At 41.4% G+C, this 288,358-nt stretch overlaps 4 protein-coding genes and 1 long non-coding RNA gene across 12 annotated transcripts; 3 read left to right on the top strand and 2 right to left on the bottom strand.

The window, feature by feature from the left end:
- The first annotated feature begins 26,437 nt into the window (after positions 1–26,437).
- On the top strand, positions 26,438–28,636 carry LOC113134545 (frizzled-8-like). Its single transcript, XM_026313986.1, has one exon. It carries the CDS (start codon positions 26,653–26,655, stop codon positions 28,396–28,398), a length of 1,746 nt encoding a protein of 581 aa, XP_026169771.1. The 5' UTR covers positions 26,438–26,652; the 3' UTR covers positions 28,399–28,636.
- A 9,124-nt stretch (positions 28,637–37,760) lies between these two features.
- LOC113134604 (cyclin-Y) lies at positions 37,761–55,318 on the bottom strand. Of its 2 annotated transcripts, XM_026314057.2 has the most exons (11): positions 54,693–55,318; positions 43,088–43,162; positions 41,747–41,764; positions 41,410–41,444; positions 41,099–41,193; positions 40,953–40,988; positions 40,444–40,501; positions 39,923–40,042; positions 39,304–39,470; positions 38,946–39,108; positions 37,761–38,587 (listed from the first exon to the last, which is right to left on the bottom strand). In XM_026314057.2, the coding sequence occupies exons 1-11, from the start codon at positions 54,844–54,846 to the stop codon at positions 38,471–38,473; spliced, it is 1,038 nt and encodes a 345-aa protein (XP_026169842.1). In that variant the 5' UTR covers positions 54,847–55,318; the 3' UTR covers positions 37,761–38,470. The 2 variants fall into 2 exon arrangements, with proteins under 2 accessions (XP_026169842.1, XP_026169844.1); XM_026314059.2 differs by lacking the exon at positions 41,747–41,764.
- A 2,632-nt stretch (positions 55,319–57,950) lies between these two features.
- On the bottom strand, positions 57,951–69,427 carry crema (cAMP responsive element modulator a). Of its 2 annotated transcripts, XM_026314063.1 has the most exons (8): positions 69,280–69,427; positions 67,273–67,390; positions 66,950–67,081; positions 65,116–65,204; positions 64,874–65,016; positions 64,568–64,756; positions 60,031–60,190; positions 57,951–59,625 (listed from the first exon to the last, which is right to left on the bottom strand). In XM_026314063.1, the coding sequence occupies exons 2-8, from the start codon at positions 67,378–67,380 to the stop codon at positions 59,481–59,483; spliced, it is 966 nt and encodes a 321-aa protein (XP_026169848.1). In that variant the 5' UTR covers positions 67,381–67,390; positions 69,280–69,427; the 3' UTR covers positions 57,951–59,480. The 2 variants fall into 2 exon arrangements, with proteins under 2 accessions (XP_026169848.1, XP_026169849.1); XM_026314064.2 differs by lacking the exons at positions 64,568–64,756; positions 64,874–65,016; positions 65,116–65,204; ... (1 more) ...; positions 67,273–67,390; positions 69,280–69,427 and adding an exon at positions 62,024–62,309.
- LOC117152748 (uncharacterized) lies at positions 60,190–62,962 on the top strand. Its single transcript, XR_004463283.1, has 2 exons — positions 60,190–60,941; positions 61,892–62,962. It is a non-coding gene; the product is annotated as an uncharacterized LOC117152748 (long non-coding RNA).
- Positions 69,428–73,602: 4,175 nt separating the features above from the next.
- Positions 73,603–264,633, top strand: pard3ab (par-3 family cell polarity regulator alpha, b). 6 transcript variants are annotated; one of them, XM_026313166.1, is made up of 26 exons: positions 73,603–73,997; positions 103,892–103,993; positions 140,554–140,737; positions 144,515–144,702; positions 144,990–145,133; positions 161,136–161,227; positions 162,787–162,870; positions 167,063–167,188; positions 169,106–169,503; positions 171,983–172,122; positions 172,739–172,867; positions 174,967–175,002; positions 178,039–178,086; positions 184,414–184,602; positions 185,367–185,537; positions 189,718–189,868; positions 195,470–195,656; positions 196,482–196,633; positions 197,680–197,724; positions 203,534–203,764; positions 204,868–205,108; positions 211,626–211,754; positions 216,354–216,635; positions 251,548–251,671; positions 257,465–257,607; positions 261,139–264,633. In XM_026313166.1, exons 1-26 carry the CDS (start codon positions 73,878–73,880, stop codon positions 261,533–261,535), a joined length of 4,233 nt encoding a protein of 1,410 aa, XP_026168951.1. In that variant the 5' UTR covers positions 73,603–73,877; the 3' UTR covers positions 261,536–264,633. The 6 variants fall into 6 exon arrangements, with proteins under 6 accessions (XP_026168951.1, XP_026168953.1, XP_026168952.1 ...); XM_026313168.1 differs by lacking the exon at positions 178,039–178,086; XM_026313167.1 differs by lacking the exon at positions 197,680–197,724.
- The last annotated feature ends 23,725 nt before the right edge of the window (positions 264,634–288,358 follow it).

Below are 288,358 nucleotides of genomic sequence, written 5' to 3'. Positions count from 1 at the left end.
AGGTCACTGTCAGGACAATTATTCCCTTGTTGAGATTGTCAAGTAAGTCAGCCAATTCCAGTCACACAAAATTAATGTTAGCTTCATGCAAATATTTCTACCTCAGCTGCTGTTTCCTGTTGTGCCACTTATCTGTCATCCATGATCATTCATGGCTTGGTGCTTGGAAGGCATACACTGATTCTTTTTCTGCATGTCCAGTGATCTAAGGAGTTAAGTTCTGTGTCACTCATTATTAAGTTGCACTGAAAAACAGAAGCGGCTTAGTTTCTCACATATAATGCAAAATGTAGGCTTGGCTACCTAGCAAGCTGTCTGCCCAGATGCTTTAGCCTGGAGCCATATTGACTCCTGCCTGACTATTGGTCAGCATGGCCACAGGCACTATTCATGCCGGCTCTTGCCTGAGCCTACACAGAGACATCAGCCTAAAAACTCAGGCTCACATCTGATTGGATGAGACTAGGGCCAAAAACTCAGACAAGGTCCCCAGGGGCCCACAAGGCCATGTTATGATACTTGCGGTACCTAATAACCCTTTCTGCTGCTGTTTCTGAATACTGATTTCATATTGATTGATTCAGCCCGAGCTGCAACACGAGATATCTGCTTGGTTTTACTCTGTTTAAAAATTATGTAGGAATAAAATACAAAAATGTGCATGGTACTTTATGATACAGGTTTGACTGAGCAGGGATTTGCATGTTCTAAATTACTAAACAGAAAAACAGCATGAGATGTACTGTACATAAAGCATTTAAAGAAAATTACCCATTTAATTTAAATGCTTTGGAACGTTTGGACGTTGATGCTGTCAGCTCGTTTGATCAGTTAAACACACAGTATCTATAACAATCACATTTACAAAACTGTTCGCCTTCAAGCCAGACTTAAAATTCCACCTAAAGGTTTCAGCTTATTATTCTCTGTTTGGTATCTACAGTCCTCTGCTCAACCAAATGAGCTGTCAAAGGCGTCTGCTTTGACGCTGACGTGTGTAATCACTCTATGCTGAGAGAACATCCACTCGTTTAAAATGATACCTAGGGAAAGTTGGGTAACAAGGAGTTTTTTCAAACTGAGTTAGCATAAGGGAAGATATTCAGGCTTTTCTGGATGTATCCAAGAACACCGACACCCACAAAATCCAGGCAGTTTTAAGACTGAGTTGAACAAAAGGACGTCACCACTGCTTTACAACCTACAGAGCAGAAGTCTATATTGATCACGAACCCAACAACGCTGATGATATCAGCCTGTTTTATGTCTTGAATGCACACTATTTTAAAGACTTCAGCTTATTATTCTTCATACATTATTTTCATACATTCCTCTGCTCTACCAGCTGATGTATCATAGGGGTCTGCTTCTTCAGAGGGAAACCCATTTTCTTTGTGGGACACTGCCCTGCTTGTTTTCCAACTATCCCTGCCCTACCCACTGCTGATTACCTAGATCAGGTATGTTTAGTCAATCAGAAGCTGGGAGATACCAATTCACTTTGTCTTCCCTCACTTCCACCCTCATCTGAGATGGTATCTTCCCCCGTCTGATTGACTAAACATACCTGATGTAGGTAATCAGCAGTGGGTAGGGCCGGGATAGTTGGAAAACAAGCAGGGCAGTGGCCGTCGAAGAGCATGGGTTTCCCACACCTCAGTAGACTGTGATTCCTTGTTTGAGAGGGTGTGTGGGTAAAGTTAGACAACAGTTACATTGTTCTTGGAGTCCTGGGATATTTTAATCTGGAAAGTTCCCCTTTTTGATTTAGGAAAAGAGATGATGTCCAGGCTTCTCTGGAAAGATCCAACAGCTACACCCAAAAACACACCAACCCATTTGAATCAGCAGTCTTCTTCCCCATGCCCTTAGTCTATAACAAAATCATAATTAACAATAAAAATCTGGTTAAATTTGGGGAATGTGCATAAATAAAGCCTATGAATGATGCAACTGTAAAAAGATTTAAAAAAATAAAATAATAATAATACCTTATGTTATGTCTACACACTGTGAGATAGTAAACATGAATGAATGAATCAGACTGAAGGGAAAATGGATGTTTGAGGGATTAAAGTGAACTTGCAAAACTTTGTGAGAAAGCTGGAATTACAAACTGGTCTTTGGCTTTAACATTGAAGAAAAGTTTATAATTTAAGGGCATTTAGTTATTGAACATTAATCTCCTGATGCTTTTACTTCATTGAAATTTTGTTAAACCTAAAAATATGCAGGCTTGTTCTGCTGTTCTATATTCACGTCCTTTGCCCTCCGCTGCAGCATACTTGTGCAAAGCCACCATGTCTTGACTTGACTCGACTTACCCTCTGAATGAATCGTGGCCCAGCTGTTGACTAATAGTCCGCATTCACCACTAAAAAAACACCATGTCACCGCTCCTGTCCAGAGTGTGGGTGGTGGGAGCAGGGAGGGGCTAGCTGAGTAAATAGGATGGGGGTGGGGGCAAAGCAGGACTTGTAGCATTGTATTGTTTGACTGACAGTGGGACAGCGAGGGGGAACGGGTGGTCCCAGCGCAGAGACAATGCCTGAGAACATGCTGCCTCTCTGCAAAGCCCCCATTTGTGCGACATTGTGGGAAACCCCTTATAAATAGCCATCACCAGCATGATACATGCCTTTATCATGACTTGGGAATTGGTTTGGTGGAAATGTGGCACGGTATGAGATGTCATGTTGTTGTGCACTGTCAGGAGCACTAACAGGGTGTTTTATGGGATTTAGCTGGATAGGATGTTGCTGTGTTTCAAAACAGGCTAAACATGCTGTAAATCTATCGAAGTTTCCCAGTATCAAACTAAAACTTTTAATCAAAAGTTTAAAAAAATAATTCTGGTGATTCAAAACATCACATAGCACCGGTGGGAAAGTGACACTAGTGGAAAAAGATTTGATATTAGCAACAAAATTTTGCTTTAAGTATATTTTAGTCAGGCCATCACCTTATTAGATTGCAAAGAGGATGCACAGTCAAAAACAAACACTAAGGAATATATAGTGTTATTTATGATATAGTGTAAAAAAGTTGTAGAAAAAGTAAAATCAAAGTTGAGGTAAAAGTTAAATATCCTGTTTGGCTGCTCGGCTCTATTAAAAAGATTCAACAAGCCTACATTAATTTATATTTTGTTAATTTAATAGGTTGAGGGTTTCTGCAGTATTCAGCACTTAGTCACAGGATTTCTTTGCCAGATATACAGATTGAATAAGCTGTGTGTGTACTGTTGTCAGGATAAAGTAAAAAAAAAACGTTTAAAGGTTCTGTAAAAACAGTTTAACATCCTCAAACGTTGTGAAATGTTCCTTTACTTTCCTAACGGAGCCTGTTTTTATTCATATGGTCGGCGTAGGGTCGTTAGCTTTGTCAGCTCCAGTAATCAAACTGTTAATCTATTTTTTGTTAACTTCATCTAACCTGACTAACAATGAGAAACTCAATCTGGCTTTAGGAAGAACACACCTCCTGAAGTTGAGGCTGTTTATTCAGAAGCTTAGGGTTGTATTCAGCGAGGAGCCGCGAGGAGGGGGAAAATCACGTCAGCGTATCTGCTTACATTTGGCCCAATTAACAATACAATGGGGCAGGGATTTGCAAAGAATCAACTTGGCCTATTTGTCAGCATACATCTGTTAATTATTTGTGTAAATCTGCTCATAAACAATGGTCATCACCTACAATTAGGTCAGGGGACAAGAAGAAGGAACTGTCATTAATTGTGTTTAAAATGTCGACAACACCAATTAACCAGCAGATTTGTCCCTGCTGCTACCACCCAAATACTGCTCTCCCTGTTGGGAAGATGAAACTCATTATGCTTGCTCCAATACATAGAGTTCCCAGTCATACTGGTTCAGCTGGTCAGCCAATTCAGCTGCAGCACTCAGAGACACATAGAGCTGTAACGCAATCTGGCATGAGGTCACGAAATTTATGGACAAATCTCAGCGTGGAAAATGAAACATAGTGAGGTGGAAGAAAAACAGAATAGACACATGACCAGTGGGAGCGTCAAGAAAATAGCATTTGGAAGGTCAGTGTGTTTTCTTAAGTATCCAAGTAACTCGCTGAAGTGTCCTTGGCAGAAAACTTTTAGCTGTCCAGTCAGGGAATGTCACTCAGACAACACACACACACACACACACAGATCTCATCAACAACAGGTGCAGCTTAAAAAAACGAAATGAATAGCAGTCTGATCAAAACATCACCTGTGCTTAGGTGCTAATAAACGTACACACCTTGGCAGCAGATAAGAGCGTGCAGACGCTCCCTTATTCATCAGGTTATGAATGGGAGTGCCAGTAAAACTCCCAGCTTAACAGGAGGTAAAGCAGGAAGACCTCAAGACATTTGTCTCTAAAAGAAGATCACATAATTCATGAAAGAGTAAATAACACATCCGTCCTATAAAAGTTGAATGAATGAGCATTTAAAAAACCTTCTTGCTCTGCGGTGAGCAGACCAGTGTATGCTGGCTATGGCAGGTAATTCTGTACATTCAACACGTCCTTTGTTAATTATTATTAGAGCAGCTTCACAGTTTTTTCTTGTGAAGTTATGTCACTTTAACCAACCTGACTTGGGAATACTTCTCTGGTGGACTCTGCTGAAAGAGGAGCCAGTGTTTCCTATTGACTTTGCACATCCAGATATTCTCAGCCAGTCTGCAGGTTGGAGCTTGTGACTTTAACCCCTAACCTTTGCCTGTAGGGTTGTCAGAGTTGTTATTAATAGCATTGCCTCCCCAAGACTTGTTTGTTTTATGTCAGTATACTTTATTTTATATTATTCACTTTATTTCTTGAACAATCTCATTGTTGGTTTTCTTAAACACACTGACGATTTGAAGCAAATTACCTCAATTGATTCAGAATTTCTTGTAGTTTTCTCCATCGAGTCATTTTCTTTACTGCGTGAATGAAAACATTAAATTTTCAAACAAACGTTATCTCAGATGACTAAATCATGACTTCTCGTCCATCTAGAAGATGAGCTGTGAATGTAGTTTGTGCATGCTGAGAAACTAAAATAGGGTAGATGTTCTATGACATTTTTTTTATTTAGTCAAGGAGCCACACAGTGCACAGTTGCTCCCGTCTGACATCGAGGTGCATCCAGAACAAAAAGTGTTTTTTTTTCCAGCTGAACAGATATAAATTTGCACACAAAAAGAAACACACTCCAAAAGCGAAGAAAGGCAAACATTTATGGCCATGAATTCTGTGATCCCAGGAGTTGGTTGAATTTTTGAAACGGTGAACTGGAGATTATTCCACATTTGGATTAATATTGAACAACCTACAACAACACAGCAGAAAACTCTATCCATACCATGTTACATTTCAATAAACGGTGTGAAAAAATCCAAAGGTATATAACACCTACAGGCATATCAGTTTTTAAAACACCTGAAAAATAATTGAAGGATATTGGATATTGCTCTTTTTTTATAATGCAGCTAATTCAACAAATTAACAAATGAGCCAAAACATGGCACAATGCTGTGAACTGAGTTAATTTTCATTAAACGATAACACATTCCAGCCAATTCTGACTCTTTTTCTTCTTTTTTTTCCGTATTCATAAATTCTGGGCACAGGCGCATGAACCTCAACCTTTGTTAATATGAATATATTGTGCGGCATTTGCATAATCCACTTCATAATCCACTGCACCACTCGGTGGTAACAAAGATAAGGAGGGGTAGCCACTGTTTCTCCTGGGAATGCTACACAGATAAACGGAGGAAAAGAGACCCACTTTCTGCTCCTATTATGAGATAAAAAAAAAAAAGGAAGGCTTTGCAAAGTTTTCACTTTCCAATGCATTTCCCTTTTAGAGACAGATGGTAGTGGAATATCATTATTTGTGTTTTTTTATTTCACAGACTGAAATTTACTGAATTTCCACAGAGACGAGATGCACGGGTTATTTATGTATCCGCCACAGACACAGCATGCTGATTTTATTACCCCGCTGCTGCTTCACTGAGACACTGAAATATGTTTCTTGCAGAAAATGTTTTTCACACAAAAACTAAAAAAACTCTGGTGTTCAGCAGGAGGAATCACAAGGCAACAAATGAGCAAACAGAAAGCAAACTCCCGGCTCGTCCTGAACATCACTAATGAGACCCCTTTTAGCTTCAATGTGGATGGAAAGTGTGTGTGCGTGCCTGCACCTGTGTGTGTTTGTGCGCATGGCTCCCTGAGTGCACGAATGTGTGTGTGTGTGTCATGACTGAGGCAGTGAAAAGCTCTCTTAAGTCCCCCAATCTTTCCAAATTGGCCTCTGGGATGACGCCACCACACAACTACATCCATCCCCGCTGTGCTGCATGCATTCCTGGTGTGTGCGTGTGTGTCTGCATGTGTGTTTGGACAATGGCAACACTTCCTTTTTGGCCTAATAGGCAGGGAGCCCCAACCATTGTGGCCTGATTAGGGCTCCCATTCAAGCTCTCTGGGATTTCTAATTGCAAGGCCTTGTGCAGCGAACTCCCCCTCACTTCCCATTCTGCTACACTCCCCTCGCGACTACTGTAAGACTTAATGAGACACAATTACTGCTCCGTAGGAGTCCTAGAGCAAGCCAATCACAAAGAGAGACAGAGACCCCCAGTGAATGGCCACTCAGCAGAGAAAGAGACAGAAAGAGGGAGCAGGAGGGAGGGGAGACTCACAAGCCCTCATTGTCCAGAGAAAGCACAGAGAATTGGATTTTTGGAGAAATATAAATGTTTTTATTTAATGCCGGCTCATAATTAGGCCCCTGAGAGGGAAAGGGAGAGCCAAAGGAGTGGAGAGGGCAGGGAGTTCAATAGGGAAAAAGGCCTGTAGGTACAAAAGACGAAGAATGACATGTTAGACATGCGGAGGAGGAGGAGAGGGGGAGGAGGTGGAGGAGGGATGGAAAAGGAGAAAAGAAAAGAGGACAAATAGATACTGAGGTGAAAAAACAGAGGCAGAAAAAGAGAACGAAACTAAGTGGAAAAACTTGACAGGAACTTCTTTGGTGTGAGAAATGGCCTGACATTGAATGATGCGTGTGAAAAGCCGAAGCAGTCCATGTGTTTTGCAGGTTTGGCCCTTCACATTTGGCTCAAGAGGTGAAATATCCCTTGATTTGAGGATCCTTTCTGCCAAAACTATGTGAGAAGCAATATAACTGGCACTATTAGAGTTTGGATTTAGAAAGACCTGCAACAGAAGACGAGAAAGGCACAATTTGCACCTCTTGACTGGTTGGGAACATTTAGTGTATTATTCATCTTGAATAGTACAGATATTGTTTCGAGCGGTCGTGTCTGGGGATTCTGAAGCATTCTCATGGAAAGAGGAGTTTATTGCGAAAGCTGAGCCTGTAAGATGTTCAGAGACAATGAATATCTGAGACAACAGATATCACTGACTGAATAGAGCACTCCACGTCAATCAGTTCTCTTGAGAAATTGGATGCATTCAATGTGCAGTACTCAGGAGAGGTAGCAGGTGTGACCGGACACAAAAACCGAATAAATAATAAAAATAAAAGGCTTTTTTTAAGATGTCAGAATTGATTTTCTCAAGATGCACTTGTGGACAGAAAGCACTGCATAACATTCTCCAACCGTGTGGAAAAGCCAAACTGCACAACCTTTTCTTTTGGCAAGAATTTAATCTCTGAAAATCTCAGTCACACTTTTTTTGCTCTGGGCTAAACAACCAGACAACAACATCAGTGCACACACAACCACCACTGATAAACACACAGACACCAACATTTGACACTATCTGGTTTTAGTTTCTCAGCAGCAGAAATTGTTTAATTGGTCGTGTTAATGGGTTTCTGTCTGTAATTGAACAATAAAGTCAAACTCTACGAGAGGACTGAGATAACGAATGCATCTCATTTCCTTTATTCCCCAGTTTTCCTATGTCCATCTCTATGATGTGCTTAAAAACACATTGTTATCTGTGCAGGGCCCTTCAGATGTGCATCTTCATTAATGATCACAGCAGTTTTTATCACATTAACTCCCTGCAGTGCTGCAGCACATCCCTGTTAAAAGGCTTAAGCCTCTTTCACACACGCTGCCTTTACATTAATCTGACAGTAAATTACAGCGTTAGGCTCAAATAGAAATAAACAACCTGGTTGCTTTTATGTAAATGTCACGATGGCGATCTTACTATTTCCAAATAAATAAGACACCATACTAAACTGAGTAGATGAATCTAAAGATGACCGGCAGAGAGTCAAAGCACATTTCCTACTGCATTCTGAGATGATTGTAATAAATTGATTACATTAATCATTATGTCTTAAAAAGGAATCTACTAATTGTAATTAGACATTTAAATTTGATTTTTTTCTGTTTGTTTGAATGGAAAAACAAGGTTTATATTTGTCATATAAAAAACATTCAATCCACAGTAGCAGCTCAAGAAATAACTGGCAACCCTTGTTATCATTTGGCCACATAGTCACATCATTTACACAAAGATAATGTCCAGGCTAGAAAAAGGCATTTAAAGTGATCCAGCAGTGGAGCTTTCATTGTCTCTGATGGCATGTTGGAGGGAAGAACGGCTCATTGCATCTTGAGCATATTTCCTGTTTCTCCTTCCTCAAATTTTTCTAATGTCCTAAAGGAATGAAGATATTTTCAACAAAAGAAACAAACTTTCTCCCCTAGAAACATTAAAACTCCAACCTGTAACGTGTTTACTCTCTCCAAAAGACAAACAAAGAAAGACTGAACCAATCCATAACCACTTCTTCCCTAGCCCTAACCCTAACCCTATCCTTCAACTAAGTCATCAATCTAAAATCCAGTGATTTACACAGTTTGGTCCAGCATCTGGTTGAAGGTTAACTTGCCACAATTTGAGGATACACATATATACACACCTCCTTGGTCCCGGGTTCCTTTCAGTGTGTGCAGCCTCTCTGCTGTGTGACTGAACTCCCTTTGTTCGGCAGTGACCCTCTTAAGCGCAGGTTGAAGCCTGCAGCCATTCCACTTTGGATTTGGACCCTATCGCGTGTCACACGGCTAAGTCGACCAGGACCGAGTCTCTTCACTCAGACACACAGCAACAAGTATCCATTCACATTACAATGAATGCTGCAGCAGGGTTTAAGCTAGAATAACAGACCACTAAAGTTCTGAGCAACCATAGAGGCGTCCAGAGCTGAAGACTGCAGCAGCTTGCATAAAAGATCATTTACTAATAATAATGGTTATTGATGTATCTATGTTAAACAGTCATTTAGTGAACAAACTGACTCACAACACAGCTGCTAAGTCTTCGCTCACCAATTTCCAATGACGGCCCCATTTGGTTGATAATGCCGAGTAAATGATCCTAAATATGCCCCGACTGAAGGATGAAAACTTAATAACAAGTCAAATATTATATCTCAGACATTTCACTTGCATGTGCAGTGTTTTATTGATCGACACAGGCCACTGGCATGTGTCAGCCTACTGTGCTTTTGTAGTGCGGATGAAGGCGAATCCAGGCTGGAATCAGAAGACGAAATCTAAAAGAAGCCTTTTCCTGGAGGAGCTGGAGAAAGCAGCGGTGATGCCTCTCATTCAAATGCACCAACACTTCCAACGCTGGCGTCTACCAGACTGAGGGGAGACATACAAGGGTCAGGACCAGGCTCTCGGAGAAGAGACAAGAAGGAGTGCATGCTCTGTGCTTTGAGAGACGTATGAGTGAGTATTGTATGACTACACACACTTAAAAAAACCACATCAACAACCAACTAAACTGACAGATTGTTTAACCCTGATGCAGTGCTCATCATTTTATTTGGTACAATTCATTTAAGGTTTTATGTGAAGATAAATGACCCAGTGTCCTTTCCTGAGTTTCAGATTTGACCAGTTACAGCTCAGATGCTTGTTTGTTGGACTGTTGAAATATTGGAGGACTTTCAAAATAAATGTCCTTTCTGCATTTTAAGTTGTCTGTGTTTCTGCTCTGCTGTCAGCTAAATCAAATAATATTAGACTTATATATACATGAAACCTTTTATTAATTAAAAGCTCTACACCAACATTAGGTGATAATTATGTATATGTATAATTATGTCTGGGTCATAGAGGTTTGACTGAGAATTCATAAAATAGGCATATTAAACAACTAATCCAAGTTAACTGCATGTGGCTTAATGCTAAATAACTAGACTGTGTATTGCACTTTTTCTTAGGACAGTACCCGTCCTGCCGTTATCAGCATGAGATGTCCACTGATATGACGTTTTGCAAATAGTAACAATGGCAGACATGAACATGGCTATACGTTGGTGTCCAGTGTAGCTGTAAACTGATACTTTTAACCCAGATGGTGAAAAAGAAAAAATAAAGCAGTGGCTCCTCCCAGTCTGTGTTGACTGCACTGAGCATACCAAAAGGTTTTACTCATTGTACTTTAGTCACTGTCATTTCTTTACGTTTATGGGATTAGTCTGTTAACTCAGTGTGCCAATGGGAGTAGTGTATTTGTAGTCTTTTAATTATTGTAATATGTGCCATATAACACATTTTTGGAAAATGTCTGTATGTTCACCCAGGTCTCCTCAGTTGCTATACAGGGGGAGTATAAAATGTATTTAATCAAATTAATCCCGTGATTTGGAAAGAATCAGATAAAACGTTTGCCCCGCTGCTAACCTGTCAGAGGTGCAAATCACTGCTCAGGTGTGAAGATGACGCCACATAACGCAACAGAGTTTTTGATTCAAGTTCATTTGTACTGAAAACAAGTGAACTTATCTCACCTCATTGGCAGGTTCCTTTAAAGAGCGAGTATCAAAGACCTGTTGAGATGTTTTATTTTTGGAGCTTCCTTCATATAGCTGTCAGCCTGTTGCTGCTGGAACAACACCGTCTGACAGCGCCATGTGTCTTTGTCAGTTTCAAGTGGCTCTCTCTTGGTTTCATCAGCTTAATCAGGTCCAACTGTGACTTAGATTGACAGGTCATATGTCAAACGTGGATGTTTCACAAAGCTCCGCACATTTCCTGGAGCTGCTTTTCAAACCCTCTCTTATTTATCCAGGAAACTCACGATAATCCCTCATGCTTTTTTTTTTTTTTTTTTTTCATTTCCCTGATTTCACTTTCAGCTCCACACATTTAGATCTGGGAGCCGCAGCTATTCATACTAAGAATATGTCAGACTCAATTCTAACAGATCGTAGTAGTTACCATTGTGATAAATCCATGCTTTACCTTTAGATAAAGGCTTAAAGTGACTGAATCTTCTACATCTTCTGTAGGCTGCACGTAGGTTTTACTCATCTAGCCCATGACACACTAAGCCAAATATCAACAGTGTCTGTCACCCTAGTTTTTGGGGTGTGTTTCGCACAGGCAGCTGCAGCTTTAAGGTGGACACCATTGGCGAGAGAGGTTATTCTAATTAGCTGTTCCTCTCAGTAGACAGGCGTAGTATCTATGCTTTTACCCTTATATTACAGTTTCTGTCATAAACCTGGTAGGCTGGAGGACCAGGATGGAAAAACAGCAACACTTAGCACAGTCTGTAATGAAACTTTATTTTTTCAAGTAACTTTGAAGGGATGAAGAGAAGACGACCGGTGGAATGATTGAGGGAGCCGGATGTGGTGACGGTGACGGTGGTTGCTCTCTAAGTCAGGCTAGGTAACACCGGGGGGCTTAGAGCGATGTAGGGGTGCGTCCAGAGGACTTCCCGCAGAGCAACATCTGACGAAACGGGGTTCTACTTGGTCCGAGGATCCGGGTTGTCTAACGGAAGAAACTGAACAGTCCAGTCAATTGCAGTGGCAACAAAAAACACTCCTCAAATTATAGGTTATGCAGGGGAAGCACAATCACAGGAGGGGAAGACCGATCCAATGAGGCAAAACAAGGATAAACGAAGTCTCGAAGCTGGTCTCTCCATAGACCGGTAGTCAGAGTCAGTTGCTGAACCGTTTAGCGGTTCCTTTTTACTCACTTGAACAGGAAACAAAATACCGAAGTACCAGGGGAAAAACAGGGGACTTTATCCAGGCCGAACTTATGTGGTCTACTTGGCATTTGCAGGGAAAAAACAGGCCGAGCAATCGTATCTCTCTGACTGGGATTCTCAGACGATCCGACAACTTGTCGGTGACTAGTGAGCAGTATAAGAACTGTGGAAAGAAGAGGACAAACAGGTGAGTACCATTACTTCATCAGCAGGGTGGAAGCGCGGATTAGATCTCTAAGCGTGGGCCCTTCATAATAAAAGCACTGCCCCGGAAGTCAAGCTGCCGACAACGTTGCCGGACACTACAGTTTCTACTTTTTACATTTTTTTTTTACCTTAGCCTCTTTCTTTCGTCGTCCACAAGCCAAAGACCAAAGGCTGACAACACTAGGACATCTGCAGCTTCTTATGAGATATCTCTATTTGAAGCAGCTGTAAACTGTTTGTGGTGAGTGAGAATTACTTGAGTATCATCAGCAAATGCTTGTTTATGCATTTATGCTTTATATACATGTGCAGTTTAGGTCTCCCATCCATCCATCCATTATCTATACCCACTTATTCCTAACCAGGGTCACAGGGATCTGACAACCGCCACCCACTAGTATTGTGAGTCGTTTCCACTCACATAGGTGCAAAACGTACATGCTAGTTGGTCACCGAGTGTAATCCGCGTGGTGCGTTCAAGTGCCACTATTTTGCCCAGATGAAGGTAACATGAGGCACCATTAGCTCTGGTTTGGTTTGTCTCTGCCCTAAGGTAGACCAGGACTGTCTAAGCTGCTGTCGAAGGCTTCGTGTAGCTTTGTCAAAGAGGGAGAAAGTTTCTAGCAGCTGCCAACAGGATGGTACCGTTTCTTTCACGCTGCCCCAGCAAACCACTGAAAAGCAGGTTATGGACTAGAAATAGTTATTTTTCTATGTTGTTATGAGATCTGTTGCTTTCTCTACGGACTCTATAAACTCTTTTGCTTGGGTTTTGCTTTGCTCATTGATCCTTGAGTCTTAATCAGTCACCATAAGAAAACATTAACATTGTTTGCATGATAAATGATTACAGGTTGGTAATGATTATCTTAACACTACTGGTGTGAGGGTTTGCTGCAGGGAAGTTGTCAGGTCATATGATGGTGGTTATATGATGAATAGCTTTATTGTTTGTTTGTTTTGTTTTTTTAATTCATGTTAAACTGTTCTATTTAAAATCTCTGATGCACTTTGAGAAATCAGAGTTTATCAATTTGAAAATAAGACTGAGTGCCACACAATTCTTTCCTTGTTCAGGATTTGATGTGTGACAGCAGTGAAAAAGGCCTGGAGCCAGTCTGAGAATCAATCTTCATTTTGACTGAGTGATGTCCTTTAAAGAGACAGATGCAGTCGGCCCACACACGAGAAAACATTACTATCACATCACTCTCTGTCGCACTGTTGCTCCAGCACAACAGCAGCACCACAAACACACAAACTTAGATTTTTTTGCTCTTTAAACAGAACCAAAAATATGTAAAGACAAATCAAATCTTCTAGAATGACAGTCCAGTGTTGTCCTAACAAACTCTAACACTGAAGTCCTGATTCTGGACTTCTGACAATTATGTTCATGCTTTTAAGAAAACACCTTGACACCTGAAGCCACAGTGAAGGTGTGAATTGCCTCAGGACAGATTGCCCTTTGGTAATCATTATCAAGCATTTTAAATTCCAGTCTGCCGATCAGCCATTAGCTTCACTGAGAAGCTAAAGTCTATACAACAAGTGTAAAACATTTACAAGTCTGTTTCCTGGAGTCCAAGCAATTCTGCCAATTTATTATTTGACCCTGTCACTCACAGCTCAAGCCGAGCGATACGATAGATAAAATTTTAATCCTGTGGAATTTTCATTCGGCTGTATTCCCAGTTTTTACGTGAGGATGTTTTCATTTTAAACACTCATTGCTTCTCGCACAAATGCCTAGAAAGGCAGGTTTTCATAATAATAAGTATATTGATGGTATTATATTTTTAATGCATAGGGGCACGTCTGAGTTCTTGGCTGACAAAGCACTTCACACTTTCTATGATCAACTGTAAAAGTATAGGAAACAAATAGACCCTCATAAATATGGGATTCTTGTAGAGGCTATTGCCTCAGTGCAGGATCATTTTATTGTTTACAGTACAAACCAGACTCCAAAATGTGAACACAAACTGCAGCTTTTGTCTTAGCAGCTAAATGTTTATGAGCTGGATCTGAAAAATGTGGCAATAGTGGTTCAGTGCTGACTAACAAAATTACATGCACATTCAACAGGTTGCTGAAAGTATTTTCTGCAGCGTGCAAGGTTCAAACTGTGCTTTCAGCCAATAGGCTCCCCTGATGGTATCTTACAGAACTAAGGCCATAAGACTGTGGCCTTGTCCTCTTGCTAATACTGGTTCAAAGGTCCTCACATTGTAGCATCAAAACTGGGTGGCAAAGAGTGTTTTCCCATCCAGTCCCCATTGTTGCTGCACTTTTGTCTCTGTGCTGGTTTTCACAAAACAGAGAGAGGTTGACAGGTCATGGACGATTTGAATGTGCTGCATGGCTGGAAGACCCAGCAGTTTTTGTTGCTGTACTAAGTTTTAGATCTTAAATAAAGGCGAAGAAACAAAGTACATTTGGACAAACTTGACTGTTAAGCTACTTTTCACCACTAAAATCATGATCACTTGAGAGGTGTTGAAGGCTCCTTCTTCCTTTCTTCCTGCACTTAAAGTAGATCTGTGACGTCCAGTGGGGGTTCCCTGTGCAGATTCAAACTCTGCTCACATTGTGATAGAGTCAAATATCTGTGTTTACAGTTTCTTGCACAGCTCTTGTGTTGGTAAATGTGGTTTCTCAGTACCCTAAACAAAAAAAGAAGCATGCTGCTGTGCTATAAAAAGTTCCATAAGCTAACGGTAAATGAATTTTCACTTACATGAAGGTTTTCTACCTTAAGCACTTTCACTTTTCACTCTCATTTACACGGCATCAGCAGCAGAGCTGCCAATAAAGAATAACAAAATGAAATGAGAAATGAAATTAGGACGTTTACCTCCGTTAACCTGAAATGCTTTGAGGAATTTCCAAATCTGAGCACTGAGTGATTGTCAGCTTGGCTAAGTGCTTTAACTTACTAAACATCATAACATGTGTGCCTGAAACCAGATGGATGGTAAATACATACCCTCTTTCCCTCACTCTCTCTTTTCCTTCACAGACTTTCGCTCTCTTACACTCCACTGTCATTCTATCATTCTTTTATTTATTTTTTCCTTCTCTTGTTCACCTTTCTCTCTCCTCCACCTTTCCCTGCCCCTCTATCGTCTCCTCCTTCTCCACCTTCCCCCGCCTCCCTTTTGCCTCTTTCTCTCCCCCTCCTTCATTTGGCTGAAGCTAAATGTCTTGTGTGAGATAACATCGCAGTAGGAAATTCCGCCTGTGTTGCCAGACTGCTCAGTTTTCTCCCCAGGGCTGGCAACAATGTGCGTCCTTCATAAGTGCCTCTGCTGCGCTCAGGATCTCCACTCATCCCATGTGAGCCCGGTCAAAAGACCCGCCAACGAAACCCAACGCCGCACTCCCAGCTCCACGCTAGAGCCACAGCAGCTAGGCAGCAGAATCACTACAAAGACACTGAAACGTCTGGCCCGGTCGCACATTCACTTACAAGCCCCCCAATATTGTATAGTGGCCACTATCAGATGTTACCATTCATGTGTTGGAACGCTCTGCTGTAAACTCACTTTGGAAAATATGAGCAGCCTTCCCATCAAAGGCTTAATAAACTGAGCTGTACTAAACGGACTTGAGTTGTTTTCAGAAATCTTTTTAACAGTTTGATAGTTGGACTTCCTGAAGTCTGTGCAGGAAAGTCACTGCAGCCAAGAAAGAGTCAAGTGTAACCTTCTGTAAAACAACAACGTGATGTTTGGACATTTTATTTGTTTGTTTTGATTGGAAAAACAACATGTAACATGGAAACTAAAGAGCTTTGGTTGCCTGTGCTAAGCTAAGCTAACTACCTGCTGGCTGTTTACATTTACTGTATCATGCTAATCTAACTCTCAGCAAGGAAGGAAATAAACATATTTGTCAATGTCAGTGTCGAGCTATTGGTTTAACATCAGCACTGTAGCTTTAGCTAAACCTTGGAACAGAAAGTTTAGTGATTTGATGTTTCTTCACAAAGCTTTTCAAAATCATAGCAGAGTTCCTGCTTTACATTTTTATGACTTCTGGTTCTGTTGTTCATCATTCAACCAAGAGTGTCGTGACCCCTCAGGCCTTTGACTGCCAGTCAGCTAACACAGGCAGAATTTTGAATATTTTCTCTTTGCGTGTGCAAACTGTGCATGGACTAATAATGGCTTCACAACAAACAAGCTACTTTTATCTTTTTAACAGATATGTCTCGTTAAAATGTTGAGCAGGACAAGGTTTATTTGAAGAATGTGGCCAAATTCAGTCTGCTTCAGTTCAGTAGCGTAAATGGTACAAGCATAAGAAACATACAGTCGTCTTCACCCAGGAGTCCTCGTTTGTCACATGTACCGAACAATCATGGACCGTGATTAGTTTAGACATCATCTTGTCGATGCATCACAAAAACAGGCCTGTCTTCTCAAGCTTCTACAGTGTCACTCTGGCAGCAGTTAAAGAAATCGTCAGAAACCAAAAGTTGAAAAATAGTTTTTTAAACACTTGTCTACAGACGTGAAATCCCATAAGACAAACTGTTTGTTTTGCAAGATACCCCTGGGAATTGAAGCCCACAGCATTTCTGGCAAACACACAGAAGCTGCAGATGCTCAGAGACATAGAGGTACTACGTTGCGAGTCTTCAATTGTCTGAGCGTGCGTCTCTTATGGTCGTGCTATATGGCAAACCACGAGAAGATACGGTGCAATGACCAGTTCACCAACCAGATGGCTGCTACTAATGTCTGTCATCCAAGCTCTCAGCCTACATCATGTCAAATAGTACTTATCTATTTCCTGCAATGTAAATACTGATTTAAATCCCAAAGTCCTTATATAGCCCTCACTGTGGATCACCACAATACACTGTGTTACCACGGTAACTAAACAGTTACCTTCAGCTTGCAAGATTAGTGGGTTGTTGTCTGGGCAGGATGAGATGTTTGCATGCTGTATGGTATAAAAGGCTTTATGTATTTAGGGTTGTGTCTCTAAATTTGGAGCGTCTGTGCCATAAGTACTCAAGGCTCTTTGACAGAAAGGAAAGGAGTGTCTCACTGTCAACGTCTGTGACCTTTGGAGCTGAGTTCAGGGGCCTAACTGTTCTTCACACTGCGAAAAATGTCCACCAAAAAAAAATAACTAACACAAAAACCACTACTGAAGCAAGGAGTAAAATCCTCCCGACAACGTCTTCTTAAATTTATGTCTCCACAACTAATAGGTGGTTAAAACCTAATTTCAAACTAATTCCAATCATATTATTAAATAAATTTCAATTGAGTTATGTTATCTTGAAACGACAAAGTGGTTTCACTGTTGTAGTTTAAAATAAGCCCTGAAATGCAGGCTGAACGCCATTAGTCAGCCATGCAGATTGACATTTTCATGGCTGTCTGAATACTCACGGCCAAATGTCCTCAGGCTGCTTAGCCTCTGACAGCATTATCTCGCAAAGTAGGTTTTTTTTGCAGCTGCGGTCCTTGTCGACCGCCGCACTAAATGCACCTGTTGTCAGACTTATTTGAGGTAAAGATAAGGTTAATTATGCTGCGGTGCGTGCTTTATCATCACTGACTGACATACCTTGAGTTTGCAAAGTGGCTGCACTTCCAGGGCTTCAGGAATGCTGTTCAAGACAGGCAGAGCTCTTTGAGCAAGAGGTGATTTGTCAAGAAAACATGCTTCCTGTCATAAATGCTGTGATAATATCTTTATTTGTATATATATTATAAGCTATAGGCATACTCTATGTTATTCTCTTATATGATGAGTTGATGCTACATACGCATATATCAGCAACATTAGCATATTATCATGTTAGCAAGTATCTGTAGTTGTGTCAATAGAAGAAATAGAAAATGTCTTAATTAAATCATAAGTGTAATAGTTATATGACTGATATAAAGTACCGTATACTGTTTTGACCTGACAATGGGATGTTAAGGTGTGGCTCCCACAGGCCACAGCTCCAGGGACTACCATGGTGGTGGAGGTTGTGTAAAACCTGAGCCAAACCACAGAGGAGGATCATGGGATAAACTGCTGTGGTGACCCAAAATGGGTGTATTCAGAAGAGGAAGAAGACAATGGGGATTTTCTATATTTCATCATCTTCAGTTTTTGGAGCCTGACCTGCACTGTTCAACAAAATGAGCCCTGTGTAAACAGCTAAAACTACATACATGGATGAATGAATGAAGTAGTGGCAGTTTTGAATTCAATATTGTTCCAAGTTTTATTTTCTAAAGCCAGGACTTTGGTGTAAATACTATGTGCTGAGTTTTTATGCTTTGTTAAAAAAAACTTTCAGTTTCAATCTTTTACTTACTTGGCTGTTAATTATTTAGCTCCTCCCTCACGATTCCCTGACTTCTCCCTCCTCACACCAAGACACCTCCTCTTTAGACAGTCCGATCTCCTCCTCCCTTCCAACTCCCACATCGACCCACATTCACCCCAGTAACTCACTCCTGTCTGTTTGGTTGGGGGGGGGGGGGAGTGCTCTCGGTTTACTGCAAGCCTGTTGATGTGAATGTGTGTTTGGCCTGAAGGATTTGGGTAGACAATGGGTGTGGGTGGGCCGACAGTGATGGTGGAGGCTTCTGCCAGGTTTTGTCTGGGTCAAGGTCGACATCACCTTCCTGTGGAATGTGTCGATCCTCCAGGTACAAATGCATGTATGTGCACAACCTTCAGAAAACAGCCCACACCCTCCGCTTTGTCCACAGACATTCCCAAATTTTGGATCTGCAAAGAAAGTTGTAAACACTGTCAAAGCTGGACACAAAATTAATTTATGACTGCACAAAAATATCTGCACATAATCTACAAATAATTGAGCATATTAGACTGTAGATTCTTATTCATGGGTAAATATTGGCAGGGAACACTTGGTGTGTGTGTGTGTGTGTGTTTAATAACCTCACTGTACAAACCTTAGTCCGATTTTTGACAAATAAGTAAAATAAGGCCACTACCAGAAATGAGCAGAGCCTTCAGACTCACACTCTGACCACATGTTACTTTAAGCCCAAGTTACACATCATCTGATATCCGTCCTAAATGGCTTTTCCAGCCTCACTGCTCCAAGTATTCTGAGGTATAAGGAGAGCAGTAAAAGGGGCCAGCAGGTTTACCAGTGGTATAAAGAAAAGAAGAACAAAAAACACAAGGCCAGCTCCACTAAATTTAGGGAAACCTGCCAAATCCCCAATTCCCCAAGAAGGAGAAGGCCCCAGCATTACAGAGATGCTAAGATACTTATGTCTTTTTCAAACATTTACACTCACGGCTTCAGTGCTTCAGCAAAGTTGATCTTCCCAAATGTTCAAGACCCCGTTTGATTAAGTGGATGACATGTTTTCAGACATGAGACATCAGTCTGAGTTAAACATTGCTCTAATTGTATAAAATGCTAAATACATTTCCACAAAGAGGCATTTGTATCAAAGACAATATTTGATTTGAGGATGAGCCACAAATGTCCAGCTTTTCTCCGTTTCAATGGATGTTTCAGTCACATTTTATGTGTTTCAAGATTTATGGCACTTTGTCATGTTGTCGTTTAGTTTTTCCTGATGCATCAACAGGCAAACGTAAACACACTGTTGTATTTATGGCTTGGGTGATGTCCGGGGACCAATGTTGAGCCTGAAAGTTAAATGCTGACCATAGAAATAACTGTTTGGCCAAAATAATTCAAAGGAAAACCTGTGAAAATAGCCAGTAAGTGAAACTTGACTTAACATTAATTTGTTAGTTGTTAATAGTAAAATACACTTATAAAAACAAGTAGGGATTTCAACTAGTGAATTGTGTCCTAACGTCGATATTGTCCAATAAAAATATTTCTCAATTAACAACAGAGTTAATGTTTTCAGAATGACCTGTGGCATGCACGGCTCAGCGCTCAGGTGCAGAAAGGCGTTACCTGTGTTTGCCACAGCCCCCTCCTGAAGGCCAAACAACTAATGGAACACTCCTGGCTTTCAACATGGTACATTTCCCACCTTGTCACTATTCGTACAGCCAGAACAGCCTTGTTGAGAAGCTCCCTCTGAGGTGAGAGCCGCTCATAAAACACAGTCGCCCGAGCTCCTTAATGAATCCTCAGGTCTGTGCAGGACCGGAGCCGGGTGAAGGAGCATGTTTACCATGAAGAAGACGTCATCCGTCCTGAAGAAAGAGCATAATTATAAACACACCACTGCTGTTTCCAGTGGTAGCAATTTAAGAGCAGGCCTCCTGTCGCCCCAGGGTCTTAATGACGCCAGTCGAACAAGTGGCAATTTAGAAGGGCTCGCAGTAACACCGTCAGTGCAGGACTGGCACCCTCCACATTTGAACTACAGTATGGAGGGATTATGCAGGGTGTACAAGACAAATGGTCCCACTGTGGCAGCTGGTTTCACCCCTTGAAAAAAGAAAGCACTTTAATAGAGTAAGTTATTCACTTATGCCACTACCTTCCTTTTTTATGAGGCCTCATTTCCCAACATTATTAGTGGTTCTGCAAGTGAATTACTTGTTGTTTAATTGGCTCTTCTGGTTAATCAAAGCGTCATAGTTTTGAGCAGTTTAATTCAGAGCCATGTCTACGGCAAATTTAAATGCAAAATAAACACAAACTCTTGGTATTAATCACTGCGAGTACAACCACAGCAGATACCAAAGTTAAACCTGAAAGTCATCCTGTAAACTGGGAATGATGCTCAGAGCAGATAGTTTGGGTAATTATTCCACTGTTCACCTTAATTTTCTCTGGGCTAACCGGTTTGTTTAAAAGTCAGACTGCTCATGGTTCCTGCCCTCTTAGATTTCTTTTTTGCGTTGTTGTTGTTGTTGTTGCATGTATCTTGTGATTATTACTGAAAGAAATTAAGACTTAAACTATAACCATGACCCCAGTTGTATGAAACTAGAATTCCCCTGAGCATAGTAGTTTTATTTCTGTTCCACAGGGTTATGATTTGATGCAAATCATCTGCTCAGTCAGTGAAAACAGGTGTGCATGATTAGCTTCTCTAAGCAGAGTGTGACTGGGCTCTGTCACTGTATAAGGAGGGAAGGGAGAAACTGTTCTGCAGAAGTTGAAGTTTTTCCATTAATGTTGGTGGATTCATGTGTGCCCATAAATAAACATAGATGCTATCACAACCATGTACTTTAAAATCACTGTTTTTATTCGTGATAGTTTATTCTTAAATGTTTGCACCAAGGTAAGTCACCCCTTGTGTATCCAAGCAGATGGTAGGTTCCAGCTCAGGTGAGAAGTTAAAATCACTGCTCTGTAGTTGAGGCTCTTTTCTCTGAAGCTCTGAGTTTTGTTTTTTGCTTTTTGACTCTTCTTTTTATTTTTAAAAAAATAATTCTTCACTTTAGTTTCCTACAACTGTGTACTAGATTACCCATCATCCCTTTCAATTGTTTCAGTGCCAAACAAAATCTTGTGTCCCTTTTATTTATTTCTTTTCATTTGAAACACCCAGTGGCATCTTGCCATGTAAATGCAGCACTTCTGGTTTGGTTCTTTACTGCTGAGGTTCTGCCACCACCTTCACACATCAGGAGAGATGAAGAAGAAAATCAAAATGGGAACATTCAGCAGCAACTTAATTTCTTAGAAACATCTTTATGATATATTAACAGTTTTAATTTTCATAGCCCAATGAGAGAAAGTGAAATCCTCAGTTATCAGGGCCGTGGTAATAGAGGACTAGGCTGTGTGACCCCCAAGAGGGTTAATTTTAGGTTATTAACCTGGTCCTGAAAAAGGCTGAACATAGTTTGGCATTTCATGGCTTTTAAACTTTCCTTTAATCTTTGATCAGGCAAGTAAAAAATAAACGTGACCTTTTTCTTCTCCTTTAATTTTCATTGGACCCACTGAGGCCATGCTTTGCACTAAACCAGAGAGATCAGCTCTTCCTTCAACAAATGTTTGTGGTAGGCATTAGGTCTGGGGGATCTTGAGCCTATTTTATAGTTTAGACCTCTCAGTTCCTATCTCTTGAGTTAAAGTGTGTGTGTGTGTTTGGATATTGGTTAACAGACCTGGCTGTCATGAGCCAGCCCAGCAGTAGACTGATTGGATGGGAGGGTTTTGTGTCACTGTTTGCTCTGGTTAATGAGCGGAAGGAAGGTGAGCCAATACAATACACACACTGTCAGGGGTGTGTGCGGGGGAGGTGTGGGGGTGTTAGGGGTGAGTGCCTTAAGGTTCACATCCCACGTCAGACTGATTAGTAGTCAGTCTTTAAGTAAACATGCAGCTGAGTGAAGAGGAATCTGAACTGAGGAAGGAAGGGAGGAAGGAAGGAAGAGAGGAATCTTCCATCCATCACTGACCAGCAGCAGCAATGGACACACGACCGGGGCCTCAAATTTCCCCTGGTGTGGGGCCAGTAAATGAAAGACTTCCGCTCCAAAATCCAACACTGAAAAGTTAAAAAAACACATTGCTTTCATTAAATTAACGTTTATTTAGTGTGTCCTGCTTATGATCAGGGCAGAAATATCAGCAGTTTGAAGCAGATTATTCATTGATCACTGTCGTAATTACAAGCTGTTAAATGAGTCATTTCCAGAGTGAATGACATTTCCAAATGTGTACGTTGAGTTATTCAGAGACTATTTATGTGTCCACTGTGAACTCGTGCAGCGCTGCTCCCTTTGAGATCAAGGGTGACATCCAAACTTGGGGAAAGTAAACATCTTCAGAAGTCGGGGGGGGGGCTCCACGTCTTATCTTGAAGTCATACATCAGATCTAATTACACTCATGCCTCTTCTCCAATACACACATGGAGTTTTAAATCAACTAATTTACCCTGGAGACCAAGGCGACACTTTATTTAAATATTTATTTAATTGCCAGCTTCAGAAGAAAGACTTGTGTGATTTAATGAAACTGGGTCAGGTTGGTGAAGCAGTGGTACAAAATTACACGACGAGCTGAAGCAAGATCTCCGAGCGTGTCTGTTTACTTTCATTTGCCACCGGGCCACATTCACAATTAATGAACCCTGTGAAACAAAACTGTATCTCGCTGTTTGTTTTTGTTTTCGGATAATATTTTGGACAAACAAACATTTCATGACGAGTTTAAAAAAAAAAAAATTAAGAATTACCTCTCTACTTAATTTAAATTGAACACTTTATATAACGGCTGGAAAAGTAGAATCACAAAGTTAATCTTCCCATGAGCAGGTTCGAAAGACAAACATCTCAGTCTCTCAACACGCCTCAGTAACTCTGTGAGAACCCCTTCCTCCCTCGCCATTTTCTTTGGCGTCATGAACCTTGAGAGTCCTGGGAGAATCGGGGGGAAAGACTGGCGGGAAGGAGTCTGGGTAGGGGAGTGCTAGGGTGGGCAGTCCAGAGAATGCAGAAATTGACTTCTAAACAGATGCAGTAATTCCATTTCCACCCTTTTAAATTTGGTATGCAGGGGGCCAGGGTGTAACCCTAAACCCACTATCGCCATTGCACACAGAAGGCGGGAGGCGTAGTCGACAGTTGGTGGCTGGGGCCACCAAGTCTATCAGCCTTGTTAATCAATACAAGTTCCACTCTGATAGACAGCGATCGGTGTAACCGATGCCCGGGCTGCTATCCTGTTGACTCTGGCAGGAGGAGCTGACACCTGTTTCCCAAGACTTTCACCTGCGGTTCACAGGAACAGCTGGAGACAGCCGGCCCAGCGTGAGGCATCTGGATCAGGCCCAGAAAGTGCCCACACATACATGGGAATGTCTGAGGAGTCTCACTCCTCCATGAGAAAAATGTTCCACCCTGTCCTGACCAAAAGATGGCTAACTGCTACTGGATGTTGGTGATGCTGTTGGCTCCATAACGACTGATTATATGTAGAAGTCAACCACAGGGAGTATTTAGTGACTTCTCAGAAAACAAGCTGTGAATTGAGATTACACTGAAGCCATAACTCAGATTTACCCTGCTGCCATTTGTATCCATCAAAATCCTCATAAAAGTCAAGTGAATTGTATAAGACACACACACACACACACACACACACACACACACGCACACACACACACACACACACACACACACACACACACACACTGAATGTGTAGATGGTAGAACAGAGACGTCGGCGCTGGTGAAATTATAGCTGGAGCTGACGTTATTTTCTACGCTGGTGCTAAAACAATGAAAGGTTTAAATCATAGGTGCCTAGAAAAGAACTGCCACCCACTAGCCTCAGCTGGTGGTCTTGAGTGATGGCTTAGTGGGGTGGTTACTAAGGGATCTAATAATGCAAAGGTTTGGCAGGGTGATAAGGGATGCCCTCCAGAAGTTGACAGATTCGCACCAACTGTGCCATCACTGCCAACCTGCTCCAAAGCACTGACAAACACTCTTTTCAATCAAAGCTCTGAAAAAAGTTGGAAGTGTAAGCAGTGAAAAGCGTACTAAACGGTGCTGAGCAGAATGCACTGGAAAGGGTCAGTGGGTTTGAAATGAAAAGCAGGAATAATGGCACTAGTTTTTTTTTTTATTCACTTAAAATTATAGTCCCCCTATTGCTTCTCTTCCTGCAAAACATAAAACTAGGTCCACAAGGTAAAAACTGGACCACATGTGTTTGAGCCAAAGAGTGTTTTCCCAGCTTACTAAACACCCACAAAATGGTCTTTTCACAAACACCCCCGCCCATTAAGGACCCCAAGCCGAGCTAAAACCGGCATCCTTTAGTAAATACTAAAGTTTGAGGCTAATTAGTTCTGATAAAACCTGTGGATTGGAAACATGCTGTCTATCTGCCAAACTGTCTCAGCTCCATTTGAAGCCGATGAATCCAATAAGAAGTGTGAATGACTTTAATTAGTGCTATCACAATGCTGTATCTGCTCGTGTTAGCTTATTTTCTTTGGGCTAAGCTCTGAAACAGTTTACACACATGCGCCGTCTTGTTTGCCGGGGCTGCTGGTGCAATCACAGTAATCGCTGGCCCAGCATGCTCTGATTGAAACATTGGCACAAGCGCTAATACAAACAGTCCCCTCCCTTTAGACCAAGACAACCCCCTGCTGTGGGCTAACAAGACCACATTAACCTCCCTTACCACACACACACACACACACACACACACACACACACACACACACACACTCTCTCTCTCTCTCTCTCCCTGTTGTTCCTGCATGCAAACAGCCGTGCAGACATGTGTTCATAGTGTCATACATTAGCAAGAAAACATGTTTTCTCATTCATTCACACATACTTTCAAGGCTCAGGCCACATGGACGTGTTCACACGTTGTCAAATTCATGGACTGGAAGTCAGTCGCTCCAGTGGAGGGTGGATGGTGGACAAGTGCTCCCTTGTGGTTTTCAGAGCCATTTGCTGATGAATGATGGATGCACTGGCTTTTCATAAACAAAATGAATCGTCTGGGTCTCAGCCAGCGGACTTTTAAAGAAACCATCGTTCTAAAGAATTAAATTTCTCTTAGACCACCTGCTTTTGAACAGTGGTTCAACAAAACGATGTCCTCACTACACAAGGTAAATGTCCGGCATGATAGAATTGGCTCAGGTGAAAATAAGAAAATAAAACAATCAAACAAATAAACTGATTTTGTAAACAGGTTTTGTGATCATCATTTTGAGTAACCTGACCTCTGACCTGGATGTATCATTTTTAAAAAGATATCCTATGATAAAAACTGGAGGCGCTAAGTGTTTCATAGTAAAAAATAAACTCCATATGAGCTGAAGACTTTTATTTTACAAAGTAAGAAACTTAACCAGTTCAGGATTTGAGTTTTTGACAGTAAATTTCTTGTTTCCTGTTGCTAACACTTTCAAATTGTAAGAACAGGAGCACAGGTCAGTCCTAATCCTAATATAAAGTGGTGTCTTGTAAAACAGAGTAGACTCTAGTCATATCTGCAAATATTCCAGTGTTTCCATTTCACTGATAAATCTTCTTTTCACTCTCAAGTTCATTTTGCATTTTTGATCAAATGAGAAATATTAAGTCATGAAAATGTGAATAATAATGGCTGATTATATTTCTCTATGAGTGATGTTAACTCTTCCTCTTCCACAGTGAACGTTTTAAACACTTGTGGAAGGAGCCCTTGATTGACTTATTCTCACTCCCCGCCCATTCTGGGGGAGTGTCCTCGCTCCTCCATAATAAAACCCAACGCACCCACCAGCTACAGAATATGCAGAGAGCGCCACGGTGCTTACACCGACACAAAGGAGGCGAGAGGAGACTGGCAGTATCCCAGACTGTGAGAAAGTAAAACGCTTGCTTTTGGGTTTAGACCATCACGACCTGTCTGCGCACTAGCATGACTTCATCCCTGGATTAACTGGACTTGCAGCCTACTTGCAAAACGCAAGTTCGCTGACACTTTATCGAGGTTGATTCGCGCACAGAAAACAACGATGGAGCGGAGCACCCCGGGATGGTGCGTGCTGTTAACCCTCGTCCTGTGCGGATCGAGCTGCATGGCGGCCAAGGAGCTTCAGTGCCAGGAGATCACGGTGCCTCTGTGCAAAGGCATCGGCTACAACTACACTTACATGCCTAACCAGTTCAACCACGACACGCAGGACGAAGCCGGCCTCGAGGTGCACCAGTTCTGGCCGCTGGTGGAGATAAAGTGCTCCCCGGACTTACGCTTCTTTCTCTGCAGCATGTACACACCGATCTGCCTGGAGGACTACAAGAAGCCGCTGCCGCCGTGCAGGAGCGTGTGTGAGCGGGCCAAGGCTGGCTGCGCTCCGCTCATGAGGCAGTACGGTTTCCCGTGGCCAGATCGGATGAGGTGCGACCTGCTGCCCGAGCAAGGGAACCAAGACACGCTGTGCATGGACTACAACCGGAGCCAGACCACCACTGCTTCTCCCGTGGTAGCGAAGCCGACCAATCGCCCCCTGAAGCCATACAACCCCAGAAAGAAGAGCGGCTACGGCCGCGGCATCCCCGGGAAACACAAACCAGCAGCGTCCCCGTGTGAACCCGGCTGCTTCTGCCGGGCGCCCATGGTGCCGGTGACCAGTGACGGGCACCCACTGCACAACCGCGTCAAGACGGGACAGATCATGAATTGCGCCATGCCGTGCCACAGCCCCTACTTCACCCAGGAAGAGAGGACCTTCACCGCGTTCTGGATCGGCCTGTGGTCCGTTCTGTGTTTCATCTCTACTTTCGCAACTGTGGCAACTTTTCTAATTGACATGGAGAGGTTTAAGTACCCGGAGCGGCCCATCATCTTCCTCTCCGCCTGCTACATGTTCGTGTCAGTTGGATACATTGTCAGACTGATCGCTGGACACGAGGAAGTGGCCTGCAACAGAGAAAGCGGCGCGGAGCACATTCACTATGAAACCACGGGTCCTGCTCTGTGCACCATCGTTTTCTTGCTCATCTATTTCTTCGGCATGGCCAGTTCTATCTGGTGGGTGATACTGTCCCTCACTTGGTTTCTCGCCGCAGGCATGAAGTGGGGGAACGAAGCCATAGCCAGTTACGCACAGTACTTTCATTTGGCCGCCTGGCTCATCCCCAGCATGAAGTCCATAGCGGTTTTGGCTCTGAGCTCTGTGGACGGGGACTCTGTGGCTGGGATTTGCTACGTGGGCAACCAAAATTTGGATAACCTGCGGGGGTTTGTGTTGGCACCGCTGGTTATCTACCTGTTCATCGGCACCATGTTCCTGCTGGCTGGGTTCGTCTCGCTGTTCAGGATCAGGAGTGTAATCAAACAAGGGGGGACCAAGACTGACAAACTGGAGAGGCTGATGATCCGGATAGGAGTCTTTACCGTTTTATACACAGTCCCAGCAACTGTCATAGTGGCCTGTTACTTTTACGAGCAGCACAACAGACAGACGTGGGAAATTACGCACAACTGTACGTGCATGACGGACCCGAGCAGGCAGAGGCCGGACTATGCTGTGTTTATGCTGAAATACTTTATGTGTCTCCTGGTGGGCATCACTTCAGGAGCCTGGATCTGGTCCGGGAAAACCTTGGACTCCTGGAGGACTTTTTGCACGCGGTGCTGCTGGGGAAGTAAAGCCTCCGCGGGCTCTATGTACAGTGACGTGAGCACGGGACTGACCTGGAGGTCCGGGACGGCTAGTTCAGTCTCTTGCCCCAAACAGATGCCACTGTCCCGGGTTTGATCACGGATGTTGTGCGTCTTATGCATCTTATGTCATTTGACACCACTAAAAGACTGAAAGCAGCGCATAGCATCTCTTTTGGAGACAAAGTGGCGCGAAGACTGATTAAACTCTTTATTTGGTAAATTATTCCGAGTGAGTCACCAAGTCTCCCAGTGTAGATTCAGATTGGGTCCTGAGCACTCCCCTAATGTGAAATATTTGTTGGCCGTGTCATTTATGTTCCGTTCTGCTAAAAGAAAAAACAAAAAAGTTCTACGATCAGTTTGGTTTTGCTTACACGAAATGTTCCTTCCAAACGATTTAAAGAGAGCGGGCTGGGTGGGGGTGACTAATTGTGTCGGGATTGTCTGTCAGCGTGTTGTAATTAGCACATTAATGAGCGCATAATGGCTCCTCTTTAAATAATGAGACTGTCAGCAGCAGAACAATGTACCTGGGACGAAGAATGCAGGGTCTTATCTGGGCCTAATTGAATGCGCACAGCTGACGAGATTGTCGATAGGTGACGTGTTGTAGCCGCAGCGCTTTTACTGTAAAGACACAGTGTCTTAAACGTACAATTCACAATGAGGCAGCTGTGCTTTAAAACAGCCCATGTCTTCACACCTACATTAATCAATGCCTTAATACTGTCTCATACGGGTTGCATCGGCGCCTAAAGTGTATTTATATAATTATTGGTGTACATAAATTGTACATTTGTATATGAAAATTTACGAGCTTGTAAATATGTATATTTTCCAATTTGATAGAAGATTTTATTTTGAGAATAAAACAACTTATATTGAAATGTTTTCCTGTGTCCTGGTCGTATTTTCCACCGTTTTAAAAGTTTCACTCTTTAAAACACAAACTGAGCTGAAAAGTGTGTTCAGTCTGTCGTCACAGTTTACGGCAGCTGTAGATTTATATTCAACTAAAGTTATTTAACTTGGGTTAAGTCAAACCTCCACATGCTGTGAGACGCAGGGGGCAGCCCTGGCAGGGCAATAGGGGCACTGCGGGTGGTCTTCTCGTCTTAATGCCCCCCCCCCCTGCGCTTCAGTGTTGTTCCTAATTCGTGACTAATGTCCTCTCCTAAACCTCTCCATGTCACGTTTTACCTCAGTCTATGCACATTTTACACCTTTAGACGTCAACTCACTTATTGTGTAGGTCTAGTTTATGTTTGGAACAGGTGGATCAGTGCAGGTGGATGGAGATCAGATCCATATGAGAACATGCAGCCAGAATAAAATCATTTAAAAACAACCCTAAATGTAAATTTTGGGTTGAGAATACTTGGTTTGTCATAGAGTTTAAGTACAAAGCGGCTACTTTGCAAAGTAGAGATGCTTGAGTCAGGACTAAATTGTGGTTTGGAGGTTGGAAATGTTAAAGGTTTGCGCAGAAATGCTGCCTGTATTTAAAGGTTTCCACACTGTGCAGAAATACTGTAAGTCATCTATAAACACAAATGACATGACATGCACTTAAATATCCCAGTGTGCTCCAGACTCTGCTGGAGATTAATTCCTCAAGCACAAAAATGATCGAGGAAGTTGCGTTGTGCTGCCACCCTGTGGTCAAACGATGAAACGTTTTAAACAAAACCCTCAAGTCTGAATCAAAATTAAGAAATTCTCACCTACTCTTTAATTTTAAACTAAACTTCCACTAAAGATATAATATAATAGTATTTTAACAGCATTTCCTCATCCAAACATTGAGCTGGAGCTACAGCCTTTATGACATATTCACATCCAGTGATCCTGTGTTTTCAGGGCAGCACTAAAAGGCCACATCAGTGTCAAATCATCAATACAAATTTTCTTAAATCCAATACTGACATATTTGGTATTTTGGAAAAGGAGATCACTACAGAGGATTTAAACACTGTTGTGTATAACATGAGACACTAAAGATGGAGCCACCTGGTGGTTAACCAGTATTCATTCGTTCACTCATTCATTCATTCATTCAGTAGTCAAGTGGACGTTTGACTTTGACATTACCATATTGACCATATTTTAGTGTTTAGTCTAGTAATTGTAATGAAATACACTAATGTACTGAGGCAGATAAATGAGTTAATTCCCACAGACGCACAACAACCTCAGCATGTGTCATTATATTTAGATCAGATTAAGAGACAGAAGGTCCCAATTGTTCATTCCAATGAAAACAAATTGTTCTGTCACTGCTTGACACAAGGCAAGTTAGCTTGCTTTTCCATTAGTGTGTGTGTGTGTGTGTGTGTGTGTGTTGTGACAAGGGGTTGGGCATGTTCCTTCAAGCCCAAAAGAAAAAAATCAAGAGGGGAAATGGGTCGAGAGGTCGTGCCTGATCCATCTCCTTCTAACATAAACAGCACGCTGACTTGCCCGCTCAGGAAAAGCTCATCACGACAGATCGCACTGGTGAAATCCACAGAGCTCAGCTCCTCCTCACTGGCTCCAATTAGGATATTTATGAATGCAGCCTTTGTTTAATAATTAGATTTGTTGTCAGACTCTGATTGGTTTGGCATAAATCATGTCAAGTTGTCTGAACAGCTTACATGGGCTGTTAGAGGTCATAAAGCTATAGTGCCTATAATTTATAATGTATACAAAGCTGTGTGGGAAGCATTTTTTCTTTCAGTGACAGCTGCTGTCATATTGTGACTGATTCACAATGCAGCCTAAAACAAACATGTCTCCTCGACCTAATGACGGGCCTGTAATGGGCCGGTGACCTCCCTGTTTTGTGTCTAACACATGCTGACGTTCACAACCACATGACTCTGGAAAGAAGTGGATAAATGTAAAGTTTGACCTGAGGGTGGAGCCCATGTCAGGACTGTATATTACTATATATCATCATGCCATCAGACATCACCATAAGGAGGAGGAACCTTAAGAACACAGGTTTTTGTTCGGCATAGGGTTCTTCATGCAAACTACAGGATTTAAGTTCGGCCTCCTGGTGTCACTAAACGACAAGTAAACAGATTATAAAACAATCACGTTCCCCAAATTTAAACTTAAACCCCATTTGACACTATAATAAATCTCACATGCTTATATGTGAAGTCATGCAGGCTGGAGGGGTGAAGAGGTGAGAGGTCATAGGTCACGTTTGTCTTTTCAGGTATTCTCTGAGGCAAAAATGCAGCACAAGCAATTTATTTTCAATCTGACGTTCTTTAATTGTAGTGGGGACTAAAAAGTGAATATATTACTGCATCGTCTGCTTTAATATTGATTTTTCTATTTTAATCTGCATCTCCAAAGTCCTCCAGCTTTATGAAAATGCCAGAATAAATCACCGGAGGAGCCTCTTTGAGCCCATGAGTTTTAATATGCTCCATGAGTGTTGATAACTGCACCAAGGTTGTAAAATTAATTTATATGGTGTTTAAAAATGGTACACTAGACATTTAGTTCTCTCCGAGGCAGGAGGAGCCAGGGCTGATTTCTACCCAGGCAGCCTTTCAGCTTCAAATCATTTATACGGAGCGAAAGTATGTTCAAGAGCAGTAAATCTTCTGTCAGGTCCACTCTTTAATGAACTAATCTGTGGACAAGAAGTCAAAGCAGAGACCAGACGTGGAAGCCATTCAGCCTTCCTGTACACACAACCAACACTGGATCACTGTCACTTCTTCTACCTCACAATCCCCATGTCATTAACTTCAAAGCAAAACTGAATGGATTTTGTTTTCTGAGCCATAGCCATCAGGGACGACCCCACCCATCCAGCCATCCACCCCCTCCCTCCGTTCATCTCAGCTACAACCTCAGAGGTGAAGAGGATGCTGGGTAATCGATATCTTTGATGCCTCTGACATCTTCTCTGATGTGCTGTTGTGGTCAATGTTGAGTTTTCCCTCCTACTTCGAAATCTGCTTCGTCCATCACCCATGAGACCGGAGCGTGTTATTGCACCTGAAGCAGGTTAATGCATTAACTTCAGTTCAGGACGGAGATCGATGGGGAGTGAAGGCACCGACTCCTAATAATCTGCTCTGTATTGATGGATCAACACAGACTGCACATATGGGGCATTTTGTCTCTGAATAAGACATTATCCGAAGAAAAGTAAGAAATATGACAGAACATTTTTATATCATCGTCCTCCATTTATACATCCTTTGGGTTTTACAGAACAGTGACTGATGAATTTCTGATGATGCCCAGTCTTTTGGCACCAACTTGACAACATGAAAATCAACCTTCCTTGTGTAAAGTGATATTATGGACTGTTCTAAGGAGTAGACAATGATGTTTTAAAGATGTATATAAAATATTATATAGTGTCACTTTATATTGGAAAAAGCATCATTTGATAGAAAAGCACATATATTTATTTGTAATTTTTCAGCATATGATTTACAGTTTTATTATTGCCCAATTCTATTTCTAACTTATTTTAAAAACTATGAAACACACTCCCCTAAAATATTACATGTGGTACTAGACCAAAGCTGAAATCCTCATACTTCAAAATTTACTGACTCCTGTAATGGCTTTTGTTCTTTATCTACTGTGATTGTTACCTGTGGCCATTAGATGGCAGCAAAAACATTACCAGCAGCTACAACTGGAGTTGATGTGGTTCAGGACTTGTGTCATCATTTTGACCAGACAAAGTCCAGGTCAAGACAAAAAAAGCTTCAGTCTCAATATATGAGGGAACAAAAGGACTATTGCATTTCAGTGGAGAGGTTTTCATTGTTTCAAAGGTGACCACTCATTGGTAAATGTCCAAAAAAGCTAGAAATCTAGAAATAAAAAGAAGACAACTGTTAATAACATCAGTATCTAATCTGCCATATATATATATATATATATATATATATATATATATATATATTCTGTAGGTCAAATGTAGACATTCGCCTGCTTGCTGAGTTGAGGCTGAATGATGGTGGTGAGAAGGCCGCAGGTCTTAAGTCATCTGAGCAGGGCTGGATTCAGGAAGGTCTTCAAGGTTGTGGAGCAATCATGTGAGTTGTCAGGGTGTTAGTTAGTGTGTCTGCGATCAGTTATCCAGACAACAGCTGAGCACTGGGACTGCTGCTTCGTCAAGGTCGTCCTGTTTGTTTCAGTGACTCCTTTTCATTTTACAACAGTAAAACAATGTGAATCTCCTGCATTTTACTGACCAAGACGTAGCTGATTGATAAACATTTTATTTCAAAAGCAACAGGAGACTGAGACATGGTGCTTCATTTTTTTCATATATTGTTAAACATGTCTTGAGAAAGTTTTTTCATATGGACAAAGAGTTTGCATTGTCAGCTGCATGTTGACTTATGTCCCGTGAGCCCTTGAGTTGTGTCCACTGGTTTTGGCCACTTGGGGGCAGTGGAACCAGCTGATACACAATTTGGGTTTCTATAAGTCCCAGGGGCAAACATGTTAGCAGACTATCGCTGGTTGACAAGGTGCAACATTATCACTAAGATGAGTCTTTTCAGCTCAGCAGATAATAATAAGTCCAGTATAAACTCTATAAACTTAGGCCTGTTGGGAACTGCACTAATTCCTAAAATTTCTTTAGTTCGCTAAAAACCAGAGATTTGGCCTTATAAGTCATGCAGCTTAATGAAATCAGGTGTAGCTGACACATCATACATTTGATTCATTGTCAATCAAAAATATGTTACTAGGACAGCTTAATTTATTATTTCTGGTAAATCTTTAACAGTATGAAGATGAATTGATGCTTAAAATAATTGCTACAGAAAAATATTTGGCCACATTAAACAGGGAACAGTACAGCATTTCTTAATCCAGTAACAAAGGGCCAACCTCAGCAGATTACACCCATGCTCGCTTGTCTTGCGATTCAGTATTATGAGATTCCTGGCCTGGGTTTGTTGCCGCTGGAGCACCCAGTGGTGTTGGCACCCTGGGGTTCAGTGATCGCCCCCTCTCTAGGTGGGTAGATAGCTTAGGTTTCAGTTGGCTGTGCAGGACAAAGTGTGTTGGCACTGGGGTGCTCATGGGAGATGGGAAGCGAGTAATCTCCACCTTAAGGTCTTTGCTTTCTGTCCTCTGATCCTGAGCAGATTCACCAGTGTGAATTGTGGTTCTAGCGCTGACACCAACAGGAGGTTTTTCATCTTTCACAGCATCTTTTGAGCTTCCAGCCAGTCGAGCCAGAGCTTCACTGCCTTCAGATGTGGCTGTCACTGTAAGCACACTGCTTTGCTCTCCTTTACTCATCTCCTCCATCAGCATCGCCTTTACAGAGCTCACAAGATCAGCCAAACTTAGCAGAATGGACAAGGAGGAGACACCCAGCATGGAGATGAGCATTAAGGTCTTCTCAGTAGGTTTGGAAATGTAACACTCAACCCCAGATTTGCAGGGAGCCTCATAACAGAGAAAGCTCTTCGGAATAGACAAGCCAAAGATGAAAAACTGGCCAATACCAAAAACCGTTTCTACTAAAATACGTAGAATCACAACCAAAAAGTAAAAGCAATAGAAGCGTGGGGTTCTCCATTCACACTGGAGGTCATGAAGTGAGGCTTTATGTAAGGGCGGTTCTCTAGAGGAGCTCAAGGACTCCAGAGTGAATGCTGAACCTCCTCTGCTGCTGCTGTAGTAGAAAGCTCCAAAGTGAGGGTACGACAGCACTTTATGTGTGATATAGGTTGCAAACAGTATGTGTGGAAGACACAGAAGAAGCAAATGGAAGAGCCAGAAATGCAGGACGGATACAGGAGCATAAACATCAAAACAAATATTAGAGCAGCCAGGATGAATGGTGTTGCAGATAAATCTGTCCTGCTCATCAGTGAAGAGGGTGAAGCCGGCCAACAGGACGACCAGCAGACGTAAAAACAGCATTGACACCCACCAGGATTTGCCTGAATTGGACAGGAGATGAGAAATAATGTCAGATATATGTGAACACAGTGGAGAAATGATGTTTGTGCATTTCTTGATAACAGGTGACCTTAATAAATTCAGCTAAATAAGCATATCAATATCATAATGTTTAAAATGACTGACAATTACAACACAAATTATGATTTCTTACCTTTATGAAAAGTGAAATGAGTAAAATGTTTACTTTCAAATCAAATAAAACTATGCAGGGGGAAAAACCAGCATCATTTACTCAGGGTCCAACTTTGTTTCCTAATGTCTTTGTTTTGAATTAACATTTGGGGGGAAAAAGCTATGAAATCTTAATATAACTTACCAATAAAGGACAAATTCTGACAGATAGTGATGAAGAGTTGATCTTTTACTCCCATCATGTTAACTGTTCCCCACTATTCCTCTCGCCATAAGAAAACACTTCACAATTCTCCAGAAAAAAGCTTTTTTTTTTAAAGCTTTAAAGGTGTTCCTGTGTCGCTGTCCCCTTCAACACTGTTGCTGCCTGTCTCTTGTGCCTGCAGAGGCCAGGACCCTGTGCATTGAGCTATTCTTACCAGGATGCCATCAAAACATTGTTAGGATGTCTAGGTACCAGTCAACTTTACTGGAAGCTCTTTATTTTAATCTCAGTGCTGTAACAAAGACACTTGGACATTGATGGTCCCGGAAACATATAGGATCTGTAAACAGGTTGATAGAGGCACAGAATTATTAGACAAGAACAATTTCATTTATTAAAAACACAAATCAACAAGTCCATAAATAATTTACAATTAACCTGTCTCTATTTTTGAACTCTTTATATACTGTACAAAGTTCATTTGTAAAATAACTGTAGTACTTTAGTCTTGACACAAATTAAAAAACAAAAAAAACATCAAAACTTGGTCAGTTATTTACCAGTAACAATTAAATTGAAATTAGATGCACAATGGAAATACAAAATACTACATCTGTCAGCAGTTCTGATACGGTTAAATTATTGGCTCATCATTTCATTACATTAACTTCATAGTGACATTTCACTGAAACAAGTGGACTAAAATTATAATCCACTTTTTCCCATTTCAGTTTGGTTAACGTTCCCAAATACCAAGAAAGTGTATCTGAAATGTGAAGGCAGATAATACATTATCTTTGTGCTAAACTGACACACATGCTAAGTGTTATGTTCTCTGTCCTTTTACTGATTCTTACCAATCTGGATTTTGGAGCACACACATTTTTGGCTGGTTTTATCCAGGGACAGATCGACAGAACACAAAGGTCATTTGTGATTGTGGTTATCATACATGTGACAAACTGTTTACAGAGATGTTAGAATGATAACACACATTTGTACAGTTTTCTTTGGTCAAGACTACTGATGAAATGTTGACTTTTCAGTTCCCTGTCCTTGGCAAAGTCTTGGTATCCTGTGAAAACATGATAATCATCAAACTACCACCCTAAAATGAGGATGATGATGAAATAATGTGGTGTATCCCAATTATTTTTTTTAGTTATTAAGGTTTCAATGGATTTAACTTATGGATATGAATGTATTCATTCAAACTAGGTTTTAACAATAAAACCTGAAATGATCATATTATTTTGTTGCGACAGTACTGTAATAAAGACTCTGGGGCAGCAGCCATTGGGCAAGAGACTTGTGAGATTGGAGACTTTTTATTTAACATTTTTTCTGGCATTTTAATACTGAGGAAATAAAAACGAAGCAGTGTTATGTGGTCTCCGGACACACTCTACTGACCAACATACCGTGCTGTAAGTGTGCTCGTCAGACCGGTATACCGGTATACCGTGCTGTGAGATGCAAAATAACCCTGCATGTCTTTACAACCAGTCAATTGTAAATGTTGTGTTAAAAAATTATCACTTACATCTCATGATAACTCTTCTAGCAGGTAGTGTTGGTTTTATGTGCCCATGTTTTGAGAGGTCTGTCTCTGACCATCACATATGTCACTGTAAAAACTACTTTCTACTGAATAGTTTCCTATGAAAGTAAAAACAGACATCTATGTTCAAAATATTGGAGAGGAGACATAAACCTCCAATGTATACAATATATACTACTAAGAATCTGGAATTTGGTGGAATGACCCTTTAAAATCACCAAACCCTAAAGGTTAGTTTTCTGCAATTCCCAAATATCCACTAGATGTCAGCAGAGGTGCACATACTTTACTCAAAGCTTCTGTGGGTATTTAAATCTCAGCTTAGCTTCAGGAAAACTCCTGTGATGATGAAACCTCTTTATAAATCAAAATCTGACAAAAACAGAATCAAAACCTTTAGGGAAATTTGTGCTGGTGCACACCTCATGATGCACACCTATTCTAAATAAAATGTGTCACAAGTGGTTTATCAGTCCAACCCTCAGTTTAACTCAAATAAGGAGCATCACAATCAAGATATTAAACAGACTACCTGAATATCGAGAGATACACTAGAAATATTCTAAACCTTGAATGTAAAGATTTCCGGAAGAGAAAACGTGGTTATACTTTTATTATTCTAAGACCTGTCAAAGCAAATAAATATCCAGTAGAAATTCCAGTGCTACACAACAGTTTTTAAATTCTGCAGTTAGACATCAGGATGGTGCAACTGTTAAAAAGTCACATAATAAATTAAAATAATAATATGCTTCATCACTGTGAAGTTCCAGGGCCGTCTGAAAGGCAGGTTGTGGCAAATCCTCAGGCCAGACTTCCTGAAAACAGATCAGTCAGGACAAAACCAGAAACACTGAAAAGAAAGTGTTTACATTAAGACACGTTCACACTGCCATCCAAAGTGTCAAGGCTGTGTTTTCTTTTATGTCCAGAGCCAGACTTTCCTCCGCAGGTGAAACAAGAAGAACTCCCATCTCTCTTTCATGAACAGAAGAGTTGAGGCACTCTGATGGCATCAGCTTAAGTTGGAAACTTCTCTCCAGTTCACCTCACCCCCCAAAAAACTATAGATGTGATTTCACTTCCCTGCCTCGAGTTTGAAGGCGTGAGGTCCAGAGATGTTTTTTTAAATTTCAATCAGCTAATTTCCATGCCTTGGTACTATCTGGGTATCCAAAGTGAAGTTCTTGAACTCAGCACTGAACCATGTCTTTTTCCACAGGTCTGATTTCTAGATTTTCTTCTTCATCCAGTTAGTGACTGTAGTCTGATGCCGATGTTCAGTGTAGAGCAGTTTATTAGTGGTTAGGAGAGGATTGCAGGAACCCATCGAATTCCACACAGATTGTCCATGCTGGCTGAGCGATTCCTCGCAGCTCTCCTTATGTCTTTGTACTTGTCGTCACATAGCCTGGAAATAGCCTGGAGAGAGGACAGAGGGGTTTTTACTAACTATACTACTAACTAAAATAGAAATCAGATTAGCTGCGTTCACATAAATAATCACTATGTGTAAACTGTTATTGCATCCAATCGCTTCCACTCAGGTCTCCTTTATCTGGAGATGCCTGGACTCCATTCCAAGGGACGTTTCTTCCCCCAAGAACAATTTGCGGTCAAAGTGGACACCTACCTCTGTGACAATTCTGCCCCAAGCCAGTGGCTATGTAACAGATTTTTCATCTCAAAGAACCCAAAACCACGAGACTAACAATCGGGTACCTCGTCGCGATCAGCCTAAAGACAAAAACGACTGAACAGCTGAATAGAAGCATCTGACCTCTAGTTTTTGGGCTTTGTCCCTGCTGAGCGGCTCCAGGGGGAAGCTGAGGTTGTTGGACTCTGAGAGCGATCGCAGGTCAAAGTAATACTTGGCATAAACACTGGACGGTACGTTGATGTTGAACTGCAGCAGCTCCAGAAACTGGCGTTCCAACTCATTCCTGTAAGGTAGATTCATACAGGAGTGAACTAATAGTTTGATTTGTCTCCTTAAACCCCTTAAACTATAAACATAAGGTCATGATTCTTATTTAAAAATAACATAACAGGAGTCAAAGCTGGCAAAAAAAAGTAAAATTGCATCATAATACAATTCAGCAGCAATGTTATCAGTCCCCCAACCGCCTGCCACTCACATGTCCTCCACAGTGATGTCCTTGAGGATCTGGCAGTAGTCCACATTCCAGACAGCCTGGTCATCCCAGACCTTGGAGGCCAACAGGATTGCACCCAGAACTATCCTCTTCCAGTTGCCTGGACAGATATCAATCTCTGCGTAGGTCAGAAGCCTCTCCAGGTACACCTGCACAGCAGCACAGGTAGACGTTACTAAAACCAGGACATGAAGCAGGAGCACAAGGCACTAACTCAAAATGAACCATGTAAGTCTAAAACCTTTGCCAACTCCACTCTATGGAGGTTTCGTGCTTGTCATGCTATATTCTTCAGCGGTCTGCAAGTATCACCAATGCACAGTGATGTGTGTGGCTTTTCTCAAAACACCCAGGTGCAAGGGATGGAAAACACACACAGTGTTTACACACAATTTAAGGCAGGTCACACCTTAATTCATGGGAAAGCTCTCTGAAGAAAGCTGACCTTCATTTTTTTTCTTGACTGTGTGTTTGTTGTCAGATTTTCATTTTATTTCCATTGTCTGAGCACAGCCAGGATGTACATCTGTGTACATGTTGGCTTGTATTGTGGACCACAAAAATAACAGCAGTCCTCATAACAGGAGGTTAGAAATCTTACCAGTGTGACAATTGCACACTCAGCAGTGAGCTGAGCAGCACTGAACAAAGTCCTGACAAACCGGTAGATCTGCTTTTGCTCCGGGTCGTGTTTGTCATAGTCCAGCGGGACTTCAGATTTCTGGAAGAAAGGGCGAGGTGAGTTAAAGAGAGGAAGGAAACACGCAAGGGGCCAAGACGAGCACAGGAAACAGGTAGTGTTGAGGGGGGCGTGAATTCGGAAACGAGAAGTTGAGAAAAGTTGGACACACAGAAGGGACAAAAGGAGAACCACAAAAAAGTAGGAAATGAAACAATGACAGGAGGAAGGTAAGGAGAAGAGATAAAGTAAAGACAGAGGGGAAAACAGAATGAAACAATGGACAGAGACGTAAAAGAGTGTGAGCAAAGAGAAGGTTAAAAACAAAGATTAATAAAGGAACAAGAGATTAAACTTCTTGGTTTCAAAACGCAAATATTGGACCTAACAACATAGAAAAAACAAACAAAGACCAAAGACATGGATGAAATGAGAAATCTTACTGAGAGAGGGTGAAGCTTTTCATCAAATATGTCCAGCAACATTCCTCCATCTGTGTCCCTGTAATGAGACCAAACATGTGTAATTATGGTTGATTTTACAATGAGTCATGATTAATGCACTCAGTCCACTAAAACATCCACTAAAACACTGGGATAATATGATGTGAAGTATTTATATTCCCAGATGAGTAAATGACTGCAGGTTGCTGCAAATGAAACATTTCTGCATTAGTGTTTATAAGTGAGAATGAAATAAAACATATACTGTGCATGACGTGTCTAAATAAAACAAAATGTTATACATAGAAAACTGTATATTATCCTATTCGATCACTTTTTAATCCAATGAGTTAACCTGTAATGGCTGAGTTGACAAGTTTAGAAGAAAAATCTCCCTATGAAGAAATATCCACATGTACATTGCACAACATAAGCATTTTTATTGTGGGATATACAGAATATACTCAGTGTCTATTATCAGTTTTAAAAAGGAGAATTAGCGTCCTCACCTGTTTTTTATATGGTAGTAAATGGCCAGTGCTACACTGTAAACAGAAAAATAATAATAATCATGTTAAGGTTAATAATAGTGTGTATTGTGACAGAGAATAATCCATCTTATTTCATGGTCGCTGATTTATTTTCATGTTTTTACCATTTGATGGTGTATTTGAGGTTGGGCTGGCTCACTGTGTTGTCATCCAGGAAGATAGTGGAGCAGGAGCTGTATTTCCGTCTTGAAGTTCCATGCTACACACACACACACACACACACACACACACACACACATATTCAGTGAGTATTATCAGTGTGTAGGTGTTTTTGTCTGACCCACATATAGCATGCCAGGGAATCATGCACAAGGGGAACTGGAATCAGCAACATGGGACCTAAGAATGTGACAGCTTACATTTTCATCTTCCTTTGTATACAGAATTTAGCTCATTCAAACAATAGTTTACTCACATTATTGATGAAGAGGCTCTTTCGTTTTTCTCTCACTGCAATAAAACAGGACAGGTTTGTAAATAAACTCCATTTCCTCTGCACAGACAGCAGCAACAAGACGAATACAAAACTCGCAGTTTACCGACCACATTGACCACACACATTGTTATCACGAGCAAAAGACACACGACGCTGTTAATTGCAACTCAAAAAAGCATTTTGTTATAATTGCCAAGAGGTGACAGCTACAAAGAAAAAGCTGGAGTACAGACAAACACCAGGAGCTTCAGTAGAGAGAAGAAAAGGTGAAGTTTCACCACCAGAGGGAGACAAGGTCACATTCAGAACTACTTACCGCTCCTGTAAGGCCCCTCTGAAAAAGGAGGAACCAAAACCCTTATTCTGTTTGCAGCAGAGTCACCAGTTCTCATAAAGTGACATCAGACGAGAACGTCTCAAATATACTGTAGTTCAGTAGTAGCTGTCAGCTGTTCCTAATGTCATATCTGTTATGCAACAACACTTTTGGAGAAGGACCTGGTTGCAGACAAAAACTGACAGACCAGGACCAAGATTTGTACATTTTCAACTTCAAGTCTGACCCTAACCCTGACCCTGACATGTTAACAACTTCTGGCTGTTGTCACATACTTCCTCCTGAGTTCGGCCTTCCACCATCTTGTCTGCAGCCAGGATCACTTGCAAAGTTTTAATCAAGAGAACATGTATAACCAGAAACATTAGTAAACTCTGTTACACATCATATGTGATTTTTTTTTTCATTAATATTATCAAATACCTTGAAAAGACTAAAACCAAACCCAAATGAAACAGCTTCTATGTTGTATTTACTAACAATCAGCATCATTTCTCACAATAAATGCAGCTTTACATTATGAACAGTCATGTGTGAATTGCCTTTGGACCACGATGGCACACAGGCATATTTACCAACAGCCAATATTTGCCGGTAGGATTCATTAATTTACTGTTGGTTTTCTCTCTACAGGACATTTGCTGATTAAGAAATAAAAAATGTCAGCTTTATCTTTCAAACCATGAGGAAGAGAGAGGATGGATCAGCAACATGTGGCGTTTTCCCAAGCCAAGACTAAATATTGAAAATGAGAAGCAGTGATGATGACAAAAAAATAAATGCACATTCACTTTTCAGTCACATCACACATCAACTGATTCTATCTTTGTTTGTTTCTCCGGATGAAGACGCCCATAAGCTTGTGAAAAAAAAAAAAAAAACAACACAATATCAAATGTCCATGTTTCAGATGCTGAGAAAATGAAAAACATTTATTAGATGCAGTTTTCATCACGGTCAACGTCGGTATTATCTGTTTATCTGCTGTTTTGTTACGCAAATGATCTCGTGCTGTGATGTTTACGGCTCTTAGAAACATGTTAATATTTCCCCTGTCGCATCATGACTGAGCCCCTCCCACAGGCTGCTGAGATGCCTCAGGGCAGTGGCATAAATTTGGGCATATTGGGCAGCCACAAAAACATATTTGCACAAGCACATACAGGATTTCACCATGGAAAACAGTTTTGTTTTAGCCTTATTATTTTGATCATTCTTAGGATCTTTGTCAGTGTTCAGTGTGATGCATGTGAGTGTAGGATGTAAAACTACAGGAAATAGATCTTTAAGTGGAAAAAAAAAACTGATCCTCAGACTCACCATCATTCTGCGATTTGCTGAGGAATATAGTGCTGGCTCGCGGATGATCCGATGGATTGTACTCCATGTTCAACTCTGTGGAAACACAAAGCTCCTTTGTAAAATGGAAACAATAATCTCAGACACATTGCAGCTTTTTAAATGTACTGTCTGTACTATAAAATGCAGTACTTTTCTGCTGCCCCAATATTACATCAAATAGCCATGTTCCCACATGTTCTGGAGGTTCTAGCGTTGGTGATGAGACTCCAGGGTTTCTAGATTTCAAAATTGGCTCTCTGGTTTGGAAGTGATTTACAGAAAGGTTTTATCAGAAATAATCAAGAATTGATAGATTTTAAATATTGGAGTTTACCAAAGAACCCCTCTTCATGCTCTTTGCTTAATTATCCAAAGGTGACAGAGAGTTTCATGCTCTTTGTGGCCAGCAAATCAAAAAGTAATAAATTTAACACCAGTGTGAAGTATTTTAGGTTAGATGATTCAAATGATCTCTGCAGTGAGAAGCGTTTCCTGCACAGGCTACAGTATATTAGCCGTATCGTTCCATGTGTTTCTCTTTGTGCGGCTGCAAGCTTGTTCTTTGTTCCTCCTCACTGAAAAACACATCCAGGCATGATTCATGCTCTCATCCACAGCTTATCTGGACTCCGTCATGGCCTGAAGGCATGAACCATGAAATCTGTGTGTGAATCTCATAAAGCACCAGGGAAGCACTCTCAAAAATGTGCCCTGATTATACATGCCAAGATGTTTTATTGCCTTGTTTCCTTAACAATGACAGCAGCTATAGCTTGATGAGACAGATGACAGTAATAACAATATGTTAATATGACCTGAAACAGCTGCTTTCCCCTTTAAAAAGTGGCCATAAAAGATGCTCCAGAGGTAAAACTGATGGATTGTAATTGCTCTAAGACAAATTTCCTATTAGATGCTGCTGAATATGTGAGATAATTATAAATGACAGGTGAGCCTCGGTGTGCCTGCACTCAAACCCTGAACTTTACATTTCAAAGATGGAATCCAGTAGTCCTCTACGTCAAATGCATCAAACTATCACAACGGTTGTTTTTGGTGAAATCAGCATTAAAAAATGCCTGGCATGCGTCTGCACTGCCAAACGTTCTGACTCCTACGACGAACAGTCTGTATCAGATTAAGATCCAGCCTATTTGATTCCAATGCAGATGTTGAAGCTACAGCTTCAGCAGGACAACAGACTGAGTGAATGAAAATGAGAATAGCACCCCTGTTAACAGAAGTCTGCAAACCAGAGACCTGTGTCTGTCTTTCAAACAGGCCCACTCTGCACACTTTGTTCAGCTGAATCTCCCTGGCTCTGCAAAACGACATGTTTCATGACTGTTAGGGCTCCCCGACACCAGACTCGTGACAATATTTTCAAAACTTTAAAACTTTTACTGAGTCTTCTAACTTCACTGGTCTTCTTGTCGGTCAAACAGTAAAAACATGCTTCATGTTTAAAATCATTCTTCTCATTCCTTACACCTTTGGTTATGTGGGACAATGTAAACTGTGAATAATGACCCAGAGCACTGTACGAATGATGGATTAAGTTTATTTAGTCGGAGGGAATCTGATAGGTGTTTCTTATATTTTGTCCACCTTATGTTGAAACAACACCTGGGATTTGCTGCAGGTCTGTTGGCTCCAGTTTGTCACATCTGTCCTACCCCTATAATTCTGGCAGTTCTGTGCCAGAATCCAAACCTGCTTCCCCTCCTGCTGTTTTCAGAAACACAAACCCTACAACCGATTAGTTCTGGCTGACGGCCTCAGCAGCCCATCACGCTGAATGCACTGAGCTTGGATTAGACTTGTGTCGAGTTCGCACCTTATGCAAGAGTAATCAGCAGTATCACGGTGTCCAGCCGATTTCAACACATTCGCAAATTAGAGCTCAAACAGTAGCTGAGCTCGCGACTGGTGTGTGAGATTATTGGTCCTGCGGGGCTGAGAATATTAACAATTGATTTTCTATTGACTGACCAGTGAAGCATTCTGGTCTTTGAATGATTCTCTACTGTTCTGTGTTATCATGCAACTGCGTTACAAGAATGCGGCTTAATGCAGCTGAGATACTAATGAAGAGACGAGCTGTGACACAAATTCCACCAGCATATCTATGTGCATCTCGATGCTGTCAGCTACACACATCTCTGTGGTTGCAGACACGCTCAGTGGACGGTTTAGTGTCTGCAGAGATGAGATTTGTATAAAATAATACCGAGCCATAGCTTCATTCCTAAAGTTTGATTAGGCTGATTAAACCAGGGAACATTAAATGGCAATGAATGAGCTACATGCTGCCTAGTTCCTCTCATACAGCTGAATGTGTTTGCTGTTAATAAACTGCAGACAGTATTTCTCCTTTGTACAAACCACTGTACGGACAGTGACATCCTTCAGGGTAACAAATGCTATACTCTGTCTCTCTAATTCATATGCAAACACAAACACACGTTCCCTTCTCTGCAGAGTCACTTCTGACAAGTGTCACGTGTGAAGTATATGACGTGTGTGTCAGAGTCTCCCAGTCACACGTCGCTGACTTGGCTTTTCACTTCCGTCTATAACAGAGAATAAGTAGCAGAACATTTATTAGTCAGCTGGGCCGTGCAGTGTGGCTCAAACACATTTTAAACTACACCGAAACCATTAGAAACTACGATACAAAGTGAACACATTATTTTACAGTTGTAAAACAACGTATCACATGGTGTTGAGTGTTGTAATGTGATATTCACCACCTTAAGTAAACTTTAACGAAGACTCGCGGTCGGCATCAGTGAAACAGGAGAAGCTCCGCTGACCCATCAGCTCGTGAGCCTGCCTGTCTGCCATACTGCTGTTGCATAATGAATTAACAGGTTCTTTCACCCTGCTCTAAACAGCCCGGTCCACAGCTGCAGTGTTTACAACATATTTGCCTCTTTTTAAAAATGTCATTGAATCTTTCACAATAATCCTTGAAATTATATCCAAAGGAATCCTGAGCATTTCCTGGCCACTGTACATTAATGTCCATGTTTTGCACAAACACATGATGAAGATGTTGGTCCGTTGATGGAAAAGTGAAGATACAGCGCAGCACTGTATGTCGTTTGGATTCAGCGTCTGCCCCCCTCAAGCATCTTGCTGTGTCAGAGTAAGCGGCAGCACATCCTTAAATGTGGCAGTGTCAGCAGCACTGTACTGTTATCACTTACCACAGGCTCTTTTATTTGAAGATACATTGGTCTTATTCATTTATCCAATTTAGGTCTGCCAAACAAATGCCCCTCAGGGTTTTTGTTAACTTTTGAGATTGAAACATTCACCATAAAACGCTATAAATCCACTTTTCTCTGCAGTGGCCCCAAAGGACAGATGGGACAGAACCCTGCAGGCCCACTGAAATGTCTCACTTCTCCCTGCCGAGGCCCAATCTGTTAACTTAAAATGTTTTTATTTTACCATTCACTCTGCCTTTATTTATCTAATTGTATAAGGTGACTCTCACAGTTCTCACCAAGTGCTTCAGGGAAACCAGCTCCAACAAGCCAAACCCACCTGCCAGCACCAAAATGGCAGAGTGAGTTGTCTGCTGTTTTAACACAACACACAAAACTGCTGTGTCCAGATGTGCAAATTCACATCAGCTGTTAACGTTTTAATCTAGTCATAAGGTGCTGATCGGTGAGGTTGTTGCCACTTTTACCTTTTGCCGTACTTCTATTTAAGCTGGAGAGTCCAGATCTATTCATGCTGGCCTAACTTCCTGGGTAAAATAGCCTCTTTCCTGTCTAATGCTTTTATTTTGTTCTAGCACTTCATGTTTCCCACTGAGTGTACTTTGCTTTTCAGCCCTGCCCAACCTTCTCTTTGTTCTGTGTTCCCGCCAAGTTGTGTGCCACGCCCCTTCCCTCACCTGGCCCTCGTCTGCTGATTACCTGCCCTGTATTTACACGGCACACAGAGGCTGCTCAGATGTCAGACTCTCTGCACTGCAGTCACATGTTGACTCTCCAGCCCTGAGCCACCCCCTCCACGCTCTTCAAGCCACGTTTAACGCCAATTGTCCATGTTCTTCAAGCTGCATCTGATGCCAAGCTTTCATGTTCTTCAAGCCTTGTTTCACTCCAAGCTGCTTCATGCTAACCATGCTCTAGCCTTGCTCTGCTTCACGTCATGCTCACTTCATGCCAAACCACATTCCCTTAATCATTTTCCAGCTTTTCCTCAAGGCCTCAACCTCTTTCCCCTGAGGCTCTCTCCACAGCGTACTGCCCAGAGGTCTAACTCTTGTTATGTCTGTCTGCTGAGGAACATTTAGCCCAGAATCAATATTTTATCTGAACTTTGCTATTGTCATCTCTATTTAATCTGCCATGGGCTGCTCAAGCCACTTTTTTCGGTCTACCTTGTTCATGATTTCAAGTCCTTGGATAACGACCCTTTATCTCAAGGCTTAAACACTTTATTGTGAATAGTTCCTGTAACAAAATACTAACCTGTCCTCTAGTTTTTTCATTGTACTGTATTTAGTCTTCACCTACTGGGCCTCACGAGCAGCTAAATCTCTGAAAACAGTCTGACGTAGATCTGCAACATTCATCCCCATGAATGTTGTTGCAGTGTTATTGTTGTAGTCTGTGGTAGCATGAACCCTGACTGGCTCCCATGCAGTCAATGAGCCCGTTCACTGATCAGTCATGCATATTAATCTCTGCTGGTTTTATCTGACAGCAGAATTTGGTTTACCAAAATATGCTTACTCACAATTTAAAAAGGACCAGATTGAAACCAAAGTGTGGGTGATATCCACAGTCTCTCTTATATACCGTACAAAATAATTATTAACTGGTTAGATGTCAGGACACAGGATTCAGACCATGTAAGCACTAGATGCTGCAGTGTGAACACATTTAGGTCAGAGAGAGGATGTAGTACGTTTAAAAAATAAGGCTAAACATTTGAGCAGTACTGCTGCTGTTCAACATTCGTATCATCTTTATTATCAAGTCACCTTCAGCACATTATTCTAACCTCCTTCATATTGTTACAACACACAGACAAACCACAAACTCTGTCACAGGGCCAAGTCAGATGACGTATATTCAGCTCTGTCCTTAGTAGTTTGGTGTTGATTGGTTTTGGGATCAGAATGGACACTCTTCCTTTTAACGTATCGTCACATTGTCTCTTCAGTGTTTTCTACCTCGACAGCTCAAAGCCAACGTGCCTTTCTGAAGTGATAATTAGTGAGATGAGGTGGGTCTTGGTGTGGGCTGTGGAGTAAATTAGTCTCTCATTATTAGTCAGTAAATTAAACAAGAACCCTCTCATGTGAATTTACTGATCTTGAAAGGAATAATTTATCACCAAAGAAAACAAAACAGGTCTATTTTCTAGTTTCTCACTACATTTCCAGCTCTAACCTTTAACAGGCGTGTCTGCTCCTTGCCAGCATGTTGAGCTATGCAGGTCATCTGTCCCTGGTCACATGACACAGGACTGTATTTGCTGCTGCTCTAAAAAGTTAGTTGGCTTGATGCTGCTTAGGCAGTGGAAAGAATTGGATGCATTGTGCTACTTGCGCAAAATTGTGTTTTCCTTTTTTATTTTCCATGGGCCAAACTTTGAAATTGCTCTCATGGCTGAGAAACCACTCTGTGATTATCATTTAGAGGGGAAAACTGTTGCTCTGGTGCAGACCAAGCTGCTTAAAAACACTCAAATATGGACATTTCACACACATACATGTCCTCTGCTATGTCTGTAACACAGATGAGTCCTCTTGTGGTCGTGATTAGAAAGGATGACCATGTTTGTTTGTTGTGCCGGAAGATAATGCGATTTTAAAAAACAGAGGTGGGGGTGGTGGACTGTGTAGCTTTAATGAGACAATGAATAAACTGTGTGTGTGTGTGTGTGTGTGTGTGTGTGTGTGTGTGTGTGTGTGTGTGTGTGTGTGTGTGTGTGTGTTTTTCATCTGTGACAGCTGCTTCGCCCCCTCTCTTCTCTCTTCTGACTGGTTTATTGGAATATTCTTCATGTTACCTGTTGTTCCAAACAGCTCTCATTCGAGCTTCACACCTCAGCTCGTCACCTGATCCAATTAGCTTCATCACATTTGTCTTCACCATAACTCTCCTGCACCCTCACACCACATCACATCACCAACCTCTCACCTGCACACCAGCTGTATTAGCTGCTTCCCACTCTGACCTGTCACCTGTCTACACCTGCTCTATATGAGACATCGCTGCAAATATATATTCTCCCTCAGCCTACACTCCCTCTTTCACCATAGATGTTGCCTTTATTGCTGTAGCTTTCCAGCCTCTTCTTCTTGTTTCTGTCTGTTTTTGACTACTGCGTGACTTCACCTCTTTAAACATGTTAAGTGATAAAGCCTGATAAGTGATACCCTCTAAGTTAAGTGATACCCTCTAACTAACTAAACCTAATTATTACAACACGGCTTATCAAACCACCCAGATTCAGCTCTAAAACCTTGGAGAAGCCAGTTTTCTTTCACCCTCTCTTTGGGTGCACCTAAATATAAGAGCATCAGCTGCTGCATGATTCTTTACAGACACAATAGTCATCTTTAGAGAGAAACACAGTCGGCTTTGTCAAAGAGAAGCAGATCATATGACAGCCTTGTGTCTCCCTCTCCATCCATTTTCCACATCCAGAGTGGGTAGTCACTGGCACATACACAACCTCTCTCCTACAGCACAACGTACCGTACATGGCAACTTATCAACACTTAGGTTTACATTTCAGAGTCTCACATGGTTTTATCTCAGCTTTAGCCTTCCTCTTAACCTGTAGGACAACAAAGTGGAAATATGCAACAATCCTGAAGCAGTTCGTGCTTCATATTATGCACAACTGTGACATATTGCAGGTTTCAAGCATCAAAGGACATACGACAGTCTTCATTTTACACAATAAAAGCAGAACTGCGCTCCTATTCATGTAATCACCTTAAGGTTATCCTGCTACAGCTGTATGTGGTCTGCTACTGACTAATGTTAACTAATATTAGCAAACTTTGAATAGTTATCACTGTGTAAGTGACATGTCTGAGTCACTTCCCTGGCTTCATTTAGTTGTCTTCTCTGTTGCAGTACGTTTTTGCATGTACTGATATTTTTAGTCAGTTGTGGCTCCCGTACAGTAAAAATTGGATCACAGATCTTTAAATAAACCGAATCCAAAGGTAAACCAAGATTTAATCTAGGCATGTACTTAGCTGTACGTTATCTTCACTAAGGCACTGATTACACATCGCTGACAAAAAAATAACTGCACCCCTCACTAAAAATTTGAGAGCCATGCAACACATCAAAAACCTTCATTTTGCCAAGATAAGCTCTTTCCTGTAACTCTAGCCAGCAGTTCAGCTCTGGACAGGCTTCAAGGCCCCGGGTCAGTGTGATGATGGTGTTATGTAGTGAAGTGATTATCTGTTATTACAAACACAGGGTGCTGGGAGGTTATTTCAGGACCATTAGACTAAAATCCTTCAAGTGACAGGTTTGCCGAGGTATGACAGGCAAGTATCCGTCATGTTACACCAAAGTTACCAAATCTAATCTCCAAGGTTAAAGTTTCTTAACATGAAAAACAAATTCCTATTATTGACACAATGCCCAGGCACAATGCAATTTACTCACGGGGTGATCAGGGGTTTTTTTATTTCTAAAATATCAATTAAAATCTGACGCATCAAAACCTTTGCAGCGTTTTTCGTGACATTTCCAGGCAAGAGAAATAAAAAATTTTCAAATTCTACAATCTTTGGTTTCCCATGACTCCTCGACCTCTATAATCCTTTTTATGTGTGACAGCTTGTCCAAACAAATTATAATTCCCTACTAAGCAGCTTGTAAGGGCGGTACTCTGAGCACTATATATCCTCACACAACCTTTTCCGGTTCTAATTTTCTCCAGGTTTTTTACCTCCCCTGTAGAACAGTGTTCCTACGCCTGTATTAGCGATTTATAAGTGAATATTCAGGACATGATCATTATTATAATAAGCAAAACATGACAAAAAAACTGACCAAATATGTTATAATACTGAAATACTGTATTTGGTTTGCCAGTTCATTGTATACAATAAAATGTTTATGTTTATTTTGTATGTCTGCCAACCCAACCAGCTTCTGGATCTGATCATTGTATGTCCTAGGACACAGTATCCACTGCTCACTTAGTTGCAGCCCCACTGAACAGTCTTGTTTTTGCCACATGTTCGATAATGTGGTAATTAAAAATTGTTTGCTTTGGTTGGAAAAACATCCCATAAAACATTTAGGACTGTCATCGACCTGCACTAGAGTCAAAACTGTTCATTGTTGATCACAATGAGATTCTCACAGTTGTATATAAGTCCACTCAGAGGAATAAAGCCTCTTTAAAAGGTGATTTTAAGATAAGATGGATAAGATATCTTCAATTTTCAACTGAAAATGGCGTCAGTGAGTCGGGTACAATGCTCAACACAGAGCTAAATATCAAACTCTCCACAAAACCGGAAAATTGCCGTCATTAACATATTATTACTGAATAAAGAAGTGAAAACAAAATGGTAGCTGAATCAGATTATTATCTGTCCAGCCTGGATGTGGACAGTCACTAAATGGAAAAATTATGGCTCTGTACAAAACTCAAGTGGGTTCAAAATGCAATTGTGCTGCATTACAGTGCACTTACATTCACATGAACTTTTTAATGCAAAAAGGCAGTCTATTCAATCACACACAGAGGACGTCTTTGAAAGCAGCACGTCAGTCTCTAAATTGAGGCATTAATTCTTGGCGATCATCTGTCCCTAGAGGTTTCTCCAATCTGGTCTGACACAGGCTTACAGCTGCCTCTTTGGGCTTTGCTTTGGGGGTAGTGAAGTTTTTATTTTGACGGTATGGATCCTAATGAAGCCCACTAATCTCCATCATACTGTCTGTGAACTCAAAACAAAGCCAACACATTAGACACGCTCTGGTTTCAGTCTCCATGCCACTGAGACAGACGGCCTCTCAGCACGAGTCGTCTTTTTCTCCGTCGGGAAGCGTTGGTTCGTCGTCAGTCGTGTCTCTTAATCCTCTGCACATCTTTTTCCACAGACACGCGATATATACCTCCTAGTCAAGCAGGGACCCAACACACCGATCCGACCATCCATTATCTATACCACTTATTCTTGCAGCAGGCGGGCTACAGACAGTCCCAGCTGACTCGGCCAAGAAAAGGGGTATATCCTCGACTGGTAGCCAGAGCTGACACAGAGGCGAACATTCACACCTATTGGCAATTCCCAGTTACCATGAGTGTGTTTGGACTGGTTGGAAGTTGGAGTGCCTGGAGAAAACCCATGCAGACACAGGAAAACATTTCTACTTGGTTGTGCTATGCTGCCAATGACATATCACCAGTCTATTCAGGGATATAGGCCTCATTACGGAATAACTACCCACTGGAATACAAAGCACTCCACCTAATAGCATCCACAAGTGGAATACGCTCCTCAAGTTTACAAAAGGAATCGACAACACAGATCAATGAGCAGCAGGTCATTTGCTATGCTGACAGTGCAGTCAGGGAGATGCACCCAGATTGACAGCAGATAGAAAAGCTTCCTACACAAACGCTACAGCACCAACTATCATTAATCCTTCTTGTTCTTTTCATATTTAACTGACACTTGCTTGACAAAACATCGCCCAACTTTCACTTCCTCTTCTTTACCAATAAAGACCAGAAGTACATTTGTGGAGGTTTACTCCAAAACAACATCCAAGACCCATGATGCTTTCTGTTTCTATATTATATCCTGTGGCTTTATCACTTAACAAACCTGTCCGCTACACGATGACACCCACTTTATGTAGCAACTACACAGCTGATTGTAGGTCTGACGTAGGTTGAGTTTGCTCTTCTTTCTCAAGCTCTCTCTCTCTCTCTCTCTCTCTCTCTCTCTGTCTGTCTCTCTCTCTCGTTTCTCATTTATCAACCAGCGAAGTGAAAGTGCTTTACTTGGGTATAATAAGAGGAGCACCGTGAAGGTCCTCAAGTGTTTTCCTCCTTCTCATTAGAGCAATGTTGCTGAGAAAAGGCAGCAGAGGCAGTGGGATGCAGTCAGGAGGAGGCTATGACAGCAAGCTTTTCACCCTGCTGTCAACTCTGGGCATTTTGAACATGTCTCTGCTTTTAAATACGCTCAGACAACATGCTTTATAGCCTTGTTTCAAGCATACTCAACCCTTATGAGTAACTAATAGCATCAAGTTGAGTATTTGACAACGGACTTAGGTACTTTTTAAATCTGTTTTTTTTTTTTAGGCTGCCACATAAGACAAGTTAGGGTTATTTTATAGCAGCTACAACAGAATAAATAGATTCTTCTGATGTATTTATAAATCTATTCACAGTGCAGCTTTTCTTAAGACTGACTAGTCTGCTGATGCAGCAACTCGCTGATCAGCAGACTTTAAAATGGGCCGGCTGCCTACACTAAGAGCCAGGACCAGCAATATTTGAGGCTGCTATTAACGTTGTCTAGTGTTATTGGCCACATACACCCCCCAAGACCTAAGGTGGAAAGCAAAAGGGATGGATTTAGAGATATAGTTAAATAATAAGTGTCCTGTCATTAGCCTATTGGGTTTCAATATGCAGGCAGATTGTCTGATGATATATTCTGGATACAAATCGAAGTGCACTGTAGGCCTGTAGAGGAGTCTGTACAATTTCTGAGAAAATCCATTTATATGTAATGGTTGGCTGAAAATAGGCAACCCATTTAGCCAACACTTTCCAGTGTGAATGGGTCAATTGTAATGCATATTAGCATGTGGCAATAGAGGGGCCTGCGTTCCATAGTTACAGTTTCTTTCATGCACGGACTGGAAACAAAGACCAGCACAAAGGAGTCCGTCCTGATGAACAGGATGCTGCGTGCAGCTCCATATTGCTCCATGCACATGGGAGAAGAAATGCCCACGACTTATCCACGAGTCCTGCCGTAGCAATCGGGATTAACGGGAGAGGAGTGTGAACAGGAGAAGCAGCTATGAGAACGCTGCAGATGTTAGAGAACACAGAAGACTGATCGTCCAAATTTTAAATCAAAGTATCTTATTTTGAAAATATATAGTGGCCCTGTTAGGAAAATATATAGCGTCAGCAGGAAGTAATGTATTCTCTGATATTCCCATATACAGCTAAACACTTTATCTGGGCTTTTACATTATTTTTTGATTGTTACACACTTGAGTCTTATTAGTTACTTTATATAAGCAGAAACCTCAGATAATCATATTCCTATAGTATTTACCCTTTCTCTTAGTTTTGATGTTGTGATTGTGTTTTCTGATTTTATATCTCCTAACATTAAAATGTAACAATTATTACACAACTGTGTTACACAAGACTTTGTTGTTATACTAAGTAGACTACTCCTTCTAATATGACACACATTTCAAAATAAATGCCAAGCATGATTCTGGGTTTGTTTTCTCATAATCGTCACATGTTGTCATGGTGCCTAAATTCTGATTTATTTTATTTTATTTATTTATTTTACCGTCGACGTTCTCCCTGTCGCTGATGTGCTGCAGGTTGCATCCTGTCTCCTCCCTGCTCAGCTCCGAGTCCTGGTGGTACGACTCCAGCCTGGAGTGCGCATTTCTGCGCAGCTTGGGGCTGGAAGACACGCAGCAAGAGGTCGTGCTCCCCATCTTTATCCTCTGTATCGATCCTGGAGGCGGAGGGCGTGTTAACAGTTCTTTCCGCTGGAACAGGAGCTGGAAACGACGGGGTCACCAACCCCACCGAGCCGATCGCTGTAGGCTAGATCACCGGCGCGCACAGGGTGCATCCGTAGCAGCGCCCATGGAGCCTGTCAATCGTCGGTGTCCACGGAGAAGCTGGAGGCGGCCGCGGAGGATGAATATGTCACTTTACCGGCAACAGCCGATGTATAAAACAGGCCGACCTGCCCCGCTGCTCCAGCATCGCAGTCTGGGTCACATCCTGCTCCAGGCAGAGATGAGCGGCGACGGGCGCACAGTTGTGTGTTGTGGCTGGCTGTCAGGGCGAGAGACCGACGGGGAGGGCTGCAAAGCCTGAGAAAAGGTTCCGGTTCAAGTGGGTGGTTACAAACAACAGAGCAGATAGAAGCAGAGGAGCTGACAGGGCTGTTTAAACGCCATCTATTACCAGGAAAAGCTGCCAGGGATTGATTTAGGGTTTTCTTTTTTAATGCTGATAACAGACTATTGTCCTCGCCTGTCTGTTAGTCCGTTATTACATGGCCTAATGATTGGGCAACAGACATTTAGGTCTGTAGCCTGCGTAATACAGGCTGTAGATGGAAAAAATAAATGAAATCTGCATTTGGCAAGTGTGTGTGTGTGTGTGTTATAAGGGTTAGTACCACGGGGATAAATATACAATAAATATTCTAATATTGTGGCCTAGATAAAAAAACAAGGTGTTTCATTATTAATTATCTTAGGGTCGGTTTATTTACTGTTTATTTAATTTATTCATTAGAAAAACACGCGATTAAAAATGAACAGCGCCTCAATAGAAGCTGTGACAGTAGGATGCTTTTCATTGGTCAGATTTCAGGGGGCGGACTCAAAGAAATGAGCAAGTTGACTTGAGACTACAACCCAAAATAAAAAAAATAGTTTTAATTGCTGAGTAATTTGTCATCTGTCCTGCGTCATGTGACAAATCAGCATTTTAGGACACAAATTTCTAACCTGAACTGGTTTTTGGATTTTGGATATGAGCCCAGTAAAACATTTTTCTTTCTGTCCAATAAAAGTGTAAAGTTTGTTTTGTAGCTCTTCGCACTGGACCATTTATCAACTAGTCCAAAATAGTTTGAAAGGATTTGACTCAGTTAAAATGGTTCCATCTGCTGGCCAACCCACTGTAATGCACTTACACATCTTTATCAAATACAGGAACCTGTGATGGAAATATAAACACTATAAACATTGACATTTTGTTGAATAAAGGCTATTTTATAAAAACTAACCACTTTTGTATGTTATGTAATGTATGTATTGTAAGTACCAGCAGTACTTCAGTTTACAATACAGTGTTTTGCATCATATCTGACATGAGGAAGAACATAACATAGCATCCAAAAAGTTTACTAAACATTATGTCCTAATATCACCGTATTTTCTTACAGTCAGTGAAACTGAATCTGTTTTTTAAGATTCAAATTAAACTTTTAGTTCATGTTTTTAATTTCCAGGGGAACATTATATTTATATATTTATAGATTTCTAGTTTTTATAAGTGGAAAGCACTAAATATGTACCAGTGTGTAGGTTATTTGGTGTCTTTACTTCAGCTTTGTGTTGCAGTGGTGCGTGTTGAACAGCAGGGGTCGTCCTTGGCCGCCACACTGATCCACTGTTTATCTCTATAAGGTAACAGGCTGCTCGTAGGCAGCTTGTCTCTAGGTGGAAATTTCCACTCCAGCCCCACTAGACCAAAGGCCATGAAAATGTTTGAAGGGCAAACAAAATGAAATATTAAATAGACTTGAGAGAGTAAATGAACTTTTCAAATGAAACAGAACAATTCTTGATAGTAAAAGACTAAAATCCTTATTATGCATCTGAAGCTTTCATATCTGCTGTATTTACACAAATGTAGAAATACTCTGATCCAAGTAATGTCAAAGAGCACGTTGATATCTGACAAGCTGCATAGTGGACAAAATATTTACAACTATTTCAAATGAAACAGAGACTTTTGTAGGAGAATAACACTAATGCTTCAGTGTTGACGAGTGGCAAGGATCTGTTCATCAACAGCAATGTGAAGGTTTCCCTCAGAGGCATTTTTCTGCCTTTCAACCTATTCACCTGTGTGTGTGTGTGTGTGTGTGTGTGTGTGTGTGTGTGAAGGAGAGGGACAGTTTGATGTATTTATTCAGCGTGTGTCTATAAAAGATAAAAGAAGATATTTGTATGGGTGTGTTGTTTGGAGAGAGGACTTGTTTGCGTGCACTACAACAGTTTTATTTCATGTATTTGGTGCATATCAGACGATAACACGTCGCTATGAGGAAGAAAACTCCCACTTTAATAAAGAAACAGACTTATTTGTGCTTTTATCACCATCAACCCGTTCAAGGCCAATTCGATATCACAAGGGGTTGCTATGGAAACAAATCATTTTCATGTGCCATCTCCCTTTAAAAAGTAATTTCCTTGCACTGGCTCCTGACGACTGGGCTTAAAGCCACATCCTTTAGACGTTATTTTTGCTGTTCGTTTCACCAGAATACAGCTTTTATAAACGAACGCTTTAACTTGTGTTATTTCATTTGTGAAACTATGTCAAGTTACACTTTCAGAAAGCTTCCAGAGAAAACTCAAGTCTCTGGTTTGTGACGTTAAAAGACAGAAGTCCTGCCTCACACAACATATGGCTGCACAGCAGAGGCTGGAGCTGCTGCAGGGACGCAGTCATCACACTGTACTCTTTGCTCTCGATGTAAGTTGTGTGTGTACTTTGTGAATTTTCCTCTATAACCGACTTATTCAAAGAGGAGTGAAAAAGACAACGTTAGGTCTCAGTAAGTCCCAACCCATATCACATTTGAATATTTTATTAGATAAACAAAACATTGTTTTGGTTTTACAATTTAAACAAGGAAGTACACCAAGGTAAAAGATGGAGCCACTTGAAACATCAAAAAAAAAAAAAAAAAAATCTACATGCAGAGAAAATTAACGCAGCTGATGAAGAAAAGCTGAAAATTCTCACCATCTGCCTTAATATAGATTTCACAGAAGGGGCTTTTTTGGTGTGAACACAGGCAGCCAAAGGTCATTTGGTTTGGTAAATATCAAGACTGCCACAGGATGATCCACACTGCCGTCAGTGACCTAAACAGTAGTTAAATGTCTATCTGTTAATTACAGAGCTTTGGCGGCCAAAGGAGACGCTGTGTTACATCAAGAAGTGCTCTTTCTACAAACCTGACAATTAAATAAATTCAGCAGAACGAACTCAAACTACATAAATTGAAACAGAGAAAGCAAGCAGTCGTTAAAATCACCAGCAACCTGAACACAAGATTATATATTATCATCGTTAAAATGTCTTTACATTACAAAATAAAATGGAAATATTGGCGTCACCCTTTAATCTGTTCATTTAAATGTAGAGTCAAAATCATATACAGTATTATTTAACAATGGATATCCATTATTTGAAGAGCAAAGCAGATGCTTGCATGGTGGTAAAGCACAACAGTTCCTCTTAGTTATGAGTTATGACTCATTGTTTCTTTGCAAAAATCAACGTTTCCCAAGATTGAACAGAAAAAACACTTACATTTTTGACATTTAATGGCTAGTTTTTAAAAAAATGGAGTGAAAGTCATCAAATAAATGTTGTAGATTACAAATATCTACTAACACCCAAACAGACACTTTGGTACTTTCTGTGCTTTTGACTAAAGATCAGTTGTGCTGCGTTATTTCAAATACTACAATCGACTTCACTTCAGTGATGAAAAAAAGATTCTTTTAGATGTTTGCTAAGCAGCTTGTGGGTCAGATAATCTCGCTCTACCCTGGTTTTAACTATATTTGAAGTAGTGTGCATAAGCAGCCAAACATAAGAGGATTTTCATCTTGAATTGAGTTTTGCATCACTGGTATTTCTTAAAAAAAAAGTTCTCTGATCAAATCGAGAATATCTATACAAACGGAAAACTGGTTGATGAGATCCAGGAAATCACTTCACTGACAAATGCTTTAACACATTTCATCTTAGTTGTGTTTTCACATGAAGGAATGCATGAAGCGACTACAAACAGAAGCAGAAATTACACAAATGAGATTATCAGGTAAACACTGTTGAGTTGCAGCTGGTGGGGTGTCTGCAGAGTGTTTTGCACACCTCACATGAACTCAAGAGAAACTTGCTGGTAGTGAGGCCTGGCTGACCTGCCAAGGTCTTTTCGTAATCTCTGTACTTGAGCGGCACATTTTCAGGAAGCACCTGTATTTCCTCTTCCTGTTCCTCTTCTTCAGCTGGCTCTCATTGGCTGGCTTTGGCCGTGTGCAACAGCAACAGCAAGCAAAGTGTGTACAACACTTGAGTCTTCACATGCAAAGAGCACAAGGTAAGAACAAGCGTGAAACTGGCAAGCTCAAGCTATCTGAAAACCCCGGACACTTCTGAATTCGGCGTAACCAGGCCTGAGTGGGCAGAGAGACGGCGACGGTCAAAGCAGTTTTTTGTTCCAGAGTCTTTTCTTGCTTTGTTTTGCTGTAGTAGTTTGTAAACGGGACTGTCTTCAGTCTGTGACCACAAACAGATGTTGCTACTCAGCTTTGTGGCAGTAAATGTCCTTCAGTGCCTTTAACTCTTCGATCAGGGTTTTGTTTTGGTTTTCCAACACAGCCACACGGTTTTCCAGACATTTAACATATTCTTTCTTTTTCCTGCGGCACTCACGGGCTGCCTCCCTGGAGAATGAAGACACGATATAAAATATGTTTAAGTTTGCTGATGACAGGGTCAAGACAAAATGCTAACTATACACAATCCATGTCAGCAGATGTTTGAGAAGCTCAAGTTGCTGCAGCACTTCTCTGTCAAACTTCAACAGTGAAACCAAAACATTTGCAGATCTATAAAAACTGCAGCTTTACACTTGAAAACAACAACAAAAAGACCATCAAAGTCTTTTCATTCCAGGGAGTGAATTGGAAAATCATTCAGTTGACATTTTAGTGCTGCTTTATTAAATTAATGTGCAATAAACAAGCTTATTTTCTCAGCAGTAACAGTGACATACTGATTTCTTCATTAAGAACTTATAATGGCAGATTCACCTCAAATTCATTTCCAGAAACCTACTTTTGTCCTACCTGTTTTTCATCAGTCGGACCTCCCTCTTGCGGGTGATCTCCTCGGCGTGCTGTGATGACGGGCTCTGCATGGCGCCTGGGGATGCAGCCATCACGATGCTTTGAGCCAGACTCGAGTTGGGCGACCGCAGCTGGTACGCAGGGAGGTCTCCTGTGGCAGCTGTGGATCCACAACAGAGAAAAAAAATGATTGACACTGATTCAATCATAGAGTCTGTTGCTTCACAATTTCCCCTCTTATAAATATAGCAAACATGTAAATGTTTCACCAGAGGATGTCAGACAGCAGCTTCAGCCACAAGCGCTTATCTGCTGTCCTTCCTGCCTTAAACATTTTTTCTGACCATGACTGTTCCTGTGGACAGTGTAATGTGACTGACCCATTATATCATACCTAAGACGACGGATAACACAGAAGCAAAGTGGATTAAAGAAGCCCTGTGTTATGTTAAGATTTCTTCCTGTTTACACAGAGAACATGGAAAATGTCTTTCACTGATGTGTGAAACGTGTAGTTATTAGCAGATTGTTATAGGTAAGTAGTTAAATACAACCCCTTTGTTGGCCACTGGGTGATGACTACAAAAAAACTGCATGCACAGATTAGTATAATAATAATTTCGTTATTCAAATGTGCACAGGAATAAGTGATTTATGTTGTAGGATTAGTGTCAAGTGGCTGTAACCGTAGGAATTTAACAGGTTTTGGTGGCTCCTCTGGTCGTTAGAGTTGTAAAAGTGTAAGCAACAGGCTGGAAGCTGCTACTTAGCCTGTAACAACATGTGTCAACATCTTGCAAAATGTTACCAACACTGGTTAACATTATGTTCTGTTCATTCATGAGCACATTCCCTTATCTCTTTTTGTACAAAGGTTAGTTTCTCCCCCCTGGACTTTCCATACGTCTCAGGTAAGCTCACTGGTGTGTCTGTGAGGTAACGTGTGTGTGTGTTACCCACATCTGCTGAGAACTGGTAGTTTACAGGATTTTGAAAGATACGTGTTACTGATGCTAGAAAAACGAGCAAAAGCAGTTTTCTGGATGTGGTTTATATGTTGTTAGAACTGAGTCATCAATGATGAGTCAACTCTGAACCGCTCTGCCTTCTGTCTCTCACCATTTCGCTTTGTCTTTTTCACTTTGTTCACTTTGTCCACACACACACACACACACACACACATTGAAAAAGAGACACAGCAGGTGTGCGCACACACACACACACACACACACACAGAGTGTCTCTGTTTTTCTCTGTCATTGTGATAACAGTGACTCGGGCTGTGTTGACGTCAGTGTGTGCATCTCACTCGCCCATTTTACATTCTCTCTTCCCTGCCTGGCTTCTGTTCCAGGAAACTGGAGTGACGTCAAACCGACGACTATCTTACTCCCCTACTGCCACCCGCCTCTTTGCTTCTTGCCCCCCTCCCTGCCTTCTGCCTGACAACCACTGGAGCATTTCAGACAGCGGGCGGTGTGTGTGTGTGTGTGTGTGTGTGTGTTTGAGTGTGTGTGTGTTTGAGTGTGTGTGTGTGTGTGTTTGAGTGTGTGTGTGTTTGAGTGTGTGTGTGTGTAACAGCAGGATACAGTCTACAGGAACCAAGTACAGCCAACTAACCTAATGCTTGTTGACTTGTTAAATCAGTTTTCTCTCACTTTCTCTCTCTTTTTTTTTAAACACAACCCTGAACTGTCACAGTGCTGAAACGGGAAGGACAGCTGTCCAGTCTTTTTCCTGTCATTTTTCCTCCTCAGTTACAAAACACATGTAAAAGCCTTTTAAAAGTAATATAAAGTTGAGAAATATCTGCTTTTACAATTGGAAATAATCTTTTTTCACTCTGCTCCTTCCTTTGCAGGTGTATTCTTATAAATACCTATTGGAACACAGTTGAAATCTTATGCAATACATGCATGAATACCTATGACCTAAAAAGTAGAAAGCAAATATGCAGGCATCAAGAAGCAAACATGTATGAGAGAAACTCTACCTGACTCAGTCTCATCCCCAGTTACAGCCATCTCTTGTTTCCAAAAATCCAGCCCCACGGCAGCAAAGCACCTCCACACAAAAACACTGTTCTACCCTCACTCCTTTCTGCTTCACTTGAATATCTCCGTCTCCTTCTCCCTTTTCTCCCTTGGCTCGCTCTGCATCAGAATGGTCACTCATCAACTTTACAGTCTGATTACAATAACAGGCATTGACATCACAATGACATCACTCCAGCCTGCTGAAGTCAGTAAAACACCCTGGATTACAGTTCCTCCCACCATCCCCTCCCCCCGTGGATCAGACGCTGAAGAGGAGCACAGTGTGAGCTGGGCAGGGAGGGCGGGGGAGCCGAAGGGGGTGGTTGTAGTGGAGGGGGTTGTATTTTTAGCCCTAGTGACGCAACTAGAGAGACGCTCAACAAACAAGAGGATATTGTGTCCCAAGTGGCTGCTGTGCAAACTGTTGAACACCCTGGTTGGAGTTATTTTGTGTTTTGTGTCTTAAAAGAAGGTTAAACTAACTAACTGAAAGGTTAGTGAGAATAACTGTTCCAAACAGCCACAGTCGGTCCACTGCTCACACACCAAAGCCAACCCCTTAAGGGTTTTCACTGAGCCAAACACAAGTCATCATCAATTCTCCAGATGGCTTGAAGAAAAAATAAAAAAATGTACGGTCAGATGTTTATGATTATAAATTATATTATAATAATATATAATTATAAACAAATGTATATTGTATATACTTTATATTATTACTTCAGTCTCTTCAGTCTCTAAAGAAATGAACAGATCTGAATAATGTAGTTTTTTTGTCTGTACTTTTCATTCACTCATCAACATCAATTGATTCTTGATTGTCTTTGTGTCTGACGTCTGTACCTGAGCAGTTTATAAGTCCCATCTAATTGTAAATTAAATAATATGGCTGTTAATCTTCTGTGTTGCTCTGCAATAATTGTCTGCCAAACAAAATCAGCACTGTAGATCCAAACTCAAGGTTTAAAACAGGATATATGCTAATAGGCTGAAGTAACATTGCTACTAGTGGGCTTCCACTGACTCTCACACTTTTTAATGCATTTTTCCTGCTTCATGACGTGTTTTGAAACATAAACCTGTTGCACCCTGTAAATAAAACATATGTCTTTCTCTTAACTGTGCGGGTGCAGCAAATTCCATTGTGTTCAGACGTACCCATGGTCCCTCCCATTACTGCGATGACAACGTGAGTGCAAACCGCAAGAGCAGACAGGCCCATTCACACCTCATCACCGAATACACGTGAGCGGAGAAAGGGAGAGCTCTTTTTGTGCTGAGTGAATCCGTCTATTCGGAGATTCACTTTCACTGACATACGGCGGAACGAGGAATTTATTTGGACCCAGAAATGCTTCACTGTTCGATCTGTCTGGATCTGGGATGAAGAGGATGAGAAGAATATCTACAGCTGCCCTCAGTGTAGGCAGACCTTCATACTGAGGCCTGTCCTGGTGAAAAACACCATGTTAGCAGCTTTAGTGGAGCAGCTGAAGAAGACTGGACTCCAAGCTGCTCCTGCTGATCCCTGCTATGCTGGACCTGGACCAGGACCTGGCCTGGGATGTCTCAAACGATCAAAGCTCTAAACTTCTGTTTGTCTGTTCTGGTTCACACATATGAAGACAAAGTAATTGGCTGTCTCTGAGCTCCAGCGATGTTGTAGTTCTGGGGTGTGTTGTTTAAGCACATAAATTAAATGCTTTGCTCTCGTTCTTCTTCATGTGTCTGTAACTCAAGAGAGAGATGTGTTACATAATGTGTCCAAAATTTTCTCTCACCGGAGCCAGCAAGTAAATAACTTTGCTTTCCAGCTTCTTCTACCTTTGGGGTAGAAAACTCTGCTTCTGTTTCTATTGGAACCAAGCTAATCCCTATTGGCTCTCACCCGGCTGTTGCTAAATATCTGCATAAAGTTGAGCTTTCCCCAACTCTGGGCTGTCACGTAGCCGGGCTCCTTCGGTCTGTCTCGGGCAGCGACAGCGTTTGAGTTCCACTGACAATGAATGGGCAGCTGTTGACGGTCCAGGGATTTGTCTCTGTATGTGTGAACATGTTCCTGTGAGCAACACTTCCAGCCTCACAGTGAATCCTCCTGACTTGAAACACAGAAACATGTACCAGGACAAACTGTGGACTATGGATCTTAACACTCAGGGTTGTGGATGTACCCTGCACGTTTTTATTTACAATAACTGATCCAGGCCTGAATCCTGTGACTTCAGTTAAATATGATTTACCAAGAATGTCGTCTCTGTCCTCACTGAGATGAATGTTATCCCTCATGCTGCCAGGTGTCAGACTTTTGTGCAGATTTGTACCTGAGGAAACTGTGTATTTCACTTCTGTATTTAAAAGCACTTTTACTAAAATTACACACATTTTTCTACAGTTTCTAAACCTAAGATGACTATAACCTGAACGTTCTTCTGCCAAGTCATCCCAAAGTGTCTGGTCATACAGGATACACACTAAATTTCATTAAAATCAGCAGAACCTACCTTGGATGAGCACCTGTCCCCCCTGGATGTAGAACTGCTGTGAACAGTCCCCAGGCTGAGCCGCACATTGCAGGATGGCGGCTCCAGGCTGAGGGGTGGGAGAGCTGGCCACTGTCATGGTCTGGGCCCCCAGGTGGGCCTCCACTCCGGGGCTGCTCAGCTGGATGGCTCTTCCCTGAGTAATCGCAACTGTGTAGAGTCAAAGTTCAGTTACAACTTGGCTGCAGGCGACAGGAAAGTGAATTTTTCAAACTCCAGTTAGCAGGTGAACTGAGCTGAGGAAGTCCCGTTCCTGTGTGTACTCACTGTACTGTCCTGTGCTGGTCTGGTAGATTGAGGTCGGCACCGATGCCGAGGCCTCACTTGAGACCGGCACCTCCTCCTCTGTTTTCTCTTCATCGATTTTAGGAACTGCTGGCGAATCCGATGAAAGCTCATTGAGGATTTTTCTAGAGGAGAGGAGAATTCCAGAGATTTTGATATTACGAGACTTTTCACTCTGTCACACGTTGTGGCTGTTTATCACCCCGTTGTTTACGTCTTCTCACCGATAAGATGGACGCCTAGAGAGAATCTCGCGTCTCTTGTGAGTGTCTGTGACTGACTCGTCGTCATCCAGCTCTGCCACAGTAGCAATCTGTAGAAAAGAAGCAGTCATCCAGTGTGGTGACTAATCTGTGTTTGTTAAAAACTAAGGATCATCTATGGTGATACTGAACAGGTGTTACCTTCCATGCACAGGCTTTTATGGGTGAACTGTGATGAGTTTTATACAGAAATTATGAAAGAGGAGGATGACGTCCACAAACGTGAAAGGCATTTAATCTTTTCAGCCCATTAAACGTCTTTAGAGACTTTTGTCGAGTGTATAATTATCTGAGGATGCTAAGGATTAACACATGAATAAACAGGTTGACATTTCCTCACCCAGATCACACAGTTGGAACAAAAACAAACATGCATTTGATCTGTGTATGTGTCATCAATCAGTGAGCTGTTATGACTCACACTGGTGTGTAATGATTGTGCATTACCAACACAAAGGCTAGTATGGCTTTGTTAGAGGACAATGTCAGTACCAGACAAAGCAAATGTGTTTAATGCCAGGTTAAACAGGCCCACGACCACGTCCGTTCATTGACAATTACAGGACTGGAAGTTAGTGCTGGGGTTAAGCTTTGGAAGCAGAGGTTCATAAGATTTTGTCACAGTCCAACAAACAGGCTCACTGAGAACTATAAGAATCAGTGACAGGGGATATTTATTCCTGTAACAGTGTAATTGTTACTGTAAAGGTTCAGACGTGAAGAAGACCTTGCTATTGATGAAACTTGCTGATATGAAGTCAGTGAACAAAACCGCTTTGTCGTGCTGCTCTGCTCTGTCTTACTGTGCAGCTCAGAGATTGGATCTTTTTCATAACCAGCTTCCTTGAAAAGACGACAGAGTAACCTCTGCTCTGCAAACCATGTTGCAGACATGAGAAGCTCTGCAGCGCGTAAACCAATAAAATTCATGGGGAGTGTTTTTTTCACTTCCCATTGACAAGCTGATCGATTCTAGTGCTGGAAAGCACTGAGGCTTTTCTGCCTCTAGACCACATCATTCACAGAAACAATAACATTATGAATTCTGGCCTGGGTCTGACATCATCAGCACCACGCCGATCGGTGTCGCCTGATGTGTCTACGGGTTGTGGAGCAGGTCGTCCTGCCCAGACACAAAAACAAACATCTCCTGAATGTGAAGGTTAGACTGATGAGCTTAGACCTCACATCAATCCTATTAACAGATGCGTAGCATTATACCATGATCACTCCTACACATGATGCCTCAATCCTCCGTCACTAACACAGGAAGTCTACCTTCATAACCCAAGACTCCACCTGTCTGAGGATGGTTTTTACTGTTCCATGTTTGTTTACAACAGCTCTGACACAGTTTTTCCTTGACGGTGATATAAAGATCTTTAGGTTTGAGAAACCTTCACTTGGAAATTTGACTTTAGACGTAAGTTCAAGCAGTCCTGAATGATTCTGAGACTTGACTCAAGACTTTCTCCGGTAGACTTGACTTGCTCCAACGGCTCTGACCTGGACATGTTTTGAATGACTTGAAACTTGACTCGAGACTCAAACTGACTGGAAACTTGGCACAGACTTAACTTGAAACTAGCTCTGAAATAACTCAGACCTGATGTGGACTGGTCTTGACCAACTGGAGAATTGACCTCAAAGTGTTTATTTGGCTGATGCAGATTTGTATAGCCTGTAGTCAAACTATGGTGCTTATGGTTAGTCTTACATGTATATTACAGCCTAATCTGTTCTCAGTTTGGCAAACTGTGCTTAAGTCAGTACTAAGGAAAGCATAGGCTCTCACCTGAACAGTCTGGACTTGTGGTGACTGGATGACCGAGGTCTGAGGGGCCTGGATCACCCCTTGGACTTGCACCGTCTGACCATCGGACAGCTGGACAACAGTCACCCCAGGAGACTCTGCTGCCACAGATACCTGCTGGCAAATATCAAGACAATAATGCCAGAAATAGATCGAATGAACATTATGAGACGCGTAAAAAGAAGAGAAAGCTGATTATTTAAACCAGCACACAATTTAATGCTGCAGAACCGTAACACTCTTAAGTGATTCCCGGTTGTACTTCCTGTTAGTATAAATAGCTGAATGCTTCACGGTGTGTGTACCTGAGTAGGGGCTGCAGATGATGGACTACCTCCGCTGTGGTTCTCCTCTCCATCAGTCGCTGAGTCCTGTAAACTGCTGTCCAGCTGAGATGATCCCGAGGTGTCCATAGTCAATCACCTGGAAAGATCGATTAACAAGCAGATAATTGATCCCAGTACTGAGGCTGACTAATGCCAATATTTCCTTCCCCTATACCATTATCAGAGATCACATACAAATGGTGTTTTCAGGTGACGGCAAACTCGCTTTGACCAGGACTAGTTAACCTTTAGTTAAGCAGTTTACTTTATTTATGTCATTCACCTCTAAAAAAAAAAGAGTTATTTCCTGATCCTATTTCTTCTTCCAATGAATCTGGATATTCTTTGCTTTTTGAGCCGTTTTTCGACTTTAAATGATTATTTTATATTTGACTTAATGGAAAGTTTCATGCATGCTGAGGTTTAAATGTCACCCCAGAAAGAAAACACGTTATAACACGTGATTGAAGTCGTAAAATGACCAGCTGTCACTTCTTAAACTGAGAAACTGAAATATTATTTAGCATTCATGTGAAAACTTTGCCACCTAGGCTCTGAATAACACTGTTTATGCCAGTTAACGCTGCCAAACACCACAGGTACACTTCAAATTCAGTTTCTTTTCATCTGTCTGGTAAACTGCATGCTTTGATTAGAGGCCAGTTTGTGTCTGAGTCACAAAGACCTGCCTGAGGATCTTTGTTGACAGTCACTGTTTATTCAGCTTGTGATAAATTTGTTTTACATAACATCAATTCCTCATGCACAGCATGAGTGGCAGCCACCAGGTGAAACTGGCACAGTGTGACACTGCAGGACAGCAGCCGTTAACCAACTCAAATATTATTTAGACTGGCAAAGAAAAGGGGAACAACAGCAGCAGAGAAAAGCTGCACAGATCTGGATAAGACAAGCTTTTATTTCTAACTCTTAGGAATCACTGATCACAGCTGCATGATCAAAAGGATATCAAACATGGTATAGCGTGGTAAACATTTTTTAAGGGGAAATATAAAATAGAAGTTATCTAAGTTTTCATAATCAGCCCAATAGACTCCTAAGGGTTAATATACAGGTCTTCAGATGTGGGCTCAAAACTGACATGGTTAAAAACAGATATGAAAACTGAGCCTGACAAAGATCTGACTGATGTACAGTCATTCAGAAAGCAGATAATAATCTATCCATTATCTATACTCGCTTATTCCTGGCAGATAATCAAATATTTCCACATTAGTGGCACTGAATGGGCTTTTTTTTTTTTTTTTTTAAATAAAGCACACATCAACAGAAAACGTTTATTCATGAAATTTATATATAATATATAAATTCCCACATCTCAGTTCAGGTTTCAGAAGAACTGCTTGTGAAGTATCAAAGCAGAAGACAAAATGTACCTGATTTCAGTTTCTTTAAAAGGTAAACCCCCTACAATTAACTCTACACGTTTTATTGGTCCTGTAAGTAACATTATGTACGCGCACTGTGAGTAGGTCACGCTGAGCAAATTGCGCACGAAGTTCATTAGAAAAAGCAAACTTCCCTTCCTTAAAAATACAAGTGAAAAATAAGTTGAACGGTGACTTCCCCCAGTAGGTTTCATGTTTTTACACTTTCATTTCACACAGCGTATGTATCTTTTTCACTAGAAGTTATATAAATAAGAGGAAGTGTTGATTTTTCATAAATGTTAACGGGTTTTTCAGAATATTTTATTTTGAAGAGACGTCTTTCGACCAACTTCCGACCTCCATCTTACTCCGGGTGACTTGACGCCGCTCTGTAAACTTGCACAGAGGGGATCTGCTGCCAACTGATCCGACTGAGAACATTTTATTACTCCATGTTGATCAGCCTAATTCATCAGCCTGAACGCAACGCAAACTTTTAATGACAAGTTCCGCACCGCACACGTGTTTGCACATTTTCCTCCAACTCTGCCCAACTGGCGCTGACGAAAAATGCGACAGCTTTGCAGCGACTTACCGAAGTTTTACGTAGTGTGCCTCGTCACTAATTACAGCATGGGTGCACGGCCTGTGCCTTCGCTCACGTAGTTTCCACGTCAGCGCTGATGATGCTGTGCCGAAAATGTCGACCGACGAGTCCGTTTAAGGCCGAAGAGTTTGTAGGCGGAGCGAGAGGTCTCATCGCCGCATACTTCCGGGTTCGCTTTGCACTACGCGAACAGCCAGTGGTTAAAAAATCTTGTGTTAAATGTGCAACAAGTGAGAATTGTTTTATTGTCTGGCAGAGAGGATTCCTGTGCATGAATGTTTATTGATTTATTGGTTATGTTTCTGTCCTGTTCGACGTTTTACTCCACGGCGCTATGTTTCTTATCGGAGAAAACGGACAAGATGTTTAAAACTCCTAAAACCAGACTTTTGGTTCTGTATGCATTGACCTGATAAGTATAAAAACTAAGTCATTCGGGGGCTTAAACAGATTATTTCCATTATTTTACCGCATAACACAACAAAGTGGGGGACAGGGTATACGGCTGTTTACTTCAGTGCCTGGACAACAATGCAACAGCCTGATGATTTGTAGTTAAAGTCTCCAAAGGGGACGCAGGGACTCAAGAGGTTGATTTACAAGGTGGAAGAAAAACAAAAACCATTCATATTAAATTATATAAAGATGGGAACATGTGTTGATGATACAGAAACAGACTGATTTCAGTTCCGCTATTAAAGCTACGATTCATGTTTGCAATAATTAGGATTAGATACATGTTACTACACGAGCAAATTTGAGTTCATATTTTTTGTGCTTTAGTCTGACAGAGTTATGTCGCCATCTACTGGTTGAAAAGAAAGTAACAATAAAATCAGGAAAACATTTGACCCTGTGTTGCATTTCATTTTAGACATATTTATTTATAGCAGCTAGAAAATTAACTTTTAGTCAAATTTCCAGGATTTTTTTTTTTAACCTGAGAAAGTACATTTTAATCATGTATACTACTGCTAAGTTGTTTTTCAAAACAACACTATACAGGAAATAAGTCTCTACACAGTTGGAATAGAAGGTTTAATTCATTCAAACCTATTCATTTGTACGGTGATGATGTTATTGATGAGGAAATATTACACACTTTCTATATGTGTAATATTTTCTGATGTCATTCTTCCTGTGTGTGAGTTCACTGTGAGAGAAAGTTGCGTAGAGGACCGAGGGTGTAGCGTGGACACGGTTCTGTACTCGTGGAATTCCTGTATTTAGATCCCATCTGTCCTCCTGCGTGCCAGAAGAGGTCGTACTGTTCAAACATTGCCCCTGCTGTTATCAAAGAGCACCGACTGACTCTCTGACAGCGGGACAGTAAAGCGCTTAATTTGGCAATCACAGATCTGAGTGAAATGTATTTAGAGTACTTGGTTTATAACATGCATATGCTGCATGTAGATTGTGCGTCATGTGTGAATGTGTGTGTTTCTGTACGTTTAACATAGAAAACCAAACCAAAGATGTAATTATGAAGAATGAGAAGTGTAATTCTTTTCATATACTGTCCTCATTTCTCTACTATTGTCCCTACATGTTACTATTTTTGCATTATTTGTTCTGAGCTTATTTCCTTTTTATTGAATATTCTAGTTTAGAATAACGTTTTCTTGTTGTAATCCTATTTCTACCTCTTTTTCCTGTTATTGTTTAGATGTGTTTTTGAGCAGAGCATTTTGGGTAGCCATCATTGTTTAAATGTCTTTTTCACATTCTTCTAATAATATCACATCAGTTATTCTGGCCAGGGTTCCCCTTTCCCCGCTGTTCCCCTTCTGTTCCTTCCTCCTCCTCCACCCTCCTCCCTCCTCTTCCTTCTCCTTGTCCTGTCCCGTGGCCAAAGGATGGGGGCTCCAGATGGTCGAGTACCAGCAGCAGAAGGGAGACCCTCAGGGGGCACAGCAGGGAGCCACATATGACCCAGGCCAGGCAGCTCTTTAGCACAGAAATTAGCCTGGGATGAACACATAACACAGTGACATGCTGTTTTTTTAATACCATCAAAGAAGAATTTGGGCCTGCATTGTGGCATGTGCAGCGTTAATTGTCCTGATTAAAAATTTTACAATTACTCAGACAAGCTGAAATTTATCAAGGGTAGAGCTGCTGGGATTCTTCTCTTCATTAATGTTGCCTGCATGAATTGAGTGATCATGAGTTAATACTGATGAAATGGATCAGTTTAAGACAAATCTGCACCAAATAGCGGTGAGGATAATTTGACTGACAAGACTTTCAAGTTTAACAGCAAAATGTCTGCAGGACATTATATTAGAAATGGAAAATGAATATAGAAAATGTATCTAGGGACATAATTGGGGGTTTGTAGGTTGGTGTCCCCTTGTGGTCCCCGGCTCAGAGTCAGATGACTGTTGTTTTTGTTGTGTTGGTCGCCACACAACCAAATCACATCTGAACTGAATTTCCTGTACTGTTTCAGACGCTGCTGCGGATCTGGGTAAAATGTGATTTGTGCTAACCTCAGCTGTTTTTAGAAGGTTGTGCCGGATGAGGTTTGAAACTACTGGCAGGTTAGTAACTGCTCACCGTGCACCACAAGAGGTCACTGCTGATTCGATGATGGTTTGTCAGATGTAAATGTCATATCTGACTCCAGTAAAACAGTCAATGTGCAAGGTAGTTTTGACCTTTGACCTTCACTACTTCACTGCAGTCACTGTAAATCTAATCACATTCTGCTGTTTCATTGCACAAAGAGCCACAGAGGAGCAATAACTGAATGATGAAAATGTCTGCTGTAATGTTACGACTCCACCAATCAATCACCTAAAAATAGACCATTTGTCGTTTTCCATCCTACCCGTGTGATTATTTTACCTTTTGTGAAAACCACCATGAACAAGTGCTCATGTTCGAGGCCGTTTAATTTGTTGCGACAGCTGCTGAGGCTGTGGTTGGTGACCTCAGAGCGCTCCAGCTGTGTTAAGAGTTAAAATAGGCTCTCAGCTGCACGCTGGCACTAGATAGTACAGTGGTCCCGTTTAACCAGTGCCCATGTCAACCACACGCACTGGAAATTCGGTGCCTTTCTTGTTTCTTGTTCTCAGCAGAACTTGTGTTGGAGCCCATCTTGGCTGTTTGTCCTCTGTCATTGCAGGAACGCAGCTGAATGGACTCACATATAAGTTAACGAAGAATACGAGTTAGTATGAGATAATCTTTTGGCTCTGGTAGGCGTTTGGTGCAGACATGTTGAGTGGTACGAGTCCATCCATATGGTCCATGTGCTGGGGCAGCTGCTCCTAAATGCTCCCCAGATGGATTAGGACTGTTTTTCCTGTGAGGGTTTGGTTCAGTTTAAGACCTGGGCGGGTCTGAAAACCGACTGAAGAGCAAGAACTGAGGGTTTCAACAAGTGGCCATGTAGGCCTGTCGTGCTTATAGCACTGCTTAGCAAAAAGGTGATGCAGATGCCTATGGGGGAGGCTCACACACACACACTGAGCTGGTGACTCAAACTGCATATAAAATAATTCCCTGTCAAAATTAATCTTGGCATAATCCTCAAGTCTCAACATTAAACCTTTCGTGCCAGTAATTGTAGAGGATTTATATGTTGTGAGTGCACATGTATAGTGTTTTAATCATCGTATTGATCTGAAGATTAGTTTATCTGCTGCCTCCTCCCGTGTGAGCGCAGCACCGTTTCCTTGCGCGCCAAAAAGTCCCGATCCTGACCACAGCAGGGGGACAGACTGCAACTGAGGCTTTCCCTGCTCCACTGACGCCTTCAAGGACCGCTAGGAAACATCTGCTTAAGACCTTTAAAACTCCAGATGCGACTGTTTTTGCTTATTTGTCTTCTTAGTTAGCAAATATTAGAATTATATCTGGACTAATGATGATGCGTGCAAGTTTTGTTGGAAATATATATTTTTTTTGCTTTATTTCTTATTAATCTTAACTTGGAAACTTGGTTTAATTGTGTCTGTGAGGAGAAAGATCAGATAAGGCACCATTCCTACTTTCCTCATTTAGGTTACAGGTTAATAGGAAAACCTGTAGGGTTTTTTCAGTCAGGAGAGTGAACTGAACAAACATGGCAAACTGGTAAAATCTCTGTAGGCTTATAGTTTTCACCCTATCAAAAACTATAGGCTCTTATTTAAGACTATTACCACTTGCTTTCATGCATTAGCTCTAGAATTGCCACTGTTATCCCAGTACAATACATGAGCCATATAGTTTTGTATTATCTGGGACCAGTTTTGCCTTTTACCCTTTGTCACTCATGCTGGATGCCCACCTGCGGATTCCGACACAACCTGAACGCAGCACATGACCGAGCATTAGCCGAGCTGGGAGAGAGAGGGATCAGGATCGAGAGTGGGAAGGAAGAAGAGAGCGAGCAGCTAAACAGGTGGTCTGAAAAATTACAGAATACAATGTCAGCCGCCGGGGGGACGCGGAAAGACCTTGAGTCCTCGCTTCTGTGAAGGAATACCGGGACAAACGAAAACCCATGCGCCTTTTTTATTTTCACACGGATCTCTCCTCACCCTCCTCTTCTCGGTTTTACTCCGAATCTTGGCGAGATCTCGGATCCTAAAACCATGAAAGTCACGGTGTGTTTTGGCAGGACCCGGGTGGTGGTGCCGTGCGGGGATGGAAATATTAAAGTCCGCACACTCATCCAGCAGGCTGTCATGAGATATAAGAAGGCTATCGCCAAGGTAAGTGGACGCTTTTCCTTGTGGCTTTTGTTTTCCTGGAAACAATGTTGCGTCGCCCGGAGCCTCTGCAGGCGCACTCAATATGGCGCAAACTTGAAAGAAACGCAAAGAAGAAGGGCAGAAGCGCCACTCTCTGCTATGTTGTTGTCCGTTTTGCGCAGTTCGTCCAGCTCAGGAGCGCACACATGCTCGTGTTATTCGCTGTGTGTTGCTACCTTCAAAGAAAGGCGCACCGCCATTGTGGTTCTGGTGTTTGTATACCCAGAAAACTTCCACTGGGATTCTAACTGTGCCACTGAAGAAAGTAGTCCGTCAGTGTGGCAAAACAAAAGCGGAGTTTTTAAAACATTGTCGCACCAGCTTGTAAACTTAGTAACGCAGTTGCAGGACCTCAGCTAATGGCCCTGAAAGTTGCCAGCAGAGATTAGCCCACTAGCAAGTTAGCCAGCAGGCTGCAAAAGCAGGATCACAGCCTGAGACGTTCAGGCTACAGCACAGAGCGATGCAATTAGCGCCAGACGTGTCCACTCAGCTCTGTCTGTAATGTGTTTTAATGTGCCCACCGAAGAAACGGCATTTTTCTTTAACCTCCAATGCCCACGGTGGCCTGGGGGGTTGGCTGGAGTCTCCAAACAAAGACAAATGATGAGAGTTCAGAGAATGCAGTGATGCTTCAAATGCAGCAGGAGGAGGAGGAACAGTCCTTTTTTGATGGGTTTATTATTGGCCTAAATGCAGAATAAGCAGAGAAGAGGCAGCCTTTAGCTGCAGGGCAGGGTCAGCAGGCTCCAGGCCTCGTAGCTGAGGGAGGGAAACTGCACTGAAGAGCCCCATCTCACTGGAGGAGGCATGGACCTGACACATAAATCTGGGAGATAAAAGTGAACCTAAGAAAACCTGTAGGATGATGTTGAGGTAGCAGCAGATAACTGCTGAACTATAGCTTGGTGTTATCTAGATAAGATAAGATAAGCCTGGGGTATGGGAGTACTAAACTTCTCCACTATCACAGATTACAGGTTTCACTATCTGCATCTAAAATATATCTCAACCTTAAAATCCAGGAAATTTTCACGTAATCCTCCAGTTTTTGCCCTTAAGATTTATTCCCATGCACAAATCTAAATAAGAAAATCCACCATGTGTGTTGTCACGTTCACCTAAAGATAACTGGGTTTCAAAAATACACCCACACATGGCATTTACTTTTACTGTGCAGTCCTCCCTCTTTGCATTTCTCTGGATTTGTTGTGACCAGTGATGTGATTGGTGGAACGTCTGGTTGCATTTCATTGGTTGTTGTATGTATTTTCATTTTATGGTGACTGGTGACCTGTCCAGGGTGGTGTACCCCTGCCTTTCACCCAAAGGCTCCAGCAGATCCCTGTGACCCTGGTTAGGAATAAGCAGGTATAGATAATGGATGGCTTCATGGTGTGGTCATTTGTTTAATCTGATCTCTGACCAGCTCTAATTAAAGGTACAAATATGTTGAAGCAGGTTCTATGAATGATCAATGCTTTGCCTTTCCGTTTGCTGAAGTTAAAGCAGTCTCTTTTTGTTGTAATGGTGGTGACCCAGAAGTCATAGTGTATCCTGCTCTTCTTTTAAATAATTCAGTGTGAGCAGACACTGAAGTGCAGGGGAACATTACCGTGCAGGTCAGAGGCAGGTATAAAGAGCTGATTACAGAAAACCCTGCTCAGCTGCTATTGTCTTCAGAGTTCTTGTAGTTTGAAGATGCCAAGTGTACTTTCACTAAATTGGCATCATGTTCTCGTCTTGAAATAAAATAAAAAATGTGTGTTTCACTTTCAGGTGCTATGATACTTTCCTAGGATTGTCACTTTTCCTCTGACAGCTGTACATGCAGGTGGTGGTGCATGAGCCAAAACGCTCAGTTAAACTAAGCATTTGCTGTGAAGCAGACAGTAGACTGTTTGCATGTGAGCTAAACGCTGCAGGATCATATAATATTTATAGCAAATGTGATATATTTCAGCAGGAAATAGTGAGTCTGGGAAAAGTGAATTGCTGATTTTCAAAATGAGCTTAAAAGTGTATACACTTGGTTTTGGATGGATGATTTTATATCTGATGTGACATTTGATGTCACTGTTTTGCCACAAAACCAGTTCTCATTATATCATCTAACCTATAATAAGGTTTAAATATGTTATTATCTTTATTATGTTTCTTTTTTACAGCAAAGAAATTTAGAAATGAACTTTTTTTTTATAGTTACCAGCTGAAATCATGATTGTATGTCTGTAGAAGCTCACGCAAGTGTAGTAAGTGTTTTTGAGGTTATTATTGATAAAGGCCAGTTGCCTGTTTAATTCAGAGGATGAATCAGGCCCGAGTCCTGGAAATGAGGCCTTGTCCAGTTCTCACTGTTTTCTCCAAGCTTTGATCTAGCTCAAATAAAAAAACCCAAAGCTCCTCATGAACTCCTCAACAACAATAGAACGTACTCAACATACAACACCCATGTCGTTTAATCATCTCATATCTGTGTTTATTGCTTCAGTCCCACCCAGCCTTCATTTCATTTCAGCCACAGCTGGGCATTTTCATGTTCCATGTCTAGTGTCTCAGTGCGTCTTTTTTTTTTTTGAGCATGGATGTTCTGCTGAATGTCACAGCTTTATTATTTATTTTTTTTGCGGCCCGATTTAATAAGAGGACCAAGTCTAGTTTGGGTGTTTTCTCCTGCTTCACTGTTTGCATGGACCTTTTAGTAACTTCCCCTGTTATTAGAGAGGAATGCTTCCTGCAGAAAAGAAAAAAGCAGTCCACTTCTGAGGGCCGTGAGCCATCTCATAACTTTGGAATTAGAAAGAGGACACTGCAATAAGTGTTCAGAAGCTGCTTGATGCAGGAATCTAACGGACACTTTTTCTTGAAAGCATTTAGATTTAGATGCCTCAGAAAAGTTTTCCGTCATGTCCAGATGATCCTCCACTGCTCTTTCCCTTTCACAGATCATAGGATAGGTTCTCACCCACACCCAAGTGTGGCAAGCGTTTAAAATGACACCCTTGACTGGAAAACTGTCTGGTGGTTTAAAGCTTCTAAACCTCAAGTGACGTAAATGTTGGCATGTTGGGAGATTCATGAGATTTGAGATTTTTTATTTATTTTTTTCTTAGAGCTGAGAAACGTCCTGTGGGGATGTCAGGTGTCTGGGCTGTCATGTCCGCACCAGCACACTGCACGTTTCCGTTCACAGTCGGACACTGCTGGACTTTCCTCTGGAGGAGTTTGGGTCATTGTTGAGATGATGAGATGATGAGATGAGATAAACTTTGACATGTTGCAGACAACAGTGCAGGTGCCTGCTGTTGGTCTGGGTGACGTGGTTTTCTTTGGTAACGTGGTTGAAAATAGTATGGAAGTGCTTTTGTTTACCTCATATCTGGGTCCTGATGAGCCTTTTGAGGCTCCTGTCAAATTGTGAAATTCTCACATCATTTGAGACGCAAAAACTTAAGAAAAAAACTCTAAAGCCAAACAGTCTCAATGTGGATCTCAGGGAATCATCCCAGTGAAGTGGTACTGGCTCCAATCTGTCAGCCTCTGTTTTTAATCTTCCCTTGAGTCCATCTCTGTGCAGTGTAGTGTGCTGAAGATATTACACAATTCATTAGAAAATGACTGGTTTTAATTAGTGCGCAGCAGCCTCTGATGGGAGGCACGGCCTGGTCGGAGTTAACCGCTGCTCTTATGGTCAGACTGTAACAGATTTATACGTCGGCCACCAGAAATGTGTCGCATCTTCAAAGGAAAAGCTCAGACTTTTGAAACGGGGCCCATTTGGTTCTGAAGAGTGAATATAATCCATGAAAGGGACGTTAATGCAGAAGGATCACGGTGGTCATGTGATCATATTGTTACAGTCTCAGACTGTGCAAAGTGTCAGGGGCGAAGTCAGAGAAGTGCTTTCTTTCATACCAGTATTAGAGGGATATTTAATACAGCGCTTTTCACACTGGGCTTGTCTCAACCTGAGTTTGTCCACTTTACCTACGACCACAATTGGCTGCTGTGAAATTAGTTGTGGTTCTAATCTGTGTTACGTTTATGTATAAATTAGCTTTTTATCACAGTTACCAGGAAGCAGAATTGGTGTCCAAACAGGTTTGTATGTTATTCTTTGTTCATACATAGTAAATTGTTTATCGGCTCCTGTTTTCTTACTAACAATGCAAGAATGGCACTAATGATGTTATCATAGGGGCTTTATAACAAGGACTGTACTTCAGTTGTTTAGTGGACAGGTGTGTTCATACCGGGCATTGTTGGAACCGGTTTATATCAGCTCTTGAATGTTTATTTGTATCTCTGACTAGTTTAGGTCTTGGTGAAGCTTCCTAAAGATGCTAAGCTCAGTGTGAAGTGCAGTGTGGTTCATCAGTCATGATCACATGCATCTACAGAATAAACAGTCCCACCTTCACCTGGCATAATAAAATGTATGTAATAAGAAATCTTAACTAATTGTCCCGTCAGTGTAGCTGCCGTAGATCCACCTCCTGTCAGGTCGTAAGCCCAAATAATTTTACAGTTCATCTGTTTGATCCTCATGTCACCGGGCTGTACCAGCCAGGGGTTCCTGCTTCCAAAACGGGCACAGTGCAGGATTAAAAGCTTCACCGATGATCCCCTGGCTGCTGACTTTGCCCTTGACCAAACTACTGTGAAAAATGTCCTAAAATATGACCTGTCACGGTGTTTCATTTCCCGAAAGAGTCTGTTAAAGACGTGCTGGAATGAACTGAAGATGTCAGCCACGTCAGTCGTCCTGAATAGCATTGTGGCACACTCATATACAATCAGCAACAGGTACACGCTGGTCCTCTTACTTCCAAATAGTATTTGTCTTGAAAATTAAAATTTACATGACATTATATGAACAGAAGAGATTTTAGAGTCAGCAGCCAAAAGTTTATCATTTTTATTTATGATAATTGTGCTTTTTTGTTTGTTTTTTTTTTTTCCTTGGAGTTGGATTAACTTTAACTTTAACTCTAACTCATTTGCGATATGCTGCTCCAATTTGAGTAGTTCACGTAAGTGACTGTCATACTTATTGGTATTTGACATTATGATAACGTCATAATAATAAAGAAAAATGCCCCTTTCATCATTTGCCAGAGGGTTTTCCTCAGGAGGAGCATCTGTTTGGGCCTGTGCATGCAGAGAGAGGGAGAGGGAGATGTGAAATGCTGACTACAGAGTTCTCACATGGTGGGGGGACTAGTGCTCTCCTTGTGAACTTCATTTACATTTTAGAATTTGAGGTAATGTTAGTCCAGAACTGTTCAAAGCAAGAGTAACTACCGAACATGATGAAATGTATTAACTCTTAAGTAATGAAAGAAATCTGTGCAGAGATGAAACGACGTTTTTGCAGACTCAGTGCCAGGAAAGATTTTTTTTTTGAGGTGTTTCATACGACAGTTCTTTTAATCTTCTGTTCATAGGGATGACACTGTGATTCATCAGGCCTCTATATCACAACAGGCTTCTTGTGTGTCGAGCACTTTGTATGAACAGCAACATGCTGTCTTACTCAAACTATTCCCACTGATGCTTCAGTAAATGATGATTTTCCTGACAAAGCTCAGAAGATGAAAGGTTTTCTTCGGTCTGTGGCATTGCAAAGTGAACTCTTGATCATGCTGGGGGGGAGGACTGAGTTAATGAGAGTCCAGATCATAAGACTTAATGACACAGAGAGCTTAAGTGGTTTACTGCTATGAAACCAGATTACTTGAACCCTGGCGTGGGTCCAGTCGGTCGAACATCGGCATCCCAGCCGTGTGCACCAAAGCCGACTGCATATGATGCTGGATGTCCCAGCAGGGCCTGCAGACAAAGTAGGCCAGAGGCTGACTGACAGCAGCCTATTTCTGGATGACGGATGCTTAGAAATTATCACCAACACTTGAAGTTCTTTTGATGAATGCCTGGTGGTGTTTTGAGGTCAGCTCTACTTTTTCTCCCTCCTCTTCAGTTCAGCTCTAGGCTCTCTTCCATAAACAGAGGAAACTCCTAAATATAATCTGGGAATGGGATCAGGGCGCTTATGAAAAAGTCCTGTGATATCTGCTCTGCTCTGCTCTGATATTTTTTTTTTTTGTCCATCTTTGTCAAGCAGGACCTTCAGCTTGGACAGCACAGTTTATTTATGAAGGAGATTCTTAGCATGTATTCACAGAAGGGTGTTTGTGGAAAACCAGGGAGTGACGCTGAGAAAGCCTGTGTGTTGCATGCAGAATGCAGTCATCGTAGAATTCAACCACAAGTGTAAATTAAAGAGTTTCGTTCCTTTAGTCATATAAGATTTCTTTAGACGTAGAAGATTTAACAACTTGGATGTTGAATGTGGGTCTTGTAGAAGTAGGACTCTAATATTTTACTAATACATTTAATCTTTGTTCACCATTTAAAACATGTGACGCCATAAAACATCTGGCATGAAATTAAAACTCACCAGGCTATGTTATTGAAGTTATTTGCAATGTGAGTGATTGCTTACGGGACAGTGTTATTGCTTGTGTTGAGAACACTGTGTAGTATTCATCTTTGTGCTTGGTTTTTTTTTTTTTTTAAACTCTGTTCAAGTTGACTCAGGTTAAATTTACTCAGGAGCTGTGTGGTTTGAGTCACTGTGGCATTTAAACAGTCTCAACTGATAGTTATGCCAAGCTGTCCAAGCATAACTGAGTAGTCATCAACTTTCTCCCATAATAAACATGGAGGTTACAAAGCCTTCACATTGTCTCTGAGAGCAGAAGGGAACAATGTTCTCTTTGGGCTCTGAGTCCTCTGGTTGTTCTATGCCAGTGGTCCAAGTATGGAAAAGGCATCACACTTGAATTTCCTTTTCTAGTTTACAGTTACAAAGGAAAAATCCACCGTCTGAGTCTTTTGTGCTGAATCACGCAGACGTTGCTTGATGGGATGATAAAAGGGTGTCACAATCACAACAGTCATTATTCATATCCCTTACTTAATTATATAGCAGCAATTATGGATTATTTACGTACTATAAGTGTAATGCTGTATTTTTTTTTTTTAAGTTTGGTCTCTGAAATACCACAAAGTAGTGACATACTTTCCCAGTTTCCTATTTTCAATCTACTTAACTGATACAAGTTTTGGTGCAAACTACTATTACTACTATTAGATCAGCACTTTAGTACTTATGTAGCTGTGTGCAGGCGCTCAGGTAGGAAAGACCACAGGGTTTCTGTCGTACGGTTCCCAGTCTGTGACCATAAAATGACACTTTTTACTCAGTGTGAGCCGCTTTACACCAGAGTATCAGCTCAATGTAAAATGAATTTGCACTTGTTTGCAGCAGGCAGACTGGCCTTGTTCACAAGCATTCATGTCCCTTGTCTCCCCCAGTGGACAGACATTGACTGAAATGTCAAGGACTTGCTCTGTGTGGAGCATAGAACAGGGAGAGGATTGTCTCTGAGGAGAGCCAGGACATTAAACAAACAGCAGTGTAGCTCAGATATACTGAGTCCCTCAGTATTTTCTGTTTAGCCAGGAGTCAGAGCACTTTGAATTCTTATTAGTTCTTATCAAACTCTTATTTCTGGTCAGTAGCAAACTAGATCATTTATTTCTGATCTTGTCTTGTAGCTTCTTTGTTGAGACTCTGGTTTATTATTTTCCTTCTGTGAAATTCCTGTGAGGTTCCTGTGAGAAACTCTGCAGTTATAATAATGCAAAGACACAAAGAGCAGAGCTCAGACTGCCAAGCTTGTTTTCCATGGAAACACTAATGCATTTCAAATTTTTGAAACCCTGGAGTGAGTGCAAGATTTAGCCTGGACATGCAAACCACATGCTGCACAGAAGCATTAAGAACCCACATTAGCACAACCCAAATGATGTATAAGTGTAGATTAACGATGTCCCTTGAAATTGAATTCAGTACTCAGACTGATGAGGCTTTGTCTGCTAAATATAGAGCAGGCCATGCGAGAGCTCTGCCTGTGACAGACTGATGGTTATTGGCCTTTGGGCAGAGCAGAAGCATCAGGGCCCTGAACTTCATTCTTCACCTGTGAGATGTCTCTTCCTGCTGCCTGCTGGACTTTCTTGGTTATTCCTGGTGTAGTTCTGCTGCCCTTAACGGCACAAACACCAGCCAAAGAAATGCTAAGATGTCACCACAGACTCTATAGTTAATTAGATTTTACATCACACTCCTCTTCAGTGTTGGTAAATGTGATGAGTTGGGAAGGATTTAGTTTTAGCTGTGGCTTTACAGCTGAAATGGCAGAAGCAGTGTAACATGTTGCTATCTGCCCATTTGCTTTGAATGACAGGTTGATTTCCTTGCTTTAATTTAGATTTAAAAAAAAAAAAAAAAGGCTTTGATTCATCGCTGCCTTCATTTTCTCCTGCAAGTGTTTATGACATGGCTGGTCTGCACTTGCAGCTGCGAAATAATCAGAAAATTGGGGCTTCACAATATGCAAATGTGTTCCATATCTTGATGAGCTTTGATTTGAACAAAGCGGCATTTTATCCACGTACTTAAATAGTTTATTTTAATGCCAAGTCTACAACATTCATAGCAGTTGAAATTGGGTAATGTAAACTTATTATGGATTTCTGATTGAAACACTGTAATTTATAGACTTCTAGGAAAGTTTCAGAGCTGTTTCTTCCAGTTTCAGTCATGTGGTAATATCGGCGTATGCGAGACATTTGTGCTACTCAACAGGAAAAACTGACTACGAGCTGATGATGCAAGACTTCATGTATGTCCTTCTTGTCACGACCTGATCTGTCAGGAAGTTGGCAGCATGTTTACATTCATTTCTACATTTACACACTTCACTCATTCCTTAGCACCGCTAAAGAGGCATCCTGTTGACTGACAGATCCACCTCGCAGTGCGTGAACTGCTCACGTGACCACATGCATGGAGCATCTGCTGTCATTGTGTTGCCAAAAGCCTGCGTTTCAGGCATGTCGGGCGAAACGTAGGTTGCACTCAAGGCAGCGACAGTGTCTGAAGCTTGCAGGATGTGTGATGCCACCCCTGCAGTTGTATTTATGTGAAACTATTTAAAATAAAGCAAAGAAGAAACTGAATTTCTGCACAGAGATGACAGTATGTTGTTTTATAGGTATACACATCTGACTGTTTCAATGCTAAATTTAAACTGAGCAGCATAGAGACACCAAAACACTGTCAGAGCTGTGTGGAAAAGTGTAAACAAATAGTAAATATTTAGTCTGTTCCATCCAATCAGTCAATCATGTTGGTTGATGGGGTTTGTTTGTCCATCAGAGGGTTTTCAGGTTGGGATATGAAGCTTATAAGATTGTTTTAAATGCTGAGGTTTTTGGTTTTGAGTTGAAGTGAATTTTGTTGTTGCAAAAGGACAGAAGGTCAAACCAAACAAAACAGTTTAAATGTGTGTCAGGTAAACTGAGCCTTCAGCCTTCAGGTAAAAAAGTAACTGATCTTCTCGAAGTGTGAGTACAGCTGTGGGGAGGAACATAAGGTAGAAATCCCAGAGGAATCTGAGGTCACTGATCACTGACGTGGTCTGCTGATTCCCGAAACATCTGATTCAAGTAACTGTAAAGTTCAGTAAACATTCAGGAGTTGTTTTGCAGACAGAGGAGCAGAATCATGAAGCTGTGTACTTTATTACTTCATTAGGTTAAAGTGGACACGGTCCAACCTGACGCTGCTGTCTGTATGATCATCTGACTTCGGTTTGTTCAGTGGGGGGGGGGGGGTCTGAAAATAAAAGAGGTGGTCGTAACTTGGTAAAGCCAGAAATAGTGATGACCATAACAAGAGGAAGGGCAGCAGTGGAGCTGTGGTGGGAACATCTGTGAGGTTTTGTAGCTGTTTACGTAGACCTTGGTCTGGGGGGGGGGGGGGTCAGACAGAAGTAAAAAGAGCATTGAAATGTAAATAAAAAAAGCAATGAATAGAAACAAAGAACCAGCTTTGACATGATATTTAAAGCAAATGATCACAAGGTAGCTGTTATGGGAAGACTTGAACTACTGTGCCTGTTTTTACCCCACGGTCTGAAGCCAACGCACGCAGTCGATATTTTTGGACTTTTCTCTAAATGTAACTCTCTTTTTTTTTTTTTTTTTTTTTTTTTTCTCTGTAGGAATCTGCTGAGATTTCTTTCTACAGCAGGGATCCTGTAATAATATTACATTAGCTCGAAACACGTGATAAAAGAGCAGTATGGTCCAACAATACCTACTGCTAAACATTGTGAGTAAATTTTGTGTGGAAGAGTTCTTGTTTGTACAGGCATCATCCTGAGTTTTGTTCTGTATGAATGAGTTAAAAATAAGAAATCTCCTCTTGTAATAAAGTGGCAGAAAAGGCCCTTCACTGGATAAAAAGCTTAATGTGTGAATGAACTGTCAGGTTTGGACTGGGACTGCTGCCTCTTTTGACATGATCAGACAAGATTGTGTGTGTGTGTGTGTGTGTGTGTGTGTGTGTGTGTGTGTGTGTGTGTGTGTGTGTGTGTGTGTGTGTGTGTGTGTGTTAAATTTGCTGTCTCACTAACATGAATTAGGACACCGAACTCAACTGGCATTTCAAAGAGGAGGCCATTTGTTGGAAACAAGTGCCCCATTTAGACTTCCCTGATCCACGTATTGAAGTGTTAACTCTTCTCCTGGGCTGGTGTCACCTAAAGTGAACATGTACATGGTTAAAACGTAAGCTGCAACAGCAATAAGGGAACTGACAGCTGTTCATCAAGCCTAGGAACTGTATTTCCGAGTTAAACGAAATTGAGAAGATAAATAAAAACACATTTAGTTTAAATGAAATGGGGATAAGGTTTCCTGAGAGCTGCTGTAAATCAGCAATGTTTATTTCTTTAAATTGACATTTTCCCAATTTATTTCTAAATATTACTGGTTGCCTAAACCTAAGCAGGTATTAAATGTAGAGGTGGCAGATAGAGAAAACTCTGAACAGTCTCATTTATAAAGGCTCTTTCCTGATTGACCTCCACTTTGCACCATGAATGAGATTTTGTGTGGAAATAGCAGCTGTGCCTTTGGATACAAGTGTCATTACTGCAGTTCACATTTTACCTTTGCAGCTGAAAGTGATTCTGTGCATAAATGCTCAACCTTGTGTCATTTGATTTACATTTAAAGTGACTGCAGCTTTAAAGTCACACGCCCTACTTATTTCCCAATTACATGCCCGGTGCTGTAGCCTGGCCCGCTGTGTCACAACAGGAAAACCTTCAAGGCATTCTCATAGGAGATAGCTGCCCGTTTCCCAACCTCAGACAAATGCCCAGCTTCTTCACTGACCCGTTCTCTTAGCTCACAGATAACAGCTGAATACTTCTTACCGGAGTCGAGGCCACTGAACTGCAGCTCACAAACTCGCATTACTGATTCTATTAAACAAAAGCTACGTGGTTGGTTATGCTACTTAGTGAGTAAGCATCTTGCAAATTAGATACTTGGCTTTTTTTGAAAGTTCAGCCTCTAACGGTCGTTTGCAGTGAAATGTGATTTATGAAGACTTTTGCCAACGTGCTGTTTCTTTTCCTGTCCTCTGTTTAAAGTTCAGACTAAAGCTCCGTGTCCACTGAGGCTTTGTGGAAGCCTGGCATGGAGACGGAGCTGCTGCAAATGCCTGCGTCTTCACCATCCAGACTTGATAGATGGAAAAAGCCTCTCTCCTGCCAAAGATTGTGATGGCTTGTGCCTGAGTCCAGCTGGTTCTCTATAAACAGCACACGCTCTTGTCTGTTTTTCTTTGCATTCTTTGCTTTGATTTACTCCTCTATTTTTTTGTTGTAGCAAGGATTATTCAGCCATTAGAAACACAAAGATAAGCTTGGATTGATTTTGAAATAACTCTTTTCAAAATTAACATTCTGGACCTTTGCCACAGTTTAAACAAAAATATTTTTGTTGCAGCATGAGACCTGTTACTTTGGATGCACAAAAGTTTTTTTTTTTTTCTCTTCCTGTCATGTATGTATCCATGTCTGCTGTCATTGGACCAGACAGAGTCCTGACCCCGGGGTTTATCCTCTTACATCACCAGCGTTAGGGTGTGCAGAGGGTAAATGAGTGCACATGCTGCAGTCTGCATGCTGATGCAGGTATACTATTGTGAGAGCTTCTAATGAAAACAAATATGAATTTCAATTTCTGCATTTGCAGTAAAGAGTGTATCTGAAATGCTTTCAAATGTAATATTGGTATGACCAAACATGTTCAGCAGTTTTACTGAGGTAGAGTTTGAGCGTCATAACAAGAAAGAAGAGTCTGCTGCTTGGTTTAACGCATATTTTAGCTAATACTTGATTAATTTTATAATTCTGTGAGCAGACATACATTAACACCCATAATTAACCTCTGACCCCAATGCCAGGGGAATCTTAAATATTTAAGGGTTATTACTCTGTGGTTTCATCATGTCTTTCAGAGAGCCAAATAAAATTATCTTATCTCCTCTCTTGCTGTAACTATCACCCCCCTTAGTTCACACTCTAGAGGAAGACACGACTGCAATCTGCATCTGTCTCCCAGTGCTCCAACCCTCCCTTCTGCCCACATCCATTTCCGTATCCCAGCTCCATTACCTCCCTCACCATCTTCACAACATGGTTCTTTAAATAAGCCGCCTCCTCTCTCTCTCTCAGCTTTGATCCACATGGGCCTGTGCTGGGGCTTTGAACAAGACAGTTCCTTCTGTTTCCTGATTTAAATGTACAGAAACATGCACAAAATAGGAATCTATTGGAACTGTAGGTTTTTTATGGCATTATTACATGTCTGCAGATCGTTTTCCTGAAAGCAGTTGAACTGTTGTGCATTTTACATTCTTGTGGAATGCATACTAAGCCTTTCTGTTAAGTTTTAATAATAACTGGAAACACTCCTGAGGCAGCAGTAATGCAGATACTGCTGCACTCTGATTCTGCAGACATAAGATGTGCTCATGCTCATGGATGTGTGGCTGTTAGAGGACACATACCAGCTGTTGTTAGGGATGAGTGTGTGACATCTTGCTTGCAGGATAACCACTCTCCTGCTGCACACATGGACATGACAACCCATCAAGACACTCACACACACACACACACACACACACACACACACCCTTTTAAGTCTCTTCATCTCCTTTTCAATAAACTTTCAAAGGGAGTTGTTTACTGTAGCTGTCAGGGTTCACGCTGTAACAACTGCATCCACAATTGCGCAACAGTATCTGTAAGCCATCAGTGACTATACTGTACTGTGTTTTCTGCCTGTCTGGGCCTGTCTGTCCCATATTCTGTCTGTACAGGCCCCTGCAGTCCCCAGAGATGTTAAGTCATGGGTCCACACACCACACCTTGACACTGTACCCTGCTCTAATCATCATCTAAACACTGCAGGATTGCACTTATGTAGATTGTGTTTTAGTTTGACCGTACATTAAGTAATTAAGAATGTCTGAAGCTAATCTGCAGGATCCAGGAATCTTAAAGCCGGATTCACTTGTTTGACAGTGTTGATACAGTAACGGTGCTGAGTGAGTGACTTGTCGAGCACACCCGCTCAGTAAATGGTGTCCAGAGGTATCAGTTAATGGTACAGAGAGTGATGCTGCAGAACCACATTGGGGTTAAATACACTCTCCATTCATTCCAGATGCAAAGTGTATCTGCCATATTCTGCACAATGTGTTTAGCTGTTTTGTACATTGCCATTTCCAGTGACTGCAGACCTGACCTAACAGCCACAGCTTAGCTCATCACTGGCAACACCCATATACAGCACTGAGAAGCCAGATTAAGGCCTAGAGAATTTTTTTTCAATTACCCTGATTCCCATTTGTTCATACCTTGGCAGCATACATTTGAGAAAATCCAAAAATAATGAGGTTAGAGTAGAAACGTCCACCCTTTAAATCAGTCTGACAAACACTTAAATTAACAACTGACTAATAACACATTTTAAAGTCAAATTAATCAATCCTGCAAATGTAGGACATTTACTTTGCAGGTTTGTCCTTACGGACAGACTCCACAAATTAAAAAACGATATTTTTACTTTTCGTGCCCCCCCCCATTGCATCTGTTTTTCATTTAGTCAAAGACAAATGCTATGAAACACATGTAATATGTTAATGTTTCATTGTCAAAATGCCACAGGATGTATTTCCTCTGGCGCCCTGTATCCTAGCATCCTCAACTATTGAGCTTTTGTTTGGTCGGCCTCCTCTGCTCCTCTCTGTTCTTGCACTTATGTATAATAGAATATATCTCAGCCCTCTACAAATAAGCCTCCTTATTTTTGCTTTTTCCATTTGCTGAGCTGTAATCTGATACAGCCGAAGCTGTTGGCAGTTATTCCTCTGCACTGTCGAGCTGTCACATGATGCTGGCAGACAGACCAGTGTTTCTGACTCTGTGAGTCCATGTTTTACAAAATAATCCCATGCACCGCTGTCTGCCCATTGACCAACTGTTCCCACTGCCCCCCCCCCCAACAAATCCTCTTGTACAACATCTCCCAATCCGTCAGATAACATTGGGCTCCCTAAGTGGATCAGGAGTGGGCAATGCGTAAGTCGTTCTTATTCAGAGACTGGTGATATTTAAGGTGTAGGTGTCACCAAATGCTTTCAGAGGAGAAGCCACTAATTTCAATATGACTCACCTGCTGAAATCAGCCTTTTTATCTGGGACTGGAGAAAGAATAGCCGAGGTGCGGCATCGGTTGCAACATGTTAGAACCTGGTGGAATGCAAAATGACAACACTTCCAATGGTTCTTAAAACAAAAAGGTTTGTGTTTGAAATTGGTTGCCCCTCTGTTGTTATGAAACTGTAGAGTGTCTGCATGTGGGAATGTGCCAGATCCCTGCAGATCTGAGTTGTGTATGGGTTTTCTGGAGAGCAGTAGTGTTTGTTTGAAGCACAACTAGAATTTGCTTGGCCTCCAATGTCGATTGTTATGAATTCGTTCACACACTTGGCCCTAACTCGAGCAGTTCGGATATGTCGCGCGGTAAGAGTTTGGTAAAGTGAGGGCTAAGGACTGTATTTAATCTACAATCTGACACTGCATGTCATTTGTGCTGATTGCTGCAAATAATGCCCGTCAACCTTTTTCTTTCTGCAAGACTTTTTGCTGATTCAGAGTGACTTGAGGGTTCTGCCAAGTTCAAACCATTCTTTGTGAGTTCTTTACACACAGCATGTTGCAACTCATAGTAACTGCTGGGTTTTGGACAAAATGTAGTAAAATGCATGGGAATCGTAATAGAACTGTCATCTTTTGGGTAATATCATTAACCAACTGTGCAGCGGATAAATAAATAGGATCTACATTACGTTATACCAGCTGACAAGTTACCTCATTCCAGTGGGTATTAGAATAATGCAATGATGTTAGAGGGTGAACTCTCCTAACAAATGTGTTGACATAGGCAGCTGGCGTTATGCTTCAGTGCGATGCATATCTGGACTAAAATGATCTTGGCTGTGTATTTTGGGTGTCACACATCTTCTGTATCTGACTTCTGTTTGTAACCCAATTACGCAAGAGCAGCTATTACATTACATGTTTGTTGACATGCAAATAGGCTTTGAGTACTTTTTCTTGAGGCTTCTTGAGATTGAAAAACTGGTTTTGCTTTAGTGTCATTTTATTTATTGCTGGGTTTCAGCAGGAAAATGTGCTCTTGCTTAACGTTTGTCTCTATTCCCCCCCGGTAACCAGCAAGTGCGATGCCATCAACAACTGTGACAACGTTGTTCCCATTGCACAGCAAATATGAGGAAATATGCTTCTCAATTATTTTTTTTCTTGCCTGTCTTTGTTGCATCCAGGTTTCCCTCTTTGCTCCAGTTTTTCATATGTTCCTCATTGTCAGTGCCTCAGCCCCCTCTTCCCTCATCATGTCATATCTGGCCGACTCGTAGGGGCATCTGTGTATAATCAGCTGTCGCTACACAACCAGCTAAACAACACATTATCTGTGCTTCAGGTTTAGACACTCCACACACTCCACTTCTGTTGTGTACCCATCACCTCCACATCCACTTCCCTCAGGATCCCCCATTCTCCCTGCCGATCCTGAGGGGATGGCCACTTCATCCTCTCACTGGCTGAGGCGAGAACTCCCATTGACCCCTGGGAACTGATAGTAACGATGCCCGTTTGTCTCCATGGTTGTGATTTGTGTTTGTCATGCAGAAGGACGGCCTGGGATGTATCGCAGTGCGAGAGAACCGAAGCTCTAGTTGGCTGAGCTTCTATCGGGGCTGGTGAGAACAAAGCCAAGTTTGAGGCTGCGCTAACAGAGATTAAGAGGTTGGAGTGTTGGTTCAGGGTCATCTGTTGGGAGTGGAGAGTTTCTGAGCACATGGTCACAGCTGTGCTGTTACTCTCTGCTGCAGGCTTTGTGGCTCCTATCCATAAAAGGATGGGTGTTAAAATAGATGAATAGTATTACTGCAGAAAAGTCTGGGTTTGGAGATGTTGGTGATGAACATTTTCATTACCAGTCTTTTTTAATCTCTTTTAAGTGTGTACAGTGTCATAAAATAGTGGGTGGATTGGGCAGTGTTTACCACCACTACTAAATCATTTTATGGGGGAAAGTCCTGTTTTAATTTGCAGTGGTGCAGATCCTTACATTTGAGTATGGGATCAGGAACCATTGTGTCGTATTGCTGTTAGTGTTTGAATGGCCTAAATAGTGTCCTAATTGGCTCTTTTGTAATTAAGCATTATTGTCTAGTTCCAGTCTTAATTTTGACCTTATCTTAAAGACTGATCCAGATAATATTCCAAGAAATTCCTAAACTTGGAATTGTTAGAGCTGCAGGGATGGGTGATTTTCTGGTATTTGAATGTCCCAGGAATGTCCCGGATATTTGAGGTATATAGTTGTGCAGTTATATTTGCATAATTATATTCGCACTGCGTTTTGCGAACAGCTTTTAAAAACAACTGAAAAGAGGAAGTCACTCAGGTTGAATCAGGTCTTTAAAGCAGCTGGATGTTTGGTCTTGAGGACTTCCACCTCTGACAGACAGGATATCCTCCGATCACACTCTGTCAGAAACCAGATGAGTAACCACAAGATTGCCCTCTGATAGCAGTCACTCATTGTGTCATATAGGGAGTGCCTCTAGTGACAGACCTTTGTAATGTGATACCCATCTGACCGCACTCAGACAGACTCATCAAGTCCTGGTGCTTTTTTGCCCCAGGTTGGATTTGCAGATGTAGTCGATCTCATTGAAACAGCTTGGGGTCACTTACAGAAAATTCCATTGAAGACTGAGTGGAGTGTTTGGCTTTTTGTCCAAGATGAATTATCTGCATGTTGTCTTACAGGCACTTCATTTACAAAATCAGAAAAGGGTGTAAGACCTGAGCATGAAATTATTGAAGGCGTAGAAATGAACTCGTGAGTGAAGTTTGGACAGAATCCTTTAATACAGCGGCTGTGATGGTCTCTGCCAGTGTTTGGAGCCTGAAGGATTCGCTTTATTCAGGCTCAATAGACTGTTCATCTGATCCCAGCCAGCTGCCTGTAGATTCTCTGCACCCGTCTACTATTCCTATTTCTGTTTCACCTTAACGCCTGATGCTGTCTTCCTCTTGCTTTTACAGCATTATATCACACATGGAAATTCAGCGCTCGGAGATAATATGGTCCTGTCTGTTTTGTTGATAATTGTTAGGGCTGCACAATTAATTTTAGGTCTCAATGATCACAGAAACTATGTAAACGAGAAAAAAACGATTATTCTGTTTTTCAAGTTATTTTGGCCTGCGTTCTTAATGACGCGCACGCACACTTTCGCCCCTCTGTAAGCTCGAACTCTCTCAGCCTATACTGTCAGTGAAACAAGTCACGCATGTGGTACCTGGTGGCATTTAAACATCAGCGCGAGTGAAGATGGCAGAAAGAGAGCAGCAGAAGTCTTTGGTAGAAGCAATTCTGTTGTTTGGGAACAGTTTGGATTTGAAGAAGCGGACGTGGATCAAAAACAACAACGTGCAAGATTTGCTATGCGGTGGTGTCGGGACCGCTATTTATGCATTTGAATATATTTTATATTATTTGTTTTAAGGAGAATTCATTGTTTTGTTCAATAAATGCAACATATTTCCAAAGTAATCATGTAAAATAATTGTGATTATGATTTTTTTTTTTTCACAATTGAACAGCCCTAATAATTGAACTTTGCTGTTTTTAGATTTTGGAGATTTAAATGTTTGCTTCTTAGGCTATGGGTCTTAGCCTTCCTTTACTGGTCGAACATGTAGTCCTGGGGTCAGCGAGACCTGTGGAGCAATTTAGAAATGCATGGTTCTAATCTCTTTAAGTAACAATACCAAATTTTCTTTCAATTCCAGCCTGTTAATTATCAATATGTGAAGTCAGCACCTTGGGTTATGAGACATTTAATAGAAGCAATGATGAAAGTATTGTTAGTTGCAGCCCTAATCTGATAGCTAACATGTTTATCACAGGGTAAACCTGCAGTCTCTACAGTATCACACCTGCTTTCAAATCCTATCACACAATCTTCTGAGTAGGCAGGTCGAGCCACAATAACCTTGACAAATTACTGCTCTGCCTGAAGGAAAGTAATTCACATTGGTTATTAGTGTTTAATTGTAGCCAAAACATTATTTCAGAAGGGCCTTTAACCTGAGCCAAGATTGCTTCTGAATATAAACAGATAATAAGATTTATGCTATTTGAAAACATTATCCACTACCTGATACATGTGTCAGAACATGCCATATAAATGCAAATGGAGTGCAGCTACTGCAGCTGAAGTATTAACTCAGTTTCCCATGCAGTTCAGCCCAGTCAGTTTCTTGTTGCTGTAGTATCCATGACCAGTGTCACTGTGGCAATATGATACACAAGTAAGAGAACAGGTTACTGCTTTGCAGTGTGTATTTCACGTCTCTATCAGGAAGTAGGGTGCATTTACACAACTGTACACTCAAAAGAACACACACACACACATACACGTACCTATACCTGCAGTCACATGATTCTACACAGGCCTAAACCTTCTAGTGCACACAGAGCTTGTTTGCAGTGTTGCATGCAGAGTGTGCAGTTTCAGCTATGGATATGATATGGAAACACCAGCATGCACTCAAGACCATCATCAGCCAATATATGAAATTTTAATGTGGGCCCACTGTAGAACAGCAGTGCACTTAAAAAAACAAACTAACTCCCCAGGGCAAAAACATGATTAGGGGCATCTCTACCACTGCTGGACTTAAGGCAGAGAGAGACTGGGGGGTCTTAATAGCACACCCCCTCTAATTTCTTATATTGGGATGATCATGATGATGATTCTTTTTTCTTTTGGCGAAGCAAACGAGTATCACAAACATGTCCAGTTGATGCTGTTGAAAAATTCTTGTGTGACAGTCGGGGTCAGTAATGGATGAGAAGCCTGGTTCCCCTGCAGCTGAGCCAGTTTCTTCTGACTCACTCTCTGACTTTATCTCTGCTTCCCTGTTCACTTATTATTTCAACTGTATCCTGTCACAAGTGTTTCCTCTGAGCTGTCTGTTAGTAATCTTGTGAGGAGAGAAAACCCTTTATCTTTTCTTCTTTGTTTTTTTTTTTTTTTTTTATTCGCCTCCATTTTCATCTCTTGTCATGGCATGTTTTCTTGCCGTACTGGGACAATAACAAAACCCAAATTATAAATTCTGACAGTAATATAACGGTCTAGATGTGGTCTAAACAGTCTGGATGTGGTCTAAACTGTACTGGTAGATCAGATCCTCTAGTCAACCAGCTCTTTTCCATTTTCCTGACCGATTATCTCTTTCCTTTCAAATGAAATGTTTTTCTTCTTCTGCTGCATTAATTTACCGCCTCCTTAAGGTGTCTGTAGACTCAACTCCTGCACCTGAGGACTGTTGCCAGGCTCAGTTCTTTTTGAAAAGCTTTCTTAAGAGTTTTGGGATAACTTTTCCCACTCGGAGTTGATTTCCAAGTTGTTTTAAGGATTAGGAGCAGTTGGGCCCAGAGGCGATCGTTGGCAGGCCGACAGCTGCTGTAACCATAGACGCCACTCTGACGTGTGTCTTCAGTTTACCTCCCCAGTTTGTAACCCTAAAAACAAACCGAACTTGACAGTAATTTTCTACATTCTAGTTTTCTCTGGCACTCAGGGAGAACCTTGGCACTGTAAAATGGGAACTTGATAAGGTATTTTCTGAAGTCAGGCAGAGGTTTGGTCCTTATTTTGCTGTATAGGATGCCTTTTATTATTATTATGAGGGTCTGCTCCATTTATTTTTTATTTTTTATTTTTTTTTTTTGGTCACAGCAAATGAAAACAGGGTTTCCCCCATAAAGTTATTTAGTAGTGCTGTTAAACACTGCCCAATCCAGCCATTACTTTATGACAAAGAAAGAAGTGAAGTAAAAGATTAAAAAAGATTGGTAATGAAAACATTATGAAGTCAGAAAGCACAACATTGTTCTCTTGAATCAGTTTGTTTCTGAATTTCTGAAAATGTTTAGCCTCTGTAATGCTCCCAGTTTCCTGTGTTTTATGCAAATGCTATTTGAAAATACTGAAATATATTAATCGTGATTACCATACAGGCAGGGATTATTATATATGGCAGTGTATCAATCACAGCATGTAGACTATTTTAAGACAGTTTAATTTGTGGTTTGCAATATGTGTATATATATATTTATTTATTGTCCTGATGCAATACAGCCTTTTTCGTGGTGGGATTAGAATGAGCATCATGGAGCTTGTGCAAACCGCGTAAACACTGGCCCTGTCTGGGTTTCAGCTGTGGCTAAAGAGCACTTCACACTGTGAAACTGACTCAGAGGTGGTTTGAAGTAAACGGTTTGGGCCTCTCTCTTCCAGTAAGCTTAATGGAATGAGTTTGCTGTAGTCAGAAGGCCGTCATTTGTGAACATTATGTGATTACATGGTTGCTGAGCCCTTTTAACCATTGGATGTACCAAACATCGCACAAATATTTCAGCATGGGAACTTTTCTAAGCAACAGGCAATGGCCACCGTGCCTTACTTTGAATAATAAACACAGACTGCTTCTTTTCAACTGTCATTCTTAAATAAATTTGCATACCTCCAGTCTGAATTCAACTTGAAACATTTGCAGCAGTGTCAGAAAGCTTTGTCACGAGTAGCTGTGTGAACTGTCAAAGTGGCACTGCAGCAGAGGCTGACGGCTCCACATCATCACAGACCATGTTTCATGTTGTTTTCTTCACTGTGTCACAGTGTGTCCCTATAGACAAACTGAGGACCTGAGGAGAACAGGTTTTATTCTTTACTACGTAGTTTAAATATTGGGTTCAGTGACGCGTCATTAGCATGATTATTAAAATAAAGAAAAAAGGTGTCAAAGCACACAAAAAGAAATATTAATGAGTTACTGGTTAAAAATGCAGATTTATTATCTCTCAGCTCTCTGTCCTCTTATCTTTTTCTCACAGCTGTTTGGTGGGAAAACATGCTCCCAGCATCCTCTCTGGTTCCATAGGTTTTTAGCATTAGCCAGTTAATGTGCAACCTCTGTGAAGGTCATAGCGGTGATGAGCTGGAAGACACTCCACTCTGCTTTCTGCACAGGGTGAACATGCAAACTCCACATGTTGGAACTGTGAACCTTCTTGGTGCGAGGCAGCAGCCCTAACCACCACACTGCCACGTACTGAGCGAAAGAGAACAGTAAATGTAAACTAACAAACTCGGTAAGGGATTCAAAAGAATTTAGGTTCAACAAGCAGATTCCAGATTGGGTTAATATTTCATAAAATACCACTGAGCCCACCCCAAACTGTGACAGGATGTAGTTTATAGAGTCACTTGGAAGAAGAACGAAGGTATTTGTGGTTCACAGGAGGGAAAAAAAAAAGTGTAAAATTGATGAACCTGCAGTTTTGGCTCCAGACTCGTCCTGTTCGATTTTTAATCCTCCTGTTGTTGCATGTTTTCTTCCGCACTTCCCAGTTTCTATCCTCTCCCTTTCTCCATCCTTTCTTCCTTTTGTGCCGTGTTGGCTTTGACTGCACAGGAGGTGGAATTTAAAGAACTGAACCTGCTGTGTGTGTGTTTGTTTTATTATTCATTGTGATAATCAGGCTACAGGCTAAAATCTCCTGCATTTGTCTCAGGCCATGTGTGAGATTCTCGCTGTTTTGCATTTTGCCTTTTTGTCTGAATCTGCACATCAAATAAGTAATTCATATGTTGAGGAGCACTCTGCTCCCACATGCAATCTGTGATGCTCTCATGCTAAAACCTCAATAAAGACCCTTTTGTATGTTGCATTTAAAACCTGCGGATTAATCGTCCCTGCCTTTTAGTTTTGTCTGCTCGCAGGCAGTGTAATTTTGTCTGTTTTTAGAGCGTAGTACGTTAAACTGTCAAGTGGTTGGATGTTTTGATCAGATATGAGGCTTTCTCTGAATGGCAGCTTTGTTCTCTGTGTGGCTCAGTGCCACTGAGGTCCTTGCTTTTGCCTGTTTTTTGCTCTGGTTTCTGTCTCGGTTTTCTTTCTGCCTCTGTCTCTGTTCCTCTGGCTTGCAGGACTGGTGGAGCTGTGTGGCTGATTGGAAGGAGACGATGGTAAACTATGGGGAGATTGAGTGATAGAGAGGCAGGGACTTAAGCAGTGACCTCGGTGGAGTGGTTGTAATTATTCCAGTTGTGGAACAGTTGTGTGTAATAAATGCAAATTAAGAAGAGCAGATAGAATAAGCAAAGATATAGCTGAGGATTTGTGAACCCCTTACAAGTATAGATATATGAATGGTTCTGGACTTCTAAAATGTCATTGTTTAGTTTATAATTCAAATTTACTGTGTCAAAACTGGTTTTGAAAGAACCGTTTGCAGCATAATCCCCCAGTTTATTTAATTAGCTAACTAGAGGTGCTGCAGGGTATAGTCCTCTCCCTTTCTCCATCCTTTCTTCCTTTTGTGCCGTGTCGGGTTTGATTGCACAGGAAGTGGAATTGGCAATTCCTTTCACTTTGTTAGCAATGGAAGTATTTTCTGAGCTGAGCTGTCAGCACTGGAAGACCACACTAAAGTTTGAACTTAAGTATGAACTCAAACATGAACTTTACCACATGTGAAGACATGAAATCTTGTTAAAATGTATATATGTGTTCTAGTAAAAACTCAGATCTGGTGATGATGAAGTTGTCACAGGGAGACAGTGATGTGAAGAGAGAAACATGGACACAGAGAGAAAGAAGAAATAGCACAGCACTTGGTCGACTTCGACACTTGGACGCAGCCTCCTCTCTAGTCCCTGGCTCTGGTTTTGTGTTCACCTTGATAGAACCCTCTCCCCTGTTTCCTAACCAACTAGAGATAATGCCCCTTGCCCACCCCTGCAGACGCAGCACAGCACGGCAGGTCAGGGCAGTTGTTAAGTCTACTGAGAGTAAATGGGAAGCAGCAGGTCTGGCAGCGGTCCAGGCCCTCGAATTTGACTTCACACTTACTTAGCTGAGACACACACACATGTAAATTCATGTTTGCAACGTATTCGCATTATAGCTGAAGATTTAAATTCTAGTTTGTTATGATATTTTCTGGAAGAGATGAATGGATGTGTAGAGACGAATGTTGGTAAATATATCAAAGTTTGATGCCTTGAAACACGAGTCCTAGTCAAATGAGACATTTAGTCATGTGAGTAATATCATAGGAATATGGATTGTGAATGCTTTTGTCTCAAAATAAGAAACTGAAACCACAAACACACACACACACACACACACACACATATTAGGCGGAGGGGTTGTAGTTCCTTGTCACCACTGCACACTGACACATTTGTCTTTGTACTGAAATCCACACACACATCACACAGCATTGGTGTCATTGTGCCTCAGTGAAAGGTCTTTTGTTTCTTCCCCACCCTTCTTTGACCCTGCAGTGCAGATCACATGTAGTGTGCAGACCTGCCATGTCTGTGCACACATTTGATCATCAGGTGAGACCGAAAGGGGGATTTGTCGAGCTCGATGAGCAGAGCTGAGAGGTGCTTGTGTGATAGATAAAGACAGACGGTAATATTCTTGAAAAAATCAAAAACTCTGTTTGGGGGAAAAAGTGATAAAGTGATCACAGGAACATTGACACATTGTCCAAAGGATTAAAGTTATCACTTCTTTTAAAGACATTCACCTTTGAGGAAACAAGTAGAAGTTATTCTTTATGTTTGCAGGGGGTTTGATTCAGAAACGAGCTTCTTTTTTTTTCCCCACACACCTAAGTCGCCCATTGCAGCCACTGAGCGATACAAAGACAGTGGGTGTGTTTCCAGCTGTCGAGGGAAGTCTTGTGCTGAAAATCATGCAAAGTATTTTTTTTTTTTTTTATTATAAAGTTTTACTGCAGCATCTGTACTTACATACAGTAAATATCCAATTTTAAGCTTTTTTAAGATAAACTTCAGTGTTTGACTCAGTAGTTATTTTATAGTTCCTTCCTTTGTGGAATATAAACCTCTGCCAATTTGTGGTTAAAGTGAAGATAATGCCAGATATCACACACTTGCCATTAAGTGACAATAAGCCTATTGTAGTTCTTTAACCCACTGTTGATTATTGTTTCCTGCTGTGGGGATAAAGCAGTGTTAGCACAGATTGTATTAGGTTGTGTTCCTCTTTAACCTGCCATAAGATATGTGTCTTGCAATGTCTTAACTTCAGCAGCTTCCACCATCTCATTGCCTTAAAGCGACTTCTTCCATCTGCTGAGATTGTAAAAGAACCCCCCCTTACTCCTAATCCTAAATCTACAAGCACTTAATTATTCTTTCAGATCCTCTGTGCTCCACTGCTTCATTCTTACCAAGCAGAGGGAGGAGGAGAGCAGGCAGCAGCATAACATATTTGTGATGATGGGAAGCACTCTGGAGAGTACAAAATGGTGTCACACAAAACTTGCAAGAAAAACTGAACAAAAAAAAAATAATAATGTTTTGATCTGCTGGAAACCTGCGTCAGTGCAGCACTGCAGGGCCACAGTGAGCTGGATAGATAGATGGAGGATTCACTGCGGTGGTATCAAATATGAAACAGACACTAATTTGTGTCAAGTGCAGGACAGAGCTCTGTTAAAGTTTCATAAGAACAAAGAGGGAGAGGAAGAGTGAAATGATGGAGCCTGAGCACGGTGAGAGAGACTGAAAATGGAAAAAGTGAAAGGGGGGAGAGAGAGAGAGAGAGAGATGAGCCTAAAATACCTGCATAATAGAAGCAGACTTGAATAGATTAGATATAGAGGACAGAATAATAAATTAACAACCAGGACGATTTCAGGTGTTTCTCAAGTTCAACATCGAATCAAAACCACATTAATTCAAATAAATCAATAAACAGATACAAACCCTACAGGCTTCTACGCTTCATTGTATCACCAGGCTGAATCTGGCGGAACATTGCTCTATTTGTTCACGGCACAAAGAAGGGGGGGGGTCACAGTTTATGTAATTAGAGCTAACTTGACAACAGAACACAGTAAAGATGTGTTCAGACTGAGAAAAGCCCCTTAACACTCAGCTACTTAGCATTTTATCTCAGTGCTTTATTTACCAGGAGCTGCCAAGTGAGCAAATGCAGGATTCAGTTGTTTATTGCGTAGCTACTCGCAGTTTTCCAGCTGCCCCCTTGCACCTTCATCCTATAAACTGTCCACACTCGTCACCTGTCACACTGTATCATCTGAGGCAGAGGACGAACTGGATGATGAGCTGCACATCGCTTCCTCATACAGCTGGACAAGTTCCTGAATGCAGCTCAGAGCAGAGTCCTCAGTGTCAGAGTCTGACCCATCCCCAGGCAGCACAACATGAGACGGTATGGAGAACACGTCTTCAAAAACACCGAGACAGTCGTGGATGAAAGCCAACTCTGATCTTGGGCTTGATACAGCCTCGACCTCACACTGTTAAACACGGTTTAATTTATTATTTGTATGACATATACGAACACCCATTAATAATTGATCAGTTGAAAGGAAACTGTATAGATGACTTATTTGAATCAATCCTTAGCTGCCCTACCTGCATGTCTATTATCGCGTTGTTGATGTAGATGTGGTTAAAGCACGTGAGTTCGTCGTGCAGGTGGACGAGTTCCTGGTTATTCACCTCTTCAGTGCCGTCACTCAGGCTCCTGTCAGTTTCATAGTCACTGTCATCTGACTGGAATTCTGAGTCCAGGTCTTCCAGAGACATTTTGTTGTGTACAGCTTCCTGCTGTACATGTGATTGTCTACGTCAATGTGTCAGAGTTGTTTTGAATCACTGTCACCACAACAGGTCTGTGTTGACTGGGCTGGAAACGGAGTGTGCTTTGATTTGAAAAGGCTTGCTGAGTTCTGGACTGCTGCTGGCTGTTCTGCAGAGCTGGCCTGTGCTGTCATCCAGCCTGAGGATGTGAGCTGGACCTGCACCAGGTTTATGTGACATGCATCACTTTATTTTTTTTTGTTTCTGAACTTTGACCTAAAGGGAAGTCTCATATGAGGGAGGAATCTGAGAAAATGGGGTAATGAACTCCTCCTGTAGGTGAATGTCACTGTAATTGTCACAAAGGTAAAAAGAAGGTTAATGTAAACTCTGATCTGTTTTGCTTCAGTCATGAGATGTATTTTAAATACCGATGCATCTGTTTTCTCACATTGTTTCTCATCACACTGTGGTTTGAGAAACAGGTCATGTGCATCCAACAGAGACTGAAAACCACTGGACAGGTTGTGGTGCCACACAGTGAGTGGACAGTGGGTCTGGACTCACATTCGGCACAAGAATTAATTATTGCCGATTCCTTCTTCTTTGCCCGTCTCTTGTTTGGTTTGTAAAAGAAAAGCGGTGCACTGATGGGTGCTCACTACATCCCTCTTTATAGCCTGAACCAAACTGAGTGTGCACAGTTTCAGAGATGTTTTTTGTATTTAATAAATCATCCAATCAAACCATGCACATGAGAGTATTGTCAGCATATTTATATTATCTTGACATTTTCTAGACCTCGACTTAGCTACTCACATTTAAAGGAGTCTGGCATTTGTAAGTACAAACTAATATGAGTTTAAATTATAATGTTTACTTCAGGATCTCAAGATTATCCAGTCGCCTGCATAATATTCTTAATCTGTCTGTATATAGAATAGTTTCTGATACTGAATGTATGATCAGACAGAGTTTCATGCTTTTTGCTTTAGCACTAGCACAAAATTCAGTGTTACAGTAACACGAGGGCGTGTGAGGGTGTATTCTTAATTGTGGATGTTGATTTCTTCATGGACATTTCTTTTTATGGTGGTATTACAGATCACTGAGCAGTGCACGGCTGCTTGGCTGTGTCTTAGGGTCTTTCACCGCAGCCAGTGGTTTTGCCTTGGCCTGACTCCAGATCTGTGACTCTGATGAGGGCTACGGTCGGCAGTGCCTTCTTTGATCTGACTCCAGACATGTCCGTAGTCTTTCTGCAGTGCTTTAGGTTTGGGTCTGTCAGATTAGCATCATGGGTGTCACAATTAGCCCCTGAGGGCAGAATGAGAGAGTGGTTGTGAAGTTTAGGTATTTATGTTTTCAGTGACGGAGGACAGAGTGAAGTGTATGAGTCTGAAGGGTGGCGTGGGCCCACTTTAAGTGGAGTTTCCCACATCACAGTGCCGTGTGTGTTGTTTTCGGTCTCTGACATGCTATAATCTTGTTTACTGTGCGTCTGGGTCTGCTCTCTTGAGCTTGGCACCATGAGATTTTCTGTGAGCTATTTTTACCAGATGAATTTGGCCCCAAAGATTGACACACTAACACACACAACCGTTTACACACTCTTTCATGTGGCCTGCCCTTCCCAGCCCCAACGGATAAATACTACAGGAACCTGATATAGGCAACCTCAAGGGATACACATACAAACACTATCATAAGAACTCTAGCAGAGCCTTAATAAAAGCCATCGGTATCCACCTGACATGTTGTTGTTTGTGTGCATGAAGTGACATATGACACACACTGTATATGACAAAGTGCTGTAAATACTCTTTATATGAACCTTTATGGGAGAGTCTGTTATAAAAGCTTGTTGTTGAATGATCAGTGTAAAATCTTGTTGTTGTTGACGTTTTAGGACAAAAGTCCCATTTAATTAGAAACAAAACTTAAAAAGTGTTTTTGGCTGATGTGGATTAAAGGCAGCAGCAACTTGAAAACAAGCACTTAACACACACAGAAACCTACAGCAGCGTGTTTGCATTGCTTTGTTGACAGATGCAGATCCAGTGAACACTGGCTACCTCCTGCATTTCTGTGTCAGATAAGAGTTTTACAGCGTAGCTTTAATTTTGTTGAGACGAAACATTTTATAATTTAAAGTTTTATTTGAGAAACACTCACCTCGATGCTTTAAAAGAATCTGTCCTGTTGAAGCGGCACAGTCGTCTGTGTTGTTTGTGTGTAAATGGAGATTTTTATGGCGAGCTCCATCAGCTGGAATCCACAGGGTCTCTGCACAGAGGGAAACGTGCCGACACAAACCATGACATCTGTCACAGCAGTCTGACACTGTGTGTGTGTGTGTAGCTGACAGGATGCAACAGAGAAAATATCCTTTTGCTGTTTCATCCTTTCACTCTTTCCTCAACTCATTTTCTCTTTAGCTCTATGGCTTAAACTACTAAGATGCAGGATTTATGCGCTTATACAACTTCTCCCCTTTATTGTTCAGAAGTATTTGTTGCACTGTACTTATGGGTTTTCCTTTGTTACTTCAGCCAGGACACAGAAGCTTAAAACCTACATCGGCTTTTCTTTCTTTCATTTTTTTAAATTTTTTTTATTCTGCACGTCTTTCTCCACCTCTTTCTCCTAGGGAAGCCTTTTACCTATAGTGTTATTCTGTGCAGGGCCCTTTGCCAGGAACTGCATGTGCTGCATTGGACTGGAGCGGTATGCGTGGGTAATGAGGCTGCGACCCTCAGGGCTTCAGTGTGTTCAGAGTTGAACCCACACAGTCGCGTCTTGACTCGTAACTTTATTAAACGTGAAGTTCCTACACACACACACACACACACACACACACACACAGAGTCTTAAACACACACAACGTACAGCTGTGTACCTGCAGCGGGATTCACTGTACTCATTCTGGCTTTGTCTACAGTCATGTTTTATTTTTGTTGCATGTTTTTACAAGTACAGAGACTTAGGTGAATTTTCACTATTATCTAGCAGCTGTAGTTCACATTTACCATCATAATTACTGTGATGAAAGGGATGCTATATCCTTTCTTCCCATACTGTGTCTTATTGGGCACATTTTTGATAATTGAGTATTTTTTCTGGCTCTGATTCCATCCTTCCTCTCCCATGTCTTCTTTTTTCTCTCCACCTCCACTAACCTAGTGTGACTGTTGCTGGTGGCTTTAGTGTGACAACATTTCGTGAGAAGTTGTTCTGCATTATTTAGTGGCTGTGGCTGGGATTCCCCTCAGGCCCTGATGATTGTGAATGTCCTGCTTGACAAAATGAATGTCATGCTTAAGTGGCTGTTTCAGGGTTTTACAGGCAGACGTGTTTTGGATTTAAGCTTTTTATTTGTACGTGTTTTGCTTCTGTGCTACTTGTGAAATAGTTCTGCAACCCTTTAATTAGTTCTTGTGTTGAGATCTTACAAAGTTCATGTGTTACAACACATTTCACCTATAAGTTTTTTGATGTTGCTCACACTGTACATTAAAATAATTGCAGTTTTCAAATCCTAATGTGTTTTGTGTTTTTTTTTTTTTTTCTGTCTCCTCCCCCTGTTCACCAGGATGCAAGTTACTGGCTGCAGGTTCACAGGTTGGAGCACGGTGACGGCGGCATCCTGGACCTGGACGATGTGCTCTGCGACGTGGCTGATGACAAAGACAGGGTGAGTGATGCTTGGAAGAGCAGACGTGAATAGTGACGTAATGATGGTGACAAATCAGCTGCTTTGGTGGTTCTTCACTTTCGTGCTGTTATTTCAAAGCTTGTGCAAAGCTCCTCGTGAGGGCCACATGTTTAAAATATGAGTGCGATCTACTGAAATCTGTGTGGAAAGACTCATTCATTGCCTCTGTCTTGTTTTCCAAGACAGAGGCAATGAACTTCCTGACCAACCAGATAAGAGAATTTTTTTGTGAAGCACAGCAGCCCTTATCTGTTCCTTCACTTTCATTAATAGCCCTGTTTACCATCTTTGATCTGTGAATGCATCTGTGTGTTTAAATTAAGAGACGTATCTTTACTGCTAATCTAAACAAAAAGTGGCTCAGTCTGAGTCACGCTGATTTATTTACACTGACTTTGCTCCCTGGAAAGTCACATTTCAGTAGGTTTTGTTGAAAGAGCGTAAAACTGTTTCTGATCGGATGTGAGGTTGATTTGAATTACTTTGGTAATTGTCAGTGTCAAAGGTCTGACAGTCTTGTTTCCTCACGGCTTGACTTGGTGCAGTTTTCAGGTGTAGAGTTCGGATCCTGACAGACAGCCAGGAGGTCACAGGTTCACGTTTTACACCATCACTTTGCTTCAGTTAATGAATCAGTCATCAGAGATTCAGTTGTGGTCAAACAAAATGAGACAATTGAAAACATCACTTTAGGATCAGGAAAATAATAGATATTCTTGAATTGTCTTTTATCAGTAATGAATATAATGTATGGTTGAAGTAAAAGTGGAATCGTAACCATCATCATGCTCTTTTCCTTATATAAAAAGAGAAAATCAGCTGTAATGGAGGGAGAGCGAGAGAGAGACATGCTGCACAACCTGGGTGTGGTGTTTTTGTGAAACAGTAGTACTCAGATGCCATTCCAGTCATATAAGCTGCACTCTCATTTATTTACAGTAATTATACAGTCCAAATACTATGCAGTTAATTTGAGTGTTTGTCTGTTGATAGAAAATAAAATCAGATCTTATCTCTGGGAGTTGATCCAATGAAAATGGAAGAAATACTGTAACGTATTTTCATCAGGGAGAAATGTCATGTAGGTTTTTTTTTTTTTTTGTTTGTTTTTTTTTCACAGTGATCACACATTTCTGAAATGATAGGAACGTTTTTTGTTTTTGTTTTTTTTGCAGGATTTCCAGAGCCCTAATGTGAATTATGTGAATAATTAAATCATAACTTACTTCTAACTTAGGAATTTCTAGTTGAAGTGTTTAAAAATGTTAGACCTTCGTTATATTAAAGTGTTGACCTCAAGGAATTTGTACGCTGTTGGTGGTGAACACTCCCTTTCACAACTATGTCAGCTTTGTTTACAGGCCTCCAGGTTAGAGTATGTGCATGGATGTTAGTGAATGTGTGTAGGTGTGTATCCTCTCGAGCTGTCGTCTCTCCCCAGCCCTCTTTCGTTCCATACCCTTTGTTTCTACAGGCATGTTTCTACATTTCATACATGACGACCGTTCAGCCTCGTTGACACAAACATACAACCCTCTCACTGTTATGACACCAAAGCCTCCGGGATCAGCGGATGTTTTGTTTCTTTGAACAGTTTGAAGGTCTGTGTTTGACCAGCACTGAAATGAAACCAATTTAAAATATATCTGACATGCTGTTTGTCCATAGAGCTTTAAAATTTGCCATTTTAATTTTTTTTTATTTTCTTCACGCTCAAGGTGATGTCTTTAAATAGTTTAAACTGTTATTTGATAAGTGTTGATTAAAAGTCTCCTCCCGACATGCTGTAAAACAGAAAAATACCTTGACTTGCATAATAATATGTGGCTTATCTACATATTCCTTCCTCAGAGTAAGTTTAAAGTTTCACATCATGTTTCATTTTCACGTCTCCTGCTGCTCAGACATGTTTGTCTGAGACTCATATAAAAACGAAAACAGCATTCCTGTGTCAAACGCTGCACATACATTATTTTGCACATTCAAGCCCAATTATCAAATTAAGGTCTGATGGGAGGAGCTTTTATATAAACTGGTTATTGATGCGTCAGTGTTTTGTTGTAACTCTTAAAGGAAAAACAGCCTGAAATTGGCAAACGTTTTGTGATGTCCTGTCCTGATGCACCTGCCACATATTTAGACGTAGTTCGGTATTGTGACGTCTTCTACATAGAGATATGTTTTAGTCAGTTCTCAAAACATTAGCTCTACTTCACCCTCCAGTCCTTTACCCACATAAGCTACGCAAGCCTGAATCAGTCGATGCAGCTTTATGTTGGCCTCATATTCGTTCATACCAGTCATGACTATTTCTGCTCTATGTTCTGATTGAGAGCTCATCTCCTTCGTTATCCGGGTATGTCATAAAGACTTTGTGGAAGTCTGTGGGATTGTGTTTGATTGGAGTGTGTTATCTACCACTGGTGCTCTATTTATTTGTTTATTTTTAAAAAAAATAAAAGTATTATCTGTCAGATGGATATCGGAGGCTTGACAGGTGACAGCTGCACATGTGCAGATTTAAATGCCGTCTGTCTGTGAACATGCTGCTGTGAAATGATGCCTTGCTCTTTGCACTTGTGTTGGTCTTAATCCTTGTGAAATCAGAGAAACCAAACAAATGGATAAAATGACAGATGCACTCAGCAGAAATGCCTCCACCGCTGATCTGATGCTCAGTTGGCCAATTGGTGTGTGTGTGCGCGTGTGTGTGTGATGAATAAATGTCTGTGTGTGTGCCTGACCTCTGACCTCACTGAGGTACCTACTGATGTGTTTTAGTGATGCTAAGCACAGCTGCTGTCGTAGGTAAATTCAATTAAGTCGGGCTTTTCTATTATTGTGTCCGACAATATCAATTGGATCAATGTGATGGATGTAAGATGTTGCTGGCCAGTGTGTGGTGTGTGTTTTTGTGCATGTGTGCTGAGAAAAGAGGAGGAACAAAAAGGGAAGATAAATGACAAAGTGACTGCTGCATGTGACAGATGAGTGACCTCTGTCTGATTGACCTTTCTCTGTCACAGCTTTTGTGTGTGTGTGTGTGTGTGTGTGTGTGTGTGTGTGTGTGTGTGTGTGTTTCAAAATATCAACCTTTAAAATATCAAATATAAAAGGTACCGTTATCCAACAAAATTGAGGACACCTCCATGGAATATCACTAAAATACCTGAATGAGACAGAACATAGAACAAACAGAATCTGAAAATGCCCTGGAGGATTGAATCTTTCATTCAAAATTATGTTTTTTGTGTGGTCAGTTTTGTTAAATACTGCAAATCACAGTATTACAGTTATAGGTGGAAATTGCTTTGTCCTACCTAAAATAAGTCATTTATCCTTTCCTCCAGTTTTACCAAGCGACTTCACGCCACCCACTCACAACATAAGATCTCTGGTTTGTTAATGCATCCACTCTATTCTTAGAGGTGGGAACCAGCGATTCATGTGGCTGGAGGTCCACATCAGACAGGATAAGATATGATTTTATATTATGTCACATTAGTGTTTACTTGGCCTGAGAAAAGAGAGAAAGTGGAAGGAGCGATTGACTCCGTGTGTCCCACCAAACATGACTGGTGATCTCTTGGCAGCTGCGACTCATCTGTGCCGTTCCTCAGGAGCTTTTTAAAGGCTGGATGGACCGACCAGCCCACCACACACGGACACTTTTATTAGCCTGCACTGGAATGAAACGCATGTAGTGCTGGTCTTAGAAATACAAGTATATATTGTATGTTTTTAGCACATCTCTGTGTGTGTGTGTGTGTGAGGCTATTTGGGTGCCTGTTAAAGAGGAGCAGAGTGTTGAAGGGTGAGTGTTTTTGTGCTGATACATGTATCATCCATGCCAGGAAAAGCGGTGGCTTGCTCTTGTTTTTCCAGATGCCATCTTTCCATCCTTTTGTCACGCTTCCTTCCCCCCTTTTTTTCTGCTCTCAGACTAAGTGATCTCTCTGCGTTTCAAAGCCACATCTGCATTATTTCTGTGTGTTTGTCTCTGTGGTGCATTGCTCTTGTGATAAATTTACCCCTGTGCACAATATATTTTAGATGCAGTCCATTAAGCCATTAAATTTAGCTTCTACATGTTTGTAGCAATAAAACTCAGAAACAGATCCAAGACCGTTTCCCCCTGGGCTTTAGATTAGTATTAGCTCCTGTCTTGCACACATACACTCACACATTCACTTATTCGTTGGCAGAGCATGCAAACAGATACTTGCCAGAATATACACATTGATACGTGCCTACACACACAGACGCACATTTTTAAACACACTCACACACATACGCACATACTTACTCCGGGTGTCCGGTGTCTAGCTGGTCCCTACCATACTCCTGTGGCGATGTCAGTACCCTGAATGATTGGACCTGGGCTGTGCCAACTCACATTCCTGTGTGTGTGTGACAGGGTGAGCTGCACAGCTGCACCCACTGCTATTCCCTCACCGACAAGTCTGACCCCGGTCAGCGTGGTGTCTGGCTGTGGGATGGTCAGACTGAATTTATAGCTTTGTGTGTGTGTGTGTGTGCGTGTGTGTGTGTGTGCGTGCGTGCTTGTGTGTGCGTGCGTGTGTGTGCGTGCGTGTGTGTGCGCGCGTGTGTGCGTGCGTGTGTGTGCGTGTGTGTGCGTGTGCGTGTGCGTGTGTTTGCTTGTACCTTGTGCTGTAGCCGATCATATTTTGAAAGGGTATGCGTTACTCTGAGCTGTGCGTTTCTCAGTGTCATCTTTGCATGTGTGTTTGCTCTCAATCCAGGCGATATACTGGTCTGAGCTCAACGTAGACGCATCTCACTGTGACGGAGACCAGCAGACAGACAGCAGGGGCCATGAGGTTAAATAAATCCAGAGGAGCTTCTTAAAATGACTCCTTCAGCCTTCTGTCTGTTCTGTCACAACAGAATAGCAACAGACAACTCTTTACAGCGTGTGCGTGTGTGCGTGTGTGCGTGTGTGCGTGTGTGTGTGCGATTTGGTCTCTGGTACAGAATAACATGAAATAAGAGGCTTGTACTTTGAGGATCTATAAGGGGTGTTTGGGAAATTGGTTTAAAATGTATTTTAATAGTATTTTTGACGAGAGTAACGATGACGTGAGTAAAACAACCACGTTACTGCGTATCAGCTCCTCCCTCATTCTTCTTAAAGTGACTAAAGCCAAATTGTATTGTTCTAAATTGTATCATCAATATTTAGTTTTGTACAGTATAAGCTGCTGCGACAAAGAATATTCACATTTCAGATATGGAGGCTGCTGTAAAATGATAATATGATAAGGACCCAGGTGGGCTGGAGCTTCTCCCAGCATGCACTGGGTGTTAGATGAGGTACAGCACAAACTAAAAGTGACCTCCATCTTCCTTATTTACAGTCCTGAGCCCGTTTTAGCTGACACACATAAAAACGCTGACGTCTTTACACATATTGATCCCATGTCTCCGTTTGTCTTGTTTGTTGTGTCTGTTGCTGGTATTGATTGTGTGAGTGCACACACAGACATGCAGCGATGCTGTGAAACTGTACCCACTGAGCGTTACTGCAGATGCTGACTGAGGCTGAATACAGACCTCTTCTTGATTGGAGAACAGTATTGTAGAGGAGAATAATGTGGATTTTTTGTGTGTTGGAGAAGGATGTGAGGTACATTAAGCAAAAATGACCTGTATGTACATTTGTTTTACAGAACCTGTGCTCTGGGCTTGTCAGCAGATCTACTTTATGAATCACTGTGTTTTTACCTTTTGTAACAAATGAAACTGAAGAAGGAAACATGGCTGTAACCTCTTCTTGAAGCCATCTAGGGAGGCAGATACCATAGATAGAATATTGTTCTGGCCCAGTTCCTCCGTGGAGCTCCTCCAAATACAACATTGTTCGGATGGATGGGAGGTCAGGAAAAACATATGTGGTGGTAAAAACAAAATCCAAAACAAGCTTCTCACATTCTGGAGTTAGGGACTGAAACTTCCCCTGAATACCTCAACAACTGTGGTTTTTGTGCCAGCCAGCAGCTGCCAAATGAATGATGAGTTCTGGCTGTGGTTGTCACTCCATTCTGTGTCCTGATTCTATTGTTGCTCATGCTTTTTTACCCCTTTCTTCAGACAGCTGGGGCATCACTTCCTGCACACTCCTTAGTCAGACGGTAGCTGGAAAAACCTCTAAGACAGTCCAGGGGAGTAAACTGAATAATTTCATTTTTAAAATCTTTCACTGTGACACACATGGAGGGGCGTCTGTCTTTCACCAAACCACGCCCCGGCCAGCTCCTCCTCCACATCTCAAAGAGCTTCCTGAGCGAGTGTTAGCGATGACCTCATTTATTCCAGACTAGCCCTGCTCCCCCACCTCATCCTCCTTCTCCTTCCCCCTTCTCCAGCCTCCTAATGAGAACAAGATGACAACTTTATACCAGACTCAGCTGGGGTCACACAGAAACTTCTCTCTGAGAGGCAGACAGAAGAGGGACTCAGACATTAGAAATGCTGTGAATGCATGTTTGTGTGCTTGTGTATACAGTATGTGTGCGTCTGTAAGGGAAAGCAGACGCCGTGTCTCAACGAAGACCACGACAAATGATTATTTTCAGTGTCCACGTTGTTTGTAAAGAATATCAGAAAATGTTACAATTCCCTACATCCCGAGGTGTTTTTAAATATTTTATATAGTAAAATGTCCCAAACTCAAATGATAAAAACAGAGATGAGCAGTTCATCATATTTAAGAAGCTTGAACCAGCAACCAGCAGTCATTTTTTGTTCATATGATACCAAATAGCCTCACTTGCCTCTGGCGTCGGCAGTCTAACATTTTGCAAAATTAAAATGTGGAGTGTTAATAATAGTGAGAGCATGGAAACAGTAACAGTAAGATAGATCTCTTTACCGCTGCTCTTAACAGGAACCAGGCGTAGAATGAATATTTATGTCCATACTCAGGCAGAACAAGACAAAATACAAAAACAAGGATTTGCATGTGCTGAAGCACTGAAAAATCAATTCTTTGGGGGCATTGCAGCAATAATATTCTGGCACCAAGCTGCGAAGGCTTGTGTGTGAGGGCCATTTAAACAGTCGAAGGTCTTACATCTTGATCATCATAGCTAAAGTTAATGGTATTGAATTGCACGGAGGTGAATAATCTCACGCGGTCCAGCCCTTTCTCTAAAAACATCTGGCTTGTTATGAAATAGTCGCACAGAAAAACGTGTAAATTCATGTTGTAGAAGTTGTTTCGATGTTTGAGCCGCTGAGTTGTGTTCCTGCTGCCGTGACCGGTCATTTGAACAGCCCACCTCCTGTGTGTCGTAAAACAGTGGCACCACTCACCCTGTGGATGAATGCGGGGCCTTATGGGAGCTTCCCCTCAGGCTCCTGGAGGCTCATGGGTAAAAAGGACATGTGACAGTGTCCCTTGTTGTTTGTGTTGATTGCTGCGATGGCTGCACTGCTGCTAGAGGAAATTTAAGCAAAGCATAGTAGTCACACTGTGCATACACGAGGGCATTCATCAAACTTAGATATATGTGATGTGATATTGTTTCATTTTATAGGTTCTCTGTATCATTTGGTCAAAATTAGGGGAAAATAGACAAAAGACAGAATTAAAACCAACTTATTTACTTGAGTTTTTAAAGAAATTAGCAGAAAATAATACAATAATCAGGTGGGTAGTGAAGGTAGAAATACATTTTTTGAAAGGTCACTTTCAGGTCACTGAATTGCACAATTTGTAATTTACATTTACAGACAGAGCCAGAGACATTCAGCTCTGTCCAGCCTCAGCTGGCACAGAAAACACACCAGCTGCTGCAATGTGAGACCAAGTGACAACATATGCCCCCAGTTTAGCTGACCTGCTGTGCATGACTAAAGGAAGGGTATAGTACCAGTGACTTAATTGATCGGTAGACTACCAATTAAACACTGTCTCTGTTTTGTTTTTCCTTTAATTAGTACACAGACCTTTGTGAATGACGGATTACTCACACTTCAGTGATCTCAGCATTTCACCTTGAGTAAAACCACCACACAAGCTCTGAGTCAGGATTAGTAAACTGTGTGTGTGTGTGTGTGTGTGTGTGTGTGTGTGAGAGTTTAATGCATCTACAGTCTACATGTGAAACATTTACTTTGCCCTGTGCGTCTTTGTGGGTTTGGTTTTTTGTGTTGTGGATCCTGTTGCTCAGTTGCAGCTGCTTTGTCCAGCCTGCATTAATCCCCGGTGCCCGTGAACACACAGGTTAGCAGTGAGATAACCATCACAGGCAGTTGTCTCCTTGTGTGGTATCAGAGTGAAGTGTTTCCCTTCCTCCCACTTTGTCTCCGCTTCGGTCCGTGCTCAGCAACCTGAGAAGCCATAACACCTCTGAGCTCGACAACACCTTACATGGACAATGAGGAATAAAGTCATGTGACAACATTTTTTTTTTTATTGTCTAACCACTTTGTCCAAGCAAGCTGAATTTCCAAAGCAAACTAGTAAAACATCAGAATCCACAGCAGCTAGAAGATCTCAGTTTGTAACAATCTGCTAATATGTGAAATACACGTGAAAATCAATACAGTTCTTACATTTCACCTTTCATCCATGTTTCAGCTGTCAGCTTGGCACCCAGGAAAAATACACAGCAACACCTCAGTTAAGCTCAGTTTGGAACCAGTATCCTGCACCAGTATAAGCTCATTCAATACTGGCACCAGGAGCTTTCAGCACGACCACTAAAAATGGACAGAGCTAAAATAACAGGGGGATGTTTTGTGCTGAGCGACTGGTAATGGTTGTGTATGGCACCAATGCTGCCAGGGTGGGACAGACATCTGAAATTCACCTGTCAGCTTTTTCCTCACGGACTTTAGAGCGTTTAGGAATTGAAGCGAAGCTCCTCATTTCACCCAACGGACCCATTAGACACTGGGGCAGCCGGCACTTAACAGTTTACCAGCATGTGTGGCTGTTTGCTTCTCCTAAAAAGCAGATTTGAGTGCTGTTGTAAGAAAGAGCTACTTGCTGTTGCTCACCCTTTGATGCTAATTGCCACCAGTTTTCTTCACACATAGCTGTGAGAATAAGGATTTCTCCAGTGCAGTTTGGACATCACATGTCTTGTGATTCAAGAAAACACATTTTTTTAATCCAGTCTCCAGAGGAAAAAAAAGAACAGCTGGCTAAAACGAAAGATATCTCCTAAAAGCTATTGTTTCAGCTACATCTGCAAACACAGATATCCTGAAAGGATGTAAAGCCGAGGTGATGGATCTTGTTGGCTTTGAGGTCTTTTTATCTTAAATATGATCAGAGAAGTGTCAGGAGACAAAGACAGTGTTTAAGGAGTCAACACCAGTATCAGCAGCTCACAATAGGTGTGTGTGTGTGTGTGTGTGTGTGTGTGTGTGTGTGTGTGTGTGTGTGTGTGTGTGTGTGTGTGTGTGTGTGTGTGTGTGTGTGTGTGTGTGTGTGTGTGTGTGTGTGTGTGTGTGTGTGTGTGTGTGTGTGTGTGTGTCAGTACTAATGAAATTAGTGCTCCCCTTCCTTCCCTCATTTATCTGTCCTCTTCTCTCCGTCACTCCCCCCTCCTACTTTCACGTCTCTGAATTTCTTGACTCAATGCATATTTTACTAAACAGTGTTTTATTCAGAAGTCTTAGCACTTGGCTGATGCACGGTGTTCTTGACAGGGTAATAATTTTGATTTGCTGTTTCACTTCATACCATCTGTGGTGCATCAGTCTGTGTAGTTTTGTGGCACTGAGATATTCCTTATAAAAGCTTGAACCATCAGGAGGTTGAAGAATCAATTAAAAAGACTTCTTCCACCCTCTTGTGGTCATATTGTGTCAGTGCATGGTGCTTTCAGTCTCAGGCCAGTGTGTATATATGGCAAGTGTTCCTAGAGATCACTGATATTAACAGAAACACCACATTTTAAAGTGAATCTGTTGCAGTTTCAGTCTGCGTTCTGGTCAGAGGAGGGCACTAACAGTCCGCATAATGTCCCCTGAGCTCGGACTAAGTCCATCTCGGAAAGTGGGAACCTCTTTTGTTTTGGAACTGGCCTCTTTAGCAACATCTCTGCCAACTCCAGCCTGAACACCAGCAGGACAGCAGGCTGAGACCACAAAGACAAACACACATCGTGATAGTGCAGGCTGAACACACAGCTGAGCTGTCTGGCCCAGTGGGGGGGCGGGTTAGTTTATTTTATTGGTCAGAGTCTGGTGCTGAGGGTTGAGGTGAGCTCATACATGCAGAGTAAATTAAACCAGCTGCCATTTCTGAAAAGTCATTGCGGGTGCTGAGTCTGAGTCTGAATCTGACCTGACGTCCAGTAATAACAAACTTTCATCAAGGAAACCATTACTTTTCTCAACCGTCGCAAAATCACCTGAAAAAATACACGTCGGCCTCAACCAGTCATTTAATATTTTTAACCTGGAGCTGCCAAACTGAAGAGAAGGTTTTTCTTGTTTCCATTTTTCATTATAGTTTGTAATGCACTTCTTCTTTTGTTCTTTCTTTGAGGATTAAAAACAAATGTTGTCTTCTCTGTATCTGGGGTTTCACACACAAAGGCCTCATACATGAACCTGATTCACTGTCCGCAAGTTGTTGGAACCGAGATGCACATCATGGTTTGGGGCTAAAACCTGTATGTGTGTTTTATTTTCCAGACTCAGATTTCAGTGTCTCTCTTCTTCACATTTAAACTTTGACCTGTGGGAGCTGCCAGATACAGAAACACTCAGACCTCAGGAACTCAGACTTGAGCCTCGAACCCAGTCCTGTACCCTGGGAATGAAAAGACAAAACACTGTTTATGGATCATTACTTTTCAATTTCAGGAGTTTCAGTTTCAGGATAATTTGAAAGGGAACAGTTTAAATTGACTCTGAATTATTTTCCACATTTATCAAGACGTCGTTTCCTGTTTGAGGAGGATTCACTTGCCAGCACAGCTGACACTGACCAAAGGGCACACGGAGCTCATCCAAGTCATTTTCACCTACATCTTGATAATAGAAATGAACAGGCAACTTCTGCATAATTTGAATAATTAACTAATTAACTAAACAAAATCAGCCTGAAGCGGAGGAGATGAAATTGTCGTTCATTCTCTTTGCTCCTGCTTTTTTTTTGTTTTTGTTTTGTTTTTTCATTCTCACTTGTACTTCCCACACACACTGAGCAGCACCACAGTGACTCAGCCAACCCAGCTGTGGTCTGTGGGAACTGCACATGCAGGAAGCAGGGTTTGTCTATTTCTGTGTGGCACACATCAGCTCGTCTGTTGTGGTGGTTTCACACACCCCCTTCTCCTTCTGCCAGACGAGGCGTTCTGTCTGCATTGTCTCTAAAATCTGACATTTGAGGAGGGATGCTGACACAGATCTCACAAATCCCAAATAAGAACTGGCCTGGACAAATGGTACTGAATCACCAATATCATGAATCTCTTTACTTCTCCACAGTGGACAAATAATTCCACTGAAGGATCACATGCACGTGTTCTTTCAAGCACTTTACAAAATAAGCACAGTAACAGTGAAGTAGAGACGCCCCACAGGCCCTTTTCATCGACTAATTTAATGCTGTGTGTGCTTCTTGAGACTTGATACGACTTCAGGTTGTGCAAAAATCTGCCAGATGAATGTTTTATAAATCCACTCAGGGATAACCTGTGTTCATTACCTCCTTGCACCACAAGGGGTCAGTGTGGTTTCAGGTTTAATAGTGCTGAGTCCCTTCTCGTGGGTTTGCTGGTGGTAGAGGGGAAGAACCAGAGGTCTGAGAAGCTCCGAGGCCTTACATCACTCTCCCCTGGGGGCTCTCTGGTCCTGCTGGGACTGTAGTTAGTGTCACGCTGCACGTGGAAGGTTTTTAGAGTGTAGGGCAGGAAGGAAGATAACTTAATGTGTGTCTTTTCCTTGGGGATATGTATGTACACTACATGCTCAGGTGCTTTGGGGCCTGGTGTGTGACACACAGAGCATAAAATTGCATATTAGATCTTTTCCTTACTTTATTAAATGTCATATGATCATGGCTATAAATTTGTATTGCTTTGATTCTTAAGACATGAGGGTCTTGCTTCCCTATAGCAAAATTCATGAGTAGACTGTATTTCTTTTAATGTTACAGCCTCCACATCTACTCACCTACAGTCACCAGTCCCTCCCTCCAAAACCAATGAATTTTAATTGCTGCTGCAGGAAGTGGCAGGGAAGCAGGCAGGAAGTGAGTGTTAGAGGGAATAAACAGGATGTTGTGTTGTGATCAGAGCTGTTTGTGCACCCGCTTCCTTCAACTGTCTGCATGCTGATGGTCTGTGAAGTCATCAACAATAAATCAAAGTCAGAAAATAAATTGTTTTCTTTCCTCATGACTCACAGACGGCTTTCGGATAGAAAAACTTTATAAAGAACGAGCATGGATCTTTGCGTTTTAGCTGGATTGTTCCCCCTGGGTTATAAACAGTTATGCAGAGAAGTTAGATGGAGTTTCATCTGTCAGATGAAAGATCATGTTCTGACTAGGTGTCCTAATTTTAAAACCTGTACTGTATACACATATAGATGACTGAACAGCACACTTATATACAGTACACACATGCACATGCACAGGATCTAGACCTTCACCAAGCATCTTATATTAAAAAAGGAAGAACTTGCACTCAAAGCAAACCCACTGATCCCCGGGAGCCAGGATCTATTCTAATCAGCTCAGCACTGCTCCACGCTGCCATCTCACATGTCGACACCCCATCCTCTTATTGTTGCACCGACGCTAATCCAGATACTGACAAGTGTAATGTTACTCCACAAATATGTTTTGCATATTGTTGGGTTTTCCGGACAGTTTCTATTGTTTATACTGCAGCCTTATAGTTTATGTGTCTGACAGAAAGCTGATTTTACATTAGCACGTCTAATTTTAAATTCTAAACAGTGACCTTTTGTCACACGTCTCCATGTAAAAGAAATCTCAATCGTTTTTTGTTTTTATGAAGAAAAACTAAATGTTGTAGCAGGACCTATAGTGACACATCTGTTTGCAAGGCTTTAGGGATAATTTAGCACAGAAAGAAAAACTGGATTGTCTTTTTTTTTTTTTTTTTTTTTTGAGACCAGTGAATGATGAAACTTGAGGAAATACAGTACGTCTTCTGAAATCACCTTGATCGTTTTATCAATTGGCTTTTCATCCATAATTCATACAAAGGTGCAAATCAAACTCAGTCGAGTGGATCTTCTGGAGTTTTCACATATTTACCAGTACAACTAAAATACACCTTTCACACAGCAGGGTGAAGAGCATTCGCTCAGGCAGGGTAAACAGATAGCAGCACTATCGGAATCTGCAGGTCGTGAGGCCACAGGATGTGATGTAAAGCCCTGATATCCTGCCATTCATTCATTCATTTCATTCACAGACTCTGGCATGTGGGGGATAAAGGCCAAGCCCCTCTGCTCGCTTAGCACATGTTAAATCCATTAAGGCTAATCAACAAGTGCCAAGTTGGCAGTGACCTGTGTGGAAAGTATATGTGTGTCTTCCCCTTCTTCTTAAGATCTCAGGATCTGTGTTTGAGTGGTAAATAATCTGATGGCTGACTTGTGGCCAAAGGTTCTTCTTGTTTTTTCACATCTAAACACAACCTCTTGATCCTTTCAGCAGCAGTCGGCCCAAGTGGCACAACATCCTGTTAACGGTCTGATATTTGACGTAACTAAAGAGGATGAGGATGTGTGTGTGTGTGTGTGTTAGAAGGGTAGCACAACATCATTTGTCATATGTCATTATTTGTTTTTGAAGAACCACACCAGCAGTTAGCATGTTTTAGCTCATTTACTAGAAATCACATGTAAATATTTGCAGCTGACTCACTGTAATCATCCTCACAGGTGACACAACTCACATTCCAGGTATCTGCCAATTAATGTTTATGGAAAATAACTGGAAAGTAATGTCGACTATGAGCAGTAGGTAGTAAAGTTTGCTTGATTTTGTAGCGAAGGACTTAACCCATGCACACTGATTCAGACCTACAGCTGTCATGTCTGCATAGCTGCAGTTTGGCCTGCAGGCTGTACAAGTGGGAGAAAGGCATTTGTGTAATTAGATGAAACAATTTAGTATTTCCAAAATCACAGAAGGCTGCCTCTTCATTGGAGGCAAAGGGTTTCCAGATGTCTGTCCAAAAACACTGTTTGGTTTTCTTCAGAAGTAGGAAATCGTTCAGAATAAATGCTTTTACAAATGGAGAGGTTTGGTTGTCCCCTAACTGAAGAGCCAAAGTTCAGTCCCTACAGAAGTTTTGTCAGTGTGGACCCTTGTGTCAGATCTTGAACACGGACTCACTAGTTGCTTGGTCACCTCGACCAGTAACACACACAGTCACAGATTTTTAGCAAGCTCGGTTGCCATAACAGAGATGCTGATGAAGATGATGCAAACACAGACACAGAGACACGCATCCACAAAAGGACACTAACAAGCTCAGTTGTCATAACAGAGGCGCTGATAACTCTTGACTCTGTGCATGATGCAAACACACACCCACAGCCTCGCAGCCTGCACCCGCAGAAGGTTCTGTCGTTCCGCTGCGCTGCACCCCAGCGGGGAGAACCTCATTATGAGCACGCAGTCCTGACCCTCCTCTCTCTTTACAGCAGAGAAACATATGATGCTCTCAGCATCCACAGGGAGCATTGTGTGCCTTTAATCACTCTGCGTGTTCTCTGATAGCATACAACAAAAGAAAGTTTGCATCTTCACAGTCATGTACTTTGTCCCTAAATTAATGCAGTTTTTGGATCCAGGTCTGGGTTTTTAATGTAAATTTAAGTTTAAAGCATCAGGAAAATCGGAATTATAGAATCTGTTTTTTAGATTTGCTGGTTTCCTCTGTTTATATAATTTAAAATTAAAAATCTTGGTGTTATGGACTGTTGGCAAAACCAACCTCTAATTTTAACATTTTTACAGTTGAAGCAGCCAAATGTGGGTAACGACACAAAAAGCTGACAAATATTTATTCCATCTAGCTGAAATTTTAATGTCCTTGATCACCAGAAAATGTCAGATTTACAGATTGTTAGTCCAAGCCACAGTGACAGGAGGAAGACGCATATAAAGGAGCTTCTGGGAATATTGTGTTTAGATTTAGTTTTGCAGTGATCTGAAATGTATATTGTGAGGATATTTTATATAATGAGAAAGGCAGCACCCCCACACCCCTACTCCCACCCCCCACTAACATGTTTCTGCTTCTTAACTCAGCCCCACTGCAGGCTGCTGCAGTATAAAGTTAGCAGCAGAAATGGCCGCAGTGTCCCCAGGGTTTGGTGTAAATGAGATTTGCTGGGGGGATGATTGGGTCTGAGGCAGGCCTGGAGATGGACCTTTATGAAATAACCTCTGCAATCACTGACAGAACAGCTGGGGAGAGACCAGACACACCGTGGACTTACACACATATACCAAAGTGCACTCATGCACTTAAATAAGAAAGGTGTGGTGGCTGTGCGGTGACAGAAAGTAGAGTGGACTAAAGCTGGTTTGCGTACATGCACACAGGCCCATCAGTCTTCTAATGATAAGGCTGTGCCTTGGCATCAATCAAACATCACGTGTTTATTCCTCTTTGCTTACTGTTATGAGTTTTTTCTGATCTGATTTGTTTATAATTCAATATCAATAAAATAAGCAGTTCTATCTTGGACTCTCAGAACTTGTGAAGGATGTTTTTCACATCTGTATTTTGTAGACTATAAATTTACTAATTATTATAGCGTTGATAAGTCTCGTTCAGCTTGTTTTGATGTCTCTTAACAAGACTATATTGAACTGAACTGAACTGAAATACATTTCATGTTGGTAGTGGTATTTTCACTAATACTTTGGTATAATACTGTTATACAGGGTCTGTCATTTTATTCAACAGCACATTTAAAATATAACCAAAAGCACCTTAAACACCTCACAACCTGCCTGTGCTCACATAAAAGCTAGATGCACCACTAAAAAAAATAAAAAAATAAATAATACACCATAAACCTGAAATGGCAACAGTCCCCAGCACCACTCTTTAAAACCAAAACAAGACTCCAGCTCATATCAGAGATCTCTTTATGTATTTACACAGTGTGATAATCTACCCTGAGCTGGCCATGTTGTGCCAGTCACACAACCACTGACCTGTTGAAAAGCCTGACAGACTTGCATCGTGACATGGCCTTTCCTCGCTGTTGTTTTCACACTGTCTGAATCGGCTTGAGTGGAATGTGGCGACCCACAGTGGGCTCCAAATTTCCTCAGCTGGTTTTCTAAACTTGTCTGTAATTTGCAGTCTCCAAAGGAAGCGTCAAATATAGCCGGAGGCAGCGTGATATATTCTGGGGTTCAGTTTTCATGAAATGTGGATCGCTAGGGTCAAACATTTTCACACGCCTCCATGGATATTAGAGCATTCCTCGGGGAAGTGAAATATATTCCCTAAAATGTTCTGGGGCTGTCTTTTTACAAAAGAAAGGGTTCTGTGTCTAACTACTTTTCTAAAGAGGCAAAATTGTCTCATTGTACAAGCCTCCTTAATGGCGTTTATATGTCTGTCAGCGACGTAATTTAACATTAACTGCATCCATAATAACGGTTATCTATCAGTGTAAGTGCACTACTGACAGCTTGGCTTAGTGTGGCAGCCAGAAAAGCTCTTCGCCTGTGCTGTCCTCTCAAAGCATCAGCCTTCACTTCCTTCTTTCATAGACATAGAGTCCTAGTGACTTGTGTGTTTGATCGATTTAGCTGATTGATTGTTTTTTCCTAGATGGACATTCTCAGCGTGAGATCTGCTGTTCTGAACTGTAGGTAAAATAGTGGCCTCTGTTTGCTGCTTTCACTCTCCTGAGTTTAGAGATTTGACCCCAAACGTCTTGTCGTCCTTTGCTGTCTCCCATTTTTGTTACACATCCTCTCCTGTGTTTCCCCCCCCGAACGCCGTCCTTCTCCGTTAACCTCCTCTCTCGCTCTTGTTCTGTCCAGCTATCTTTTGCTTCCACCCCCCTCTTTTTCCTCTACCCTCCTCTTCTTGTCACAGTAATTGGCTCAGAAAAATTATGCAGACTTATTTAGCCTGCTCTGAAATCTCTTTGCTTGGCTCACGCAAGATTAATTGCCTAGAGAAGTGGAGCTGCGCTTGTTGTCCGTTTGGTTGTATTAATGTTAAAACGGACCCGGCGCGCTGTCTCCTTTGAACCGAAACCTCTGAGAGCTCGGTCTCTCTGTTCGTCTACTTCTCTTTTTCTTCCCGTCCATCTTTCCCTTGTTTTTTTTCTTTTTATATCTGTCTATTTTAAACTCTGTAGTACCACCCCTGCCTTTGTCCGTAATGGGAACTTTGCCTTTGACACTGCACAGCTGGGAATAGGGTGAATTTCGTTCTGACAGGACTGATTAGGACAAATCTGGACCAAGTCAGGCAGGGCTTCAACCAAAGAGAAAGCTTTTTATGGGGGCAATGAAATGATGCAATTATTTCATAATGGTTGCAATGGGATAGGTTCTGTGAGCCTTAACTCAGTCATGGGAACTTAGTTTTTTAGCCTTTTCAGAGATTTGAGATAGAATCAGGCATGTGGAGTTGCAGCTGTACCCAAACAAAGGTTGACTTGAAGGGTTGTGTGTGTTTGCAAATGAACGCACGTTAGACCATACAACTGTTTTAATATGCACTATGATTTTAATTTTATCGCACATTTGGTGTGGCGCTTTAAAACTCACGTGCACCCTTCTGCAGACATGCACACACAAAGTTCCGTGAGGAGCGTGTGTTTCAAGTCAGACTGTGAAATGTTCTGTTTCCGTGCCCAGTCAGGGTGTACCTTCTGCTCTGGGGTTTGTCAAGACTTGCACAGGCGTATCTGTTGTGCTTGACTTGTGTGCTGAGCCTGTTGGAATACCAAGCAGATCAACAAACGCGTTCCCAGGATGTCCAGGCTCACAGTCAGAAAATCATACCAGTGACTGAAAGTTAGGAAGCAGACATATACCTACTGACTATTCAGAACCCGTGATGGTTGTAGAGTTAGTGTTAGAGTTAGTTGAGCTCTGTGTCTTCATTCTGGTGAGACTGCCCATCGAAAGCTAAATCCTCCTCTGGGTTTAGTCAACTACAGGTTTATATTGTAAATTAATCATGTAGTTCTTCTGCAAAACTTTTAAGAACCCTCTGCAGTACAGAGGTTCTAGTGAAAGGAGGATAAATACATACTTATCTTTGGTTTAGCAACACATACTGCTTCCCAAACAAAGTTTCCTATTTTACAGCTGCAGTGCACATCGTTTATCAAACTGGGACTGCCTGCCCAGGGTATCTTGCTCTGCCAAAATTTAGAACAAATCTTAAAATCTTTAAAGGTTCTTACTATGGGTAAGAGATTGATTCCTTACTTCCTCAGTTACGCAAATATAGAACAAATTCAACTAAAATTGCATCGTACATGATATCAACATCTTTGAGCTCTGCAGATTTCCACTGTCAAATATTATGTTTTCAATCTTTCCACCTAGGGGTCTAAATAAAATAATAAATCATATAAATAATAAATAGACAAATCTAGAAGAAAATGAAATATTAAATTCAGCAGACAGCAGCGTACAAATTTACGAACCTGACGATTTGATCAGTATCATTATAATATGTAATGATATTAAATTCTGCGTTTCCGTATAACTGCACCAACATTTCCTACTCTGGGCTTATGCAGCTTGAATATTAAAGGGCTGTGTATTCCAGTATATGCTGAGGAGCAAAGAGAAATCCTGCCCACTGTTGGTTACTTGTGCTCATTTTTATTCACAGTGCATTTGACCTTTGCCAGGGTAGAATCAGTTTGTCTCACCTAATGAAGGTCCATCACAATCACAAACAACCCCTAAGGTTTTTCTGAGGGACCATGAAGACAAATGACTGCTAAGGTGTCAGCTCTAATGATCGATTCTTCATAACTCCACTCAGGGTTTTATGGGTAGCATAGGTCGGCACTTTGAGATGAAATGAGAAAATACAAACATTCATATGATGTAATAGACAAAGTACCAGAGGGTAATAGCCAATTCGTTGTTTTTGCGAATAAATTGTCTTTCCTCACAGATTTCCATTGCCTGACTTCACTTTCTGTATTTTGTTGTTTAAGTGGTGAACATTAATGTCCACACAAAATCTGGCTTTACTGATGAAGAACCAGGGCGTCTTTAATGGCTTCTGCCTTCTCGCAATTGAGAATAGACGGTAAATTCGTAAAGGTGACTTCTGAAATGATTTTCTTTGTTTATGGCATTTGTTTGAGATGGATGGAGGCAGGATGGAGAGACTTCAGATGTGGTTCCCATTATTTTGTTTTCAGCAGGCATTTTCCTGTCAACCATGCAGCATCTTTTCAAGAGAGATCACAGTCAGACAAGACAGGATCACATGCTCTGCTCTAATCCCGTCACCATTCCTAATGCAACAGAAACATGTCACTGCAGAGCTGTCACAGACATCCTTTTGTTCACACAGCAAATTAGTCCATTTGCTTGCTCTTCCCTCGCAGCTTCGCCTCCAACAATGGCCATTGTGTAAGGTATTGTTGTCAGATTTCTGCTGTCTGTGCGAGAGTAAAAGTGCTTATTTCAACAACAAGGCTGGCTTATACGCACTCTCCTAGTCCCCTGGCACTCAGTAAAATATCGATATCTCTTAGGATAAGTATTGTTTTGCAGAGGATGGGATAATGCACTTTATTTTCCCTAAGTGATAGGGAAAGTATAGGATCTCAGTAAAAGAGAAAGCAGAATTAAGTGGATGATCTGCTTTTTGGACACGCCTAAATTATGTATTTACAAGAGGGTGACTTGTAGATGGAGAATTAGACTTGTCAAAACTTTGCTCCTCTCAAATAACTCAAGAGCAGAACTTTTTTTTACTTCTCTGTTGTGTGATCGGATCTAACAAAACCAAATGTACACGTCATTTAAAAAGGTACTTTTACACAGTCAGACCTCGTACCAAAAGATCTGACAACCCAGTGTCTTTGGATCCAGAATGTGGAAACACAAACTGAATGTTTTATGCTTTCACTCAGAAATAAAGATGGACTGATGATGCAAACAACATCGGAGAAGAGTGTTTGTGTCCCACTGGTTGTTCTTAGGAAACAGGCATAACAATGCATTTGTTATTTGGCGATTAAACATCGTGTAATGAATAATTAGGTTTGATGCCTGGGAGGAAGATTAGTTCATGCGGCTCTGAATGAAATGTTGGCCGACACGAGCCACTGTAGTCCCAAATACCCTGTGGCTCTCAGGCAGCAGAGTGTTTAAAATTTCATGGGGTTGTAGAAGAGTGAACCCCAATCAGACTGTGGTGGGGGTCAGTCAGATTTTCGTTGGCTTGAAAAATGCACTTAAATATGTTACAGGCTCTTTGAACTCAGGTGGATTATAGAGCTACAGTGCTACACTGGTGTTATTTTTCTACTGTCTTGGCTACGATACCATTTATTTTACAACAGGAAAGCCAATGTGAAACTAAATGGTTACTATAAACACCTTTAACACTAACCTTTGTAATGCACCGTGGAAACGTCAGAGGTTCTGGAGTCGTTTCCGAAATAGTTGGAAAACCTTCTTGGAACGCTGCTCGTTGTGTTTCTGTCATGTTATCTTGTGTTGTCTACCCTGAATTAAAACTGATAAGAAGATGACATTATTATTATTATTATTATGGTGGTATTATGACTATTTTTTTTTTTTTTTCCAACAGGACCAGAAACTTTCTGGAGTGTGCTGGTTTATGATGTTTAAACTAACTGGTTTCTTTTCTCTGTCTCCTTTCCTGGTCCATTCTCTGTTCCTGCCTTTGCTGAACCGGGTTTTTTAATTTGTTATACTGCTGTTTTACCTCACCTGTCAACATTCGCTAGAGTCCAGTGAACGTGCAGGCCAGTTGTCACTCTGAGTTGTACCAGTCTCTGCAGGATTCAGTGAGTCTGTGAACATCTATCAGGATTGGAAAGTGAAATTCCTGCTTAGCTTACATTTAGACATCTTAATGCCTTCCGCTGCTGTCTGGTGTCCGTGCTCATGCAGGGCACTTTATGCAGGGTAAGAGTGAAAGTAGTTACCTGGCCCCGAAGATATTTTCTCACTTATTAAATAGCACCCAGAGCAACAGCCATATTAAAATGTAATACGCTTATGTAGCAAGGCAGTAAAACTAAGAGAACAATCTGCTTTACAAGTGTCAAAATTTCCCTTTTGGATGTCGCACCTTCCTCCGACAGATCCGCACCGAGAACTCCGACAAATGGATGGATTGGTGAATGAAATGGAGGAAATAAACAATGTGATTGAGACCACACTCCGTACCACAACATGTTATCCTCCAACACTCGTAACTCATTTGCTTCACCTGGATTCTTTAAACCCAGGCTTGTGAGCAGAAGCTTTTCCCCAGATTGTCAGGAAGAATTTGCGTCGGGAGGAAAGGAAAGGAGAGGTAGAGCATCGAAGTCAGTGAAACTTACCTGCAGAGATAAATGTTTAAAATTTTCTAAAAAGAAAGTGGGAAATCTGAAAAACCATCTGTTCCTCATTTTTTTTTAATGTCATCGCAGACGAAACATCACATTACATCATTTGTAGCCATTAAAGTTCAATGATTTGAAACATGCACACAGCTGTCCAGCTGTGACTTTTATGCAGCTATATAACAGTGAAAATGGACGACAGATGAGAAAGATGGGCTTTGTTGGTGTCAGCAGCTGGACTCGTCTCACAGTCCTCCTGCTCCAACATCCAACATATATGTAAACCCTATTCATATCTGCTACAGGTGGCACTTTGATAAAAATAAATATTATTAGAATTCGGGAAAAAAATCTCAAGCTAATAATAAAAAGCAAAGAACATACTGTAGACACGCAGTAGTGACAACATAAGGTGAATATAAATGGTAAAGACTCCACCCTTTACCTCTCTAACACAGCCTGACAGAGTCTGACTGGTCTGATCCTGGCCCAGGTCGGTGCAGGAGTCTCCTGGGTGCAAGGGATCAACCAAAGCTCTCTGTCTTATTGATTTGTGTCATTTTGTCCCAGCGGCGACCGTGATGTGACAGTTTCATCTGAGCTCTACTTATGGAGCCTTTAATTAGATTTCAGAGCTGGGGTTCCTCTCCTGAGGATGGAGAAGGTTGAAAGGGAAACCGATTCGATGATGGGTTTGGGGAGGTGTGTGTGTGTGAGCGAGACAGAGAGTAGGGAACTTTTGGTACTTTTAAGGTGAGAGTTAACTTGTGTAGTTGGTGTGTATGTAGGTTAAGACTCATAAATTGCAGAGCTGTGTGGGCATTTGAGCGGGTGAGTGTGGGTGTGGGAGATAGACTCAGACGGGGGAAACTTGACGCCTGCGCTACCTTAGCCTGGATTAAAGCCCAAACTTGCAGCTCTAATGCCTCTGCATCTCAAATCCACCAGCTCTTACCACTGACTTAGCAGAGCCACTTTTAATCTCAAGTGCAATATCTGAGGTAATGAGAAAGTCTCTCAGTAAAATTGCTGCTGCCCAGGATATTATCTATGCAAACGCGAGGTCTTAAAACCATCTAATATGGCCAGAATGTGTTAGAGCATTTTCACCAAGACCCTTTGAATTAAAGATTGAAGCTGCAGCTGGAGCAAAAAGATGTCTGTACTTCAGTTTAATGTTTTTAAAGACATTTGAATCCATTAATAACTTCAGAATACAGAATAAATCTTTTTTTTTTTTTTTTACTCTAACTAATCTACAGATCTTTAAGTGCAGAGATGGAGATTAGACAACAACCTGTTTTCTGTTGCTGTTGAAGGTTTTAACCGTAAAACATCATGAATCATGATGATTTTACTGAAGAGGAGATGCTAAATGCTGTTTTTAGTTAGTTAGCTGAATAATCTCTAATTAAAATAACACATACATGATGTTTATGTTTTTATGTTCAAGTGGTGTGAGATTATAAAACTTCTAAGTTTCTTTCCTACAACCTTTGGACAAAAATTTTCAAACCTATTGGAACCAATTAAAACAAAATAATCTGAGGATAATTAAGATATATTTTCAGCTAACAGCTGTGAATCATGTCTCCCTGGACTTAACTAAACCTTTATTACATTTTATGTGTGTGTGTGTGTGTGTGTGTGTGTGTGGTGGGGGGCTCAAATGGCTGTTAATCCCAGCAGAGTTTATCCTTTCCTTTTTCAGTCGTAATATTTGCTAATCAAAATAAGGATCCAGAGTAATGAAACCATATGAAATGTAATTACTATCAAATGGAGTCAGGTTTTCTGAAAGCATCAGCACAACTATAATTTCTCATTAAGCGGCCGTCACTCCTCAGGTGCTCCCTTGGCCCTCAATTACGGCGGGACTTAAGAGACCCCTGCCTGGCTGGAGATCAGCTCCATATTCGGGTCAGTCTCGCATCTCGACGTCCTCGGCCAAACGTATGCACATAAACCCACAGTCATGCAGTTTGAAAATATCTTTAAATTCTCCACACATTATCGCTGTGCACTCCAGGCACAAGGCGCTAACACGTCGGGCATTAGTGGTTATGTTTCCACTGGGGATGCTCTACACAGATCTGGACTTCATATGTGCTGGGTTACTGGCCACACAGCTCACGGAATAAAGTTGTTCTGCAAATATTTTTCCTGAGAAATCCTGAGATAGTCCTGTTGCTGTGGTTTAAATAAAATCTGGCTTGTACTGCTTAGAGGATGTGAAGAAAAGCACCCAGTGGCAGTTTACTGCAGGTAGGGTGTTGGATCGGTGGATAAATGTAGATGTGATGCCAATATGTGTACATGGGTGACACTCCAGCAAGTGTCAAAATATGTTAAAGGTGAAGAACGGAGGGTATATGCTGGATCACAGAAAGGTGAAAAACAGGCTTTAGATGCAATCTAACCTGAAATGAAACCATGATTCAACCTGTAGCAGCAAGCAGCAAACCTGCAAACACACAGATATTTATCTGTATCAGACTGAAAATACTCAAAATGGACTGGACTCAGTAGAGACGGGGAAACCTGTCAATGATTTACTACTGACTCTTAAAAAAAATAAACCATTTGCATATCTGAGATTAATTTCAAATATAAAGACTATTGATTAATATATATATCTATATGATATATATTTTTTTGATTTTGCTATGAATTATGTTACAGTGTTTTCAGAGTACAGGCCTGACCCAGTGGTTCTAATGATAAACACAGCATGTATAATGGCTGCCTCTCTTTCTCAGTCTTTTGCCTGTCGCTTACGAAACTTCAGCCTCCTCCCTTCCCTCCTGCTTAGTTTCTCCCCCTCGCTCCTTCTCTCTTTGTCCCTCTCCTTCCTCCTCACTTCCCACCTTCTTCTAATTTAGCGGGTTTATTGCTAGAAAAGAGCAGTTTCCTATGGGCTGACAGCCGTTTCATTGTGCAACAGAAACTGCCCCAGCACTTGAGCCAGCTTGAGCCTTGCCAGCTGTGTTGCTATCCACACACACACACACACACACACACACACACACACACACACACACACACAGATTTGAACTCACGCTACTCTAACACTTCTCCCAGCACTTCTCCAGGCCAAGGGAGTGACAAAATAATTCCCAGCAAAGAGAGAGGGAAGTTATCCAGCTCGCTGTGTTCTGACAGTCTCAGCCAGACTCTGTGGGGAAAATAAAAAATCAGTTTGAAGCTTCGTTGGCTCGGTCCGGAGAGCTTGCCGTCAAGTCTTTCTCATGGTCGATTGGTCCTGCCTCTTTCCTCCTTTCACCCATTTCCCATTGATTCTTTTGGAACCCCATCATCTCTTTGCTCTTTGTCCTTCTTTAAAAACTATTTCTTTATTCCCTGGTCCTTATTCTTTACCCAAGCCCTGGACTTCTGTCTGTGTTTATTCATGTTTTTTTTTTTGTTTTTTTTTCCTTCCCACACTTTCTTTCATTCTCTTGACCTTCTCTGTCATTCTGTCCATCATCCTCACTCTCCTGCTTCACTCCTTTCCTTTTCTCCTGCCTCTCGCTACGTCCTGGATCGACATTTTAAGTTCTGTTTAGCACAGTCATGCACCCAGTAAAAGTCTGTTTCCTCTGTCTGGAGGTTCGATGACTTTCAACTGGTTTGTTGTTCTAAAACAAACACAGCAGAAAAACGAGAGCTCTGGCCTGTGGTAGAGTGCAGGACATTTGCCAGGTACCGAGGATATAAATGCTGTATAGTATCATGTCTGGTTAATGCTGCTACACTGTGTGTTGCCATGTGGGTCAGTGGTGGCGCTGCTGCGTAATGATGATTTGTGAGACTGTTAATGAGCAAATGATTATGTTTAAGAGGTGAAATCATATAATGTGACCCCATTTAGTTTTTTTTTTTTTTGTATTTTTTCCCCTCAGGCTGATTTGAGAAAGCCAAAAAGTTTTCTTATGCTTGGAAAACAAAGCAGAAATGAAAAATAAGCCGCTAACTGGGATTGGTTATTATTTTGGCAAATAATGTGGAAAAACTTACCCTGAGATGTTCTCTGAGATTAGGCGAACCTGGCTGTAAATTAGAACCAGTGAGAACCCTGATCCAATCCAAAGTCCAAAGTACATTTACAAAAAAAAAAAAAAGCACTTAATGGTAATTTGCCCCTAAGTAAATAACTTTTATTTGCTCCTCAATTAAAAATGAGCTTTTATACATAAATTGAACCATAAAGTTTGAATGTAGATTTTTGTCTGGGCTGATTTATCTGCAGTTGTCTTCCAAAAGCTATTAAGTCCTTATGTTCATACGCAGATTGTCCTACTTAATTAAACATATACAGACATACACTTCTGCAGCACACACATACACACACACGCACACACGGTCACATTTACAGCAGCACTGTCGCCTGCTAAGTGTTGATTAGTCCCATGGAAAACAGGTAATTGAAGCTAAATGGCTAAATATAGCCCTAAGTGTGATTAGCACTGATAGCATGTGATGTATGGTGCTCATTAGCGTGATCTGTAACAACCCCCTCAACCCCACTACCTTAAACCAGCTGACTCACACACACACACACACACACACACACACACACGTTTTGGTAGCCATTCATTTAAAGGAGCACTTTTCCCAGCCTTAGCTCCATGTCTTTAATGGTAGGGGTGATGAACAGTAGAAGATGTACAATGTGTCGGTGCTTTCTCCATTAAATCGATGAGGATCTGCAAAGATACGTGAGGCTGATCTCTCAGTAGATCAGTCTTAGTTTTTTTGTTCTTGGTTTACATTTAACTAGGCCCGCTGGAATCACAGTGGTTGAAAACTAAAGACTGATTTTAAGCTGTGAAAACCTAAGTGCTACTCCACCAGTCTAACCACTGACGTCTCCATGGTAACGTTTATCAACCAAGGCCAATCAATGATGCCCGCTCTCATCTCAACGCTAACAGTAATGTGCACAGAGCTTTGACAAGGTTTTTGGTTAAAATGAAATGTTTTTAGTTTGAAAAGACACAAATTACAGAGAATCTACTATCTCAGTAGTAGCACTGAAGATATGTGAATAAACATAGCTCACTGTTTTAGAACCAACAAATAAAGGCAAGGCAAGTTTACTTATATAGCACAATGCATGCACAGAGTAATTCAAGGTGTTTGACAGAAATAAAAGACGAGTTAAAAGTACATAGGCAAAAATCAAAACAGGAAACAGCGAAATGGTAAAAGATGAACTTGAAATAAAATTAAAGGAGCACTTAAACATGCACTTAAACATTTTCAGAGATGAGGCCTGTGTAACATCATCAGGAAGAATATTCCAGATTTTAGCTGCATAAAACTGAAACGCTGCTTCTCCATGTCTAGTCCTGACGCAGAGTCCGAACTCATGTTCTCAGAGTCCGAGATGGTTCATATGGCAGCGACATGTCGGAGATGTAGTGCTGGGTTTCTAAAGGTGTTTGAGGCCTAATTCATTTTTTAGTTTGGCACAAGCTCTTTATGAGCTTCACAACATTTATTTTCAGTTTGGGCACCTGCAGTGGGAAATTACCTTGTGCCCATGGTAGTGGCAGTAGCTACCTTGCTGTGCCTATGAAGCCAGAGGACAATCTCTTCGTACAGAGGTTTCAGAAATGGTTTCACAGTGTAATATCAGTCATTTGGCCATAATAGTCTGTGTGTGTGTGTGTGAGTGTGAGAGAGTGTGGTGCTCCAGTGTCTTTTCTGTGCTGCACTCACATCTATCAGCTTTCACCAGCTTGAATTAAACGCACTTTTCACCCAGCTGGAGGACTGTCAGCACTCCACATCTGTGCATTTTAAAGCTGCAGTATCACGAATCAGCAGTTTAACTATCTTGGCTAATTCAAACCAATTTCACAAATGAAAGGTAAAAACAGGAAAAATTAAAATTCAGCTTTAAGTCCTGACCTCAGTCTTGAATTTAAACTCCTCAGTGGGAGAGACACATGCGAGAACTCTCTTTGCATCAGCTCCGTCATTTCTTTTGAACTTTAACTGTCGCTCCCAGGCGTGGAGCCAAAGCTCCACTAGTAAACGTCGAAGTAAAAACTGGTGTAACAAGAGCAGCATCTCTGCAGGAGTAATAGTCACCACTCAGCACTCCTCTCATTTTAGAGAAGGAATCACTTTCAGTGCCTCGCCGTCTTCCTCCCTCACTTGCTCCACGCTCCCCCTGATTGCCATATTCATTTGTTAGTTTGGCTTTGGCTCCGACAGCCCCGTGCTTTCCCCCCACATGTTTTCTATTGGGAGAATTAATCTGAAATGGATAGCGGGTCATTATGCTGGATGGACTTGTTCCAAAATGATTTAGATTGTCCTGAACGTGATTACAATGTAATCCTAAATCTGTGTTTGCTTGGACGTAATTGTTGTGTGTTTTATGTCCGTTTGTGTTTTGAGGGACAAACTGAGTGAAGGAAGGAGTAAAGACGGTGTTTTAGTAGTGAAGCGTCAAGGTGCACTCACACCTGACCAGTGTCACTTCTTCTACATTTGATATCTGTCCTCCTCCTCCTCCTCCTTCTTCTTCTTCTATACGAGGCCAAGGTCGCAGCGTGTTCTGCCTTCGCTCACTCCAACGGTCTCTGTGGGAGTTTGGGGTTGCACTGCTCCTCCACCAGCCTCAGCTAATCTTAGCCCCATTTGTCCCTCGTCCAAACCGCCTTCCCTTTGGCTTTTGCTGCTCAGATTAACACTTTTCCATAAAAGCTCATGAAACAGCATTACATGATATAAATCTCATTTGAAAGTCTATGGAAGTTTCACCAATTGAACTTTCCACTATTTCATGCTGGAAACTTGAAGTTATGTTGTTTTTGAGTTGGTAAACAAGAGAAGGGCAGTGGATTGTGAAAATGAAAATGCAATGTTCAGGGTAGGTTTTTGACCCAATGTTGACCCAAACAGAATCATACTCTACAGGATTATTCCACAAAAATCTTTTGCAAGCTGTTTGTTTTTTTTTTGTTTTTTTTTTCATTTTGTTTGTTTAAAAGATCTACATGTACATGCCAAGTTTTAAACGAGTGTGTCTGAAATTTGTAGATATGACTGTGCACGTGGTGACTGTGAGGGAGCAAAGTGACAAAATCCCTTCAGAAGTCACTGCCCGAACAGCTCGTAAATTTTATTGCGTGTCGGAGTGTAGGAACGGGGCAGGGCAAGTCAAACTGCGTGTGTGTTAATGTGGGAGATGAAGAGCGAAGTTGACTCAGATGTCAGTTGTGATTCTAACAGAATTTATAAATTTAGATAAGAGGGGTTTCTAACAGCACGACTCCTCTAGCGCCTTGATTTTCCTCTTGAATCCTCGATATTCCAGTTCATCCCTTTAGTGACTCTAGGGTTGAGGTCACGACTCTGTGCAGGCCAGTCCTGGTCTTTCAAACCAAACCAGGAAAACACTGCCTTTTTGTTTTTTTTTTCTAAGAAATTCAATTTAAATTAAGTTTATTCAGACGTTGTCGTGTACTTTGATTTATCACCGAAAAAAAAAAAACAAACCATTCGATTGGTCAGTTGCTTTGCTGTTCTGCCCTGACAAATCCTGATGCGTCTTTCATGATCAGTAAATGACTTGGTTCATTAAATACTCTGGATGTTGTTCTTTGAAGTAATGCTGCTGCTTTTTTTACCAGTGGAGTTTGTTTTATTTCAAAGGTTCACATTGTTAAAACAACTCTAACATCTATGTGTGGAAATTTCTGATACATGAGAGAGTAAGACTCACTTTCCTGTCCCTACATATTTGAATCTTATTACAGTGGCCCAATTGGAGTCGCGGTTATTTTTTTCCATTTGTTACTGTGCAGCCTGATTTTCTCAGCTATCCACCAACTCCCATATGTGGGAAATATTATGAAGAAAACTTTCCTGTAACCTCTCAGGTAACAAATCAAAGTGGACGTATGGAGGAGGAGAAAACACCTCCCCTCTTCCTCTGTGGCCTCAATGAATTGGTTTTGCTCCAGATGTATTCATTACTCATTTAGTGGAAACCATGTGACTATAACTCTTGTCACAGCTTTCAAACACCATCTTTACGGCCCACTTTACCTAATGAATCATTCTCCTCAAGTGGCTCAAGGTAAAACACGATAATGTGACCTGAAGTTTGTCTTTCAGAATCCTTAAATGTGGGGAAACCTGTCTGCTAAGTATTATCAAGTACTGAGTAACCAGCCATCTTTTATCTTTTGAGCTTTCTGGAAACTAAACTCCTCACATGAACAATGTGGGTATGTTGACCCAGGAGTAACATTGGTCACTGGTTTTTGGCTGCAGCGGACTCGTGTTGGGGGATTTGATGAGTGTCGCTTTTGGGGAAAAAGGCCTGTTGCAACCTCTCACTTTTCTCCACAGTGGCTGCGGCATAAAGCACAGCAAAATGTTCCAGGCTGCAGTGTCTCGACCTAAGAGGAGACTTGGGGTGATGTGTCTTGGATTTCACAGCTGTGTAGGCGAAAGTTAAAGTGGTTACTTCCCTCCTTTTTTGCTGACAGCTTTACTTTTTGCCCTTTCATTCCCTGGCATGCCCCTGGTTTAGAAAAGCCAGGTCTGGATGACTGGGCTTTCTTTGCTAAGTATAATACAGGAAAAGGAATTTGTCGCGGTGAGATTGGTGCATAGATATTGTTGAAATTACTGGTGTGATACACACATTTTCTGCATTTCTAGGACTTCGTCTGGAATAACCATCAATCTTTTGTTGTTACTTTTTAATGTTTTATTAAGTTCTCAGTTTCCAGCATTTCTCTGGTCAGACATGGAATGTCTGTCTGCATATTGATTAAGTGTTGAAAACACCAGTCACCAATGGAAATAGGTCAAAAGAAATGTATTGGCTGTCATTAGTAAACCCAGCCAAACCAGATGAAGAACAGACCATTATGTGGAGATACGGACACACATGGTGTAATAATAAACTCTAAATATCCAGTATCGGACGCTTTCCACCTGCTACACATTAAGTAGGAGCTAAATAAAGAAGTAAGTAATAGTTATTGTTGGCAGATGAATCTAAAACTACAGTCAGGTTGAGTATTTCTTGTCTGTATAGCCTGATGGTTCTCAGACAGCCCAAGGCTCCTGACTAGGGAAACACCTCAATTTCTAATAGGAGCAGGTCTAGGAAAAGGCTATTAGAGATGATTAAAAGAAAATGTGTAATATCAAGTGAAATTTAAGAAGCAGCATATTAAGCACAAGGTTCTTTTATGTTCAGTACCACTGACCTAAATGCAAAAAATATGTCAAAGAAATTAATCCAGTGGTCGGTCCAATTAGATTCAACACCTACAGACCCGTCAGTTCATTCACATTCATCCCTGCTCTCTCCAGATGCATCAAAGCACAGACTCATGCATCTCATTATTCTTCCCAGTTACTGACTCCAGTGGTTAAAGCATGAACAATACAACGTCAACAATGCAGATAAGACACAGTGGCCAGGCTTCTGCCGGATATCTTGTTAAAAATTTTTTATCGATTTTGTTTTGTAGATGGTGGATTAAATATAATGTAGGTCAGTCATGTCTGACTTTACCTAGTCCATGTAATAAAGTACTGAGAGTCGAGTACCAGCGCAGTGTGTTGGGTCATATACTAAACCAAAAAAAGTACATTTTTAGTGTTTGACAGTGACGATTAAACTGTCATGATCAACTAGTCAATAGTTTTTTATAGACTTTTACAGCTGTCACAGTTTCCTTTTAAAGCGAGCTTCTCAGTTTTAAAGATTTACATTAAAGTGATTGAAAATCAATTGTGTTGAAAATGGGACCGTGAGTTAAGCACCTTTGACTTTAAATATGTCGAACTATAAAATTCATACACTCCAGTCATAATTTTACATAATGACAGTGTCCAGTAGATTAAATCACAACCCTTTAAAAGCATTTGATGGGCATTTTTCGTTACTTCTATTTTTTTTTTTTTTAGCTCAAACAATTTATCAGTTGTCACTTTAATTAGACGAATCAACGTTCATTTACAATGACAAAAAAAATGACACAAAAAAACCAATTTTTCATCAGTTCACATAATCAGTTTGTTTGCTTGGATTTAATAAATCACATTAAAGCACATAGAGAGGCAGAGAAAAGCTCTAATGTCTTTATGAAACTGCAATGACTTGAAAATACTTTATGTGACGAGTGAATAAATCAAATGGTCGTAGCAACTTGGAAAGGTTTATATTTTGGAGTTGGTAGGCAAACATAGTTTTTGGACAGTTGCACCAGATTTCTGATGAAATAAAACTGGGCGATTGCTCATGTGGTGCAAGCAAGTGACTGTGTCTTGTTGAATTCAACACAGGCCCGTAAGGACTAATTCTCCTTTGAGAGACCTCCAGTTCCCACTCTGGCTTGGCTGCCAGCGCATTGTTCTAGCCACAGTTATGATGATGATGATGATTTATGGGCTAGAATGACTGCTGTAAAGTGGACTGACTCACACTTTCCATTGTAATTTACTTTTCAATTATAGCTTTATTTATTTATTTATTTATTTATGTATTTATTTCAGTTTTAGAGTGATGTGTGTGTGTGTGTGTGTGTGTGTGTGTGTGTGTGTGCACAAGTGGACTCAAGTTGAGAGAAGAGCTTTGCACACACACACACACACACACACACACACACACACACTGTACATGTTTATATTATGTCTTTAATTCAAGCTGTGGTCAAAACTGCCAAATGTATTGGTCTTTCATCGTGTTTAGAATATGATATGATCTTAGTGATAATAACTTCTCAAACTTTTATCTTTTTGCAGCCGTTTTATGGTGTAAAAGTTTAATGTCAAAAGCAAGATGGTTTCTGTGTATTGTTTTTGTATTATGTGCACCTTCTGGCTCTTATTCACAGTTTCACACAGCAATCAACACCCATCGCCCTGTGTACACATCCTCTGTGTTCCTGGGGGAAGGCCAACCCTGCTGATTGGCTGTCACCTTTTTCTGAGAATGTGTGTCTGATGATGGGTGGCAGCAGTTCTCCTGTGGGTGGGGTCAGGGCTTGTCAACAAACCTCAGCAACTAGCTGTGACTTGAGGCCGTTTCAGAGCTCAGAGACACACAACCCACTCGACAAAACGCCGAACACAATCGGCGTCAAGTCTGCAGGGAGCGGCTGTCAGTCAGAGCCGTTTCCACTCAGACGTTCTCTCTCACGTCGATTAGAAAAAGGAAACGCACGCTAAAACTGATGTTGTGCTTGTTTACGTTTCATGTATGTTTCTTTAATGTTTAGCCAAAGCCTTTTCTTTTAACCGAAAGGTGGAAAAATATAAATAAGTAAATAAATTGAATGTGACATTAACGAACCCTTAAAAAAACCAAAAAACGGTTTCATTTCAGTGTTTTAAACTTGCAGACAACCTGAATTTGTCTCAGCTGATCACACAGTTGATCACATTAAACATATAGTACAAACTAGCAACTCAACAACATGTTTTCTTTAATCGTGACACTGATACTGAGAGGATCAATTCTCACATCTGGACAGACGATGTAATGGTGACACTGTTTGTAAATGCCCTGAAACCTAATTATGTCTCTTTTATGCCTCCTAGAAAGACAGATTACACTATATTAGATCCTGACAGCTCTATAATGTTATCTGTTTAGTGTTTGGTGACTCAGATGTTCTGGAAGAATCATTTTTCTTTCATCAGACAATCACACTTGGAACATTTGGACCAACTTCTTTACCCTTAATTACTTTTTCAACTTCAACCAGCATTTGTGTTATCACGAGTTCTTTATTGCCGTGCGCTCATGTGGGTACAGTGTATTATTGTAAACTAGAGTACATACAGTACAATTTAGAAAACAGATGATACGCATGATTTCTGGTTTGAAATAATTGGATGATATGAAACTTCTGAGATCTCTGTGGGCAAACACGGCTTTTCCAGTAGAATGAGAGTTTAGTGTTATAGAAAAGTAATGGTGTGATAAATGCAACTTTAGGATATTTTAACAGCAATTAAAATGTAACTGGACTTTTGTTGCACTGGGACGTTTTGCGTTAACCACATTACATCGACCGCCCTGCTTCTATTCTAGCATTGATTATCGCTGGTTATTTCGACCGCTCAGACTGGCGTAGCACTGGAGTCCTGGATGCTTTCATAGTGCACGTCCTGCAGCTGAGCTGATTATGTATGTAATAACAACCACATGGGTTGTAAAAAGCACATGTGGCTGGGTAGTTCTTCTTCTGTGGTGTCCTGAGGGGATCTGGAGGGAGAGAGTCTGCTGACTCAGCAGTTCTGGCTGAATAGAGCTTTAATGAGGGAAGAGTGGAGGACTCTGCTACACACAGGAAGTTTTATATAGATGTGTACGCATAAAACCCAGAATCACAGAGACACAGCTTGCTGCCTTGTCCCATGTGTCCCACTTAGTACACACACACACACACACACACACACACACACACACACACACACAGTTTTCCTCCCATCTCTTTTACATCCCCTTGTTCTGACTCCTTTACCCACACTCTGTTACTTACTTTCGCTTCCTCATTCGTTATTTCGCACACACTCTCCCTACATGTCTTTCACTTTCATGTGCACACACACTTTCACTCTCCCATGCAGCCCTTTGACCTTTATTACTGCCATTACTGTGTGTACACATTAGCCCCAGGCTGCTCTAATTTGAAATAAATGTGTGCATATTTATGTAAAGGGGCTAATGGGAAAAACAAGTATTGAGGTCTGTAAGTGAGTGTGTCTGTGCCTGTCTGTGTGTGTGTGTGTGTGTGTGTGTGTGTGTGTGTGTGTGTGTGTGTGTGTGTGCCTGCCTGCCTGCCCTCTAGAGCCTGCTTCTCTCACCAGGCAGCCTGTCCAGCCTGCTATAAAACGCCACAGCTCACAGACTAAATGTGGCTGAAAGGAAGGTTTAATGTGCTGGAAAACTGGAAGTTGGATTTGAATGGTCCAAGTGTGTGTGTTTTAATGGATTGTGTGGGTGTTTCTGTGTCTATAAATGTAATTGTGTGTGTGTGTGTGTGTGTGTGTGAATGCATCTCTGTACATTTGGGCATATTTCTTTGTATATGTAGTAGTGTCCATGTTTATTGAAGTGTGTTCTATTGAACCTGTTGCGTTTTTTTTTTTTTTTTTTTTTTAAGAGTGAATGCCCTTAAAATATTAAGCTTTACTGCAAACTGCTGTTGAGATGTAACATACAGGCTTCTGTGCAGTAGTTCTCATACTTTTACATGTAAAAATATATGCAACATGTTAAAAATACATGCTAAACATTAGATTTTATAGTAGTATCATTGCAACAATAGAAGCACGAGCGTTTCACCATCCCGTTCTCTCTCTGTCTCGCATTTGTTTCAGTCCTTCTTGATTTTAAGTTCTGGCTAAGTTTGAGTAAGACGAGAGAAGAAGACGATGTTTGTTTTGACAGTAGAGAAGAAGTAATGTCTTTCGGTGCTGTAGCTAAAGGAGTTTTATAAGTTTTATACTTGGTTTTTCAGGAGTTGAATGTGCTGCTATTCGCTCATTGATTGTGTGTTATGAATGCTGCTGAGGAAATCCCACACAGTGCGGTCTCAGCGGAGCACTCCAGTGATTCTGTATTGCACCACTGTAAAATTACGAGACTCACAGGACAGAGATGGAAAATGAAATTAAAGCGTGTGCGAGTTTCAAAGGAGACATCAAAAAGATGTATTTTTCACACATTGTGATTTTTTTTTTTTTTTTCCCACGTTCCAAGTGAAAATATTGTCTGAGTCTGTTTTCATCTGTAGTTTCTTACCTCAGGGTGTTTGGTCAAGAAGGATTTTCTTTCTTTCTTTATTTTTTTGGTCAGGATGATGACAGTAAACCTGAATGAACTACCTTGTTATCTTGAAGATGTCTGAACATTTTCGTTGAACTTTTTTTTTTTTTTTTTTTTTACATGGTTTACATGGTTGTGGGTCAGGGATGTAGACTTCTGAATACACACATCACAGTCGTGCCTCTATGGCAGAACTCACCATGAGGGACAGTTAGATCATTTCCTCTAAATTGACAAATGTTGGATGGATTTTTCACTTTGTCCTCGGCCTAACTGAAGCCTGCTGAACACACATCTGGGCCTGCTGGGAGTCACAGGGGGACAGCGTGAGTCTCATCTTTAATCTAATAAAGTGACTCAGTAGAGGCTGGAATTAATCATATCTGTGAGGGAGAAGGGCTTTGAACAGAAAGTGTGGAGGGAAAGCAGGGAAGCATTTTGAGTGAAGATGGAGTATGATTGGATGTAATGAGCACCTCAGTGTCATAAATCACCCCCATGCTTCTTTGGACTGTGCTGTGGGTGCAGGCTTCATGCATTTTAAGCTTTTAGCACGACACATTCTTTTGTGTGTGCACCGATGTCAAGACAACTACTGCTGTTAATGCACTGTCTTTCAAATCATTGTAGTAATTTCACAATGGACTGGCTCAAGTTGGATTCCAGGTCCAGTCTGGGCCAGTTGCTGTTGATGATTATTGTCATTTGCCTTTGATTTAGTTGCCCAACTCTCTCATTAACATTATGTGTTGGACCTGCTTCCCCATGAGCAGGTGAAATAATAACAGTGATGAAAGTTTGGACAGAAACAGTGACCAAAGCACTTTTTAGGCTCTCTTTCTCTTTTATGCCACTTTTTGACATGATTACAGATTATATGAAACTCACTTACACATAGTCTCAAATAAAGAGAGAACCATGTTGAAGAGATGGTTTAACCACAACTTACTACTTCATGAAAACACTTTACCTGGAGAGAGGTGTATGTAACACAAAGCTTAACCTTTCAGAGTTTTCTGCTTCCTTCTCATTGTCCTTGTCCTTATTCCCCTATTCCCTCTTTGCAGGAGCACAAAGCAATATGTGTCCCAACATCTGACCTCTTGTGCCGTCTCCTTTGTTGTTCCCCCCTCCCCAGCTGATAGCCATATATGATGAGCAGGAACCGCATCATGGAGGTGACGGCACCAGCGCCAGCTCCACGGGGACCCAGAGCCCCGACCTGTTTGCTGCGGACCTTAGTGCCGGCAGCGGAGCCTCAGCATTTCAACCCTACCAGGCTGCCAGCGAGATTGAGGTCACACCCTCCGCCCTGCGCACCAGTAAGTCCCGACACTGGAGGGAAACTCAGGCACACATGTGGCCAAATCCTGGGCTTGTATCTGGCTAGAGGGGCCATTATTTAAAGATATAATAAGCAACTACAACAGTTACTTTACAGATGATTAAAAATTGATTCAGTTCCTCTTACATTCCTCTTAAATTACCAGTGTGTTGTCTTCATTGGTGTCAAATATTAGCAACTTCAGCATTATACAGCGAACCCGACAAATTACCTTATCACAGCCCAGCGGTACCTTGGCCCCGTCCATAAATTCTGTTAATTGGACAGGAAGCCCTTTTTTTTCAGGGACAGATAGCCATTTGATCCCCAGCCAAAGTGGCTAATTGGTTCTATTCGCTGCCTCCTAAATCAAATGTGATGCTGAGCCCGTCCACCTCTGCAGTTTTGCCAGCCAAGTCACTTCTACTGTAATTACTGTGAGTTTGGATGGGAAACTGACTCTTGTAGGTGATTTGTCAATTCAGATCAAGCAAAACCTTTTGCACACAACCATAAGCAGAAGCACACACAGATAGACGGCCTCACTGTCGCTCTCTCCTCCTTCTTGAATATTTATGGTTCTCCGTAAAGTGAATGTTTTGACTTCAACCTGCAAACAAACAAATACATATTCTATTTCTCTTGATGCAACAATTTTCTTACGAAAACAAAAGTCTTAAGCTGGTTAAGACTTGTTGTGTCCTAGATCATGATGGAAAATATATAATTTAAAAGCAATATGTCTCATTCAGATCAGGTTTGTTGATCATTTGAAGCTGGCAGTGGTTTTGTTAGCAGGCTCTGTCCGTCTTTTGTCTGTACTATAAATTCTCCTTATTAGTTTTTTTTTTTTCTTTCTGATCTGCCTCTTTTACCAGCAGCAGACCTTTCCAAAATGCTTTAGTTTCCATTTTGTCCAATTTTCTATCATTTCTTCCCGTTTTTTTTTTTTTTTTGTATGGTCGAAGGATACTTTATAATAATGCATTAGTCGAAATTATTTTTCCTTTTTCAAAGAATGAGTGGTGGAGCAAAAAATAGGCTACATCCTCACACGTGATTGGCTGTTCCTCTCTGCACATACGGCACGTGAGAAATCACTCGATCACTTGAGAGCTACTCTTAAAGGTTGCACTTGAAAAGTGCTGTTCTGAGCTGAGTGGACATGCTTTTCACTCCATTTCTTTTCATGCGCATAGTGCTAATGTCTACCTAAATTGACAGCTTTTGCAGCAAGCGAACAAAATTCAGTTTTTGTGCATTTTGCTAAAGGTTATTCCTGCTGTACAGGTTGGTGTCTGTAGGAGTTGAGTCACTTCACTTACAGAAAATAATCTTCTTTTATTTCTAACTTGGTTCTATGGAGCATCCTTAGGTGTAACTCTACATGTAATAACTTTGATAAATGCCTGTCATGAACAGTTTATTTGTTTCCTCCTACCTTTTCTTGCTTAACAGACCTTCCAACTCACACATACTCCAGTGTTTTATTATTGCAATCTTTAATTAGCTCTAAAATATGCCCCACTGGTCAGAGTGTGGCTTATCTGTTAATGACCTGTGAACTGGCGTTGATTGACACAGCCGCCACGAAAATCACTTTGTCTGTCTCTAGCTCAGTTACACACACACACACACACACACAAACACACAGTTTGCAGAGGCAGGTCACTGGAGTCCTAATTGGATTTCCGGGCGAGATGCATAATATGATTCTGTGACAAAAAATGGAAATCTTGGGAATAATCACACCTGCCAGTTACGTCCTATTTAACCATCTTCATTATAAAGTCTAACCCTGATTAATTTACATCATCGAACCTCGTCAGCTGAATTTTAATGGGTTTTAAGAGAAATGTCTGCTATGGCAGAGAAGGAAGTTAATAATTTTTTTATTTATTTTTTTCATGAACACATAATTAGGATAGCTTTCAATCATGGGTTTACATTGGGCGAGATTAGAGGCGCTGTACTGTGGCTCTTTGCCAGTTTTCTTGTTTGCCCCACAAACTAAAAAGAAAAGTGAATAAGCTTGTTAGACTGAGCTCTTAATTTAACTTCACAAATGCTTGATGTTGGTTTTCTCTGGTTATTCATCTTAAAACTTCTGCTGATGACAAAATGCTGATTAAAGTATGATGTGTAATAAAGTTGAACAGTTGACTTAATTAAGTTTTTTGGAGAAAATCATACTTAAAGTTCGTAATTGTATATTTTATCTTTAAGATACAGTGAATTCAGTCTTTTATTTTGTGCTTCAAATGGTGTAGTGTTGTTATTTCCAATTAATATGTGGGGACAAAATGTGGGTCACAGTGGGAATCAACAATAGAAAAAAACGTATTAAAATTGAAAGTCTTATTGAATTTTTATTGTATTTTTTCCCCCAAATTTAATAAAATATTGGTGTTTCTAAGTAGTACTATTACAGAAAACTGTAGTGGGGTGTTAACAGCTAACAAAACAGAGGTCCTGTTAGTTATCTATCAGATTACCTACAGTTTCAATTAAGCATAAACTAATTTAGAACCATTGAGCTTTGATAAACTGCATTTGACGCTCCCTGTTGTACAATTTTAATAGAAATCTTCCAGCCAATTAGACACAAGCGTTTAGTAGCAGTGTAGTATTAGCAGATGGTGTCGGGTTAGGAAACGATACTTGAAATGTGGTCTTGTGCCCTAATGCCTCCTGGGAGTTGGAGTTGTGTATGTGGCCTTAAGACCTGTCAGCACAGCCTGCACTCTGTCCCTCTCTTGAACTCCATTTCCCAGAGCGCCGCTGCCTCCCACAGCTCAGAACAGTTTAGGTCCCACGCCCCGGGTGACCCAACAACAACAACAGTCAGCCAAGTACATGAGTGTATACACACACAACACGCAAACACGCTTTCAGATTCTAAACAAATGCTGTTGCTCTCAGCTGAGCTGTTACCAAACACGACGTACCGATTCATAACTAACGCACACAAACAGATGGGCAATTAATCCCGTCCTGGACTTATTCTCACAACACACACAAAATCTAAACTGCTGACTCAGACGCACACTGCTCTCTTTGGACAGACCAGACACAAACACACACACACACACACACTAGCTTCCAAATAATGCGATGATATACGAGCAGCAGAAGGGGAACATGGGAACGGGTCAGTTTGCACGGTCATCTGGAGAAGAGGTTTCACCTTTTTAACCAGTTCAGTTGTTGATTCATCCACTGTTTCATGTGTGTGTCTCAAAAGTGGGAGATTTTCTAATGTCACCACCCTTTGTCTTACACGTGCAGGCTGTGGTGTTGTTTGCACACTGCCCTTGTTGGAGTTGTTTTCCGACCTTTCCCACTTCCCACACACTGACACTTTCAAACAGAGTGAAGAGTTTTAATGGAAGGCGTCCACTCGTCCGGGTGTTTCTCAATAGGCTCTTCTTCATATTGTTGTTCCCACACAGTCTGCTGCTCAGGGGTGCACTGGCAGCAAAGTAGAAACTGGAACTGCTTGGTTGGACTTTCAGTGCTTAGGTCTGATTAAATCACAATAGGATGATAATGGGATCTAATGATTAATGACGTTTAATTACCTTTATTATTCCTACTGGTGATTTGTTCCAGTATGTTCACATCAATCATGCTGGAACATAATAATCTTTGTCTTAAGTCTTATCAGATGCAGCAGAGAGTATGTTTTTTTTTTTATATTTTAAATGCCAATAAAGCACTTTCTTTTGATGAAGCCCTTCTTTACCACCTCCACTGTTTTCCCCTTTTCTCTCAGATATGCCCCTCCATGTGCGGCGCAGCAGCGACCCTGCTCTGATGACTGTCAATGGGCCGTTTGTCAGTGGTGAGTCACGGGTCCAAACCGAAGAGCAGCCGTCACGGAAGAACCCAACCCGCTGGTCCACCACCGCCGGCTTCCTCAAAGCTCGCCACTCCTCCGGCACCAACAGCCTGGAGAGGAAGGTGAGGGGCCGGGAAGCAACAGAGCCAACAGCCAAAAATGCACTAATATAAAAATTATTAGATTTCAATGGTCATTTTTACATAGATGTGCTAAAGGCTTCTATATATCCATTAAGGGGATAAAAGCATTTCCTGAAAGTTATTAGTGTATGTTTAAAATTTGCAAATCATCCCCAGTCCCACTTTCCCATAAATAAGAAAAGAAATATCTACTCAAAGAGAACTAACCATATTGTCGATTACATTATGGAACTGGGATCGAACACTCTGTCTATACGTCTGTGCAGGGTAAAGGTATGGACACATACCGCAGTCTGCCGCGGGATGCTGGCACCTGGGCCAGTCAGAGAGAGTTTCAGAGAGAAACAGCCCGGTCCTCACTCAGCGCCAATCACCCCATGGTGGACCACTGGCTGATGAGACAAGAACAAGTAAGAGCATGTTGAACTTGTATATGATCCTAACTGGTCGACAAATTATAAACGTTAAATAACCACATTTTTCACCACGGGTGACCACCATTGAGTTAAACTATTACCTGCCTTGGCACTCCAGTTGTTACATGTTAATGGATTAATACACACACACACACACACACACACACACACACACACACACACACACACACACACAATGAACCTCTTCTTTGCACCACATTAAAACAGCACTTTTGACTTCTGGTATAATTTATTGCTTTGTGTATTTGTCCTGATGGTTGACATCACATATTTTTAGCTATGATACTGTTGGTAACCAAATTAGGATCCAGTCTACACTCAATAGAAAAGTGTGCAGTGTTTCCTCATGATTCTCTATACAGGTCATGGACATGAGTATCGACAGACCAGCGAGCCACCTGTTAATTATATGCCAACCTCTGCTCCTAAGAAATACACATTATGACAGCGCTTCTATCTCTGGTTTTACTTCATGTCCTGACATGTAGTGAACATCTGTCATCTTCAGCTCTCCGGCGTTCGGAGATTTACAGGCAGTCTCACCCTCAGACTACCCATCAGCCCTAAGCTCTGTGGAAGCCTGTCTGAGTGGCCTAGATCTATTCCAGAGCCCGACCCAGGTCTATCACTCCCCCTGGCCCTCAGCAAAGAGGTTAAAAAGTGAAGAACCTGCACCATAAATCTACAACGACACAATGAAACAACATAATGTTGATACAGTAAATAACATAATTCACAAACGGTGCATATGGTTGTAGACGCATCGAACGTTGCCAAGGTCAGAGAGGTTCACTTGGCCAGAGTTTTCTTAAATAAATAAAATATATATAACAGCATATCATGGTCCACAGGCATCATTCAGGTGATTTTTGTTGGTGTGAACCAGCTGTGGGGTCCCCACAGCATAAAAGATGAAGGGTTGATTTCTCTAGGAGAGGTTTAAGGACCCTGACCAGCCAGCCAACAGACGACCAGACCCGTTGGCTGCTGTCAGTCTACATGTGTTCCACCATCAAATGCAGTTTTTGCGGTTTGTTGAGCACAGTTAACACTAATCTGGTCCCGTCAATGACCATTTGGTCAGCTCCACATGTTGAATTCTGATCAGTTGAAGTCAATAAGGGAGCTGTTTGATTTGCTGAATCGCTGATTTTATTTAACTGCTGCCGTTGTATTGTGTTAGCTGTGGCCCGTCATGTCTTCCAGTGCAGTTGGTCTTTGTGGGTGCTTTGTTGGCCCTGCTAGGTGCCACCAAACTTAAACGTTTTGTTATTTTGTACGCGGGGTCTTCCACAGAAGTGTTTAACATACCATGAGCTCTGTCAGAATATCAGAAAACATCTGTCAAAGTGGAGCTGCACCTGTCTGACAGTGTGTTTTAGTGTGGACAGGCCAGGTGGTGAAGGTCACTGCAGGATGGTGTTGGTCAGTATTAATGACCTGCTGAAGGCCAGCTGCCCTCCTCAGCTCACACACACACATACAGACTCGAACACACACCATCCGCTCTTTCTGCCCGACTGCCCTCACGGTGACTTCAACAGCTGTATCGGTCTGTGCGGTCTTGTACTGTGAGTCTGTCTTGTTTAATGCTGTTTTTCTGTGTGATAGTGAGAGACAGCTAGTTGACTGGGTGTCAAGTTGCATATTCTTGCCCCATGTGTGTACAGGTGGTGTGTGCTTGCATGTATGCACAGTGGCATAGGAAACGGCCCAGTCGAATGCTCTGAATCCAATTTGCAGGCTCATATACAATCTCAGATTTCTTCGTGTCACAGACACACACTCTCCCCTGTCATGTCTCTGGAGCTGTTTTTGTTGGCCAGCGTGTAGATGCTCTCTTGCTTGCTGTCATTGTTTAATGTCAGTTTGATTTAAGCTTTGCTTAGCTTAGCTTTGTTCCAGGAAGGATGTTGCAACTCTGCCGCGTGATGAGAAAATCCTGAGTTTACTCTAGACTAGATCATGAACGGAAGAAAGAAATCACTTTGTTAGAAGCAACTGGTCATTACTATGCACCAGTGGTTTTGAAACTTTTTGTGTCCAAGGAACACCAAATGGCCACACCTGCATTCACATCTGTGCAGAATATCCTCTGTAAAATGTGTTATCATGTTTTAGCACTCGGTGAACATTTTTTCTTGAATAATACCAAATAAAATTTGATAAATGACTATGAAATATTTAACAAAATAATTCATTTGAAACTTGGAATCAGCAACATAATATGGACGTGTCAGTATTAAAGCTTAATGGAGATGAAAGAGGGAAAGATGACAGGCCGACTACAGGTATAAACAAGTTTAAGACATGTTTAATACAAACTTTAGATCACACTTTCAATGGAAATGTGTGTGTGGTGTTTAACACATGAATTACATGCATCACGAAAATGTGAATGAAACTCATGGTGCACCATGCTATACATTGTAGACTGTGCCTGTTGTTTTAATGTCTTGCACACATGTAGGATTACTCTCCTGTATCTACTCACCGCTGTATTTTATTTTAATGAAGTGAAGCTGAGTACAGAACTAGTAAAGGAGTTACATTTTGACCACTTAAAACAGTGACTGCACATCTGATGCTGACAGAGCAGCGCCTCACACGTCTCATTCTTGTCAGTGTCTCGTCTGATTCAGTGCAAGCAGGCAGGATGTTATTTATAAGCACATCTTAGTGAAGTGTCATTGTGATTCACAGAAAATCAAACAGTAAAATCGTGTTGCATTGCAAACACTGGCCGAGCTCTTAGAGTAGTTCAAGCTTCTGGTTATACCTAAAATATATATATACCTTCTTGACTCTTCCTACACACTCACACAGATGTTTCCAGTTAGTTTGTCGTATTTGATTTCAGGTTACAGTCGGGTGAAGCTATGGGGAATTATGTTGGGCACTAATGTTAATGATGAAGTTGAATGTTTCCCTGCTCTAAAGTGGGAAAATGAATTATTATCAAAATAAAAGTTGTCCAGATGCTGCCAGCAGCAGCAGCAGCTAACACAGTGCAGGAGCAAAGGTTGCACTCTGAGTTAACAAAGTAAAATAAAGGGGTAAATAAAATGAAAGTCTGATCTACAGTAAGCCCAGTTTAATAGAGCTGCTTCATGCATCTTTAATGACCATACAGCTTTTGTATACTGTCTAAACTCTTAACAATTCATTATAGCACCAAAAGGAATTTTCTTAGGATGCTATTAGCCTAGAGAGTCATTTTCCAGTAGTGTATCAAACCTTTATTAAGCATATAAAATCGAATGGTTTGGGAATGAAGAATAGCAGAGTAAAATTAGAATATGCGGTGATTTTATTAGAATAGAGGAGGCTGGAATGATAAATTAAGCAAAGCAATTTCCTCAAGTTAGTTTATCTTCCTAGAATGACATGGAACATACAAGTATGAAATGAGGAGCAGAATTAGTAGAGAGCATCATATAATGAAGTTGGCCTGTTTAACTCATGGAGTCTCTGGCTTCTTTCATATAATACGGCGAACAGAACAGGGCATTGCTCTGCACTGAAGTGAGCCAGATTGAATTGCATTGAAATGAACAAAACTATTCTCCGTTCCCGTGTGGGTAATTGTGCGTGCCTGCAGCTGCACCAGCGGCTCCCTGACACTCAGCAAAAATTGAACTGCGATAGGTCTAAGCCGGATTCACAAGCCCTTAAACTCCCAGACCCCTTTGGCAACAGGTATGGGGTCGCCATGGCAACAACGGGCTGTCCGTCAAGTCTGCATTAATGAGAGCTGGTTGGAGGTGCTGCAGCTACATAGAGAATATAGGCCTGGGCTGCGCTGCTGTCTGCGTGTGTGTATTCATGTCATGAGGGCATTTATACGTATGTGTGTGTGTTTTTTATTGTGTGTGTGTGCGTGTGTTTGCGTGCAGCTCTTATTGTGTTTTTCAGTCTGTGCGTGTGTGCATGTATGAAAGCAGCGGTGTGTGTTTCATGTGTCAGCGATAGACATGGCTGCAGATCAGCCAATTAAGAAGAAAAGCCGCAAGCTTGTTCCAACTACAGTGTGAGTGTAGACAGCTGAACCTCTATGCACAACACACACACACACATTGTGTACCCTGTGTGGCTCAGTCATCACCTCTGAGGGGTGACAATAATCCTTAAGAACTTACATGAGACTTGTATTTGTTATATGTAGTGTTAATGTCTCATCTGTGCGTTTTGTTCAAGGTGCAGGTCTGTAGTTGGTCTGTGGACTTTGCTTGTTTAATATTCCGTCTGTAGCTACTGTACGCACAAAGGTGTGTTTGCTGCTGTCCAGTGAACGTTTTCAGATAAACCACCAGAATATGAATGAATCTGCTGCTGCTAAAGCCACTAAAAAACAAAATGCCAGATAAAATTATTTGCACTGCATGGAAGGTTTGTAAGGCATTTTGGATTTTAAAATTGAGAGTAAACGGATATTTGGTTTGAAAACCCACAGCTACCCTGTCTGAGGATGGAAGAGAGCGCTATATAATATTTTGTTAACTGAACATCTAAAGGAAACCAAATGTCACAGCAGAGAACACACTGACTGATTGACAAGTGTGAGTTTGGGGGTTTGGTGCAAAAGCAGCAAGGCCAGCGAAGCCACAAAATCTGATACCTGCGTCTCATGTACCAGTATGAATTAAAGGAGGTTTTTGTGGGCATCTTGAGCCTCGTAGCAGGGAAACCTTAGAGAAGTGGTAGACTAGAATGACTCATAACTACCTTTAATAACATTTATTTTTTTCCCCAATTACCACCTTTCAAGCGCAATTCTCCTCAAGCTGCTTTTAAAAAAGTGGGGTTTGTGGTGCAGTTAGTGAGGACAGATCTGTTGTGTAGTTGTGTAGTGTGTCACGGTGTGTGATACAGTGAAGACTGAAGCTCGGTTTGTAGCAAGTGTGCTTGTATTGCTGCCATGTGTCCTCAGCCATTAGGCTGCAGGTGGACCCAGTTATCTTTCATGGTGGGATGGAGGCATCACACAACTCACTGGGGATGTTGTTACACAGATGTATGAAGGCACATCTACACACACACACACACACACACACACACACACACACCTAGATACCTGCAGCTCTATGCATGTGTGTGTTACTGTTATGGTGCGCCAACACCTCAGCCACTATGAAGCTAGTTTGATTTGTACATGTCAGACCTACGCAGGTGCACACACTCAAACACTCCCCAGGATTTCATTTATAAATACAGTATGCATGCACAACATTTCAAAGCTTACCTAAACTAAAGGGAACAAGCATGTGTGCACACAGAATAAAAACGCAGTTGCACTGGAAGGGAATGTGCCAAAACAAATCATGCGACCAGAAAGCGCAGACACGTACACTTTTTTTTTTTCTCCAGTGCTTCCTAACTAACAAGGCTTCATGCAGTGTGTGTGTATAGTGGAGAGTTGAGTCCCTCAGGTGCACAGCACAGCTTTAGCAGGATAAATCATGAAAACCAGAGCCATACACTCATAAATCAATTCAGACCGCACTTCTGTGTCCGAGTGTGTTCGTATGTCTATGCATAATGAGCACTCAGACCTGCATATTCGAGTGTATTTGACTCTGAATGTGAGTGTGAATTGTTTTTCCTTTCTATTTGCTGTTGTGCAGAATCCATATCATTTTCTCTGTGAGGGTTTAAGAGTGTGTGTGTGTGTGTGTGTGTGTGTGTGTGTGTGTGTGTGTGTTTGTGTGTGTGTGTCTGTCTGTCTGTCTGTCTGTCTTAGTGTAATAAGACAGATGAAAGTGAACCATCCACCTTTCACTGCGGCAGGAGCAGTTGAGATGCTGAGCAAATGACCAGTAGGTGCTGCTGTGGAGCTTAGATTGAGTTTGTGTGTGTGTGTGTGTGTGTGTGTGTGTGTGTGTGTGTGTGTGTGTGTGTGTGTGTGCGTGCGTGTACCTTCTGTTTCTGCACAATATGTGAGTGAAGTGTGAATGGGTGTACAGATAAATACTGTAGGTGTGTGTTTGTGTTTGCAGATGTGTGAACGGTGTTAATCTACAGTCACCTTGTTATTGTGAGCTTTCAGTATGACTCCTTCTCACTTTTCCATCTGTATTATTTTTTATTTGGGGAACCTTTTTATTCAGTCTCTCACTTTCTATTACTCACCATTCTTTTCTGCTTTATGTTCAGCCTTCTGTTTTCATCGCACCTTTCTTCACCTTCATGTCCATGTTGTTTGGCCGTCATTTAATCACTCATCTCCGTGATCATGAGAACGTAGAATTGTGCTATTCAGTAAGGTGGTTCTGCTTTTTACTACAAGTCTGAGTATCTGTATTTCATCAGTTGCTGGAGGACAAGGACAAGTACTTTCTCTGCATATGTCAGAGGATTTTAGTCAGATTTACCTGCATCTGTCTTTCATTTACAAACAATCTCACCTCGTTCACTTATTTCCATCACTGTTGATTGATCATATTCTTAACTTAGAAACTCAGGCAGGTACAAAGACCTTTAGAGATACACTTTTTTTATTCCTAAATCCACAAATCATAACTCATATGAAAGTCTTTTTGCAGTCTGTGCTCACAATCTGCCCCCCTTTTGATCCTCAATTTTCACCCCACTGTTCAGGTCCCCTCCTCACGTCATCTGTTTTATTTTCATTCTTCTCATTTCTCTCCGTCCATCTCCCTCTTTATTTCTGCGGCTCCTCGTCGTCTTTGATCTTCTGGTTTTAATGTGACAGAGAGCTGTGGGAGCCCAGATCCCTTCCAGCTGGGAGAGACAGGGTGAGGGAGCAGGGATAGAGAGATGATGGGAAGATAAAAGCTTTCCCCCTCTTGAGGGTCTGCACTTTCCCCAGAGGGGATCTTCACCTCAGGGTGCAACCTGCCATTAGGTCTTTGCACACACACACACACAAAAGCACATCATTTGCTTTTGCTCACCTGCTACCAAGATCTAATTACAGCACATCACCGCGTCTCAGACCTCATCAGTTTGGGCAGATGGCAGCTCTTTCTCAAACTTAATCCACCTGTTGACGTGAAGGAACAAAGGAGAAATGCGTACATAGTCGAATCTAAAGATAAGAATCTCAGTTTTGTAAACATGCCGTGCTCCACAGGTTTGTCATTAGCACAGAGAGAATGAAAAAGAGATGGAGACATCAGCAGATGAAAGAAGGCGAGACTGAAAAAGAAAGTGTTTTGTGGAGGAGTTTATCAGGTCTATAAAACGATCAAAGACAGGGAAGAAGGATGACAACAGCAGGTGTCAGCTGTTATCAGAGGAGAATGAGAGGGATCTGACAGGAGAGAGATAGGGCTGATTATTGAGGCCTGGTGTGCTCTGACAATGAAATCCTGCCAATTGAAGACAGGCAGGGAGATCATGAAACATATCCTGCAGAAACACAAAAGTCTTACAGGCTATTGAGAGATTTTGGCTCAAAACATTTGGAGTTTCAGTACAAAATACTGGTAAATAACCCGAATGCATCGTCTGGAAATGTGACAAAATATTATTTTAGTTCAGTTTTATTATCCAGAAAAAAAAAGATATTAAATGCAAATCCTCAACACCAGTTTATGAGATAGTGCATAAACTGGCTAGTAAAGTTTAAATCATAGTCATTTTATATCTCTTGGTTTTAAGCTCCTCAAGTTTAATTATGAATTAATGGTTTGAAAATTAGACATTGAAAATGAAATTAGATCAGAAATAAGAAGTCTGCAAAAACCGCCTGTCTAAATTTATTTAAAATGTTAAATCTTGATGTCATGTGAAGCTGCTGAGTCACTGGTTGTGTGGTTGGTTCCTCTGAAGGTGAAGCACAAGCTGCAGCAGAGCACTGCAGCAGGAAGTTGAAGAAAGTCACAGGGAAAGGATTCAGAGTGGGTGTGAGTTTTTGTGTTTTCTCTCTGACTTGTTTATATAGACACATTCTTCTTCTCAGCAGCAGCCATTACAGTTGGAGACAGCCAGAATAATGGCCTTCAATCCGCCAACTCTACCTCAGTGTGTGTGACGCTTGTCACCATTATCCACAGCTGCCTTCCTCTAGGAGGGTTAGTTATTTTGCTCTGTAACGGTGGCTCCATCAGGAGTCTCATCTCGATAAACGGTGCATCATATAACAAGCTGTGTGACCAGCTCCAGTCCATCCTTGTAACCTCTGGGTTTTTTTTGGGTGTGAAGAAAATGCACCTTGAGATATAGAACCAGTTCAGATAGATCTGGGGGGAAAAAAACAAAAAAACAAACACACACTAGTTATAAAACTAGTTCTAATTATTTTTTTACTCAGAAATGGTTGTTTTGAAAATGCTGTCTGTGTAACCTAACCTTATCCCAGTGTGGCAGCTAAATGATTAGCATGTTGATTGAAGTATTTAGATTAATGAATGTAATATTATTGCTAAAAAAAACTAATTGCCCCTTGCTTCTACTCAGTGAACAGAAAAATCACATGCACATATTCCATTCCTGGTGGTCAGGTGGTTGTTTACCTCATCAAAAATGTTACTATCCAAAGACTACAAAGCAAATATTGATGGTATTGTTGTTTGTAAATAAAGTTAAAATGTTTAGAATATAGAATATTAAATGTTTAGGTAATCATTTCAGTTCTATATCTGTTGGATGTTTTTCAGTGATACGTTTTACACAGAATAGTGTTTTATCCCTCCAGTGGACTTGGTAGGGAGCACAGTAGCCAGTGGGGGGAGTGTGTGTGTGTGTGTGTGTGTGTGTGTGTGTGTTTCTGTGTTTCTGTGTCTGCTATATCTATTCCAGCTGACATGTAGCTCTGCTCCCCATGTGTCTTACATATGGTATAATCACACACACACACAAACATTTTTGAAAACTTTCCTTTTCTTTCTTCTTTCCATCTGTACTTCTTTGATTTATCCTGTTCTGTCTCTCTCTCTCACACACACACACACACACACACACACACACACACACACACACACACACACACACACACACACACACACTTCCACCACCTGTGTCATGTTTGACATTGCCAGTGGAGCCAAGCCACGTTGATTCTGTCAGCACGTGTTGGATTCTGGCCTACATCAACATTCAGCCCTAACCTGCCTGATTACTGTCTAAATAATCCATCCACACCACTGGAATGCCAGACATGCCTCAAAGTTCCAGACAGACCCTCTGCAGGGTGAACAGAAGACTGTTAATGTAAATTTCAACAGATTTTATAAAGAAGTGTCTCATACAGAGACTCACAAATTATTTCAGCGTGCATTACAATTGAAACTAATGTTCCAGAAATGCCCTGACTGATTGAATTTTGTAGTAAACTTCTGCATCAGTTAATTTCACTGAACACTGTGAATGCTTTGATGAACTGAATGAGACTGATGAGATACTTTTTTTTTTTTTTTTTGCAGCTTTTTTGCGCCGACAGCAGAAAAGCGCTATATAAAATGTCAGATCGTCCCGAATCCCTTCAGATTTTAAGCTGGGAGTCTTCAAAGTGTCGTTTGTCATCCTTTTGTGCGAGCTTCGTCGTGGCTTTCTGTTCCTCGGTGTAATGTGTTTTTGTCTGTCTCAGTGTCTGACTGTGTGATTCCCTTTGAGTCTCTCTGGTTGTCTACCTTTCCTTTTTTCCTCTAGTCTTTCCCTTGTCTGTCCCATCGCTCACTTCACCTCCCCTGTGCTCTCAGGAGGAGTAGTTTCTGCAACTCTTCTCACTAATCTGACTATGTTTTTTTCCATAGATGATATCTCCATTAAATATCACATGGAATCAAGTCGGCGTGAAACATCCTGCTCCACCCTTCTCACTGTGCCGAATCAAACACACCCACACGAGCCGAAAAACAAGTGTCGTTCACACCTTCTGCAGTTCCATTTCCAGCGTTGCTGACTGAGCTCTTGGGGGAATCGAATCCTAAAATGTGAGATTTGAAATTGCTTAGATTCCTGATGAGGCTTCTATTGTCTGTCGTTTCAGAGAAAACTGTGGCACATATTTCGCTGTGGTGATACCCTTCTGCCCACTCCATCTGCTTTGATTGAATTGGATCACAGGAATTGCAGTTGAATTAGGTGACTTGCTACAGCTCCACCATGGTAATTTAGGAAGTGCTGGAAGTCTCATCTTGTTCATGCTGGTATTGCTGCAGTACTGCCTGTAGTGGTTCGTTGGTGGACGCAGCGCTGCAGATACAGCGTCTGTAGGCTGGGTTGTAGGCTCAGATATCACGTGCCATAAAGGGACGACCAATTACACTGAACAATTACACTTTCAGTAGGACACAAGTCAAACCTCGTAGCTTCTAGGTAGATTATAAATGATAATATTCTAAGACTCACAAAAGACAGGAAAGATACATTCATGCGCTACACTAATGTATTTTAAGTGGGTGTCATAGGACGACACTTAGGAACTAAGAAATGATCAATTAATCTACTGATTATCATGATGAGGAACGAAGGGAGACGTTTCTCACAGCCCGAGGTGATGTCTAATTTTGTCCACAGCCCAAAGATAATTGCTTTAATCTAGTTTACTCTGTGTAACAAGGAAAAGTATCAAATCCTCCTGTGTACAAGCTGGAAACATCAGCACCTTTCCATTATTGCTTTAAAAAAAAGACAGGAAATAGTTGCTGACTAATGTTCTGATGAACAACTAATGGATTAATGTAATGGCCGCTGCAGTTCTAACAGTGTACAGGATTATGCTGGTTCCGGTGAATAGAAAATACAGGTAAAAGCATTTAACTGCCCATCATCACTGAGATCACCAGGAGGCAGAAATTTACAAATGTACAGTGTGTTCCTCAATAACCTCTGAAACATGTCTTCAATTTCCATTCTTTCTTTTCACCCATTTTCTGTACCCTGTCCCTGGAAAAACTAAAGTAAGGGCCCCACAAACATATACTATCCTCCTCTCCTTGTGTAATGGCTCGCCCAGCAGCCAGGATGATATAAGCTCTGATAACGTCCCCCTGGCTAAATGAAACCTCGAGTTATTGACGATGCCGTCCACCCGTCTGGATCCCATTATCAAAGTGTCTTCAAAGGAGACTAATTGAATTAGCGTGGGGATCTGTAATTGAAAGCTCGCTTTTACTGATGCATTGTGGTCTTGCACGAAGCGGTGTCGCCATCCATCAAATGTGTCTCTCTCAAGACAGATTGGACTGGAATTGTGCACAGCAGTATCAACATTATCAGGGGCATCAGATTTGTTTGAAAGTCCCTTGCTATAATGTGGCTGTCATCTCGTATATGTTCTTTTCTCTTCCAAACTGTAAGTTTCATTTTGTAACGGTTCAGCTAAATGAATTGTTAAGTACAGATCCTCTTTTCCAGCTGGTATCAGCCTGCCATCCTGCACTAAGCGTCAGTGCAGCAGCATCTCTCACCTCAGTCATTGACCCAAGACGTGGAAGGTCATGTGCAGTGATGTTTGATCACAATGAGATGTGTCTGTGTACATTCAGGCGGACGGCAATAAACCTTCTGAGTGCCTGCAATAAATGTGGAAATCTGAAGATGGGCCTTCTGTGAAATGAGAGCTTCTGAAGCTGTGTGTGTGTGTGTGTGTGTGTGTGTCCAAAGAAATTGAACATATTCTTTTAGTTGCCACTTCCTGAGCAGGGCCACACACCTGACTCTCAAGCTATTTTTTTCTCTCCCTCTCTTATCTCATGGTATTTGTTTCCCATCTGTGCAGCTGGTAGCCATAGTCATCTCATGGTTTGTTGTTGTCAACATCAGTTTTAAAGTGTCTGGTCTGTTTGTTTTTTTTTAGATTTTCTCTTGTAGTTTGAGCTTCTCTAGACGCTGCTCTGTTTTCGTCCTTTCGGCAACACTAGCTATCAGTGCTAATGCTAATAAACTGGTTGTTACTGGACTTTCTATCTACTGAGGATTAATTTTTTTTCCCTAGGAGAGAAGTAAAAAAAAGGGGAAGCTTAGCACACCTGAACACCATCTCTCGGTTTCCCTCTCAGATCCAGATGGTTTGTAGCAGGTTACAGGTTAGAAGTTCAGGCTAATTTATAGTCTTTAGTCTGGTGTTTCTTCCAGTGGTGCACATATGGAGCTGGAGAGTTATCAGTGATGGTTAGCTATGTGTGTTAACGCATTTTTGTGTCTGTCAGCATTAAGTCGACACACACGTGCTGTGATTAATTATTTTTGGTGTGTGTGTGTGTGTGTGTTAGTGTAGATCAGTGGTTGGACACTGTTCAGCTCCTGATGCTGATTCTGTGTGGGCTGAGATGTTCAGTATCTGATACATGATGCTGCTTTGTGAACTTAAATAACTTCAGTCTGAAGATCAACAACCTCAGCACCTAATGATCAAAGCCTTGATGATGATTCATATTAAAATAGAGTTGGATTTTAAATTGTAACGCTCTCAAATGTTTGTGATTTGTTTGCCGTTCTTATGAATAAAGCTCCTCTCCATTGTGTCTGCGTCCACCTCAGCTTGTAAGTGACAGCGTGGTCAAAGTGGCACGAAAGAAGAATGAGGAGCACTTCATTAAAGTGCAGCATTACTCCAGTCTCTCTCTCACCCATACATTCACAGCAGGAGCAGACCACTTCATTTAGCCTGAGAGATAGAAAGGACAGGCCCCAATGGATTCTCCGATTAATCTTTAATGAGCCCCTGTGCCTGAAAACTGCCCGTCTGCCTCTCTTTCTCCACATCCAGGAAACAAACAATGACTCGGCTGGAAAACACGTCGGCCGCTCGTCCTTGTACCTGCCTGCCCGCCTGCCCGTCTGCCCGTCTGCCTGTCTGTCTGTCTGCCTGCCAGCCATTAACCCCCCAACTCAGCCCTGAAATATTAATGTGGCTATCTATCTCTCTGCTCGCCCAGCCCACTCCCAGCAACGGGAATGGGCGATTTCTTGATGGTGTGGTTGGAGGAGTGTGGCAATGCCTGTCTGAGTGTCTCCTGCTGGACTTTGTAGAGGGAAAGTTGTAAACAAGCTGACAGTAAAAGCTGATGGGTCCATCCATCAATCAAACTGCTCGAGTCAGCACAAGTTCTCGCTAATGTTTGTCTGGGTAGAAATCAGCTTTATTTTCCTGCAGTATCTCATCCTTCTCTCTTCTCTTCTCGTTCAGCACAGCCCATCTGAACGCAACCAGTCGACCAACAGTTTTTACAACATATTGTCTGCATTTTAACATTAATAAATCATCATCATACAGCCAGTGCTCTGTTTGTGCTATAGGTGCAGGGCCGGTTTCCAGTAAACGAACAAGACCAGCACCATCATGATATACCACTAACAGTCTCCACGTTTTTTTAAAGCCAGACTACTTTACAGCAACACAGGAACAGCCTGTCATCCCTCCAGTCAAAGGGACTTTAAACCTTCATGACAGCAGGTAGTGGAGAAAATGAGCAGCAGATTGAAAAATCACTTCCACCTGCTGTGGTTCAAACTTCATTCCTGACCTTGGTACTGTAACAGCGGTTTCTCACTGCAAGCTCCATTTGGTAGCTAGTCTGAGTCATATCACAGGGAACTCATCAGCAGAGTTGCCCTTTTGTAAATTGCACGTAGTCAACAATAGTTTTGTTGAGAACCTGTCTTGTTTTGAAGCTACCCTTTTTAAGCCAGCGTTTATGAGAAGTGTTAGAGTGCTCAGAAATCAAATGGAAATTTCCTCATGTAATCTCCATCTGCTGATGGACGATCATGTACCGTGACCAGCAGAACAGCTACTGGAAGAATAGTTTGGTTATTGATCTATTGTTGAAGAAGAAGCAACAGGGTGTGTATAAAATCAAAGCCACCGCATTAGATACTGGCATTTCATTCACTGGCCTACTGTAATTATATTGTCCCAGTATTGATTAGATAAATACAGTCCTTACTGTATAGATTTGATTTAGAAGTGTGGCATTTGCTTGCTTACTTCTTCATCCTTCTCATTTTTCCTTTCCTACTTGCACAGTGACACACACACACACACACACACACACACACATATTCTCTGTCTGACTTTAGAATATAATTGTCAGCTGCAGCCAGATTCCTCAGAGATGGTGCATATTAAAATAAAGATGTGAGATGTGTGCATGTGCTGTGATGAATGCCAATATCATTTACTCTTCCTCAGATAGATAGCGCAGAGCGACTCTTCTCTTTCTGATGTCCCCTGCCTCAGTTTTTCGTCTGGCGATAAATATTGAATAGTGTTTTCCTGAGGCTCTTTGACTTATTGTTTCTCTTTGTTGGACTTTCTATTTTTCTGTTCTTTGCATGTTTTATAATATGTGTGATCATGTCTGCTTTTCTGGCATTATTCATACAGTACCAGTCAAAAGTTTGGACATACTTTCCCATTGAATTGAGTGAAGGACGTGCAGCCGCAGTGCAGAACTGTTTCATATTCTTCTTCCCTGGGTGGTCTGCAGTCGTCTTTTGGTCATGGAGGAGGATTTTCACTATCAGTGTTTATAATATTATTATATATTATTGCCTCAAATGTCTTCTTTCTTGAATTGGACCATTAAAAAATGTCCCTTGTCAAATGCAAATCTATGAATATACATGTAGTAACATTTCCAGCCTTAAAGTCCTTAAACTTCAGTAAAAGTCTTACGTTTTACAGCTCTACAACTTGTACACACAAGTATCTACCTTGCGACTGGCAGAAAAAGCTGCCAGTCAGACTTGTTGTTTTCCTGTTTTCGCTGTGACACTTTGAGCTAGCAGGGGATGAGTCCTGAATTGAAAGCCAGCAGTCAGAAGTCCTTGCACAATGTTTCCACACACATGCACACACTCATACACTGCCCTGTAGCTGTACGTCCTCCAGGCACCCAAAGTGTCATGGCAACCGTGCGGCAACCACGGTAACCGCAGGCTCATTTTCATACTGATGAGGCGGCCAGTTGCCGGGGAGGCCTGCGCCGCTCGCTCGTCTCTCCTCTCCAGTGTCGCCCTGAAATTTTAATGACCTTCTTTCTGTGCTTCTCATTTTTCTGCTTCTTGCTCTCAGGGCCCTGTCTCTGTGCAAGTGTGTGTTTTTGTGTACACGTTGTGTCCTCTTCAGCGTTCAGACACACACCGAGTGTCCAGAGTTAATACAAAAAGAGAACAAAGGCAGGCGATGTAATTTTGAAGACTGTGTGAAGGGCATGTATTTTTACACCTGTGGAAGACCTCCTCCGCTCTGCTCCGCGTGGCTTCGTCAGGTCAGCAGCTTTCTGTTTAGCTGGTGAATGGTACATGCATATATAAAAAAAAAAGGTTTGTGTCTGCAATTAGGAAGGAGTCGAGATAGTAGGCAGGAAGTCTTAAGCCAGCATCAGACAACACCTTCCCAAAATGGCTTGATCCAACACGTGTGGAGCATTTACAGGAATCAGTTCTGGGGACAACAGGGTCTTTTTATGCTGCATAAACTCTCACAGTGGAAATCAACCTGCAATCTGACGTCTACCGGGCCTCGATGGAAAAACTCTCTGTATAACATCTCTGACTTTCTCTGTGTGACTACACTTATTATGTTGACCTTCCTGCTCCTTGAAATTCCGTCTCCAAAATCTTCCACAGGATCTTCACAGTTGCATGACATGCAGGATGTGATAAAATACAAGCCGACTCGTCAGCCTTCAACACTGACATGACAAATATTGTGTAGTCTGATCTCAGTATTATTGTTTTTTTTTTTTTTTTATAGTGACCTTTTTGTAGTGGCAAGAAAAAGTAGCTTATATTTTGTCATCAGCATGCAGTCATGGTTGTCTGATGCTCATATGATTTGCTGTCGTTGAGTCTTTGGTAGCAGCAGTCATCTAGGTCAGATTTGTCATGTGACAGGAGCATAGCAAGTTCATTTGTGTTGTGTGTGTTGTTTTTCCAGTGGTGTAATGTTTTTTTAATGTGTGAGAGATGAGGATATGCAGCAAAGGTCATCAATACTGCTCACTGATGCCTTCTCACCCTGTTTTTTTTGTTTTTTTTTTCGTGCCTGTTTGTTTCTAGGAAGAAGAGGCAAGAGAAGAAGAAAATGGCAGAATTGAGCCAGTCGGCCGAGCAGACTCCTGTATGGACCACACCCCTGTGAAATCACTAGAGTAAGTCTGTCTGTCATGGATCAGCTTCCCCAAAAAGCATGAAAATCAATCACCTACTAACTCTGGTGTGACTGGTGTTCACAGTCCTGAATGTTTAACGAGGCTGATTTCTAAATGTCAGATCCACCATTTGGAGAAAATGACTCTGATTCTCTCAGAGCGACACTAGAGTTTAAGTTTAAGCGGCCGACGTGTTTCCCCAAATGAAAAGTCTGTGTTGATACACTCGTTTCCTCTTTCTTGGGGTAGTTTTAACAAATTCCCAGTGACCATCTCAGGGAGCACAATTATTACCAATAGGAAGGATTTTCAAAGCTATGAGAAATAATCTTTGATTTGTTTAAAACCAATATTCCCTTTTAAAACGGGCCTGGGTAAATCGGATTGTTCCTTGCTTTCCCCACAAAATAAGCATTTAAACGGTACAGCAGCAGGTTCTGTATTGTAATCCAGGTTTGTTTGTAGAAAATCTCATTTCAGCCCTGCATCCTGATTTACATAATTCTCTTTTGTGGGAGCAAAATGATCCTCGTCTCGCCATCAGAGCTCTCCCACGCACTCACCCATCCAGCTCCTGTTATTAACAACTGTGTTTTGTTTTGCTATTTTGCTCTGTTGCATGCCTCCAGTTTAATATGCAGGTATGGTATTGTTATTATTCCTGTGATTTTCTAGAGACTCTGGCTTCTCCCACCTCTTAGTTGTCAACAAGGGGCCCATTTTCCCTGAGCTAATTATGGTCATTGTTTCAAAGCTGTGAGTCGATTAGATTTGGCATCTTGTAAAATGTGCCTGGCTGTAGATATTTTACAGCCAAAAGGACTAACAGGTGATGAACGCTGCCTTAGAAAAGCAAATAGCTGTAACTGTGTTTTGTGATGTTAAAGGGTCAAAGGATCACATCTACAAAATTCATCCCTATACAAATGAAATGAAAAGAAAATGATTTTCAGCCTAGGGCTTCATCACAATTACATCTGTCTGGGTAGAAGATGCAGTTTCAGCTGCACTGCTGAAACACAACAAAAGGGGAGAAAATAATAGAAAAAGGGTTTTGAACAATGTAGCAGCTGAATTTCACAAGGCAAAGTCACAGAACTGGATTTTTTCCCCCAAATGGGAGTAAAGGATATTTGATGTATTGACTTGAGGTTTGTGGTGGTTTTCATCTACGAATGCTATAAGTAAAAGACCCCAAAGACCCTTTAAAAATGTGCCAATTACAAAGACAGATTCACATATGGTGTCAACTAGGATTCTGTTTTATTTCATATGCGTAAATTAGCCTCTGTGAGCCTTCAGTCCTTCTTAGTGTACCTTATGTGTGCCTGGTTTATTTGGACTTCTCTGTTTTATTGTCTTTTTGTTTGTTACCTCCAGCACCTTTTTGCTTTCTATTTTATTTATTTATCTACACTGTTCTGTTGTTGTTGTTGTCGTCATCACCCTGTTTCTCTTGTCATCTTATTTCCTGTTTTTGCCCACATGGTGTCACCTCTCTCCTCTCCACTCCCTCACCTACCCAATGTCTCCATCTTCCGTCCGTCGCCGTCTCCCAGAGACATAGTCAGACTGGTGGAGGTGTCAAACGACGGCGGGCCCCTGGGAATCCACGTGGTGCCTTTCAGTGGCAGGGACCGCAGGTAAAAATATATCCAGAGCAGAACCACATTGCTGTTCAAGCAGGCTAGAAGAGAGGAAAGGAGAAGAAGAGGCAAATATGGTGCCTGCAGGGCCGTGAACTAGAAACATCACGAATGGTTAAAATGTGTCTCACATTGGATGTAAACACTAATAAAATATATGAAACAGCTACTTTTCTACATAGATTTATGGCGTGCAGTAAATAAAATGAAAAGCACAAAAGGTTTAGAAGAATTTCTCTTGTCTTTCTGCCTACTTAATCCACAGTTGCTCACTTTAACTAGCTGTGTTTCATTTTTCCCTTTAGTTTCATTGGAAAGCCAAAGTGGTACACCTGACAGCTTTTAGATTTTTAAAAAGAAGAAAATTACCCACTTACCCCCTTTAGCTGCTTCGTTGTCAGCCACATTGTCGACTTTATAAAAGTGAATGCATTTGAATTTAATTTGGTTTCTGATAAAAATGTCTTCGATTGTGTTGATTTAAGTTCTAAAGGAAAAAAAACCCTGCAAGGAGTCGTGCTACATCACCTGCGACACATACACACATGCATATACTGGGCATTATTCTTGTGCAGTCACTTCATCACTCACACAAAGCCAGTGCCATGCACATCGTCAGCATCATGAAGCAATTTGCTGCTTTACTGTGATCAATCATACTTGTTTAGGGTTTGCAGGTGACTGTCATATTTCTCCATGGCTGCTGTCACATCAGCTTTACTTAATTCAAAGGATACACTGAGCAGTGTACGCGACACACACAAGCACACATACGCCACTCACACATACACAGCTGCAACAGAGCTGAGATGGAATTAGAGGAATTTCACATCTGGTTTGAATATACCCAGAGAGGCAGTTTTTGGAGGCTGCAATCAGTCATAAAGTCATAAAAACCTCAATAGACCTTTGAGTATGTAACACTGTGTTCAAACCTGACATTTATTTCTTATTGTTCAACTAAAATGTAAGTGTTTAAAGCTAGTCTAAGGTCTCATGCTTATATATATATATATATATATATATATATATATATATATATATATATATATATATACATATACATATATATACAGTGGGTACGGAAAGTATTCAGACCCCTTTAAATTTTTCACTCTTTGTGTCATTGCAGCCATTTGCCAAAATCAAAAAAGTTCATTTGATTTCTCATTAATGTACACTCAGCACCCCATCTTGACAGAAAAAAACAGAAATGTAGAAATTTTTGCAAATTTATTAAAAAAGAAAAACTGAAATATCACATGGTCATAAGTATTCAGACCCTTTGCAGTGACACTCATATTTAACTCACATGCTGTCCATTTCTTCTGATCCTCCTTGAAATGGTTCTGCTCCTTCATTGGAGTCCAGCTGTGTTTAATTAAACTGATTGGACTTGATTAGGAAAGGCACACACCTGTCTATATAAGACCTTACAGCTCACAGTGCATGCCAGAGCAAATGAGAATCATGAGGTCGAAGGAACTGCCCAAGGAGCTCAGAGACAGAACTGTGGCAAGGCACAGATCTGGCCAAGGTTACAAAAGAATTTCTGCAGGACTCAAGGTTCCTAAGAGCACAGTGGCCTCCATAATCCTCAAATGGAAAAAGTCTGGGACGACCAGAACTCTTCCTAGACCTGGCTGTCCAGCCAAACTGAGCAATCGTGGGAGGGGAGCCTTGGTGAGAGAGGTAAAGAAGAACCCAAAGATCACTGTGGCTGAGCTCCAGAGATGCAGTAGGGAGATGGGAGAAAGTTCCACAAAGTCAACTATCACTGCAGCCCTCCATCAGTCGGGGCTTTATGGCACAGTGGCCCGACGGAAGCCTCTCCTCAGTGCAAGACACATGAAAGCCTGCATAGAGTTTGCCAAAAAACACATGAGGACTCCCAGACTATGAGAAATAAGATTCTCTGGTCTGATGAGACCAAGATTGAACTTTTTGGCGTTAATTCTAAGCGGTATGTGTGGAGAAAACCAGGCACTGCTCATCACCTGCCCAATACAATCCCTACTGTGAAACATGGTGGTGGGAGCATCATGTTGTGGGGGTGTTTTTCAGCTGCAGGGACAGGACGACTGGTTGCAATTGAAGGAAAGATGAATGTGGCCAAGTACAGAGATATCCTGGAAGAAAACCTATTCCAGAGTGCTCAGGACCTCAGACTGGGCCGAAGGTTCACCTTTCAACAGGACAATGACCCTAAGCACACAGCTAAAATAACAAAGCAGTGGCTTCGGAACAACTCTGTGACCGTTCTTGACTGGCCCAGCCAGAGCCCTGACCTAAACCCAATTGAGCATCTCTGGAGAGACCTGAAAATGGCTGTCCACCAACGTTCACCATCCAACCTGACAGAACTGGAGAGGATCTGCAAGGAAGAATGGCAGAGGATCCCCAAATCCAGGTGTGAAAAACTTGTTGCATCATTCCCAAGAAGACTCATGGCTGTACTAGCTCAAAAGGGTGCTTCTACTCAATACTGAGCACAGGGTCTGAATACTTATGACCATGTGATATTTCAGTTTTTCTTTTTTAGTAAATTTGCAAAAATTTCTACATTTCTGTTTGTTTCTGTCAAGATGGGGTGCTGAGTGTACATTAATGAGAAATAAAAGGAACTTTTTTGATTATGGCAAATGGCTGCAATGACACAAAGAGTGAAAAATGTAAAGGGGTCTGAATACTTTCCGTACCCACTGTATGTATGTATATGTACACACTTATATACTGGATGCAGCCCAGTCCCACAAACTTTGTTCATCTATGACATTTCCCCTCACTCACAAATACGATAAAAGACTACAAAACTCACCGTCGCACTTTATTGAAAATCAAGATCATATTACTTTTCCTTACTGCCCGACTTAATCAACCTAAAAGCACATTTATAAGGCACCATTCTTTTATTGGGGAAATGTCAGGGTGGGTGTTATCCCAAGATTAAGATGCCAGACTTTCATCTGAGAAATAGCCCTTCCACAGTAAATCGCATTGTGTTTCACTTAAATTCAATCACTGGAATAGTGTCTGAACTTTTTCAGCTCCTGAACTTTTTCACCCTCTCTGTAATCACATTCCCATTCATGCTGAATTAGAAGCCTTAGGTGAGGGCGAGTATTAAACCCTAAAATCAGCCCAAATTTAGCTAAGCGACACCTCAGAAGAAGCCTCAATACACACGGACACAAACTATAGACCAAAGAAGACTCGATTAGGTTTGCGGCGTCTTTCCTACCCGCAGCTGATTTTTTTCTTCTTCAGACTCAGGTCTATAATCCACAAAGCGACCCCTTTCAGGTGAAAGTAGCCTCTCGCTGTGCCTGTACACGAAGGCATAAGCCAGTTTGCCACACTGGATTACAGGGCGACAACCGATGCAGCTCAGCAGGTTGAAGTGCTGTGCTGTGGTAGACTCGCCTCTCTCCAACCCACCTGCTATCAGAGTTTAATGGTGCTGTTTTGTGTGAGTCTCTGAAAGCATGTTGTTTATTTTTCGCTTAGACAGGACACAGGAGTCCTAGGGGTTAGAAAATTAACACCTGCAAAAACACCGACCCTGACAGAACATGAGTTGGTGAATGTGTTGATTGCCTCTGAATAGATGCCGCCCACACGGAGCCTCTGTAGCATCCTGATGTGATGTGACTGCTTTCTCCCTTAAACCTCAATGGTACACTGATGATGCAAATGACAGGACCACAATGTACACTCTTTAAGTACCACATGATAACGCACAGGCAGCAATTAGGCTTTTTTTATTTTTTTTATTATTATTATCTAAAAGTGCTTTTCATTAACAAGGCAGCAATTTATTACAAACGGCAAAAATATAAAATATTTATTCCCTTGACTCTAAATAGGAATAAGCTGATATAGATAATTGATGGATGCATGGCTAAAATATTTATAGGGTAAATAATTCAAAACTGCAGAACATTATAACATTTGATATCAAGCATTCAGCGGCAAAAGCAATGATTTTATCTTCCTCAAAGATGCAAAGGCGCTTTGAATCCTTGAGGTGAGCCACTAGTGTAAGTGCGTTCAGATAAAGTTACCATGATTTTAATTCCAGCTGAGTGCACTCTCCATCTCAGCCCTGTCCAGGCTGCAGAAAAGCAGTCGCACTGAATCCACGGACGTCATTGTGAATCTTGTTGACATGGACTTTTGAACATTTCAGGACTCTTGGCTTGTTGGTCAAGCGTTTGGAGAAGGGAGGGAAGGCTGAGCAGGAAGGCCTCTTCCAGGAGAATGACTGTATTGTCCGTATCAATAACGGAGACCTGCGAAACATCCGCTTTGAACAGTAAGACAGAAACTCGCAGGAGCCACTGCTGAGCTCCGGCGCTCACTGACCTTCCTTTGTTATTTGATACCTGGACCTTTGCTTCTTCCATCTTCTTATACCTACAGTCCTAAAACCTTCTTTTTGCTGTTCTTCTCTCCCCTTGTGCCTTTTCTACCCTCCTCTGTGCACCCCTGCCAGTGCACATGGCTCCTCTGCTGCCTGTCACTGTGCTAAGCTAACCATTCCCCATCTAATTCCTGTAGGTCATAACCTCAGTCACTGAAGCAGTCCCTGCAATTCTCCCAGCTTTTATTCCCTTGTGTTTCGGTTACAGCTACAATGGACTCCTACCTTTTAACACTTTCTCTTCCCTTCCACTGGAGGGAATGAGAATAAAGCTTCTGATATTCACAGTCTGTGCTTTTCAGTGCTTCCTAGCCAAACCATCCTGCTAACTCCCCTGCCTCTTTTGCAGATCCTGTGTGACGCATGCATAGCTTGATGTTGTACAAATAATAGTGCATGTAATTTCAGAAATGTAGTGATGCATACATGTGTTTTCATCAGATGTTTTTCTGGCAGCATAGTTGTATAATATACATGTATGTATCCAACTGCAGTGTACTATTCACAGGTGATATACATTATGCGAGACCATTTTCATGCAAAGTACCACCCACACATGACCACATACAGATGCATAATGATGATGCATTACTGTGGTCCCGTGGGACTTAACAGTTCCTAGAAATGAACTGCCCCAGGCTGATACCTGGAAAAAACAAAGAAAATATAATTTTCCATTTACCTCTCGTAATATCTGGCCATGTAGATAATTTGATTTTGGCTTTATTTGCTGAGGCTTTGAGATATGCCTCGTCGTATTTTTTGCAACCCTTGTACTAAATGAATTTCAGTTCAAGAGAAGTATCCAGAAGTTTTGTTCCTGTACTGTAAACAATACAAAGAACATGCTGTCAGGACTGTTTCACCAGTTAGCTCCAGTGTATTGGAGCAGAGGCTCAAATCTCTGTAATTACACCAAAACTGGGAGAGATTCTATCATTTGGGAGACTCAACCCTTAAATTTCAGCCAGGTTATCGTGTCCAAACCAGAGCTGCTGTGGGATTCATAAGTAAAACAACACATAGGATTTTTACAAGCATATTAACAGTTGCTTTTGTTTAACAGTATTCTTATAAGCTAGCAGATTACGTCTCATCTGTCACTTGATCCAGCCTGAAGTCGTAAAGATGCCAAGACAAGTCCATCCTCAGGGAGGGTTATTAGTGGCTGGGAAAAAAAGAGTCTGGAATTTCACTGCAGAAATCTCTGTGGTCTGTTGTCATTCAAGTCATAAGGGGAGCGATAGAAATATTGGGGCTCTGGCATTTTCCCAAACGTCCGTTCAGCTGTTGGGGGGCCAGGGGAGAGCCATACCGCAATCTACTTTATTAAAACAGGTGGTGCTAACAAGGCTCCGCTGTTACAGGGTGCTGACAGCTAACATAAGTTTGTATTCACACCTTCTGTACATGAGCTCACACCGAAGGGAATTTAAAAGGGGACTTTCTACAAACCGTTCATCGGATGGAGGTCTCGTTCATCTAGAGCCAAATGAGGAGACTGTGTGATGAAGTTGTTGGGGAGGGTTCAGTCTCTTTTTAGAGCTGCTCACACTAGGAATAAGTATTAATTAACATGTCAGAATGTTCAGGTGGGCGAAGATGGATTTTATATATATATATATATATATATGTGGTGTGTATGTAGAGGAGAGAATCAGTAGATGAACTGCTGCAGATAAGTATGAATTTCTATGATTAAGAATGGCTGAGAAAAATATTTATGGCTGAAATCAATGAACTATTAAACTCTGTCACCACCACTTTAAAATCTCTCCCTTCATGTTTTTCCTGCCATTCCTTCTCCAGAGCCCAGAACATGTTCCGTCAGGCCATGCGCTCGCCAGTCATCATGTTCCACGTGGTGCCGTCGACCATGAAGGTCCACTATGAGCAGCTGTCTCAAGCCGAGAGGAACCCAGCATACACCTCGGGACGTTTCAGCCCCGACTCCTTGACCGGCAGCACAGTGTCCGGCATGGACCAAACCCCACAGAGGGTGTCACGACACGGTGCCCAGACGCACCTTCATTCGCAAACTCATGCAGACGCAACCGATGGCTACACCCCTCTGACCCACCCCGCAGTTACGGCAGCCAAGCCGCCTACAGGTCACACCCATTCACCTCAGAGGGGGCTGAGCTCCGCCTCAACTGGAGGATATACCAAGAAAGTTGGGAGGAGGTTGAACATCCAACTAAAGAAAGGTGAGGTGAAGAAAAGTCACTGCAAAACTCTCAGAAAGCGTTCCTCATGTAAATTCATGTTTTCAGTGGAACACAGACAAAAAGCACTGAACACAGTTTTATGAGCAGAATACCTGATTTGAAATAGCTACGTCTTTGACGAGGAGCATGGGGCACAGCTGCATTGTTCAGCCAGCGAGATCAGGAAAACATAATTATGCAAAATTACATTATTTTAATCATTATCAGTCACCCTCGCTGTGTGATGCACTTCAGTAAACCTCACCGTTTGAATGGAGCAATAACAATAAGGAGATTCTGACAAGGGTTTGAAACTTTTACCGTTGGAAAAGTTCTTTATTGTTATTGTGAAAAAACAATGGAGTCTCAGTACTTACATGATCTATTACATCATTTTGTTTTCATCTTATTCTTCCCACAGGGTCTGTAAAAGTCCCCCTTCATGTTTTGCATTCTTCTGGCTTTCAGATATGAAACGGATGCTTTTGTATTTTCATAGCCTTTGTATTCCAACTGAATAAACAAGCAATTTCCCCATTCACATCAAAACGAGCATAGGAACAGTTTGTTGGGAAATGGCGCAAACACAGAAGCATGAAAATCTGAACAAAAACGTAAAATGCGTAAAAACGTCCAGAGTATATATTTTGATTGACAGGTGGCACAGGTGGTGCTAACGTCTGCCAACAGGATACCAGGTGTTGGCAGCAGGACTCAGGGCCAGGGAAGTTGTTGCTAAGCAGCCACTGGTCCCTGCTTGCTGTCAAATGCCACAGCAAAGAGTCTGAAATGGCTGCACCATATGCCCATTGAAGTTTTCCCCAAAATCTGCTCTCTCTCTCATGGGGCTAGAATCAATCCAGAACGTTAAACATCAAAAAAAACATCCAGATGTTTTTATTTGTTTGTTTATTTATTTTGCATATTCCAGCTGATAGCAGATTCCACTTGTTCCTTTGTTATTGTCTCTCTTTCTGTTTTCTTTTACTTTCTACTCCTCCTACTTCTTTCCTTGGTCATAAAATCCAGAAAGAAGCCCTGTATTTGGTACGATATGCCAGGAGAGCTGTTACAGTATGTTGTCACTCAAAGATGTCATCTTTTCTCATACAACCTTTTGTTTGCTGTTGTTGGAGCAGACACTTCGGGGGGATTAACAGTGATTCCCGAGAGGCAGTTTGGCTCATCTGTTTGTTTTCAGAACCAACTTAAGCCCACAGCTTTGAACACAGATTAAGCCTCACATACTGTTTATGTGCTTGAATCACACACCAGCCTCCTCGCAAATCCCAGGGAGTATCGAAATCAATCAAAGAAACCCATTCTGCACAGGAAATTGCTTAGGTATGTCTTAATCAAGCTAATGGGAGTTTTAAAGACCCTCCTCCCCGTTTAAAGCCAGGAACACTACAGGCATTTACCGGTGACTATAATACCACACCTCATCTGCCTGTGGGAAGTTGATTGGCTCATCAATGTAGGGGATTAAGTAGAGGATGTGAAACAGAATAGCTAAGCACTCTGTTATTCTTTGCATCAGCTCAGTCAGACAGGTTGTGAGGATTAGGGGCAGTTCTCTGATACAGCACGGATGCTCATTATTGTTCTTCTTATTAACTTTGTGTTACAGTCTTAGACACTGTCATTTGGAGCAGAATGTTCACTAAGCTCTTTTAAAAAAAAAAAAACCTACATGTAGTTACTTGATCAGAACAAGTCAGACTGTGGGATGTGGTTCTCATGGAGGGAGGACAGATTTGGACATGCTGGAATCAAACAGTGACACCTCTAGTTGTCTCTTCCATAACCACAACAATGTAATAAGTTCTTACTGCAGGGTTTTTTTCTGTTTTGGGCCAAAGGCTGAACTTCATTTTGCATGTACTTATTATATAGTACAACTTTAAAGACTTTAAAAGGAAATGGCTGCCTTGTCCTGCAACATATCCCCCTTTAATCTTTTACTATAAACCTTCTTGAGCTTTCTGTTGACACTGTGCAGGATTTCTCTTCATTTCCTGTGTGTTCGTTGATGGAGTTAAATTGTCAGGATCCCTGTTATCATCCTCTCTTACTGAGTTGCAGACAAAACCTGCAAAAGTACACAAGCAAAATCCCATTTACCTACATAAACATAGGTAATAAGCCCAAAGAGCTTGTAAACATGTAAAGTGTGCACAAAAAGTCTAAATACATGGTGGTAAAAAATGGTCTGAAAGTAAATAACTGTTTATTCCTGAACATCAACTCTTTACTCCAGTTCATTTCACTGTAGTGTCTAAGCGTGTTGCCTGCCTAAACCCTCACCCATTATTGCCTACACTTACATCAGACATGGCAGAACCATGGCAGCTGAATATAAACGTATTCACAGTAGCTTCAGCTCCAGAGGTGTTCAGGGGGGGGGGCCTCTGCTTGTGCCTCAAGAAAAAACTAGATTCCATCCTAAGACCTTCTCTCCCCTCTTCTCATCCTGCAGGTCCTGAGGGACTTGGCTTCAGTATAACATCACGGGACGTTCCCATCGGGGGTTCAGCTCCCATCTATGTCAAGAATATTCTGCCGCGGGGAGCTGCCATTCAAGATGGCCGCCTGAAGGCAGGAGACAGGTTGCTAGAGGTGAGAAAATGTGACGGTGCAGTGATAATTATCTCATGTCGTCTGCGATCATTGCATTGTGTCATCTGGATTACAGACCTCCACCGTGTAATACTTATAGTTTTGTCGCAGTATTAGAGGAAGCATGTGTTATGTAGGATTAAGACCCTACAAACACTAATACTTTAAATCCATCCATCAAAAAAAAAAAAAAAAGTACCTGTCATCTGTTGAATTTCAAGTGTAACTAATTAATGTCAGGTGAGTGTTTTAAATGGAAATCGAGCACCCTGGAACGAAATCAAAGAACATGGTTTCATACTCTATCTTGTGCAGCAAGAATGGAATAAGCTCCTGCTATCCTGAATTTGCATAAAGGATTACACTGTGCAGTGTTGAATCTGTTGGATTATGGCACAGAATCTTGAATCCTTTATCCACATTTATTTTTTTTCTCACTCTGAACTTTTTTTTTAGGAATTAATGGTGAAATAACTAGTTCATCTACAATATTCAGCAATTAAATTAAAATGAATAAACATAAACAATATTTTAGCTTGGGTTAATAAATTAGACAGATATAAGTCCACACAATCTCTTAGGAACTGCTCTAAACTCAGTTACATCTCCTGTTCAGGTGAATGGAGTTGACCTGAATGGGCGGACTCAAGAGGAGGTGGTGTCTCTGCTCCGGGCTACACCTATGGGTGGGGCCGTAGGGCTGCTGGTCCTACGCCAGGAAGACGCCTTCCTTCCTCGAGAAGCGGTACGTTTGTCACCCTCCACTTCCCTTGATACGTTCCTTTGATTCCTCATCCTGTCAACATATAATGCATTTCACATCATGACATATATACAGTCCCCCATGCATGGATAAGTATAGATTATGGGTGTGTGTGTGTGTTCCATTGTGCTTTCATGAGTGTGGTAATCCCCACAGTGAGTGCTGTGTTGTTTTATTTCCAACAACACACTAGCCAAGCATGCAGATTGATTGTCCCGCTCCGTCGCTGCACCTCCTCTCTATTATCAAGCAGAGGAAACCTGTAGAACTCAATCTTTCCCCTTTATCTCCTGCACCCTCTTCTTTCCTCTCTCTTTAACTCCATCTCTGTCTTCTTAATCTGTCGCCCTCCCCTCTCTCTTTCATTCTCACTCACCGGTTTCCCTTTTTTCCTCTCCCTTTGTTTTGGTAACCTTCCGGGTCTCTGTATTTCCATCTCTCTCGTTGTGTTTTGCCTCCGAGCTGACTTACTCGATTGATGGATGTGGGGATGAACAGACAGACGCAGGGCAGGTACTAGGGAAAAGAGCGAAAAACACACACCTGGCCTGAATATCAATCAGGCAACATTTCTGCACAATACTCTTATACAAACAGCCACAGAAACCTGTGTGTACTGCTCTGGGATGCTATGGTCTGGCCAGACGTCACTCACAGCTCGTTACTTCTGTGATTCATGTTAACTGGTGCTAATTTAGTTGGAATCTCCATTTGCTATGTTTAATTGCGTTCTTCAAGGTTGAGTTTTTATATTATGCCAGATGTTATACTTAAAATAAGGTTACATCCAGGGCTACCCCAAAGTTTTTTTTTTTGAGTATGAACTGGATTTGTAACAGCAGAGATGAGAACAAGGCAGCAGAACACTGAGGCTGTGCTTTTTTTTGTTTGTTTGTTTGTGTTGGAGCTGATTGCAAGCTTTAAATCACATTGGCATTTGCTCCACACCAGCAGTCAATGATTCTCTGCTATCCCTCAACCTCCACTAGCTGGCTTTAACACACACCTTATCGAGTACTAACGTGAGTTATGGCATCCAGCAGCCTTAACTCCCCCCTCTGTTGACTTAAAAATGGTCCATCCCAGCACCATCAGCAGTCACTGGAGCCATTAGAGGCACAGGCATCCATTTGCTGGCAAGGAGTGTCAATCAAACAGCTGATTGTTCACAATTATCACAGCCTGGGATGCAGACAAGACTATTGGCTGGCTGTTGTCACTGGTGAAGTTAGATGAGAGGAGCTGCCACACTGGTCGATACTCATCTTAAGATTAGAGCAGCGCTTTGAGCGAGGCTGACTCTGCGTAGTTGGTAGTTAGATGGTAGCATTTATTTGATCTGTGCTTATGAGCAGTAAAGGGATGGGGAGGGTGGTGTGAAAGGATTGAGATGGGACTTCAGGGAGTTGAAGTCCATTGCACAAAATGAGCAGCTTCACTCAATCTGGACCTGTGAGATGGGCTAAGCAAGGGCTTTAGAGCTAGGGGACTATATAAGAATAACATATATGATTACCTTATGTTATCAACAACAACACAAACTAGATGCCTAAATCAAATTTAAACTGTTTCAAGAGTAAATGGTCGCTTCTGGTGCAAAGAATAATCTTTTTCGAAGACCTGAAGCTGCGAGTTTGCAAATCTTTTTTTTTTTCCAAAGCTCAGAGCAAACAGTCACTAAGCCCTGCCAGTTGCTTGTAAAGCTCATCGCTGTGAGTTCGCCTAAGTAACTTTAATCTGTCCAAGTGATCTGGATGAATGGAAGCTGGACAGTAAGAGGACAGTGGTTAGAGAGTAAATCAAACAAGATTTTGATAAAGGAGAAGCACCTGTGCGATTTATTCCCAGTTGAAGAACACCTGTGACGTTTTGTTGTTTAGTGCACGCCGCCCAGCACTACTACTCATCTGTCTGCAGAGATTTATCAATTTCATATCCTGCACTTACTCATTACCATCCTTTCATAATCACAATAATCATAAGTTCCCCCATCACAACCTTCTATGTGCTCAGATTATCACTGTTCCTGTTAATAAATGTTTTTGCTTGTTTTTCTGTCCCCCCCTTCCTCCATCCTCTAGAATGCCGAGCCCCAGATGCAATCCCCCAGAGGTTTGGTAAGACTCCACCCCAACACTAGCCTGCAATTAAACCTGCTTCCAAAAACCACCTCCTCCTCTTTAACAACTCTTGCTCCCATATTTAGCCTGAACTCCCCATGGCATGGATGTTATTAATTCTTGCTAGGGAAAAACACACAATGTTATCACCCAGTTGGGATAATAATAAGAATGCCTTATGCATGAATTCAGCGTCCACCAGTAAACTCGGTGGTTAATCAAAGTGCAAGACGTGCGTATAACAGAAACACAGGTTTTAACCTCCATCCAGATTTTGCTCTAACAAATCAGGATTTCATGGTTCATCAGTATGGATTGCTCAAACTGTGCTGCAGAATGATTTGCTCCATCACTCCCCACTAGCACTGTATTTGTCAGTGCAGGTGGAAACCTATGGCAGTTTTATTTGTCGGCTGTCGGTAAGGTTGTCAGTCTGGGTTTGTTGATGCAGACTAGTTCTGAGGTGTGAGGTGCATAACAAACCGTGTTTTCTCAGTTTGTGTTTTATTGTATTGGGGCAAATGTAGACAAAGCTGCCTGTGTCTGTCTCAGCTTAACAACTCGACTTCGACAAATTCAACATGTGATTGCCGTCTGCTATAAGAGACACTTGGCTTATATAGACTTATAAATCAGGTCCATTAATACCCATGCACTGAATGCAAATAAACATTCCTGATCATGGTAGTGTACGCTACAGCGGCAGTGGAAGTAGTTTAATTATGAGAATCTAGGTTCTATGAAGGATCAGCTCTCAGCCGTGCAGTCCAGTACCTCCAGTACTCGTCACACATTACCCTGAAAGGTGCTCCATCACAGCAGCTGTTAAAAGCTCATCTGTCTTCACTGGTGATATTAAAAAGCTATTCCAATTTCCATACCTCTCCATTTACATGCCAAACTTGAGATGTAACTGAACAACTGCAGACTTCACATCTTCACATCTGGCTTTACCTTCAGGTTACATCTGGCCAAGTGTAGGTAATTGGTTACACTTTGCGTGGCACATTGGAAGTGTAATTGGCCATTTAATTTGATCTGCGGTGCTACCTGCCAACTGTGTGGATGATCCTCGTCACGAAGGAACATTATGGCAGCACCGTGTTGATTATTGTGTTGTATTGCAGCTGGTGCATCTCTGTCTACACACACTCAGGCAAGATGATGCTGGTGCATCACTAGTGACAGTATTAAAACAACTACAGCAAAATCACGCAGGATTTGAATTTCCACTGTACTATAGCTGTCTTTTACAGCGAGGGTGTGCTGCTGTGGTAAATGTCACATTATTAGTGGATTTTGTGTAAGCCACCCTTGGGAGCTTTCTGCTTTGGCATCCCAAGGTGCACTGGCAGTGATAAGTGATAGTGGATTTTGAATGTTTTAGGCCTTACTGCTTTAGTGCTTTCTCAGTGACTTAATGGAATCAAAAATCCAGGTGTTAAGCTCTCTGGTTAGAGTGCCTGCTAATTGCTGTTTTGGAGCTACTGTTAGAAGTTTTGTATGTTCTGATGGGATTCTATGGGAACCGATCGTAGATTGCCTAGTGCACCTTTGAGGATTTAAAGGGAAGCAAAAGAAAGTTTTCTCTTCTTTTGGACGATTACCTCCTGAAAATCAATGCGACCACATGGACAAGAGCCAGATAGATTGAGGAAATGCACCATGGTCATGCTGTCTCTTCTCACCTCCCTCCTTTCCTGCCTTCCTAACTCTAAACCTCCAGATGGGACTTTATTCTCCTCACCCTTTCTCGGAACATCAACCGCCATAATGGATTCACTGCCTTTCAGATGTTATCTGTTGTCAGACGCCTCATTTTAAACATCTCGTCTCCGCCAACAACAACAAGAGCAGATGCACTGTGATGGTATACAGCTTCAGACATAGGGTGTGCTTCTAACAAAAGAGACAGCTTTTAATGGACGCATGGGTTTACAACTAAGAGATACTTCTCTTGCAGATGTAGAGATTTGGCACTTGAGAGAGAGAGAGAGCAGAAAATAATAATTAGCATTATTAGCCTCTTTTTTTTTAATTATTTGGTTAGTCTAAAGAATTTCAGGAAATGTCAAATACCGGTATGTAGAGCACATAGTAAAGACATTTGTATTGATCTCACTCCACATATTGATTATAGACTCAATTGGTTGTGCGCCTAGATTAACAAATATGTATATATAAGTGTCTATAGCAGCTTGGGAAAATAGCCAGAGTTGGTGTTGGAAGAGGCAGCACGGTGGTGAGGTGGTTAGAAATGCTAAGTTCGAATCCCATTCGACCCCGGGGCCTTTCAGTGTGGAGTCTGCATGTTCTCCCTGTGTCTGCGTAGGTTCTCTCCAGGTACTCCAGCTTCCTCCCACAGTCGAAACACATGCAGGTTCAGTTAACTGGTGACGCTAAATTGCCCAAAGGTGTGAATGTGAGTGTTTTTCTTACAGTTATGAAAAGCACAATTAGCAACATAAAAATCCAGCAAACGTATAATATTTGCACAGCGTCTGACCTGCAGGTATGCCGGCTGAAGTTTTTGAGGTTGGCATGTCATAACTCATCCTGTGAGAGCTCTCTGGAGTGTTGTACAGCAGACAAAATGCAGCAGCTGAAGTGGAAAAAGCACTCACTTCTTGAAATTGGTCCAATGACCCAAAAATCTCCAGCGTTTTAGGAGCAGTCGACAAGAGGCTGTCATTAGTTGGGTGACACTCTGGTTTGTTGTTTTCGACTTTCAACCAGGTGTGTGGCAAAAACTTTGACTCATCCGCATAGATCGATCTATATATCTGTATTTCTTCCTCTCTCCCTGTCTCTCGCTCTCCCTCTCATTATAAAACCATCCTGTGTGTACTTTGTGTATCCTTAACCCATCAGCTATGACTTTCAGACTGACTCTTCATGGCCACTTCACTTCACTTCACTCTTTTCTGGCTCCCTCATCACATTCTTGCATCCTGTATTGACTCCCTGTCAGTATGTTGTCTCCGTCCAAGGGACTCTTGTGTCTAACCTGTTGACTTTGACTACTCCCTTTAGCAACCAAGACAGCCTGTGACAGCTGGGAAACCCCATTGGCTGATTGAGGTAACTGCTGCATGACATCACCAGCTTGGGTCATTAGGTTGTACAGAGAGTAAGGCTTTAAAGGCAAATGAGATACTTTGGGTGGCTGCGCAAATAGACTGGGAGTCATTTAAGGAATTCATTGCTGTGTCAATGGTCTGTAAAAACAAAACACTTTGTTGGGTTTTCTCTGTCTTATGCTTAATCTGTCTTCTGTGCAGTACTTCTCTTGTTTCTGTCTTTGCTGCCTCTTATCTCTTTATTTCATTCTTCTCCTCTTTCCCTCTCTTTCTCACACACACACACACACACACACACACACACTTAAGGCACACTTTAAGTCACAGATTCTCTTCCCTGCACCTGGGATCTACAATTGAGCACTGATCAAAGGCATCCGTCTTTACATGCCTGCCTTGATAGTTTCATAATGGGCCCATAACGTGAACATTCAGCTCCATTGTTTACGCTATTAGTCACACAGGCTTATGGGAAATTACTGCAATGCTATATTGAAAAGCCATCAGCAGCAGCAGCAGCAGTAATGCTGCAGCAACACTGTGCCAAGATGCTATCTATCACAAATGCATGTTTCCTCTCCTTTCTCCACACAAAGCTGTTATGAAACGGCAATCTGTTAGCACTTTGTAGCGTAACGATGAAGGTTTTTCATGATGACATGATATGACATTCAGAATAGCAGGGCGTGTTGCCTGTGCACGGTGACGCAGCATAAATGTGTTGTGAGTGTTTTAATTCTTCTCTCTGTAATGTATTGTTGTAGAGTTGGTAGGAAGATATATTTAGTGTGTAACACACCAGGAGGGTTTCACTTAACACAGCTAACACTATAATATCATAGCTGCCGTGGTGATACAACACATCTTAATTTGCAGTTCAGCATCACATAACGTGGTCGGTGCATCTTTTATATCCTAAATTAGCAAAGCACAGTATTGTAAGTGCTTTACAGGTCTTTCCTGTTTCATGCCCACTGTTTGCCATACACTTCCCTTTTGCATTGTTAATGTAGTAAATATTGTACTAGCGGTAGAAAGCAGTAGTGCTTTATGCTGTATTTCATGTAGACACTGTTGCTGAAGCAGTATAATAGGACAATATTAAAGCTTGAGAAAATGTGTGGAAAACCCATTGTATTATTTGTGCAGTAGTCACTCATGTCATCAAGGTTATAACGGTGTATTTTAGGAGTTGTTTTCCTAAAAGTCTGACAGCAGCTCACTTCATCTCACTTTGTAACTCTGGTTGAAGTACTGCTCCTCAGTGACTTCAGGTTGAGTACACACCAATAAACGAACCAGCTCCATAAAAAAGGTCCTTATACCAAAATATTTTCATTTTATACTTGTGTATACTACATTTCATACAGGTTTTTTTTTGGACTTGTTGCTTTACATAATTGAGCAGCCACAATTACCAGTTACATACTAAACATATTATGTCTATATAATATATGATGTATAGCTTAAACAACCCACTGCTTTTTTCAGGTAGTTAAACTTAACCCCACCTTAACTAGCTACATCATGAAAATGCTTCTATTTAATATGTAATTATCATAATATTACACTCATTTGCAAACAGTGTGTACTTCTATTTAAGTACAGGACCTTTGAACAGATTACATCATAGAGATTTTATTCAACAGGCAATCATTTCTGGGGTTACATAACTTTGTATGATTATTAGCACAATAGGATGGGCCTCAGTGATTAATGGCTGGAGCTCTGTGGCAGCAGGCTCGATGCTGTTTCTGTGTTCTGTAGCAGCCTGCTGGTGACACATACGAGTCAATCAGAGAGGGCCGTTCTACCACAGAACAGGCTCTCCAGCTTAATTAAAGTGATGTTTCAAGCTGCCACCTGGCCCCCGCACACACACACACACACACACACACACACCCTCACACACACACACACACACATACACATTACAGCCACCCATACAACACACTCCACACACACACACACACACACACACACATATACACATTACAGCCACCCATACAACACACTCCACACACACACACATACACATTACAGCCACCCATACAACACACTCCACACACACACTCGCAGTATGCACGGACTATACTGAGGCTTTTACGCATTACAAATTCAAAAACACATGAACCATATGGTGAACTTCTCACAAACACACAACACCTCAGACGCACTTAGACCGCCACACATTTGCACGTAAGTATTCTCACACTTTTAGTGCACACATACATGAAGTGACTGGGAGCAGCTGCTGGTGTAATTGCTCGGGTTGGATGAGGTTAGAAATGGCTCGTAGTGCGTTGTGGAGCTCTACAGAGTGAGGAGCGTGATGCTTGACTGTCCAAGAAGGAAAGAGAGCAGCTGATGAGTTTTGGACATCGAGTGAGCCTGTGTGTGTGTGTGTGTGAAATGATGCTTGCGTGTCTGTGTGTTGCCTGTCGAAGCGGTGTGTGCAGGCATACACAGTACATAACAATGACATTTGCAGTGACTGCACATGCTGCTTTCTTTGTTTGCACTGACTCATATTCATCCATAGACACAAATACAGTATAGACTTGCTGTCACACACACACACAAACATCTGCCTTCCTCTTATCCTCCATGCTGTGCCAGCCTCTGCTCCATTGATCGCACAGGTATTTGATATTCATGATCTATCAGCATGGAGCTACAGCGAGACGTGTCAGAAAGAGTGAGAAAAAGGGCGGGGGGGATGAGAGGGAAGAGGAACTGAAAAAAAAAGATATGACTATAGGGAAGGAGAAGAAAATGAGGTGGGTCAGCATGATAGGAGATGCAGAGTGTAGTGGAATGATAAACCAGAGATAGCTGTAACAAAACCGTAACTGGAAGCATGCTGTCCAAATACTTTTGGCCATATACTTTAGCTGGCACAAGGAGGAGACAGAGAAATGATAAAATAGATACAGAGGTATGAGAATTGGGAGGGGTATATGGATAAATGTGATGATAGGAAGTAAAGGAGGAATAGGGAGAGATAGGGAGTGAATAAGGAAAGATAGATTGTGCTAGAGTAGGCAGCCAACAATGCTCTCCACGCCCGACTTCCCTCGACCAATTACATTCTTCACTGCCTCCTCCTCACCTCGCTCCCTTTCTCCCTCCACCTTTTTAAAAAAAAAAAAAAAAAAAAAGAATCCCCTCAAGCAACTTTTCCACATGCCATCAAATCGACAGGTTTGTTTGGCCAAGGTTGAGCTTGCCGCCGACCCACTAATCTCTTTAGGCTCTGCAGTGGAGTGTGAGTGTGTGAGGAAGAAGAAAGTTGAAACGAGGGCGAGTTTGATTTTTCTTCATGCTAAAGATGTAGTCGCTCTGTAGCATACAAAGCGTGGAGGCTCAGAGGGTGTTAGACTTGCATTAGATGTGCAGAGTTGGAGAGGTTCAGGGTTAGAAGGCAAATGAGCCAAAGGAAGGAAGCAAGAAAAACAGGGATAATGAAAGGGAAAGTGAGTGAAAGAGAAAAGTTAGGTGAGAGTTACGCTACATCCATACTAACCAGAAAACTCTGAAAACCCTGTTTGCATGTGCATCCACACTTGGTTGTTGGCGCAGACGTCATCTCAGTGCCAAAACAAAGAGAGAGTGATGGCTCTCATGTTTAGCTGGTTAAGTTTAGATATATTCTTAGAAACAAATGGGAAGAAGGAGAAGAAGCAGAAAGACTAAACAAGGAGCAGAGGTGGTGGCGACTAGAGAAAGAAAAAGCTGAGGGACTGGAGACGGCACGAAATAAGCACCGGGACATGGTCTAAAAAAGCAAGTAGAGAGCAGTATAAAGAGACAGGTGAAGAAACGTGAGAGGCAGTGAAAGAAAACGATGGCGAGAGAGGGAGAGAGAGAGATACAGACGTACAGTGAGAGAGGTGGCAATGTCTGTCTCCTTTTGTGTTCCACATGGATTCATTCCTCGCCGTCTGCCTTTCATTCACACTCTCTCGCTCGTGCTTTCTGTCATTGTTACGCTCACGCGCTCTCATTCTTTTCACCCTTTCTTTTCACCTCGCCTTTTCACCCTCGCTCTATTTGTCTCCGTCCCTCCTCTCAAGCCCATCACTCCTCTTTTCCCCCTTCACCTTCATTCAGCTCCTTTTACACTGTTTTCTTTCCTTATCCTACTGCCTGCCTGTTTATTTTATTCATCCGTCCTTTAAAATCCCTCAAAATGACTTAACTGAAGCCACATTACAAGATGCTGAGTGTATCAACTTTACTTTGTGTAAGCATTTTTAAAACTTGTTGAGAGTGTTAATGGTGCAGTAAATGGGATGATGCATTTAGATGTAAAATGGATTGTTTCTGCTCTATTAATGACAATGACATTGACATTAACAATGACGGATCAGTTAACAGTTGCTTATTTTTAACCTTTAGACCGACTATGCGTCTGCTTTTATTTTGACGAGTTTTGTTTTTGAGTTGTTAAATTAATCTCCTGTTTCCTTATTCTGACCTTTTGCAGGTTAAGAGGATTAAATTTTTGTTTGTCGCTTTTTAATTAGTTTTAATTAGTAATTTAATTTCAAGAAAAATAAATTGGATTTGAGGTTCCAAAATAATTAAATTCATGTTTCCTTATGTGTTATAATTCAGTGTCATAAGTTGTGGCTGATATCAAATTGGCTGTTTTTTTTTTTTTTTTTCCCTGCTTTGTTTTTAATTTTGCCTCAAAATGATTCTAGGTAGGTGTTATTTGTCTTTCTGAAAAATGTGGAAACCCTGACGGTGCTCTTCATGCTTGCATCGCCCTTCCTTTCCTTCCTTTCCTTCCTTTCCTTCTTACTCTATACATCCTTGTTTTGCCCGCCTCATCCTCCTCCACTTTGCCTTCCCCTCCATCCCTTTTCTCTCTCCTCCGCTCCACCCAGAGCAATTCCATCTCTCTCCTAGCAAACAAAGGGAGCTAATGACATGCTGACACCGAGCCCGATGATTGAATTCATTAGGCGTGCACAATAATTGCCAGGCGCGAGTGTGCACGCACCCATCTATTCAGAGGACAGCTGTCAAATAACAAGCAAGAGAGAATAGCTTTTTATTGTTGAGCTGGAAGAGAGAGGGAAAATGAATATAGATAAAGAGTGAGAGAAGCACCTGTTGTGGAGGGAGAGAGAGAGAGAGAGAGGGAGAGAGAGAGAGAGAGAGGGAGCACTCAGCATGTCAATTAGGCTGCTGCGTTCACGCAGGGTTACTGGGAAGTTTACTGACGCTTTGATGCACTTGGCATCACAAGCCAGGTGCATGGCATGTCAAACTTGTTCTTTAGGTGCCGTGCAAACCTCTGTCTGAATCCCTGACACAACCTTTAGAGTGAGGGCATTTTAACATAATGTGTTTAGTCTTTTTAAGATTTTTTTTAAATCTTAAATCCAAACATGACACATATATATGGTCATGTTTAAAGTTTATGTTGATTGAAGCTGCCTGTTGGTTTATAGTTATTTAAAAACATCGCAGTATGCACCCATAGGTGTCATGTAAAGAGGAAAAATGTGCACAGCAACAAGTTCCTATTCTTGGCTAAGAGAGACGGTGTGTGATTTGAGTTGCTTCTCAGAAAATTATCTGTTTCCTTTGTTCGTGGTTTTGTGCGAGTCGTCGTGGCTGGAAAGCTTTTTACTGTAGAGCAGCTGGAGATGCCTGATGCACAGTTAGCCAAGAATGCCATTATGGTGTGTCAGTACTTTACGGTCTCAATCTTCACTTTGACTTAGACTAAGAACCACCCTGCATGGTTGAGTATTGATGAACCTGAGCACTGTGCCTTGATTATACAACAGTGTCCCTGTCTGCCTATACTAAGTACCTGATTTAACACTTAGAAGCATTGGTCTGTTTAATACTAACATATCTGATGTAGCTAATGAGCTTGCACTCTGATTTACCTCCCTGCTATCTGCCCACACTGCAATTTATATGCAAGCACTTTTCATTAACCTCAAGTGGCCAAATGAACGTCCTTTTAACTTTGCCCTTTGGCTAGCCCACAGGAACGTGGTGAAAGCATTGCAGGGCTGGAAGAGCTTTTATGTTGCTGCTTTAGACTGGAATAAATGCATGAATATTTTTGCTTTGTATAATAAAATATGCATTATAGTGTATGAGTATTTAACTGTACATAAATGTAAATTCTTTTTATGGGCTCTGCAGATCACAGTATATGATCTGCAGTATATCTGGTTCTGTCATTGTTGCTGGTTGGGTTAGGGGCTATTTGTCAGTCAGGTATGTTGTATGTTGTAAATGATCAGGAGTCACAGGTCTAATGCTGCTGTATCCTTCTTTGTTCTCTTGCTTACAGAAGACGGAGGACGACGACTTAGTGTTGACTCCAGATGGTACCAGAGAGTTCCTGACCTTTGAGATCCCCCTTAGTGACTCGGGTTCAGCAGGTTTGGGTGTCAGCGTCAAAGGCAACCGCTCCAAGGAGAACCACGCTGATCTGGGTATCTTTGTAAAATCCATCATCAATGGAGGCGCAGCCTGCAAGGTAGGATATCCTCTGATGTAATTAGTGCAGGGTTTGAGTGGAAATATAAAGAAAGGCTTGAAAGTGTGCCGTCTGTTCTTCTAGGAAAGTTTTTTTCTGTTAAGTAAAAATGTTATTCATTTGGATTATTAACTAAAAGATACGTAGAGCTATATGCCAGGAATCCACATTTTCTATCCATTATATTTTGTTTCCTCAGGGAGTGACACTAGAATTAAATCTAGAACATATTATATTTCTGCATTTTGCCTTTTTGATAGTTTTGAATCTTTCCAGGCTTTTAAAAAGCAACTTAATACCAGCTGCAAGTCATGTTTTTGTGTCCCTCCAGTGGTTCAGCCTCCTAACACGGAAGATGAAGTAAAATTACTTTTCAGTTTTTCAGCAGTTACAAACAAATGTTTCATCTGTGATAAGAATCTATGTGCACAAAGTGCCCGCTTTGCTGTTGCTGTCTGTCTTTTAACCTGATTGTTCCTCATACAAACAAGCTTGTGTTGACAGCTCATGATAATGGATGTAAAAGCACACTTCTCTGTTAGAGATGTGATCACAAGCAGAAACAGGATACACTCAGGCTGAGACCGTTAGTCTGATTAGATAACGGTTAATGTTAAGTTGGGGATAAGGATGTTTTTATTTATCATACAGCATGTACTGTTCGCTAGTTGAAAAAAAATACAGTCTTTACCTTTCTCTGTGCCTTATGGAGCTTAATCACCAAAACATTTATCATATTATCGTTGTTTCCTATCCACCGACAGGATGGGCGGCTCCGAGTGAATGACCAGCTGATTGCTGTCAATGGGGAGTCGCTTTTGGGCAAAACCAACCAAGATGCCATGGAGACACTGCGCAAGTCCATGTCAACAGAAGGCAACAAACGTGGGATGATCCAGCTCATTGTGGCCAGACGAGTGGCCAAAAGAAATGAGGTAAGAAACACGTCAAAAGACGTTTTTTTTTTTTGACCATGGTTTTACAACTGGACAAATATTTGGTTATATAATGTTTCTGATATAAAGTTAGGGTTAAAAGTCTAATAAATATGAATTAAATCTAATTGACATTAGTCTAATTCATATAATACAAATCAAATTCATAAGGTTTACAAAAACATCAACTGTATAATAGCCAGAAATGTTCTGTTTTTTTATTATTAGAACATAATTATAACATTGTTGAGCCCTTGAGCAGCTTCAGTTAAACAGATTTTATAGAGCAGTGGTCTCCTGGGTTTTAAGTAACTCCTGAGTTTAACCAAATTATCTGACCCATTTAGAAATGAAAACAAACATTAAAGAATATTAAGACCATTCAATTTATTTTTCAGACTGTCTGCAAATGAGCTATTTGCTCTGTTTGCTGTTTGCAGAACTGCTGATGTTGGTTGGTCCCAATGGACTCAAATGCAGAGCTTTGTCAAAATGTTGTCAGGAGTAACTCAATAACTGAAATATCAGTAACACTGTGAAATGTTATGTCATCAATATATTTTTTTTTTATCTAATCAAACCTGAGAACAGCCTATGAACATCCTACTGCCTCATGACACATACTCTACTGTTTCTGTCCAGGGTTTTGTTTGAAACAAAACCAAAATCCAAGACTGAAACACTCTAACCATGAGGGAATAATCATTGTGACATCGTGAAGTCTCCATCGTTCTTCATTGGCTTTCTGCAGCGTACGAAAAGGGAAAATTAATAGTGTCTTTCATTATTGTATTATTGTATTTACCCTGTGTGAGCACATGTGACCTTTTGCAGCATCGGTCTGATTCATGTTCTCAGAGCTGCACATCACACCGGCTGTCCTGTTGTTGACTGTTGACCTCCGAGCAATTCAAACAAACACGTCAGGACTTGTCAACATTAGTTATTGAGTCAAGGGAGAGTGCTTTCATTCCCAGTTATGGTTAAGATGTTTTTTTTGTTTTGTTTTGTTTTTTTTTTTTATTATCAGCTAGTCTAGAATTTGAACCAGTGTACTGCCGTCATATTAAGGCACTGAATTAAAAGTTGTTTCAGCCTGTGGGGTTTTTGAGTTTGAGACATAAGAGAACAAGATGAATTGTCTTTGTGAAACACATCCTACCAATTTCAGCGTTCCAAACACAAATGGGACATTATTAATTAAATAACCAAATAATTGTCTTTTTTTTTTAGGATTCTGCTTGTTTGCGGCCGTATTTATGATCAAACGGGTTGTAATTCTATTTTGTGACAAAACGTTTGATTCATCTAACACTGCTGTCATATGTAATGATGTCTGTGTGCACGTGGAGTTATTAGGCACCACTTCAATAACATCCTTGCTGTGATAAATATACAACACAAACCAGAGCAAACCACTGGGAGATACCCTTATGAACAGCAATGAATCGTTTTATGGAATAAAAGAAGTAGTCAGGTCAGGGTAGTTCACCAACCGCTCCCACATAGGCTCACCTCCCTTGAGGCAGCTAAAAACAGAAAGAAAAAAAAAATGGCTGTGAACTGAGCTGCACAACTTTTTTTTTTTTTTCCTCCCTTCAGTGTCATGTTTTTACATTCTCTGTACACCTTGGCCTGTCGCTTGAAAGCCGTGGCTGAGTCTATGAGCACGTCTGTGTGCAAGTGTGTACGCCTCTGGCACAGTCTGGCTTCCCTGCTCTCCTTTTCCAACCTGGTGTGTCAAAGTTTTGATTTCCCCTCGGTACGTCTGGTAATTGAAAGCAGAGGCTAAGTCTGGAGATGTATTTTGTGTTTCTATGTTTTTGTGTGTGCACACACACGTTTGTGTCTGCCTCTGAATGTTTGTGTGTGTGTGTGTGTGTGCGTAGTTTGTGCTTTGCACAACTAGCATATGGATGCGTGCATTTATTTTCAAGGATGTTTCTGTGTGTTAGTTTGCAAATAGGTACCCTGCGTCTATGTGCATGTGTATGTGTGTGCACTGTGATGCTCAAGCGAGCATGGTGGATGAATAAAATGTGACCGCTCAGAGCCTCGTCAATCTGTGCTTCACAAGCAGGGCTGCAGGCATGGCCTACGGTTATTCAAATGCCTGGCTGTTTATAAGAAGTTGTGTCCAAGATACTTAGGGAGGAGGAAAACAACAATTTAATGCTTTCACACTCAAAGAGACAGCCCAGAGCTGACAGTCCCTGTAGACTGTTAATATCTCATAACGAGCTGTCCATCAAATGATAGTCAAAGTCAAATAAAATCTAATTACAATAGAATGAAAGCTGCGGCTCATTGTGACATTTACTGACATATGGGATCAAATAATCCTGTATTTACTTTCCACCCCATGCCTCCATCCCTTGACGACCAATCTCAAATCAATCTCGCATGTTTGCTGTTGGATAAATTACAAGCCCAAATGCTGCCATTCCTGCCTCCATTCCCATAGAAACACTGAACCCAGAGCAGCTGACATCCTCATCCCCACTCTCATCCAGCGGGATCGGGACTTTCCCGGAGCTCAATTAGCAGCCTGAATATGCAATGAGCTGCGGCGTGATTTGTCGATGCACCCTCAGTATGGCGGATCCCCTCGGCTATTACTGAGGCGTTTCACCTCAGCCCCTGAGCTGGCCAATTCATTAACTCTCTCATTTAAAGTCAAAAGCAACTGCGCGCCACCAGTCACAGCACCATATGGCAGCCGTATACATTTAGTTTCTTTCTGTGGAAGATTTGCTCTCGGTGTGGAGCTTCCATTTTTTTTCTCTCTTAGCTGTGATTCAAGCCATTTCATTTGTCCAGTGCATGCTCTGATGTTTGCTGCCCGTAGTGCAGGAAAGCCATGATGAAATGCCTTTAAAAATGAAGTTGTGTTCAGAATGATTTTAAATTGATTGTCTCCATTGTAGTTGCAGCCCTGTTTCTGCAGTTTGATGAGTTAGGCATTGTACTGTTTCCTACCAGGACTGTAATAGCGTTCATTTATGTATTGTACTAAAGCTGGTTGTATTGGTTCAGCATTTCCTGTGCATCCCTTTTTATACTTTTATTACACTTGTTTTTAATTCTCAACACAAGATAATCACCAGGGCTGAGTTTATTCATGTAATAAATAACTATCACTGTTTTGATTCTTGAGTAGGTTACACTGTGATACTGGTACACTGTGCTCTTGATAACTTTCACACAAGTCATGGACGTACTACCACCAAAAACAAAAACCAGTTTGTGTAGCTCTGATCTAAAATCCACTTCATGACACTTCACCTTCTGCCAGCTTCCTAATTTACCCACATACGTTTTCTCCTGTAAACTCAACTTGTTTGTTTACATCAAAATCCATTTGACAGTGGTTATTACAGCACCTCAACCATTTAGTGAGCTGAGAGGATCATTGGGCAAAGACCTTCTGCCAAAATCGAATCCCAGCCTGGCTAGTTATAGTCATTGATTGGGGTAATTTGGCTCCAGGATTGACTCGAGTGTGATAGTGTTATCGCTTGTTATGCGATGCCGGCATGATGGTTATCTTTATGGCAAGAGCTATTGTCACCTTCAGCAATAAATGCAGAAACCATAGCAAATCAATACAGTCAGTGATCCAATGGACAAACAGTGTGAAGGCCAAGAGACTCTCACATACACACACACACACATTCGCGAGCCCTGGATGTGTGTTTATGGGTGGCAAGGCCAGCAAACGGTCTATTTGTCCAGCAAACTAGAAAGTGTCATCATGTGTCCTGCGGGAAATGTCAAGATGCTAGCAAGCTAACCTTTCCCTGTGGGAACACACTAGCGCACTAAAAGCCTGTGGCCCAGCTGCCTTTTGGAGGCCCAGGCTAATTTATCCTGGTTATCACACCTTTAGCATTAGTGTGGAAAGCTGCCCCTGTGCCTGCCGCTCTATTATGACTAGTTCCCTTTGGCCTCATTTTTATTGATTTTTACTTAATATTATTATGAGTGTAGCTTAGTATACTTCATTTTTTTATGTATAGACCACAACTGTCAGAGTCAACTCATCTGTATTTTCTTCTTCTTCTTTGTGGTGTATCCATCTGAGACTTCAAACAGGAGCCCAGGAGGCTTTAGAAGCCCTGCAAAGGTTTAGAGGCACATTTGAAAAGGAATGAATGTTTGCACTGCTCTCTTCAATCAGGCGACACCAGGGAGCCCACTGGGACCCCAGCAGACTGTGAACACCTCTCTGGATGACCACGAGCGTCGAATCTCCCACTCCCTGTATGGTGGCCTGGAGGGCCTTGATGACAACTTGAAGCCACGACAAGGCATGATGCCACGCACCATAGGTAAGACAGAAATTATAAATTAATATAAAAATATATGTTATACTATAAATCTAAATTATAAATTACTGCTTTTGGCTTGTTGTGCTTCTCCACACTGATTACATTTCTGTGCATCTTTATATCTGTATTATATGGTGAATGTCAGTAAAGACTGTAAATACACATTGAATATAAAAATAGTAGAAAACAAGAAAATAGGAGAGAAGTATCATAAGTGCAGAATTTACAGCATTCCCCTTTCTGCTGGTCTGTGTTTCTCTGGTAGACCCTATGATCTGACCTGCCAGGTTTTGTCAGCACAGAATATGGGCTAACTATGTCATCTGGTCTCAGTTCCTGTCAAGACTCACTGGCTTTTAATGTCTCGGAAAATGTCAGGGAGAGAGAGGCAGAGATGGAAAAATGGTCCCCTGACAGTTTGTTGCTGCAGACGCCCTGCTAATAATTGATTCTTCGTGTGTGTGTGTGCGCTCTAAAAGTGTGTCTGTGTGCATGTCTGTTAGTTAGCATGATTATGAGCATCTCTTTTTCTAGATGACCTACAAGTATCCATCAAGGCTCAAACTAGAGTTGGATTGGAAGTGTGTGCGTGTGTGCGTGTGTGTGTTAGAGCAACATGTTTATAATGCGAGACTGATTGGTGGACAGTTGGTGAAGTGGCCTAATGTCAAAGCAACACTTCTGTATACCAGATGGTGTAGATGCTCAGCTCGCTCGTGTTAAATCACATGACCCGACCATCTCTGCACATTTTGCCCTCTGCAGTTGCATCTTTGCTCTGCGTTTCTCAATAGAGGGTCAAATAACTAGACTCCTGCTGAAGTGTAGGTGCATAAAATATATTAACTGTAACTTAATTAAGCAGACGCACAGTTGGAAGAGTTGGTTACACCAACTTTGAATCTGTTTTTCAAATTAGCTCCTACCAACACTACCTCATTAATCAATGCAACATAATGTGAGAGTGTGAACTCCGTTTTCCTTTCATGCAAATTGGTTGACGTTGACACTGTTATTGTAAACAAAAAAAGTGAGAGTTATGAATGACAGAGGAAGTGTTAATAGGTGAGGTTCCAGCATGCTGCCACAGTAGCTGTGCTCATCCATGCTTAACAAACAGCGAGGGCTTATAATGAGCACACAGGATCAGGAGTGGAAGCAGAAAGCATATGTACATTTTCCTGCTCAACGGTGGGTAAAAAAGATCATTGTCACATTACATGACCAGATGAGCTCATGTCTTTATCTGTAGGTACAGAATTGATCATCTCGTATGTGCCCAGTGTCCACGCGTACAGGTACGGTACCTGCAGCACCTGAACGTTAGAAAATAAAAGTGAATTTTGAGCTGAAACTTCAAAGAGCTGTGATCTGCAGATTTGAGGGAAAGGGGAAGGCTGTTCACAGTCTGCACACATATATTCTTCCTGTCAAATGGAAAGCTGAATCATGGAACCAGCCAGAAAATCTCAATATACAATCTGAAGACGTCTGGATACACGCTGTAAATGAGATGTGACATTTACCAAAAAAACATTTTTAAATGAATCCAAACTGGACCGGTCACTGGTTTGCAGATGCTGGGTCATCCGGTGTAGTCTTTGCTTCAGCATTCTCAAGTGTGTGTGTGTGATGTCTGCAGTGGTCACAGAACCGGATAGTTAAATCCAGTTACAGCATTACTTTGAACAGGGCGACACGGGGTAGAGGAATCCTTTAGGATGAAAGAAGAGTAAGCGAATAGCTGCAAGGTGTGTGGATGTGTGGGCGAGGTAGACAGCCACTGGTAAATAGGACTGAAGGAAGAATAAAAATAAAGTTGACAGGACAATTCTGGAAGGAAGAAAATAAAACATGACGGATGAAATAAAGTTGTAATTGTTGTTTGTTCCTCTGTCCTCAATCTTCCTTTAATAAGATTAAATGTTGTTCAGAATACGGAGCGGTATGTTGTCATCAACCTTCATGAGAACAGGAAGGATTATTCGAAAGATAAGGCACTAATTTTACCTGAGTGCTGTCATAGTGTTTAGTGGCATCCAGGATTAGAAAATCACCTGCTACTGTTTGATCCTCTGCCACGTGTGTTTTTGTGTTTTGGAGAGGTTAGGCAGGGAAACAAGATGTCACCATGGCTGAAGTAGGCTGGTTCTCCAAGTATTTCTCCCAGTCTCAACAGGACACAACACCAGATGCAAGAAACCTCTAAGGCTGGCCTGTGGAGGGATGTGCACTGTATAATTACTAACTATCACAGACACACGAGACATTTCTCTGCTTATTAAACACTTCATTAGCCCAGCGGAGAGTTTTTTTCTGACCACCTAAGGGGAAATTTCAACCCCAATTTGTCATGAAAAATATTTTGGCTCATCTTGCTAAATGTGATTTCTAAATGAGTTAAAATAACCGACTGATAATGCAACTGAGAGATGTTGGTCCACTTTACCATGCGCTTCTCCTGCCCTTTAGATGTCGAAGCGACGTATTTTTCAGAACATCACTCTGTAGTTGTGTGTCAAAGTGAGATTGGAGAGGTAGGGGAGGGATTAAAGCCTTATTTGAACAGTTGTTTCATTTGCCATTGTGGACTAAGCACGGAAGATAAAGGTCAGCGGGCTCAGGGTTTAAGCTGGTCCAGTCTGCTTGATGCTTTCCTTAGCATGCACCCTTAAATTACCTCTGCAAAAGTCTTTTAATGGCCAAGGATTTGTTCTTAAAATATGATGAGAGAACTTTCTTATGAGTTAGTTAAAAACACTGTGGATCCACTGTTCACCATGTTCCTGTGGATCATCTGGAAATTAAGTTTTATAAATGTCTGCACAACAAATAAAATTAGTTTGTCTCATTGAATTAGTGTGGAAGAAGAAATCCCAGTGATAACAACAACAACATGGGTTGGTGCCATTGGAGGTAGCAAAAAATGATTTGACAAGTTTGGGTAGTTATTTACTATTTGTCTGTAACTTTTAACTTGTGTGGTCTCATGTTAAGTTTCTGCTGCCACGCATCATCCTTTCCTGTGCATGCTCATAAACGTGGTGATTCAGAAACAGTAGTTGAGTCACAACTGGTTTGAATACTGTGGAGAAGCAGATGCCCGGCTGTCAGCTGCTGCACCGCCCCTGTTCAGAAACCAACTGCAGAGGACTTTAGATGCACTTGGCAGCTCCCAGATGTGAACGCGTTGGAATACGAAGCGGGGCTTTGCATGCTCAGCAAACCTCCCTTGAATAAATAAAATTGTGTGTCTGAGTGCTGGGGGGTCTTTCACAGTTGCTTGGAATAAGTCTCTTCTCTTGTTGTCAAGGTGCCACAGAACATAAATCATGCATTAGGCTTTCTTAGAAGACAACATCATTCCCATTCAGAGCATATCAGCTTGCGTTTTGGCTCTGCTCACTCGTAGATCACTCGCTGGCTTCTACACTCTGAAGATGCCAGGGATAAGAGAGTGACTTAATTATTCCTTCAGGCCAATAGCTTTCAAGGCCCAGCATCTCTGGCAATAACCTCCTTACTAATTATGTAAATACAAGACAAGGCAAAAAAAAAAAGAAAAATCTCCTCCACATGTATTTTGCCCCACATTGTTCTCACCTCTTGCTATCTCCATCTTCATCTAGAAAATCTTCCCCCCCGTTCTTCCATCCTGGCTGTTTTGTGTGTTCCCCCTTTGCCCTGAAGTATTCAGTAGCGTCGTGCTAGAAGAGTCTAATAATAGCCTCTCCTGGAGAATCTCAAATGAAATGCCACCTATTGTTCCACTGCAGCTCAGTCAGAAATTATTACAGCCACTGGGACAGATAATGTGTGTTTATTAGTTTGTTTCTCAGGTGATGCTGGCCGTGCACTCTGTCCACATGGCAGTGCTATTGTTGCTGGCGGATGGCTGCCCTCGGGTGCTGGCGCTAAAACAAAGAGGCCTTTTTTTTTCCTCTTTTACCAGGCTAGTGAGTTGACAGATTGATTGGTTTTCTACTCAGTAGCTGCCAGTTGATTGTGCTGCAGTGATTCAAACTGTGACATTGATGGGATTCTCAGTGTTGCGCATTGGACTGCTTAGGGAAATGGGATTAAGTGGTTCTGTGAGTGCACGTGCGTGGGGGACATGTTTGTGTGTATATAGAGTGTGTGAGTGTGTGTGGTCCGAGAGAGAGAGAGAGAGGTGGACCCGCTGTGCTAGAGGACTCACCCGGACACCCAGATTTCCAGCAAATAACAAACGCACACAGCATGAGGGGCCTGAAACGAGCACAAGCACACACTGAAACCACTGCAGCAGTGGTAGTTAATGCGCACACACACACACACACACACACACACACATAGACATGGCTTTCTGATGCACATATACTGTGTAAGCATATATCTTATATTACTTTCATTTATAAATAGATTTTTTTCGTTCTTATGTTTTTATGATGAGCAATTTCTGAACCAGTGGAACTCATCAATAATGCCTATACATCATTTGGCCCAGAGCGCTAAATAAAGGTGGATCTTTCTGGTTGTTTAAAAAATGTGGATGTCTTTAGAAATGATCCTGGTTATCCAAAATTAGCCTTGTTATATGGATCATACCCAAAAGGAGGTGAGGATTAAAATGTTAAAGTATGTAAACGTTTACCACAGTAAATATGGAAATATGTATATTTTTCATTTAGTGTTTGATTTTTTCTTCAGTTTTAAGTGTTAAACTTCAAAATGAGGCTTCAACACACCTGGAAGCAAAAGGCACTTTACTGTAATTTTCTAAAATGGGTAAAAAAAATATAAAACACATCAACTATTTGATTTGACATTGTGGCTTCTCGTCGTTCAAGGAAAGAAAGACCAATAACTGCTGACATTTTAACCATACATTCACATACACACACCCTTCTACCTCCATAGCCTCCCCACCGCCACTTTCTTCCTCCATTCAGCTCCATTTACATCAGGTCATTCACCCATGGTGGCTGGGAGCAGCAGCACCCAGTAGCACATTCATCCCCCCCCCCAGTGCTCGGCTATGAGAAACAAACAGCAGGCCTGGCTGAGACCTCCAGGTCTCCAGCTTTAAAGCCCCAGCGCTTTCCAAAGTCAAACAAACTTCTCCCTGAGCTCTGTACACAAGGCTTTTACGAAACATTCAAGCTGCCCTTCTTTTTATGCTGAGAAGCCCCACTCTCCCAATTTCAAAATACAGATTAAAGACAAAGTCATGAGCTGCATATCAATGGACGTTTTTAAGCCTTGCTTTTCAGAGGCAAAGAAAGAGACTGTTTTTGAGTCAGCACAGGGTAGTTTTTATCTCTATTTGTGAGGGCACAGCTTGAATTAATCATAGTGTTTTGACATAGGAAAAGCGTTGTGCTTGCTGCCAAACTACACTTGGTATAAGCTGATTAGCCAAGAGCAGTTTTACTCTAATTTTAAACATCAAAATACGATTTTGTGCATTTTCTTTTTTATTTTGGACACTTGTTTTCCTGTAGTTGGCTCCTTAAACAGTTACTACAACAGCTCCGTGTGTTCACAAATGATTTCACAGTTGGCTGTCTATGAATAAATGGAAAGAATAAAAGAATAAAGAAAACACCTTGTCTCCTCCAGGTAACTATCAGCTGTCACCGACGGTCAACATGCCTCAGGACGACACCGTGATCATAGAGGACGACCGGCCGCCGCTACTCCCACCCCACCTCTCTGACCAGTCGTCGTCCAGCTCACATGACGATGTTGGTTTCACCGCTGACATGACGCCTCCGTGGGCCAAAGAGATGCCCAACCAGAACGACAGGTACAAAAACTTGTGTTTGGATGTGAGATTTTCCTCCCTCTCAGCTTGTCAAACACATTTCAGCTGAATAGTTTTATTTAGCTAGTAGTTTAAGCCCGTCTCTCCCTGCTGTTTGAAACAGGCTTCACATTTGAGATGAGTTGTTTCATATTTCTAAAACCTTGATACTCGCACAATGTTACAGCGTCTCTTTTAGAGTCTTTGCAAATGAGTTCTTTGTCCTCAGCGTCACTCAGTGGGGCTTGATGTGAAGGACTCCTGGTCTGACCCAGTGCTGGACCTATGTTTCTATTCACTGTGTTATGTTTGCAAGTCTGTAAATGAGTATAAAGAGCAAGGCTGCCGCTAACAATGATCCAATAATTTGGTAATTGATGAGACTGTGTGTGTTGTTTCTGATGATGAGGAAGATTAAGCCTTCAGCTCCCTGCTGATTCTTGCTTTACAGTGATTCCCTGAGCGAGTCCCTGTGTTTCTTTTGTCTGTTTTACACCATGTTGAGACTGATTGTCATTCCCTTTCCCCTTTCCCTTCCGCTTTTTTCTTTTACAAGCTCTTTATTAATTCATCAATTTTTTATTCTTTTTTGTTTCTTCCTGTGAAGAGCTTTTTCCCCTCCATTTTCACTTTTGCTCCTCAGTCGATGTCTCTGTCATTTAGTGACTTATTTTTTACTCTTTCTTCTATTTTTTTTACATTTCATATTTTTCATTGTTTCCTCTGTTGTCATTTCTTTTGCCACTATAACTCTATTTCCCTGCGTCAAATTAACAAAGTTTATCTTAGATTGTCTAATATTCCCCTTTTTCACATATCCTTATCCAGCTCCATGAGTCCAGATGAAAATCATCCAGATGGTGTTTTCCAGAGGGAAGGTTTTGGACGTCAGAGCATGTCAGAGAAACGCACCAAGCAGTTTGGAGACGCCACACAGCTCGACATCATCAAAACACGCAAGTCCAAGAGCATGGATCTAGGTACAACTTAGAAAACCTCCATGAGTCCTCCATGATTTGGGTTATTCAGGTGGCACATGTCCAAGACCAAGGCCTGACTTAGCGTTAGAACGTGTCTTCACCCAGTCACTGGGATTAGTTTTTCCACCCTTCATATAAATGTTCCCATCTTTATTATATTTTATCCTTCAGTCTAGAAGCAGAGCTTCAGTGAGACTTTAGAAAACCCGTTAAAGATGTTAAAAGTTGTGTTTTTCACAATTTCACCTAATTATTTATTAGGCTTATATGGGCTTTACTGTTAGGGTCCTGTGAATTCTGTACCATTCACTTCTGTTCAGGTGGCGCTAAGCATCAGGTACATTGCTTTACCTCAGCCATAGATTCATTGAATCCCAACCATTCAGTATAAAACATACAGGGAGTCATAATCCTGGACCATAATCCCTGGATCACAAAACTCCACAAATTACTTTTTCCCCAACACACATAGATACTGAGATGTTTTGGATTAACTGTGAATTCTGAAAATTCAGCATTTAGGGAATCTTTTAAATGTGTGTAAAGGCTTTTGATAAACTACTCCAGCTCTTTAAAGATTCAATTTCATGTAACCTTGAGCACATATTCCTGCACATGTTCCTTATATTCAAATGTATTCCACCTCCTTGCCTCTTTGTATGAAAACAGACTCTGCATCTCTTGCCAAAGTCAAGAACTTCACTTTGTTGATTCACCTTGAAATGGCTTCGAACACTCGCTGATTGCTTTTGCAGCAACAGTCTCTCTGCTCGCACTCTCTATAATCACATCTAATCTTCCTGACCAGATTGCTGCTTTGTGCCGTGTTGATATGACACAAGTCTGATTGCTATCCTCAAACCCACTTTTCATTTCACATCTCCCCTGTCTCTTTGTCTTGCATGGCATCCGATCCTAATTGAGATGACGCTGTTAGTGATGTTTGCAGTGCTATACCTGGATGCTGCATGTGGAATGTCATGAGCACTAACTGAACCCCAAATGTTTGTATCCTTCCCCTCTTTCCTCCCCCCTTCCTTTAACAGTAGCCGACGAGATTAACCTCACCCCTCGTCCTGAGACCAGCAAAGGTAAGGACCGGTGCGTTTACCGGTGTAGGAAAACTTAACCTCGCCATCACCTTTTTGTTCTCACAGTGAATTTCTGTGGTTGGACTGAGGGGTGGAAGTGTTTTTGATTGATATGACAAATCAAAACCACTTAAACAAGCTGACTTAACATGGAAATCATTAAATCGGTATCGGTTTTCAAATGAAGTCCACTAGCTCACATGGTTAATTCAGTGTAATGTGCATTAATGTAACATAACATAAATGGTTTTGTGTGTTAACAGTAGCCAAACACTGAGGAGACGTGGCTCTGGTGTTGTGTTGATGTAGGTAGTGATGTGGAAATGTAAATTATTCTGGATTTACCATCCCTGAAAATCATCCCCTAGTTTCAATTAGCTGATTGTCTGCGTCCAGCTGCTGTCCAGATAATCACAAGTGCATTAAACTAGTTTTAACACTGATGCAGCAAACAAACTTTTAGCTGCACATCATTAACATCGTCACTGGTTTGACTTTGCCAGAATGAGCCTCCTGTTGCCGAAGTCTTAACATGTCATATCTTATATATCGTCACGTCGGCTCTACTGTCCGGGCTTTGAGGATTGTTGTTTAAAACCTTTTGGTGAAAGATTACGGAGGTGAGGCAGGAGGTTTTTGTGCCAAGAACTATAAATGAAGTGCAACTTGTCTCTGTAGCTTTTTAGAACAAATCATAACTGCTGCACAGCCTGACACAAATTATACAGCAGCAACAATGACAGACATTAAATTGCTCCCATTGATCTCCCAACATAAATTCAGGAGATTGCTTGTAGATTATGTTTCGAGCCTTTTTTACATTTATGTAGTGTTTGCCGTGTGCTGTCTGTGTTTGAGGTTTTGTTCGCTCCTGACAAGACAGATTTGTCAGTCTGCAGAGTAAAGACTTGGACTCTTCGCCGCAGTTTGAGGTCGCTGCTGAACATGGTTGCGAAAGCAGTTGGGTGACTACAGATTTGATTTTCTCCCTTTTGCCTCAGATGCTGCCGTAGCACTAATTGTTGTGTGTGTGTGTGTGTGTGTGTGTGTGTGTGTGTGTGTGTGTGTGTGTGTGTGTGTGTGTGTGTGTGTGTGTGTGTGTGTGTGTGTGTGTGTGTGTGTGTGTGTGTGTGTGTGTGTGTGTGTGTGTGTGTGTGTGAGGAGAGGGAGAGTAGAGAAAGCACTCTGTCCTTGGTTAAGGCAGCGAGCTGACAGCAAGTCATCCGTCATTGTCAAGTCTTGTGTGTTTTCACTGTTGCCTCAGCTGAATAGAGGCACTGCCTCTGAAATCAGCGGCCTGGACAAAAAGACAGATCACACTGCAGGAAGACATGTAGAGAAAGAGAAAGGAGGAGTTTGAAGTGTTTGAGAGAAGCTTTCTTGAGACAGGTTATAGTGAGTTGTAGGTGTGGTTGTGAGGCAAAGTGTGAAGGCAAAGAACAAACAGAGAAATTGTGGAAAGAGGATTGAGGTTTGTGTTGTGGAGAAATTGATATTTTGATCAGTATTTTCATACTTTTGTCGAAACAGTGTGTGGGCAACCTTGAGATGTAGAGGAGAATGTTTCCAACTTTCTGTCATGTTATGACAGCACGAGTCGACAAGGATGAGATTGTTGCATATTTTAGAAGGTGTATCTGCCAAATGGTGGCAGAAGAGTCAGCTGTGCCGTTACATAATCTGATAACAACCAGAAAAAAACTTGGTATGTTGTCGCATCCCAAAGCCAAATCAGTGTTACACCTAAATTACAAAGATCTATTGTGTGTCATCTCCTAATGATCACGTAAGTCATTTATGCTGTAAAATATCAAAAACATAACAACAAATGGACCCAAACATTAAAAGGTCTCGCGAGTTAAGAAGCAAGTAGCAAAGTTGTTGATTCCTTTTCTATAATTCAGCTGACTGACCGTTGCAGCACTATTGGTTTATATGGCTTCTAGGTATTTATGACTCCGTGTTATATGGGCAGGTAGGAACATGCAGTGTCTGTTTTTCAAAATGTCATCATCTTAGAGAAAACTAGTGATTTTGCAATTACTGGTCTCCAATTAAAGTCACTAGAAGCCTATAAAGCCTCCATTAAAAAATGCGTTAGTGATTTGAGAGCATTTGTTTGTGGTGATAATTACGTGGCCTCCCCTGCAAATCAAACATTTTTAATTAAGCACCCTTGTCTGAATGATCAGCAAAGTGATCTGCCTTTTCATTCGTATTCGGCTGATTCTTAGGGTACAGATTCAAATCTTCTTAGCAGGATGTTAGTGTGAACATTGAGAGTCTAATACTTATCCAATTCCCCTAATATTTAATAGATTTCACTTTATGTTCTTTTTAAGTGTCTGGAGTTTACTTTTTACTTTGTGGGCCCCTAGTGTCACATTTCTAATGTTTTGTTTTTGTGCTTTTCACTACGTATAAATGATCCATGGTCCATTTACCAAAGCCGAGACACTGCCAACCTGCTGAAACTGAAAACTGTGACATTTCTGAGAAATGGGATATCCTAGTCGTTGTCTCCTGAGCTGTGATTGGCTGGGACGTTTATTGACACAGGCCGCTGCCACATGTTAGAGGTGGACACTTCACTGGCGGAGGACAATGCTGAACTGTTGGCAGCCAAGTGCTGACCTTTATCCGGATTTTCTCATCTTAAACTCTGGAGAGAACATGTGATTCCTGTAACGTTCACATTAGGAATCTATTTAAGAAATATTTCATTTAATTATGTGTTCGGGAGTGGCTCTTATACTGTCATGTTGTCACTTTTGTTTAATTAGGAATCATCATAACACAAGAAATTGTAGAAAAACCCAAACATTTTTTTGTCAGAATAAAAGCTTGTCAAATTGGATAGAAAATGTCGTGTGCCTTGGTTTTAGGTTTCAGCTATTTAGGCCATCCATTTCTCAAGAATTGATACAGCCGGTAATTTCATTAAAGCCAGATAACTGGAAATGCACTAAGATTTGGAAGACGCTATATTCAATTATCACCCTGTTTTTGTTTTTGTGTTTATGTCATTTTTGCAGACAGTTCTTTGGAACAACCAACTTCGGTTAATGTGCTTTTTCATTACATAGTGAACTGAATAGAGACGATAGAGACAGTGAAATCAAATGACGTGCGACTTCCTTTGTGCAGACTGAATCAATAACCCTTCTGTTGTCAATTCCAGCTGAGTCTGGTGTCAGCCCCAGTCTGACCTCTCCTTGTTCCATCTGCTGCATAACTGCTCTGTATTTATTATTGTGCGACTGTCGGAGCTTAACTTTGCACGATAGGAACGTTTATCTGCAGATGAATACGAGCATCACTCTGTTCAAACACACTGACACAAATTATTCAGAACTGTCTGACTGGTTGCCAGGTTTGAAATAATCACTTTAGCTGTCTTGTTAAATTTTTGTCAGACACTGTGCTGCGTGTGAGCCGTGTTACCAGACTTGATTATTTCGAAGTTCGGTGTGTTTTAAGCACAGGAGAAGAGCTGCGGTGTTGTTTTTCATGAAGTGACCAGGTAGATCTGACTGAACACACCAAGATTACACAAGAAATCTCATTTTCAAATTATTTAATAGTCAGGTCCTTTTAAAAAGAAAAACATTTCTCATGTCTGTACCTAAATGCCATTTGTTCACATCTCCAGCACAGTGTAAATTATCCTTTTTTGTTTTTTGTTTTTTAAGACTGCCACTGAAGTGGGACTGTAGTGAATGGCAGCGGGCAAAGCTTTTAAATAAAGTGGGTGTGCAGTGTGAAAAGCCTATCAGCCTGGCTCTCAGTGAGACGTTAAGAGGACAGGACAGGCTGATGAGAATGAATGGGGGGCCTCCAACCCAGTAGTTTGTTCACTCTGCATGTATTCAGTTTTCCATTTTCATTTTTTCTTCCTGTCTTTATTCTTTTTCTTGGTCAGTCTCACTGTAAACAAGGCACTTGGTTTAAAAAAAAAAAAAAAAGCTTTTTCCAGACTTGATATTTGAGAATATTCTACAGCTTTGGCAGGTCATTTGAATAAATTTCAATATATTTTCCCCTTACTGATTTTCTGAAAATATTCCCTTGTTTCAGATGAGCCAAGTACTTTATGCTTAGATTCATAGTGAAGATCACAAAGAAACCGAGGACCAAGCCCAGTGTGAAATTGGTCAAAAGTACATAGAATTATTTATGTGCTATACTGTGCTATTCTTCAGTCTCCTCCTACATGACACCACACGTTGACCTGTCAGGCCTTGTGCATTTTGCGGACTCCTATTACGAGCGACACCACCCAAGAGATTTAGACTGGTCCATCGACGTCCATACCCCCTCACCTTACCATCCTACGTTTGCCGTCCACCGCCTGTAAAAGGCACCGCTCTACGAATAGTCTTAGTTTAATTAAGTTGTCATGTTTCTTCTATTTTGCTGATGGTTATTTTCATTCGGAGTCGCTCGTGTAATGAAGTTTAGAGCCAGTCGGGAAAACGCACGCTCACAAATCCACTCAATTGGATCAGCTTCCTTACTTGGTGAAATAAACAGTACCCGGGTTTTAATATTGTATTGTTAGTTTCAGAGCTGATTATTATCCTCTGAGCCTGTGTTCACTGATCAGAGGTGGTGTTACACTAACTGTTGTACCTACTTGCTGACGGGAACAGTTCCTTGAAGCAAGACTTCAGGAGTCCTGTTTGTTTGAGACATTGAATCCCAAAAATGAAAAACACTTTAACCCTGTTGACCTTTGTACTGGCAACCCAATCAATCAATCGATCAATCAATGAGGACCACACAGACCTTTTTTCTTCTTTTCATTTTATTCTAACATGAAGAAAAGCCTAATGTTTCAGCTGTCGACTTCCTCAGGGGCCAAATATTTTTGGCCAGATTTGTGCCATATGTTTTCCATTTTGTCATTTGTTCTGTATCTACAGTAGTGTATGTTTGGCAGACACACACACATACGCATGGAATAAATCTTTTTGAGGACGATTTCACTGTCATCATCCTCCTCTGTCATACAGTAAAAGGCAACAAATGGAAATATAGAGACGAGTCAACAACAGCTACCAACATCTGTAATGGATGTTCACCCTGAGGGTCCTGGTGTGGCTGGCTGCAGTAAAAACCCCAGAATCTATGACAAAATAAATGAAATGACCCAGCAGCTCACTGCATGGACATAAAATCAAAGTGGACAGACTGGGAAGACTCTGAGGTCATACTTGGCTTTAGCTGTTGGTCATTTGAAATTGGCAGGAATTGGCCTGTTGTCCACTGTGCGTCACATCGGCTAGTTAGTTTTAGTATTGAATTGTGTCTCATTCTCTCAGTTCATGTTTTTAAATCATCCTGTTAAGTCATCTTGTAACATGACTCCTCTGGTAATGTTTCTCTTCATGACTTCATCCTTTATCCTTGATTGTATTTATTTATTTATTTAGCTTTAATAAACGTCAATGTGCACGTATTGATTCTGTAGAGTTTACTATTGTAGTGAAAGATGTGATGGGGGAACGTTTGAAGTTGTTTAGGTTATGTAAGGATAAAACCAGTTTGGAATTGAAGTAATTCTAGCTTGTAGGTTTTTAGTCCACTTTTATTTAGAATTTAAAAAAAAAAAAAATGAGATCAAAGGCTGGGACAACTTTTTACTTAAATAGGTTCTTGTTATTTGCTTAAAACTTAGACCAAAGCAGTGCGAGACATATTGGAAGTATTGATAGCGACTTTGAAAAGGCCGTCATAAACCGAATAGGTTTGGTGAAAATTGTTGGTTAATTTTCCTACAGTACGTTCCTCTGTTTCCTCCCGTCAGGTTCGTCCACAAAGGATGTGGGACCATCACTTGGCCTAAAGAAGTCCAGCTCTCTTGAGAGCCTCCAGACAGCTGTCGCCGAGGTAACTCTCAATGGGGACCTGCCCTTCCACAGGCCCCGTCCCCGTATCATTAGGGGCCGTGGTTGCAACGAGAGCTTCAGAGCAGCCATTGATAAATCCTATGACCGACCGGCGGCCACAGAAGACGACGATGAGGGCATGGAGACATGTAAGATATCCAGTGTTTCATCCTCACCTGGTGTTTAATGAGAATTCTGCTTAAAAGTCACAGGTTTATTCCCACCACAGCCCTGGTGTTACATCTGTCAGCAGCTGGAGTCCCGTCAGTGTCCGTCAGCCCTGGGGCTTCAACCTCAGTCAGCATTTAACTCCTGGAACACGATTTCAGTGACATTGCATTATGGGTTACTAAATGATGCTAAATAACACTAACACAGCAAAGATAATTGCTAACACACATCGTTATTGAAACGGATGAAGTGTCAGCCACTAAATCTCATCTAAATATGCATGGGAATGACAGCACTGGGACTAATGCTCAATATCTGGCAGCTGACTGTATCACTGCTTGTGGCAATGGCGGATCGCTGACTCTGAATGTAAATGTCAATACCTTAAAGAGGACGAGTCAGGAGAATGACTAAAACTAGAGTCCTGTCCTGTCGGTCCTGCATCACACTTCCTTTTTTCAGATCTAGTGATATATTAACTCTTAACTCAAGCATAAAGTTTATAAAACAATCATTTTCATAGGTGTCACAATGCAAAATGCATAATTTCAAGGCACAAATGGTGTTTTTCAGGTCTTCTTCCCCTGCTTTTTTCTTTTTCCTTTGCTTAAATGTCATGTCCTCATAAAATTAAATAAGAACTGGGAATGAGACAACAATGTGCCATCTGTATATTTTATTTTCTTTACATCCGTTTTAGAGGCCGAGTAATCTGACATTTTCTATCTGAGTTTCCAGAAACTCATAAACTATTCATGAAACATAGGAAACGGTTCAACCCTTACAAAACCTTTTTTATATCTTTGTAAGATTAACATCTTATAGAACCATCAATATGTCAGTGTGGAAATGTATTGAACGGTTACTGTCTCACTGTAGTGAAGGGCTTGTCAGTCAAATGCAGATAAATTGTACTGAGCTCCTTTAGGCACTTGTGAGACATCATTGCACCTTTATGAGACCTTTGCTGATTTTCATTTATAAGGCTAATTGATTTTAAAATTACCTGTTCATTGGTTTAAAAACACATTCTCTCCATTCTCCCCTATGTTTTTCTTTTTGTTCTTGTCCTCTTCCCCAGTGGAGGAGGACACAGAGGAGAGTTCACGATCTGGGAGAGACTCTGTGTCCACAGTGGCCGACCAGACCCCACTGTCCGGCACCGAGAAAACCCTGGTCAACGGCACCAACCGCACCAAAGAGGAGAAGAAGAAAGACAAAGACAAGGGAGGAAAGGAGAAGAAGAAGCAGGATGGAGGGAAGGAGAAAGACAAGGGAAAAGCCAAGAAGGGCATGCTGAAGGGACTCGGGGACATGTTCAGGTAAATCTATGTTAATATTATTCTCAACTTGCAAGACTTTATGTTTAATGTCAGGATTCAAAATATGCAGCAATGGTCTAAGAAGGAAACCCTAGTTTCCTGCAGCAGAGCTTTGGGTATGTCTGCTTGAGTTGTCAGAGACTCTAAGCCTTAAAGGCAGTTTGGTTGAAGCTTTTCCTGCATAGGATTTTTTACTTACTTACTTACCTACACAAAGACTTTTCCTGAACTTTAACTGTGAAAGAACACGGTGTAAGTAGTAAATATACGATGAGAGCTTGTTGTTATGTGTACAGTACATTGTGCAGTAGAGAGATTTTCATTAACACTTTAACTTTAACTCACACAGTGAGTCAGAGATCAGGGAGGCCTGAGTTGTGATCAGACCCTTAACTCACCTGACTGGTATACCTGTTGACTTACGGACCTCCTGTAATATGTTTTCTGTTTCACACTTTGCTCTGACGTAGCTCAAATAGCTACTGTATTTGATTGTTCTGGGAGTGAGATAAATGTCAAGCCTGAGCTTTGCAGCCACAATGCTAAATAATTCGAGAAAACTATAATTAGACTCCTAGACAACATAACCTTTGTGGTTCCTTTTCCTGTTAGTAATTCTTCCTCTGCACCCGCCAACATTTCATCTGTCAAACAAGTTTTTATAGCCCTACTGACAGAAATATCCCTCTATACACACATCCTATTAGTGCATTGTCTGTACAGTTTCTCTTCTTTCTCCAGCCTTATTACTATTGGTGTCCCGGTTATTTGGTCTACCCTCCCTCCATCTGATTAGCTGAGATTCCTTTGGGTCTTACCAGTGACATATCCATACAGTAGATCATATTAGCCAAAGTGACAGTGGCAGGGGAGGGGAAACGGTGACTGTTGTCTGAGAGGAATGTAATGAGGTCTGCAGGAGAGAGAGAGAGAAAGAAAAGATGGAAGAAACTGAGCTGGAGTTGGCGAAGAGCGGTGAAAGAAAAAGAAGACTGTTGGAGACAAGAGATGGTTGGACAGACTGATAGAGGCCTAATACATTTTCAAGGAAAGAGAGACAGAGCTCAAGTAAGCTAGAGGAAGATTTCAGCAGTGAGATGTCAAAATGCACATGGATCAAACATACTATAAAATAAAGTCATGTTTCTGGCTAAAGGTTTCACTGTGGAAATAGCCATTGATCTCAGCTTTCAGCTTCTTAGTCACAGTTCAGTTTTCTTTGTGAAGCCCCAAGTGGATCATATATGAGGTAACCCTGTTATGAAGCCCAGGCTAAGCCCTACAACGCCGTCAATGTTTATAACTAAAAAACAAGAAAAAAGAAACTTGGGTTAACTGATAAATAAAAATATACGACCTCTAAAACCTATTATGTAGTATGCAAAGCACAAAAAGAGAGAAGAGTGTACCAACAACAGGGGGGGGGTAGTAGGAAGTGGCCCCTGTAATAGCTGAAATGGAGCTGTTTTGCCCTGACGAGCTCCATAGGGTTGAAGCCAGCAGGGCTCAGTGACAAACAGGTGGGATCACTTCAGACAACACCACTTTACTTGTGGAGAAACAGTGATACCACACACCACACCACACACAATGGAGTGATCTGTGGGATGCGCATGTACAAACTGCAAACACTTCATGCTCATACACTCTCTGGAATAATTAGTAGGGAACACACACACACACACACACGTGCACAGAGATACGTATTGTTCTCGCACAGATGTGGGAGGATGGAGAGAGAGAGAGAGTTTTAAGTCAAATCCACACTCACTCCTACGTTTTGTGCACACTGTCATTATCCTCCACGCTCTCACAGACACACACTCTTCTCCTCCCAGATGATAACGATCGGTGTGCATTTTCATCACATCAGTGTTACGGTGCTGTGATTGGCTCGATATTGGCCACATCAGATGTGCTTCATCAAAACTCGATCTGACTGCCCGGTGTTTACAGCCAGAGACAGCTGTGTGCTCCAAGATAATGATCCGAGATGTATTCAACACATCTAGTCTGTCTAGTCCGTATCACATATTCTAGTTAAAGGAATAACCTGTGGAAGTGCTGTTAAAACATTAATTATTAGGTTAAGTCACGGCAGATCCAGCAGTTTCTTCTTTGTTTCATGTGATTTCAGGTGGATCTAACCACAGTGGGAGTGATGCAGTTATTATCTGTGGTTTAAGAATAAACATACGACAAAGGCTTAGTTAATTACGTCTGGGTGATGTATTTTTAATGAACTTATGGAAGCGTATTGTCTTTTTTTTTTTTTGCTAACTTTGCTTTTATGAACACTGATAACAGGTCAACTACATATTCAAACACTTTCAGTCATGTTGCTTTTCATTCATAAGCTAAAGCTGTTTTTTAAAAGCCAAATATTCAGATTATTCTTGTATGTAAACCCTGTAATGTCACAAACATGTAAATCCTGGGATTTGCATGTTTATTAACTTAAGTGTTAGATAATTTACACTACACCTTTTGTAGGAATATTTTTCATGTTTGCACAGGCCACCATGTTCTGTTGCTCAGTGCCGCAATAACATCCCAGTAACACCCACATTGTTTGATTGACAGGTGATATGTGGGAGCTACAGTTTACCAAACACCACAGCAGTGAGCACTTAGCAATAAATATGTTATTAAAAGTGTGTGTGTGTGTGTGTGTGTGGTGGGGGGGGTTATCAGATTGTTCATGTTTCTCTTGTGTCAGTGTCAACATGTCACGATGAAACAGGATGCAAATGTGTGTGTTGGCCCAAACCAGCCAGGATGGATGTGTCGAGAACAACGTTACTGTTTTTAAAAGCGTATAAAACGTGATGTGCCCATGTTAGTTCCCCCGAGTGGCTCTACAGCACGTCGAGAGCTCCCGATGAGTGTCGTGTGTTTGAGAGAAAGTTTTTGTGTGTGTGTGTGTGTGCGCGCGTGTGTGTGTGTGTGTGTGTGTGTGTGTGTGTGTGAGAATGAGTGAGTGAAGGGTCTTTTGGTGCAGCAGTGTCAGCGAGCTTATGCTTTCATGTGTGTTTGTATGTAGGAGGGGTGGATTGGGAGTGGGAAGCCTGTACAGAAGTCAGAAGACTGAGTGTGTGTTTGTGTGATCAACAGAGCTCCACTGCCTGACCCTCTCATGTCTCGAAGGCCTCACACTCAGTCCCAATCAAAGCCTCATTACCATCAACCCCCGCCAAGAGAACAGCCTGCCAACCTTGTAGCCATCCCTCTCTCTCTCTCTCTGTCTCTCTGATCATCACTTGGACTCAGAAGCAACACCCAGTCTGTTAGCTTGGCATTGGCAAAGATGGATGCTGCCCAGAAATTCAAGGGCTGCGCTAATTTTGCAGTGGTTTTAATGCGTGCGTGCGTGCGTGCGTGCGTGTGTGTGTGTGTGTGTGTGTGTTCCTGTGGTGAACAAGTCTGAACTTAGAAAAGGCTCACGCTGTGACAGGCTTCATCATGTGTCGCAGTGAAGCAGTGTGAGGACTGGGTTTGACCGCTATCGCTGTCTGCTGTTGGGTTCTCTAAGAAGGTGTTTGCTATGTGCAACACAAGCTGTGGGTAATGCTGCAGACCTTTTTAATGCAGTTCAGCCTGCAGCTGTAACATATGACACATCTAGTCGCTCTATGAGGCTGCAATGCAAAAAAAAAATAAAACAAAAACATATTGAATGGATGAAAACTCTAGAGATAACTTTGCTATTCATAGATTATTGCTACGAGGTGGGTGAGGATCTAAAGTTTGATATGAGGCGTGTGCCGTGTAAGCTTATCTTGTTAGGTAGCTCCACCTCAAACACTTGGCTGCTTTCCTTTGGCTGAATACCAGTTTCAGTCTAATCTTAGCATGTTAGCCCACACACAATTAGCATGTGTATTATATGGTAATGGACTGAAATGAAAATTATGACCTCTGGCTGTCAAGTAATCAGTGAATTTATTAGCATTGTTCTTTATACCTACACGTTTTAATGTGTTTCTGAGCTTATTGTGGAGAACTGTCAGTATCTTTCAAATAAAACTGAGAGCCTACATTAATCAGGTGTTACGGATTTCTTCAGTAGTGCAGTGTTTTTAACTTTTCATCTTTCACTCAATAACATTTAATGGATTTAATGGAAAAATTATATAAAAGTGAAATAAATACAGTTTTGTACAAATTTTTGCTTTTATCACTTGATATTTTCAAGGTTGCCGTCACATTGTGATCCTATCTTAAGGGCAGTTTACTGACCTTTTAATGATAATTTTAGTGGGGCTGCTTATCTAACATGCCCCCAAACACCCAACACACTTTGTTTTCACTGTTTGTGCTGTCAGGTGTTAGCAGTGGCACGTGCATGGTCTGCTGAATTGAATTAGCTGAATCCTTGACATTTTGAAGTTGATGTTTGAAACCGCAGAATCCCGTCAAAGCCTCCTTATCGATGGCGTCGGGCTCATGAGACAAAGTGGGCCTAACTGTGCCTGGAATATGAGATTAATAAATGCCCCGGTGTCATGGTTAATACTCTGTCTCCTCTTCAAAGTTTTCCCGTTTGCTCATAAATCTTGGTGTGCGTGTGTGTGTGTGTTTGTGTGTATGTGACATGGAACGTTAGGCTGTTTTTTAAGGGGCCGTTAATGAAAGTTAGTGGTGTGGAGAGAGAAACTGTCAACTATCTCTCGTCGTGATAGATCGCTCCTGCTCTTAGCATTAATGGTGAGCCGTCACTCTTTCAGACGGCTGCAGTTAAATTAATCAGGTAATGGGCCCTAGTCTTTGGGCCCCCCACCCATACTGTGGTTTCTCCTCCTTATTTCTATCTTGGTTTTCCTCAGCTCAGTTTTTGTTGTTGTTGTTTGTGTGTTTCTACATGTCATGACATTCAAGGCAAGATAGGATTCGTTTCTGTTTTCTGTTTTCCAGAAATGATTTAAGTGAATATTATTACTCAGGATAAACTGACCATCTTCACTGAATCAGTCGTAAAAGTTAAGAGAAAAGTTTTATGGACATTACACAGGACGAAGAGTAGTTTGAGCCCTGGGCACAAATTCTGCTGTGTTTTGGGATATGGTCCAATGGAATTAGTTCTGCATATTACAAGAAATGTTGGAGAACATCAGTGGGTCCATGCAGCAGGATCTTCACCTGTGTTGCATTTTCTTATTCTTTTGCTTTTTTATTGCTCTTTTCCAAAGTTCTGCGTGAAATTTGTCTCGTTTTTCATTCATTCAGGCTCCGATTCACATGTACGAATCATTTCTCTATTCGTTTTCTCTTCATTATTTTCATTGTCTCTTCCATTTCAGTATTCTTTGTCTGCTGTTTCTTTTCCACACAGTTGCCTTTGTGTTTTTCTCTCTTTCCCTTTCATTCATTTTTATTTTTATTTTTACCCTTTGCCACCCATTGCTGTTTTCTTCTTTCTTTCACACTCCCACACATTCACACCACTGGGCTTTCTCTGCAGATTCATTTGATTGTTTTATTTTTCCTAGTCTTTCCCATTGATTTACTTTAATTTTCTTGTTTTCAATTCTTTTTCTTCTGTTTTGCTTCCCATGCACATCATTCACACACCTCACATCTCAGTATTTCTTACTTGTTTTTCCATCCTCTTATATTTAGGGAATGTAGTCTTTCTCTTTAATTCTCCGACTTTCTCTTTCCTGCACTTTGTCTTTCGTCTTTCACCTTAATTTGTGCCCCTTTCTTCAGTGACTTTCACACACACAGAAACACACACCTCTTGAGGTTGTCTTTGTATTCTTCACTGTAGTTTTCAGTCCTAATGTTTCATTCATTTAGTTTCTCATGGGCATGTTCTTTTTTCTTGTTCAATGTCTTCGGTCTCTTTCATTAACACTAACACACACACACACGTCTCTTTGGTTTCTCTCAGCGTTGTCTCTTTAGAAGTCGTAGATATTCTCTGCGGACCAATTTCCTTGCGAATAATCACGGCGGTTCATTGTGGAAGCGAGCACGGTGCCAAAGTCATTTCTTCAACAGGCTGCAGCTTTATACTAAGTCAATCATGCTGAAATATCTCGGCAATGGCTCCTATTTCGTTAAGCGCCACTCCCTCTCTATGAATATAATTACTGTGATGGGCCACGTCTGTGCCCACTTCGTTTACCACTTCCCAACTTTAAATGAACTGAATTGGGTTAGAAATTGTGAGAAGCACTTTTCACATGGTTCATTTGATGCCCGGATTGACTGTTAAGTTGTACCTGTTGTGTTTTTGCGATCACTCAACATTTTCATTAAACGGTACTGTCAAGGTTTCTGCAGGCAGCGGTTTGGTTTAAGAGAAATTCTTGCATTTTATCAGCAAACCTGCTTATTCATTGATTAAGATAATAGGCGGGTGTCTTACTTTCCAATCCACAACAAAGACGTGAACAATTAACTAAGCAACTGTAAATACAAAAAATAAATTAAAAAATATTATTCTAGTTAAACCTATGTCCATAAACATACTAATGGTTATATATTAATTGAGTGTCTTATTTTGTCCCAGGTTCGGAAAACACAGAAAGGATGAAAGACCGGGAGAGAAGATGGATCGTAAAGGCTCCAGCAAGTGGAGGCCTGAGGAGATGCAGGCTTCAGAGGAGGAGACGATGAAGATGAGGATGGAGCAGGAGAGGTAGGTCTTCACAGCGTAGCATCATTTCTGCTCGGTGCTGGTGAGCATCCTTTTATCTGATTTGTGAACTTAATGAATAAAATGATGCATTTTCTTTTAGGGATCTCTCACAATGTGTTTAAAAGGTATCTGCAAACAGTGGAAATCCAATATAAATTCCTTGTTGTCTCCCTCCTTTGCCCTCCTCAGCCTTCTGTGACTCTACTTAGTGAAGTTGATATGTTTAAACTAGTGGACGACAAAATGTGCTCTGGCTGTGGCATCTGGTCGGGCTCCTTGCTTGGATAAACACATCTTTCTAGAGCAACACATTTCAGTGAGGGCTGACATTGACTGGCTTTAGCCTTTAGCCTTCCAGCAGTAGTTTCTTACTGATATAGCACCACTGTGGTATAATTCTTTAATTTGAAAGAGCAAAGTACAGTAAAGTATATGCTCAGAGGTGTGTACAGTTCAGGAAGTGTTTAGCATTAATGAATGAATGAATTTATTCTGCTGTAAATAAAACAGGTATGTTCTGTATCTCCGTGTCTTTTCACCAAACTAAATGTCAGGCGGGCACTCTGCCAGTTTTTGAGGGTGGCAGTTTATAAATGCCAAAACCATTACTGTTCTGCCAACTAATTAATTCCCATGCTCTTGGTGTAGGGGCAGGAGTCATTACTCCCCGCAGTTGCTCGTTATGAAAATTTGTTTTGTAATTCTTTCTTTATGCCTTCAGAGCAGACAGTCCAATAATATGATAATAGCCACAACTTCATTTTTAATTGGCATAAGGTTAATGCAAATGCCACATCAGATGATTTGGTCGTTACAGTAGTTATCGTTAAAGGTTCAGAATGGGCTCTGTGTATATTAATCCTATCCATGGCTTCTCTACGTTTATTTCTTCTCCTCAAATGTCGAAGTCGCTTTCATTTATTACTGTGATGCAGTTTAAACAATTTTAGACGACTGAGACATGTTTACATTTTCTGCCTTGTGCCATTCGTTGGTATGTTATATCATTTGAGTAAGCCTTCAGAACTACAAAATGTAAAAAAAGAAAGAAATAAAATTCGATTTAATGCTTTCTGGAACCACTACACAAACATTACATCATCTAAATGTATTTGTAACTAAGTTATACCTTTTCTATCAGGTAGGTGAGTATTTAGAAAGTGTAGCGTTAGTTTACACATATTTTTTTCTTCCATGATCTGTCACCGTGCAGGGCCTGTTCCAGTGCTGCATACTAGAGGGGTCAGACATTTTCTGCTTTTGTTTGTTCTTTGTTTGTGTTTGTCGGTGTGAAACGGTTTTGACTCAACAAAGAGCTGAGAGAAATGAGAAAAAATATGTCAGATGAGAAACAAAATCAGTCAGATGCAGGTAATCATGGCTATTCTGTGCATCCACAGTGCAGGAACTGTCTTGGGATTGTCTGACAGTAGTTCTTTAGTCAATACATTAATTATTTTCTTTAGCGCTTTGTGTTTGACTCCCTCCGGCAGAGCCTGACTCCTCCACCCAAAAAGCACAAGAACGCTTCCCAGTTGTATTTAACCATTAGCTGAAGTGCACTGATATTGACAGGCAGATCCCGCTGAGGATGTGGACGAGTCTGGCTACTTTGGCGTTAAGAAACGATCCAGTTAGCTGTTGTTCGCCAAGCTGCTCTCTCAAGGTTCCACTGGGAGCTTTAGCACCTCGCTGCAGAACACCTATTGATCAGCCACTACCAGAGGCTGTGGTTAATCCAGCTGTGATTGACCAGATAGATAAATTTCCCCAGATGTACACCAGCTGCAAGCCAAACACATCTAAAAAGGCAGTCCAGACAGTATAGTGAGGCCATTTGAGGAGAACATAAGCATCAACTCCAGTGTATTAAGTCATCTGTCCTGGTGAACTTCCCTTCACCTAGAAACACTACTCCTCTTGCTCAACATCACTTCGTCTCTTCTAATGCAAAATGGATCCTTGCATTAGCTAATTGTTTAAGTGCCATAGATCAAAACACACAAGTGTTGTACGCACATATGTACAATAAATTCCTGCAGAGCTGGTTGACTCGTTTCTGTGCGTGATCTTGCAGTAAATCCCTTAGAGCACAGAGTAAGTGCTTCCAAACTATCTAAAGCTACTTGTCACCAACTCATAAAACATTTGCTGATATCTATGTTATCAATGCATATGGTCTTTCAACAGCCACCTTATCCTGCTGGACCTTCTCGCTTCATGTACTTCCTGCCTTTCACAGCAGTCTATCATTTGTGTCAGTGTTACCGCTAAAAGGAAGGTTTATTACACACTGAGTACAATAGCACATAATGGGCCATTGTTCTGGTTCAGTGTGGTAGAAAGGTCACTCGTCAAACACGTTTCTTTTACGTTAATGTCCCATCCTGCGATTTCTCTGCCCTTTCATCTGCTGTCTCCTTGCTGGTTCTGTCCTCTTTTTTTTCCCCAATGTTTCCTTACCTCTCTCCTGCTGTTTATTTTTATTTACCCTTCATGGTGTGAGTATTTTCATCTCTCATCAAGGTTTGCTGCTAGAAAGAAAACAGCGTTTTCCTTGCGTAAATATTTTGGGAATGACAGGGTAATGATTAGACCAAGTGTGGTTTTCCTTCCTGTCCCATTTCAATCAACGTAATTGTGCTTGTGAAACAATTTTAGCCATGTTGTTTTTTAAGGTCTTGCCATGTTGACAGAGACTCCACTGAATACCCATTGTCTATAGGCCTTAAAGGAGGCGCATAGACTGCTTCTTTAATGGTGCTTTATCTTAATTGTTTGATTAACTGTGTAGTTATCACAGTGAAGTTAGCTTTGAGTGCAGAAAATGTTGTTTAATCCTTTAGCCAATCAACAAAAAACGAATCTGCAATGATTCAGATAATCAAATGTCATTTTCCACACAGAAATAATAAAAAACACATTTACTGTATTTCAAACACCCCAAATATACCAATATAGGTTACCATCACTACTCTTTGTTTAATACTTTGATTCTTAAGAATTGAGAGTCATGTCTTTTCTCACCCAACTGGCCCCGTTGACCTGACCAGTGCCTCATTATGGAAAAGGGTTAGATGGAGAAGGCCAACCACTGGATTGGTATGTCTGGCCTTATCTTATCAGCCACTGTGCTTGTGTATATAATCAGTAGCTGCTCCAACTTCTTCTTCTGCTCCTTTCTGTGATGGAAAACACTACTTCCTCTGGGTTAAAGATAGATCCCTCAAGGGCCCAGCTTCCTTCTGCACTATTAGATAATTGCTGAGTTCACAAATAGTGCCAACACAGCTTGCAAATGCACAAGCTTTCATCTGATGGGTTAAGTTGCTGGAGTAAGTATGCGTTTTGCTAAAAAGATTGTTACCCCCTGTCCGGATTCAGTAGGGAGCTGGTAAAGTTTTTAAGTTTATTACCAGCCTCGTTTAAGTATTTCTCCTTGTTTTTTTGTTAAACCAGATTTTGCACCCTCCAATTGGGAGCCCTTCTTATTTGACGCATTGTTTCATTATGCACAGCATGCAAATTTTCTAGAGAAGGCATCTCAGATTTTAGCCCGCTGAGTGTTCGGTAGAGTTGCACCCCCTACCTTGTAACCGCTGCGGCTGTCCCATTTGCTTTCCCACTACCATTAAAAAGGGGCCTGGAGAAAAAGAGAGCAGCATAATAATTGGTAGTTGTAAAGCTCTGATAATTAGCAATGTTGTAATTATAGGGCTGTGCAATAGGTAGTCCCCCTGCTGTAGAAAATGGTGTTGCCAGTTATTCACAAGATAATGGCCTAAAGAGAAAGAATGCGTGTGTGATTTCTGGTAGTTGTTGTGTGTGTGAGTGAGAGAGGTGGCAGGAGAAAATGTTGGTGGCTATACATTAGCAGCACTCTGCGAATATGAAGTGCTTTTGTTGTATAACGTGGATGATTTACGGTAATATTCAGTGGGGAACAAAGCATAAATAGTCCACATATCCTCTCTTTTGTAATAGGAAGTTAAAAAGGCACAATAAACAATCACTTGCAGATGTGGCAGTGGTTCAGCTGGTGTTTTGTTAAGATGACATCTGAGATTTACAGCGTGTACACTGTATGACCTAAACAACAAAAAGGTCTTTTTCTGACAAACTGGAAAAGTTTCAGTTTCCCATGGGTCAGTTTTAACTGTAATTCATAAAATATTTCGGTGACATTCATATATTTCTTATAGTACTAGTTTAGTTTTGCCTGTTTTTCCTATGTGAGTGTAAAATATATCTAATTAGATAATCGAGAGGCAGCCATTTCTTACGCAGAGGTATTTTTCTGTCAGCCTTCTAATGGTTGGTTAATATGGAAATGTCATCTGAAATGAAACGTGCTGTAAATATGGCATTTTCTGGCCATTAAGTTTTGTTGTGTTTACACGTAAATACACCTACACAGTACTTATCAAGGATAACACACTAAAGTACAGTTCTGCAGTTGTGGATATATCTATAAACTGCAAATGCCACAGTTGTATCATAACACTTGAAGCGCAGCCTTCAAAATGCAGTGCACAGAACAATATTTGCTGTGACTTATGAAAGTTTAGCGTCAGTGCATTCTTCATTATTCACGACCAGGATCCAGGCCAAGACCAGGGAGCTCAGGGAGCGCCAGGCCAGGGAGCGGGACTACGCTGAGATTCTGGACATAAGCCGCACATCGGAGAGATCCTCTGAGGAGGAGCATCCGTACGCTGGAATCAACCCGCTGAACAGCTCTGTGGACAGTGGTCACAGCCGCCCCCACAGCCCTCGAGACGATTACCCCCACATGCATCCACACCACCAGCACCAGCACTCCGATTCCCTCTACACCCAAGTCAGCAAGGCCCGCAATGACCGGCCGCCGTCTGCAGACAGGTAGGGGTGAATATATGCATCTGCACTCTGAAATAATTGGTTTATTAATTCTTTGTCTTGTATTTTTGCTTGAAAAAAATCATTAATAAGCTCTGTAACAGTACTGAATCCCACTGGAGTCACAATCCCACTCAGATGCCATGTTTGCTCAGACGAGGTGATGGGCTGCCATTCATGGTTCAGCAACCTTTTTACCTCCAATTCAAAAGCACGGCACAATTATGGTATTTCAGTAAAAGGTCTGTCCAGGCCTGATTGTGCCTCGCATTCCCAGCTCTTGTAACACTGAGGCAACATTATTGCAAAGAGATGGCAGGCTGGCTATCACACCTGGAGGAGAAAATAATCACAGCAACAGAAGGCAGGCAGTAAATGTCAGCTCGCCGACTGCTAGACACAATGCACCATTCCCAGGGGAATGTGGAATTACTCAGAGGGGGCAGTGAGTGAATGGAAACCTTTGAATATCCGTCTCTCTTTCTGTCTTCCATGACCTTTCTACCTCTCTTGCTTTCTGTGTTTTGTTCTCTTGTCGATACCACCTTTTTGCCAGCTTTTCACTTCTCTGCATTTTACCCATTTGCCTGTCTTTTTAATGTAGTATTCTACCTACAGTCATCTCAGAACTTCTGTGTCCAGGATTTTCAGCTGCCGTTTTAAAATATTCACCCAGCCTAGTATGACAATCCCTTTTCTCCCACATCTAGTTTGTATTCATCTATAGCGGCCAAGCAGCGGTATGAAACTTATAATCCAAAGCAAAGTCCAGAGCAGTGACAGTCAGCCAAGTAAGCCAGAATGTTCTAAAAGCCTGCATCTTGTCAGCAGCAGCATTTCTCAGCAGTGCAGATCTGTGCTGAGTTGCTCCCCAATCCTCCTCCGATCAATGAATGAGAGTGTCGTAGCCCTGAGATGGATTTGGGAAACTTGAATCCGCTCAAGGAGCGTATGCAGCGTAGCAGAAACGCAGGCAGTGCAGGGAAGTTTATCCACAGCTGAATGAACGGGCTTGTCTTCGTCATGGTTTTCACGCATCCCCAGATGGCCCCAGCAGCCTGTGTGTACTTCGAGTGCTGTAGCTCGTATTGATTCATAATTCATTGGGCTGCGGTTGTCACTGTATGATTTTGTTTTTTTTTTTTTAAATCCCTAATGTCATGCTGTGTTGGTGCAGATGAACACCATTATTTAGAATAGGTTTCTAGAGTTTTCACTCATTCACCGCACATGCACTTTAATTATTTACCTTGGGGTCTTTGGGGTGTTCAAGCTTTGTGAGAAAACTCCCCACTGAAGGCCACAGCAACAATTCCAAATCATTTCAATACAGTTTTATCAATTTTTATTCACTGAGCCAGAATTTACCAGTTCCAGTTTCCCAAATGTGATTTGTTTCATTATATATTATTGTAAATGGTCTCCTGACTGCGTGTTTACATTCATAGATAAAATGATCAATCAATATCATATTAGTCACCGTGTAAGTATTCAGCAGCTCCAGTGCAATAGTTGAATTGAAAGAAATAATCTTCTTTATGTGATTATGAACACTGTCTTTATATTTAGGTGTTACTTGTCAGACTGTACAGTGTGTCCCTGTGTCGAATCATGTTGCCCCAGACATGGATTCCTGCATTGTAGGTGCCGGGGACAGAGAGTCCTTAAAGCCTTTATGTTTTGTACCCACATCGCTAATCATAAGAAAAATATACCTTGTGAGAGAACCAGCAAGCATGTTTCCTGTTTCCTGTCTGCCCCCCTGCTGAACAGGAAGTGAATTAGACCTTGCAGTGCCAACCATGGGAGGGAGGGAAGCTCAGGCGACAGTGTTTGTTGTTACGGGATTGGAATGGCAGCGTGAAGTGATATCATAGCTTAAGCACTCTGGAGATTTAATCAAAGCAACAACTATAGAAACTGAGATTCAAGGAAAATGTTTTTTCCTTCCTACACCAACACGCTCTTTTTAAAATGGCAATCACACTATAATAACTTCAAATGTGATCAGTTTTAGATTTCTTTTCTCTCAGCTTGGTAATGTTTATGGACCGTTTTACTGTTGAGATCACAGATTGTTTAAGACTGAATCTGTGGTGGTTATTGTTTTGGTTTGTTGGAGCATAGGAGTGGATGGATTTCTGGACATCTCTATTATTTCATGCTCTTTTGTAAGGATCAGAAGAATTATTATTATCTTTATTTATATAGAAACATCTTAGCAAGTTCAGGTAGTGCTTCAGACTTTCAACACTATTTAAAGTGAGCATGAATTTAAAATCATAACATAAATCAAAGACCAAACTTCCTGCACACATTAAAAATAGTTTAAAATGCATAAACATCTGTAATTAGAACAGCTGTGCATAGTTAGTACAGAACCAGTTATCACAAGATCCTCAGGCAAACTGATCCAGAGTCTCAGGACCAAGACTTCAAAAATATAATTGTTTTTATAGTTTTCAGTGCCAAAGTTATAAAACTAACTGGGAGCCAATAGGGAGCAAGTGGACGAATGTTGTTTATTTTGTCAGAGTTTAAGAGTCTCGTTGCTTAATATGAACCATTCTGTAAATGCTGCGTGGCTGTTTGGCTGAAACAGGAGAACAAAAAGTCAATGAGACATGACCAGCACATTTCAACTGCATTCACCACGTCCAAAACATGGTCATCTGTATCACATTAGATTATTTGGATGTAACTTTGCTTAGCAGAGATTAAAACAGCGACTGATGAGGAATGTCATCGAAGTAGCACTAACACCAAAGGAGAGTAATATAACATGAGGCTTAAATTTGACTCAACAGGGGGAGAGACATGGGGAAATTTGTGCTGGTCAAGAGGAAGTCAGTTTCTTAACTCTGGCACTGTCACTTCCTTACACCCCAGTGAAAAACACAACAAATTTTCTTCATCATCTAAATGAGAATACCAGGATGACACCGCCCCTGTTCCCTCTCAGCTCCTCCTGGGGCCATAAAACGTACCATTGCCCCAGCACCACTGCACTTGAAGGTCCAAGGGGAAACAGAAAATAAAACAACATGCAGCTGCATAAATATCCAGTGGAATTCATTTTTAATTGCCTCTTCTTCCTTCAAACATAGCACTGTCAGAAATTTCAATTTAACTGCAGAGGTTTAAAAACAAAAAACAACTAAAGAGGCTTGAAGGAGCTTCAGAAGCCTCTGGGAACAGTCTGCTGTTTTCATTGCTTTAAGGAGCATGACCATGAGCCAGTCTGCTGCAACCTGAAAGCCTGAAACAACATTTAGCTTCTTCCTCTCAAGTTCATTCTGTAACATTTGCTTTCAGGATTAGACATGTGTCTTTGATGTCCCTTATTTATGTTAAGTGCCGCATATTTTAGCAAGACAGCAAATTGGAAGTTTGCATGTGTTTTCACAAATACACAGGCTACTTTGTTGAAGTTATTCTTGCGTAGGTGGTGCGTTGTGGTGTCAGGTTGGGAACGTTCTCGTTTCAAGTTGTGATGCTTTGGCTCTCAACCAAATTGCATAACCTTGCCGCTGGGGCGCTGGTGGTCTTTTCCCCGACGCAACTTGCCAAACAAAATATTGTCCAGAGCTTAATGTTTTTATCTCCCCCAGTGTTTTCTCATTCTTACAACTAAAAAAAATATATTACTCACTGGGGTCCCAGAGTGTATGATTGACATCTGGTAACATTTGCCGCCATGTTATTTCAGAATTGTAAATTATAAAACCACAGCAACAATGTCCAGTGACCGTTGCCAATTCCGATATCTATCGAATTTCTTTGGTGTTTACTGCAAATTAATAATCTAAATTCATTAAGAACATATTGTAGAAGCAGTCAGTGTGTTATTGAGTAGCTTTATTAGCCCTCAGCAATTTGCTGTATCACACTCCGTCCCTGTTGTGAGAGTGTAAGTGCACAAAGAGGCCAAGTGAATTAGCCACCATTGTTTTATTCCCTTCCCAACTACAAGGCTGCAGTGAATGCTGGGAAGGCTCCGAGGGATTTGGTGTGATTTGATTCTCTGCATTTCCTGAGGAGGCAGCGCTCTTATTGAATCGGCTCCATTACATTTCATCTCCACCGGGGGAATAAGGGACCTCAGAGGGAGCGAACGCGGTCGTGTTGTATCACAAACACACCAGAAACAGCAACGTAGAACAAAGCTTTTCATGTTGGTCTTAAGTGTATGCCTGTGTGCATGCATTTGCACTTCATGTATGCTGCCTGCACTCATTGTTTAAATAGTGTGTGTCTGTGCTGGTGTTGTTTGTTTTGCCAGGTTAGATGCAGCTTTTCTGTTTACTCATTTTGTGGACATGTATTTGGAAATATAAAGAGAGAGAGTTACAGATTCATGCAAACAGTGAAGAAACAAGCTCCTTCCTCATATAAGACTGTCAGGGTTTCTGTTGATGGTGGACTAAACCTTGGCTGGATTAACCAGTGTGGGCACCCAGAGGCAAAAATTAGTGTTTCGCTTAACCTCATTCTTTCTACTTTTTTTTGTGTGTGTGCATTGTTTATGCATCCTGCTGCAGCTCCATTATATTTCGTCTACAAACCTGGAAACTGACCCGTACTTCTTTGATGAAGCAGCACCTACACAAGGTTTTCCTGTGTGTAAGTTATTTTGTGGTGATGTGATTAAAACATACATTGACGTGAGCATATACATCATCTAAGTATGATATTAACTGATAAATGGCTTGACCTTCACCCTGATCTTCTCTATGAGACATGGCTCCAAGACTAGGTAAACATCTGGAAGCCGCCTTAACACTGCACTTATTAACATTGTTCATATTAATGGTTGGTGTGCTATTATTGACACATTGGAAATAATAAGAACTTTATTGATCATTTATTTGGTTAGTTCAGCCTCTTCAGCTGCCCCAAAACTAATTAAATGTTAAAATATAACCTTAAGACTGTGTGTCCTTCATGCTGCCTGAACGTAGCGCGTGAACTGTAAGTAACCCTAAGCCCAAGACTGGAATTTGCTGCATTTGGGTTATTTTGTGTAATGCAGCCACATCCTCTTTCATTCACAGCTAATCCAACATTTTTGTTTACTCAGGGGGGCCTGAGAGAGAGTCCGACAGTGGGCACCAAGCACAGACACACACAGCGAGTAGTATCCAAAGTGCAGAGACAGAGAGATTTGAACCTTAAACATAATTTTGCTCGCTTTCAATAACCTATGGCAAACAGTGGGTGCCACTGTTTAATGTATGATGTGAGACTTCCTCTCTCATTATCCCTCATAATCCACTTACTGACAGACATCATCTGTGTTGTTTATTTCACTCTCATTCCCATGTTTCTGTAATCCCACACGTTTGACCTTAAAAGCGTTTCTCAATCTGTTGATCTGTTTATCTGTCTTCTGTTTTCACGTTATCAGGCGTCTACACTGTTTGATGATTTAACACATTGTCACGTCGTGTTTATTTTTCCACAGCGGTTCATTTCCTCTAGATTTAGACCTGGACCAACTTTAATTAAGATGTTGCTGTACAGAGTCTTGAATCCACAGAATCAGCTTTAAAATCTTTTCTTTTTTTTATGTAAAAATGTTGTTTTCAGTGTTTGTGCTAAAAACAAAGTCTGACAAATTCCATGTTTGAGCCAAGTACATGCAGTGAACTATTCAGCTGGAAACCTGTGTGGAAAAGTAGTTTGATGGATGGATTTTTTTGTATTTTATTTTATTTATATATTTTTATATGTATTTATTTGTGAGACCTTGCAGCTCTAAGCAAGTCTTTCAAAAAAAAAAAAAATTCTTATATATATTGATATATAATTTTATGTTATGTTTTTTTTTTTTTTGGAAAGACTTGCCTAGAGTTGCAAGATCTCACAGCTGTGACTTTTCCCCTCTTCTCAGCCATCTAAGACCTGAGAAAAATCAGACTCACATCCTTCTGCGTATCAGCTGCTCTACTATCTGGCTCGTAATGTGCGAATAGACCCACAGACAAGATGTTGGCTTTCGCTGCTATGCAGAACATGAAAGTGTGTTCTCACCACTCACTGAGCAAGAACAGGATGTCTTACTACAGCTTGGGGAACATCTCTGCTTGAGGGTCATCACGACTGCCTAAAATTGTCACTCTGAATGCTGATCCAAAGTCTAGTGACGGGAACAGGGACAGTATTTTGATCACTTGCCACCATGTTTGGCCTCTGGTGGAAGACGTCTTCATAACACAGACATGCTTGAACTTTTGCACCTGAGAAAAGTCGTTGCCTGAGCAGAAGGTAGCTAAGACGATTCAGGATTTAAATTGCACCACAGATAAATGCAGGTTGTTGTTGTTATGGTCTGACTTCTTGTTTGAATGAGAGCAGCAGTGCATAGAAACAATAATTAAGCACTAATAAAAGAAGAAGTTCCAGCTAAAACATGACATCCACATCTAAAGTTTATTGGATTCTGTTGACATTTTGAGTCTCTTGAAGAAAAGAATGAAGACTTGTTTTTTTTTTTTTTTTAGGCAAAGTCGAATTAACATGATACAGGGCCCCTGGTACTATTGGGCCACTCTTGAACTCCCCAGAGCTTCCTCCATGTGTGGCACATTGTGTATATAAGCTGTAGTTTCATACACGCAGCGGACAAAAGGCTGGGCCACTATAGAGCAAGAAACCAGTCCTCCTGTGCTAGAATTATATTAGTTTAGTTACATCTTTACTGAGAAATACCCAAAATGGACTAAAATGATCAAGGTGTTGTCAGTAAGAGGAAGCATTCAGCTAGTCTGCTGACGTATGGCTGATGAATTAACTGATAAATTTGTCTCAATGAGTCATGGTCTGGGGAAACAAGGATGAGTATTGTCTTTGGCTCTACATGTAGGTCAGAAAAATTCAAGGCTCAGACTAACTTGAATAATACAACATCTGTTTCTGCTCTTCTGCACATATAGAGCTTCCAACTCTCCAACTCGAGGTCGGTTTCAGTTGTTCCAAAATAAAAATGACTCCAGCACGACACTTACGTTACAGGAAACCTGAAGGCACACATAGGGGAAGCTACGTTACATCTTGCTGTGGACATGCTTTACCTCAACTGCAGAATTTATTTCAACAGCGTATTTGCTTTTAGAGCTTTATTTTTTCCATGTTTTTGTCTCCTGCAAGCTTGCTCTCCTTAGATACTATAGCTCAATTAAATGCATGATTTTCTTAGCTGCACTTTTCAAGTGTACCACTCCGTTCCTTCATCAACCCTGCAAAATGGCAGCAAAGGGAGCCCCAACTTTCACACGTGCAGTTTTCGCTCTCGGTTTTTCAGTTAGCTAATTTGGCAGCAGAAATATAAAGTGCTTAAAATGAACAGTGGATTGTATCATTGCTGCTCACACCTGCTGTTTTGCCAGCCAGAGAGCCATTTAAAATTATTTAAACTGGCTGACACCATCCTTTAATCAACATGTCACATAGAAATGATTATGTAAGATTGTGGAGCGTGAGATAGGTTATATTAAAGTTAGGCTCTGTCAGCCACCATCTGCTCCTATATAGTAGAACCTGTGGTATTGTATATGAGGAGAGACAGGCCAGTCGTCTTCCACTCCTAATCCCTGGATCTAGGCCAAGAGCTACAGAGGAGAGATATGTTCTGCCCCGGGGAATCCTTGATGGATGTGGGAGAGGACGGCTCAGTGGGTTTTTTTAGGGGTCATTTAGGTCTATGAGACTAGACGGGTGAAGACTTTATTTGTCGATATGTATACGATTTGGAAAAACAGAATCACCACTCAGTCCTGTTGGCTTCTACGGTTAATTATTTTTTAAATATGGCTTTAGGGGTTACTGTTATCCTGTCCACCACATCGTACTTGTCTCCTCAGTTTTTGGAGGAGGATAAAAACCCAAGCAAACCTACAGTGAGTTGGCTTTAAATAGAGCAGCTGGGGCACAAACCCAAACACTGTTTTAACCATTAGAAGTCTTTCCAAATCTCCCAGGGGCTGTTTATTTCATGAAGAAGGAGTTGTTTTAAATAACTCTGAAAACAAGGTGGGCTTGGTCTTGTTAGAATCCGTGGAGGACCTATAAATCACACCTATTATAAACATGTAGTGCTGCACAGATATTGGTGGTGAGAAATATTAGTTTGGCCATTTCCTGCTCTTTAAAGGTCTAAAATATTAATTTGACCATTTCCTGGGCTGGAAAATGCGAAGAGAATATGACAATAAAGTCTATCAGTCCCACCTCACAAATCGTAATCGTCTGCAGCATGTTTTTAAAAGGCTGAAGTACAGAAATGCTAAATACATTTTTTCCGAACAGAAGTCATATATCGAGTCAGACATTCAGTCAGTCAAAAGCATGAAAATGAATTTATTCAGTCATTTTTGTGTGTACTCTTTTCCAAAGCCAGGAGTCTGTGAAGCATGTTATTAATGTCTCCACATTGTTGGGACGGATTATTCCTGTGTTTATACAGCAAACGCTGAGAAATACCTTCAGCAATTCAAAGGGGACTTCCAGCACAAGTACAGTGGTGACTTGTACCAAGCAGTGATGTAGTCTGCACTTCTGAAAATCTGAGGAAATTTTGTCAAGAGCAGGATAAAGCACATTACTGATGTCTTCATATTAATGAGGAGGATTATGTTTCATATTTATGTAATGGGTATTGAAGCTGGAGACTCCAAACAGTTTAATAGCAGACGACCTGCTGTGATCACACTACAGTGAGTATTGCCTCCCTCTGAGCACTAATCACAAGCCGAATTAAGTGTTTGATCTGAGCTGAATGAACATGTACAGTAATCCAAGATTACGCTGTTGTCAAAATAATTGTTGCAGTGATGTTCAGAATTCATATTATTCTAGTCAAGAGAAATACATTCTGCATTGAGCTGGAGTTTTCTTTACCTTTTGCTCCTCATTAGAAGTTTATATAAAGGACGATGCAGTGAAGAAAAAGCATATTTTCAGTTTTGATCTAATCTGAATATGTCTGCATTTGAGAGCGACGCGGCTGACGACATAGGAGGGAGCCCCATGGGTCTCTGGAAGGCATTAGACTGAACAACATAAGAACAGCAAGAAGTGATTAGCGTGGAGACTGTAGCAAACACATCGTTAGTACGTTTGACTTTAAAGCGTCTGGAGTCATGAGTTTTTGTGTGTGTGTGGTCAGGGATGGTCTGAGGGCAACGATGCACCGACTATTGACCATGTCTGATAGTCTGGTGATGTCATTCTCTCCTCTCTGGAGCCAGACTGGCTGTCGGTCTGAAGACCATCAGTGTGAACTTTTCTGCAAATGTCACATGCAGGAAATAAAACAATCCTACATGTGCTAGAGAGTGACCAACCCAAGAGCATTAGTATACATGCAGTGAGAGAATAGTCATATTTGGACAGAAAGTTATTCTAGTTTAATTTATGAAAACAATTTCTGATGCTGAAAAATAGAAGAACCACAATAATATTTCTCAGGTAAACAGAATATATCTAGAAGCTCCATCACTAAGAATGGGGAAGTATTCTGATTAAAAACAACTATATGTTGGAGCTGCCCTATAAAAACACAGATGTTGCCATTAATAAATTATTTCATGTGTAAGTTTAATTTTTTCTTCATCATAATCCTAAAATTTTGGTGAAAATATTCACAGTCAAGCTTTTAGGCAGGACAATCTGTTATTCTTAGCAGACATTCTCACATTGTGTCTGAACTGTCGATACATTGACTTTCACCAAAATGTGAGGTTGATAATGAAATAACTGTGGTGGTCTGGATTTTGTCCATATCTCCCACTTTATACTTTAACACAGGTGGTTGTAAACAGATAAAAAATAAATGCTAATTAAATTTGCAGTCTAAAATTTGCATTTTTACCATTCAGTGCCAACTTTCAGAACCAGTTTTTGAAACCTGGTGTTTGGTGCCCACAAGAATTGACGTTTGACCAACAGTTTGATTTTTTTTTTTTTTTTTAGTATGCAAAGCTATGTTTTGTATTGACTCGCCCCATCCAGTTTCTTCAAGCCAGACTGGATATTCAAACTGTCAAGCTGCAGACTAATAATTTTAAAAAGTCTTCCAGTCACAAAAGAGCTGGAAGCAGCACAGCCATTAATGTCACCAGCGTCTCGGTGGAGTCCACTTAAGGTATTTAATATTCATCAGATCAAAGAATTTGCCAACACCCTTGATAGCACTCTAAAAGAGCTTAACTGCAGCTGGGCTAACTCCGACAGTATGTTGCACATTAGTGTTGTGGTAATGATGCAGGGCTTGCGTGATGTATTCTGCTTTATATCCCGCTGGGAATGGGATTCAGTCTGTCAGAGTGGGAGGGGGGAGGCAGAGGTGTAAGTGGGGAACACTTGGCCATGTGGGTTTAAGCACAGGAGCAACACATGGGGCTAAGAGCTTGGTGTGACCCTAAAAGGATGTTGACCCACATTTGGTGTCATGAATGGCACTTTACATCACTCAGCTGTACGACTGGAATCCCATGTGTGCTTGTAGCTGTTTGTATTATGTATGTAATGTATTAGGTAATACTGGGCGTCAGTACTATTTAGGTTCTTTGCAGACTTTTAGGTGCAAAGTGAAGGGGCTGCAGTGTTTAGACAACACTGATAGACAATCACACAAAAAATAAAGCAGCATTGATAATAAATCATCAAACAAAATGTCAAACTTTGTGAGTAATAGTATGTGGTCTGCATGTTCAGTCTTACATTTCCCTTGGAGACCGACACCCCCACTGCCGGGCCGTGCATTAATTCATCCTAAACTGGGCAGTTCTGAGAGATATTTGACAGATGAATGGGGGTAATATATATAATCTAATCAGCTTTTAGATTTAAGGCCACATGCACATGCACAACAATATGGACACACTGAGCGAAGGAGTCTGGTGCAGATAAAAAGGATGGAGAGTTTATTTCATGATGACAGGTTGGTCAGGCGGTGGGCGATGTCACTTGTCTCTGTTTGTGTCTTTAAATGTGTGTGTGTGTTTCCCAAGCTGGAGCAATAGTTAACGTGTGTTCCTGTAACCTTTGTGTTATTGGGGGTGCAGATGAAACGTGGCACTACCTGCAATGTCCCAATTTCTTTTAGGTTGAAATCACAGCACGATGACCCACAGATCCAGAGAGCCTGCTGCTTTTTATTAGCACAGCCTGTTCCTCGTTAAAGCTCCTTCCCTTCCCTCTAAACCCGTGAATGGCTCTTGTCAGTCAGTCTGTCGCTCGGGTCTTCGGGCCACACCGAAACCACCGCAGGACTCCTTTGTGGCAGATATGTGGCTGGGTTCAACTTTCAAGTCATTCAGGGGCATATTTCACATTTTCCTTTTCACATTTTCCTTCTTCAGAATGTCTCCTGACAGTGAAATGGCCCCTTATTTAACCCCATGATCAACTCACTACAAATATCAAGCATGCAAGGAGTAAGAGCTGCTTGTAAACATGGGGTTAGGGGCAACAAAAGTTGAGTCGTTAGTGAAGCAGCAGAGAAGTTTACTAGAAGTTACAGTGTGTTGCACCATCCTCTGAAATTTTCACGCCACCGTTCCTCCTCAGCCTCTTCTTGTTTTCTGCTGCTTACTCCCCAAAAGCCTATTCAGTATTAATGTATCCATGCACTTCCTGTTTGCCTCCTCCCACCTTTTAAACATTTTCTTTGTTGTTTCACTTTGTGCTTTTCTAACGAAATTACCTGGAGCAGCAGCAGCAGCAGCAGCAAGGACGAAAAGGTGAAAAGAAAACTTTGTGATCTTGGCAGTTTTTACAGGTGGCACTCAGCCGCACTGCTGTACGATATGTCTCCACTCCACAATTATTAGACCAGCGTCTGCAGAACAGACAGGGGAAATGAGAAAACACACAAACACTCGCACACACGCGACAGACCACAGGGCAGCTGAGGAAACGTCTTCATCACACCACTGGGAGCACAGAGTCCCCTTTGAAATAAAGATATTTACGATTGTCTTCCCTTTGAAAAGAGCAAGCCTGGCTAAGTTTTATTAGCTATGATTGTGCACTGCTTCTTCCGATGCAGCTCATTACCAGAAAACACACACTCATCTCTTCGATCTCCTCTGTTTTTTTTTCCCCAGCACATCCACAGCTTTTACATCCCTTTTTACACAAGACATGTTCTTACGCCACATAAAAATTACACCAAGGCCGTCGTCTTTAAATAGCCTATGACGTTTATTGATGGGTTGAAGGGTGCGTTCGCAGTGCGGCTTATGCCCAGGGCCTATTAAAGCAATTGAATCTTCTTTGCTTTTTGTCTTTGAAGTGTTCTGAGAAGCACATGCTGTCCAGGCTCTGGTTAATCATTAGTGATAGCAAAGCGCTCTATATGAAAAGCAGTGCTTTAATGGTAGCAACAGACACTGCATGGGCTGCCTGTTATGCAGCTCATGGATACTGTAGTATCATCTGTGGTGTGTGTGAGAATGAGAACGCAGCGGGAGAACAGAATGTTTTCTTAGTGTACTCTGTGTACCTTAAATGCTCCTGGGGTTGGGAACATATTGTAGCATCTCTGATTAGGATTCATGTTTCATGTGATGTAGGTTTGCAGCCATTAGCGTTCTGTGTCTCGTAATGTTGCTGTGGATGTGAACTTCTAGAAAGGCTCTTGGCCTGTGTTCATTTTCCGATGCTTAGATATGATGCCCGCCTGGAGGCTTTTTTTCCTCTCATGTGATGCACAGCAGCAGCTACTGAGCAAAACAACAGAACACCAGAACTTTGTCCTTTACTGGGAATCGGCCACCGTGTGAACTGGTGGATTGTTGTGGTTAGCCTCAGGAAATGTGAGCTTTTATGCTTTGATGCCTGCCCAGTACATTTTCAAATTGTGAATCGTGCAGCCTCAGCTGTCATTCTTCCAACACGTCATTTTCATCAAACAGTGTACAGTGACTGTGACACAGGCTCAGCGTGGAGATGTTGTTGCATGTAAGGACACGTAATGTAAGGCTGCATGAAGGGGTGTTTGATGGATGGGCTCTTCTCTCAGGATATTGTGGTCTTGGCTTGGTGATAAAGGGATCAAATCGTTTGTTGTCATTGCAGGAATGATTTTAGCATTTGCCAAATGCTAAAACAAAAACAAATGCCTGCGCACGAAAGCTTCGAATCTGCACAGCATGAATTCATATTTTATCTTTTAGAAAATAGGATCTTTTTTAAAATATAAAACTATGAAGGTTCAAGTAGCGTTTGTCAGTATGAACATACGTAGTCTGAGATGTCAGCCCTCCGAGTGTTTTCTGTTCTGTCTACAACAGTGTCTCTTACCATTGGGAGCAATGTTCTAAATAAATGAGCAGGTCTTCTTCATGACAATATTGGGTTTAGAGTTTTGCTGATTTAATTGCATTTGCTTCCCAAAAACTGACAGTAAGACGGACGAGGGCTGGACTCAGTGGCACGAATTCAAAAACAATAGGACGAAACCTAGTTGGAACATCTGGCCTTCATCAATGCTGCACTTACACTAATCAATGAACATAGCACCTCAGCAGCAGATACAGGTAAACCCAGCAAGGCCATCACATATTTACCTAGACTCAACATCTGCTGTACCACTCAAACAAAAATCGACGCACCCAAGCGCATCTCATCTATATTTAAATAAGCCATGATGTATTGCTGGTTTCCTAATTGAATTTCCAGAAAATGTACACTACACCATATACATCAATATTGTGATATAAAATTAAGAAGAATGAATCACTTACCCCTAATGCATCCAATACTGACTCTATATATAGAGGACTATAGATGGATCTGCACCTCACTTGTGTATCCTCTGTGTCTGAGTCTGTACTATCAGACTTACTACATGAAACTCAGTCATGTCATATTTTGTAATAGTTGCCCTTTTCAAAATGTTTAGGTTGTGTGTTTTCTGTTCTTTCTACTCTGTGTAGTTGTAAATGTGAGAGTTTTCAACCCGAGATTTTGATTTGATAGCTGCGGAGCTTAATGTCACGCTAGATATGTGCAATTGTTTGTGAGTATATGATTTCAGGAAATGGAGCTCAGGCCTCCCAGGCTCATCTTCAGCCCAGTGTGCTCCCCACTGTGCCGAGTCCTCAGGTTTCCCACAGGGAGGGCAAAGAATAGAGGGAGTTCCACTAAAGCTGTCAGCAGGAGCTGCAGCCTGCAACACAGGGACTGGTTTTTATTTATTGCAGGGAGGCAGAAATGGCAAGAGGGAGGAAGGAAAAGAGGGACGTGAGGAGGCTTGGGGTGGTCCAGGTTTGAAGGGTGAGAAGGATGAGTGAAAAATGTAGAAAACCATGGAATTATTAGGTGAATGCAGGAAAGGAGTTTGATCGCTCGCTTTCGTTCCCAAACCAAAAGAACACCCTTAAATATTACAGTGTAGAATAGAAATGTGTTTCTCTACAATACTTTTAATTTTACAGAATACGCCAAAATTCTCAAATGCATCAGCATAAGGTTCACCTACACTAAGCCTAGGATCAGAAGTTATGAGTTCAGAGTGGAAATAAAAGAATCAGTGCCATGATTCATGAGAGATTAAACCCCTAGAAGTATTATGGTTCAACACCCAGATATAGAAGCACAGTCCTTATGTCACGATGCATCTTTAGGGATTGTTCCCCATAAACATTCATTTAGGGAGATTGAAACACTTCATTACATTTAAACCTTTTTGTTTTTTTTTTCAAGTTGAGGAACTTGCTTGTCACCACATGCAGGTTGTTTTTGTGGAGATAATATTTTCCTTCCAGCGACTTCACACGCATAGAAAATTCTTTTTTTACCCAGTGTTCTCAGCGGTGTGCTCAAAAGCCTTTTAGTGCATCTGCAGTAATATCCTAACACAGAGGCTGTTATTTTAATTTGGCGGGATTGTGTGCAGAATAAGATGACTGGTTGCCAATGAGATAAATCACAAGTTTTTTTTTTTTTTTTCCTTGTGTTCTGAATTGAATTGGGCCCTGGTTGTTTGCATCCCCCACCCTTCCCCGCTGCTTTAATAAGTGTAACTGCATTTGGGATTAAGAGACCCCGTGTTTTAACGACTTCAATGTAATTATCCCCTGCCCCACTCCACGTGCATGCAAACACACATGCACACAGGGTCCAAAAGTTGTTTTCTTTATTTAATTAAATGCAATGATTTTAACTGTGGTAGAGAAAGAAAAAAACTCATTAAACTAATTAGGATTGCCACAGAAGACTCTCCAAGCTCTTTTTAGACTCTGTTCTGAGGATTGTGTATCTGGCTGTTTGGATCTTTCATTTCAACACCCTGCATTTCAATGGTGATATCTACGATCTATCGCCCTTTTGTGGTGGCATTGAAATGACTTAGCAGCGCTGTGAATGAGGCCAACAGCTGCTGGGCGGAGATTTGCCGGAGCAATAACTGTCGGAACAAAACCTAATCACTCCTTTTGGCCCTCATTTGCTTATGCAAATCTGCCATTGTGAGGAAGTATATTAGTAGTTCAGCACAGAGACACAGGAGGCATGTTTTTGTCATGGAGTTGGTGTCACAGCTTTAAAACAAGTCATGCAGCGAGTGTATGAGCTCTGAACTCCAGGCCTTTCATTGTGTTGCTGCTCTCAGAAAGTCTAATGTTTTCAGGTTGCTGAGCCGTTGAATAGGGACTGGGATCTTAAAGCATATTGTGCCGCCTGGTTTTTAATGGTCTCTGTGTGAATTTTCAAGTAAAAAAAAAATGCCAGAAGAATTAAGTTTACATTTAGGGAATTTAGGTTGGCACTCAGCAAAACTGGCTTACATAACAAAGAATGAAGTTTTAGCTGCTGCGTCTGCAGCCGCTCCTGTATCTTAGCTTAGTGAACCAGGGTAATACATAAAGACTGAGCCCTAACAGTGTCATACTCATGCTCTTATTCATTCAGGGTGTCATTCTGGGAGGTCCTGACTGGCTGATCACCTGGCCTCGCTGCAGGATCAGGTGTGTTTATCCTGTAACTCAGACGAGCAAACGGAGATAATCAGAATGAAAGAGATCTGTTTGAATCCTATTCATCGCTCAGACTTCATTCCTTTCTTTTTGTTCTCATAGAAACATGGATCCACTTACTTTTACTTGTTACTTCACTGTCAACTTTTAATGGCTGCGTGATGACAGAGGAAGCCTACGCCGAAACGCAACCTCTTTGATGGGTAATTGGCCCCTTAAATCACCTGAAATCACACACACGGAAGAAACATTCTAGATTAAAGGGATCTCAATTAGATCCTCATTACGTGATGCTTTCAAGACATCAGGCCACCACCTTTCCTCCTCCTCCGCATATCCTATTGCATGTCCTGTCCACTTCAGGAGTTTTGACAAGAATCAGACATCTGTGAGCTGTGGCTCTTGGCCCTGATCGACGACCAGTGTCAAAACTGCAGGCTTGTAGTTCTTGTGAGTGGAGGAGGAGAAGGAAGAGAAGGATGTGAGAATTAAAGACATGGAAGAAATCTTGGCTCTTTTTTTGGGATTTTTTTTTTATTCCAGTGTGACTCTGGAGACATTAATGGAAGAAAGAGTAATACTATAGTTTAGCAGAAGAGGAAGACGCAGCTATGAAGTGTTGACAGCTTTTCTTCTTGGTGCTGAAGGAGGGAAAGTTTTCTGGCCTGTCTGCCTGAGTCATGTTGTTTTACCTTAATATATTTTCTCCATATATATGTGTGTGTGTGTGTGTGTGTGTGTGTGTGTGTTTACACAGGGGTTGTCCATTGTTTGAGTTATCAATAGTCTTTCTCAAGTTTGATTAACAATGATTCTCCTTTTCTTCTTGGACAGAAAACATCAGTTTTAACGCTTTAGGTTTTGAAAATTGTCAGTCTAAACAATCTGAGAAGGAAAGTTCGCTCTGTGGTTAAACATCTTACAAGCTGCAGAAATATTCAGCCTGTCATCAGGACTTATTGTGCTTTAAGGTCAGTTTTTCTTATAGTGCCTTGGTGGAATCTACAGGACAACTAGTGTAGTGGACCAGCCAGACCTGTGTGAGACCTGTGTGAGACCTGTGTGAGACCTGTGTGAGACCTGTGTGAGACCTGTGTGAGACCTGTGTGAGACCTGTGGACCCCCCCCCAGACATAGCCAGCGCATCTGCTATACGACCACTCCCTCCTCCCTGAGGCCCGTTAGTACAAATAATGACTAATCAATATGCGCTGGAGTCCCAGTGAATGTCCTTTTAACACTTGATTTATGTCACAGCAACATGCAGCACACTCTCTATCAGCCAATCAATTTAACCAATCACAGTGAGGACTTTCTCCTCTCCATCATCTGCAGTTGGAGAACTTTTATTTTGTTTAATTTTATTTTTAATTGGACAGCATAGATCGGAGTGACCTCAGCGACGTGCTGTGATTGGTTGAGATTATGAAGCTGCACCGCAGCTCGGTCCCATGTCCGTGGGTTTATTGACAGCGTGTTTGGAACGTGTTATGTAAATTTGCATGGATTTGTGATTTTTGCTCCCCACAGTTCATCCGTCATTGTTGGCGTGCAGCTGTCTGTAGATGTGCTCTAATGGCAGGAGATCACTGCATCAAGAAAAGGTTTTTGTCTCCTTTATCAAGTCTGTTGTTTTGATCATGGGATTTATCCTCTTTACATTTTAACAAGAGGGGTTGATCTTTGTCTAACCCAAGAACATGTCAGCAGGACACAAACAAGCCTGCAACTGATGATTAATGAATTTGAAAATGGTAAAAAGCATAATGGCCACTGCAGTTTTCAAGTTACTGTCCAAACGTGTGTTAAAGAAGAGAGACCAGAAGAAGAACACATCTGCCAGACTGTATTTCTCTGCATGTATACATACTCAGAGGGGTAAATGATCTGTCCCACAAGGGGCACACTGGTGGCAGTGCAGCCCTCTCTCAGTGCACCATGGTTAGGGGGGGGGGGCTGCCCTGACCTTCCCGTCCCAGTGGCTGTGATTTCCGTGGCTGTATTCAGGAAGCAGTGATGACAACCACGCACAGAGACTTTCTCTTTCTCTCTCCCTCAATTGCCTTTTTCACTGCAGTTTGACTTGACAGTTGCAGGAAATCAAGAGTTTCCAGGGTTATACTCTGTCCTCTGTAATCAGCGTTCAGCCGCAGGAGTAGTTTGTCATTGTCAGAGAAGTATAGGTATGACTTTTACACTCTAGATTGAAGGTTGTTTATATTGTTAGTGTTATAGAAAATTAGGTTTATTCGGGTCTTGCGATCACATCTTGTGTCACTCCGGTCTAGACTTTCTGAAATTTAAAGTGTTCAGTCGTTAATTTTTCAGAAAGTGATTTAACAAACTCCAATATATAGTTAGAGAAAAGATATTTTTGTCAGTTTGTCAAATGAAGAGGACTGAAGCTGAAAGGTAAAACTAACTTCTGCTGTGATTTCCATGGTTTTGTACCAGAATGTGTCACAAAGTTCTGCCGTTTTTACCTGCCAAGACACATTTTCCTCTTGCTCACTTGCATATCCAATTATATGTCTTTTACTTACCAGACCATATTGTATCAGTAAGTGGCAAGTAATCCTCAAAAAAAAAAAAAAAACAAAGATTATTCATGTTTAGAAGGTATTTCTGTACATTAATATTTAATTCCTCATGTTATTACCTCCAGATTTTGTGTGCTAATCCCTCCTGAAACAGAACATTCGGCTGTTAATGCCTCATCACTATTACTAATCCAGAGACATAAATTCTGTTATCCCTGTCATGTTCTCAGTTATTTCAGGGGGCCTTTGTGTCAGTCTTGCTTTTAAAAACACATTTTGAAATTAACTAACCTTTGTATCCTTTCAAATTTTGTGGATTTTCACGCTTCACTGACGTTGAAACCCCAGTGATCGCACGCTCACAGAGGAAGGTATGACAATTTCTGTTAGTAGCTAGTTCATTGTTCAGTGTAGTACAAGTGGTTTTCTTTCTGTTTCATGTTTGCAAATAACTCCGAGTGGTTTGTTTGTCTTGGTTGGAAGCAGCGGGGTGGAGTTTTAACACTCCAAGGCAATGCAGAGTAATTAGCGACATGGTTAGTAATGGAAAAGAGTATTAAATCGACTGGGTGTATTCATGATACTTTGCAATAATTGAGACTCGTTGCCTTGTCTTGTGTAACAAACCCAACCCCTCTGACTTTGACAAGGATTAAAACAAGCCCTGTATTTGCAAATACTTATTTGATCCAGTCGGAGCTGAGAAATAATTCCTGGATCATGTGCGTAATGGAAATGGCAAACACTTAACAGTATTTGATTGCATTTTCCTATGAATGTCAATTAGATGCTGTCCAGTAATATGCCTGTAAGGTTCACATAGTCCACCAAAACTGTTAAAATGATAATGAAAGCGTTTTCTGCTATGTTGTGTTTTGCATTTTCTTTTCCTGGGGGGACGTAATGAGCAGCACCCTCCGTCTCACAGCAAGCTATCTTTGAGCCAGGCACTAAACCTGAGTGCTCCTGTGGAGGTGTTCAACCACCAGCAGCAGAAAACATGCTTGTACCGAGCTGCCAGGTGCACACACAAACACACAGACACACAACGATGTTAAAATGCCACCTCAGTTACACATCAGGCAAATATAGATATGCCCATAACTTATATGCTATTAGCAGTTAATACAACCACATGAAATCACACAAGCAAAGTGTAAATATTCAAAATATGCTACACGAAAGCAGCAATGTAAATATATGTTTATATGATGTATGGAGCAACATAAAATTACAACTACACACTAAATAAACCATGTATTTTATAGTCTCCCCCCCCCCCCCCCACACACACACACACACACACAAATATAGCAATATTAAATCATATGTAAATTGAGTTACATGAAATGACACAACTTCAAGGTAAATATACAGTATATTAAAAGTACAGTTCAAGTAGCTGCCCTCTGAGATGCAAAAGGAGGGAGGGAGGCAGCTTAACCAACCAGAGGGGCTGATGGGAGAGATGAGAGATGAAAGATGGGGTGAGGGAAATGGGGAATACATTACATTTCAAGTCTCATTTGTGGAACTCTAGCAGATATGAAAATGTAGGAGACTAATAAATGAAGGATAAAATGTTCTAATATGCACAATAAATTCAACATCCCCAGCTTCCACAATGCAATGTTAAATATATTGCAAGTGATTGAAGAGCTTTGTTTCAAGAGGAGATGGCCACCATTAGACACCATTATGCTCCAGCTCTTACAATATGATTAACGGCACAACAGACACGGGAGAGGGGAATCATGATCTTGAGACGGGCGGATCCCTCGGGGCTCCTGACTTCTGTCTCACCCGGCCACTTGAAATACAGCAGAGCCAGAGTGAGGTCACCACGCTGCACAATAATCACACACACACACATCAGTCTATCGCTTCAAATAGCTTGGACACACAAATAATGGCAAAGGGGCTTTTTTTTTTTTTTTTTAAAGTGGCACACTTAAGCCCAGCACATCCCCCCATACCCATAATGCCTTATTTATGGCCCCCTGGTTCGCTATAAAACCAGCCTGTGTCAGCAGCTGGCTGCAGGACCTCCAGGGATTAATTCACTTCATTCCAAAACTGCACCCTCTCCTCCCTCCTCCCTCGTTCCTCAGCCGCCAGGGGCCCGGTCTGCTCCACAGCACCATGACATCGGCTACATGCAAACTAAGTTGGTTAAAAATGTTTTTAGATGCTTTCAAATTTAGATGGCTTAGTGTGGACATGGTCATTGTCTGCATCTTTACTAAAGGCCCTTAGAAACGCCTGCCTCTGCCTTTTGTGCCTTCATTCAGGCTTATCGTTTCTGTCCTCCTGTCTCCTCTAATCTATAAATATTTCCCTCCTATCCTTCAGTCCGCCTCTCAGCCATCCCCTAACTTGTCATTATCTTTCATAACCTCCTCACCTTATCTTCTCCTCCTACGTGAATGAAAAATGACCACGGTACACAGAATCAGAAGTGCAGCCCATCTCTCCAGCCCTGCTCAAGGTTTGATGGGAAATGCGTTTTTCAGTCAGATTAGTTTGTGTAGTGAGGTATGTAAGCAGATGGAGACTGGTGACCAATTAGAGGAGAGACCTGATTAAACGAGGGGAGAAATGGTTTCAGTGGTAAAATTATGTTGCAGCCTTTATGGTCAAGACATCTCCACCTGTTTGATAATGAATTTAGAGGTTTGATAAGGGAGCGTCTTCATGGACAACTGGTGTTTACGTTCCCAGTAGATTTCTAGAGACTTAACACTGGATCTTGTGTTAAATCTGCATAATAGTTCTAGTCAAATCGTACTCATTTCATTTTTGTCTTAATTTTAGTGTAGAAGATGTTTCTGTCTAGTTTTTCTCTTTTTTTAGCCTCATCTTTGTCCTTTAGCTCCTTTGTTAGATTTTCTAAATGAGATGACATTGAGAAACCAAAGAGCTGTGGTGGCCCACACTCCCTCAAGAACTATGTTGATTTTTCCGCTTTGTAGCACACATATGCCTCCTTGATTTGTTTTCTATGTGTGTGTGTGTGTGTGTGTGTGTGTGTGTGTGTGTGTGTGTGTGTGTGTTTATATACATATACCTGCTGATTAGCCTGTGTTACCAAAACATATCTTTCATGTGTTCCAGGTAGTGTTTTCAGAAAAAAAACACCCAGATAAAAACAATTCAAATATATGTGCAACACAGTCGTTCTTCTGTTTTTCTCTCTCCGTCGTTCCTCCCGTCTTCTTTTGACTTCCACCACAAACTCACCTCCTTTGTTCCTTCCTCCCTTTATCTCCACCATCATCCTTCCTTCACACTTGGCCTCTGCACACACCCCCATCCTTCCTTCCCTTACCTGTTTCTCGCCTTTATCTGCCACCCTCAACCTCGTCTCTCTCCCTTCCCCCAGCCTTTTCTCGCTGCAGCTTTCAAAGAGTTCCCATCTAGCGATCTTGACAGTGTGCTCTAGACAGTAACCAGCCCCCCTAGAGGGATTTGAACCGTGGAGAACTGTGTGACGGGTGTCTGCCAAAAACCGTGTGACAGCCTTTGAGTTTTCCATGGGTGATCTTTGATGGGCTGTATTGGATGTCTTTTATGTGGGTGCATGTGTGTGTCTTTGTTGCATCAGGTAGAGAAAAAGATTTGTGTGGGTTTTCAGAGTCTGAAAAATGTTTCAAACTATTTGCTTAAATCATAATGTGTTGAAACGTTATAATGAGATATTATGTTTTGCCATAGGTGTATTTTTGTGTTGAGTATTCTTTGATTATTCCAGACATCACGGTAAAATAAGAAAAAATTGCCTTTTTTTCAAACCACTATCTGTTTACTAACTGTAACAGGACTAATTTTCTGTTGCTCTGCCACCATTTTTATCCACTGCTCAACTCAAACTGGGATGTTTGACTTTTCATTTTTGATAAAAAGTGATGAATTAAACAGATCCACATATGGGTCTCATATTTTATTAGAAGAACGTTTTTATTATCAGTTAGTTTTTGCTTGATTTTAAGGTTGAATCACGATCTATACTCCAAATAACTCAAAAACATTTAATTCTCAATACTGTAGAGCTAATCTGAATATTTTATAAATTAGGTAAAGAAGTAAAAATGCAGCCACGTTAGATGCAGACGTGTTGACATCTACTTGCAGAGTGATGCAGGGAAAAAATAAAGTGGAAAGACATCACATCCATATGCACAAATGTATACACACACAGCCTCTTTGCAGTTTCCCAGACAGTCCTCCCACAGACTGTGCTGTCAGTCCAGATACACAGACAAACCCATGTAGACGTCCACACCAGCTCCGCCATCCATCAGGAGACGGCTGCATCCGCTGCTGCATAGTTAGATGTTTTGACAGGGGTTGGGGATCTTTGTCAGGAAGCAGACAGTAGCCAGATCCTGCGCTCCAGGGGCTTTACTATATCACCTGTACATATCACACTGCACTGTGCTCAAGTGGCACCTTTTTTTTTGTTCACACATACAGACTCAACCTACAGAACCACACACTCGGAGAATGTCTGTAGATGCTAAATGTGAGGTTCCTGCTCAGCCTCAGGATTTTCATCAGTGCTTGATGGAGTGAGATGATGTTTGTGTCCCTGTATATTTTTTTTTTTATCTTCCTGTCACCAGGAGCATGTGTAATTCCTGAATATACAGTATCATTTTGTCCAGATTCCTGGAAATTTGTGCTTGGACCAAATTATTTTCATAGGTCTTGATAGCAGATATCTTCATATATCCTCACATCTGTCTGTTCTAATCTGTAGCTTCATCTGTTGCTGTGCATTCAAAATGTTGGCGTCAAAAAAAAAAAAAAAAAAAGACAAAGACTTTTTTTGTGCGTGTGCCAGGCATCTATCCCACCTGCTTTTCTCTTTACTTCTAGAACTAATTTGCCCCTGACTCCCCAAAACTCCTTGAATCTTCACCTGTGAACATTGGTCAGCATGACTGACTGTCCAGACCAAATCAAGCTGAAGGCCAGGAAGAAGAGGGGGTGGGATTAAGTGAAGTGGGGGAAGAAGCAAGAAAGAGGAAGCTTCTCTATTCTTCTGATGCCATGGGTATTTCATGGTGGGGCTTCTTTGAAACATTTGTCTGAGGGGAAGCAGGAAAGTCTTTGTGTGTCCATAGGGCCTGGTGTCTCCTCCGCTGCAGCTGGTTCTGTCCAGGACAGGGATGAAGGGTACATAGGGTTTTCTTTAAAATAATTGCTGCACTCTGGAGATTTTGGCAAACAGATGTGAGGTTTGATAGGTCTAACATCTGTCTCCCCAGAAGAAGAAGAGCATAACTAGAAGTTAAAGTCTGAGTGAGAAAACTATATTAGTTCTACAAGTATTTCTGAGGAGCTGAGCTGCTGGGGAAGCATGAAGCCAAACCAAGCTGTGTAGCGTTTTTGTGAAAAATGTCAAAGGAGCTACATTTGAAGACTAGTACTCCAAAGGTAACCAGAGAATGAGGAAATAAAAACAAAATCCTGGTAGCTCGGGCCGCCTTTCTGTGTTAGCATGTTTACCTCTGCAAATCTAATCCTGTGCCTCCTTTTGGTTCCAGTCAGTGAGTTTTGACTCATCCCCAGAGAAGTACGTGTTAACCAAATACTTGCATGTGTGAGGAGTGCTAATGATGTTAGAGGACTATTCACTAACACTTGTGAACTGTTACTATTGTTGAGCTCATCATGGTCAAGTGTGTTCTGCTTTGGGGGAAAAAAAAAAAATCCTGAAACCACTTTGTAACGTGAAAGCCGTAGATCCATGGACTTCCTACATTGCTCATGTCTCGCAAGTACCTGCTGCAAAAAAACGCATCCCTTTGCATTTTTGAATGCAGAGCTGTTTTCAGTCTGAGCACCTGCTTACAGAAACATTCATTGCGTCGCTGACATTTATTGCAGTGTTTTAGGAGCTCCGGGTCTCAGCTGGCAAAGAGAGGGATATGGTTAGCCATATAATTGTATAACAAAAGCTAAATCAAAGCTGTGTGTGTTCTCATCTTATTTTTAGAGATGTTACTGTAGAGCTTCAGGTGCGTAGAAAACAGAAATTAGATTTGATGGGTTTTCATTTTTGCCCATTAGTATTGTTGGTCTGGAAAGCATGTCTTTCTTCCAAAAGCTACTGTACATTGAATATTTCATGAAGCCATTGTTTGGAGTCCCAGTTTTAATGAATGCTGAACCAGTGCTGCACTTTAGTTCCATTCCCAAGATGAATTGTTAGTAAAAACAAATGTTTTGCTCTGTTTTTAGCCATTGTAAAAGATTTTAGTTAACTGAAAACAGAATTAATGTAATGATTATGTATGTACACTCTTATTGAAGAATAACCATTTAGTGTCTCCCTTTTTAAAATGCCAATCTAGACTGCCACACTTATAATAATAAATCTGGCTGTAGATTTAAGTCAAATTTTATTTATATAGTCCAATATCATAAATCACAAATTTGCTTGCAGGGAATAAAGTGCACAGGAGAATAGGCTCATGTAATTATCATGGCTTTGCCAAATTTCAGCCTCTGTCTGTGCAGTCTCTCTGGCATCTAGGACACACATTACCATGGCAATCATGCATCAGATACTCTCAAAACTGCCTGCTGTCAAAAGATGCCTCTAGTCTCATTTTCCTGTGATGTAGCCCTGAAACAGAGGGAGAAGGGCCCCCTGCCTCTTGATGATAATGGATCCTAATTTGACTTATATTATGATTTATCAGATGCTGCTGATGCTTCCATCAGCTAGCTTTATTCAGCTCTGTGAAAGTGAACCATTACCAATGAGATGTCCATCCATCACCCCCCAGTCACCATGACAGGGAGAAAGAGTGGTATACGAACTGGACCATGATGCCCGCCCCAGGAATTAGGCCACTTCATTTTGATTTCCTTTTCTCTCTCAGTGTCAGCCTGTGCTTCCTTCCCCTTCATTTTGTCCTCCTCTCTTTCCTCCTGGGGCCAGGACAGGCCAAAATTATTAGCCAGCATTGGAGATATGCATCTGTCAAACACATACTTTTCCCACCAAAACAGCCTTGGTAATTTTATTTTAGCCTCGCTACACTTATTTCTATCAGTTACATTCGCCTCAGCCACAACCCAGATGAATTCTATCTCACCATTTCCTTCTAAGACTCGTCCCTCATTTCCTTTTTCTGCCTTTAAGAGGTGATCCATTCTGCTACCACAGAGAAGATGAATCCTTTCTCTGGTTGCTGTGAATAATATCACACTCAGACCATCCGCTTCTTAATGTACAGATCATTGTGTCAGCTAACTGTGAATGTTGGCTGCGTTGTGTATTTCATTCTTTGATACATTCAGAGATAAATCATCTTTTTTTTCCGCTTCCTGAATCCAAGGATCTCATGAATCTAATACCCTCAAAGTCGTCATTAGTCATTGTAATTATTTTTTCCAGGTATTCTCCCCGTCTGAAATGCACATTTCCTTCTGCACGGCAGCCCTTGTCAGTATATATCTATTATTAACCCAGGGATAATAATAGATATATTCACAGTTCCTATGTAATTGGATCCATATAAGCTCCTGTTCTTTGGGTATTTTGATCTGTTTAAATTAACTTTCATTTATCTTTTTTTTTCTGTTGGATTTGGGTGTTTCCCTAATGTTTGTCTTAGATTGGTCCTACAGTCCTGGTCCTAAATAATGTTCTTCACATCATGTTAAAAGCAGCTTCCTTTGACTTACTCTAGCACTGAGCCTCACCTGGAACATTCAAAAAGTTTGATGTCCCCTGATGGTCTAAGGTGCATTTTAATGCCAGTTAGTCTTTGGAGGGAGATTTTATTCTTCAAGGCTGATATTTAACCAGATTTAAGACAATATATCAATACAAGCCATCAATACTCTGCTAACTCTAATACAAGTGTCTAGACTCAAATTAAATAAAGGAAGAATCGGTCACATGTCTGTGACTCGTCCTTTGATTCAGTCACTGAAGAACTGACTATATTCAGCCACAGTGACTTAGTAGGGATATTTGAAGGCTTGTTTTAATGTGCAAGGTTTGAACTAACATCAAACTAATTGTTTGGATTCCCTGCACCTGGACTAAAACCACTACTGAACCTTTAATATTTTAGACTCCATTCTTGCCTCAACAAAGAAATTCTTTGACGCTCTTCCAGCATGAAAAGACAAGAGCCAAAGAACCTGGGTAAATGTAGTCCCTGATTCACACTGAACTTTATTCATGAGTATGAAAAAGTCAGGCCTTGTTATCAATGTTTAGTTTAGCTAAGACCTCATAAAAATGTAAAAAAGAAAGTTGGACTCTTTAATGCCTTCCTAATCCTACACTGATAAGACGGCGCACTCACCCTGCTGGTTTGAAAATCCTCTCCTCTTCCCCTCACACTTTTATCTCACACTTTTCCTCCTCAAATTCTGCCAGTAATTTGCACAACCTGTAGGAAAACACGGCTCCTGTGAGCGGAGGCAGGTTGAAACTAGTTTTCACTTTGCTGCAGAATTGTTGAAGCACCACTACACGTTAATAGGCCAGAAGAGCCTACTTTACGTCCATGTTGACACAGAAAGGAATAATTAGTAGGGTGCAGTGCTAACCGTGCTAAAGCCATTAACACGAAGACCCTTTCTCCAACAGTAACTCTTGTTGCCTAGTTACAGTTTCCCCAGGTGACTGAATGTGCTGACTCATGGTGATCGGCTGTGAATCACACAGACTAGCGGCCTGTGAGCCATAGTTATGATGGGTGGGATCATAACAGCATTGTGAAGCTCAGATATATTACAATAAGTGGCTTATCTGACAGCACAGATCTGTCCCATTGACTGATGGAACGGTGTGGGGTGATGGATGCCTTCTCCTGTTAACCCCCAAGTCAGTATCGGTGTGTAGGGGAGACACACCGGGCATGATGGAGATAGTGCAAGTGTATGTGAGATGAATCGTGATAGAATGAGTCGGGGGTGAGACAAAAGCAGAAAGTGCAACCAACATTGGGCCTTGTCATTCCCAGAGCATCACATGTTGGCACTTTGTCAGAATGAGGAAGTTACTGAACGGGCCTACTGGGCAAAGGCCCAGGGGCCCAAGGGGCCAGGGCCTAGACCAGAGAACCTCTAGGAGGCTCTTAACATAAATAAATCAGGTAACTACTAACCTGCTAAAATTTGGAAAGTGCATGCAACACCGGCAAAAATCTAATGATGACAAGAGAAGGAAAAGACCCAGAAGACGGCAAAAAAAAAAAAAAACAACAATAAGCAGAACTACAAAAATATGAAAAACAACCAAAAGACAGAAAACAATTACAAAGAAATGCAAAACAAGCAGAAACTGACACAAAATGGCTTAAAAGTAAAAGTAAAGAAAGTAAGAACAGCTATAAAGGGACACAAGACAACACAAACTGACTACAAATCAGACAGTGGAAGAGGAGCCCTTTTACACGTCTGTGTCCAGGGAAGACAATTGTGTCGTAACGTGTCCATGTTTGCATCGGATATTTGTGTATCGGATATTTGTGTCTGTATGAGACGCAGAGGGAAAGAATCCTCTGTGCCCGATGGGCCACATAGTTTTGTTCTCCCAGATAGTTTTTGTTCCTAAACCTAACGAAGTAGCTTGTGTTCGTTCCTAAAGCTATTGGGTTATAAGAAATGTGAAATCAAAGGTTGTTTTTCAGTAAATGATCAATGGCATATTTGTCTGTTGTGGACGTTCTCAAAATAAATGTTTCAGTGGTTAATGTACCAACAGGCCACGTGTCAAGACAGTGGAATATACACACTGTTGTTGTCAGCTTTGTCATGAGACATGACAATGATGGATTTTTTATGTTGTCTGTGTAACAGAGAGCTGTTGTTTTACAGTATGTCTCATTTTCCACTGAAAATATCCATCAGATTAGATCCAGTCTGTCTCTCCTCATTTTAATCCTGATGGTGAAGTTCAATCTCAGAATACATTAGAAAGAAAATATTGCGTTTGTGAGGAAATGGGATTGGAGCTGCGGTTAAACCACATATGAAATGGCACTGCAGATATTGCACTGACATGTTCAAACGTGTCTCCACAACGCAGTCTGACGGGCATTTGAGTAATGAAACTGAAATGGTCCACATAGGACAGCATACTCCACCTTAGTTAAAAGTGGGGCAGGATTACAGATATCAGGAGAACAGGCCAATTTATTCACTTGTAACCGAGTGAGTCGGCATCGATACGCTGATGTGTGCAAGCATGAAATTGGCCCATGAATTAAAAGGAGGCATATTGCTGTGTGCCATGCTATTATTGCCTCCAGTGGCGCCATAGCTTGAAATCGAAGACCAGTTACCCAGCTTGCCTTAAACGCATGTGTGTATGTGTGCGCACATTAATATAAGTCAAATATTATATTACCATCTCTGACATTTCTGACCAGCGGTGCCCCTGGAAAAATAGAGATGCCCTATAAAACTGAAAAACCAATTAAATTCAATCCGTTCCGTCGATGGATTCCAGTGTTTACTGTCTGCTTTGCACAAGTGTTGACACCCCATGGGATTGCTAAGGCTCAGAATGGATGCTACTGTAAGGGATCATGTGCTGCATTGAAAGTAGTCCTTTTTAGAAAAGTGGCCCACTGTTGTTGCTTGTTTGTTTTACAGGATAGTACATATCTCTTTGAGATATCACAAATACAGATTCAAGTTAAAATCCTGAAATAATGCCAGTGTATAAGATTATTAGTGGATTATTTTTCAGCAAATTTATCTTTACAGTGACAAAAGAAAACAATATGTCAACTTTTTGTATTCACTGTTGTCATCTAGCAGAAACAAATTTACAATATGTATTCAGGTCCACCTACGTTCCTCTGCAGAGCTGCAATTGTTGTTAACTAAAGTACCACATTTCTCTCCTGATGAACATGCTCACGGACACAAAGAGACACTCTGCCATTACGTTTGGCAGGACATGGCGGCGCCGCGCCAGAACTGTGCCCTCTGAGCAGAGAGCGGTTTGATTTAAGCCGACCCGTGAACATGCAGATGGTGTCTTATACGGCCTGGGTTGCAGAACGTGTTGGCTAGACTCATTAGCCTCTTAACTTCCCTGTCAACACAAGATCCTACATACAATTAGAGCTTTGGTTTTTTTCTTCCCTTTGCATACTAAGTGTTTTGTTTGTGTAGTTTATCGACAGGCGGTTCTAGTCTTACTAAGGCTGACCCCCATCACACAAATGCCAGGGATTTGATGATGAGTTTCTAAGTGTGCTGATATTCTATTGACGGGCATCTAATTGTCATGTTTCGGCAGATCAACTTGCCTCTCAGTGTTTCAGGGTTAAGCCCATGTAATCCAGAGTAAAAGCAAGATGGAGTTCATAAGAGCCTAAATGGCCTCAGACCCAACAGTCACTGTGGCCTCCTGGCCCCTCTAATCCCTTCACTGCATCAGCGGACACCACTGAGGCTGTGAGCAGTTACGCATCTGAGCTAATCTTTTTTTAACCTTCATGTATCTGGGGAAGGTCAACTGAAAATGCAAGTTCTTGTTCAGCGCTATCATCTCACCCATGCACAGAATGTATTAACTAACTTTCTGAAAAACAGGCAGCAGTGTCAGAAATCTGGATATATAAAATGTAAACCAGCAGCACAGTTTGTTTTTTTTCTTGGTTCCAGTTTCTGTTTTGTGTCACGAACATGCAAACGCCCAGCCAGTCTCAGCTTGAGACACCGATTAGAAAGGTGCAATATTTGTCGCCAAAAAACATAAGTTATTACGTAAAGCACTAAATTTCAAACCAACCTTTTCTCCTCTCTGAGGCTATATAAATAAAATCTGCCAGTGAAAAGTCTCCCTTCTGAGTGCAAATCCTTCATAAGCATCCAACCAGAAAAAGTAGGCAGAGATGATTTTATTAAAAAGTTTAGACATTAGATCATCACACAAAGCACATTAAAAGATTAAATGGATTTTATTTTCAGCCAAGCAACTAAACAAACTTCTGTCTTCAGGGAGACCATGAAAACCAGTTTTTGTGGGTATTGGTTGTTTTCCTTAACATAACTGCACACAGAGTTTTCTTTAAATTCTCCTGCACAGAAAGTGCTGCACTGCAGTTAACACTTGATGAGATAATACGAACAAATCATCTTTCTACCTGCATAAAGAGCAGTTTCTGATGGTTGTCACAAATGCTGAATGTCCTGTGAAGGAAAAAAAAAAAATCAAGGTGAATTCTCTCGTCTAAGGATTTCTTATGTCCCAAGTAAAGATCTTCGTAGTTTTCCTTTGTTGCTGAGTAGCAGCATCTATTCCAGATCTAAAGTGTGTGATTGAGGAAGTACGTGTGAGGAGGCAGGCTAATCTTTGCTGCGGCAGATAACGAGGACTCTGCCATACAACAGTTCACAGATGGAGCATTAGCCGCTAGCTCCAGTTAGCAAGGGCATTGGTCTTCCTCCAAGCTGTCTGTGAGCCTTCGATCAATAGACCTGGATTATCATCTTCAGCATCTCAGTTCATTTTTCACAGCAGAGAAAGGCTCCACCAGCTGCTCTCTCTTTGTCAGAGGATGTAGGGCCTAGTTCCCCCAGCTGATAAGATTACAGAAACCAACCGCCACAACTGCTGCGTTCAGGGGGAACACGTATTCACAACATGCACTGTTTTCTTACTATGCATATCAGTACATCAGTAAATGTTTATTTAACAGGCTGGTGGACTAGTCGGTACAACAGTCACATTCGAGATGGGTATCCCATGACTACCCATGCTTAATTAAATGTTTAATTAAGATGCTGGCTTTTAATTAAAAAGTAGATTATTATGAATTGAGGATTATTGGCAAATGAAACAGATATCACAGAATACAGTCCTTGTATTATTAAGGGCAAAGGTGTGATTTTATACTAATCAGCAACTGTTCATTTGCATGAGGACACAATATGGCCTTTAATATAAAGAGATGAACTAGACTCCAATAAGATTCAGAAACACTGGAAGGTCTTGGCTGGCGTCCTTTGCACAGCGCTGCATGTGGCTTGGCGTGGCGCTTTCATCTGAAACGCTGAAGTGTGAACCAACAATGTTGCTCTTGTATCCTCAAGGTCACCCCACTTGTAACCACTCACCACAGGGTCCTTCATCACAAACCAAACACAAGATCCACTTGAATCTCTCTGCATAGGCCTCTGCACTTCACCAAATTGTACATGCACACATGGTCTGTGTGGGCCAGCTGGTGGCGAGCGGGGTCCTCTCCAGCTGTTTCTGTTTTACTGCCCAAATCCATGTGGACACTGTCCGTTTAGCATCCATTTCAAGGGCACACGGATCCAGCAAAACTCACCAAGTCTTCTAAATGAGTGAACGCTTGTTAAATTTATGGCCATGTTCAGCTGGTGGTTGGTCTGTAGGATGGTTCTGTATGCATGGGAAGAGCGCTATGTGTGAATAAGGGCATTCATGTATAATCCACAGGATTAGGACTCTGTCTATCAGCTGCTTCTGTCACTTACTGTACGTTGCCCTGGGGAGGCTTCTGATTGGAAGCAGTGCTAATGTCTTGGGGGCTTTTGAAGTGACAACTCACATCCTATGAGTCTGTGGTTGGACCATCTCCTCTTCTGTGCCAAATGACAGAATGATTTCAATGTCTGTGTCTAATTGCTTTGATCGTGCTCTAAGTGCTTGTTGTTTTTTCCAGTCCTGCTTCAGAACTTTGTTTTAATCACCCATCCAGGTCAAAAATACAACTCAAATCGCGATAATCAGAATTTTTCTTTGACTGTCAGTCTTGTTCTCAAAGCTTCTTTTTGCAATCCCTTTGTTTCACAGTGCCGCATTAGAAGAGTGTAGCAGTGTGGTTTTAAAGGCAAAGTCTTCCCACAATGCAGACATTACATCTTCTCAAAGCTCCCTCCTTCCCAGGCTTAGGGCTCAGACAGACAGCTTTTCAGGAGGCACGCCCGACCATGAAAGGGAGGGTGCATCTCAGCATAAACAGCTTTGCTGGCAGCTCAGTCAGCAAGCCACAGTCCTGTTATTGAGTCCCAGAGACGTTCCACTCAACAAAGCCCCACAGTGACCTTTCAGCCTCATACAGCAGTGCCGGATATTGAGTGAGCCTGTCCAGAGGATGAAGCTCATCTCAGCCCGCTGTTCCTCCCTGTCTCTGGGGTTCTTTCTGGAAGTACAGTTGTATTGCATTGTTGCTCTTTCTTTGATTGATATACAGTGTTTTGTCAGACTAGAGGATTCAAGAACTTTGATCCCTTTATTTGAGTTTATTTTTGCTTCAGTCTCTTGGGCAGGATTCTGGTATACAGACTGGACCTACAGGTTGCCTTAATGATGATGCCTTTTTGATTACAGGCTTGGTAGGTATTAGAGGAGAGGGAATATCACTCATCTGACAAACAATGGAGTTAAATTCAGATTTAATAACTTTGCTTGTATTTAGTTCTGTCCTACAATCATCATCTTTTATTTTCTTTTCTCTGTCTGTTCCAGACTGTTGTTTACAGACCAACCACTATCAGATAATGAGCCTTTTTGTTAAAGCTAGCACTGAGACCTTGACCCATAGCTAGAGGGTCACACATGCACTGTCTGTCAGGTCGGCTGTGTTACATATCATGGAGATTAGCAGGATCACATATGACAGGTTCCTGGTCTGTAACGAGGCTGCCTGGCTCTGGCTTTTCAATTGTGTCTGTCTGGACTTAATAGTTCGCTACGTTACTGGTGCAAGCTGTGATTTATTACTAACGCACTATCTATGAATGAAATGAAGGTGGTTGTTGTAGTTTTATGCGAAGATGTATGACATGGAGTCATATGTGACCAATCTCCTAACCTCTGTGTCGTTACTATCACACCCTGGCTGATACAGATACCACTGATTTGTTCTTTTATTGGACTTATTGACATTATTGTCTGCATTTTATCCATAGTCCTCAAAACATCAAGTTCAGAATTTCATGCAGTCTTTAAAGTTTTCCTACATAAGCAGAACAATGTTTGCAAAACTGAACTCAGTCGAGCTTTGGGAGTGGAAAAGGTTGCAGGTTTGACCTTTTGAGTTTTAGAGATAAGACAGTCCCCAGGAATTTCCTGGAAAAGTTAGAAAGTTGAAAAGTCAAGCTTAGAGTCAGTGTTCCCCTGCTGGTCCTTTATTCACCGACCTTGACACCTCTGTTCACACACACTGTTTGAGAGGAAAAATGTGTTAATGACTTTCTTCTGTAGGAGGTCATATAAATTTAACACTTGTCTTCTCTTTTACATGTATGTCCCACATTTCTCTGAATTTATGAGCTTGGAAGCTAGTAGAAATATCTCTAGCCTGCAAAGGAAATGCTTGAATTAAATACACCTAAACTGAAGCTGGAGCAACAACAGCAGAGAAAACAGTTGTTGTACGAAGTGTGACATGGACTTCTTTTATAAATCCAGGTCACTTCTGTTCTGAGGCTCATTTTGAGTCACCCTGAATATGAGACAATAAACTGCAATAAGCGATAACGAATATTGTGGATGTGCATCATAGGAAATACAGTATATGAATCAATAGGAAGTGTAATTTTATGTATGTTTAGACAAATAGCAAAGAGCAGTCAATGTTCTGGATGAACACAAGAAAGGTTTGAAACATCAAAAATATGTGTTTTGAAAATATTTTATTTTAATCTTTTAACAATGAATATTTGATCGTTTTATAATCAGAATGTCTTGCAACAAATGCATCGTTTAGGGGTTTATCTGTAATACTGATACAAAGGGATATTCAACCTATATATGCTGAGAACAGGGTACATCTGTGGACTAAAAAGTCAAAGTTTTCATATTTAATGTTACACTTTTTAGAATCCACAGCAGTAATGTACAGAGAAGTAGCTACAGCAGTTGTTGCTGTGACCGACCAGCTAGCACTCATTTGTTCAGTGTAGCATGAGAAGGCAGCATTGTTTGATGTAAGCACCGCAGGGCTGCGACGGACGAAAGCAGCACAGTGGTTGAATGATATGAGGCCAGGAGGTGGGGGGTTGGAGTGGCATGAGGTGTTGTGGTACTGCTAACCATTCACCACTAGTCTTTATTCATTGTTATGAATAATACATCAGAAGTACATTAGTTTGATTCATATTGCTGTTGGCTCTGCTGTAAGACTGCTCTTGGCTCTGTCCTCACTTGTCTTGCTTTGCGTTTTGTCTGGGATGAATGTATCTGGGTTGTTTTGCCAGTGTCAACAGTGCATTTGATCAATTCTTAGACAAAGCATGTTGTACTTTAAAGAACTTCATCCTCCAGGCCATTTCCGCCTGCATTAATGGAACCAGGTCACTCATTCACAATGGACCTCTCACACTCATCTGTCTTGCCTCTCTCTTTTCTCCCTCCTCTCTCCCCAGTAACCGACTAGCCCCTAGCAACCATGACCGGATACAGAGGCTGCGGCAGGAGTTCCAGCAGGCCCAGAACGTCCAGGACGACCCAGACGACCGCAGGAGGACCTACAGCTTCGAACAGCCCTGGGTGAGTGTGTGAAATAACCGGAGCCTGTAACTGAGATGAAGTGCCGGCTGGAGAAGATGGGTAGACTCTAAGACTGTTAATGTCAAGAAACAACCTCTACCAGACCAAGACTCTGGACATGTAACTTCAAATGCTAGCCTATGGAGAATGCTAACAGTGTTAGCAACCGACAGTACCTGTGGCTAACTGGAGTATGGTGCTAACTATCACTAACCCCATTACTATCAGCCATGAACAAGACTGATGATCCTCTCTCCACCTTAGGAAAACCTTTAACCTCCATGGGCACTTCCTGTCTAACTGTGCTAATGCTAACACCCTTCATCCTCGAATGTTCAACCATCTGCATGCAGGAGTCTCCACAACCATCACTAACCCCACCCACAACCTACTGTATTCATCCATCGTCCCTGTTTCTGTCTGTCAGTCATCCACGTGGACCTTCCGGCCGCCTCATGGACTTGGGTTTGTCTACAGATTGTTTGTGTGTACAGGCGTCTCATTTTTTTAATCTTTTGTTGTAACGGTGCCTTTTTACAGTGTACAGGTAGGGTTTCAGGCATTTTAACTGACATTAATTTAACTTCAAGCTTCTCTGGCTGAAAAGAGGCGTAATTAAGGATTTCTGAAGCAACAAGGGGTAATAATAAGCGAACAAAGTCTGAATGTCTTTAATGTTTTTTGAGCTGATGAAATCTCTTGTCATATTTTTAGTATTTATTTTAGTGTTCCCAGCTTCAAGTGTTCTCAATTTTACATAACGTTGAGTATCAAATGCTGGTTACATGAACAGTCAGTTGTAGTCACTTTTAAAGCTTGACAATAACGTTTTATAACTTTTTTCTACTTGCTAGAATCTCTGTGATGTGTAATATATCATTGTCTACACTGAATAAGTGATTTTCGCCGCACCCTTTTGTCTAGTTTGAGACAACTCACTTTTTTTTTTTTTTTGTTTGTTTCACTCATTTGATCACTTTTTTTTACTCGCACACTACAGCACAATTGGTATTAGTATTATTATTAATATACTCTGGTGATAAGTGGTATAAATGTGTATTTTCCCAAAGTAGACACACAGGTGTGCTGTAAGTTATGTCCTTTATATCAGCTAATATGATTTGTCCATTGTTGTTTCTCATACAAGAACTTTTTTTTTTTTTTTTTTTTGTATATTTCTGTATGAACTCTTTTTACTGTTGGTGTCCACACTACAACAGTAGCTTTGCTCAGACTTTGGGGTGCAATGGGAGACATTGGTCCTGTGATTTATAATTGAAATGGATTAAGTGAAAGCTCACGAACAGAGTCCTCTGTGATATAGCGTTTCTTTTCTAGCTGTTGAACCCAATAAAAATGTATAGGTTTTTTTTTTTTTTTTTTGCTCCTGGCAGTGTTAACCAGAGTCATGCATTTCAATGGGACCGATGGACTGGCGCACATTCCAGGCAGTATTGTAGAGCAAAGCAGGGTGGTGAGAGCACAGGTCACCTCTCCCTTTGTCTCCAAACAACCGAGCTCGCTCTCAATTTACAGTTCGACAAGAACTGTGACATTATGTTGTTTACATCAGCTGCATCAGCTACTTGCTTTTGTCACCAGTTTCATTTTCCCATGAAAACTTTGCATTATGTATCACACTCTCAAATTGAAAGACAATTTAGTGAGATAAACAGATCTACTACTCAAATATTTCACATACTGGGCCCAGAAAACAAACACAAACACTTGATTAGTCGTAGACATTATACGTGGGTTTTCTAGAACCCTCAGTGGTTCCACAGTCATCTCAGATTATAGAACCCTCTAGTGGTCTTTTTAAAGTCCTTTTTGTCAGAGTGCAGTTCATATTGAGACTTGCTATGGTAATTGCATGTTATTAGACTCAAGCCCTGGCAATACTTGTGGGCCATATGGAAAACAGGAGAATGCGTCTTTGAAATTCAGTTACCTCCCCCACGCATATATTACATTTTGTTGCTTCATCTTAGCGATGTGTGGCAAACCTCAAGAAGCCAGTGTCCTTTTTCTTAATTCACCTACAGCTGCCCCACTTACAGTCCATGCCAGGATAGTGCTCACATTCATTTGATTTTTTTTTTTTTTTTTTTAAATGTCAGAAAAATGGTTATGTTGTATGATACCAGATGGATATGTGTTCATCTTAAGTAGATTTACAGCATAAAATGTGAGTTTTAGTGGAGTTAATGGACAAGATTATAAGGTATCGTTCAGGCAAACATGCTAAATATTTTCTGTTTCCTGATTCTAAAATGCAAAGATTTGCTGCTTCTCTCGTTTTTATATCAGTTTAATTGGACTGATTTTTCCTGTTTTGTCCCACCTAAAACCTAAAGGGGATTTAGACCACAGGGGTTCTGAATTCTGGGTAATAGTGGTGGACCCTGTTTATTTTTTTTTTGTATTTTTGGACACATTTTACATGAAGCAATTTATAAATGAATCTTAAAAACAGAAATAAACTAATATAAAGTTAATTACAAACTGATAAACCGTGGCAATTGACTGCAGTACCCTGGTAGTGATTAGACCAATATCTCTGAAGAGCCATGTGGTTGTTATGCACTTTGAAACCAGCCATACACAGACAACCTCAGGCTGACCTCTTCATATCACACCTACAGAGAGACATGGCTGATTCTGTCAAATGTTCACAGTCCCTTCGACGATTCTTACCCAATTATCCATTTTCAGCAAAGGTTGTTTTCTTAGCTGTCCCTATTTAGCCGCAGGCTTTAAGTCAGTTTAATATCTCTTCTTAGTGATAGTAGCATTGTTTGTCTTTTTTCATCATAGTTTGGGGAGCAGGAGAGGATTGTGGGTAGCATGGTCTAATTCCATCAGGATGACTGATGTCTACTCTCCCAGCAGCACTGCACCGAGCTTTATTGCACTCATTTATACCACTATGGGAATGGGAGTTCATTCAATTGATGTTGGGGATTTGAAAAGGGCATAATATTGCCTCTTGTATTTTACAGTAACATTTTAATACTCCTGTTATCTGAATTCCTGTAGGGTATTTTCCCCTCCTCTCTGCAGCCACCATGTTCAGGCAGATGAGCCAACATTCCCAGGAATATTCAACACCCCTAAACTGTTAAAGGAGTTTTTTCCTCAAGTAAATATTATATTGAGACTATAATTCACCCATGGGCAATTTCCAGTTCAGATACAGAATAAAGGGGTGTGCGTGTGGGTGCTCACCCCTCCCTTTCAAATGTCTCCATTTTCTTAGTGTCAGCCGAACAGCTAGGCAGTGCCCATCATTCCCAGTGATGATTGCCCCAGCTTCATTTGGTTTAAAGGGGAGTGTCTCCTTAGCTCTCTTAATCGTTTTATGGCCTTCCCACCAATTCACATCCACAGCGCCTGTGCCAGGCTCACAATACGTTGCACAGCCATAAAAATAATTAGATTAGCTTTGTGTTACGACTGATCTGCACACAATTATTGTACCCATAACGCTAATGAACATCGGAGAAGTGGAAATCTGCTGCTGAGAGGGATATTGCCGCATGTGTGTGTGTGCACACTCTTTTGAGACCTTGATAGTGAGGCTGTTTTGTCCAGTCACTCGACATTGTTTAAGGGTTAAGACTTGGTTTTAGGGTTAAGGTTATAATTAGCTCTGGGTTTAGTTTGAGAGTAACCCTACGGTTAAGATTCTGATTCAAACTATCAGGTCATCCTCTACAGCAGGACAGTTTCTGTAACTTTTTAAAACCAGCAGTCCTGCCCTCATAGTATAAGGGGCTGACCAGGCTTGACTTGAAGTTGTGTCCGAAGCTGTTTCTATTTCTGCCACTATCAGTGTGAACATATCGGTGCAACACTATGCCTTATGCAGAGAGGGTGTAAGAAAGTGTGAGCTACTGTCCCTATTTGAACAGTTAATTGCATTGAGACTTCACAGATCTACAAATAGAGTTCTGTGAGAAACAGCAGGGAGGAGGTAGTAGTTTATAAGCACGAGCTGCTATGATGGCGAGTTTTTCCCCCACCTTTCGGTGTGGCAATTCAGAACAGGTTTAAACACTTTTGCCTTGAACTATAGTTGGACAACTTGATGTAGTATATTTTTAGACCTGTGTTTGTATGTATGTTTGGATAAAATAATTATATTGAAATTACAGTCGTATTTTTCAAATATTCACAAATGTACAGTTGTTATTTCCACATGGAGACTTGTCTGTTGTAGCCTCATAACGTCTACAGGAGACGTTTCTCTAAAGGTGTTTGGGGGGAGTTTTGTAACACTGACAACAGGCCGAGTTGTTGTCTCCTTCATTAACACCCACTAACATCCATCACGTCTTCAGCATGGCCCCTCCCTCACTTGTCCTTCTGTCTGTGTGTGACTCACCTTCATGTTGACCTGAGAAGAGACGAGCTCAGGGTGTGTCTGCCCGACTAACTGCTGGTAAGTGTCTCTGTTTTGGACTTGGGGGGAGGGGGTTGAAGTGAAAGTGAGCCATGGGGAGATTTTGTGAGGTATTCTGTGTCAGGGAACACTGCCAGTTCTACTGTTCTACGGTGTGAAAACTCTGGTGGTGATTTGGAATTTGAGGGACTGTGTGTTCATTTGGTTGCTTTTAAATGATGTTTCTGCTTTAACAATTTGAAGATCATTTTCCAAACATAGTTTTCCATCACTATGGTGATATGAGGCTGCATTTGTTAAGGCCTTCTTTTCAAAAATGATTTCATGCTTATGCCGAATGTATTTCTCATTAAGAGTATTTTAGCTTAAACCACTTAAACACCCGAACGTGTCAATACATTTGATTCAGTTGTGTGTGTTTACAATCATTTGTTTTTCTATAACTTAAAAACAGGCCAATTAATGGATTTGGTTAATAACATAAACTCATTTTATGTTTTAATTAAAGCTGAAGTTAAACAGAGCTTAATAGTATTATTATTTTATTTTTAAAACGTACCATTCATACATCTGTGCTGCATTAGCACAGTGGGCAGGCAGCGTCATGAATGTTTAACTGGACACAGAAAACTCATCAGTATTTAACTCTGGGAGGGTAAAAGTCCCAGCAGGCCCATTTTAGCTATGCAAGAGATCAACACACAGCTTATTAACACTGGACAATTCAACACAAATCCAGCATGTTTCCTTTTTTGTGCTCAGCGCCAAGATGAGGCAGCGCTGCAGTTTTAAAGGGTAGTTCGCATATTTTCTGGCTCATATTTGGTGTACTGTGCTGTATCCAGCTGAGTATTTTTAGTTCTCTTTGCCCAGTGTTTGAGTTTTCTGCATGATATTTCTCCACAGTTTAAATCCAACAGAAACAAATGTAAAATTATTTGAGGTGATTACTACTTTGGAAAATTATAGTTAAAAGCCATTGTCAGTCAGACTCTAGATAATCAACATACTTATCTGTGAACCATTTTAATAGGGATTATTGATGTAGAAAGCAGTGAAAGCTGTTTTTAGGCTGCATTTAGGTCTTCAATGATTCACGGGACATGCACTATACTCTAAGATGATTCCACAATATATTAGTTGTTGCAGATTTGTAATAAGAAGAAGTAATATTGAGTTCTGTAAACACTTGGCATCATAATTGTCCCCCCGTTGGATTTTATTGGACAGCATTTCAGTCTTGTGGTGATTGTCATCGAGTTATAGTGGACAGGCAAATCCATAAATGCATGAGTGGGTAGAATTTTGTTTTTCTTTAATTATGCCGGTGCTGGTGACGTTCACACTGGAAATGACAGCTAACTGATCTGCTATCTCCCTTTTTTCAGTCAAATGCCAGCAGCAACGGTCCGGGGGGGTACAGCCAGCCAGGTCGCCACTCCGTGTCAGTGGAGGTTCAGATGCAAAGACAGAGACAGGAGGAGAGAGACTCATTTGCTCAGGCGCAGCGACAGTACAGCTCCCTGCCACGGTAAGAGTGATCGGCAGAGCGTGTGTGTGTGTGTGTGTGTGTGTGTGTGTGTGTCAGGCTTGATATAACATTGTGCTTAAAATTTGATTCTAGCAGTCTGACGATCAATATGTGCCAAGATATTTTGTGTGGGAGTTTCTGGGGTGGTGTGTGTATTTGCATGTTGTTGTATCTGCTGTCTGTCTAATGTGAAATGTGTCTGGGAGGTAGGGGCTGTGTGTCTATTTTAGATCTGTAAGTTGATTTAATGTGCTGTAATGTATCTTAAATGATGTGTGTGTTTGTTTGTGCACACTAGTCTGATTTTGTTAGATTCACTGTAATAGCCTTGTGACACTAATGATAGCAGATCATATACATAACCTCTAAGTAAGAAAAAGGGGCTGTACAGTAGCTGGTCAGTTTCAAACCACACACACACACACACACACTCATCCTGAGAATGGACAGATCACCTTACCCTCTCACACAAATCTGACATGATTGCTTTCCTCTCTGTTAATGCAATTCCCTTTGATCTGCATGATAGGCCTGCCTGTTGTTCCAGGAAATGCTGGGGGTGTATGTGTTGTGAGTGCCAGTGGGTGCAGGAAGTGACTTATTGGGGACATGGGGACATTTTTATTAATTAGAATAGTAAACAGTTTTGAGTATTGATTAGCTTTAGGCATTTTTTAAATTCGTTTTGTTCAATTAGCAGCTTTGTGGAATGAAATAAGATGAATGAAAGTTTTCTTCAGCTGCAATTTTAGAATTTTTCAGATTTGCAGGTTTGAAGAAAATGTACTTGACTAGTATTTGGAGGAAAAAAAACACTACATTTTCTTGTATTTAAGTATTCGTGGTTGGAACTGGGTCCACTGGTGCGAGCACATCTGTGCGAATCCATGACACAGACAGGAAGATGAATGAAATAACTCAGATTAATGGACTATATTAGTGTTTAAGCACATTCATCACAAAGCATGTTTGTAGACTTTACATCACAGATAACCAAGGCAAAACTTTCTGCAGCGATTTAACAAATATATTTAATTTTATCCAATCATCTGGTTTTATTATGTGAAACTGAAATTTGCTTGAGCTATATAATCCATCAGAGGAAACATCAGGTCTACAGAAATAACTGTCAAAGTTACATTACAATTGTGAGTTAACAGAGTGCAGCATTTATTATCGGTGCAGCAAACTGACTAGACTTGATGGATTACACGGCTAAATTACATTTCAAGAGTCTGCTAATAGATTTTACTGTTGTACAGCAATGAATGCAAAGCAGTGGCTGCTTAAAAGGGGTAAAAATAAATCAGATATCTAAAAGTGTAAAGCCTGCATTCAGTATTGATGGAGCATATACTGTATGAGCTATCACTTCTTGAGGCAGTTCAGGCTTAAAGTGACCAAGAGGAAACATTATTCAAGTTATTATTATGTTTCTCTAAGCAGTCTATAATTATTCATTTAGACTCTCTGCAAGGCCAAACCAAGCAGACCCATCCTAGTGCACACCAGCACTTACATGTACAACATTAAATACATTATCTTCTATTACTTCACCATCATACTCTAATCCGCTGTTATCGACATAAATCCCTTACTTGATAAATATTGCAGGCAGCTTTGCTAAAAGATTAATGAACTACCGTCGTGCTCCAGTGGTCAGAGGCAACATCCTGTGGCCACGTTTTCACCAATTCCATTAAGAAAGTGTTCTGTTTGGATAAACCCATATGTATTATCTTGAGAACACTAACTATTGTTTCACTGACAGTCACAGGCTGAGGCAGAGTCAATGTGGCGTTTAGATCCCAGCCTTCATATAGGCCTGTGTTGTTCGTGGGCTGCAGAAATCTTCATGAGAGCAAGACTCTGGATGGTGAACCGAGATGTGATTAATGGTGGTAACATTCCTTAAAAAACAGCTTTCATAGTAGATAAAGGTCAGCTCTGTTCTGGGCGAGACCCCCCCAAAACAAGGAGCTGTGAATGAAAATAAGCCAATGCCATTTAGGGAAATGGGGCGAGGGGAGGTGAGGGGCCCTCATAGTCATCACCAACTAGCACCATTGATCTTCCAGCCAAAGTAATGCCATTATGGGAGACCAAAGGCTGGCTGCAGCAGCTGGAGTGGCATTTGGTCGCACTAGTGTTTCTGCAAGCATGTATGTATGTCACAACCACATGTCTGTCTTCTCTGCACTACAACCTTTCACTTCGTCTCCTTTTTTTTCCTCAATCTCTCTCTGACACCTTTCCCCCTTCTCGCTTTTAATCAGCTGTCATGCTTGACTGTGTTCATGCACAGAATACTGAGAAGTACACATCTTTCTGTATTTACCATACGTGTACATGGTCCCATTGGGCACGGCATCAGACAGAGAGAGTGATCTGGTTTGCATTTCTCAGCAGGGAGGCAGACCAGCTTTGGCCTCTTTGTCAACATATGAAATGAAATCAGATGCAGGGGATGCCTGTCTCTGAAAATTGGAATCACTCAACCATGTGCAAGAATAAACCTAGGGTATATTCTCCTATCTCGCCAATCGCAAAGCATATCCATTCCCAATTGCACTCAATCTCTGCTGAATAAAAACAGAGGTCTTTTCTATTTTCATTAAGGATTTTTTTTCTCCCCATTCCTATTCAAATCCAAACACAGGAATAATACGATTTCTTCACAGCTGGCTGACAAACCTGCTAATTATGCATGGCTCAGTGTCAAAAGCACATTGATGTTTTTGTGTGTCTTCTCTGTCTCTGCACTCGTCTTGCGTTGCCCTCGAGACAGTCGGGTGGAGCTGCAGGGCTCGGGACACTCATGCATGTCGTACGGGCTCACACACACACTGAGACACACAAAATCAGGGCTGTCACAAAGAGTCTATCCAAGCAGAAATGAGAGGTGATGTCATACATCTGGATTTTTTTCTCCTATCTTTCTGGTAAAGGACAAGGCACCCCCCCACCACACACACACACACACACTCCTCGTCCAGGAGCATGAAAACCAACCATGCCTTTAAGACACTTGTGTCAGGTGTCAAGTATCAGCCTGGGCAAATCCATTGAGGACAAGATGGTTGCCTCATTTTTCTAACAGCAAAGGGTCTGCTATTACTGTCTGTCTGCTCTAATGGTTGTTTCTGTCTGTCCCAAATGGGCCTAATGGGCTGGAAGGGGACTTTGACATGGTTAGTATCTCTGTATGTTGTTACTGTGGGCAGGTAGTAGCCTGGAGGCAGTTTCTGAGGATGTAACTGTGCCTTGCTTGGCTACAAGAAATATTTTTTCACTGGCAATATTTTCCCACCAGACCAGGTCACAGTATGTGGTTCAGACAGTTTGGTCAATGTGTCATAGAACAACAACATGTCTGTGTGTGAGAAAGAACAAGACAATGTTTGTTGGCACATTTGTGTGAATGTTTTAACCTGCAGTACCTGACTGACGCTTTCTGTATCAGAAATCCAGGCTTTTCTGTGCAAACCTCATCTCACATTTCTCCCTCTTTTATTTACCTTTCTGCACCAGACAACCCAGGAAGAACCCCAGCTCTATCTCCCAGGACTCCTGGGATAAGGCATACCCACCTGGCGAGGGCTTCCAGACAGCCAAGGATAACCCCAGGTACTCCAGCTACCAAGGCTCCAGGAATGGCTACCCAGGTGGCAGTGGTGTCAACGCCAGAGTTCTTCTGGAAGCACAGGAGCTCCTGAGGCAGGAGCAGAGGCGCAGAGAGCAGGAAGCCAAAGGGAAGTTAATGCAGGAGAGCACCAGTAACAGCAGCTATGAGGGGTACTCCACAGGCCACCTGAAGGATCCGGCCTCCCCCAAGGGACCGTACCGCCAGGATGTGCCACCTTCACCTTCGCAGTTAGCGAGGCTTAATAGATTGGGGTCAGAGAAAGGACGGCTTTTTTATTCTTGAGGAGTATTGTTGGATAAAGACAGAGGAGTTGTGGTACCGGAGCAAAGGGGATTGCCTTGAAGAAATAGCAACAGTGGAGGCTACGAATCTTGACGAAGGACAACCTAGAGGTCTTATAGCTTAGCAATGATCGTAGAGGTAAACAGATGTGAAGTGTACTCAGTATGTGGGTGTTTGTGTACAGTCCCTTGCTGTGCTGATGACCTATACCAATAGTCAGTCAGTCACTCGCCCTCCTACAGACACGAGACGCTGAGTGCCTTCTCTGTATTCACGGGCACGATGCTTGTTCACAGTCGTCCAGGACTCTGATTCATCGAGATCTGGCACCGTCATGTGCTGACAATCAAATGGGCAGACAGGCAAGAGAGTGGGCGTTCTCTTGAGCTCATGGGGAAGCGTAGGTTTCTGTGTGGGTTTGTGTGTGGGCATGTGACAAGGCACATGTTTCACGATCAGCTATGTGTGTTGTGCCTTTACAGAGTGTCCCATGGATGACGCTTCCCAGTGGTCACAAATCACCCTCACTGCACTTCACCGAGGTTAACAACCCTTTCCGATGCTGTTTGTGTTTCTCCGCGTTCTATTTTTTCTGCTTGCAGTGTTTTCTCCTCGGTGATCGGGTTCTCCCACTTGAGTACTCCCCAGGGAGCAAAGAAAGTGTATGAAAGAAGCAGGGCACAGTGCGTGTGTGTTATTAATAAAAAGGCCCCCTCATAAATGATTCATATCGTGTTATCTCCATGGAGGGGACTCGGCAGAGAGGGTAGACAGCTCTGATCCTCTGCCTGGCCCCCCAGCACCACTCTGGGCTTGACTCTCTGGCCCGTCTGCCTGTGTGCCTGGAACTCTGGCTCCCCCCCTGTTGTTCTTGTCCCCCCTCTGTTCATTACGCTACTTTCTTCTACCTCAACACCCCCACCTTCATCCTCTGTCTCTCCTGTGCTCATCCCTCCTTGCACATCTCCCACCTTCCTCTCATCTCACCCCTCCTCTTCCCCGTATTCTTCCTCCTGCTACCCACCACCACCCTCCTGCTCGTCTCCCGAGTCAAGCTCTGCACTGAATTTTTCATCACAAGCCACCTGCTGCCTGCCAGAGCCAAAGAACGCTGCCACCAGAGGCACCGACAGAGGGCCCGGCTTCTGACATAAAGAGAGGAATAAAAGCATTAAAAAGAGGCAGAATAAAGATGGGTAGAGAGACAATGAGCCTCCCAGTGTGAGATTAGCTGGAGCTTTTCTCCTGTTTTTAACAAAAGGCAAAATTGTCCTCAGGAGTTAATTGCTTTCAATTGGTGTAATTACGTTCTGTATTTTTACTTTTTAAAGCATTTAGCTGACACACTTCTCCAGAGAGATTTGAAAAGAACGAGGTGGGGGGGCTATCTTGCTTAAAAGACACAGCAGGTAGTGGATGAATTGAGGGGTGCTAGCTTACAAAAAAAGCTCAATTTCTGGCTTACCACTAGCTGTAAATACAGATGGTTGTGAGGTTTTGCGGTATCCAACTCAAACCTGGACCATCTTACCAACATTGTACTCTTTACAATGAATCTTAGAATTGATGTTTTCCAAAGAAGTTGTTTGTTTGAGACCTGTTGAGAATGTATAAGCATTAACGAGTCATGCAGCAGACTTGGAAACAGTTTATTCAATAGCTGCATTCACAACATGGACTTCTGTCTTCTAACCATGTCTCTTTTGTCATTTGGATAAACCCTTCACATCAGTTTTGATTGTGAATCATGCCCACTGCCTGCAGCTTGTGTCATTATGCCCTAAGAGTATTTACATTTTCATTCCAATCAAACTCTACAACTGCTGATTGGTAATTTTTATCAACCAGAGCAGAGGACCTAATCAGTGCAACCAGCTGCTGTAGTTGTAGGTCAGAAAAAAACACCGGGCACTGATGACACACATATAAAAATCACTGCTCAGCCCACAAGCTTGGCAGTGTAATTGTTGTAGTAGGTGGGAACCGATCCTCTTAATCTGAACCTACGCTTCTTTGACATCACTGTTTGTGACATGATCGTTTCTGCCTGCAGGAAAACAAATGAGCGAGGGTGAACTTTAATCAAAAGGGAAAAATGTTTTTTTAATGGCCATCAAGCTGTGGAAAACACAGGTGGTGCATAACTACCCTTCACTCCCACACATGCTCCACATACAGAGTGAAGCTGCACAACATACATTATCCCTTTTTGGTTTATGAAGAGCTTTTATGGAAAAGATACACAACAAAAAATAAGATGAAGAAAAAGGACTTTTCACTGGCATTGTTACAGTTTATGAACCTGTATTTTAATCTGAGGAAAGTTCACAGTGCTACTCTGCTTTAAGCTAATAAAAACAATCCCGTCTGTGTTGGGTGTGGGTGTGACAAGACACACGAAAGCCGTTTGCCAATGTTTGTGATTGTATATCCATGCTGCAATGGGTCTGATGAAAACCGATACCAAATAAGATACAAACTGTGCAGGTGACAGTGAGGAGATATTCCACTTTGAATGGTTTTTATCATTTAGCTGTAGCAGCCAGCACTTCCTGCTGCGAGCATAAGTGCGTCTTGAAATGTGGACTAGCACATTCAGAAGGATGTGATTGACCCGTGTCCTAAATGTCATGGATTTTGCTGTTCAGATTGTTCCAGTTATGGGGTCTAATCTTAATAAGTGCCTGAGGTAATACCACAATATTTTACACAAAGAGGGACATGATGTTATTTGTCCGTGACACTACAGCACACGAAATGCAGTGTGTTTTTTTTAAACATTTTTAATATCGTATCTACATGTGTCATTTTTGGGGTACTCTCTTTCCTGAACCTTTTTTAAGTTTTCACAAGAGCCAACACTTACGAGCGGTTATCGATGTATTTGTATCGCGTTTGACATTGCCTTCAACCATGCTGTACCATGATGTGTTTTAAAGTATAAAATAAGAAAGTGAAACTAATGTAAGCTGATGTGCAATTGTTTTTTTTTCCAGAAAACTTTTACATGATATATTAAAAATGTATACAGCTACTTTTTCTGTACATATCAAATTTAAAATAAAATGGAAGGCTGTTCCATCCTGTTTACAACCTCACCTGCCTCTGGTTGTCCTACCTTTTCTTTCCTCAACTCCAACTTTGAACCAGGATCAGACAGGTCTCCAATGAAGGAGCTGCTGTCACGTGTCAGATCTATCAGGTCCGCGTTGTGTCCGACAAAGAGTTTGACTGATACAAAAGAGATAACTTCCAATATGAAAAGTCATTTGTTCCTGAGGGGAAATGGAAACCGGAAACCAACGCTTCAGTACAACAACACTCTCTCCTTTGTGTAACCAATCTGTTGAATACACAGAGGTAATCTCCCTAAATGCTATTGTGTTTCCTGTTATTAAGGCCAATTCCCATTGTCCCACACAGGGGACCTGTTGAGCTTCACACTGCTACTGTTTTTGTTTTGAAGGTCAAAGGGGACACCCTTAAACAAATACCATTAAAGCTACTGCAGCCAACCAGCTCTATGTTTGGGAAAACTGAGATACGAGAGCAGAGGAAACAGACAAATTCCTGCACCTCATCCTCTGCTTTATCCGTCAGCACAGTCTGGTCTTTTTTATTGACTTCGTGGTGTCGGGTTCAGAGGGAGTTGTCTCTGCACTGTGGTCAGCTGAAGATGAGGAACTTTTTGCTCTTTGAAATCTTGAGTTGTAGACAAACCTTCAGAGCATTTTCTTTAATGTTCCCTAAGGAAGCCCATATAAACAAACACACACACACATTTGTGAGGATATTTGGCACTCAGAACACAATTCTGTGTCGGCTGTCTCAGTCCTTTCCACAATGAAATACTGTATGAAACATCTAGGTGTTAAAATGAAGCAGCCAATAATTAATAATTTAAATTTGTTAGATAATGTGTTCTGCATTTTAATTTGGTAACTGAGCTCTCTGTGTCTATCACTGCATTACTGATTGAACTGAAATCCTTAGATATCTTTCCATATTCTGAGTGTAGTTCAGCTGTCTGCTAATTGTGAGACCACATTGCTTCTTCTAATGCAACTTTGATGCTCAGGATGTGGGAACACACTGATGTAATACATTGCTCCCGTTGAATGTTATCAATGAGCAGATTATGTTTTCTTGTTCTGTGTAATGATCCATGAAACAATCAGTGCATTACATTGTTTTGGCACAATGTCCAGAATATGCATAGAAGTTTCACTAATTGAGGGATAGTTTCTCTTGGCTGTACACAGTTCAGCAGTCACGTACTGTTTGCCATTAAGACTTGCACTGAAGTAGATGGTGTTCTGGCACCTAACTGACAGGTAATCCTTTTTTGGAAAGCAAACTCTGATCATATCCCATTAAAAACCCTCTAACAGGTGATCCTCTTCGTGTAACCTTCTTCTGGTTCAGTTCTCTGCCAAAAGCCTCACAATAAGATCCAAAAACATCTGCGAAACACAGAAATGGCAGCTCTCCAGTGCGAGAATTAACCTCAATTAAATCATATCTTTATTAATGGTAAACATCGGGGTAATGTGTTTCAGCATGTAAGCTTTCATTGCAACATCATGTTCATGATACCAGATTTTTAGAATGTCTGTGGACAAATATAAATAGTCTACATGAGTGGGTAGGGCTATGTATTTAAAAGCACAACTAACAAGCAGTAACACTGTATGGAGTACAAAGTGTGCCGGTATTAAACTGTAGGTAAAAAATAAATGTAGAAAAAAAAAGTTTGTGTAAATTTGAGAACTAAATTTATATGATGCATTTATATATGGTTGATGTTTAATAATTTTACTACCTTAATCTGTTTGAGTTGATAAAGTAATGATTGAATTTCAAAACAATTACCAAACAAATAAAAACAATACTGCCTAACAAATGTTATCACTACAGTTCATTTGTTTTCTGCTTGCTGTTGTGATTGACCTTATTAAAAATGCCCCATCTAAAACTAAATGGCATTCATCCCACAGAGCAGCAACGGGGACTCTGATTGGCCAGTGGTTTTGTCAGTGGGGTCAGGCCAATCCCAATTCAATTATTGTTTTGCTACGTTTTCATTTACTCTTGAGTTTTAATACATAATTTAAATGCTAATACAATTAATGAATTCATGTTTGAATTAATTATTTAATCCACGTTACACATTGGAAAACTCTACTTAAGTGGCACAGGCCAGATTCCATATAATTTGTTACATGTTTGAAAAGTGACCATTTTCTAATCCATTGCATATAACACAGTGACATACATTCAGCAGGGCCAACAACACCCTGCACCTGAGGCCAGTAAACTTTATGTTCTGTATTATTTCTCATTCTCCTTTAGCAGCATTGCAACATTTTTAATGCGCTCCACATCAGCCCCGGAGCAATGTCACGGATCATTTCAGCCAGAGCCCTTTCTATCAACAGACAGCCACAACAAGAGGCTGCTAAACCTTTTATTTTACAGCCGCCGCCGCCGCCGCCGCCGCCATCCGTGCACCGTGTCACCATTAACGAAGCCTATTATTTTGTTTAATGTCACGCTCACCTCGCACAGGGGGCGGTTTAGCTGTTGAGCTTTCTGGGAGGTCGGATAAGCTTCTGCCCTGAGGTGACACCTGTTTCTGCTCACTTAGTGTTTTGTTTTTTTCCTGAACATTCATGTTGTGGAAGGAAAGCTTACAGATGACACCACCCCTCTGGAATTTGGGGAGGAAGCTGGAGAAGTTGCAAAAGCGGGGGAAGACATAGGACCATAAATCAAGACAAAGACAAAGGAAACCAACTGAGGAAGTTCTCCAGATTTAACCAGGTTTTCACCTGTCACACATCTGGAAAGAGATTTTTTTTTTCTTTCTTAGTATCAAAAACGTTTAGCCCTTATGAGCCTAACATGCAACTGTAAGTTTAAGAAAAGCAGCCATTTGTTGTGTCTTTACAATCCTATCATCTGAACAGAATGAGTTTATTGTGTTCATTGAGATAAGATCCTACTGTCTTCCCTCCAAGACAAGTTGCTGAACAATGATTGACTGTTGTGTAAGATATTCCTTAATTCCTATTATATTATACGTTTGGCTCCTAGAATTTCCCTCCTGGGTTCCCTGGTACTGTTGAATCATAAAAAAAGAGTTAGTCTAGTAATAGTAATTAGAGCAAAGTTGAAATATTGAAACTCTTTAGGGTGCCCCAAAATAATAAATATAACCCAGTCTCTAACACAGAGCAACTAAAATAGCCCCATAAGAAACATTTCAGCACTAATAAACTCTGTAAATCAGCAAACACAGATGCAGATCCATCATGCGAGAGGCATCACCAGCACAGAATGGGAAAAACAACTTCCAGTAGCCCCAAATCCTACAAGCATGGACTCAGACAGGATTCTGTCCAACTTCCCTGTCAAATGCTCCATGAAATGACTCTAACATGCCCTGCTCTCCTCTGCTTAGTCCCACTTAGGCATGAATCCCCCTTCCTGGATTTCATGCCTCCCATAGCCGGACACTGAGCTGTCTAATGCTGGCAGGTTCCCAAGCTGGCTTCCTGGAGGATGAGTGGCTTTTCTCTGTGCTATCCTGCAGGAATGCTGATCTGAAAGAAATGAGGCAAATATGTGAGTCACATAAAAGTTATGCTTTCACTTGCAGGAAGGCCATAACCCTCATAGTAGTTACTTAAAAGAATGGGAATGTTTTGAACTGACACAAATATACTATGAATTACAACCAATGAGCTCACACAAGAGCAGCTGACAGATCTCTGCTGAGGAAGACCTCACTGACAGAGCACTGCAAAGATGTTATCCCAGAATAGTTTAGGAAGCAGTCTTTGGGGTTTTCCCCAGAGTTTGCAGATTCAAATAGTTTTTTTGTTTTTTTTGTGGAAAATGTACAGTAAAAGCTTTCATGAACTGGAGATTGAAGAATGAAGGTTGTGTAAATATTTTTTTGAGTGAGTAATGAAAAGTAGCAAAACATCTATGGAAATCCTGTACAAAAATACAGTCAAAACAAAAGTCAAAGACTTGTCTCACATTGTACTTTTACACATATAGACAATTGACTGGTGTTAACTCTTTGATTTAATCATCACTGATGACAAAAACAACAAAAAGGTTTAGGGCAGGAGTGGGCCACCTGTGATTGTTTGTTTTCCAACTATCCCTACCCATTGATGAGTACCTGGATCAGGTGTGTTCAGCCAATCAGGAAATGGAAGATACCATCTCAGATGAGAGTGGAAGTGGGGGAAGACAAAGCTTTGTTTTGGTATCTTCCAGGTTCTGAACACACCTGATCCAGATAATCATCAGTGGGTAAGGCAGGGATTGTTGTTTATGGTTTCTTTTGCCTTTTGGCTTGTGTGTAGTTTGAGTGGAGGTTGTCATCATCCACCTGTTGTCTTAATGTTTCAGTCAGGACACACCCCCATGGAATTTTTGTGTCTGTGTTTTCTGTTTAAAACACAGGAGCCATATCTTTTGTCAGCGCCGATTGATTGAGGGTTTATTTCCACTCATAAATGGATTAAAACATAATTTCTTCAGTTCTTACACATGCAAGCTCTTTTTGTTTGCTTGTGCATGGAAACTCACCACAGCTACGCTTCTCTGCAAATCTAGCAAAAAGCTGTGAAGAAGATTTTTAGGGTCATTTCTCAGGCCTGCAGAAGGTGAGTGTTTTGTGTTTAAAATATTTATAAACAGACTGTGGAGTTTTGTGTCTGTCAGGAAAATGAACGTAACTTTCTCAGTCCTGCAAACAATCTGCGAGCAGGGTTAAATAAGTCCATATTGCATGTTTTCTGTTTGAGATAGTAAACTGTGGGAACAGCAGGAGTGCAGCTCATGTGGAAAGTGTGCTGCACATTAAGTGGGTAAAGACTTCAGGTTTAATGATTCTCTAAATGATCTTACATTACTTCTTTCTAGATGATGGTGTTTGAGCCTTGTGAGTGGATGGTATTGCAACTTTGCCATTGCATTACCTGAATGATTACCTGGACTGGATTCAATAATTTAATTGCTAAGGAGAACACAGTCATTTATATTGTTAGTGCCTCACAGCAGAAGCGTACAAACATCAGAACGTTTAGTGGCCAAATGAAAGGCTGTGATTTGCAGCTATTCTGGATTTGTCAGTGTTTTGCACTATTTCCGCATGATCTCTAATTGATACTGAAGCTTGACCCGAGTTGCACGGTGATGTTGCCGCATCTTTCGCTGCCTGGACGACTTTGTGCTGTTGCTTGTGGAAGTTGTGCAGAATGTGACCTGGAGTTGCTCTGTCACTTTTACTTCTCCTGCTGCTCACCTAACCCTAATTTTCACTATCCAGTAAAGAGGCTGAAAAAAACCATGGTAAATAGAGGAAATGACCTCAGGGTTCAGGCCACAGTTTTATTGGGCAGAGACAAGTATACGGTGTATGACGGAACCAGATGTTGTGTGATCATAGAGCAGAGAAGATAGGTGGATGAAAGGGAAAGTACCACCACCTGTGGAGGGAGGCTCCACTGTGGGTGACCATCTGGTACAGATGCAGAAAGCAGTGATCAGAGAGTTTTTTTTTTTTTCTTTGCTTGCATTCTGGTTCACATCAAAGTGCTACAGTTGGATATGTGAAGAGGCTGGTGTTGTTTTTATATTGTTGTCAGCAACAATGAAAGGACGAAAAACCCAGAGCGTGTTAGTCCATTTCAAGGTGATGTTTTAAATTTGTGCTGGAAGGCTGAAACAGCTGGGCACGGCTCTTTTCAGAAAGTATTAGAAGGTGTTTGTGTGTTAGCTGGGGAATACTTTGAGGCGTGGACGAATCCATATTTGGTGGTGTAGTATTTACTAGTATAAAACTAGTATAGTATAAAACTACTGCTGATGTTCAGAGCACTGCAGGATCACGTGAGAAGCTGTGGCTCCATGATGTGTTTTAATGGTTTTTGGCCAACAACAGGGCTGGGTGACCATCAAGAAATAAGGAAATAGAAAATATATTTCTAATTTAATTGTAGTTTAATATTCTGAGATTTTCTAGTGTTATGTCTTGGATGCATCATTTTATGCATATCGTGTTGTCACTTCAAACACCCCCAACTCTTTTTGCAAACTTTTTATTATTATTTTAAAGTTTTTCTTTCATATCCCTTGGATTTTAAAGGAATTTCTGTTTTTTACATTACTTGTTTTTTCTTCCAACAGTAATAGTAGAGATACAGTCAGGAAATGCTGGGAGGGTGGAGGTTTTATTCCCCAGTAAAAATCAGTAGTAAAGCATTTCTTTCAGTGTGCCATGTTTGAGATGGATAAATACTGTGCCAGCCAAAAGGAAGTGTTTCATTAAGAATAGTCTACAAGTTTTAATGTCAAAATCTACTTTGGTTTGTATTTTCCTCCTCTGAGTAATTGACCTTGCGGTTGTTTTAAGTGTGTGTGTGTGTGTGTGTGTTTATGTAAACAAAGATTTAGATGACCTAAACAGAGTTAAATGTAGCTTTCACTAAATGTATTGTACATGTTGACAGTGTGTGGGAGTTTTTTTTTGGTCAGAATGAGAACATGCAAATGTGTTTTTCAGAGAAATGACAGAATATATTCAGACATTTTAAAATGTGTGTGTGTGTGTGTGTGTGTGTGTGTGTGTGTGTGTGTGTGTGTGTGTGTGTGTGTGTGTGTGTGTGTGTGTGTGTGTGTGTGTGTGTGTGTGTGTGTGTGTGTGTGTGTGTGTGTGTGTGTGTGTGTGTGTGTGAGAGAGGAGTATCTGATTTTGCAAACGTCCCATTATTTCCTCTCTTCCTCCCACCTGGTGATTTGAGGTGCTGATAAAAGAGGACGGCTTCATGATTCATCACATTTTCTCCAACCTGCTTCTGTTCATCCCAGTTTTTATTTTCAGCTGAGGAGCAAGCAGACGGGGAGTATCTTTATCCTTTTATAAGTGTAATGTCAGAAGCCGCAGTGCGACACTCGCAGTGAGCGAGCTTCCTCTTAACAGGTTCATTCCTTTTCAGGAATGATTCCTTTTCATTCACTACAATAGACTTGTGGGTCAACCCCAAGCAGAGTGCGATTAATTCTGTGGCTCCGGACGAGGTGTCGTCCCCTCTCTTTGTCCCATCAGTCATCAGAGGCTGGTGGATGTTAATCACCTCTTCTGCCTCCCTGTGACCCCACAGATGGTTCATTCTGGTTAAAGAGCTGCACCAAAACCCAGTTGGCGCCCAGGAAGCTGGTTCTGCATCCTGTGTGTTACTGACACCACTGCGATGTGTAGATGCTGTGTTAGGGTGAACAGGGAGTGAGTTCTATGATGGTGCCAGTAGGGATGAAGATTAATGACACCGCCAGGCCTGTGTCTCCTGTTTAATAATGCTTATTCATCACTGTCTCTACATGCCGATGGCCCACTGTTGTGCAGACACACACACACAATCATTAGCTAAACACACATAATTCCACACACACATGCCTCATACCAAGAGAGAGAGATTATTTTTTCCAGTTCATGTTTGCCACCTACAGTTTATGCACCTGTGTGTGTAGGAGTAGCCCGACATGTGACGTCCCTGGCTGCATGTGCTCGTGAAAGTATTTCTTCTCATTGCAGCGATCTGGGTTTATGTAGATTTGCATACAATTCCTCAAAACAAGCTTATCATAGAGTGTTGTGGAGCATGTGTAAACATCCTTTATGTGATTTGAAAGCACAGTGCGCTGCCGCGACATGCCTCACAGAGGAGATGAAAGGAGGCTAGAAATGAAGAGAAAGAACCGAATGAGGAAAAAATACGAGACCTCTGGCCTTCTACTGCTGTGTGAATGAAAGCCATTTTGTCTTCAGTGTTTCTGCTCTCCTCCTCTCTCGCTCTCTGTTTGTGTGTGTGTGTGTGTGTGTGTGTGTGTGTCTTGGCCTCCCCTTTTTCCTTGCCCGGGCATTTCTCTTCCTAATGGAAAATAAAGACTGGAGAGTGGCCAAGATAGGAGCTCCAAATGAAAAACATGGAGTTAGTGACCTGAGACCATGGCTTGTCCATCTAGGCCCCAAAGCCTGAATCAGCCAGGCTCTTCTCCTCAGTGTCCACATGGTTTCAAATATAGATGTTATGGGAAAGTGGGTGGAGGGTTTCTGGGTGTTTTCAGGCTGTAGAAAGAGTTTTTTTTTTTTTTTTTTTTTTTTCCCCCTATGTGTTGTCAGCCAAATTTAGACCCACTTCAGTATCTAACATATCTTGCCATCTCATCTCTCCAGCTCTTGGGATTGACTCTTGTCATTTTATCACTTGGGAAGTAGCTTTTATCAGTTTACCCAAAGTTTTTGCTGCCATTGAAAGATAAGGGTACTGAGATTAGTGTGGGGCCCCTGAGATTTCAATCAATAAAGTGTATTGTTGTAAAAATGTTGTGCTGCAGAGCTGACAGCATGATCAATTCCAGGTATCCACAGAAAATCTGTTAGCTTGTTTTTGGTTGAGACGTGACACCAGAGGTTAGCGTTGCTTTAAAGCACCGGTGCAGTCAAATATGCCCAGAAACCTCAGGTTTTCTGATGCCATTCCTTTAATTAAAGCAGTTTTCAGATGAGCGACGTGTGTGTGTGTGTGTGTGTGTGTGTGTGTGTGTGTGTGCGCGCGCGTGCGTGCGTGTGCGTGTGTGCGTGTGTGTGTGTGTGTGCGTGTGTGTGTGTGCGTGTGTGTGCGTGTGTGTGTGCGTGTGTGTGCGTGTGTGTGTTCGTGCGTGCGTGCGTGCGTGTGTGTGTGTGTCATGGCTGTCTTTGTGTATCCAGCCTGCAGTGTTTTAGCATTCTGCTCTCTAAACATGTCTAGCTCACCCACCACCACATCATTGTCCAGATCTGGCCACTACTCATGGCATGTAATGGCTGAGAGGGTTAGTCTGTGCTTAGCTCACACATCCAGCTTATCTCAGACTGCAGAGACCAAATGAAACAAAAAGCTAAATAAGGGATTTGGCGCTAGCAATCCTGCAGCTAACGATTCTCCCACTAGCATAAACGCTTTTCCAGATAGCTTTTTCAATCACATAGGCTATGCTTCAGCAACAGCTGAGTTGTCCTTATGCAGTTGCACAGATTGAAATTGCCCCTAATGCTGCAGTCCAGTTTGTAGCCTTAAACAAAACTGTCAGGCTTAAGGCTTAGTGTCCCACTGGGGCTGGAGGCGGTCAGGCCTGTATACATGAGAACAAAAATCTCTGTAAATTTGCATCTCTACTTTCAGACATGGAGAAAAGTGGCCACCCCCCCCCATCACCATCCTCATCGTTCTGAAACTAGAGCAATAATCTATTTTGTCTGTACTGGTCAACATTAACAATGTGGAAAATCAATCAGTAACAACTACTCTGATGCTGGAGCTAACTTTAATATTATGGGTTATGACACAAAGTCCTCAGTCACCTTAAGTTGCAATGTGGCAGCAGGTGTGTAATGTTTTTGTATACATAAAAAAATAAGGAGTAAGAGACAGAACCTGCATCTTAGATATAAATGAATTCTGACGTTGGCTAAAATTATATTTTTACAAAAATTAAACATATGTATCATATTGTGTATATTTAGAAATAAATACCTTTAATTTAAAAGAGGTATAGTAGCTTCTGCCAGCTGTTACTACAAAAGCACAAACAAAGAGCCAACAGAGATTAAAACAACCCGCTCCTGATGAAGATGTTCGTGTGTGGGCTGTTGTGTTGTGTGCAGACTAATTAATGTTTATTAGGCAGTGATTACAAAGGGAATGTACATCAGCTGGCAGTATATAGTGGTCTGCTTGGGCCTGTGTTTGATTCTACAGACATTTCAGGAGGAGACACGTAATTTCATCTCGTGTAATTGCGTTGGATTATACTCTAGTACTGGGTTACAAGCCTTTAAAGGACATTTTTCCAATCGGCATATTATTGCATATGCTAAACATTCCTCTTATCCCACTCGTCTCGTAAAAACTCTAATTGCCATTTAAGCTTAAATATGCTGCTCTAATTTGCATATATGTAATTCATATGGATGTTTTTGCACGGGGCGGTAATAGATTACCCCCCCCCCCCCCACCACCACCACCACCACCACCACCACCACCACTGCATTTAACCCCATGTTAATAGAGGGCTATAACAAATGGGTGTTCAGTTTCTCCCCTCGACCTGCTGTCAGAAGAAACAATTATGCTTCCTGTGGTCAGACATGATAGTAAAATGGCTAATTACATTGTCGTCGTCTTCTGCTGGCATTCTGCACAGCCAATTGTTGCAGGAGAAAATTAGCCATCCAAGTCACTAAAGCTGTCTTGAGGAAATTATTTTGTGGAAGTCCTATATTGTGTAGGTCTGTTGTACTTGTTGGGACTGCGAGTCAGTTTTATGTTAGATATCTGACAGCATTTTAATGTAAATAAAGGCAAAATTCAGTTTCCTCTCTTCTTAGATTTTTGTCTTTAATCCCCAGTCTCTCTGTCTCATGCTGAATTTATGAAATGTTCACATTTGCCAAGAAGGGAATTCCAAAGAGTGGATTGTGGGAAACTGACTTCAAATGTGTTTAAATACAGACTGTGCGGTGGTAGTCTCTTTTAATCTTTCTTTTCTCTCATGTCTGTCCTAACACACAAAGCTGCCAAGCACCCAGCGTCTTGTGTATTTTCCTTTCATGCAACAGGCACACTTTTGGATATGATGTTCTTTTTTTTTTTTTTTTTTTTACTCACAGCTCCGACTCAATTGGAGCAAACTGAACAAATAACCATATTGCTGAAATATTGACACAAAGCGTAAGAGCCGCTGGTTGGATGATGATATGCAACAGTTTAAATTGCATTTTGGATTAATTTAGACGCAGATGATGATGAAACCTCAGAGAGCAGGGTGATAATAGGAAGATGGGACCATTTATTTTAGGACAGTCATGGTTTAATTTCTGCTTCCATCAAAAGATGTCGTGACATAGATTAAACCCAGGGTAATATTAAGACAGTTTTAAATTAAAAGTCTACTTATGTTCTCAAATTAGTGCTTTTGGGAACTTACTTTGTCAGACATTTCAGACTGCTAAATACTTTACAATGACATTTTTATTAGTATTTTCATTTTTACTGCTGTAAAATATATATATTTATACTGGTGAAGTAAGCTACAACATGATCCAAGCTGACGGGCTGTTTCAGGGCTTAAAACTCTATAGACTCCCCATTTTCCTCTGACCTTTCGGGAAGCTCTTTAATGACACGGAGCTCCAGCCCTGCTGCGTACAGATCTCCCTCAATGAGTGAATGTTTTGCGGTGCTTTGACATTTAACCTTTGCTCACATCTGCTCTGGTCCTTCGGATGCCAAATCTGCTGATATCATTGATTTTTGTGTCACATGAAAGCTCAGTATGGTATCTCCTTGTCCTTTAGAGATTCAACTCAAACGATCACATTTTGCACTTTCTCTTGCCATGTGCGGTAAAGTGGCTCCTGAACTTTGTGTCTTTCTTTTCTGCAAAGTTTGCCGACTGTGTTGGTATGATTATCTGCAAAGGTATAAGAGGATGATGATGTTTGTGCTGTGTCAGCTGACAAGGCCTAGTTGCAGAAAACAAGGTAGATATGCTCAGAATAATTCACTATTTCTCTTCATTATAATACAAGTAGACATACACATTTTAAATTCATATATACAGTACAGCTATTTTAGGGTGTTCAGATATTTGTCTTCTGATTTGTAAATAACGGTGAGTTCCCCACTGTGGGTTGTAATTGAAAGATTATTTAGCTATTTGTGACATCAGTACTCCCTTACTATATGATACAGTCCCATGTCTCTATGCTAACTGTGCAAAGGCAGTGGTTTTGTCATCTAACAGATGTTCATAGTCTGCCTGGAATGATAAGATATTTGTTTGGGGCAAAAACCAACATTTAAATCCATTATTTCTACACTCTGCTCCATCTATTGCCCTCATCTGCCACAGGCTAACACAGAGACGGAGACCGTGAAATTATTGGGCTTAAATGTTGGTTTTGCCCCTAGCAAACATCTTCAGTCATATCACAAAAATACCTTTCACCACACTGCTGGGTAAGAAGTTAAAAAAAAATGTATCGTTTGACTTTCCCATCATGTTTGTAATTGGGAACGCCAGATGACCGGATAAGAATAATGCAAACAGTGTAGAAGTCTAAACTGGGTTGATCATTATCGTAGGTCTCACGTGAAACATTTGGGAAAACATTTGCATTTCTGATTTAAGTGATTTACAAAAATAAACATGTCTGAGCTCACACGTCCTAAACTTTGAGTGATTTAATTGAATTAACCTGGATAAACATCAGCTGGACTGAAATGCGTGTTTCACTGAGGTGTGCAGAGATGTTGTCTTTGTTATTCTCAAGTCATCACGACTCATGTTCACTTCTGTTCACATCCTCACAGCAAGTTCCACGTTTATGTTTTCAAACAATGCTGTTTGACATGCATTAGATAGTCCCGTCCATTTACTCTCTATCAAAATAAAAGCCTTGGCCCATCTATCCACAACTGCAGTGGTTATGGATATAATATAGATAGATATGCCTGCCTCGCTTGCTGTGAATTGAAGCAATTTTCTGATCCTGTGGTACCAAAGCCCTGCAGCATACAGAAGTGTATTTCTTTTTTTAAAGTCTATTACAGTTTTTTTTTTTTTTTTTTTTTTTAGTACACCAGTACATCAATTTATGTTTTAGGTGAGGAACAGGAATTTACAAACCTAATATAGACTGGGAGAACTGATGCAAGCGAAGGAAAAAGTAAGGAAAACGTTTTGATTATAATTTCCATCACTTACAACAAAATACATTTTTATTGAACAGGAAAACTTTAAAAGTATGCTGCCCTACTTGAGTCGATCTGTAAACTGTGATGGGTCTTTCAGGTGGACAGTTTGGATCATGAGGTTAAATAACCTGGGAATTTGTTAGAAGCTTCGTGAATCTGTTACGTTTCTTGACGTACTTAACTTGTTCTGTGATATTACTGACTAAACCGAAAGCCGGGGTTACAAAAGTAAGATTCAGTTGTAAGAAAAAATACATTTCTTACGTTTTGGCTATTAGGAGCTAGCCCGCCAAAATAAAAGAAAACTTACCTTCGTTTATTTACAGCAGCATTGATAACATTGTTTATGTAAATGTCAGTATTCCAGTACTCCCAGTGCAGCTTTGTAAGATGCCTCACATTCTTTTAGCAAGACCAGTATCAAACATTAACAGGCTGTGAAATGATCCATTGAAGTTCCCAATAAATGAAATCTCATACATATTTGTTACCAGCACAGACTGTTTTTAGGAGTGGGACCTTTAGTCTTTATTGTTCAAACCAGATGTCAACAACCACATGAGAAAGATGGAAATTGAGACACTGTTTTGGTGAATGGACCAACCAGAGATCAGCTTCTTTAAGGTCCATCAACGTAGTGGAGCAGCACAGAACCGTGTCCTCACTATGTCCATAGTACACACTTCTATTGGTGTGTTTAAATAAAAATGCGAGGATGGTGGCTCTGTCTGCTCCCAAGACGATAAAATTATATCTGGTTCATAAGTCAGTGAAAAGCATGGTGGTCTTTTTAAGATCATCACACCATTAGCCCCCTGAGATCACAGATGGCCCCTGTGGAGCTGTCACACCCGTGTTCTCCATATTTTTGCCCTGGAGTCGAGCCTGCTCTTCTTTCTATTAAATGCTTCAATGGGAGTCATGTGCCACTCACTCGTTTCCTTGCCTTTTGATTGAAGCTGGTGAAAATAATAAAGCTTCATTGTACTGGGACTTGAAGGTGAAGAGGCTGGCCCCTGGGGGGTCACATAGATATTACATCATGTTTATCTTGGACGGGGTCCAGTCTCATCCTCAGCCATATGTGCCAGTGTCCTGCAGGACCACTTTGATCTCCACTACCTACTGCCCTGCTGCTTCCCAAGGGTCAAATACAAGTGAAGGCCATAATTTCTCTCAGATTAAAGCTGCTAAACCCCTTTCACCAGGGAGGGTGGAGATGCTATTGGCTGCACTCTGACCTTTGACCTGTACAATGAGGGGTAAAAAAGAAAAAAAGCTCCTGTTAACCTTGCTAGAGGAGGGCCAGGCACTAGCAAAGCTTTGACGGAAAAGGTGATATGAAAGTATCAAGTCCGTGTGAAGCCTGTTTCTGTTTTTATCCCTCTCTTTCCGTCTCTCTTTGACCATTTCTTGCTGTCAAGGTGATGTTGCCGGGCAACAGCCAAAAGGAAATAGGATTCAGCGTGGCAAGGTCAAGACTGAATGCATCACACATTTTTCTTTCTCACACATACACAACTCTGGCAGTGGACCTTGAGCTAGCTACTGCAAATCCCCTGAAATCCTCCTTGACTTTTTATTTTCATCTGATTCCAAGCTGCCTGACTCTGTGCCCTGCCTTTTATCCATCTCTGCCTTTCTCTGGCTACTTGCAAAGATTTTGAAAATAAGACTATCAATTTTCTATTCTATTACAATGCCCCAAAACATACATTTCACATCATCCGTCAGATCCGCAGCAGATAAAGTGGCAGCTAATTTAAAACTTACAGTGATGGCTGCTTCTTCTGAAACAGTGTCGGCACTGAAATTTAGTCCTTTAAACTAATTTAGTCTTGGATGTCAACACTGATGGTGTTATGTTTTGATTCTAAACACACTTGAAAAAAACGCAAGGTAAATCCAATCCAGGTATGTCTGCACTTGTAGCTTTGGCTGGAAGCAGTTTGTCCTTTTGCCTGAATAAAAAAAAAAAAAAAAAAAAATTCCCAACCATTTCCATTTTCTTTGCTAATCATCCTGAGCAAGTTGCACAGAGTGAACGGGTATGGAGTTCAATTTCACGCAAAGAAAACATCAAAAGTTCGCAGAGCTGTTGATGAGGAACAAGCCTGTGACATTTCAGCCTTCATGAGCCGACTCTTTCAACTTGATGCTGTTGTAATTTTTTTTTATTTTCCCTGTGCAGGTATTTAATTTGTCTGGCAGGTACGCAGGGAAAGGAGCAGGAGGGGAACGGGGGGGGCCTCATGAGGATCAGGCAGGAGGGTAAACAAGCTTCAAAGCTCCAGCAGGAGCCTCAGTTTTGATCCGAAGTAAAGTACGACTCATTGGTTACGCAGACAGCATTTTATAGTAATCACACTAAACATCGAGGACTAGATCTCTCTGAAACCAACACGAGGGAAAGCTAACAGGACATAGTCTTTTGTAATAATGTGCTTTTTAAATGGATTGAAAATATTTGCAATAACATGTTTGTTGAATCTTTAAGGCAATTTGTGAAAATAGGAATTTTGATGTTTTACAATCCCATATTTAGTCCTTCTTGACCCCTACTTCTCCCAAGCAAGAATCAAGCGGTGCAACATGGTACATCGTATCTCTAGTTTTTTCTCGATGAGCTAGATTTCACTTTATTGAACAGGGTTAAAGGGAATTTCATTGCTGATACAAGTACCTACAAGTGCGTCGTTGCAAAATGACAACACAGCATTTCTTCAAATTCCTGTTTCATATTTTAAATGAGATTTTTGTCCAGAGCTGCAATACAATTCAGCTTTATTGAAGAGGTTTGCTTTCCAAGAGCAACCTCCACGCTCCCCACAGATCAGATAAACCTGGTTGTACAGTATACTAGAGGCACTTGCACAGAAATCCATCAATGTGCTGTCTTATCAGGAAATCATTGACTTATTACAGGCAGAGAATACTGTCCTTGTCAAAGAGTACCAACAAGCCCCACTATCAGTTTGATCATGTAATGACAAAATACAGTGATGAAAACCTCAAAAGGTGTCGTCGCATGTCGGCCTCTGGCCACGGCCCAAGGCTGGATCCATTATTTCCTATGATGGCTTCTCTGGTCTCCCAGTGATGGATAACCAGGCAGCAGATGTTTCAGGAAGTAGCCCATTGATAACAGTCCCAGAGGAGCTCCCTGATTGGAGTTCATCACCCGTTCTCCTGTCCCACCAGCCCATCCATCACTGGCTGAAATTGGAAGCTGCCCTTGAGCATCAGCGACTAAGTGTTGATGAAATAGGTGCTGATGAGATGAACTGATTTGAGTGCTGTGTGTTATCTAGAGAGGGTGAGGCTGATTGTTTTAGTTTATGGGCTCCTGCAGTAGGAGGGGTTACACACACACACACACACACACACACACACACATTGAATCTAATACATCTGCAAATCACAAGCTGGGACAAATGCACACAGTTGAGATGTTGGACATTTAACTGATGCAGTATTTCAGCTGCTTCGACTTAGGCTCTGTAGAGGTGAGGATGTTTTTTGCTCTAGGGTGAATAGTCTTAATGACACCTAGTTTGTGTTGTAGTGGAAATCAAATAGCAGATATTGTTCTGTGTGTATAGGTTTCCTCTAGACTTCGATTTCCAGGTTGCTGCCAGACCCATTGATGTCCTCACAGTCCACAAAGGCTAGTCTGTTGTCTTTGGTGTCCACTGCATTAATGTGATCTGTGAAGGCTTGAACCTCCTGGGTCCTGATCTTCACCCAAGTATTGTCCACATATATCCGGTCAGTGCTACCAAGTTGAGAGCTTTCTTCTCCATTTCTTCACAGAGGAGTTCATGACACAGTTGTGTGTTTGTCTGTCAAATTCACCTCTGTACATGATGCAGGTGGTGTTCAGACATGGGTCCAGAAGCAGGCACTTTTGGTCTGGGTTGAGCCTGCCCCTAGTAGTGAGGGTGCTGTCCTCTGCCAGTCTTCTCCTAACAGATGTTAGGGCATCGGTGGTGGGGATGCTAGTGAAGAGAGATGAGACATCAAAGGATACCATCGTTTCATCTGTATCCAGAGAATCTTCAGACATGTTTCACACTGTAGTATAATATGCTGAATATAAGCCAAGCTGGCTGTGGTAACAATGATTGAAGTGTTTGGGACTCCAGCTTTCTGCAGACAGACTTACTCGACATCAGGTGTTCATCTGGATCAAAAACTAGGCGAGTCTATTAAGAGTTGTGAGATCCAGTTCTGCATTCCCAGTCTTCCAGTGTTTACCAAGTGTCCCCCAAATGAACAAGTGCAGTCACCAAAGTGTCCTTTGGCTGCAACAAGGGCCCTTCCTGTGCAAGGGAGAAAAAAATCAACCCTAACATAATGTTTTGGTGATTTACCTCTTTTACTGCACCCCTGCATTCAATTTTAGTAACCAGAATAGTTAGTAATATTTTAGTTTGTAACCTATTTATAATAAAACAATGCCTACTTACTGAGAGATGCTTTAGACTGCACATCTTTGAGCTTTGGCCAGAGTGTATAGTTCATGGAGTCAGTCACTTGTATTTATCTTGTTGCCCCTTAGGGAAATCCTGACAAACCGCTGAACTTACACAAACCCTACAAATTCTGTACGGTTTCATTTTTATTATAGAGGAGCAGGTTGGACTGTGTGACCATGTTCAAGCCCTAGGCAGTGATGGTGGTGCATTGTCCAAAGCTATGCCCATTGGTGGCCTGATGTCACATGACTGGCCACAGCCTTAGACTGAAACGCAGCCTTTTGGGTGTTGTATGCAAAAACACCACACAGCGATGCGCTTATCACCAAACATGCCCTGAAAATAAGAAATTGAGAGTCTGAAGTCTCACCAAGTAGCTGATGTTGTCTTTCCAGAGAAAAGAGATCTGCCCTCTGTGTGCTGCTGCTGTTCATATTTTCAGCCAGCGTTACATTTCTGAGCCTGTCGGTGGGGTGCAAAAAGCATTCAGCTCTGACGGATTTGAGAAACAGTGCAATCGTCCTGAATTTAAATAGGTTCAGGGCCCCGTGTACAGATGGCTGGGTACACAGCCAGATATGCCGTTCAGTAGTTCAGAGCCCGGTCTTTTCTCTCTAATCACACCCTCTCTTTTTCTCATTGCATCTCTTTTGCAGCCTCTTTATCACTCTGCTTCTTTACCTACCTTGTGAATGCACATGTGCTCTAACACACTGTCACTCTTTCCTTCGTTTTTCCTGCTTTTCTTGTCTCTCGCGCTCAACCATTTGTTCTTTTTTCTTAGACACACACACGTGCCTGCATATAATCCTTCAAACATTGGTTTACTTTGCTTCTCATCACAGTACACACTTAAACTGTGGAGATAAAGCAGTCCAGACTTTCACATTTCATTGAACAATGTAGTGACACAATAAGGGAAAGCCTTTGCAGCAGCATCTGACTGATAGATTAAAAGCAAAGCACCAGTTTAAAACAAAAGGGAACCAGTGGAGGCTTCAGATCTCGTCTGATGTAAAAGGACACCGAGAGAACCAGATGCTGGGAATATGAAATGTGCTGGGAAGGAGCAATTCCACCTCTCACTCTGTGCAGTGTTGTGTATTTTCTAGCACTGTTTTTAGAAGTTCAGAACCTGTTACTAAAAAGTATTACCAGCTTCGTGCATTTATCATGCATTACAACAGCCAATAACACAAGCTACAGCCTCAACAAAACCATAAATCTAAATCAAGTCTGACAAAGTGTAGCATGGTTTTCAGGTTCCTCTGCATCGTACATAGACTTCTGTTTTTCACTCGATGTAAACACATTTTATGTTTTACTTGGAGCTGGGCAATAAGGCTGCAATCAATTTCACATTAATATGAATGTTTTTCTGATAGTAATAATAGCCCAGTAGATGCATGCAGATTTGGAAATGAGACAAGCTGTGACAGTGTGGGAAGCTGCAAATGATAGAAGGGCTGAAATTTTGCAAATCATCCAGTCCAGTGATACTTTTACATTAATGGGGAGTTTGAGGCTCACATTTACTGTTAAACCTGTACTAAACATACCATATAAATATATATATGTAGTACCGGCAATTTGTTTGCAAACTTGCTCTATCTAACTCCTGTGTGTTTACAGTTTCTGTTCATAATTTCTATTAAAGTAAACCAACAACTTTCTTTAGTCTTTTATGCAGCACATTCATGAGAGGCCATGCTTTTGTTTGCTTCTTGCCTAGGATGAAGGGGTAGACATTTAATCCAAACAAGCTAATTAGCAGGGAGATGGCATCGGCACAAACGAGGCTAATGAAATAAACACTGTCCTAAAAGAAGAGATTAGCAATTAAGCTATTGAAGCACAGAGTCATTTATGTTCCATTGTGCTGTCTTTTAATGTGGCACAGTAATGAATACTGCTCCTGCCTTTTATATCTTTATGTGTGGGTGTGTGGAAAGTATGAACGTGTGCTAATAACCTGCTCTCACCTATTTGTTTACTAGCCTTTGTGTACTGAAGGACACTATGGTGATCCACAATACTGAAACTATCCTACACTTCTTTTATATGAGATGATGATGTGTTTGTGGGTGAGTTATAGATGCTCTTATTGAGTTTATTGTCAGGTGTGAAATGAGGCTGACTTAAATAAATGGTAGATTGTGCATGCGTTTGTCTGATAAGGGATAAGCGTGTGTGTGTGTATATGTGTGTGTACAGACATATTTGAGTCTGTATGCTTGTATAAAATATACATGCAAACCTGTGTAGCACATACCTCATATCTTTTGCAACCCCTGAGTTCAAGTGTTTTCCATCCTCTGTCTTGCGTCTGCCTGTGTGTACACTATATTATGTTAACACACACACACACACAGCCGAGAGCAGTGTGTGATTCATTTGGTCTGGTCCTGTTCTCGCTGATGAATGGAGAGCAGAGGGCTCTACAGCGACCAGGACACATGGCAACTCCCCCTCGACTTTATCAGCCACAACACCATTCATTCCACGCATCTATCTCTCTGTCGAGCAGCAGGCGGGGAAGTCATTAACCTGCAGCCCCTCTGGGTTCCTGTGCTACTGACCACAGAGAGACATAGATTATTTGTGTCCTATTTTTTATTTTTTATTTTTTTGGAATTTTGAAAGAACAGTTCTTGAATTTTTTTTTTAACCTCGTCTTTTACAGAATATTTCATACTACAAATGTGCTTGATCTACGTAGTTTTAGAGGAATGCAAGCTATACATTACATTACATTATGGCAATGTTTCTATGAATCCAGGCTTTGTGGCATCTTGTGGTGGTGGGTTTAAGGCTTTAGTAAGCTGCGAATGAAATGCTTGTCTAACAGTATAAGCTGAACCCCTTTACTTTACCCCATTGCAGTATCATGGGGGGCAGCGCCAATTTGTAAAATTTTCTAAAACTACATAATTGATCGTCTCTGTGTGCAGAGGCATGAGGGCAGCTAGGGCTTGATTTTCCGCGTTAAGTGCTCTCTTCGTTCTTTACACAATCACTTCAGTCGGTTTTGTGTGTAATGTGCAACAGCATGAACACCTTTTAGCAGAGTCAAAGTGTGTGCTGGTATTTCCATTTGTGGGATTTGTTGTGTCTCAGCAGACTATTCACCTGCTTTTGAAAGTCACCATTTCAAACTCACAGTTGCCTCAGACATGGTTGGATTCCACACGACCTAATTTGTTCGGCTGCACAGAGATTTTTAGGATGTGAAAATGGCTTAAGTTTGGGAAACATTTTGGTTTCGGTTAAATGTGGAGACCTGTCTTATGCTTAAGTCTGTGTTTATTTAACTAAGATGTCACCTGTCCCCCATTTTAAGTTGGTGCAATGAGTTGCGTAAACATACACAGAAATATGAAGCTAGGAAATGGTATGGGAAGGTAAAAACACATTCAGAATAAAAACGTTTCCACTTATGTTCAATATTACATTTACATAAAAATCTATTCAAAAAAAATCCAGCTTTATTTAAAAATACATGCAAGCTAATGTTTTTAGGAGACAAGGTTGGCATATATGTTTGAGCAGATACAATTTTGTGTTCGTTCCATGTGTGTGAAATTGTTGCATGAATAGCGGGAGAGTGTGTGTCGCCCCCTTTTGTAGTGGATGTCTCCGTGTGCTTATCTCATCTTTGTCTTATTTTAGTGTGTGTGTGTGTGTGTGTGTGTTTGTAGTGGCTGTCTCCACCTGCTTATGAGATATATTTTACAGGATCATAAGCAGTAAGTCATTTGATGTGTGTGGAGCTAACTGTGCAGCTAAACAACAAATCTTCTCCTATAATTCATAAAATGAGCTGTTCATTTGTGTCTAAATGGATTTCTGCACAATGCCACTAAATACCGCATGCATACTTCTTTATGAAAATAAGTCTTCATGTTGCATGTCTCTTACATATGCATGTAACTGCATCAGTGTCTACCCCACTCAGACTGAATGTGTGTGTATTCAGGTGCATGTGAACACAGGAGACAGTTGCCCAGCCAGAAGTCATCTCTCATGTTCTCCCCCTAAACAATAACCTATTGTGGCACCCAGGCAGACTGACAGCTTCAATATAGCCCCCTGCAATAGAATGAAGATTAAGTCACTGCATCATCGCTTACGGCTCCTTTTAGACACTATTAATTGCCTTCATCATTGGCAGCCATTATTTAGCTTGAAGTAAAGAGGTTTAAGAAAAATGAGCGCTTTAGAAAGAATGGATATCACTATTTCAAAAGTTATAGCTGAGCTCATTTACTGTCAGTGCATAAGGTACTTGTATGGTACTATGTAAAATATATCACTTTGTTATAGGATGACAGAACATGGCAAGTGTGCACAGATAATATGTGCAGGTGAGACACATCATCGTAAAACCTTTATTACAAAAAGATGGCAGCCAGAGATGGTGTGTGTTTTTGTTTTGTTTTTTTCTTTATGGTGACACATTATAAATGTTGAACTTGCTCCATGCCTTTTAGGACAAACGTCCTCAATAAAATGTTTATATGAAGTGTCCTGGTGGACTGGTGGATGTGTGTGTGAGCAGTCTGGGGGAGATCGAATGCCCTCTGCTTACAGTATTTTTTTTTTTGTCTCACTTGCCCGAATCGGTGCCGTGACAGCTTTCGGCTCTAAGTCCCTTTGTGATATCACTGCTCTGGGATACGGTGTCATTCCTGGCAGGGCTTCGTCATCTTGTAGTCCAGAACGCAACAGCACAAAGGGGCTATCATCCTCTCTAACTCTGAGTCACAGTTCATCCAGGGATTTGAACTTTGTGTGTTTATAAGTAGAGGATGATTTAGGCCAGTTCATCATAATAGCAGTGATATTACACATACAGTATAGACACATGCCCAAAACTGCTTTAATGCTCAGACAGTATAGTCATGGAGGATAGCAAATGTTTTCAGGGGGTTCAGTGTCCTCAAGATTATTTTCAGTAGTTAATTTCTGTGTCTGGGAAACATGAAAACTCGGGTATAAACAGGCCGAATTATGTGCTAATGTCTACAGTGCCATGAACCTGCTCACTGCTCCAAGTATTTAACAAAGCAGCTCAGTACAAACACAGTATAAATATTATAAGTAGTGCTGGACTCTGGAGCAGTAGCTGCATATTTGTCTCTTAATTTCACTGTGTGGTTTGTGTTTTTCAGCATCTCTTATAAAACTTTATCTAATGTATACCCAGTCCACACTAGGACGACTTCAAGCATTTCTCAGGAACACCATGCTGAGGAGTCGGATAATTGCACTAGATTAAGCAAACTTTTCCTGGAAAACAATTAATTTGAAGACTTGGGCCTCAGGCTGAACTGCACTTTTATGATTAATGACGCTACCGTGTGAGGTACTCCATGGAGCAAATACCTACAATAGCAAAGACGAGGGCTAAATGCTGAATGCTGTGGACTACGCTGCAGGAGATCAGGAGCTGCAACAGCTGAGAGTGGAAAACGCTATGAAGGAGGTTGGCAGGAGAGAAAAGCCAAGTCTGTCTTCATATTAACCACAGAAGGGATGGATGGACAGAGCAGTATTCATGTAACACCCTGAAGCCATTGGTTGTGAGCTGAAAAGAAACTGAAGAATTTAACTCAGAAATGCCAAACACTGTTTTTTTTTTTTCTTTCCTGGCATTGAGTTAGCTCATTTTATTCCATTCCTCCATCTACATTTAGTTTGCTTGGCGTAAGTTTGCTTTGTTCCAGGGCTTCGACCAAATTCCTCTCGCAGAAGGCTGTATGAGCCTCCTCAAAGTTCATTGGAATTTAATCGATGCAGTTAAATCACAGCACCGTGATTTTTATTTCTAACACACTGGTATTATTAGGGCCAAATCCCTACGCTGGGGAAAAAACCAGAGAGAGAGCACTGTATCCAGGAAAGTTTCATCCTCATGACAGTTAACTTTAGCTTTTCCAAATTTATCTTGCTAATGTATGTAGCCTACTATAGTTAAAGGAAGAGTTCAACATTTTTAAACCTGCTCTGATTGTGCAACAATTGTACAATATACAACCTTTGAGCATGAGAAGCAGTGAGCCTGGTAACACAATCTGCCAACCATCAGCTGTAGAACTTACTCATTAGCATGTCTTCTCATTTGTTTAATCTGTGGAAAAGTAAAGCACAGGAATGTTTAATTGTGGATTTACATGAGGCTATGTGAAAGACTACTCCTTGGCTGGGTGCAATGCTTCCTGTGGTGTTTTCACCACTGTTTAATGTGTTAATTAGCAGATTTGCTGCTGAAGTTTAAAACGGAGCAGAAAAAGGTATTCCTGTGTTACTAATTGTAATTTTATGACTCATTGTTGGTTTTTCAGATACCTTTAAGTAATCTTTGTCACATTTTACTTACATTTGTCATCCATCTTGTCAGTGCTAAGGTGAATTTAATCATTTGCTGGCAGTGTAAGAGGTCCATTTGGCAATAACAGTAAGGCCTTCAGAAGTCGTGCTACTGAAATAGCTGATAGATGAGATACCTTTGTATAACTCAGTCC

The sequence above is a fragment of the Mastacembelus armatus genome, chromosome 17 (assembly GCF_900324485.2).
Source record: "Mastacembelus armatus chromosome 17, fMasArm1.2, whole genome shotgun sequence".
In the NCBI taxonomy this organism is placed as follows: domain Eukaryota; kingdom Metazoa; phylum Chordata; class Actinopteri; order Synbranchiformes; family Mastacembelidae; genus Mastacembelus; species Mastacembelus armatus.
Note: the sequence above shows the minus strand (reverse complement) of the source record. Positions and strands in the feature narration are given on the sequence as shown.

Excerpts from the sequence above, each read along its gene's own strand:
- LOC113134545 (XM_026313986.1), top strand. The coding sequence starts at position 26,653 with ATGGAGCGGAGCACCCCGGGATGGTGCGTGCTGTTAACCCTCGTCCTG.
- LOC113134604 (XM_026314057.2), bottom strand. The coding sequence starts at position 54,846 with ATGGGGAGCACGACCTCTTGCTGCGTGTCTTCCAGCCCCAAGCTGCGC. Across the intron at positions 43,163-54,692 it reads CGACAGGGAGAACGTCGACG|AGTTGAACATGGAGTACAAT; the intron begins GTAAAATAAATA and ends GTGTTTCCACAG. Across the intron at positions 40,043-40,443 it reads AAAAGCTTCACCCTCTCTCA|AAATCTGAAGTCCCGCTGGA; the intron begins GTAAGATTTCTC and ends CCTTTCTTCCAG.
- crema (XM_026314063.1), bottom strand. The coding sequence starts at position 67,380 with ATGGACACCTCGGGATCATCTCAGCTGGACAGCAGTTTACAGGACTCA. Across the intron at positions 67,082-67,272 it reads CATCTGCAGCCCCTACTCAG|GTATCTGTGGCAGCAGAGTC; the intron begins GTACACACACCG and ends ATTTGCCAGCAG. Across the intron at positions 59,626-60,030 it reads GTCCGACTGATGAAAAACAG|GGAGGCAGCCCGTGAGTGCC; the intron begins GTAGGACAAAAG and ends TTCATTCTCCAG.
- pard3ab (XM_026313166.1), top strand. The coding sequence starts at position 73,878 with ATGAAAGTCACGGTGTGTTTTGGCAGGACCCGGGTGGTGGTGCCGTGC. Across the intron at positions 144,703-144,989 it reads CCAACAGCCTGGAGAGGAAG|GGTAAAGGTATGGACACATA; the intron begins GTGAGGGGCCGG and ends ACGTCTGTGCAG. Across the intron at positions 145,134-161,135 it reads GGCTGATGAGACAAGAACAA|GAAGAAGAGGCAAGAGAAGA; the intron begins GTAAGAGCATGT and ends GTTTGTTTCTAG.